Source organism: Passer domesticus, chromosome 10 (assembly GCF_036417665.1).
Source record: "Passer domesticus isolate bPasDom1 chromosome 10, bPasDom1.hap1, whole genome shotgun sequence".
Taxonomy (NCBI): domain Eukaryota; kingdom Metazoa; phylum Chordata; class Aves; order Passeriformes; family Passeridae; genus Passer; species Passer domesticus.
This window is the reverse complement of record NC_087483.1, coordinates 5490381-5767770: the sequence shown is the minus strand read 5'-3', so window position 1 is coordinate 5767770 and position 277390 is coordinate 5490381. Positions and strand designations below refer to the sequence as shown.

The 277390-nt window shown below is 51.7% G+C and overlaps 12 protein-coding genes and 4 long non-coding RNA genes across 24 annotated transcripts; 6 read left to right on the top strand and 10 right to left on the bottom strand.

Annotated features, from left to right (window-relative positions):
• Positions 1 to 13148: 13148 nt before the first annotated feature.
• LOC135309353 (uncharacterized) lies at positions 13149 to 17530 on the bottom strand. The gene is made up of 10 exons (XM_064435502.1): positions 16962 to 17530; positions 16633 to 16697; positions 16198 to 16530; positions 15864 to 16012; positions 14852 to 14989; positions 14457 to 14571; positions 14147 to 14284; positions 13739 to 13915; positions 13459 to 13614; positions 13149 to 13298 (listed from the first exon to the last, which is right to left on the bottom strand). Exons 1-10 carry the CDS (start codon positions 17104 to 17106, stop codon positions 13149 to 13151), a joined length of 1566 nt encoding a protein of 521 aa, XP_064291572.1. The 5' UTR covers positions 17107 to 17530.
• A 29586-nt stretch (positions 17531 to 47116) lies between these two features.
• Positions 47117 to 213342, bottom strand: LOC135308490 (maestro heat-like repeat-containing protein family member 7). 3 transcript variants are annotated; one of them, XM_064433462.1, is made up of 15 exons: positions 212870 to 213342; positions 212543 to 212595; positions 212307 to 212435; positions 211843 to 211991; positions 211448 to 211595; positions 211052 to 211239; positions 210825 to 210962; positions 210431 to 210545; positions 210138 to 210275; positions 209796 to 209915; positions 209463 to 209669; positions 209203 to 209304; positions 63091 to 63193; positions 47677 to 47733; positions 47117 to 47407 (listed from the first exon to the last, which is right to left on the bottom strand). In XM_064433462.1, the coding sequence occupies exons 1-15, from the start codon at positions 212976 to 212978 to the stop codon at positions 47208 to 47210; spliced, it is 1956 nt and encodes a 651-aa protein (XP_064289532.1). In that variant the 5' UTR covers positions 212979 to 213342; the 3' UTR covers positions 47117 to 47207. The 3 variants fall into 3 exon arrangements, with proteins under 3 accessions (XP_064289532.1, XP_064289531.1, XP_064289533.1); XM_064433461.1 differs by having other exon boundaries at positions 47120 to 47407; positions 209463 to 209618; positions 209739 to 209915; positions 212870 to 213341; XM_064433463.1 differs by lacking the exons at positions 47117 to 47407; positions 47677 to 47733; positions 63091 to 63193 and adding an exon at positions 62781 to 62816 and having other exon boundaries at positions 209463 to 209618; positions 209739 to 209915; positions 212870 to 213340.
• Positions 49185 to 172045, bottom strand: LOC135309327 (maestro heat-like repeat-containing protein family member 7). Its single transcript, XM_064435477.1, has 9 exons — positions 171978 to 172045; positions 51532 to 51681; positions 51200 to 51348; positions 50746 to 50893; positions 50314 to 50501; positions 50087 to 50224; positions 49696 to 49810; positions 49383 to 49523; positions 49185 to 49283 (listed from the first exon to the last, which is right to left on the bottom strand). Exons 2-9 carry the CDS (start codon positions 51664 to 51666, stop codon positions 49185 to 49187), a joined length of 1113 nt encoding a protein of 370 aa, XP_064291547.1. The 5' UTR covers positions 51667 to 51681; positions 171978 to 172045.
• LOC135309326 (maestro heat-like repeat-containing protein family member 6) lies at positions 67158 to 71400 on the top strand. The gene is made up of 12 exons (XM_064435476.1): positions 67158 to 67509; positions 67944 to 68008; positions 68118 to 68267; positions 68451 to 68599; positions 68936 to 69083; positions 69328 to 69515; positions 69605 to 69742; positions 70011 to 70125; positions 70298 to 70435; positions 70628 to 70804; positions 70939 to 71091; positions 71251 to 71400. Exons 1-12 carry the CDS (start codon positions 67389 to 67391, stop codon positions 71398 to 71400), a joined length of 1692 nt encoding a protein of 563 aa, XP_064291546.1. The 5' UTR covers positions 67158 to 67388.
• LOC135308491 (maestro heat-like repeat-containing protein family member 6) lies at positions 90457 to 95799 on the bottom strand. Of its 2 annotated transcripts, XM_064433465.1 has the most exons (14): positions 95566 to 95799; positions 95202 to 95266; positions 94943 to 95092; positions 94611 to 94759; positions 94127 to 94274; positions 93695 to 93882; positions 93468 to 93605; positions 93085 to 93199; positions 92775 to 92912; positions 92406 to 92582; positions 92119 to 92271; positions 91858 to 91959; positions 91062 to 91118; positions 90457 to 90770 (listed from the first exon to the last, which is right to left on the bottom strand). In XM_064433465.1, the coding sequence occupies exons 1-13, from the start codon at positions 95684 to 95686 to the stop codon at positions 91098 to 91100; spliced, it is 1665 nt and encodes a 554-aa protein (XP_064289535.1). In that variant the 5' UTR covers positions 95687 to 95799; the 3' UTR covers positions 90457 to 90770; positions 91062 to 91097. The 2 variants fall into 2 exon arrangements, with proteins under 2 accessions (XP_064289535.1, XP_064289534.1); XM_064433464.1 differs by lacking the exons at positions 90457 to 90770; positions 91062 to 91118 and having other exon boundaries at positions 91810 to 91959.
• LOC135309325 (uncharacterized) lies at positions 126805 to 129456 on the bottom strand. Its single transcript, XM_064435475.1, has 8 exons — positions 129404 to 129456; positions 129145 to 129294; positions 128813 to 128961; positions 128329 to 128476; positions 127897 to 128084; positions 127274 to 127388; positions 126964 to 127101; positions 126805 to 126840 (listed from the first exon to the last, which is right to left on the bottom strand). Exons 2-8 carry the CDS (start codon positions 129244 to 129246, stop codon positions 126805 to 126807), a joined length of 876 nt encoding a protein of 291 aa, XP_064291545.1. The 5' UTR covers positions 129247 to 129294; positions 129404 to 129456.
• On the top strand, positions 150807 to 151836 carry LOC135309434 (uncharacterized). The gene is made up of 3 exons (XR_010369708.1): positions 150807 to 151250; positions 151621 to 151685; positions 151788 to 151836. It is a non-coding gene; the product is annotated as an uncharacterized LOC135309434 (long non-coding RNA).
• Positions 153398 to 156035, top strand: LOC135309324 (uncharacterized). Its single transcript, XM_064435474.1, has 8 exons — positions 153398 to 153471; positions 153752 to 153866; positions 154039 to 154176; positions 154408 to 154584; positions 154727 to 154882; positions 155043 to 155144; positions 155358 to 155386; positions 156023 to 156035. Exons 1-8 carry the CDS (start codon positions 153398 to 153400, stop codon positions 156033 to 156035), a joined length of 804 nt encoding a protein of 267 aa, XP_064291544.1.
• On the bottom strand, positions 184413 to 188724 carry LOC135308488 (uncharacterized). Of its 3 annotated transcripts, XR_010368906.1 has the most exons (3): positions 187503 to 188063; positions 187174 to 187304; positions 184413 to 185616 (listed from the first exon to the last, which is right to left on the bottom strand). It is a non-coding gene; the product is annotated as an uncharacterized LOC135308488 (long non-coding RNA). The 3 variants fall into 3 exon arrangements; XR_010368904.1 differs by lacking the exon at positions 184413 to 185616 and having other exon boundaries at positions 186680 to 187304; positions 187503 to 188724; XR_010368905.1 differs by lacking the exon at positions 184413 to 185616 and having other exon boundaries at positions 186680 to 187299; positions 187503 to 188724.
• On the bottom strand, positions 195136 to 198323 carry LOC135309382 (uncharacterized). Its single transcript, XR_010369657.1, has 3 exons — positions 198215 to 198323; positions 195909 to 196085; positions 195136 to 195808 (listed from the first exon to the last, which is right to left on the bottom strand). It is a non-coding gene; the product is annotated as an uncharacterized LOC135309382 (long non-coding RNA).
• On the bottom strand, positions 207749 to 208471 carry LOC135309407 (uncharacterized). Its single transcript, XR_010369678.1, has 2 exons — positions 208407 to 208471; positions 207749 to 208107 (listed from the first exon to the last, which is right to left on the bottom strand). It is a non-coding gene; the product is annotated as an uncharacterized LOC135309407 (long non-coding RNA).
• Positions 213343 to 217330: 3988 nt separating the features above from the next.
• On the bottom strand, positions 217331 to 222966 carry LOC135308487 (maestro heat-like repeat-containing protein family member 7). 3 transcript variants are annotated; one of them, XM_064433457.1, is made up of 15 exons: positions 222527 to 222966; positions 222125 to 222177; positions 221889 to 222017; positions 221425 to 221573; positions 221030 to 221177; positions 220634 to 220821; positions 220407 to 220544; positions 220013 to 220127; positions 219720 to 219857; positions 219321 to 219497; positions 219045 to 219200; positions 218785 to 218886; positions 218320 to 218422; positions 217989 to 218045; positions 217331 to 217689 (listed from the first exon to the last, which is right to left on the bottom strand). In XM_064433457.1, the coding sequence occupies exons 1-15, from the start codon at positions 222633 to 222635 to the stop codon at positions 217484 to 217486; spliced, it is 1968 nt and encodes a 655-aa protein (XP_064289527.1). In that variant the 5' UTR covers positions 222636 to 222966; the 3' UTR covers positions 217331 to 217483. The 3 variants fall into 3 exon arrangements, with proteins under 3 accessions (XP_064289527.1, XP_064289528.1, XP_064289529.1); XM_064433458.1 differs by having other exon boundaries at positions 219045 to 219155; positions 219378 to 219497; XM_064433459.1 differs by lacking the exon at positions 218320 to 218422 and having other exon boundaries at positions 217550 to 217689.
• A 6689-nt stretch (positions 222967 to 229655) lies between these two features.
• Positions 229656 to 231099, top strand: LOC135309352 (uncharacterized). The gene is made up of 3 exons (XM_064435501.1): positions 229656 to 230010; positions 230440 to 230504; positions 230614 to 231099. Exons 1-3 carry the CDS (start codon positions 229890 to 229892, stop codon positions 231097 to 231099), a joined length of 672 nt encoding a protein of 223 aa, XP_064291571.1. The 5' UTR covers positions 229656 to 229889.
• Positions 231100 to 231393: 294 nt separating this feature from the next.
• Positions 231394 to 236298, top strand: LOC135308492 (maestro heat-like repeat-containing protein family member 7). Of its 2 annotated transcripts, XM_064433466.1 has the most exons (8): positions 231394 to 231549; positions 231803 to 231990; positions 232080 to 232217; positions 232494 to 232608; positions 232781 to 232921; positions 234061 to 234216; positions 234376 to 234477; positions 235595 to 236298. In XM_064433466.1, the coding sequence occupies exons 1-8, from the start codon at positions 231409 to 231411 to the stop codon at positions 235655 to 235657; spliced, it is 1044 nt and encodes a 347-aa protein (XP_064289536.1). In that variant the 5' UTR covers positions 231394 to 231408; the 3' UTR covers positions 235658 to 236298. The 2 variants fall into 2 exon arrangements, with proteins under 2 accessions (XP_064289536.1, XP_064289537.1); XM_064433467.1 differs by lacking the exons at positions 234061 to 234216; positions 234376 to 234477; positions 235595 to 236298 and adding an exon at positions 233114 to 233320.
• Positions 236299 to 241652: 5354 nt separating this feature from the next.
• LOC135308493 (maestro heat-like repeat-containing protein family member 7) lies at positions 241653 to 245018 on the top strand. The gene is made up of 10 exons (XM_064433469.1): positions 241653 to 241738; positions 241828 to 241965; positions 242242 to 242356; positions 242529 to 242669; positions 242853 to 243029; positions 243163 to 243318; positions 243478 to 243579; positions 243942 to 244044; positions 244319 to 244375; positions 244669 to 245018. Exons 1-6 carry the CDS (start codon positions 241668 to 241670, stop codon positions 243259 to 243261), a joined length of 741 nt encoding a protein of 246 aa, XP_064289539.1. The 5' UTR covers positions 241653 to 241667; the 3' UTR covers positions 243262 to 243318; positions 243478 to 243579; positions 243942 to 244044; positions 244319 to 244375; positions 244669 to 245018.
• Positions 245019 to 264305: 19287 nt separating this feature from the next.
• Positions 264306 to 268457, bottom strand: LOC135309351 (maestro heat-like repeat-containing protein family member 7). The gene is made up of 12 exons (XM_064435500.1): positions 268108 to 268457; positions 267669 to 267733; positions 267410 to 267559; positions 267078 to 267226; positions 266624 to 266771; positions 266192 to 266379; positions 265965 to 266102; positions 265574 to 265688; positions 265261 to 265401; positions 264901 to 265077; positions 264612 to 264767; positions 264306 to 264452 (listed from the first exon to the last, which is right to left on the bottom strand). The coding sequence occupies exons 1-11, from the start codon at positions 268226 to 268228 to the stop codon at positions 264669 to 264671; spliced, it is 1491 nt and encodes a 496-aa protein (XP_064291570.1). The 5' UTR covers positions 268229 to 268457; the 3' UTR covers positions 264306 to 264452; positions 264612 to 264668.
• Positions 268458 to 277390: the final 8933 nt, after the last annotated feature.

The window sequence follows — 277390 nt, the reverse complement described above, 5'->3', positions numbered from 1 at the left end:
TGAAGGTGTATTTCCCACGCCTGTTTGTGCACTTGCTCTTCCAAGTGTTCTTCAGCACTCTGGATATGCCAGAAGAGGTGGATACCTTCTGGAAGGGATGCCAGGAAGAACACGGCCTTGCCACCAGCCCCAACAGGTGCTCCATCCTAGAGCTCCTGTCCCTGCCACGTGGCCTGGGAAGGAGCCAGTGCTCCCAGTGTGACCTGGGCTTTGCTCTGCACACAGGTTTGCAGTGAGGACCCTGAAGTCCCTGCTCTGCCTTCTCCGCTGTGAGGATGTTGTGGTGGCAATGGAACGCAAGGGTGCCTGGGACACGCTGCTGTGTGCTGACACCCACCACTATACCGTGGGTCTGCTGGCCAGGTGAGACCCCCTTCTCTCCATTGCTCCAGCCACTTGTGCTCTGTGCCCAGGGTGCCCCACACAGTCCCTGTGGCTGTGGGCCAGAGGCCCTTGTCACTGAGGCACGGCCAAGCAGACGGGAAAAGGCTGGAAGAGGAGGCTGCTCTGGAGCAACCAACTCCTAAATGGCCCAGGGCCCCTTGCTGGGAGGGTGGTGAGGAAAGATGAGAACTGTGTGCGTCACTCCTGGCAGAGGTTTGCCTCACTGGCTCAGGGTCTGGTTTCCTTTTTCCTCTTGGCAGAGAAATTCGCCAGTCATCCATACACTTTTGTTGTGGGATTGCATTCTACCTGCTCAGCCTGCTCAGCAAAAAGATGCCGTACTGGGATTTCCCTGCCCTGGCGTTCATTGTGGAGGTGAGCCTGAAGGCCAGCGCTGCCTGGCTGAGCTGCCTCCCAGCTCTCTGCCCTCTCGTAGCCACAGCTGCCTGGGACGGTGCCCGTGCCCTGTGCTGCTGCCTGGGCCCAGCCCTGTGCGGTTCCGGGCTCCTGCTGGCCGGGTGCCCTGTCACTGCCCTGTGCCTTTCAGGTCCTCGAGTGCCTGGACTTGAGGGAATGCAGTGACAGCATTCTGGAGATCATGTCAAAGAACCTGCGGAGCGAGGACGGCGAGAGGCGTCACTTGGCACTCCGAGGCCTCGTGGTGCTGGGCAAGAATCCCTTGATGGTGAGAAGGGGGCAGTGGCTGAAGCCGCGCCGGCAGTGTGGGGCTGGAAAACGCAGTCACTTGGGCTTGGCTGGGCTTTGGGCCCGGGGCAGCGGCTCCCAGCTCTCCTGCCTCCTGCTTCAGCTGCCCGAGTGCTTCAGGACAGGCTTTGGCCTCTAGGCCCTGCTGCAGCCGGGTGGCCTTTCACAAACTTGTGTTCCACACAGGCCGAAAAAATGTGGAGCCTGACTGAAAGTCTTGTGGAGCTCCTGGAGGAAAATGATAGCGACGTGATCAGGATGACCATTCTCCTACTCAGATATTTATTCCTGGATAATGGTACCCCAATACCCAGCTCCCTCGCCCTGCAGCTGGCTGAGGCGCTCCTGCCACTCTTTGACTGCGTAAGGCTCTGTGCCCACAGCCACGGCCACTGGCTGCTGCCCGGGCACTTGGTGCCCTGTGGAGATGCAGGCCTGTGCCCTGCTGGGCCCGAAGCAGCTGATGCTGAGCTCTTTTGTTCTTGCTTTCCTACAGGATAATAGCCAGGTGCAGCTGAGCTCCATGATGGTCTTTCAAGAGATGCTGGAGTTATTAACGGAAGATGGAAAAAATGCCCTGACGTCACCTGTGCACCACAGCCTGCTGCCACTCTACTTCCACTGCCATGATGAGAATCAGATTGTTGCTGAGGTGAGGACTTGTGCCCGGCTGCTGTCTCCCTGGCAGGGGGCTGGGCTGCCTCCTGTCCTGGCGCCTTGCAGGCTGCAGCCTCCCCCCGGCTGTGGCACTGGGATGCTCCTGTGCCCTGGGCTGTGGGGCCATCTCCACGTTTCTGCTGCTCTCCAGGATTCTCGGGAAACACTGCTGTGTGCAGCCAAGTTCCCGAAGAGGAGGGACATCAAAAAGCTGGTGAAGGAGGACAAACTGTGGAAGTTCAGCAAGTGCTTGGTAAGGATGACTGAGAATCCCCAGCCTCAGCCTGGAGAAGGCCCCTGATAACGGTGCTCAGAGTGCAGGGCTGGCAGCTGTGCCCCTGCCCGCTGCTGCACCCAGAGGCGGCACGGGCTCTTCTCCAGGCTGCTGTGGGCCCGAGCCAGGTGCCCATGGAGCCCCGGCGCGGCGGGGCTGCGGGGCGGCCCCGCAGCTCCCCGGGCAGCAGCCGGCCCTCTGCCCCCTGCGGAGCCCGGCGCCAGCGGCTGCTGGCCGCGCCTCAGGGCTGTGCGGGCAGGGGAGGCCGGGGCTGGGCGCAGGGAGCGCCCGCCACAGGGGCTGAGCCCGCGCCAAGCCTTCCCTGCTGCCGCTCTCTGCAGCTGGCAGAGGACACGAGCCGAGCGGCCGAGCAGCTGCGCCGGGCCCTGCGCTACCTGGAGAGCCCCCAGGAGCCCCTGCGAGAGGCGGCCATCAGGTTCATGGGTGAGCCACGAGGCCGGGCTCCCTCCCCGGCCCGCCGCAGCTCGGCCCCAGCCCCGCCCGCTGCCCTGGCAGCGCCATCCGGGCCCGGCGCCGTGGAGCCCCGCCTGGCCCGGGCGCTGCTGCCGCCCTCTGGCTGCAAGCCCTGCCCCGGCTGTGGAGGGCACTGCTCCTTTGGGCAGAGCACACAGAGATTTCAGGGCCATGTGGGGGATTCATGGCCAGCAGCTTCGGCCTGATCCCCTTGGTCCCTGCTCCCTCCTGACCATGCCTTGCAGGCTGGGATGGCAATGGCAGGGGGCTCTCCTCAGCTCCTTGCAGACCTGAGACCTGACTGTGGCTCTATTCCTCTCTCCTGCAGCCCTTGAAGAACTGGCAAATGATAGCTGCCTGTCTGTCAGAAGCCTGGCTCTTCAGACTTTGCACATTGTCAGGGCAGTGGCCACCGTGCAATATTCCATCCTCGAGAACCTGGACCATCAGCTGCGCAGGGTGTGGAGGACATGGCTTCGTGTCTCAGGGCTTGGCTACCTGTGCTGGTGGAGCTCTGCACAGAGGTGATGCCAGAGGCTCTGTCTAGAGGGGCCACCTGAGCCTGCTCTTGTTTTCCTTTTCATGAAGATTGTTATTTTCTTCTTTTGTTTGCTCTAGTCTAAAAATATTGGACGTGTTGTAACACACAGACTCCCAAGATCTTTCTTTTGCTGCTGAGGGTCTCGAGGGCATGGTGGAAGAGAGGGGACAATGCTGCTTGCACTCAGCCAGCTGCCCAGGTGTGCAGTGCTGCAGGGACAATGGCCAGAAGCCCCTTGGCCTGTGGTGGTTCTGCTGAAGCCTTTGTGCTGCCGACAGAGCGGGTGGGCAGGGCCGGAGCTGCAGGGATCCCTGCTGGAGCGGTGCCTGGAGATGGCCACAAGGCCTGTGGCAGGCAGGAAGCGCCATCCGTGTCCTCCTGGCCGTGTGCTGCTGGCTGCATTGCTGAGGGCTCCCAGGTGCCTCTGGCTGGGGCTCCTCTGGAGCTCCTGTGGGGCTGCGGCGCTGCTGCCGGGCAGCTTGGCCAGGCTGGGGGAGAGCCTGAGGGGCTGGGGCACTGGGAAGCCCTGAGCAATTGGGTGTCAGAGGCCATGAGCAGCCCCCTGGCAGCCGCCTTGTTCCTGACAGCTGGCTGCTCTGGCGCTTCCTCAGTGGGCGTTTGGAGGGAATCCCTGGCATCAGGTGTGGAACCCTGGTCCCGGCCTTTCAGGGCTCTGAGGCCAGGAGTTGTGGGGCTGGGCCTGTGCCCTCCCTGTGCTCGAGACTGGAGCCTGCAGCCCCTCAGCCTTAGGCACTGAGCTCCAGTGCCTGCTTGCTGAGTCTTGTTCCTGTTGCCGTGGGGGAGGCCAAGCTCTCTGGCTTTAGGCAGGATTGAGCCAGAAGAGCACAGCTTTGAGCACGGAATGGCCATGGAATGGTCCTCTAGATAAAGGGCATTCCTGGCATTCCCAAGGCATGAGAGTGTGTGAGGCATCTTCAGGGTGCCACGCTGCCTTTGCGCTGGTCTACCTCCCTGTGTGCAGGGCTTGCTCTTTGCTTGGTTGTCATTGTCCTTTTGATGTTGTGCTTTTCCGTGCATCTCCTTTGGCTGCCTGCAGAGCGGGGCAGCCCTTTAAGGAGGGTGAAAGGTGCTGTCTCCGACATCTCAGTGGGGAAATGGAGCTCTCCCGGCCCTCAGCCCACCCTGTAAGCAGGGCAGAGCCTTTTCCCCAGCCCAGGCAGCTTTCTGCCTGCTGCTGGCCCCTGGCCACCATGACCCACTACACTCGCTCTGAGTCCCATACAGGATGGCTGGTGCCTCTTGATTTGCTGATGATACGTGAGGGTCACTGAGGGAAAGATGGGTGTCCCAAGTGATGCTGAGGGCACACGTGGGTCACTGAGCAGACCTGAGGCTTCCCCAGCAGCCTGCAGGTGCCTTATGTGTCACAGAAGGGAAGGCAGATGTCCCGTGTGTCGCTGAGGTGTCACTGAGGTGTCATGACTGTCTCTGAATGGCATGCAGATGCCCTGCATGCCACTGAGGGGACGCGAGAGTCCCTGAGGGGAGCCGGGTGTCAGTCGTGTCCCTCAGGGTACCTCGGTGTCACTGAGGGAGTGTGAGCGTCACTGGAGGGGGACACGGGCACGGCGCGTGTTGCTGAGCAGACATGCTGCTCGCTGAAGGCAGCCAGGGCCGCTGAGGGGACGCGGACGCGCCCTCAGGGACACGGCAGGGCCGGGCGGGTCCCCGCTGCGCCGCCGCCGCCCACTCCCCGCCGCAGGGAGCGTTTCCCAGCCAGGCGCGGGCGGCCCCGCCCCGCCGCTCCCCTCAGCCCGGGCGGGAACTCGAACCCGCTGTGTCCAAGCCTCCGGGCGAGGCCCGGGCGGCCTTGCAGAAGCCGTGTGGGAGCTGCCCTGGGGCTGCCCTGCGCTGCTACACACGGGGCAGGATGGGGCAGCGCTGTCTCAGGACTAGTTTCACTAGGGGTAAGGCTGGAGAGGCTTAGAGAGAGAGAACTTCATGGCAGAGGAATTCTGGAATTACCTGATGTGCCCTGTAGGGCATGGCATAAACATTTGGGGGTTAAAGATGAGGTAATCACTGGAGAGTGAGAATAATGAAATCGGAGGTAATCTGCTGAGGACATGTAGTGGATGTTTAAGCAGGAAAATTTGAGGTGATCTCTAGGAGACAAAATTACTTTTGAGGAAAATTCTGAGTAATTTCTAAAGGGCACATAGAGATAATTATGGGACCAAACCTGAGATAAATGTTAGGGGAAAGAAAGAACACTTGGGGGGTAAAATCTCAGGTTATCTGCCTTCCCACCACCTCGTCCCTTGCCCCAGCAGGGGAGCTTTGCCCTCCCTGTCCCCAGCCAGCCCAGCCTGGCACCTCAGGGCTGTCCCCAGCCTCCTGCTGAGGCCCGGCCTCGAGGGCTTCTGCCGCAGGCCTGGCAGACGCTGTGGGGAAGCGCCAGAGCAGCCGGGTGCCAGGAACAAGGCGGCTGCCTGGGGGCTGCTTGTGGCCTCTGACACCCAATTCCTCAGGGCTTCCCAGTGCTGCAGCCCCTCAGGAGCCTCCTGTTGTTCTGCCAATTGACAGAGGTGATTTAAAGGCACCTCACTGGAAATAATGTTTTTATTGTACTGTGAATACTAAGGATCTGTAAGATCATGAATTGCTCATTCGCTTATTACTGCTACGGCCAATAGAGCAAGAACTAAATGATCTAAGTTTTCTATTAATCCAGTTGTTGCTGGAAGGGTCCCATCTCTCAGTCTCAAAGGTATCCCAAAAAAATCACTTGCAATGCGTTCTATAGTTAGCTGCCTAAATACATAACCATTGCAAAGCAAACACATCCATTGTCTCTCCTTTTCTTCCCTTTTAGTCACCCTCCACCATAAATTAAAGCAAAGTGTGCAAACAATACATATTCATGGTTGACACCTTAAACCATGTTTACGGCACTCCCACCATTTCCCTTGTCTCTGGACACTTTCAACAACAGGTGTTATCAGTCTCAGTTTCTGAAATTGCAGTTCTGTAACCAATTCTATTAATGTCACTTGCGGTGACTCCGGAGGAAGTCTTCGATCCTTCCAGGCCATTCCCACTGACTAAGAAGATGTCTTATTCTTTTCCATCTGTGTTCTTCCGCCTCCGGGTTCAAGGGAATTGTGGTCGGCAGCCACTCCTGAATCCCTAGTTCATTCTTCATAAATCAGGGTTAATAAAAAAATCAACTTAAATCCTACCATATTCTCACATTACTCTTGTTACTATGTCATAAATGACACTCTTACTCCAGTTTTCTGTAAGAAAAGGTCTGTCTAATTTCAAATCCTTCTTAATTTTACTTTTAAATCCCCTGGTGTTGAGACGATTTTCCAATCAGGTATTAGGCCTTTCACTTGTGAAGCATGTGTCCAAGCCCTTTCTGCTGCTCCAACTGCAGTTTTCGTGGTCAGGAGAACTAAAAATGGTCCCTCCCACCGTGGCTCCAGGCTTTCTCCCCTGCATCATGTGATTAATACATAATGTCCTGGTGGAATAGAATGGATTGGAAAATCCAGGGGAGTTGTTTGAGCTAAACCCCCTTTTTCTCTTAACTCCTTTAAATTGTTTGCAATAGTTGTTATATATCCCTGGATGGTTCTATCCCCAGCTAACGAGGGGTCCATTGTCATACCCTGAGGATAGGGCATTCCATATAACATTTCATATGGTGAAATCCCGGTCTCAGAATGGGGCTTCGTTCTGATATTTAATAAAGCCAAAGGGAGACACTTGGTCCATGGCAATTTAATTTCCATCATCAACTTAGTTAATTGTTGCTTAATGATTTGATTCATCCTTCAACCTGTCCTGGGCTCTCGGGATGGCATGGAGTATGATATTCCCAGGTAATTCCCAAGGCCTGACTCAAATCCTTAATTATCTTAGAAGTGAAATGCGTACCCTGCTGTGAATCAATAACCCTCATTAATCCAAATCTTGGAATTATATGTTCCAACCGTATTTTAGCCACTGTTTGAGCTGTAGCCTGAGCCACGGGAAATGCTTCAACCCACTGAGTTAATTGATCTATTACAACTAACAAATATTTCCACCGGCCCACTTTAGGCAATTCCGTAATAAAGTAAGCCTGGATCTTTTCAAATGGCCTGTAGGCCATTTTGCATCCCCCAGAGGGAGGGCTTCTCAACACCTTTTAATTCACCTTTTGACAGGTGAGACACACCTGGGTAATTTGTTTTTCAATTTCAAATATCCCTATACACCCATAGAATTTTAAAAAGTGATCACAAAGTGCCCTTGTTTCCCAGTGTGTCCGTCGGTGCAAGTTATCTAAGATCTGACGTGCCACTGGTTTTGGCATCATAATCCTACCATCAGGAAGAACCCATTTTGCCTCCTTCAATGTTGCCCCTAATTTCCTCAGGGCTGCCAGCTCTGCTAGCGAAAGGCATAGTGTCTCTTGCTGAATTTCTGTTTCTTGTAGGGTCATTATTTCAGTATCCCTTCTCCTCAGGGCAGCTCTTTTTGCTTCTTCATCAGCTAGGTTATTTCTTCTGACTCTAATATCCCTCCCTCTCTGGTGCCCCTTTACGTGAGCCACTGCTATTCTCTTCGGACCCTTTAATGCTTCAAGTGTCTGAACTATCAATCCCTTGTGTACTAACCCTTTTCCTTGAGGGTTTATAAGTCCCCTCTCTTTCCAAATTTTTCCAGAAGTATGTACTGCACTAAAAGCATATGTGGAATCCATATAAATAGTCCCTTCTCTCCCTTTTACTATTAATAATGCACGGAGTAATGCACACAGGTCGCAAGCTTGTGCTGACCAGGATGGACTAATGAGACCAGACTCCTTTACCTCAAGCTCTTCCCCACTGATTATAGCATAACCTGATTTTCTTTTCCTACTCACTCCCCGAGACGACCCATCTATAAATAACTACTCCCCACCTTTGTAACTCCTGCTCTCCCAAATCTGGACGTATTTTTGTTTGTAACTCTATAATCTCTGTGCAATCATGTACCAGGTGATGCCCCTCCAGTGATATTGAATATTGCTTCACTCGGATTGGTATTTCTGGATTTTGTATTTCAACTTGAATGGGCGGAATGTTCAACCTCCCTACTTCACCTGAATGCCAAAAGGTATTATTGATTTCCAGATTATCCTCTTCGTTTAAAGAATACATTTTAAGTTTTCCTTCACAGGGGTTTATCTGTATTCCCAAGGCTATTATTAAATCTCTGCCCAACAAATTATTCTCAGCCTCCGGTAGCAACAATAAATCACTCACTCCAAATCTGTCATCTGTCTCAATTTGCACCCCTTTAATTACAGGAAATGGAAAAGCCTCATTTTAAACTCCGATTACTGGAATTTTCTCGCCTCTAATCTTACATCCCTGTGGTAATTTCCTTACTGTTGACCTAGAAGCTCCTGTGTCCACTAAAAATATAATTTCTTCACTATGGGGACCTATTTTTAACTTTATCAAGGGCTCTTCTGGTGGTGTTTCAGTCCCCTTCACTATAGAGAGCCTCTGACCATCCTAATCTCTCTGAAAATTTTTCTCATCTCTCTGCTTTTTCCTACAACTTTTTTGTAGGTGTCCCTTTTTATGACAATAAAAACAGGTGGGTCCTGTACCCTTAAAGGTAGGGCATGAATTTTGGAAGTGTCCCTTCTGGCGGCAGAAAAAGCATGTGGGTCCTGGGTTTCTAAAAATAGGACCTGACGTCTGCTGTTTGTTCTTTCCTGAGGGTTTTTCTGTGTTCAAAGCTGCCTGCATTTCTTTAACTGCTGCCACCAAGATTCTTGCATCTGCCCTCTGCTTCTCCTCATCTCTCTTTACATACACCTTCTGTGCTTCTCTCAGGAACTCCTGAAGCCCCCTGTCCTGCCAATCTTCTAGTTTCTCCAGCTTCTTCCTGATGTCTCCCCAAGATTTTGTCACAAACTGAGGTTTCAAAAGAACCTGCCCAGCTGCAGAATCAGCATCTATACCTGAATGTAATTGCAAGTCCTCCTTTCATCTCTCTAACCATGCTGCCGGGGACTCATCCTTTCTTTGATGCTCACTCAAAGCTTTCCCTATATTTTGCCCCCTGGGCACTGCCTCCCAAATTCCTCAAATAATTATCCACCGAAGATCATTCATATTCTGCTTATGCCCCGCATCCTGATTATTCCAATTTGGATCCTGCACAGGCCATTTCTGATCACCCCGCTCTGGTCCGTGATGTTCTCTGTCCCAAATCCGCATCCCTGCCTGCCTGATCATCTCTCTCACTCTTCTCTGGTAAACAAAATTCCTAGGATAGACTGCAACTCCACCCAGGTATATGTGTTTGGTGCCAAAAACTCATCCAACTATTCTGCCACTCCAACAGGGTCCTCTATCAACTCGCCCATCTCCTTCTTAGACTCCCTGACATCCCCTGTATTTAGGGGAGCACTCACATAACTAATAGGTGGTCCCTGTCCTGCATTTGCCATTGGAACCACTCTAAGTGGGTAATAATCGATTTTCCCTTTCTTCCCCCTCGTCTCCATCATTCTCCTCCCCTTGTCTCCCCCTGCCTCTGGTGCTGTGTGCCACTGGTTCCTCTTGAATAAGAGGTGCCTTTGGATTCACAGGGGGACCCTCAGGGACTTGAGGCTGAGCTAGCTGCTTAGGTTGTCCATAGGGGGGTGGGAGATGATTCAATGGGTCTCACAGCTCCTGCCTGTTCCTTTTGACCACTTGCTCTTTGCTTAATAAAGGATACAACGAGTAACCCTGACCTTCTTGCTTCTGAACAACAAAACCACTTCTCCCCTCAGGGATCTGTAAGGCAGCATACTCGCTCTCTTCCTGATTAACAGGCTCTTTGGAATTCACATATATATTTAGAGCCTGGCAAATCCAATCCTCAAATGATCCAAACTTAGGCCAATAGAAATTATTTTTCTGGATCATTTCCTTTGTCTATTCAAACATACAATACTTAATCATTTTCTGCTTACTTTTTCCCCTTCGGGATTCTCATTCATCTTAAAACTGTATCATCATCCCCAGCGGGCTGTCTTGAGCAATGCTCTCTTCTTGAGAGAACTTTCTTCACTGTCCTCAGATCCTCCAAATTCCTGTGAATTTTTCACACAATCCGCAGCCCCTGGGTTTAGGCACTTACTTTTTCCCTGACTTATCCCTGGCGCCAACACGCTCCAGTACCAGGAGAATCTTGGTTTCTTACACTCACCCCATGGTTCCACTGCCTCACTTATTCCTCTGTCACACTACCTTCTCAAACTACTTGTTCTACATCTATTTATTTTTCTCTCTTGCTCAATCTATTTCCACTTCTCTTTTTTAATTTTCTCCTTCTTTCTCAATCTATTTCTGCCTTCCTTTCTTCATTTATTTTACACTTTTCTGGCTACCTCTTCTCACTATTTCATCACATACTAAACTGCTAGCTATCAACTCTTCAAAGGAAATTGAACTAATTCCATCACTCTTCTTCTTAGTCTCCTTACTGAATCACTCTCTGCTGCTCAAGGACCTTCCCACAGATTCTTGGACCAGGGACTCCCTTCCTTCCTTGGTCAATCCCTCCCAGGGTCCTCCCTTGTTCACTTCTTGCTTTCTTCCTTTCTCGGCCGGTCTCCTGGCGGAGATCTTCGAAACGCGGTACCGGCAGCTCCCACTCACTTCGGGGGTCCAAGGCTGCCCAGCCCCATCTCAGATACTCCACACACACTCACACATGCACACAGCAGCCCCCCAGACCCAAAACCTCGTGATACTCACAGCCTCCTTTTCTCACGAGGGTCTTGGTGCACAAAGAAGTTTTATATGGGTACTCCCTTTCTCCTCTAAGCCGCCACTCAATGGGAGCCTCTTTTGTGCACTTATAATAACTAATTTGCTTATGCATTATTGCAATAAATGGTCTCCTTACCAAGGGAGACTGGTCTAGTCTCGGGACCACTTAAAAGTCTGGTGGTGGGGAGCTCCTTTCCTGAGGGCTATCCATCTCCCCGGGACTTGGAGAGCCTTCCCGGGTGTCGGCACCAAAATTGTTCTATTTGCCTTTCTTCAGCCCCTCTGGGCTCAGAGCTGCTGCTCTTCTGGATCAATCCTGCCTAAAGCCAGAGAGCTTGGCCTCCCCCACGGCAACAGGAACAAGACTCAGCAAGCAGGCACTGGAGCTCAGTGCCTAAGGCTGAGAGGCCGCGGGCTCCAGTCTCGAGCACAGGGAGGGCACAGGCCCAGCCCCACAACTCCTGGCCTCAGAGCCCTGAAAGGCCGGGACCAGGGTTCCACACCTGATGCCAGGGGTTCCCTCCAAACGCCCACTGAGGAAGCGCCAGAGCAGCCGGCTGTCAGGAACAAGGCGGCTGCCAGGGGGCTGCTCATGGCCTCTGACACCCAATTGCTCAGGGCTTCCCAGTGCCCCAGCCCCTCAGGCTCTGCCCCAGCGCGGCCAAGCTGCCCGGCAGCAGCGCCGCAGCCCCACAGGAGCTCCAGAGGAGCCCCAGCCAGAGGCACCTGGGAGCCCTCAGCAATGCATCCAGCAGCACACGGCCAGGAGGACACGGATGGCGCTTCCTGCCTGCCACAGGCCTTGTGGCCATCTCCAGGCACCGCTCCAGCAGGGATCCCTGCAGCGCCGGCCCTGCCCACCCGCTCTGTCGGCAGCACAAAGGCTTCAGCAGAACCCCCACAGGCCAAGGGGCTTCTGGCCATTGTCGCTGCAGCACTGCACGCCTGGGCAGCTGGCTGAGTGCAAGCACCATTTTCCCCCTCCTACCCTATCCCCTACGGACCCTGGACAGCAAAAGAGAAATCCTGGAGTCTTTGTATTATAACACATTCTATATTTACATAGAAAAAAAAATAAAAAGGAGAATATTCTAAAAGAAAAACAAAATTCCTGAGTACTCAGGTGGCTGCACCAAAAAGAGCCTCTGGGATCAATTATCCACAGAGCTCCAGCAGCTCTGCCTGCTGAGATGTTACAGATGAGGCTGAGTCTTCCACACCCTGTGCAGCTGATCTTGCAGTCTCTGGAACTTGGATATTGGAGCCCTCTTGACTGCCTTGAGAATGCACAATGTTTCAATTGCCACACTTTGGATGGCAATACTGATGTCATCTGTCATTTCTTCAAGGGCTGCAAGAGAAAAAAACAGAGCCACGGTCAGAAGCTGGACCTGCAGGGATGCGAGCATAGCTCCCTGCCAGGGCCATCCCAGCCGGCTCTTGTCATGGCCAGGAGGGAGCAGGGACCAAGGGGATCAGCCTGAAGCTGCTGGCCATGAAGGCCCCAAATGGCCTTGAAATCTCTGTGTGCTCTGCCCAAACCAGCCTTCCTCTGCACAGGGAGCAGAGCCATCCCCAGTCGGGCAGGGATTGCAGCACCCCGTGCCAGTCCCCGCTGTCAGCCCGCTGCCCTCACTCACCACTGTAGATCAGCTGGAGCTCTCCTGGCTGCCCCCTCAGGTGCCGCCCGGCCACCCCTGTGAACACAGAGCCTGTCACGGCGGCAGCGGCACAGCTCCCTGCCAGCGGCGCTGCCAGCGCTGCGGCCACACGCCCTGCTGGCCCGGCAGGGCTCAGCCCGGGCCCTTGCCGCACGCTGCCGCCCAAGGGCACGGCTGCCAGAGGGCGGCAGCAGCGCCCGGGCCAGGCGGGGCTCCACGGCGCCGGGCCCGGATGGCGCTGCCGGGGCAGCGGGCGGGGCTGGGGCCGAGCTGCGGCGGGCCGGGGAGGGAGCCCGGCCTCGTGGCTCACCCATGAACCTGATGGCCGCCTCTCGCAGGGGCTCCTGGGGGCTCTCCAGGTAGCGCAGGGCCCGGGCAGCTGCTCGGCCGCTCGGCTCGTGTCCTCTGCCAGCTGCAGAGAGCGGCAGCAGGGAAGGCTCGGCGCGGGCTCAGCCCCTGTGGCGGGCGCTCCCTGCGCCCAGCCCCGGCCTCCCCTGCCCGCACAGCCCTGAGGCGCGGCCAGCAGCCGCTGGCGCCGGGCTCCGCAGGGAGCAGAGGGCCGGCTGCTGCCCGGGGAGCCGCGGGGCCGCCCCGCAGCCCCGCCGCGCCGGGGCTCCATGGGCACCCGGCTCGGGCCCACAGCAGCCTGGAGAAGCCCCGCACACTGAGCATCGAGCTCAGGGGCCTTCTCCAGGCTGAGGCTGGGGATTCCAGGCCGTCCTCACCAAGACCTCGGCAAATGCCAACAGCTTCTCTGTCTCCACCAGCTCTTTGAGATCCCTCCTCTGCAGGAACCCGGCCGCACAATGCAGTGTTTCCCAAGAAGCCTGGAGAGCAGCAGAGACCCAGAGATAGCCCCACAGCCCAGTGCACAGGACTCACATCCCTGTGCCACAGCCTGGAGGAGGCTGCAGCTCGGGATGTGACCAGGGCAGCTGGCAGCCGAGGCCGCTGTCAGGGGGACACCAGCAGCCCATGAGTCCTCACCTCTGCCACACGCTGATTCTTATCATGGCAGTGGAAGAAGAGTGCAGGAAGGCTCTGGCACACCACTGACTTCAGGGGCTTTTTTCCCTCCTCTACTACCAAATCCATCACCTTGAAGAAGAGGTCAAGGGAGAGCAGCTGCACATGGCTGTTGTCCTGAATGAAAGGAAAAAACCTCAGCACCATCTACTCCAGGCCCACCTGAAGAGTACAAAAATCCACAGTGCACAAAGTTTCTGGGCAGCACCCAGTGCCCGAGGCTGGGGATACAAAGCCTTACGTGGTCGAAGAGCAGCAGGAGAGCCTCAACCAGCTTCGGGGCTGTGGTGCTGGATACCAGCATGTCTTTGCTCTTGAGCAAATTAGTGGACACAGAGAGCGTCATGCCGACCAGCTCTCCGTCTGCATCACCCAGCAGCTCCAGAAGGCTTGGAGACAGAGTGCCCATTCTCCTGGCCTGTGTGGAACACAAGGCTGTGCTGGGAAGCCATGGACGGCTGCAGCGCCAGCACCAGCCTGGCACTGCAACCCCAGCCTGCTGCTGCAGGGCCCACAGGCCAAAGGCCTGCCCCAAAGCACTGGGGCAGGTGAGGCAGGAGAGCTGGGAGCAGCTGCCTCAGCTGCCTCAGCCCTGCCAGCCCATGGGGCTGCTTTCCCCAGCGCAGCTTCAGCCGCTGCCCCTTCTCACCATTGAGGGATCCTTGCTGAGCACCACGAGGCCTCTGAGCGCCAGGCGACGCCTCTCCCTGCACTCGCTCTGCAGGTACCTTGACGAGACCTCCACAACACTGTCAGCACATTCACTGTAATCCAGGCACTCGAGGACCTGAAAGGCACAGGGCAGTGACAGGGCACCCGGCCAGCAGGAGCCCGGAACTGCACAGGGCTGGGCCCAGGCAGCAGCACAGGGCACGGGCACGGTCCCAGGCAGCTGTGGCTACGAGAGGGCAGAGAGCTGGGAGGCAGCTCAGCCACACAGCGCTGGCCTTCAGGCTCACCTCCACAAGGAACGCCAGGCCGGGCAGATCCCAGTGTGGCTCCTCCCTGCTGAGCAGCCCAAGCAGGTGGAGAGCAATCCCAGAACACAAGGAGAGGGAGACACAGCGCATCTCTCTGGAAGTGGAAAAAAGACACCAAGAGCCTGAGGTGGGGGCACCAAACCTCGCCCAGGACTGACTCACAGAGGTCTGGTCTTTGCCCAGCATCCCTGGAGAGGATGTGAGCGCTGTGGAAGGTGGCCCCTTCTGGGCACCCTCCTCTCCCAGCCTTTTCCAGTCTCCTTGGCCGTCCCTCGGTGACAAGGCCCTCTGGCCCATGACCACAGGGACTGTGTGGGGCACCCGGGCACAGGGCACAAATGCTGGGGGCAGTGTGGAGGAGAAGGGGGTCTCACCTGGCCAGCAGACCCACGGCATAGTGCTGGGTGTGAGCACACAGCAGCATGTCCCAGCCACACTTACGCTCCATAGCCATCACCTCCTGGTCACACTCCAGTCGGCAGAGCAGAGCCTTCATGGCCTGCACTGCAAACCTGTGTGCAGAGCAAAGCCCAGGTCACACTGGGAGCACTGGCACTGGCCACAAGGACAGGGGAAGGACAGGAGGACTGGGACCTGCTGGGCTTGCTGGGAAGGCGGTGTTCCTCCTGGCATGCTCTCCAGAAGTTTTCAACTTCCTCTGGTGGCATCTGCTGTGTGGTGATGACAACATGGAAGAGCAGAGCCACAAACAGGCGGGAGGAATAAAGGATCATGGCCTCGTGGCATTTAGGCACAATGACCCAGATCACCAGAGTTGCCTGCAGAAGAAGCAGCCCAAGACAGCGCTCAGTGCCCTGGTGTCCATGGGGCAGGGCCCAAGGGCAGATGCAGGGGGAGCAGTGGGCCTGGTGTCCCCTGAGCCCTAGCTCAGGTTTCATCCCAGCAACTGAGGCAGGGAGAGGATGGAGAGCTGCTGGAGAGGCAACTGGGTGGCAAGCAAAGGCCAGTTCCAGAAACTCACAGCCAGGGCAAAAACGTCCTTGTTGTCCCCATCGGAGGTGCATGTGCTGTGCACAGGCCAATCCTCCATCACACAGAGCAGTGTTGCCAGCACCTTCTCCATTGCTGGCCGTGATGAGCCTATGGCTCTCCACATCATTACAGCAGCTCTGTGGGATCAGAGCCCTGTGTCAGGGTGTCTCAGTCACAGTATCATGCCCTGTGCAGCTGTGGGGGCACAGGTGACTGAGCCTCGGTGCCCTGAGGGGCAGGGAGGGAGCATTGGCAGCAGGCTGGGCAAAGAGAGGGGCCCGAGGGTCCTGGAACTCTCTGCCTGTCTGGCAGAGCCCATTGGACAGGCTGTGATGGGCCACGGGCCCTAAAGGCTGGTGAGCCCTGAGCTCTCACGGCACGTGGGCCCCGTACCTGTCACACGTTGGGGCACAGTGCAGGAGGGTCAGCGCCACGTCAGCAGGGTGTTCCTCAGCCAGCCTCACAATGTCACTTTGCAGCCTGGCATCCACAGTGACGTGGGACATGAGACTCTGGTGGATGTTCTTCACCATGGCTGGCACCTGGAGGAGGCATGGGGAGGACTTGGAGCGCTGTCTATGGGAGCAACTTCCCCAGGTTCCCCCCAAGAAGTGCCTCCCTTCCCACCACACTGTGCTGGCCTCAAAGGCTGAGGGGGCCCAGTGACCGAGGCTTGAGGGGACACACGTTCCTGGGAGGCCTCCAGTCCTGGCCCCAGGCTGCTTACCTGCTGCTGATAAGGAACAGCACTCTCCAGGAAAAAATGCACAGTGGAAGCACAAACCACAAGGGGAGTGGGCATGGCACCAGTATTTTTCAAGGCCTCAGTCTCTTCATTGTCAGTGTTTGTTATGACTGCATCCTCAGTCACTGATGTGGGGAGATCCTGTGCCCATGTTTCAGTCCCTGAGGTGTCCATGTCTTGTGAGAGCCCAGCTGAATCTGGGCTGACATCAGGCTCTGCCTGGAGCTGGGTTAGCCCCAAGTAAGGCTCAGCTGGGCGCTCAACTGCAGTGGTGTTAGTCTCTCTACGGCGAATGCACGGGAATTTTTGGAACATCTGCCAAAGAATAAAGGACAGGGAAGCCAGGGATGCTCCAAGCGTAGTGCTCGGCTGAGCAGGGACAGCAGGCCCAGCCCAGGTGGGCATGGCTGCAGGTACCTGCGCTGTTCTGCGGAAGCGGCCACGGCTGGATTGCTGCTCTTGTGTGTGCTCCACGGCTGCATCTGGCAAAGAGCGAGCACAGCCAGAGCTGAGGGGCTGCGGGAGAGGCCGGAGAACACAGCCCAGCCCTGTGCTCGCCAGGCAGGGACAGCCCCGGGATGCCTCAGGGGGATGGAGCACGGCCACTGCGGGGTGTCTGCCTGGGCCCTCTTCCGTCCTGTCCATGAGTATGTCCCCAGGGGATGGGATGGGATGGCATGGGATTGGATGGGGCGGGGCCAAGCTGACTGGCACCATCAGCTCTGTGGCCCAGCTCTGTCACTCACCATCCTGCAATGGCTGGAAATGCTTGGGCTCCTCAAGCCGTTTTCCTGGGGCAGCTCCAGGGCCTTTGTTCTTTTTCCCCCTGAAGACTTTAAATAGGATGAGAAATGTGCCTGCCATTCCAGAGTCTGGATTTGAGGGCACCATAAAGAGAGATGCCTTGTGAAATTTCTGAATCAGCAAGTCCTTCAGTTGTGCCTTGAAGGAACCTGAGACAGAGAAGCCTCAGGAAGATTACAGGACAGCAAGTCCTGCACTTTGTTCTCAAGGGCTCCTGCCACAAGGACAGGAAACACCTCTTAAATGGCTTTGGTCACTAAGTGCCAGGGTCTTGCCTCGAGTGTGCAGGCCAGAAGGATGGGAGATGCGTCAGAAAAGCTCTGAGTCACCAAATCCCTGAGTCTGGCCTCGGAGGCACCTGCAAAAGAGAAGCCTCGGGAAGGCCACAGGCCACCAAGACCCACAGTCTTGCCACGAGGACACCTGTAGGGATAACGCCTCGGGAAAGCTCCAGGTCAGACAGGAACGAGCGCTCCTCACGGCACCGCTCTGTCCCGTCCTGTCCTGTCGCGTGCTCTGAGCACTGTGGAGCGTTCTTGTCACCACCAGCTCAATGTCACCACGTGTCACAAAGGACACACTCCTCCATTCCATGCCACGGTGACTGTTGTGCAGCATGTCACAAAGGGCCCTTGCACACACTGCCACCTGCCCTGGGGCCATGCCCAGCCCACCCAAAGTGGCCCCGGTTGGAAGGAATCCCTGGCCCCAAGTGTCTAAGGTAGCCCGAGAGGACCTTTAGCAAGGGCTCAGCCCATCAGCAAACGCTGCCCTGCTCTGCGGGCTCAGGGCAGCAGAAGGAGCCCCCAGGGCTGCCGAGGCAGCCACGCTGGCAAGGGCACAGGGCCTTCCAGGGAAGCTGGCACGGCCTCCTTGGGACACGTCCTGGCTGCTGGCCATCCTAAACCCGCGGCTGTGACAGGCACAGGGAACGTGTGGGCCAGGGCACCAATGCTGCTCTGAGCCCTGGGGCCCGGGCAGCGCTGCCATCAGCAGGTGTGGCAGAGTCCCCGCCCAAGCAGAGCTGCCACCCCCCGAGCCCTGGCAGCACTGCTGCCCCTCTCCTGCCCCAGAGACCTGTGCCCCGGGGGGCTTCTGTGCCACAGGGAGCCAAAGCCCACGTGCACTGGGGGCTGTGCTCCTCCCTGCAGGGGCTGTTGGCAGCAGCACCTGGAGCTCTGCTGCAACACTTGGTGTCTGTGAGAAGGCAGAAGCTGTTAGTCAGTCCTGAAATGATTTTTTTCATAGATTGGATTGCAGTGTGAAAAACAAGGTTCACTCTCCTCTAAAAAATTTAGAAGTTGTAATAAAGTACAATAGGAGATAAAGACAAGAAAGCAAATATTTTTGACTGGATGCCTTTTGCCATTCAGCCTAGACTATCCCAGCTAGTTTGAAAACACTCTTTGTATACCATTTCTATTGCATCAGCCTGTTACATATTCACAAACAATTATGCATGTTGAACGTTTCACCAAACCAGTTTCCATGTTTCAGGAACAGTTTAGCATGGCTCCTCCTCACGTCTGCCTTTTTAGAGCATGCGTCTTCCTTGTTTGTGCTTTTAGTCCATTCTTATCATCACCTCCATTTACGGGCTTTTGTGGATACTGACAGCCTGCTCAGAGAGAGAAGGCCACATAAACTTTCCCAGGAATTGTTCTGGGGAGTTTTGAAAAGGCTGAGAGAAAGAATGAAAACAATCTTGTGGCTGGTGTTTTGAACAGTTGTTTTCTCAGAAGATGTTTACCAAAGGGCATCTTCTTAATTAGCCAGTGGTGGGGGGGGTGTTGATTAAATGAGCAGTCAGGTCCAGCTGTATCGGAACAGTGCATAAAAAGGAATGGCTTTCTAATAAACTCGGCATTAACCTGCTGAAGAGAGTTAATGTGTCACTTCACTTCCGTTCCTGACTCAACGGTGACAGGCTTTGGTCCACATTTTCTTCAGACCGTGAGTGCTGATAGTTGGCATATCTGCAGCAGGTGTCCTCATCACATGTTCATGAGATGGTATCCCATGCAAGCAGGCATTTTAACACAAGCATACTTCATCAGCTGTTTCTAAGTTTTAGTTAACAACAGAAATGAAAACGAGATCTTTATAGCAAAGTTCTTTTAACACCACACATATAGAATCCATTTCAACATTTGAAAAGGCCAGTATTGTACTGTGTATCTATAACAGCAGCAGCAGCACCTGAACACCACCAGCTGCTGAATTTCACAGGACAGTCAGATTATACAGAGGCACTGCCATGTTTCCTTGTGTTCTGGGAAAAACGTCAGCTCAGTCTTTGATGTTCAACGCTCCAGCTGCTGCGTGTCTGGCAGTGGTAGCTCATGTCCAAACACAACTGGGTGCCTGCTAAGCACGGCACTGGGGAGCCACAAACAGGGAAGTTCAGGCATCGCAATATATCAAGCTTCCAACAATCTCTTCTCCATTTCCAGATGCAAACATCAGCAAACACATACTGGAAAAGTCCAGTGAGTTCCATCATTGCCAGGATACAAACTTCACTACTGAAACTAAGCAAGGATTGCCCACAAAGCCTTTGCAAACACTTCCTGGATGAATTAATGTCTCTCCCCTGCAGGGCTGTAATAGCTGAACATCTGCAGTGCTGGAAGATTCCAGGTAGAGTGGGAACAAGTCCACAAAATTTCTGTACAGTCTGAAAAAGGGATGCAGGGCTGGACCAAAAGCTTTCCTGGGGGTGATGCTACTGAAATCCATTGCATAATGATGCCCAGAAATTAATCAAAGCAAACAGTACTGCATAGCATAAGGCCTATGGGGCAGGAATTTAATTTACTCGACACGGGGAGTGAGGGGCTTTAGTCTACCACAAATTCATTCCGGAATGAGACTCCCGATGGAGCCCCGGCGTGGCGGGGCTGCGGGGCGGCCCCGCGGCTCCCCGGGCAGCAGCCGGCCCTCTGCCCCCTGCGGAGCCCGGCGCCAGCGGCTGCTGGCCGCGCCTCAGGGCTGTGCGGGCAGGGGAGGCCAGGGCTGGGCGCAGGGAGCGCCCGCCACAGGGGCTGAGCCCGCGCCGAGCCTTCCCTGCTGCCGCTCTCTGCAGCTGGCAGAGGACACGAGCCGAGCGGCCGAGCAGCTGCGCCGGGCCCTGCGCTACCTGGAGAGCCCCCAGGAGCCCCTGCGAGAGGCGGCCATCAGGTTCATGGGTGAGCCCCGAGGCCGGGCTCCCTCCCCGGCCCGCCGCAGCTCGGCCCCAGCCCCGCCCGCTGCCCTGGCAGCGCCATCCGGGCCCGGCGCCGTGGAGCCCCGCCTGGCCCGGGCGCTGCTGCCGCCCTCTGGCAGCCGTGCCCTTGGGCGGCAGCGTGCGGCAAGGGCCCGGGCTGAGCCCTGCCGGGCCAGCAGGGCGTGTGGCCGCAGCGCTGGCAGCGCCGCTGGCAGGGAGCTGTGCCGCTGCCGCCGTGACAGGCTCTGTGTTCACAGGGGTGGCCGGGCGGCACCTGAGGGGGCAGCCAGGAGAGCTCCAGCTCCTCACTGAGGGTGAGTGAGGGCAGCGGGCTGACAGCGGGGCTGGCAGGGAGAGCTGCAATGCCTGGGCAGGGAGCTGCCATCCCTGTCCTGGCTGCGGCGGGCTCGCTCCCTGTGTGGATGAGGGGTGGCATGGGCCGAGCACAGAGAGATTGCAGGGATGTGGGAGTGTGGATTCATGGCCAGCTGATCCAGTTGACACCCCCTTTCTTGTGGCCATGGCCAGAGCTGGGTGGGATGGCCCTGGCAGGACAGTCTCCTAGGATTCCCACAGATCCAGGCTCTGACCATGGCTCTGTTCCTCTCCCTTCCAGCCCTTCAAGCCCTGAGGAGAGATGACAGCCCTTCCCAGACAAACATAGTTGTTCAACAGAGAGACAGTGGGAGAGCTGCAGAACTGGCACAGAAGAACCAGTGTTTGTAGAAGCCCTCCAAATGCCATGGAAGATGAGACTGCCTTGAGACCAGAAGAGACCAGCTGGAGCTCCAGGCACAGCTGATGATTGGCACAGCTGAGCCTGTGGGAAACTTGCATGGCTTCAGCCCTCTCCCTGCTTATAGATAGCTCCCTCCCTCCAGCCCTCAGACTCTGCCCATCCCTTCTTTTTCCCTCCATTCTCCCTCCCTGTTCACGGCTCTTTCCCTCTAGTCCTCAGATCCTGCCCTTCCCCTTTTCCCCCTCCCAGCTCATCCCTTTGCTTCACCTTCCATGAATAAACAGTTTGGCTTCTTCACTTTGCCTGCATCCCTGTGGAGCTGCAGCAGAACAAATCCGGGGCCCTGGGACACACAGGCCCCTGCTGCCGTTCTCTGCCACGCCGTGTTTTGTGCACAGACCCAGAGGAACGAGGGCAGGTCAGGCTGGCACGGTCCCTGTGCTGAAGGTGCAGTTCCACAACCCTGTGCAGGTACAGATCTTGCTGAGCACACGGAAGGCCAGCAGTGGCACAAGGAGCCTGTGTGTCAGGAGCCAAGTCGTGTCTAAGGCCCTGCCACATTTGATTCGCTGTTGTGCACATCAGCAAGATAATGAAGAACAGACAGTGAAGGAAACCTTATGGTTGAACTGGTGGGAATGTGACCCTTGAGAGAAACAATGGATTGGTCAATTGATGGGAAGTTAACCTGTGAAAGAGGAACAGCACACAGTGGAACTGTGGTTGGCATGGAGGTGGTATCAGAAGCCATTGCGGCCTCATCTGATGCACTGGCCAAGCGTGAGATGACGTCCTAAGTGGAAAAACTGCAGAGGAGGAGATGTCAGGCCTGGTTCTGGTGTGGAGGGATGAAAAGGCCAAAATGCACGCCCTGTTGATGCAGGGGATGCCCTGAAGGTGGGTGGCCTGTCTGCCCCTCCCACTGCAGCACCATGCTGAGATCCCCTGAGAGGAGCCCAGTGCTCCTTGCTCCTCTCTGCTGACACGTGAGCCTTTGTCTGGTTTCGGGATGGCCCTGGCCGTGTGAGGGGGGCTACGTGGACACAAGACAGCCGGTCCTGTGCCGCTGGGTGCCAGCAGTGCCTCGCAGCTGTCCTGCATCCACGTCAGGATGCTGGCCAAGAGTGGTCCTGGAAGCTGAGGCACAGGTCAGGGCCCATGGTGTTCCCTCAGGATACAGCAGTCCCGAGGGGTCTCCCTAATTCAAAGAAATCTGCAGACAAATGCATTGTCCACCAAAAGCCCTTTTATTGAGCTGACGGGAGGACAGGGGTCTGCACCCCACCAAAATGCTTCTCTGCCATGTATAAATTTCAGTGGGTTGATGTAGGAATTGCATCAAAAATACCATCCATCTTTACCCTGCTGAGGTGATTGCATAGGCAGGGGGTTAGAAATACATTCTGTCAGATTCCTGTACTTGAAGCTGATGTCCAGGCGCTGGCCAGAGCGGTCTCCATGCCCTAAAGCAGCAATTCTTCCTCATGGCTTCCCTGCACAGGGCTCATTGCCTACTTGCCCTTCCTTCTTCTGCTAGAATGTGTCTAAAGCTTTTTTCAAGTCCCTCTCCTGTCAAGTTAGGCCCGCCAGGTTTTTCTTATGCTAACTGGTGCTAAGTACTTACCTGTGTCTGTGCTAAGTACTTGTTTGCTTATGTGAATTGCCTGTGCTTATGTCAGACAAAGACCTTCTTTCATCCTCCCCTTCTCTTTATCCTGATGCAAATTCTTTTGCAAGATTCCCTCCACAGTCCACAGGACATATGTACTGTTATGCTGCTCTTTTAATTTTCTACCACATCCATAGGTTCATGATGGTTAAGAGGAGGGTTAATTTTTTTTTTTTCTATATTAGAACTGGTTTGCTGAGGAAGCTAAAACTCGGAGGAGCTGTTGGTGATTGCAGATTTGTCCATCACAAGAAGACATCTGACTCATGATGTTCTCTTTATTTCTCTATTTTGGTGATGATTTTGGTAACTTCTTTGATACCAATTTCAGTGTCCATAAGGCTCTGTGAGATGCATTTTTGACTTCTGCCACTAGCCATTCTATATTAGGCTGGTACAGTATTTGTTTTGGAACATCAATGTTCCTTGCAGTTTGGAATTTGGGTGCTTCATGATACACATCGTACGCATTCTGCATAATCTCAAGAGAAGTTACTGTGTGGTGCAGCTCAAGTCACATCCACTTTTGGTTGTGAATTACAAATAGAGAAGTTAGTACCATTAGCAGTTTCATTTAATGAATCTGTTGTAATAGTTGTGCAAGGAGATCTCACACAGGCACATCCCCTTCCCACATAACACACCTGTGACTGTGCATGGGTTACTGGGCTCATTTCACAAATACAAGGGCTGTCCTCAGTGTGCAGACACCGATCCTCTCTGTCAAGCCCTGCATTTTTGCACACAAAATTCAGTGCATCCCTTGGCACACATGCTTTCATACTAAGAGTTTGCCAGTTTCCAGTTTTCTTGTTGAAAATGGCCCACACATTATGCTGAACGGGACTGAGAGTTACATGAGTTCTTATAACTCCAAGGGCCAAAATTGGAATTACACAGTATTTTGATGTATTCTTAATGGTTAATGTAAAAGACTGCAGGGTTCTGTTCATTCTATGGGAAATTGACCAACTGCCACCAAGTGTGGAAGTCTTTTTCAAATTCCTTTGTGGTTTCATAATTTTAGGCATGATTTAGTTAATTCTCTTGGCAATTTCCCCAGCTCTCCTTTTTCTAAGTTTTCCTGAGATTACAGACTGTAGCCACAGATGAGCTTGTCTACATTGAAATGCTAAAGAAATGTTACCCTGTAGTTTTCCCATAAAGCCAACGACTACTGGAAACAATCCTGCTGTGTATTGGTGGCCAGGGTGGTTAATAGGTTAGCTGCCAGGCTGTGGGTTTGGGCAAGTGTTAGCAGGGTTGATCTGAGAGGAGTTTGTGTCTGTCCAATATAAGAACTCACAGTGCTTCATTTATTAAGACTTCTTGATCAATAGAATTTCATATTCCCAGTTCAGACCCAAACCGTCCCCTTAAGCCTTTTTTAGACCTATGATTTGGTGTCTGGGAATGTATCCATGTCTCCCAGCCTTTTAGGCTTTGCTGTATGAACGGGTAGTATTGCTGTTTAATTTTGGTTCTATTAGCCTCTATCTTTACATCCAGCTTTTTCAGAGAGTACTGTGGATCTAAAAGCAACAATTGTTCATTTGTTTTTCTTACCCCAGAGTGAAAGACTATATTATTTCACATATGGGTCCCATGCTATGCCATTGTTTGCTAATGTAAAGTTGTTTGTTTTAATTTTAAATGCCTGTTGTGTGACCCGTTCTGTTTCGCTCCTTGACGAGTACCCAAGGCATGGTAACTGGGTTCTTCAGATACATTGCCTGCCTTTAGGCAAGCGTTTCAGAAACCTTCAGAAACCTTACACTGGCCCCTGGTAGTATTACAAAGGACACTTATTTTACTAAAGTCCAGCTGTGGACTCCTCTTGCCTTTTGCTGAAGTCTTTTAATTCTGGAATAGTGTAGCCAAGAGGTTAACGCTTCAAGCCTAAAAGGCTGTGTAAGTGATTAAAAGTACTAAAGAGAGTCCTTTCCATTTTGGGATAAGAGGCTTTCCCTCAGGGGATTTGATGTATACCTGGTCCCCAGGCTGGATTTGTGGAGAGGAGCATCCTCTTGCTCCTCTGCTCAAAATGTGTTGATTTATTTTCTGCAGCTGTTGTGTCAGTTGCACAACATGGTTCTGCAGATACCCCTCCCCAACTTGTACAGTGTCTTTCCCTTGATAGTTATGTTTATATGGTCTTCTGTACAGTATTTCAAAGGGATTCAGATTTTCTTTTGTTCTTGGTCTTCTCAAATCCATAATAAAGCCAAAAGTAGGGCCTGGGGCCAAGGTATGTTGGTCCCTTGTCCAGTTTTGACTATTTGTTGTTTTAGCAGATAATTCCTCTTTTCCACTTGGCTGCTGGCCTGTGGCCAATACACCATGTGTATGTGCCAGTTGATTTGGAGCTTATTGCAAAGTTGCTGTGCAATATTTGCTAGGAAATGTGGCTCTCGATCAGAGGAGATGTCTAAAGGCACTCTGAACCAGGCCATTATGCTGTTTAACCAAATGTTGACAACTTCTTTAGCTTTATTTTTTTGGGTCGGGAATGCTTCAGGTGACGCTGAGAAGGAATCAGTGAAAGGTGAAAGGTATTTATAGCCCCCTTTTCATGGCAAATCAGAAAAGTCAACTTGCCAGTGCTGTCCAGGATATTGTCCCTTGTCTAGTATGCCAAGATCAACTCTCGTCCTATTTTGTGGATTGGTTTATGGGAATCTATAGCATTAGAGGATTTTAGGAAAGCTGGGAAAAAGAAAGGCCTCAGAGACAGTAAGGATAGTGAAATGCTAAAGCAGCAGAAAAGATATATCAGCAGTAGCAAAGACATGAGAAATAGAGCAATAATGCTGTGTAGTTTAGCTTTCTAAGTTGCAAAAAGGTGTATTTTAGTAAATATTTAGAAGGTTAAATATGAATGGGGCTCTATGCTTTGTCGTTTATAAATGAACCATTGTATGAAAGAAAAGGCTGCTATTGTTTTAACCAAAGCTACGTGTGCTTCATATGGTTGGATAGAACTACTGTCAATATGCTTTTGCTCTATGTAATTGGCTGAAAGTGGGTCTGAAATCGTCTCATAGTATGTTGCAACATTAAGTTTCCTTGGCCTGCTGTCTGGATAGCGAGCTGCTTGCATCCATCCATTGCCATAGCCATGTAATGAGACTGATGCTTCTGAAATAAACAGCTCACGACGCTATTCAGGTGTGGTCCCATTCCATTCGTGTCTGTATATAAACGGCTGGCGTCAAATGGTTCCCCTCTGTGAGGATAACTTTAGACTAAGATGAAAAAGAAAATCTTGGAAAAACTCAGGCGCCGGAGACCCAGGTTGTTAAACAGGAGGAATACTTCATCCCCTTGTCGTCTCCATCTGATGTCTTTGTATGTAATCTTTTTCTAGGGGCTTCCTGGGTGACAAAAATGGGAAATCATTTATCTACAACAGAATAGGACATTTTTTTACCAGCTTGAGAAAATATTACAAGATAAAGGATGTTCAGATATCACAAAAAATGAACTGGAAGACTTATTAGTCTGGGTAAAAGCAAACACTCAAATATAGACTTGCAGTCTGCTTTTACCTTTGTTTTTTGGTATCAAATAAACCGGAAAATCTATAATCTGTTGTCTCTCAAAAAGGACGAGACTGTAAGCAAACTCGTGCCTGTTTTCAAGGCTTTCTTAGAGTGTTTTAAACATACTGATTGTAATACAGACATTTCCAAACAACAAAATACCTTCCTCAGATCTTTTAAATCCAAGTAATACCGAGTCACCCTCCTTTTCTGTGGAAGTTTCGGGTTCCCCTCAGAACTCCTTCCCTTCCAAAGTGTCTTCCGGAGACTGCGAACCGGAACAACTTCCATGTCAGGTCGCGTCCCCTGTTTCTTCCGAGCTTGTCAGCGTTTCTGCAGTTGAGAGCAGTCCTTTGCCCCTCCCTCTGAGAAAAAATAAACTCTTGCCGTGTCAGGAAATATATTCAGAATTTTCGTTGCGTTCCAAGAATCAGAACGTGCGTGAGTTCTGTTTGGGGGCGGGGGGGGCGGGGGGCGGTGCGAGCCGCACAGAGGTGGTAGATGAGAATTTACAGAGGTTTTGTAATAAAGGAATTATGTGTTCTGAAACTGTACAAGCAGGGTTGGCCAAGACGGGCTTGGGATCTGCTTTGCCCGGTCGGGGGGTGTGGGAGGATAGAGAAGTGTGGGAAGATAGGGACAGGCGATCAAAAGATCTCACGCTGGAAAGAAAGATAGGGACCTCCCCTTTCTCCCGGTTCATTGCGTGAGCAGACAAAGGTTATATAAGGCTGTGTAACCAGGGAATAAACGCCATTTACTGTCCACCATATTGGTGTCTGTGAGTGATTGGCCTGAGCAGCATGAGGTGGCTGCCGTGCCGTTCTTGAACCAGGTCGCCCTGCCTCAGCAGAGGCAACAAGTCGTGCCAAAACCCGGGATATACGAATTCCGGGGGACGGGATTTCGCCTGGACGAGTGAACGGCGGCCGGAGCGGTGGGACCAGCCTGGCGGAGAGGACACTCCGGGACCAGAGAGAAGGATGGAAGGCCTCACGAAGGTCGTATTACAATTGCATAAACAGTGGGGCATCGATTATAGACCCAAAGAATTTACTATTGTCGTTACTAGGCTTTTGCAAATAGGGGTTATTGATCGCCCGGTGGACATACTCCACTCAGACATATGGGATAAGTGCACCAAAGCTTTGGCAGAGGACACCATGTCCTCCGGTAGTGGGAAATGTCTCAAGTCATGGGACAAAGTTGTGCGGGCTCTGCGGACTGCTTTACAAGAGCAGGAAACCTGGAAAGAAAACCGCCCAAGACTGCCTGCTTGCCGTTCCCAAACTCGGGGTCGGCGCGACCATGCACACCTCGGAAGGCGACCTTTTAACCGGGGACAGCGCCTCGCTAGAGCTAGACGAGTCACCATTGGTGGGACAGCAAAAATCTTTGTGGGATGAGTTACTTGATGAGGTTAGAAACGCAGCGGTCGACTTAGAACTGGGGGAGGTTTGGGACAGACCTCCGCCGTATGCTCCTAAAAGCGGCGCCGAGCAGCGGGTTGAGGGGCAGAGCGCGGACACTGCAGTTAGGCAGAAAGGGGAACCATCGAGTGGAATGAAGAGAATGTACAAGAAGAGGGGAGCAAGGGAGGCGGTTTTGGAAGGGTAGAGACTTCGAATAAAGGCGATAAGCCCAATCAGGACGCGCGCAGCAGAACATGTCTTTATACGGTAAAGCCCTCCGAGCGTAAGGGGCGGTGTGACCACAGCGGGAGGGATCGACCCACCCAGCACAAGAAAGAGTGGGGGCGGAGCTCAACAAAAAGGCACTGGAGCCCGGAACTATCTAGTCAGTCAACTTCCGCCTCTGAGTCAGACACCAGCTGGGCCGAGTTGTCGGACAGCCGGTCTGCTACCGACTCGGACTCAGAGCGTGAGGAAGTTAATACAAATGAAACTAAAGGCGGTAGCTTTCTCGCACCAACAAAAAGGGAACACACGAAGGGTACTCCACTTACAGATTGGAGGAAAATACAAATTGCTTGTGCCGATTGGGTCCAGCCTACTGCTTTAGCGTTCCCCGTCCGGGTTGCAGACGGGGGGCAAAGGACTTACACTCCGGTGAATCCCAAAGACGTGCAAGCGATCGTTAAAGCAATCGCAGATAAAGGGATTAACTCCGCTATGGTTTCCACCCTTATTGACAGCGTTTTTGGAAATGATGACATGCTCCCGTTTGATATAGAACAAACATGTAGGATGATTTTTGATGGGGCAGGAATGATCATTTTTAAACAAGAGTGGGAGGATGAATGCACAAAGCAACTCGCTCAGGCAGCTGGTGTGGACCACCCATTGCACGGTTCTAGTATACAGCGACTAATGTGCACTGACCCAACAATGATTACACCCCAATTGCAAGACCAGTTGCCCCAGAAGTGGCGGCAACCACCTGCGCGGCTAGAGAAGCCATTCATATAGCTTGCAGGGTGGTTGCCAAGCCAGCGCCATGGCCCATTATAAAGCAAGCCAAAAGCGAAAGCTTTACTCACTTTGTGGACGGTCTCCAAGCGGCGATTGACTCCTCTGCCTTGCCTGCAGAGGCGAAGGGTCCAGTCACGTTAGAATGCTTACGCCAACAAGTGGTGCCGAATCAATCAAGCCAGAGCTGCGGAATCAATCTAATGAAAGCTGTGAGTTTCTCTTTACAGGACTGGATCTGTGATCGCCCTCGTCTCCAACAACCAAAAAATTGCGTCAGACCATCGGACAGCCCAACAAGACCAGAAAGCTCTGCGCAGCTGAAAGGGAAATGGCAACGATACCTTTGCGTCCTTTTGCTGATAGGTTTGGTCAGCATGTGTGATGCGGAACATTACCCTTATCAGCCATTCAGGTGGGTTTTGCGTCACCTTTTGGATGATGAGGCAATCAGAGAAACAACAATGCCGGGTGGTCCTTCCTTTGAATTTAGGCTGAAGGATTTGTTTCCCTCTCAAATGCCTAAAGCTTCCTAGCTTTAGGGAGTCAGAAATGTACCAAACTTTCTGGTGTCCAGCCTCTAATCCAGGCAAGAGTTACTGCAGTTACCCAGGGTATGGCTATTGTGGGTACTGGGGATGTGAGACCATCGTGACAAGTAACAGATGGTCGCCAGAGCCACCCGATGAATTTTTGCAAGTTAACTATGTCCCTAAGGGCTGTCATGAACCACTCTTCACACTCGACAAAACGATTGATGATCCCCCAAACGGACTACGTCACACTTGCAAAGGCTATACCATGACCATCCTGCAACCGACACACAAAAGTTGGGCCACTGGTAAAGTTTGGTCAGTGTTCGTTTGTGCCTTCTACACCCATTGGGTGAACATTCAAATCATTAGACTCCCACAGGTAACACCCATTTCCCTCGGACCCAATCCTGTCCTCGCAGAAAACAAGTTTGAGGCGAAAGCTACCTATGACTCAGTTCCAACCCTACGCCCTAAAGCACCTGAGTCGGCCTCCCATGACCCATTCTTTGACATGCTCAATGCTACCTTCCTATCCCTAAACCAGTCAAATCCAGATCTCACCGAGTCCTGCTGGCTTTGCTACGACCCCAAACCTCCTTTTTATGAAGGTGTTGCTTTAAATATCTCCTTCAATTTCTCTACACAACAGAGTCCACCCCAGTGTAGGTGGGACACACCCGACGAGGGATCACTCTGAGTCAGGTCACAGGTCGAGGAAAGTGCTTAGGCAGATCAGACGCAGCCAGACAAGAGAGCATCCTTTGCGAGGAAATCACACAACCCCAAAGCCCAAGCAAATGGGCGATCCCAGCTAAGCCAGAGATGTGGGTGTGCCATCAATCAGGAGTCAGCCCTTGCATTTATCTTGATCATTTCAATTCCTCGGTTGATTTTTGTGTCCAAGTTCTTATCGTTCCCAGGGTCCTATATCATCAAGAGGAAGAAATACATCTCCTTTCGGACGACTCACACCAGCTTCGCAAGAGAGAGGCGATTACCAGCATTACTTTTGCAATGCTCCTCGGTTTAGGAGCCCTTGGCACAGGGGCACAGGTGTTTCAGCCCTTGTGACCCAGCAACAGGGACTCTCTCGGTTGGAAGCAACCATTGATGAAGACTTGCAGAAAATAGGAGTCTATCTCCCTTTTGGAAAAATCCCTCTCCTCCCTTTCCGAGGTCGCCCTGCAGAACAGACGCGCTCTAGATCTCCTGTTCATGCAGCAGGGAGGTCTATGCATGGGGGGACCTCCCCTTTCTCCCGGTTCATGGCGTGAGCAGACAAAGGTTATATAAGGCTGTGTAACCAGGGAATAAACGCCATTTCCCATCCACCATATTGGTGTCTGTGAGTGATTGGCCCGAGCAGCCTGAGGTGGCTGCCGTGCCGTTCCCGAACCAGGTTGCCCTGCCTCAGCAGAGGCACAGGGGGGCTGAAACCCGGGATATACGAATTCCGGGGGATGGAAATCAATTGGGTCAGACCTCTTTTGGGAATCACCAGCGATGAACTGTGTCCACTTCTCGATTTGCTGAGAGGAAGCTGCGACATCACTTCTCCAAGAACCTTAACCCCTGAAGGTTGTGCTGATCTCGACAAAATCACAGAAACTCTCCAAAGAAGACAAGCTCATCGCTGCATTCCTAAAAAAAACTTTCTTTTTTGCAGTTTTAAGAGAAAAAATACAACTTTGTAGTCTCATTTTTCAGTAAGACCCTTTGAGCCAAATCCTCTGCTGATAATAGAATGGATTTTTCTTCCCTACAAGTCTCCAAAGACAATTTTCACAGTCTTAAAAATGATTGCACAAATTGTAATTAAAGCCAGAACCAGACTGTTAACTTTAGCAAACCAAGAATTTGCAATTATCTATTTGCCATTAAAAAAATATTATCTTAATTGAGCAATGCAAAATTCTGATGATTTACAGTATGCTTTCTTAAGCTTCCCACGTGCTTGTTCTGTTCACTACCCATCTCAAAAGCTATTGCAAACAAAACTGAGTTTTAGAGAAAAACATAAACTTAGTGAAGAACCTTTAAATACAGTCACTCTCTTCACTAATAGCTCTAACAAAAGTCACAAATCAGTCATAACTTGGTTAAACCAAGAGACTAATACTTAAGAGTCAGACATTCAAATAGTAGAAGAGTCTCCTCAAATTGTTCAGCTTGCTGCTGTGGTTCAAACTTTTCAACTCTTTCCTCAACCTCTTAACTTAATCACAGATTCGGCTTATGTTGCTAATATAGTTAAGAAATTAGAAGAGTCAATTTTAAAAGATGTTAGTAATGATACCTTATATCGTTAGCTTTCATGTCTTTATAAAACTTTGCAATATAGAATTAATCCACATTTTGTTTCTCACATCAAAACTCCTTCTTCGCTTCCTAAATTTTTAGTAGAAAGAAACGCAAAAGCAGACAAACTAATAATAGATATTTCAAACACTTTACCAAACATTTTTGAACAAGCAAAACTGAGTCATGCCTTTTTTCACCAAAATGCACAAGCACTTGTGCGAATATTTCGAATTATCAAAAGTCAAGCTAAAGCTATCATCAATACTTGTCCTGACTGTCAGCTCGTGCAGCCTCCTGTTTCCACAAGAACAGTCAATCCATGAAGTTTGCAAAGCCTGCAGTTATAGCAAACAGATATCACTAAATACCCTTCCTTTAGTAAATTTAAAAACATTCGTGTTTCAGTAAACATGTTCTCTAGTGCAATATTTACTTCTCTTCACACAAGTAAAACAAGTAATCATGCCTATCATCATTTTCTGCAAGCTTTTGCTTCATTGGACTTGCCCCAAAAAATCAAAAACTAACAATGGTCCCGCATACATATCTCAAAAATTAACCACATTTCTAAAAGAATGAGGTGTTCATCACATCTTTAATATCTCTCACTCTCCCACAAGCCAAGCAATTATTGAAAAAACACATCAAACATTAAAATGCATTTTAGATCAACAGAGACGGGGAATGGAGGTCACACCTCAGATGAGGCTGAATAAAGCTTTGTATGTTTTTAATTTCCTAAACAGTTCCTTTGCAGAACCTGATCCACCAATTCTTAGGCATTTTTCAAATAACACTCAGGCGAAACTGAAAGAAAATCCACCTGTTTTAATTAGAAACCCTGAGTCTGGACAAATTGAAGGTCCTTTCCGATTCATAACCTGGGGCAAAGGGTATGCTTCTGTCTCTACAGGTGCTGGAATTAGTTTGGTTCCAGCCAAAAACCTCAAACCATATGGCACCCCAGAATGTGCTGACGAGTCCAGAACCGAGGAAGCAAGTACGCAGACGTGAGCCGAGCAGAGGGATCCCGGGTCATGCCTGACGTTCCTTCTGCATCGGTGGAACCTGCAAACTCTGATTCTGTGTTAATGTTATTTATAAGTTTGTCAATTGTATGTCAAATATTTGTTTTGTAGAGCTGACTTTTGGCAAAAGTTTGGGCTTTTGTTTTTGTTGAAAGCAAAATTTTAAAAATTGATATATATGTAAGGATTCTGCCAAAACTTAGCTCATGGATAAGATGAAGCAAATGCAAGTCGTGTTTTGGTATTCGTGAGTTTTAATTGTCTTTTGTTGTGGAGATTTGCCTGTGGAACAAACAAAAACAAATGTTTGCATGATCTTAGCCAAGGCAGCCAGCTCAGATACCATAGGTTTGTCTAATTCGGAACCAGAAAAACCTTTCTCAACTTGTCCAGTTGGTGTGCCAGTAAAAGAGTTGCCTTTGGTCAAAAAACAATCCAATGGTAAGCCAGGTGAAATTGACAATGGAAACAATTCCACATTGTTGTAGCGACCTGGTTCTAAGGAAACGCAGCACGACGGCCCAATGCTCTTGGCCGCTCGGGCTAAGGACACGCAGACATCAATGTGATAGACGGTCCAAAGGCCCTTTATTGGTTTTCTCCTCGGTATATATACCCCTGGTCCTTCCCCTACCTTTGGGGTCTGACTTTTACCTTATATGGTTAGTAAGGGGACTGGGTGGAGGCCGTGTTAGGTAGGGTTACAACATTCTTGGGGGGATTACAACATTCTTGGCCTCCTGTCCTGCGGCTATCCTTATCTCTGGGAGTCAGGTGAGGGAGGCCCTATCAGGTTTCCGTGACAGCCCGAAATCTTCCGACCGCCTGTCCCTATTCTCTCTGCCACATCTCCCCCCCCTTCTCCCACAAATGGATGAGGTAGTTGTCTACATGCTAATATGAGGTATCTAAGGTTGTCGCTTGACAAGGAAAGGGGATTTGGGGTTCCTGAGTTAGTTTTTCTGCCTGGCAAGTTCTTTCTCGGGTTCTTGCGTCCGGCAGCGTTCCCTGTTGAACTTCTTGTTGAATTCACAGCATCGGATGTCTGCCTAAGAGCAGGATGTTGGTCCGTTCCAAGCGGGTCCGGACGAATGAGACTAGCTTGTTCAGTAGGCATGGTCCGAACGTGACGGCTAGAAGCAGGATTGCTAACGGACCTATTAGGGAAGAAATTAGAGTGGTTAGCCATGGTGATTGATTGAACCAGGATTCGAACCAGCTTTGTTGGTCGTCTCTGTCTCTCTGTCTCTGAGCCAGTCTGTTTCGGAGTTCTGCCATGGAGTCTCTGACGACTCCTGTGTGGTCTGCGTAGAAACAGCATTCCTCCTTCAAGGCGGCGCACAGGCCTCCTTGTTGCATGAGTAGGAGGTCCAGTCCTCGCCTGTTCTGCAGGACCACCTCTGAAAGTGAGGAAACTGATTTCTCTAGAAAGGATATGGATTTCTCTATTCTCTGCAGATCCTCGTCGACGGTCCTCTGCAGCTGGGACAAACCTTGGTGATGGGTCGCCAAGGCCGCGACTCCCGTTGCTGTTCCTGCCGCTCCTAGGCCGAGCAACATTGCGATTGTTATGCCTGTTATTATTTCTCTCTTGTGGAGTCGGCTGGGTTCTCCGAGGAGTTGGTACACCTCCTCGTCTGAGTGATACAGGATCCTGGGAACGATTAAGACTTGGACACAGAAGTCTGTTGAGTCATTGAATTTGTCTAGGAACACACAGGGACTCACTCCGGATCTTTGGCAAACCCACATGCCCGATGCGGATGGGACTACCCACTTTTTTCTCCTGTCGGGTTTGACTACTTTGGTGCACACGTTGCCTTCCCGCCTAGCTAGGGCTGCATTTCCAAAGCATCTCCCCCTCCCCGTGACCTGACTCAGGGTGATTCCTTTGCGGGGAGTGTCCCATCTGCATTGGTGAGGGGCGTCTGCTGAGGAATATGTGAAAGGGGTATCTAAGGCGACTCCTTCGTAAAAGGGTGGTTTGACATCGTAACATAGCCAACAGGAATTGGTTAGGTTAGGGTTGGATTCGTTTAGGGATAGGAAGGTAGCTTCTAACATGCGAAGGATTGGGTCTGAATCCGACTTAGCTAAGCGATGTGTCTGAATGGTTCTCGCTAGGCCTGTCTGGGTATTCGCGACCCTTGTAGGTAAGGTTTTGGGGTAGGTCGTGTTTTTCCCTTTCTGCACGCTTTTGATTGCTTTGTTTGGTCCGACCGCTCGGGGTACTGACGGTATGAGCCTGATAATCTGCACGTTTACCCACTCGTTTGTCCCGTGAAGGACTACTGTCCACATTTTTCCGAAGGCCCAACTGGGGTCTCTGGGCTGCAAGACTGTCATGTTGTACCTAATACATTTCTGGATTTTTGGGAGTTTGTGGCTGTTTCGATGGGTGCTTTCGTGATGGAAGAGTGGTGTTTTGCAGCCTTTTGGCGCCCAAGTGAACTGTAAGAATCTGTCGGGTTCCTGTGGGTCCCACCCCGGCCCTGTCGGTCTGGTGTCTGTGACTATTGTTTCACAACCGTAGTGTCCGCAACATCCCCACCCCGGGCGATTACAGTAACTTTTTCCAGGGTTTGAGGCTGGGCACCAATAGGATAGGTATGTGTTTTTGGCGTATGGGGAATGAGGGTCTGGCTTTGGTCGTCCCGGGAACAGGTCTGTAATGCGAAGTGTGAAGGATGGGGCGTCTGGTGTAATGACGTGTCTGAGCACCTTGTCATTGGTGAGGTGCCGTATGACCCACCTGAATGGCTGATGGGGATAGTACTGTGAGCTGGCTTGCCCCCTGGCAACTAGCTCCAGCAGCAACATTACCCAGAGATACCCTTGATGACTGGATCTCGCCCGTGCCGGTCCTTCGGGTGCTGTCTGGCGGCTCGGTGGTCTGTCTCTCTCCTCCAGAACGCGAGTGTGCACGTCTCGCGGACGTCTCTTGATCATGTCCTGTAAACAGAGACTCGCCATTCTCATTAGCGTCACCCTGCTCCTTTTGGAGATCTGGTTTGATCGATTTAAGTGGACACCACCTGATTTCTCCGTCTTTTTTGACTGCTGCGTACCCTCGTCCCGTGAGCATTAACCTCCAACCCCGTTCCCATTCGCCTAGCTCGTTCCTTATTATTACTCGTGGACCCTCCTCCTGCATTCGAGTGGTCCAATGTTTTTGGACAGGACTGTTTGTCTCGTCCCCCCTGGGAAATTGATTGAGCGCTAACAGAGCTGTTGCTAGTATGCGTGCCTGCTCTCCTGGGGGAATGGAGTTGGCAAAGCCGTCTGCTCTTGCCAACACCTCTATTCTGGTTTTTAGGGTCTGATTTGCCCGCTCTACTATTGCCTGCCCGGTACTGTTGTAAGGGATACCTTGTACCAGGGTGATACCCCATTTTTTGGCGAATTCTTGCGCCTGCTTGGAAGTGAAATTCGACCCGTTATCTGTTTTGATTTGTCTGGGGACACCGAGCCATGCCATGGCTGTCAGCCAGTGCTGAATCATGGCTTTTGAGTCCGTTTTGAGGTGCTGCGTGGCTACTATCGTTCCGCTGAAGGTGTCTACTGTCACTGCTAGCCACGCTCTTGGCTTCATCAGTTGGCACACGGTGAAGTCTGATTGCCAGATTTCTGAGGGCTTGAGGCCTCTTGGATTGACTCCGCTGGTCCACAGTGGTGACTTCTGGCAATGAGGACAGGTCGCCACTACGTGTTTCGCGTCTGCTGTCGAGATTCCGCATCTCTTTGCCAGTGCTTTTGCCCCGATGTGAAGCGATTCGTGCAGCTGACGCGCTTCTTGCAACGTCCAAACTCCTTTCGCTGCGGCGTCCGCTTTGTCGTTGCCGATCTGGAAGTAACCCTTGACTGGGTTGTGGCTGTTGATGTGTATGACGGATATGGTGCCTCGTCGTGAGGAGAGCGCTTCTTCCAGCATCTGGGCTGCTGCTGATGTTGACACCCCCGGTTCTGCCATGGCTAGGCAGAGTCTTGCCACGAATATGGAGTCTGTCACGATGTTGAGGTGTTCCTCTCGGAAGAGTCCGCACGCCAAGGCTACTGCTGCTGCCTCCAGTTGCTGCACTGACAGTGTTGGGTCACACGCTTTGATGCAATGCCATTGCTCTCCTGCCTGCCACACTGCCATTGCGGTCGAGGTCATGGAGGAAGCGTCCGTGAAGACTGTTGGTCCTGGCTGCGGTCTGTCTCTGACCTTCGGTGGCATGTCTATGTCGACGATGGTCAGCAGCTGAGTCCAAGGTGGCTTGGTGGAGTAGGAGATTTCTCCTCCGAAGCCGGTGAGTGCAAGGGCTAGGTGCTCCGATATTGTTGTCGATTCTGTTGCCGGTTGCTTGCGAAGCGGAAGGTGGATCCTTGTTGGCTCCGTTCCTAGGTGTTTCAGGGCGAGTTTTCTGCCTTTTATGATGAGGTTCGCGATGCATTCCGTCCCTGGGGAGAACGCTCGAGCTGGTCTTCCGAGGACCACCCATTGGATCGGTCGGGACTTCTCGGTAGGTCCTTGGGCCAATGCTCCCACTCCTCCTTTCGGCGTGAAGTGGACGTACAAGTCCAGGGGCATAGCTGGGTTCCACCTGGCAAGCGTGCCAGTGGACATCTGGTGTTCGATGAAGTCGAGGGAGCTCTTTGCTTGCGGTGTCAGCTCCTTTGGTTCCCAGGGCTGCTTCCCTTTCAGGAGGTCGTGCAAAGGGTCCATGACCTCCGGAGGAACCAGGATGATGTTGCGAAGCCACTGCAGTGATCCTACCAGGCGCTGGACGTCGTGTAGTGTCTTGACGTCTCGGTTCACTCTCACCCTTGGAGGGGTCACGTAGGAGCTTGTGATCCCTACTCCCAGGAATGTCACGCAAGGTCCTTTCTTGATCTTTGCGGTCGCGATCTCGAAACCGTTGGCTCGCAGGGTTTCTGTGACTGTGGACACCAGGTGATCCACCTGGCTCGTTGATGGAGCTGCGATCAGGATGTCGTCCATGTATTGAATGATGGTTGCGGTGGGATAGGAGTGTCGAACTGGCGTCAGCGCTTTGTCCACGGAGATCTGGCATATAGTCGGACTGTCCACCAAACCTTGTGGTAGCACTCTCCACTGGAAGCGCAGATTTGGCCGCTTACCGTTCGGAAACACAACGGAAAAGGCGAATCGTTCTTTGTCCTCGGGGTGCAAGGGTATGGAAAAGAAACAGTCTTTGATGTCCAGCACTGCGCATGGCTGTCCCTCGGGTATGGCTGAGTTTGCGGGTATCAGGGTCTGAACTGGACCCTTGGGTCGAATTGTCTTGTTCACTTCTCTTAGGTCGTGGATGAGGCGGTACCCTTCCCCTGACCTTTTGGGGATCACGAATACAGGGGTATTCCATGGGCTAGTGGTCGGTTCTATGTGACCCTTTTGTAACTCACGATCGACCAATTCTAATAAGGCTGCCACTCGAGGCTCAGATAGGGGCCACTGCTCGACCCATATGGGGTTTGATGATTTCCAAGTTATTTTGATTGGCAGCGCTGGGTGTATGGCAGTGGCCCTCATTATAAATTTGTGATCCTGACTCCTAACATAGCAAGGACGTCCCTTCCCAACAGGGGTGGAGAATTCTGCAGGATGTATGGATAGACTGCTACTGTTTTTTCTGGCCCTCCTTTTGTGTGAAGCGTTATAGCTACCAGCTGGGTGCTCTTCCACGCTCGGGATTGTCCCCCCACTCCGTTCACTGGTGGGACTTCTTTAATTTGCCAATGTCTGGGCCAACTTGCTAGGGGAAAAACCGTGCAGTCTGACCCCGTGTCCGCCCAAAACTGAAGCCCTATGACGTGGGGGTCTAGGCTGTTATAAAGGCGACATGCCGCCCATACCTTTGAAGGCTCCTTCCCTATTTTCATGGCCAAGGCCACCCAGGGACCCCGCTCTGGGGCACCCCCTGCTGGCCCTGCGGCATCGGCGTGGTTTGCGGCTGTGGCGGATGTGAAAGTACCGCTGGTGGTGCTGGGCAGCTCTGCCATTGTATTGCTGGCAGGGGTGTGGTATCGACTGCTCCCTGTGATGGCATAGGGTAAGAGGGTCCCCTGCCCCCCCGAGGATTGGCATAGGTGGGCCGTCTCATATTCATTGCGGGAGGAGGCCGAATATGGCCCGTGTGGCTCCTCCCTCTCCCGTTTCCCCGGGGCCTAGACCTGCAATCCCTGGCTATGTGACCCTTCCTCCCACAGCTCCAGCAAATCTCCCCTGTGCGTGTCTGGAGCGATGGTGCTGCTAGAGGAGGTTGTGTCGGGTGAGGACAGCTTGCTGCGACATGGCCTGCCTGGCCACATTTAAAGCAAGCCATAACACTGGTAAGGGTATTGACGGCTGCCTGAATAGGTGTCAGCTGTTCCTCCCTTACCACGTGTTTTATCATTCCAGCTAGGTTGGTTCCGGCTGGCAGGGAACGCAGGATCTCTTTGGTGACTGAGTTACACTGCTGGCGAAGGCAGTCGGTCACCACTGATTCTATGGCTGCTACGGGTATTGTGGAGGAATCCAGGGCTGTTTTCAGCCGGTCTACGAAATGTGTGAAGCTTTCACTCTCTCCCTGTTGGATGGTAGACCAAGGTGCTGGTCTGGTTACCACCCCAGAGGCTGCCTTTATAGCCTGTCTGGCTGCCCTAGTTGTTGCTCTGACCTCCTCAGCTCGTAGCTGTGCTGCTTGCTGTTGTGGTGTAGCTACGTCGTCATGCCTCCCCAGCAACCTGGCTAAACTCGAGCCATGAAGTTGTTGCCCCTCGCCCGATGCCTGGGCTAAAGCTGTTGTGCAATTGTCTGTCCATTCTTGTTTAAATACAATCATACCCGCCGCGTCAAAGATCATACGAGCGATTTGTCTAATATCGAAGGGAAGTAAATCGTCATTGCTAAAAAGCCCGTCTATTAAAGTAGTAACCACTGCTGAGTTGATCCCTTTTTCTGAAATTGCTTTCGCTATTGTCTGAACCTCTTTTACATTTACTGGTGTATACGTTCGCTGCTGATTTCCCTGGGCTCCTGTAACTCTGACTGGGTAAGCATGAACGCTGGTCATATCCACCCAATCTGCACATGCTATCTTTATTTTGCCCCAGTCTGTAAGCTTATGTTGTGTTTGCTTCCCGGTTTTATTGAAAGCTTTATTCGGTTTCGCTTGAAACCGCGTTAATTCTGCCCTCTCGGCTTCCGAGTCACAGTCAGACTCGGTAAGCTCGGTTGAGCTGACTGAGGAGCTCTCACTTGTCTCCGAGCCGGAAGTTGAATGCCAGTACGCTTCCGGTCTGCTCTGCGTTTTCCCGCGGCTCCGCCCCCGCTCCTCCCCTCGGGGGTGGAGTCGCGCCTCCCCTCGCGAGCGGTGTCGCTCTCGTTCCTCCCCTCTGGAGCGGTCCCGCTCCTCCCCGCGTGGGCGGTGTCGCTCCGCCTCTCGGGGGGGGCGCCGCTCTCGCCCCCCGTGAGTTTCCTGCCCCCTGCGGGGCGGGGTCTCCCCCTTAGACGGTGGCGCCGCTGGGCGCGGCTCCCGTTCGGGTGTCCGCCCCCCCGCACCTTCCCGCGCGTGCGCGGTAGTGTTCTTTCTCGGCTCTGTGCCGTTCTCGCCGCTGGGCGGCTGGCCCCGCCCCTCTCCCGCGTGGCCCGCGCCATTTTCAAACCCGTATGGCGGCGGCGCGGCTCTGGCGCCGGGTCCGCCGTTCGCCGCCGGCACGGCGTTGCCGGATTCCGCGGCCGCGATACTCTCCGCGCGGCGCGCGTCCGCCATTAAACCTTCCCAGAACGAACGCGAGTCCTGTTCCGCCGTCAGCGTCCCCGAATCGGCGGTTCGCGGTGGGGGGAGGGGAGGGGGCAGCGGCTCCGCGACCCCGGCGGGCTCCTCGGGCGGGCCGGGGCCGGGCGCGCTCCGTGGGGGGTTCAAAGGGTCCCGCAAGGTGGGCTGCGGGGTCGGGGAGTCCCGTGGGCACTGCGGAGGGGTTGGAGGGTCCCCCGGGGGCGCCGGGTGGTCGCGACCCGGGCTCGCGTCCGCGCGCGGGTTCGGGCGGGGAACGCCCGCCTCCCGCGTGTTGCCCCCCCCCCCCCGGGCCGATTCCCGGGGCCGTTTGGGTCGCAGCCACGCTCCCGATTTTTGGGGTTGCTAACAGCATGGTCTTCGCTGCTTCCCATGCCTCCTGCTGTTCTGAGGCCTTTTTTAAAGCTTCCTCTGCTTTAGCCCACGCCTTAAGACATTTCCCACTGCCTGTAACCTTTAAATCCTCGGCTAAAGCGAGTGTACATCTCTCCCACACCTCTGAATTTAATATGTCTATGGGACGAGTTATCGTCCTTAGCTCTTGGAGCTTATTAATAGCAAGCTGAAAATGCTTGAAGTCACATCTAATACCCCATTGTAAATTAAAATAACTCACGACTCGGGCTACAGCTTCCATGAGGCTGAGGCGGTCCCCACGCGACTCGGGCCACGACTTCCACGAGACTATGGCGGTCCTACACGACTCTGGTCACAACTTCTACAAGGTTGCGGCGGTCCTCGTAAAACTCAGGCCACAGCTTGTATGAGGCTATGGCGGTTCCAATTCAAACTCAGGCCACAGCTTCTATGAGGCTGTGGCGGTTCCGGAGGCGTCCCTCCTCGCTGTGGTGGAGTCCAGGACCCCCCGCAGCCGCTGGCCTTGTCCAGGAGACTCCCGATCCCGGGTTCTGTTTCTTTTGTGTTCCCGGGTTTCGGCACCACTTGTTGTAGCGACCTGGTTCTAAGGAAACGCAGCACGACGGCCCAATGCTCTTGGCCGCTCGGGCTAAGGACACGCAGACATCAATGTGATAGACGGTCCAAAGGCCCTTTATTGGTTTTCTCCTCGGTATATATACCCCTGGTCCTTCCCCTACCTTTGGGGTCTGACTTTTACCTTATATGGTTAGTAAGGGGACTGGGTGGAGGCCGTGTTAGGTAGGGTTACAACATTCTTGGGGGGATTACAACATTCTTGGCCTCCTGTCCTGCGGCTATCCTTATCTCTGGGAGTCAGGTGAGGGAGGCCCTATCAGGTTTCCGTGACAGCCCGAAATCTTCCGACCGCCTGTCCCTATTCTCTCTGCCACACACATTGAATTGGAACGTTTGGGCCAAAAAACTTCCCAGGGCAGCCTCTGAACCCCAAGGTTTGGAAATCCTTGGTTCTTTAACAATGGATTTTTGCTTTACCTTCATAGCTAGTGCTTGGTGAAAAGGCGACCCCCCAAAGTTTAATGTTACTCCCCATTATTTTGCATACAGAAATTTAAGGTTTTGGTGTAATTTTTCAAAGAGTTGGGATGTGCTTCCTGAGGCTGAGCTATATCCAGGGCAATTGCCTAAGAGACATTGGTTCATTTGTGGAGACAGGGCTTGGCAAGGCATTCCAGCAGACCTTGAAGGTGGCCCTTGTAGCATTGGGATGCTCACTGTAGTTGCACCCTCTGCTAAAGCGGTCATGAAAAGGAAACAAAGGAAAACAAGATCTGCTCATCGTTATGATGACAACTGTCAGAGTGACTTCATGCCTTGGAAAGCTGCAAGAAGGGTTTCAGCAGGTATATTTTTACCCCAATTGGCTTCAGCAGTGGCTTTGAAACAATTAGATTGAATTGGATGTTGGCTAAGCAAGCAAACTAATGCCACATCCTCTGCCATTAGTGATAGGTTAAGGGATGTTGATAGTGTTAGACATGCTAACCTTCAAAATAAAGCAGCAATTGACTTTCTTTTACTGGCACAAGGGCATGGTTGTGAGGAATCTGAAGGACTGTCTTGTATGAACCTGTCCGATTATTCAGAATCCATTCACAAGAGCATACAAAAACTGAAAGATTTGACAGCCCAAATTAAAGAGGATGGTAGATCCTGATTGGATGATCTGTTCCAAGAATAGAGCTTTACACCTTAGCTAAGGCAACTTTGCAAGATAGGTCTCTATATATTGGGTGTTTTGGTAATGATGTTGATAGTAATCCCCTACATACTTCAGTGTGTGTGACAGATGATGAACAAAACAGTCAGGGAAGTTTTTGTCATACAAGAGAGGGAAGTAGGAAGTAGAAGCAGAGAAAGTGTTAGAAATCTCACAGAAATGACAGATGACGGTATAGAAATGGAAGAGGGTTTTGAGTTAAGATCCTAGAATCTTTGAGTTAAGACCAAATGACTTATAAGTATTGTCAGATGGGATTCATATCTTTTCACTGACTGGGCCTTCACAGCATTAAATTGCTGTGCTGTACCATAGCAATGATTAGTGTCCACAAGAACAAGTCTCAAGCAGATAGTAAACAAAAGTGTTATAGTAGAGCAAGTAGTGGACGATTTTGAAGATTTCTTTTTGAGTCAACAGAGGGGGGAATTGTGGGAATCCATAGGATTAGAGGATTTTAGGAAGCCTGGGGGAAAAAGGCCTCAGAGACAGTAAGGATAGTGAAATGCTAAAGCAGCAGAAAAGATATATCGGCAGTAGCAAAGACATGAGAAATAGAACAATTAAGCTGTAGTTTAGCTTTCTAAGTTGCAAAAAGTATATTTTAGTAAATATTTGGAAGGTTAAATATGAATGGGTCACTATACTTTGTCTTTTATAAACGAACCATTGTATGAGAGAAAAAGCTGCTATTGTTTTCACCAAAGCTACGTGTGCTTCATGTGGTTGGATAGAACTACTGTCAATATGCTTTTGCTCTATGTAATTGGCTGAAACTGGGTCTGAAACCGTCTTATAATCTGTTGCAACATTAAGTTTCCTTGGCCTGCTGTCTGGATAGTGAGTTGCTCGCATCGATCCATTGCCATAGCCATGTAATGAGTCTGATGCTTCTGAAATAAACAGCTCACGACGCTATTCAGGTGTGGTCCCGTTCCGTTTGTGTCTGTATATAAACGGCCGGCGTCATTGGTTCTAAGACATTATTTCACACCCTTGGGTTACCTGCTTTCCACCACAGTACAGGTTGCATCTTACTCTTGTCCTCATCAAATAATTTTGTAAGCCATCCCATTCCCAGTGTATACAATTATGTTCATCCTTAATTAATTTTCACAATGCTCTTTCAGGTATAGCTGTTTCTCCCTGAGGAGTTGCAAAAACAATATGTTTCTGTTCTGCTCCTAAATTCCTTGCTAATTCTAGATCTTTCTGATTATACGACATACATCACTATCATATTGTTCCTTACCTTTGGGAATTAGTGGTGCCCGAACCTCAGCATGGCTTTGTTCTGCTGCTCTTTTTGCAACCTGTTACCCCATTTTGACGTCTGTTTCTCCTTTCTGATGTCCTTTGCAGTGCATAACTGCAACCACTTGAGGTACTAGTACTGCCTCCAGCAATTTTAGGATTTCTTCTGAATGCTTAATTTGCTTTCCTTGAGCTGTCAATAGTCCTTTTCTTTCCAAACTGCTTCATGGCACCGATTACTCTGAAGGCATACTTGGAATCTGTTCATATATTGATCCTTTTTCCTCAGGCTGGTCAGAAGGTACAGCTTAAAGTGATTATCTCTGCCTTCTGAGCTGACTTGTCTAGGGCTTCTATCCCCTATTGTTCCGTGCTAATTGTATATCCCGATTTTCACTGATCTGCTCTTACAAAGCCACTCCCATCTGTGTACTGAGATTCTGCTCCTGGAATTGGGCTTTCTTTAAAATCTGGGCAGCTGGAATAAAGTGGACTTCATGGTTTTGATACAGTCATGCTACAAAGGTTCCTTGTCTGTCTGGTGAGTGGCCAGGAATGCTGCTGGATTAACTAGAGAAGAGATTAGTTTGGTAATACCACATTGTTCCACCAAAATTGCCTGATGTTTAAGCAGTCTGGAGGGTGAAAGCCAACGCCCACCCTTTTGCTCAAGAAGTGCTGCTACTGAATGTGAGATAAATACAATTATTTGTTTACCTAGAGTGAATCCTCAGGCTTCTTGGATGTTTGAAACAAGAGCAGCAACTGCTCACAGTCAGGCTGTCCCCTACTCACTTCATCCAGTTGTTTTGAGAAGTACGCTATTGCTCTCTTCTATGGGCCAATTGTTTGAGCCACTACAAGGACTACAATCTCTACGCCCCCTACACAACAAGCAAGGGATCAGAGGGTTACAAGGAGCATAGGGCATCAGTCACTTTGCTTTCCCTGCCACTCCTGTCATCGCAAAGTGGAAATGCAGGTAGAGCTACTGCACTTGGTTCCTGTCAGATTGTAAGTCTCATTTGTGTCAGAGTCACTCTGGCCTTTCTCACCATCTACTTCTTCCTTGTCCTTCACCTGCCAAGCCCCTCTGGCTGACAATGCAAATGCAGTTCCACATATTCACACTCTTTCATACAACACAAAAGGGTACTTAGGAGCTTTCCCACAAACTAGAAATTTGTTTTAGTGCTTAAGGTGGTCCGAGCATCTGAAAGATATCACCCAATTGTGGGAAAAAATTCCCAGCTAGGTTGAGAATGAAGTGATCTCTAGGGAAAAATTACATTTGAGGAAAAGTCTGAGTAATTTCTAAAGGGCACATAGAGATCATTATGGGACCAAACCTGAGATAAATATTAGGGGACAGAAAGAACACTTGGGGGGTAAAATCTCAGGTTATCTGCCTTCCCACCACCTCGTCCCTTGCCCCAGCAGGGGAGCTTTGCCCTCCCTGTCCCCAGCCAGCCCAGCCTGGGCACCTCAGGGCTGTCCCCAGCCTCCTGCTGAGGCCTGGCCTCGAGGTCTTCTGCTGCAGGCCTGGCAGACACTGTGGGGAAGCGCCAGAGCAGCCGGGTGCCAGGAACAAGGCGGCTTTCGGGGGGCTGCTTGTACCCTCTGACACCCAATTCCTCAGGGCTTCCCAGTGCTGCAGCCCCTCAGGAGCCTCCTGTTGTTCTGCCAATTGACAGAGGCCATTTAAAGGACACCTCACTGGAAATCATGTTCTTATTGTACTGTGAATATTAAGGAACCACAGTGAAAGAAGATACATTCAATAAAAATGCGCGCTTGGTTTTAGTGAGAAGCAAAAACAAGCAAGGCGGTGCACCTCAATCAGTACTGTAAGAGAGAAAGGAGAGCGATTTAGAAAGATGCATCACCAATTGCCTGAATTGTTTATCATCCTGCAGATCCACAGTTGCTGGGGGGCCCTGTTTTGCACCAAGGACCTGGAGAACCATTCCCAGCAACTGGGAAAACCTATGTGGTCCATCCACCCATAGATGAGGTCTCCAAATTTGCCCCAAAAAGTCAGTCCACTTTTTATAGGCCAAAAAGAGCATGTCCAAGTGACTTGATTATATTTTTTAGCCCAGAAACACCTGGAGCTGATGGCACTCTTCACAACCAGCAGGGGACACAGCTCAGCCAAAGGCCAGACCTCTGCTGCGAGGACTTCCCTTAAAATACCCTACAAACAAACCTCTAATCAAGTCAGTTGGGAAAGTTTCTTAAAATGATACATTTCTGCCACATAATTACACAGGGCTTTGCGACAGTTTCTAAAGCAGCTGGTTTGGAGTCAAACAGCCAGCATTAAGAGTCCTTGTCATCTATTTGTAGCTAAATCACAGGGGGATTTGAAGGAGTTTGGAACGAGTTAGACACCCGACCTCCGAGTTTTTTAGATGATGCCATTTCTTTTTCTTATCTTTGGCACAGACAGGAAGGGTGAGTTTGGCTCACATCTCCACTGTATGGCTCACAAGGTCACAAGACTTCTAGTTACAAGACCTTTTAAGGATTTATTGGCCAATAAAACACTGCCAACAAGGATATTTATGTTTTGGACCCAATCCTTCAACATTTCGCTTTAGGGACTCATGCTACACTGTAAGCTTCCTTAGGCAATCATGTTATGGCAAACAAACCTACAGCACTGCATTCTCCACTTCTTGTTTACTTTTGTAACTACTTTTATTTTTTTTATATCTTAAAGTCTAAAACTTTAAACTTCCCTCCACTTAGTTTCATGTGTCACTGCTATGAACTCTAAATCCACATTCTTGCTTCCAGCACCTAAATTTGGAAGCCCTTTCCAAGGTCTCAGATCAAATCCTCTGTTTAATTCTAAGCTTTGCTTACAAGACCAAAGGTCTGAGAACTCCCTGCATTTTGGTTTCCAAGGACAGAGTGCCCAGGATGTGTCTTGTAAGTCCACTCTGAAAAGGCGGCTGCCAGGGGGCTGCTCATGGCCTCTGACACCCAATTGCTCAAGGCTTCCCAGTGCCCCAGCCCCTCAGGCTCTCCCCCAGCCCGGCCAAGCTGACCGGCAGCAGCGCCGCAGCCCCACAGGAGCTCCAGAGGAGCCCCAGCCAGAGGCACCTGGGAGCCCTCAGCAATGCAGCCAGCAGCACACGGCCAGGAGGAGACGGATGGCGCTTCCTGCCTGCCACAGGCCTTGTGGCCATCTCCAGGCACCGCTCCAGCAGGGATCCCCGCAGCTCCGGCCCTGCCCACCCGCTCTGTCGGCAGCACAAAGGCTTCAGCAGAACCACCACAGGCCAAGGGGCTTCTGGCCATTGTCCCTGCAGCACTGCACGCCTGGGCAGCTGGCTGAGTGCAAGCACCATTTTCCCCACTCTTCCATCATGCCCTCGAGACCCTCAGCAGCAATAGAAAGATCTTGGGAGTCTGTGTATTATAACATGTCCTATATTTTTACACTAAAGAAAAAGAAAAGAAGAAAATAACAATCTTCATGAAAAGGAAAACAAGAGCAGGCTCAGGTGGCCCCTCTAGACAGAGCCTCTGGCATCACCTCTGTGCAGAGCTCCAGCAGCACAGGTAGCCAAGCCCTGAGACCCGAAGCCACGTCTTCCACACCCTGCGCAGCTGATGGTCCAGGTTCTCGAGGATGGAATATTGCACGGTGGCCACTGCCCTGACAATGTGCAAAGTCTGAAGAGCCAGGCTTCTGACAGACAGGCAGCTATCATTTGCCAGTTCTTCAAGGGCTGCATGAGAGAGAAATAGAGCCACAGTCAGGTCCCAGATCTGCAAGGAGCTGAGGAGAGTCCCCTGCCATTGCCATCCCAGCCTGCAAGGCATGGCCAGGAGGGAGCAGGGACCAAGGGGATCAGGCCGAAGCTGCAGGCCATGAATCCCCCACATGGCCCTGAAATCTCTGTGCGCTCTGCCCACGGGAGCAGTGCCCTCCACAGCCGGGGCAGGGCTTGCAGCTCCCCATGCCAGTGCCCGCTGTCAGCCCGCTGCCCTCACTCACCACTGCAGATCAGCTGGAGCTCTCCTGGCTGCCCCCTCAGGTGCCGGCCGGCCACCCCTGTGAACACAGAGCCTGTGACGGCGGCAGCGGCACAGCTCCCTGCCAGCGGCGCTGCCAGCGCTGCGGCCACACGCCCTGCTGGCCCGGCAGGGCTCAGCCCGGGCCCTTGCCGCACGCTGCCGCCCAAGGGCACGGCTGCCAGAGGGCGGCAGCAGCGCCCGGGCCAGGCGGGGCTCCACGGCGCCGGGCCCGGATGGCGCTGCCGGGGCAGCGGGCGGGGCTGGGGCCGAGCTGCGGCGGGCCGGGGAGGGAGCCCGGCCTCGTGGCTCACCCATGAACCTGATGGCCGCCTCTCGCAGGGGCTCCTGGGGGCTCTCCAGGTAGGGCAGGGACCGGCACAGGTACTCGGCCGCTTGGCTCCTGTCCTCTGCCAGCTGCAGAGAGCGGCAGCAGGGAAGGCTTGGCGCGGGCTCAGCCCCTGTGGCGGGTGCTCCCTGCGCCCAGCCCCGGCCTCCCCTGCCCGCACAGCCCTGAGGCGCGGCCAGCAGCCGCTGGCGCCGGGCTCCGCAGGGGGCAGAGGGCCGGCTGCTGCCCGGGGAGCCGCGGGGCCGCCCCGCAGCCCCGCCGCGCCGGGGCTCCATGGGCACCCGGCTCGGGCCCACAGCAGCCTGGAGAAGAGCCCGCGCGGCCTCTGGGTGCAGCAGCGGGCAGGGGCACAGCTGCCAGCCCCTCACATTGAGCACCGCACTCAGGGGCCTCCTCCAGGCTGAGGCTCGGGATTCCAAGCTGTCCTTACCAGGGTGTCTGCGAACATCCACAGTTTCTTCTTCTTCACCACTTTGTCAAGATCCTTCCTCTTCAGGAAGTCAGCCACACAAAGCAGCATTTCCAGAGAAGCCTGGTGAGCAGCAGAGTGGCAGAGATGGCCCCACAGGCCAGGACCCAGGACCTGTGTCCCTGTTCCACGGCCTGGAGGAGGCTGCAGCCTGCCAGGCGCCAGGACAGGGAGCATCCAAGCCCCCTTGCAGGGGTCTAACAGCAGCCCGGGAATACTCACTTGTGCCACATGCCAATTCTCATCATGGCAGTGGAAGAAGAGTGGGAGCAGGCTCTGTCGCACCTGTGACTTCAGGACCTTTCTTTCCTTTTTCAGTGGAAGAGTCAGCAATGTTCGGAAGAGCAATATGGAGAGCAGTTGCACCTGGCTATTATTCTGTATGAACAGAAGAAAAGACGACCTTAGTATAGGCTGCGAGGGACTCAGCTGGTCACAGGCCTGCAAATCTACAGGGCAAAAAGTGTCCAGGCAGCACCCAGCGGTCATGGCTGGGACCACAGAGCCTTACATGGTCAAAGAGTGGCAGGAGCGCCTCAGCCAGCTGCAGGGCAATGGGGCTGGGTATCCGTAGGTCCTTGTCCAAGATTATAAAGCTGAGTACCATGACTGTCATTTTAACTGCCTCTCCATTTGCATCCCACAGGAGCTCCATAAGACTTTCAATCAGGCTTCACATTTTTTCGGTCTGCGCGGAACACAGGTCTGTGAAGCGCCACCCTGCTGCTGCAGGGCCTGGAGGCCAAAGGCCTGTCCCGAAGCACTCGGGCATCTGAAGCGGGAGGCAGGAGAGCTGGGAGCAGCTGCCCCAGAGCCCAAAGCCCAGCCAAGCCCAAGTGACAGTGCAGCTTCAGCCGCTGCCCCTTCTCACCATTGAGGGATCATCAGTGAGCTTGAGAAGGGCCCTGAGTGCCAGGTGACGCCTCTCCCTGCACTTGCTCTGCAGATGCCTTGACAAGATTTGCAGGACTCTGTCAGCATCACGTTCCCTCAAGTCCAGGCACCCGAGGACCTGAAAGGCACAGGGCAGTGACAGGGCACCCAGCCAGCAGCAGCCCGGAACCGCACAGGGCTGGGCCCAGGCAGCAGCACAGGGCACGGGCACCGTCCCAAGCAGCTGTGGCTACGAGAGGGCAGAGAGCTGGGAGACAGCTCAGCCAGGCAGCGCTGGCCTTCAGGCTCACCTCCACAAGGAATGCCAGGGCAGGCAGATCCCAGCGTAGCTCCTGTGTGCTCAGCAGCCGGAGCAGGTAGCGAAAGACCCGGGAACAGGAGGGTATGGAGACGCAGGACATCTCCCTGGCAGGAGAAAAAGTCAACATGACTGTGAGTCAGGAGAGTAAACCTCTCCCAGGACTCACTCACACAGGTCTGGTCTTTCTCCAGCATCCTGCAAGGGCACCTGGGCCATTTGGGAGGCGGCTCCTTGGGGGCACCCTCCTCTCCCAGCCTTTTCCAGTCTGCTTGGCCGTCCCTCAGTGACGAGGGCCTCTGGCCCACAGCCACAGGGACTGTGTGGGGCACCCTGGGCACAGAGCACAAGTGGCTGGAGCAATGGGGAGAAGGGGGTCTCACCCGGCCAGAAGACCCACGGCATAGTGGTGGGTGTCAGCACAGAGCAGCGTGTCCCAGGCACCCCTGCGTTCCATTGCCACCACCACATCCTTGTACTGCTTTCGGCAGAGCAGCAACTTCAGGGTCCGCACTGCAAAGCTGTGTGCAGAGCAAAGCCCAGGTCACACTGGGAGCACTGGCTCATTCCCAGGCCACATGGCCGGGACAGGAGCTCTAGGATGGAGCACCTGTTGGGGCTGCTGGCAAGGCCGTGTTCTTCCTGGCATCCCTTCCAGAAGGTATCAACCTTCTTTGGCATCCCTTCTGTGCTGAAGAACACTTGGAAGAGCAGGTGCACAAACAGGTGTGGGAAATAAAACTTCATTAGATGTGGGACACAGCGCACCTGGAGGATCTTCCACATCACCAGAGTTGCCTGCAAAGGACAAAGCCCCAGAGAGAGTGCTCAGTGCCGAGGTGTCCGTGTGGCAGGGCCCGAGCGTGGCAGGGAGAGGCCCGGAGAGACGCAGGGGGAGCAGGGGGCCTGGTGGCCCTGAAGCTGCCCCTGGGCCAGGTTTCAGGCCAGCGCCTGAGGCAGGGAGATGCAGTGGGGGAAGGAGGCTGGAGAGCTGCTGGAGAGGCAGCCTTGGGGCCAGCAAAGGCCACTTGCAGAAACTCACAGCCAGGGCAAAGACACCCGTTTTGTCCCCATCGGAGGTGCACGTGCTGTGCTCAGGCCAGTTCCCCAGCACATCCAGGAGTGTCAGCTGCACTGGCTTTGCAGTCCTGGGCGAGCACATGATGGTCTTCCACATGGCCATGGCAGCTCTGCAGGGTTAGAGCTCTGTCTCAGGGGGGTCTCAGACACAGCACCGCTGGGAGCTGAGCTGGCTGCCAGCTCTGCCTCTGCCCTCTGCCCCTGGCCAGCAGCAGCCAGGCAGCCCAGCCCTGTGGGGACAGAGCCCTGAGGGGCAGGGAGGGAGCATGGCAGCAGACTCGGGGGCTGACATGCCAGGGCTGGGAAAGGGAGCAGCCAGAGGGCCCTGGAAGTCTCTGCTGCTCAGACACCTGGGCCAGGCTGTGCAGGGTGATGGGATGGGGAGCCCTGAGCCCTCTGGGCAGCTGGGCCCTTACCTGTCACAGGACGGGGCCACACGCAGGAGCGTCATGACTACATCATCACGCTGTGCTTCAGTGAGATCCAGCAGGGTCTTGTCCAGCCTGTGCTCAGCGGAATCATTGGCCAGGAGCCACTGGTGGATGTACCTCACCATGGCAGGCACCTGGAGAAGGCACAGGGAAACTTGGAAAGCTGCCAAAGGGAGCAATGTCCCCAGCTTCCCCAGAGACGTTCTTCCCTTCCCATCACACTGCGATGGCTTCAGAGGCTCATAAGGACCAGCAGGCGTGGCTTCAGAGACCAAGCCATTCCTTGGGGGATCAAACCCTCGCCACAGGTTGCTTACTTGCTTTGGATTGTAAAAACCTTCCTCTACAAGCATATACAGCAGGGCAGCACTGGTCTTGCTTTGGAAGATGGGCGAGTATGGTCTGAACCCAGCGCCCCTGGTGATGGTCTCTTCCTGACGAATCCTCTTCATGAATTTGCAAACGAGCTGTAGGAGAAGGGCAAGAAGCCAGGGATGTTCCATGGAGTGCTCCACACACGGTGCTCGGCTGAGCAGGGACAGCAGGCCCAGCCCAGGTGGGCATGGCTGCAGGTACCTGCGCTGTTCTGCGGAAGCAGCCACGGCTGGATTGCTGCTCTTGTGTGCGCTCCACGGTTGCATCTGGCAAAGAGCGAGCACAGCCAGAGCTGAGGGGCTGCGGGAGAGGCCGGAGAACACAGCCCAGCCCTGCGCTCCCCAGGCAGGGACAGCCCCGGGATGCCCCAGGGGGATGGAGCACGGCCACTGCGGGGTGTCTGCCTGGGCCCTCTTCCGTCCTGTCCATGGGCATGTCCCCAGGGGATGGGATGGGATGGGATGGGATGGCATGGGATGGGATGGGATGGGATGGGATGGGATGGGATGGGATGGGATGGGATGGGATGGGATGCCATGGGTTGCCATGGGATGCCATGGGATGGGAAGCCATGGGATAGGTTGGGATGGGATGCCATGGGATGGGGCCACGCTGGCTGCAGGCTCCAGCACTGCAGCCCAGCTCTGCCACTCACCCTCCTGTGGTGGATGGAGTGGCACCACCTCTTCAGTCTGCTCTTCTGGGGCAGCTCCAGAGCCTTCTTTCTCCTCCTCCAAACAGGCCATCTTGGGTACTCTCAGGGATCTCTGCTCCATGTCAGTGACTAGTAGGAGCTAGTTGCAGGAGAGAAGCCTTGGAAAAGGTCCAGGGCAGCAAGTCCCAAGCTCTGCCCTCGAGGGCACCTGCAGAACAGAAGCCTCGGAAGGCCACGGGTCACCAGGTCCTGTGGTCTGGCCTCAAGGTCAGCTGCAGGAAGAACTCCTCAAAAAACCTCTGGGTCAGACAAGAACAAGTGCGCTGTGCGGGGGCTCCTCACAGCACTGCTCTGTCCCGTCGTGTGCTCAGAGAACTCTGGAGTGTTCTTATCACTTCCAGCTCCTATGTCAGCACGTGTCACAAAGGCCCTTGGATACCCAGTTCCCTTCCATGCCACGGTGACCGTGCTGCAGCGTGTCACAAAGGAACCTTGCACACACTGCCACCTGCCCTGGGGCCGCCCCCAGCCCACCCAAAGTGGCCCCGGTTGGCAGGAATCCCTGGCCCCAAGTGTCTAAGGCAGCCCGACAGGATCTTCAGGAAGGGCTCAGCCCATCAGCAAACGCTGCCCTGCTCTGCGGGCTCAGGGCAGCAGAAGGAGCCCCCAGGGCTGCCGAGGCAGCCGCGCTGGCAAGGGCACGGGGCCTTCCAGGGAAGCTGGCACGGCCTCCTTGGGACACGTCCTGGCTGCTGGCCATCCTAAACCCGCGGCTGTGACAGGCACAGGGAACGTGTGGGCCAGGGCACCAATGCTGCTCTGAGCCCTGGGGCCCGGGCAGTGCTGCCATCAGCAGGTGTGGCAGAGTCCCCGCCCAAGCAGAGCTGCCACCCCCCGAGCCCTGGCAGCGCTGCTGCTCCTCTCCTGCCCCAGAGACCTGTGCCCCAGGGGGCTTCTGTGCCACAGGGAGCCAAAGCCCACGTGCACTGGGGGCTGTGCTCCTCCCTGCAGGGGCTGTTGGCAGCAGCACCTGCAGCTCTGCTGCAACACTTGGTGTCTGGCAGAAGCTCTTACTACATGCTGGAAGTGTTTTCTCATTCAAGTAATTTCCTGCAGCACAAAAGCCTCTTTACCGTGACTACACAGAAGAATCTGGCATTAAAGACTCCTCACTTCAGGAAAGCTTCACTTCCCATTTCTCAACTCAAGTAATTCCAAAAAAGTTGTAAACTCCCCCAATCAATTTTGATGGCCTGAGAACATGAGAGTTGGAAATTGCCTTCCCCTCTCAAAGCAGCAACTCATGTGCCTTGATGTCATGCATAGGGAGTCACTTTACAAACATCACACTACCCAGAGGTGAACAGAAGGCCATTCTTTGCTTTCAAATGGTTTTCAATGAACGGATGGTAATATCCTCATTCCCTTAAGGAATAGAAGCTCTAAAAGAATGCAAGTCTTCTTCTTCCCTGCAGGATAATCAGGACCATGAACAGAAATAGTCACAGGTATTCTTTCTGCCCTCCATAACCAATGCTCCACCAAACCACAGATGCTGTCTTCAAACTGACTCCAATTCCAGCCTAGACCTCTCCCCTTCCAGACAACTCCTTCCCCAACCTGCCCCCCAACACCAACCCCCCCAAACACCCACACAGGAGCCCTCAACACCCCACTGGTACCCCCAGCTGTCCCTGTCCCTCCGCAGAGCTTTCCCAGCTTCCAGCAGACCCCCTGGTTCCCTGCACATGCCGTGGGATGGCCCTCAGGAGGATCTGCTCCAAGGCCTTTCTCGGTAGCAAGCTCAGGATGCCAGGCCTATGGTTCCTGGATCATCCTTCTCACCGAGCCTTCCTGAGCACGGCTGTTCCCTTGGCACATTTGCGCTCGGCTGGGACTTCTCCACTCACCCAGGGATGCTGCTAAAGGATGGAGAGCAGCCTGGCAAGCTCTTTCTCCAGCTGCCTCTTTCCTCTTGGGGGAGGTAGAACATTCCACAAGCAAGAAACTGGTGCCTCCACAGACCCTGGATCCATGCTGGGACAGACAAGGATGTGAAGTATGTCATATGGAAAAACTCTTTATCACTAACCGCTCGCATTTGTTCTGTCTGTTCCTTTGTTACCCGTGGTATAAAGCAATACTCACTTGTTTGTCATACACAGAGGCCCCCCCCTACACAGCTCATTCACACCATGTGGGTTCAAGTCTGATGGGTGCCTTGCACAGGTGGCACAGGGAGTCCCACCTACACGGTCCCGGGGCAGGGGCGAGCGTCCCCTTGGTGGGTTAGAGTCCCAGAGTTCAGGAGTGGTATGCTAACTGGCATTGATTAAATGTGGCTGGAATTTGGATTGGGAGCTGGTTTAGAGAGTTTATTAAGTCTGGTATAATATCGTGTGTGTGTCCATGTGTTAAATCTGTCAATGCAACATCGTTTATTCTTTGCTTATGTGAAGATAAGGAAGGGAATGTGCTCAACACTGTTACCTTTTTCCTTTGGGGATGGAATGCTATTAATTGGAGTAGAAGTAGTCAGAAAATTGAGTGTGTGTTCCAAGGTTCATCTCTAAGAATGCAAGAAGTGGAGACACAGTCTCAGAGGGAAACAGCGTTGTATGGTTGTCCTGGGTTGACTATATGATGCTTTTATCCCCAGTCATCTTGTTCTGTTTATACTGAATAATAAGTTTTACACCTTTAAGATTCTCTTCCAGACAGTGAAGAAGGGAGGGAAGAAGCGCGCAGTTTGTCTTCAGACTGCTCTCACTCCTACACAATCCTGCTCCTGGACTGTGTTGTCTGCGGATGGACAGACAGCAGGACAGAGCTCCTTTTTTCCCTTTTTTTTTGCTTTTAGTTAGTTTTAGCTAGCTGAGGCAAAGAAGTTCCCTGGACTGTGATTTTTCCTTTTTCTTGGACCTGTTCAAGCCTGCTCTGCACTGAACACCCAGAAGAGCAATGGCAGCTCCACCTGTGGCCCCCTGGCCGGGCCTGGGCCGCGGCGTTTCCAGCACCAGAGAGACTGATCAGAGACTGAGTGAGCCGAGCTGCAACCCGGGGAGGGGACTGTTCTGAGTTTGCCTTTTTTTTTTTTTTGGAGTAGTGAGAAGTTTTATTGTTTAATATTGTTTGGGTTCTATTGTTTAATAAACAGGTTTCTTTCCACTTTTTCTCCAAGGAGATATTTTCTCCCAAACCGGTTGGAGGGGGGAGGGGCAATTGGAGCTGCTTCTGTAGAGAAGCCCCTTTGGGGGTTATGTCCCAAACAAGCCCCGAACCAGGACAATGGTCTTGCAGATTGGAAATTGAAATTGATTGTCTAGAGAACTTAAAATACTCTGAGGATGTTCTGGAGGACATAGGTCCCTGGCAGCCTAGCTGGGAATTTTTTCCAGCAATAGGATGATATCTTTTGGATGCTCGGAGCACCTTAAGCGCTCAGACAATTTTCTAGTTTGTGGGAAATCCCCTAAGTACCCTTTTGTGTTGTATGAAAGAGTGTGAATATGTGGAACTGCATTTGCATTGTCAGCCAGAGGGGCTTGGCAGGTGAAGGACAAGGAAGAAGTAGATGCTGAGAAAGGCCAGAGTGACTCTGACACAAATGAGACTTACAATCTGACAGGAACCAAGTGCAGTAGCTCTACCTGCATTTCCACTTTGCGATGACAGGAGTGGCAGGGAAAGCAAAGTGACTGATGCCCTATGCTCCTTGTAACCCTCTGATCCCTTGCTTGTTGTGTAGGGGGCATAGAGATTGTAGTCCTTGTAGTGGCTCAAACAATTGGCCCATAGAAGAGAGCAATAGCCTACTTCTCTAAACAACTGGATGAAGTGAGTAGGGGACAGCCTGACTGTGAGCAGGCTTGGATGTTTCAAACATCCAAGAAGCCTGAGGATTCACTCTAGGTAAACAAATAATTGTATTTATCTCACATTCAGTAGCAGCACTTCTTGAGCAAAAGGGTGTGTATTGGCTTTCACCCTCCAGATTGCTTAAATATCAGGCAGTTTTGGTGGAACAATGTGGTATTACCAAACTAATCTCTTTTCTAGTTCATCCAGCAGCATTCCTGGCCACTCACCAGACAGACAAGGAACCTTTGTAGCATGACTCTATCAAAACCACAAAGTCCGCTTTATTCCAGCTGCCCAGATCTTAAAGAAAGCCCAATTCCAGGAGCAGAATCTCAGTACACAGATGGGAGTGGCTTTGTAAGAGCAGATCAGTGAAAATGGGGATATACAATAAGCACAGAGTAAGTCAGCTCAGAAGGCAGAGATAATCACTTTAAGCTGTACCTTCTGACCAGCCTGAGGAAAAAGGATCAATATATGAACAGATTCCAAGTATGCCTTCAGAGTAATCGGTGCCATGAAGCAGTTTGGAAAGAAAAGGACTATTGACAGCTCAAGGAAAGCAAATTAAGCATTCAGAAGAAATCTTAAAATTATTGGAGGCAGTACTAGTACCTCAAGAGGTTGCAGTTATGCACTGCAAAGGACATCAGAAAGGAGAAACAGACGTCAAAATAGGGTAACAGGTTGCAAAAAGAGCAGCAGAACAAAGCCATGCTGAGTTTTGGGCACTAATTCCCAAAGGTAAGGAACAATATGACAATGATGTATGTCGTATAATTAGGAAGATCTAGAATTAGCAAGGAATTTAGGAGCAGAACGGAAACATATTGTTTTTGCAACTCCTCAGGGATAGACAGTTATACCTGAAAGAGCATTGTGAAAATTAATTACGGATGAACATAATTGTATACAGTGGGAAGGGGATGGCTTACATAATTATTTGAGAAGGACAAGAGTAAGATGCAACCTGTACTCTAGTGGAAAGCAGGTAAGACAAGGGTGTGAAATAATGTCTTAGAACCAATCCACAAACTAGGGCTAGAGTTAAGCTTGGCACAGTAGACAAGGGACGATATCCTGGACAGTACTGGCAAGTTGACTTTTCTCAATTGCCAAGAAAAGGGGGCTATAAATGCCTTTTACCTTTCACTGATATCTTCTCAGCGTGACCTAAGGCATTCCCAACCCAAACAAATAAAGCCAAAGGAGTTGTCAAGATTTTGTTAAACAACATAATGCCTTGGTTCAGAGTGCCTTTAGACATCTCCTCTGATCGAGGGCCACGTTTCCTAGCAAATATTGCACAGCAACTTTGCAATAATCTCCAAATCCACTGGCACCTACACATGCTGTATTTGCCCCAGGCCAGCAGCCAAGTGGAAAAGAGGAATTATCTGCTAAAACAACAAATAGTCAAATCTGGACAAGGGGCCAACATACCTTGGCCCCAGGACCTACTTTTGGCTTAATTACGGATTCCAGGAGACTAAGAACAAAAGAAAATCTGAATCCCTTGGAAATACTGTACAGAAGACCATATAAGCATAACTATCAAGGGGAAGATACTGTACAAGTTGGGGAAGGGTATCTGCAGGACCATGTTGTTCAACTGACACAACAGCTGCAGCAAATAAATCAACACATTTTGAGCAGAGGAGCAAGAGGATGCTCCTCTCCACAAATCCAGCCTGGGGACCAGGTATAAATCAAATCCCCTGAGGGAAAGCCTCTTATCCCAAAATGGAAAGGACTGTATGTAGTAATTTTAACCACTTACACAGCCTTTAAGGCTTAAAGCGTTAAACTCTTGGCTACACTATTCCAGAATTAAAAGACTTCTGCAAAAGGCAAGTGGAGTCCACAACTGGACCTCCGAAAGAACAGAAGAAACCAAGATGCGCTTCACACCATCATTGTCCTCCTGATATTTCTGATCAGAATCCAAGCCACAGTAGGTGACTGTCACTACCATCATGATCTCCTTGGCCTGTGAGATCCTGGTAGATGGAGCACTCAAAAATATTCAGGACCTAATTGGCTAAAGGGGATTAAAAAGGTAAAAACACTTTACACCATTTTAAGGATTAATGACCGAGCAGTTGAAGTTGAGGAAAACCTGACTCCATGCTGGCCTTTCTTGTCCCACCTGAAAGCAGGACCTCTATGGCTTGTAAGTTTGAAACTCACAAACCTCTTTTAGTTGAGATTACTACAGTGACCATGCACATCCGTGACCTTTCTAACAAGCAGCGTGTGAATCCATTTTCATGTGATTCCTATCAGGATTTTTGTGCTATGCAAATTAAAAGGGGAGAATATAACCCAGCACAAGATAGTTCCCTTCTTCTGCGGGGCACAGGTGGGGTGGGAGGACCATCATCACACAGAGATACAGGAATTGAACCTGCCAGGAATGTGACCCAACAAATATTGTTTCCAGCAGGCAGCTCTTGTGCCACTAGAATAATAAATCGTCCTGCTGGTATGCTTAGTACGTGGAACAGGTCTCATAGGGGATCTGCTTTTGAGAACTGAATTTCATTCTTGGCTTATTCCAGGCCATCAGAAACAGTAACCAATCAAGGTGGAGGGGAAGCCGGGAGCACAATCATCCTGTTAGGGTATATCATGCCCAATGTCATGACCGTGTGATGGCAACCCAGATATGCATGGAATCCTGACAGCACAACTACATCCTCTTATGGGCTCAGGTACTCAGAATACTCAGCCATTTGTACTGGGAACTTTAGTAAACTAAGTGTCATTTGTAATACTACCAGGGGCCAGTGTAAGGTTTCTGAAGGTTTCTGAAACGCTTGCCTAAAGGCAGGCAATGTATCTGAAGAAACCAGTTACCATGCCTTGGGTACTCGACAAGGAGCGAAACAGAACGGGTCACACAACGGGCATTTAAAATTAAAACAAACAGCTTTACATTAGCAAACAATGGCATAGCATGGGACCCATATGTGAAATAATATAGTCTTTCACTCTGGGGTAAGAAAAACAAATGAACAATTGTTGCTTTTAGATCCACAGTACTCTCTGAAAAAGCTGGAGGTAAAGATAGAGGCTAAAAGATCCAAAATTAAACAGCAATACTACCCATTCATAGATCAAAGCCTAAAGGTCTGGGAGACATGGATACATTCCCAGACACCAAATCATAGGTCTAAAAAAGGCTTAAGGGGATGGTTTGGGTCTGAACTGGGAATATGAAATTCTATTGATCAAGAAGTCTTAGTCAATAAATGAAGCACTGTGAGTTCTTATATTGGACAGACACAAACTCCTCTCAGATCAGCCCTGCTAACACTTGCCCAAACCCAAAGCCTGGCAGGTAACCTATTAACCACCCTGGCCAACAATACACAGCAGGATTGTTTCCAGTAGTTGTTGGCTTTATGGGAAAACTACAGGGTAACATTTCTTTAGCATTTCAATGTAGACAAGCTCAGCTGTGGCTACGGTCTGTAATATCAGGAAAACTTAGAAAAAGGAGAGCTGGGGAAATTGCCATGAGAATTAACTAAATCATGCCTAAAAATGAAACCACAAAGGAATTTGAAAAAGACTTCCACACTTGGTGGCAGTTGGTCAATTTCCCATAGAATGAACAGAACCCTGCAGTCTTTTACATTAACCATTAAGAATGCAACAAAATACTGTGTAATTCCAATTTTGGCCCTTGGAGCTATAAGAACTCATGTATCTCTCAGTCCCATTCAGCATAATGTCTGGGCCATTTTCAACAAGAAAACTGGAAACTGGCAAACTCTTAGTATCAAAGCATGTGTGCCAAGGGATGCACTGAATTTTGCGTGCAAAAATGCAGGGCTTGACAGAGAGGATTGGTGTCTGCACACTGAGGACAGCCCTTGTATTTGTGAAATGAGCCCAGTAACCCATGCACAGTCACAGGCGTGTTATGTGGGAAGGGGATGTGCCTGTGTGAGATCTCCTTGCACAACTATTACAACAGATTATTCAAATAAAAGTGCTAATAACATCTTATTTGTAATTCAAAAACAAAAATGGATGTGACTTGAGCTGCACCACACAATAAGTTCTCTTGAGCTTATGCAGAATGCGTACGATGTGTATCATGAAGCACCCAAATTCCAAACTGGAAGGAACATTAATGTTCTAAAAGAAATGCTGTACCAGCCTAATATAGAATGGCCAGTGGCAGAAGTCAAAAATGCATCTCACAGAGCCTTATGGACACTGAAATTGGTATCAAAGAAGTTACCAAAATCATCACCAAAATAGAGAAATAAAGAGAACATCATGAGTCAGATGTCTTCTTGTGATGGACAAATCTGCAATCACCAACAGCTCCTCCGAGTTTTACCTTCCTCAGCAAACCAGTTCTAATATAGAAAAAAAAAAATTAACCCTCCTCTTAACCATCATGAACCTATGGATGTGGTAGAAAATTAAAAGAGCAGCATAACAGTACATATGTCCTGTGGACTGTGGAGGGAATCTTGCAAAAGAATTTGCATCAGGATAAAGAGAAGGGGAGGATGAAAGAAGGTCTTTGTCTGACATAAGCACAGGCAATTCACATAAGCAAACAAGTACTTAGCACAGACACAGGTAAGTACTTAGCACCAGTTAGCATAAGAAAAACCTGGCGGGCCTAACTTGACAGGAGAGGGACTTGAAAAAAGCTTTAGACACATTCTAGCAGAAGAAGGAAGGGCAAGTAGGCAATGAGCCCTGTGCAGGGAAGCCATGAGGAAGAATTGCTGCTTTAGGGCATGGAGACCGCTCTGGCCAGCGCCTGGACATCAGCTTCAAGTACAGGAATCTGACAGAATGTATTTCTAACCCCCTGCCTATGCAATCACCTCAGCAGGGTAAAGATGGATGGTATTTTTGATACAATTCCTATATCAACCCACTGAAATTTATACATGGCAGAGAAGCATTTTGGTGGGGTGCAGACCCCTGTCCTCCCGTCAGCTCAATAAAAGGGCTTTTGGTGGACAATGCATTTGTCTGCGGATTTCTTTGAATTAGGGAGACCCCTCGGGACTGCTGTATCCTGAGGGAACACCATGGGCCCTGACCTGTGCCTCAGCTTCCAGGGCCTCTCTTGGCCAGAATCCTGACGTGGATGCAGGACTGCTGCGAGGCACTGCTGGGACCCAGCGGGACAGGACCGGCTGTCTCGTGTCCACGTAGCCCCCCTCACACAGCCAGGGCCACCCCGAACCCAGACAAAGGCTGACGTGTCAGCAGAGAGGAGCAAGGAGCACTGGGCTCCTCTCAGGGGATCTCAGCATGGTGCTGCAGTGGGAGGGGCAGACAGGCCACCCACCTTCAGGGCATCCCCTGCATCAACAGGGCGTGCATTTTGGCCTTTTCATCCCTCCACACCAGAACCAGGCCTGACATCTCCTCCTCTGCAGTTTTTCCACTTAGGACGTCATCTCACGCTTGGCCAGTGCATCAGATGAGGCCGCAATGGCTTCTGATACCACCTCCATGCCAACCACAGCTCCATTGTGTGCTGTTCCTCTTTCACAGGTTAACTTCCCATCAATTGACCAATCCATTGTTTCTCTCAAGGGTCACATTCCCACCAGTTCAACCATAAGGTTTCCTTCACTGTCTGTTCTTCATTATCTTGCTGACGTGCACAGCAGCAGATCAAATGTGGCAGGGCCTTAGACACGACTTCACTCCTGACACACAGGCTCCTTGTGCCACTGCTGGCCTTCCGTGTGCTCAGCAAGATCTGTACCTGCACAGGGTTGTGGAACTGCACCTTCAGCACAGGGACCGTGCCAGCCTGACCTGCCCTCGTTCCTCTGGGTCTGTGCACAAAACACGGCGTGGCAGAGAACGGCAGCAGGGGCCTGTGTGTCCCAGGGCCCCGGATTTGTTCTGCTGCAGCTCCACAGGGATGCAGGCAAAGTGAAGGAGCCAAACTGTTTATTCATGGAAGGCGAAGCAAAGGAATGAGCTGGGAGGGGGAAAAGGGGATGGGCAAAATCTGAGGACTAGAGGGAAAGAGCCGTGAAAAGGGAGGGAGAAGGGAGGGAAAAAGAAGGGATGGGCAGAGTCTGAGGGCTGGAGGGAGGGAGCTATCTATAAGCAGGGAGAGGGCTGAAGACATGCAAGTTTCCCACAGGCTCAGCTGTGCCAATCATCAGCTGTGCCTGGAGCTCCAGCTGGTCTCTTCTGGTCTCAAGGCAGTCTCATCTTCCATGGCATTTGGAGGGCTTCTACAAACACTGGTTCTTCTGTGCCAGTTCTGCAGCTCTCCCACTGTCTCTCTGTTGAACAACTATGTTTGTCTGGGAAGGGCTGTCATCTCTCCTCAGGGCTTGAAGGGCTGGAAGGGAGAGGAACAGAGCCATGGTCAGTGCCTGGATCTGTGGGAATCCTAGGAGACTGTCCTGCCAGGGCCATCCCACCCAGCTCTGGCCATGGCCACAAGAGAGGGGATGTCAACTGGATCAGCTGGCCATGAATCTGCCCCCTGCATTCCTGCAATCTCTCTGTGCTCGGCCCACGCCACCCCTCATCCACACAGGGAGTGAGCCCGCCGCAGCCAGGACAGGGATGGCAGCTCCCTGCCCAGGCACTGCAGCTCCCCATGCCAGCCCCTGCTGTCAGCCCGCTGCCCTCACTCACCACTGCAGATCAGCTGGAGCTCTCCTGGCTGCCCCCTCAGGTGCCGCCCGGCCATCCCTGTGAACACAGAGCCTGTCACGGCGGCAGCGGCACAGCTCCCTGCCAGCGGCGCTGCCAGCGCTGCGGCCACACGCCCTGCTGGCCCGGCAGGGCTCAGCCCGGGCCCTTGCCGCACGCTGCCGCCCAAGGGCACGGCTGCCAGAGGGCGGCAGCAGCGCCCGGGCCAGGCGGGGCTCCACGGCGCCGGGCCCGGATGGCGCTGCCGGGGCAGCGGGCGGGGCTGGGGCCGAGCTGCGGCGGGCCGGGGAGGGAGCCCGGCCTCAGGGCTCACCCATGAACCTGATGGCCGCCTCTCGCAGGGGCTCCTGGGGGCTCTCCAGGTAGCGCAGGGCCCGGCGCAGCTGCTCGGCCGCTCGGCTCGTGTCCTCTGCCAGCTGCAGAGAGCGGCAGCAGGGAAGGCTTGGCGCGGGCTCAGCCCCTGTGGCGGGCGCTCCCTGCGCCCAGCCCCGGCCTCCCCTGCCCGCACAGCCCTGAGGCGCGGCCAGCAGCCGCTGGCGCCGGGCTCCGCAGGGGGCAGAGGGCCGGCTGCTGCCCGGGGAGCCGCGGGGCCGCCCCGCAGCCCCGCCATGCCGGGGCTCCATCGGGAGTCTCATTCCGGAATGAATTTGTGGTAGACTAAAGCCCCTCACTCCCCGTGTTGAATAAATTAAATTCCTGCCCCATAGGCCTTATGCTATGCAGTACTGTTTGCTTTGATTAATTTCTGGGCATCATTATGCAATGGATTTCAGTAGCATCACCCTCAGGAAAGCTTTTGGTTCAGCCCTGCATCCCTATTTCAGACTGTACAGAAATTTTGTGGACTTGTTCCCACTCTACCTGGAATCTTCCAGCACTGCAGATGTTCAGCTATTACAGCCCTGCATGGGAGAGACATTAATTCATCCAGGAAATGTTTGCAAAGGCTTTGTGGGCAATCCTTGCTTGGTTTCAGTAGTGAAGTTTGTATCCTGGCAATGATGGAACTCACTGGACTTTTCCAGCATGTGTTTGCTGATGTTTGCATCTGGAAATGGAGAAGAGATTGTTGGAAGCTTGATTTATTGCGATGCCTGAACTTCCCTGTTTGTGGCTTCCCAGTGTTGTGCTTAGCAGGCACCCAGTTGTGTTTGGACATGAGCTACCACTGCCAGACACGCAGCAGCTGGAGCATTGAACATCAAAGACTGAGCTGACGTTTTTCCCAGAACACAAGGAAACATGGCAGTGCCTCTGTATAATCTGACTGTCCTGTGAAATTCAGCAGCTGGTGGTGTTCAGGTGCTGCTGCTGCTGTTATAGATACACAGTACAATACTGGCCTTTTCAAATGTTGAAATGGATTCTATATGTGTGGTGTTAAAAGAACTTTGCTATAAAGATCTCGTTTTCATTTCTGTTATTAACTAAAACTTAGAAACAACTGATGAAGTATGCTTGTGTTAAAATGCCTGCTTGCATGGGATACCATCCCATGAACATGTGATGAGGACACCTGTGACAGATATGCCAACTATCAGCACTCATGGTCTGAAGAAAATGTGGACCAAAGCCTGTCACGGTTGAGTCAGGAACCGAAGTGAAGTGACACATTAACTCTCTTCAGCAGGTTAATGCCGAGTTTATTAGAAAGCCATTCCTTTTTATGCACTGTTCCGATACAGCTGGACCTGACTGCTCATTTAATCAACACCCCGCCACCACTGGCTAATTAAGAAGATGCCCTTTGGTAAACATCTTCTGAGAAAACAACTGTTCAAAACACCAACCACAAGATTGTTTTCATTCTTTCAGCCTTTTCAAAACTCCCCAGAACAATTCCTGGGAAAGTTTATGTGGCCTTCTCTCTCTGAGCAGGCTGTCAGTATCCACAAAAGCCTGTAAATAGAGGTGATGATAAGAATGGACTAAAAGCACAAACAAGGAATACGCATGCTCTAAAAAGGCAGACGTGAGGAGGAGCCATGCTAAACAGTTCTTGAAACATGGAAACTGGTTTGGAGAAACGTTCAACATGCATAATTGTTTGTGAATATGTAACAGGCTGATGCAATAGAAATGGTATTGTCTTGGTTTGACCTGGAAGTGAGTTTTTGGAAAAGTTGTGGTCAAACCAATCAGTGGCCAGATTTGAAATTGTCACTTGCTGTGGCCACTGGGGATTCAGATATGCCTCTGAGAACACAGGAGTTAAAAGCAGAGCATTCCCAGAGAAACTCCCTCTTTAGAGTCTGGCAGGTGAGCTGGTCTGACCTCCTCCCCCTGCCCAGCTGCGTCTGGGTGGGGCAGGGGGAGGCCATGGGGCCTGAGGGAAGGGACGCTGGAGCCCCTGCAAGAGGCAAGGGTGGAGGAGAGGAGGAGATCTGGGATGGTTTGGGCAGCCCCCCTGGGAGAGAATGATAGAGACTGTGCTGGCTTGGAATTTGATATCTCGTGCAGGCACCACGGCCAGGAAGAGAAGGGGCGGGGGGGGGGGGGGGGGCAAGGTGCCCAGCTGCTGGCAGACCCAGCTGAGCTTTTAACTCTTTTGGTACTGAAACAATAAAAGCTGTAAAAACACTGATCCTCCCCAGTTAAAGATTGAGAAGAGACGGAGAATGGGAAAGAAGAGAAGGTTTGAGTAGTTGAAGAAATGCCAGCAGATGAGAGTACCCTAAGTGGAAGAGATGATTAGAGTAGCTTCAGCTGAAGTTTTCTCTTACATAGCCACAGGCAAAACCAATTTCTTCCAATAATGCAGAGACTGCACCTTGGAGGAGGCGGTTGGCCAGAAACCAAAAATGAGAGGGCCGCGAAGAGAAACAGAAAGAACAGAGACTCCGGGGGAGGGTGTGGTGAAGCCCTCTGCCTTCAGCGAAGGGTCTCTGTTCCTGAGACCCAGGCCCCAAAGAAATAAAAATATGGGGGGGGACAGGTGTCCCAAATGGTGAGAGAAGGCCACTTCTTAGAACGGAGCGATGCATTCTAAAAAGGACCTAAAGAGCAGTTTAGATCCATAGCCGGTAGTGAGAGCACTGGACATGGAAGGGAGATGGTCACCGTGGCAGATTTTCTCCGGGCGGCTGCCGCGTGTGACACAGAAGCACAAGAAGTTTCACTGTGTTTCTGAAAAAAGCTCATAGTGCAAGAAAGAGACCCCTCTCTCCTGATGAACTGCAAGGAGCTTGTGTGAAAGAGAGTATTGGACTGAGATCTGAATGTTAAAAGACTGGGGGGAGGAGGAGTGTTTTAAGAGTGTTCCATAGTAGATTGTTGTGTGTGTTTTTTTCTTTTTTCCCTTATGTTTCTGTGTTGTAGATTGTTAAAGTGTTGTGTTTTTCCCTCAATTCCCAATTGGGAGCCTGCTTTGTTCTGTTTCCGAGTCACATCTCACAGTAACCATTTAAAAAATATACCTTTCATAGGGACCCTGGCATTGTGCCAGAGTCAAACCATGACAGGTATATAAAGAGTGTTTCCAAAATAGCTGGGATAATCTAGGCTGAATGCCAAAAGACATCCGGTGATAAATATTTGCTTTATCGTCTTTGTCTCCTACTGTACTTTATTACACCTTCTAAATTTTGTACAGAAGAGTGAACCTTGTTTTTCACACTGCAATCCCTTCTATGAAAAAAATCATTTCAGGACTGACTAACAGCTTCTGCCTTCTGACAGACACCAAGTGTTGCAGCAGATCTCCAGGTGCTGCGGCCAACAGCCCCTGCAGGGAGGAGCACAGCCCCCAGTGCACGTGGGCTTTGGCTCCCTGTGGCACAGAAGCCCCCCGGGGCACAGGTCTCTGGGGCAGGAGAGGGGCAGCAGCGCTGCCAGGGCTCGGGGGGTGGCAGCTCTGCTTGGGCGGGGACTCTGCCACACCTGCTGATGGCAGCGCTGCCCGGGCCCCAGGGCTCAGAGCAGCATTGGTGCCCTGGCCCACACGTTCCCTGTGCCTGTCACAGCTGCGGGTTTAGGATGGCCAGCAGCCGGGACGTGTCCCAAGGAGGCCGTGCCAGCTTCCCTGGAAGGCCCCGTGCCCTTGCCAGCGCGGCTGCCTCGGCAGCCCTGGGGGCTCCTTCTGCTGCCCTGAGCCCGCAGAGCAGGGCAGCGTTTGCTGATGGGCTGAGCCCTTCCTAAAGATCCTGTCGGGCTGCCTTAGACACTTGGGGCCGGGGATTCCTTCCAACCGGGGCCACTTTGGGTGGGCTGGGCATGGCCCCAGGGCAGGTGGCAGTGTGTGCAAGGTTCCTTTGTGACACGCTGCAGCACGGTCACCGTGGCATGGAATGGAGGAGTGTGTCCTTTGTGACATGTGGTGACATAGGAGCTGGTGGTGACAAGAACACTCCACAGTGCTCGGAGCAGGCGACAGGACAGGACGGGACAGAGCGGTGCTGTGAGGAGCCCCCGCACAGCGCACTCGTTCCTGCCTGACCTGGAGCTTTTCTGAGGCCTTGTTCCTGCAGCTGACCTCGAGGCCAGAGCACAGGACCTGTTGACCTGTGGCCTTCCGAGGCTTCTGTTTGGCAGTGCCCTCGAGGGCAGAGCGTGGGACTTGGTGCCCTGAGCTTTTCCAAGTCAGCTGTCCTGCTACTAACTCCAGTCATTGACATGGAGCAGAGACCACCGAGTGTGCCCAAGCTGGCCTGGGTTGAGGAGGACGAAGGAGGCCCTGGAGCTGCCCCAGGACAGGAGACTGAAGAGGTGGTGCCATTCCATCCACCACAGGAGGGTGAGTGACAGAGCTGGGCCTCAGGGTTGGAGCCTGCAGCCAGCATGGCCCCATCCCATCCCATCCCATCCCATCCCATCCCATCCCATCCCATCCCATCCCATCCCATCCCATCCCATCGCATCCCATCCCATCCCATCCCATCCCATCCCATCCCATCCCATCCCATCCCATCCCATCCCATCCCATCCCATCCCATCCCATCCCTTCCCATCCCATCCCATCCCATCCCATCCCATCCCATCCCATCCCATCCCCTGGGGATATGCCCATGGACAGGTTGGAAGAGGGCCCAGGCAGACACCCCGCAGTGGCCGTGCTCCATCCCCCTGGGGCATCCCAGGGCTGTCCCTGCCTGGGGAGCGCAGGGCTGGGCTGTGTTCTCCGGCCTCTCCCGCAGCCCCTCAGCTCTGGCTGTGCTCGCTCTTTGCCAGATGCAGCCGTGGAGCGCACACAAGAGCAGCAATCCAGCCGTGGCCGCTTCCGCAGAACAGCGCAGGTACCTGCAGCCATGCCCACCTGGGCTGGGCCTGCTGTCCCTGCTCAGCCGAGCACCGTGTGTGGAGCACTCCATGGAACATCCCTGGCTTCTTGCCCTTCTCCTACAGCTCGTTTGCGACTTCATCAAGAGTGTTCGGCAGGAAGAGGCCAGGGCTATGGGCGCTGGGCTCAGGGCACACTCAGAGGTCCTCAAATATGAGACCAGTGCTGCCCTGCTAGATTTGCTTGTGGAGAACGGTGCTTCCAAGCCAGAGCAAGTAAGCAGCCTGAGGCCAGGCTTCCATTCCCCCATGAGTCACATGGCGACCCAAGCCACGTCTGCTGGTGCCTGTGAGCCTTTGAGGCCATGGCATTGCGGTGTGAATGGAAGCACTTCTCTGGGGAAGTTGGGGATATTGCTCCCTCTGGCAGCTTTCCAAGTTTCCATGTGCCTTCTCCAGGTGCCCGCCATGGTGAGGTACATCCACCAGTGGCTCCTGGCCAATGATTCCGCCGAGCACAGGCTGGACAAGACCCTGCTGAATCTCACCAAAGCACACTCGGATGATGCAGTAATGACGCTCCTGCGTGTGGCCCCGTCCTGTGACAGGTATGGAGCCCACCAGGCCAGAGGGCTCAGGGCTCCCCAGCCCATCACCCTGCACAGCCTGTCCCAGGTGTCTGAAGAACAGAGAGTTCCAGGGCTTTTTGCCTGCTCCCTTTCCCAGCCCTCTGGCATGTTCCTTTCCCAGCCCTTCCCCTGAGCTTGCTGCCATGCTCCCTTGACACCCCACAGGGGTCAGTGCTGCAGGGCTGGGCTGCCTGAGTGCTGCTGGCCAGGGGCAGTGGGCAGAGGCAGAGCCAGCAGTCAGCCTGGGCCCTTAGAGATGCCCAGGCCACAGTGCTGTGTCTGAGACCCGCCTGAGACAGAGCTCTAACCCTGCAGAGCTGCTTGGACCATGTGGAAAACCATCATGGGCTCAAGCAGGACTGCGGAGCTGGCACAGCTGGTACTCCTGGATGTGCTGGGGAACTGGCCTGAGCACAGCACGTGCACCTCCGATGGGGACAAAACGGGTGTCTTTGCCCTGGCTGTGAGTTTCTGCAAGTGGCCTTTGCTGGCCCCAAGGCTGCCTCTCCAGCAGCTCTCCATCCTCCTTCCCCCACTGCATCTCCCTGCCTCAGGCGCTGGCCTGAAACTTGGCCCAGGGGCAGCTTCAGGGCCACCAGGCCCCCTGCTCCCCCTGCGTCTCTCCGGGCCTCTCCCTGCCACGCTCGGGCCCTGCCACACAGACACCTCGGCACTGAGCGCTCTCTCTGGGGCTTTGTCCTTTGCAGGCAACTCTGGTGATGTGGAAGATCCTCCAGGTGCGCTGTGTCCCCCGTATAATGAAGGTGTATTTCCCACGCCTATTTGTGCAGCTGCTCTTCCAAGTGTTCTTCAGCACTCTGGATATGCCAGAGGAGGTGGATACCTTCTGGAAGGGATGCCAGGAAGAACACGGCCTTGCCACCAGCCCCAACAGGTGCTCCATCCTAGAGCTCCTGTCCCTGCCACGTGGCCTGGGAAGGAGCCAGTGCTCCCAGTGTGACCTGGGCTTTGCTCTGCACACAGGTTTGCAGTGCGGACCCTGAAGTCCCTGCTCTGCCAAAGGCAGTACAAGGATGTGGTGGTGGCAATGGAACGCAGGGGTGTCTGGAACACACTGCTGTGTGATGATACCCGCCACTATGCCGTGGGTCTGCTGGCCAGGTGAGACCCTCTTTTTCCCACTGCTTCTGACATTTGTGCTCTGTGCCCAGGGTGCCCCACACTGTCCCTGTGGTCATGGGCCAGAGGCCCTCGTCACTGAGGGACGGCCAAGCAGACTGGAAAAGCCTGGGAGAGGAGAAAGCCCAGAAGGAGGGACCACCTAAAGGGCTCCGGTCGCCTTGCAGGATGGTGCTGAAAGAGCAGACCTCTGTGAGCCTGTCCTTGGAGAGATTTCCTCAGGTTCCTGGTCCCTTTTTCACCCTCCTAGGGAGATGCGCCATGCTCGTCTTGAGTTGTGTTCCAGTATTGCACTCCACCTCCTCCAGCTGCTCAGCAGGGAGGAGCCACGCTGGGATCTGCCCGCCCTGGCGTTCCTTGTGGAGGTGAGCCTGAAGGCCAGCGCTGCCTGGCTGAGCTGCCTCCCAGCTCTCTGCCCTCTCGTAGCCGCAGCTGCCTGGGACGGTGCCCGTGCCCTGTGCTGCTGCCTGGGCCCAGCCCTGTGCGGTTCCGGGCTCCTGCTGGCCGGGTGCCCTGTCACTGCCCTGTGCCTTTCAGGTCCTCGAGTGCCTGGATTACAGTGAATGTGCTGACAGTGTTGTGGAGGTCTCATCAAGGTACCTGCAGAGCGAGTGCAGGGAGAGGCGTCGCCTGGCACTCAGGGCCCTTCTCGAGCTCATTCACAATCCCTCGATGGTGAGAAGGGGGCAGCAGCTGAAGCTGTGCTGGGAACGCAATTGCTTGGGCTTGGTTGGGCTTTGGGCCCCGGGGCAGCTGCTCCCAGCTCTCCTGCCTCCCGCTTCAGCTGCCCTAGTGTTTCGGGACGGGCTTTGGCCTCTAGGCCCTGCTGCAGCAGGGTGGTGTTTCACAAAATTGTGTTCCACACAGGCTGACAAAATGTGGAGGGTGACTGAAAGCCTCATGGATCTACTGTGGGACAATGATGCAGAGATAGCTGGGATGACACTTGTCGCACTCAGCTTTATATTCTGGCGCAAATACAGTCTGATGTCAAGCCCTATTGTCCTGCAGCTGGCTGAGGCACTCCTGCCACTCTTTGACCATGTAAGGCTCTGTGCTCCCAGCCATGACCACTGGATGCAGTCTGGAAAATTTGTGCCTGTGCATTTCCAGGCCTGTGCCCCGGGGGCCCTGGAGGAGCCAATGCTGAGGTATTTTTGCCTTTTTTTTTCATAAAGGATAATAGCCAGGTACAGCTGCTCTCCATAAAACTTTTCCGAGACATGATGGAGGTTTTGGAAGAGAGAGAAAAACCTTTGGAAAGGCTTGTGCATCAGAGTCTGCTGCCACTCTTCTTCCACTGCCATGATGAGAGTCAGCATGTGGCAGAGGTGAGCACTCGTGGGCTGCTGGTGGCCCCCTTGTGAGGGAGCTGGGCTGCCTTTTGCCTTGGCGCCTGGTGGGCTGCAGCCTCCTCCAGGCCATGGCACAGGGACACGGGGCTGTGCCCTGGGCTGTGGGGCCATCTCTGCCACTCTGCTGCTCTCCAGGCTTCTCGGGAAACGCTGCTTTGTGCGGCCAGGTTCCTGAAGAGGAGAGATATCAAAAAGCTGGTGAAGGAGGAGAAACTGTGGAAGTTCAGCAAGTGTTTGGTAAGGATGAACGAGAATCCCCAGCCTCAGCCTGGAGAAGGCTCCTGAGCGTGGGGCTCAGTGTGCAGGGCTGGCAGCTGTGCCCCTGCCCGCTGCTGCACCCAGAGGCGGCGCGGGCTCTTCTCCAGGCTGCTGTGGGCCCGAGCCGGGTGCCCATGGAGCCCCGGTGCGGCGGGGCTGCGGGGCGGCCCCGCGGCTCCCCGGGCAGCAGCCGGCCCTCTGCCCCCTGCGGAGCCCGGCGCCAGCGGCTGCTGGCCGCGCCTCAGGGCTGTGCGGGCAGGGGAGGCCGGGGCTGGGCGCAGGGAGCGCCTGCCACAGGGGCTGAGCCCGCGCCGAGCCTTCCCTGCTGCCGCTCTCTGCAGCTGGCAGAGGACACGAGCCGAGCGGCCGAGTACCTGCGCCGGGCCCTGCGCTACCTGGAGAGCCCCCAGGAGCCCCTGCGAGAGGCGGCCATCAGGTTCATGGGTGAGCCACGAGGCCGGGCTCCCTCCCCGGCCCGCCGCGGCTCTGCCCCAGCCCTGCCCGCTGCCCCGGCTGCGCCATCCGGGCCCGGCGCCGTGGAGCCCCGCCTGGCCCGGGCGCTGCTGCCGCCCTCTGGCAGCCGTGCCCTTGGGCGGCAGCGTGCGGCAAGGGCCCGGGCTAAGCCCTGCCGGGCCAGCAGGGCGTGTGGCCGCAGCGCTGGCAGCGCCGCTGGCAGGGAGCTGTGCCGCTGGCGCCGTGACAGGCTCTGTGTTCACAGGGGTGGCCGGACAGCACTTGAGGGGGAACATGGAAGAGCTGCTGATGATCTACACTGGTGAGTGAGGGCAGCGGGCTGACAGCAAGAGTTGGCGGGTGAAGACCTGCAAGCCCTGCCCCGGCTGTGGAGGGCTCTGCTCCCTGTGCGGACAAAGGCTGGTCTGGGCAGAGCACCCACAGTTTTCAGGGCCATGTGGAGGATCCCTAGCCAGCAGCTTCAGGCTGATCCCCTTGGTCCCTGCTCCCTCCTAGCCATGGCAAGAGCTGGCTGGGATGGTCCTGGCAAGGGGCTGTCTTTGCATCCCTCAGGTCCAGGTTCTGACCGTGGCTCTGTTCCTTTTTCTTGCAGCCCTTGAAGACAGGGCAAATGACGTCAGCCTTGCCGTTGGAAGCCTGGCAATTCAATCATTGTGCATCCTCAGGTCTGCAGAGCGGGCTCCAATCTCCAGGTTCCAGAGGCTGCAAAATCAGCTGCGCGGGATGTGGAAGGCTCGGCCGCGTCTGTCGCATCTCCACAGGCTGAGCTGCTGGAGCTCTGTGGAGATGTGATTCCATATGTTCTTTTAGTTGGGGCCACCGGACTAATTAGGAATTTTGGTTTTTTTCAAGAATGTTCTACTTTTAGTTTTCTTTTACTATGTTAATATAGAATGTGTTATAACACACAGACTCCAGGATCTCTCTTATGCTCCCCAGGGTCTGCAGGGCATAGGGGGGAGGGGGAAAATGGTGCTTGCACTCAGCCAGCTGCCCAGGCGTGCAGTGCTGCAGGGACAATGGCCAGAAGCCCCTTGGCCTGTGGTGGTTCTGCTGAAGCCTTTGTGCTGCCGACAGAGCGGGTGGGCAGGGCCGGAGTGCGGGGATCCCTGCGGGAGCGGTGCCTGGAGATGGCCACAAGGCCTGTGGCAGGCAGGAAGCGCCATCCGTGTCCTCCTGGCCGTGTGCTGCTGGCTGCATTGCTGAGGGCTCCCAGGTGCCTCTGGCTGGGGCTCCTCTGGAGCTCCTGTGGGGCTGCGGCGCTGCTGCCGGGCAGCTTGGCCGCGCTGGGGGAGAGCCTGAGGGGCTGGGGCACTGGGAAGCCCTGAGCAATTGGGTGTCAGAGGCCATGAGCAGCCCCCTGGCAGCCGCCTTGTTCCTGACAGAGTTGACTTACAAGACAGGTCCTGGGCACTCTGTGACTCACTGCATCAGTGTTGTTGGAACCCGAAATGTAGGGAATTCTCAGCCTTTTGGACTTGTAAGCAAAGCTTAGAATTTAACAGAGGATTTGATCTGAGACCTTGGAAAAGGCTTCCAAATTTAGGTGCTGGAAGCAAGAATGTGGATTTAGAGTTCATAGCAGTGACACATGAAGCTAAGTGGAGGAAAGTTTAAAGTTTTAGACTTTTAGATATAGAAAAAATAAAAGTATTTACAAAGGTAAACAAGAAGTGGAGAATGCAGTGCTGTAGGTTTGTTTGCCATAACATGATTGCCTAAGGAAGCTTACAGTGTAGCATGAGTCCCTAAAGCGAAATGTTAAAGGATTGGGTCCAAAACATACTTATCCTTGTTGGCAGTGTTTTATTGGCCAATAAATCCTTAAAAGGTCTTGTAACTAGAAGTCTTGTGACCTTGTGAGTCATGCGGTGGAAATGTGAGCCAAACTCACCCTTCCTGTCTGTGCCAAAGATAAGAAAAAGAAATGGCATCATCTAAAAAACTCAGAGGTCCGGTCTCTAACTCATTCCAAACTCCTTCACATCCCCCTAAGTGTGATTTAGCTGCAAATATATGACAAGGACTCTTAATGCTGGCTGTTTGACTCCAAACCAGCTGCTTTAGAAACTGTCACATAACCCTGGGTAGTTATGTGGCAGAAATGTATCATTTTAAGAAACTTTCCCAACTGACTTGAATAGAGGTTTGTTTGTAGGGTATTTTAAGGGAAGTCCTCGCAGCAGAGGTCTGGCCTTTGGCTGAGCTGTGTCCCCTGCTGGTTGTGAAGTGTGCCATCAGCTCCAGGTGTTTCTGGGCTAAAAATATAATCAAGTCACTTGGACTTGCTCTTTTTGGCCTATAAAAGGTGGACTGAATTTTGGGGCAAATTTGGAGACCTCATCTATGGGTGGATGGACCATGTAGGATTTTCCCAATTGCTGGGAATGGTTCTCCAGGTCCTTGGCACAAAACAGGGCCCCCCAGCAACTGTGGATCTGCAGGATGATAAACAATTCAGGCAATTGGTGATGCATCTTTCTAAATCGCTCTCCTTTCTCTCTTACAGTACTGATTGAGGTGCACTGCCTTGCTTGTTTTGCTTCTCACTAAAACCAAGCGCACATTTTTATTGAATGTATCTTCTTTCACTGTGGTTCCTTAATATTCACAGTAAAATAAGAACATGATTTCCAGTGAGGTGTCCTTTAAATGGCCTCTGTCAATTGGCAGAACAACAGGAGGCTCCTGAGGGGCTGGAGCACTGGGAAGCCCTGAGGAATTGGGTGTCAGAGGCCACAAGCAGCCCCCAGGCAGCCGCCTTGTTCCTGGCACCCAGCTGCTCTGGCGCTTCCTCACAGCGTCTGCCAGGCCTGCAGCAGAAGCCCTCGAGGCCGGGCCTCAGCAGGAGGCTGGGGACAGCCCTGAGGTGCCAGGCTGGGCTGGCTGGGGACAGGGAGGGCAAAGCTCCCCTGCTGGGGCAAGGGACGAGGTGGTGGGAAGCTAGATAACCTGAGATTTTACCCTCCAAGTGTTCTTTCTTTCCCCTAACATTTATCTCAGGGTTGCTCCCATAATGATCTCTATGTGCCCTTTAGAAATTACTCAGACTTTTCCTCAAAAGTAATTTTGTCCCCGAGAGATCACCTCATTCTCAGCCTAGCTGGGAATTTTTTCCCACAATTGGGTGATATCTGTCAGATGCTCGGACCACCTTAAGCACTAAAACAAATTTCTAGTTTGTGGGAAATCCCCTAAGTACCCTTTTGTGTTGTATGAAAGAGTGTGAATATGTGGAACTGCATTTGCATTGTCAGCCAGAGGGGCTTGGCAGGTGAAGGACAAGGAAGAAGTAGATGGTGAGAAAGGCCAGAGTGACTCTGACACAAATGAGACTTACAATCTGACAGGAACCAAGTGCAGTAGCTCTACCTGCATTTCCATTTTCCGATGACAGGAGTGGCAGGGAAAGCAAAGTGACTGATGCCCTATGCTCCTTGTAACCCTCTGATCCCTTGTTTGTTGTGTAGGGGGCGTAGAGATTGTAGTCCTTGTAGTGGCTCAAACAATTGGCCCATAGAAGAGAGCAATAGCCTACTTCTCTAAACAACTGGATGAAGTGAGTAGGGGACAGCCTGACTGTGAGCAGTTGCTGCTCTTGTTTCAAACATCCAAGAAGCCTGAGGATTCACTCTAGGTAAACAAATAATTGTATTTATCTCACATTCAGTAGCAGCACTTCTTGAGCAAAAGGGTGGGCGTTGGCTTTCACCCTCCAGACTGCTTAAACATCAGGCAATTTTGGTGGAACAATGTGGTATTACCAAACTAATCTCTTCTCTAGTTCATCCAGCAGCATTCCTGGCCACTCACCAGACAGACAAGGAACCTTTGTAGCATGACTGTATCAAAACCATGAAGTCCACTTTATTCCAGCTGCCCAGATCTTAAAGAAAGCCCAAATCCAGGAGCAGAATCTCAGTACACAGATGGGAGTGGCTTTGTAAGAGCAGATCAGTGAAAATCAGGATATATAATCAGCACACAGCAATAGGGGATAGAAGCCCTAGACAAGTCAGCTCAGAAGGCAGAGATAATCACTTTAAGCCGTACCTTCTGACCAGCCTGAGGAAAAAGGATCAATATATGAACAGATTCCAAGTATGCCTTCAGAGTAATCGGTGCCATGAAGCAGTTTGGAAAGAAAAGGACTATTGACAGCTCAAGGAAAGCAAATTAAGCATTCAGAAGAAATCCTAAAATTGCTGGAGGCAGTACTAGTACCTCAAGAGGTTGCAGTTATGCACTGCAAAGGACATCAGAAAGGAGAAACAGACGTCAAAATGGGGTAACAGGTTGCAAAAAGAGCAGCAGAACAAAGCCATGCTGAGGTTCGGGCACCACTAATTCCCAAAGGTAAGGAACAATATGACAATGATGTATGTCGTATAATCAGGAAGATCTAGAATTAGCAAGGAATTTAGGAGCAGACACACAGTAGCACCTCCAATCTCGGTGAGGGAACCTGATGGAGCTACTAAATTCCAGTCATTAGGCCAGAACATGTGAGAAATTCCAGTGACATTTGCACCAGTATTTGGCATGCCTGTAACATAAATTGTTTTACTACAGTGAGTCAGGCTACAAGTTAATTGAGATAAGTCATGGTTCATACATTGCACCTAAAAGACTTTTGGACTTGAGGAACTAGAAGGTACAGACACAATTGAATTTTTTGGAAAGTTGTTTTGCTTGTGGGTATTCATAGGAGACAGAAATGCAATAACAATAGGTGTTTTTGGAGGAATTACCATAGGAATTTTAAGTGTAAGAACTAAAGTCATTAGTTCTTCATTAGAGTTTACTGAGACAACAGTAGGAAGAATTGAGAGTCTAAGAAATTTGTTGACTGCTTAGAATTTTAAAAAATTGTCTTTGTTAAAAAGGATTAATAACTCTAGTAGGAATGTTCACCCAGCATTAATTATTTAATAGAGGAATTAGCTTTAAGGAGGCTAATTCGTGCCTTGTGTTTGAGAATATTGAGTTGTAACCATTTGAGGATTGGTTGATTGAGGCACAAATGACTGAGGTATTAACACCATTTGAGTGGGTACCTGGTTGCCAGGGGGTACCACTACTTGTGTCTGAGCATGGTGGTAGTGCGCGCTGTTTTTGAAGTTTAATGACAGAGGTCTGCCATCAATATTAAAATGAGAGTGAAAATGCTTAGCAAGATGCCTCCCTTTTCGGCATCGAGGGCAGATAGAATGTTGTTTTGGTGAAAATGTTTTCGCAGGACAATCCTTTTTAACATGACCTGGTTTACCACAAGCAAAGCAACAAGGATTTTTATCAGAGTCCAACTGCACAGTGTTAACAGAATTTTCTCAAAGTTTTTTCTGGTTTTTTTAAAAGCTTTTCAAATTTGTTTATTCGTTTTGTCATATTATCTTCTAATGTATTTTTAATGCATTGACCTGTAAATTAGCAAGGTGTTGTGGTCCACTTATTCTGCTGCATGCTGTTAACATCTGCACAACAGTTGGAGGCTGATCAGGTAAAGTTAAAATAATTTTTCTACATTCATCATTAGCATTTATAAAAGCAAGGTTTTGAACAATATAAGAACGAGCTTGTTCATCTGGACATTTCTTTTCAACTGCTGGAGTTAATCTATCTAAAAAAGAACTATAGGATTCTGGTTTACCTTGTTTAATTAACGTATAAGAATTTACATGTGTGCTAGCTGATTCTACTGAAAATAAGGCTTCCCTTGCAGCATCTTTAATATCAGCTAATACAGACTGAGGCAAATCTACTGCTTGATTTTCTGCTTTATGGTAAGGTGGATCGCCTGCTAATTGACAACATCTAAATTTGCATGATGAGTATTTACATATTTTTCAACCAACCTATTGTGGGAATCCACAGGATTAGAGGGTTTTAGGAAAGCTGGGAAAAAGAAAGGCCTCAGAGCCAGTAAGGAGAGTGAAATGCTAAAGCAGCAGAAAAGATATATTGGCAGTAGCAAAGACATGAGAAATAGAGCAATAAAGCTGTGTAGTTTAGCTTTCTAAGTTGCAAAAAGTATATTTTAGTAAATATTTAGAAGGTTAAATATGAATGGAGCTCTGTGCTTTGTCTTTTATAAACGAACCATTGTATGAGAGAAAAAGCTGCTATTGTTTTCACCAAAGCTACGTGTGCTTCATGTGGTTGGATAGAACTACTGTCAATATGCTTTTGCTCTATGTAATTGGCTGAAACTGGGTCTGAAACTATCTTATAATATGTTGCAACATTAAGTTTCCTTGGCCTGCTGTCTGGATAGAGAGCTGCTTGCATCCATCCATTGCCATAGCCATATAATGAGTCTGATGCTTCTGAAATAAACAGCTCACGACGCTATTCAGGTGTGGTCCCGTTCCGTTCGTGTCTGTAAATAATTGCCGGCGTCAAATGGTTCCCCTCTGTGAGGATGACTTTAGACTAGGATAAAAAAGAAAATCTTGGATAAACTCGGGCGCTGGAGACCCAGGAGGAATACTTCATCCCCTCGTCTTCTACATCTGATGTCTTTGTAAGTAATCTTTTTCTAGGGGCTTCCTGGGTGACGAAAATGAAAAATCATTTATCTACAACGGAATGGGACGTTTTTTACCGTCTTGAGAAAATGTTACAAGATAAAGGACGTTCAGATATCACAAAAAATGAACTGAAAGACTTATTATTCTGGGTAAAAGCGAACACTCAAAATATAGACTTGCAGTCTGCTTTTACCTTTGTTTTTTGGGATCAAATAAACTGGAAAATCTATAATCTGTTCTCTCTCAAAAAGGACGAAACTATATACAAATTCATGCCTGTTTCCAGAGCTTTATTAGCGTGTTTTAAACAAACTGACTGTAATACAGACATTTCCAAACAACAGAACAAAATATCTTGTTCAGATGCTTTAAATCCAAGTAATACCGAGTCACCCTCCTTTTCTGTGGAAGATTCGGATTCCCCTCAGAATTCCTTCCCTTCCAAAGCGTCTTCCGGAGACTGCGAACCGGAACAGCTTCCATCTCGGGTTGCGTCCCCTGTTTCTTCAGGCTTTGTCAGCATTTCTGCAGTTGACAGCAGCCGGGAAAATATGGTTGAAATTTTCATTGCGTTCCAAGAATGAGAACGTGCTTGAGTTCTGTTCGGGGGAGGTGCGAGCCACACAAAGGTGGTAGATGATAATTTACAGAGGTTTTGTGATAAAGGAGATATGTGTTCTGAAACTGTACAAGCAGGATTGGCCGAGACGGGCTTGGGATCTGTTTTGCCTGGTCGGGGGGTGTGGGGGTCACTCCTGCCACTGCTTCCTCTTCTTGAGCAGACACCCCCTTTAGTTCAGTTCAGGCAGGCAGTGTGTGTTGCCATTCAAAAAATCCTTTTCTAGTAAACTGTTCTGCTAAGTCTCTACCAAGTTTTTCTATAGCTCGCCAAGCTTTTGATTCAGAGGATGAAATAGCTGTAGCTGTGGCGCTGCCTTCAGAGAACAAGGCAGGGCTTGAAAAGAAAGGAGATTTTCCAAAGGTCTCTGTGGAAACGCAGACTGAGATTTTGAAGGATTTGAAGTCTGTCTCATTTGTTGCTGAGAAAAAAAATAGCATTTTAAACTTGCAGTCTAATGTTGGCAACCCTCCAGCTTGGCAGGGAGACAACCCTCCCGTCGTTGGCAGGGAGACAGTGTGAAACATGCAGTAAAGCTTCAAAAATTATCAGAGATGTAAATTCAAAAACAAGTAGCCAAGCTGAAACAAATTTTGGATTTACTCCCCAATCCAGAGAACACGCCTCCTCCCCAACCCCACGTTGGGCTCCGGAGGGGGCATAGTCCTTAGCTGAGCCCGCCTCTGCCCCTCTTGGCAGGGCTCCAGGGGAGGCCTGTTGTTCAGGTGTCTCTGCCAAAAATTCCGAGGTGTGTTCTCCCGCCCATCCTAGCAAAACTCCCAAGAAAGTTCGTTGCTACAGCAACGCCGCTACCAAGAATTCAGACCCTGGCAGGGTTCCCAAAACAGCTGCTGTCAGTGGAACTGTCAATTCCAACCCCAATCCTCCTTTAAGGCTGCCTAACTAGTCTAATATTAATCAACAATTAGAAAAAGATTTGGATTCAAAGAAACAACTCCTTGCATTACCTGTAAGATACAGTCCTAATGATACTAACCCAAAATATGAAAGTCTTACTCACCATGACATAAAGGAATTACGTCAAGCTTTGAAAGAAAGTGAGTTCTCTTCCTTATTTTAATAGTGTGCTGAAAAATACTTTTAATTCTTATGATTTAGTCCCTGCTGATTGTCGAAATGTGGCTTCCCTGATTTTAACCAATTCACAATATCTACTATGGGAATTACAATGGAAAAAACTTCTTAATAAGTTGGTTGGAAAATATGTAAATACTGATCATGCAAATTTAGATGTTGTTCAATTAGCAGGCGATCCACCTTACCATAAAGCAGAAAATCAAGCAGTAGATTTGCCTCAGTCTGTATTAGTAGACATTAAAGATGCTGCTAAATGAGCCTTCTTTTCAGTAGAATCAGCTAGCACACATGTAAATTCTTATACGTTAATTAAACAAGGTAAACCAGAATCCTATAGTTCTTTTTTAGATAGATTAACTCCAGCAGTTGAAAAGAAATGTCCAGATGAACAAGCTCGTTCGTATATTGTTCAAAACCTTGCTTTTGTAAATGCTAATGATGAATGTAGAAAAATTATTTTAACTTTACCTGATCAGCCTCCAACTGTTGTGCAGATGTTAACAGCATGCAGCAGAATAAGTGGACCACAACACCTTGCTAATTTACAGGTCAATGTATTAAAAAAAACATTAGAAGATAATTTGACAAAACGAATAAATAGATTTGAAAAGCTTTTAAGAAAACAAGAAAAACTTTGAGAAAATTCTGTTAACACTGTGCAATTGGACTCTGATAAAAATCCTTGTTGCTTTGCTTGTGGTAAACCAGGTCATGTTAAAAAGGATTGTCCTGCGAAAACATTTTCACCAAAACAACATTCTATCTGCCCTCGATGCCGAAAAGGGAGGCATCTTGCTAAGCATTTTCACTCTCATTTTAATATTGATGGCAGACCTCTGTCATTAAACTTCAAAAACAGCGCGCACTACCACCATGCTCAGACACAAGTAGTGGTACCCCCTGGCAACCAGGTACCCACTCAAATGGTGTTAATACCTCAGTCATTTGTGCCTCAATCAACCAATCCTCAAATGGTTACAACTCAATATCCTCAAACACAAGGCACGAATTAGCCTCCTTAAAGCTAATTCCTCTATTAAATAATTAATGCTGGGTGAACATTCCTACTAGAGTTATTAATCCTTTTCAACAAAGACAAAATTTTTTAATACTATGCAAATCAATAACAAATTTCTTAGACTCTCAATTCTTCCTACTGTTGTCTCAGTAAACTCCAATGAAGAACTAATGATTTTAGCTCTTACACTTAAAGTTCCTATGGTAATTCCTCCAAAAACACCTATTGTTATTGCATTTCTGTCTCCTATGAATACCCACAAGCAAAACAACTTTCCAAAAAATTCAATTGTGTCTGTACCTTCTAGTTCCTCAAGTCCAAAAGTCTTTTAGGTGCAATGTTTGAACCGTGACCGACCTCAATTGACTTATAGCCTAACTCACTGTAGTAAAACAATTTATGTTACAGGCATGCCAAATACCAGCGCATATTTCATTGTAGTTTCTCACATGTTCTAGCCTAATAATTAGAATTTAGGAGCTCCATCAAGTTCCCTCACCGAGATTGGAGGTGCTACTGTGTGTCTGCAAAGTACATCCATGATTAACATCACAGGTCCTGAAAGAAAGACTACAACAGTGCGTCCTTTTGTTATTCAAAAACCTATCACCATCTGGAAGAGAAATGTCCTATCCCAATGGAGAGCAAAACGAGAAGTAAGCCTGTGATGACAACCACGTCGAAACCTGCCACTTTAAAGATTACCTAGAGAACTGATCATCCTATATAGATTGATCAATGGCCTTTGACAGAGAAAAAATTAAATATCCTTAATAAATTGGTAAAGGAACAATTACAGCAGGGTCACATCATCCCAACAAACAGTCCCTAGAATTCACCAGTCTTCGTCATCCACAAGAAGACATCAGACTCGTGGAGGTTGCTTCATGACCTGAAGAAGATAAATGAGGTGATCGAAGACATGGGACCCCTTCAACCTGGACTCCCTTCTTTACCAATGATCCAAAAACACTAGCCTCTCATTGTCATTAATTTAAAGAACTGTTTTTTCCACATTCCACTTCATCCTGATAATGCTCCAAGATTTGCTTTTTCAGTTCCTGTCATCAATTGAACAGAACCCGTGCAGCGATATCACTGGAAATCACTGCCACAAGGGATGAAGAACTCGCCTATAATTTGTCAATATTTCATCGCCCAAGCTTTGTCTCCTGCTCGACAGAAATTTCCAGAATCCATGATTCTACACTACATGGATGATTTGCTCATCACAGCTTCAACGCAGGAAGAGATGGAGCAAACCCATGCTTGTGTTGTTGCTGAAATCCAAAAAGCTAGACTTGAAATTTCTACAACAAAAATCCAAAAAGTTCCTCCCTATAAGTATCTAGGATGGAAAATGACTGAAACGACAATAATACCGCAGAAGATACAGATCCAGACCAGTGTCAACAACCTGCGAGACTTACAACAACTCTTGGGAGAAATCAATTGGGTCAGACCTCTTTTGGGAATCACCAGCGATGAACTGAGTCCACTTCTCGATTTGCTGAGAGGAAGCTGCGACATCACTTCTCCAAGAACCTTAACCCCTGAAGCTTGTGCTGCTCTCGACAAAATCACAGAAGCTCTCCAAAGAAGACAAGCTCATCGCTGCATTCCTAAAAAAAACTTTGTTTTTTTCAGTTTTAGGAGAAAAAATGCAACTTTGTGGTCTCATTTTTCAGTAAGACCCTTCTGAGCCTGATCCTTTGTTGATAATTGAATGGATTTTTCTTCCCTACAAGTCTCCAAAGACAATTTTCACAGTCTTAGAAAAGATTACACAAATTGTAATTAAAGCCAGAACCAGACTGTTAACTTTAGCAGGCCAAGAATTTGCAGTTATCTATTTGCCATTGAAAAAAGATGATCTTAATTTGAGCAATGCAAAATTCTGATGATTTACAGTATGCTTTCTTAAGCTTCCCACGTGCTTGTTCTGTTCACTACCCATCTCACAAACTATTGCAAACAAAACTGAGTTTTAGAGAAAAACCTAAACTAAGTGAAGAACCTTAAAATGCAGTCGCTCTCTTCACTGATGGCTCTGGCAAAAGTCACAAATCAGTCATAACTTGGTTAAACCAAGAGACTAATACTTAAGAGTCAGACATTCAAATAGTAGAAGAGTCTCCTCAACTTGTTGAGCTTGCTGCTGTGGTTCAAACTTTTCAACTCTTTCCTCAACCTCTTAACTTAATCACAGATTCTACTTATGTCGCTAATATAGTTAAGAAATTAGAAGAGTCAATTTTAAAAGATGTTAGTAATGATACCTTATATCGTCAGCTTTCATGTCTTTATACAACTTTGCAATATAGAACTAATCCACATTTTCTTTCTCACATCAAAACTCCTTCTTCGCTTCCTAAATTTTTAGTAGAAAGAAACGCAAAAGCAGACAAACTAACAATAGATATTTCAAACACTTTACCAAACATTTTTGAACAAGCAAAACTGAGTCATGCCTTTTTTCACCAAAATGCACAAGCACTTGTGCGAATATTTCGAATTACCAAAAGTCAAGCTAAAGCTATCATCAATACTTGTCCTGACTGTCAGCTCGTGCAGCCTCCTGTTTCCACAGGAGCGGTCAACCCACGAAGTTTGCAAAGCCTGCAGTTATAGCAAACAGATATCCCTAAATACCCTTCCTTTAGTAAATTTAAAAACATTCAAGTTTCAGTAAACACATTCTCTAGTGCAATATTTGCTTCTCTTCACACAAGTAAAACAAGTAATCATGCCTCTCATCATTTTCTGCAAGCTTTTGCTTCATTGGACGTGCCCCAAAAAATAAAAACTAACAATAGTCCTGCATACATATCTCAAAAATTAACCACATTTCTAAAAGAATGAGGTGTTCATCACATCTTTAGTATTCCTCACTCTCCCACAAGCCAAGCAATTATTGAAAAAACACATCAAACATTAAAACGCATTTTAGATCAACAGAGAGGGGGAGCGGAGGTCACACCTCAGATGAGACTGAACAAAGCTTTGTATGTTTTTAATTTCCTAAACAGTTCCTTTGCAGAACCTGATCCACCAATTCTTAGGCATTTTTCAAATGCCTAAGAATATTCAGGCAAAACTGAAAGAAAATATACCTGCTTTAATTAGAAACCCTGAGTCTGGACAAATTGAAGTTCCTTTCCGATTCATAACCTGGGGCAAAGGGTATGCTTCTGTCTCTACAGGTGCTGGAATTAGGTGGGTCCCAGCCAAAAACGTCAAACTGTATCACACCCCAGAATGTGCTGACGAGTCCAGAACTGAGGAAGCAAGTACGCAGACATGAGCCGAACAGAGGGATCCCAGGTCACACCTGACATTCCTTGTTCATCGGTGGAACCTGCAAACTCTGATTCTGTGTTAATGTTATTTATAAGTGTGTCAATGGTATGCCAAATGTTTGTTTTGTAGAGCTGACTTTTGGCAAAAGTTTTGGTTTTTGCTTTTGTTGAAAACAAAATTTTAAAAATTGATATATATGTAAGGATACTGCCAAAACGCGGCTCATGGATAAGATGAAGAAAATGCAAGTTGTGTGTTGGTATTGGTGAGTTTTAATTGTCTTTTGTTGTGGAGATTTGCCTGTGGAACAAACAAAAACAAATGTTTGGGTGACCTTGGCCAAGGCAGCCGGCTCAGATATCATATGTTTGTCTAATTCAGAACCAGAAAAACCTTTCTCATCCTGTTTGGTTGGTGTGCCAGTAAAAGAGTTGCCTTTGGTCAAAAAACAATCCAATGGTAAGCCAGGTGAAATTGACAATGGAAACAATCCCACATTGAATTGGAACGTTTGGGTCAAAAAACTTCCCAGGGCAGCCTCTGAACCCCAAGTTTTGGAAATCCTTGGTTCTTTAACAATGGATTTTTGCTTTACCTTCATAGCTAGTGCTTGGTGAAAAGGCGACCCCCCAAAGTTTAATGTTACTCCCCATTATTTTGCATACAGAAATTTAAGGTTTTGGTGTAATTTTTCAAAGAGTTGGGATGTGCTTCCTGAGGCTGAGCTATATCCAGGGCAATTGCCTAAGGGATATTGGTTCATTTGTGGAGACAGGGCTTGGCAAGGCATTCGAGCAGACCTTGAAGGTGGCCCATGTAGCATTGGGATGCTCACTGTAATCGCACCCTCTGCTAAAGTGGTCATGAAAAGGAAACAAAGGAAAACAAGATCTGCTCATCATTACGATGAGAACTGTCAGAGTGACTTCATGCCTTGGAAAGCTGCAAGAAGGGTTTCAGCAGGTATAGTTTTATCCCAATTGGCTTCAGCAGTGGCTTTGAAAGAATTAGATCGAGTTGGATGTTGGCTAAGCAAGCAAACTAATGCCACATCCTCTGCCATTAGTGATAGGTTAAGGGATGTTGATAGTGTTAGACATGCTACCCTTCAAAATAAAGCAGCAAATGACTTTCTTTTACTGGCACAAGTAAAAGGGCATGGTTATGAGGAATTTGAAGGACTGTGTTGTATGAACCTGTCCGATCATTTGGAATACAAAAACTGAAAGATTTGACAGCCCAAATTAAAGAGGATGGTAGATCCTGATTGGATGATCTGTTCCAAGAATAGAGCTTTACACCTTAGCTAAGGCAACTTTGCAAGATAGGTCTCTATATAATGGGTGTTTTGGTAATGATGTTGATAGTAATCCCCTACATACTTCAGTGAGTGCGACAGATGATGAACAAAACAGTCAGGGAAGTTTTTGTCATACAAGAGAGGGAAGTAGGAAGTAGAAGCAGAGAAAGTGTTAGAAATCTCACAGAAATGACAGATGACGGTATAGAAATGGAAGAGGGTTTTGACATAAGACCCTAAAACAGACAAGAGTTTTTTGAACAATGACTTATAACTATTGTCAGACGTGATTCATATCTTTTCACTGACTGGGCCTTCACAGCATTAAATTGCTGTGATGTAACATAGCAATGATTAGTGTCCACAAGAACAAGTCTCAAGCAGATAGTAAACAAAAGTATTATAGTAGAGCAAGTAGTGGACAACACGATTTTGAAGATTTCTTTTTGAGTCAACAGAGAGGGGGAATTGTGGGAATCCACAGGATTAGAGGATTTTAGGAAAGCTGGGAAAAAGAAAGGCCTCAGAGCCAGTAAGGAGAGTGAAATGCTAAAGCAGCAGAAAAGATATATTGGCAGTAGCAAAGACATGAGAAATAGAGAAATAAAGCTGTGTAGTTTAGCTTTCTAAGTTGCAAAAAGTATATTTTAGTAAATATTTAGAAGGTTAAATATGAATGGGGCTCTATGCTTTGTCTTTTATGAATGAATCATTGTATGAGAGAAAAAGCTGCTATTGTTTTAACCACAGCTACGTGTGCTTCATGTGGTTGGATAGAACTACTGTCAATATGCTTTTGCTCTATGTAATTGGCTGAAACTGGGTCTGAAACCGTCTTATAATATGTTGCAACATTAAGTTTCCTCGGCCTGCTGTCTGGATAGCGAGCTGCTTGCATCCATCCATTGCCACAGCCATGTAATGAGTCTGATGCTTCTGAAATAAACAGCTCACGACGCTATTCAGGTGTGGTCCCGTTCCGTTTGTGTCTGTATATAAATGGCCGGCGTCATTGGTTCTAAGACATTATTTCACACCCTTGGCTTACCTGCTTTCCACTAGAGTACAGGTTGCATCTTACTCTTGTCCTCATCAAATAATTATATAAGGCATCCCCTTCCCACTGTATACAATTATGTTCATCCTTAATTAATTTTCACAATGCTCTTTCAGGTATAACTGTCTATCCCTGAGGAGTTGCAAAAACAATATGTTTCTGTTCTGCTCCTAAATTCCTTGCTAATTCTAGATCTTCCTGATTATACGACATACATCATTGTCATATTGTTCCTTACCTTTGGGAATTAGTGGTGCCCGAACCTCAGCATGGCTTTGTTCTGCTGCTCTTTTTGCAACCTGTTACCCCATTTTGACATCTGTTTCTCCTTTCTGATGTCCTTTGCAGTGTATAATTGCAATCTCTTGAGGTACTAGTACTGCCTCCAGCAATTTTAGGATTTCTTCTGAATGCGTAATTTGCTTTCCTTGAGCTTTCAATAGTCCTTTTCTTTCCAAACTGCTTCATGGCACCTATTACTCTGAAGGCACACTTGGAATCTGTTCATATATTGATCCTTTTTCCTCAGGCTGGTCAGAAGGTACGGCTTAAAGTGATTATCTCTGCCTTCTGAGCTGACTTGTGTAGGGCTTCTATCCCCTATTGCTCTGCGCTGATTATATATCCTGATTTTCACTGATCTGCTCTTACAAAGCCACTCCCAACTGTGTACTGAGATTCTGCTCCTGGATTTGGGCTTTCTTTAAGATCTGGGCAGCTGGAATAAAGTGGACTTCATGGTTTTGATACAGTCATGCTACAAAGGTTCCTTGTCTGTCTGGTGAGTGGCCAGGAATGCTGCTGGATTAACTAGAGAAGAGATTAGTTTGGTAATACCACATTGTTCCACCAAAATTGCCTGATGTTTAAGCAATCTGGAGGGTGAAAGCCAACGCCCACTCTTTTGCTCAAGAAGTGCTGCTACTCAATGTGAGATAAATACATTTGTTGTGCTAGAGTGAATTCTCAGGCTTCTTGGATGTTTGAAACAAGAGCAGCAACTGCTCACAGTCAGGCTGTCCCGTACTCACTTCATCCAGTTGTTTAGAGAAGTAGGCTATTGCTCTCTTCTATGGGCCAATTGTTTGAGCCACTACAAGGACTACAATCTCTACGCCCCCTACACAACAAGCAAGGGATCAGAGGGTTACAAGGAGCATAGGGCATCAGTCACTTTGCTTTCCCTGCCACTCCTGTCATCGCAAAGTGGAAATGCAGGTAGAGCTACTGCGCTTGGTTCCTGTCAGATTGTAAGTCTCATTCGTGTCAGAGTCACTCTGGCCTTTCTCACCATCTATTTCTTCCTTGTCCTTCACCTGCCAAGCCCCTCTGGCTGACAATGCAAATGCAGTTCCACATATTCACACTGTTTCATACAACACAAAAGGGTACTTAGGAGCTTTCCCACAAACTAGAAATTTGTTTTAGTGCTTAAGGTGGTCCGAGCATCTGAAAGATATCACCCAATTGTGGGAAAAAATTCCCAGCTAGGCTGAGAATGAGGTGATCTCTCGGGGACAAAATTACTTTTGAGGAAAAGTCTGAGTAATTTCTCAAGGGCACATAGAGATCATTATGGGACCAAACCTGAGATAAATATTAGGGGACAGAAAGAACACTTGGGGGGTAAAATCTCAGGTTATCTAGCTTCCCACCACCTCGTCCCTTGCCCCAGCCGGGAACTTTGCCCTCCCTGTCCCCAGCCAGCCCAGCCTGGGCACCTCAGGGCTGTCCCCAGCCTCCTGCTGAGGCCTGGCCTCGAGGGCTTCTGCTGCAGGCCTGGCAGACGCTGTGGGGAAGTGCCAGAGCAGCCGGCTGTCAGGAACAAGGCGGCTTCCGGGGGGCTGCTTGTGGCCTCTGACACCCAATTCCTCAGGGCTTCCCAGTGCTCCAGCCTCTCAGGAGCCTCCTGTTGTTCTGCCAATTGACAGAGGCGATTTAAAGGACACCTCACTGGAAATCATGTTCTTATTTTACTGTGAATATTAAGGAACCACAGTGAAAGAAGATACATTCAATAAAAATGTGCACTTGGTTTTAGTGAGGAGCAAAAACAAGCAAGGCGGTGCACCTCAATCAGTACTGTAAGAGAGAAAGGAGAGCGATTTAGAAAGATGCATCACCAATTGCCTGAATTGTTTATCATCCTGCAGATCCACAGTTGCTGGGGGGCCCTGTTTTGCGCCAAGGACCTGGAGAACCATTCCCAGCAATTGGGAAAATCCTAGGTGGTCCATCCACCCATAGATGAGGTCTCCAAATTTGCCCCAAAAGTCAGTCCACCTTTTATAGGCCAAAAAGAGCAAGTCCAAGTGACTTGATTATATTTTTAGCCCAGAAACACCTGGAGCTGATGTCACTCTTCACAACCAGCAGGGGACACAGCTCGGCCAAAGGCCAGACCTCTGCTGCGAGGACTTCCCTTAAAATACCCTACAAACAAACCTCTATTCAAGTCAGTTGGGAAAGTTTCTTAAAATGATACATTTCTGCCACATAACTACCCAGGGTTATGTGACAGTTTCTAAAGCAGCTGGTTTGGAGTCAAACAGCCAGCATTAAGAGTCCTTGTCATCTATTTGCAGCTAAATCACACTTAGGGGGATTTGAAGGAGTTTGGAATGAGTTAGAGACCGGACCTCCGAGTTTTTTAGATGATGCCATTTCTTTTTCTTATCTTTGGCACAGACAGGAAGGGTGAGTTTGGCTCACATCTCCACTGTATGGCTCACAAGGTCACAAGACTTCTAGTTACAAGACCTTTTAAGGATTTATTGGCCAATAAAACACTGCCAACAAGGATAAGTATGTTTTGGACCCAATCCTTTAACATTTCGCTTTAGAGACTCATGCTACACTGTAAGCTTCCTTAGGCAATCATGTTATGGCAAACAAACCTACAGCACTGCATTCTCCACTTCTTGTTTACTTTTGTAACTACTTTTATTTTTTCTATATCTAAAAGTCTAAAACTTTAAACTTTCCTCCACTTAGCTTCATGTGTCACTGCTATGAACTCTAAATCCACATTCTTGCTTCCAGCACCTAAATTTGGAAGCCTTTTCCAAGGTCTCAGATCAAATCCTCTGTTAAATTCTAAGCTTTGCTTACAAGTCCAAAAGGCTGAGAATTCCCTACATTTCGGGTTCCAACAACACTGATGCAGTGAGTCACAGAGTGCCCAGGACCTGTCTTGTAAGTCAACTCTGTCAGGAACAAGGCAGCTGCCAGGGGGCTGCTCATGGCCTCTGACACCCAATTGCTCAGGGCTTCCCAGTGCCCCAGCCCCTCAGGCTCTCCCCCAGCCCGGCCAAGCTGCTCGGCAGCAGCGCCGCAGCCCCACAGGAGCTCCAGAGGAGCCCCAGCCAGAGGCACCTGGGAGCCCTCAGCAATGCAGCCAGCAGCACACGGCCAGGAGGACACGGATGGTGCTTCCTGCCTGCCACAGGCCTTGTGGCCATCTCCAGGCACCGCTCCCGCAGGGATCCCCGCACCTCCGGCCCTGCCCACCCGCTCTGTCGGCAGCACAAAGGCTTCAGCAGAACCACCACAGGCCAAGGAGCTTCTGGCCATTGTCCCTGCAGCACTGCACGCCTGGGCAGCTGGCTGAGTGCAAGCACCATTTTCCCCCTCCTACCCTATGCCCTGCAGACCCTGGGGAGCATAAGAGAGATCCTGGAGTCTCTGTGTTATAACACATTCTATATTAACACAGTAAAAGAAAACTAAAAGTAGAACATTCTTGAAAAAAAACAAAATTCCTAATTAGTCCGGTGGCCCCAACTAAAAGAACATATGGAATCACATCTCCACAGAGCTCCAGCAGCTCAGCCTGTGGAGATGCGACAGACGCGGCCGAGCCTTCCACATCCCGCGCAGCTGATTTTGCAGCCTCTGGAACCTGGAGATTGGAGCCCGCTCTGCAGACCTGAGGATGCACAATGATTGAATTGCCAGGCTTCCAACGGCAAGGCTGACGTCATTTGCCCTGTCTTCAAGGGCTGCAAGAAAAAGGAACAGAGCCACGGTCAGAACCTGGACCTGAGGGATGCAAAGACAGCCCCTTGCCAGGGCCATCCCAGCCAGCTCTTGCCATGGCCAGGAGGGAGCAGGGACCAAGGTGATCAGGCTGAAGCTGCTGGCTAGGGATCCTCCACATGGCCCTGAAAACTGTGGGTGATCGGCCCAGACCAGCCTTCATCCGCACAGGGAGCAGAGCCCTCCACAGCCGGGGCAGGGCTTGCAGGTCTTCACCCGCCAACTCTTGCTGTCAGCCCGCTGCCCTCACTCACCACTGTAGATCATCAGCAGCTCTTCCATGTTCCCCCTCAGGTGCTGTCCGGCCACCCCTGTGAACACAGAGCCTGTCACGGCGGCAGCGGCACAGCTCCCTGCCAGCGGCGCTGCCAGCGCTGCGGCCACACGCCCTGCTGGCCCGGCAGGGCTCAGCCCGGGCCCTTGCCGCACGCTGCCGCCCAAGGGCACGGCTGCCAGAGGGCGGCAGCAGCGCCCGGGCCAGGCGGGGCTCCACGGCGCCGGGCCCGGATGGCGCTGCCGGGGCAGCGGGCGGGAATGGGGCCGAGCTGCGGCGGGCCGGAGAGGGAGCCCGGCCTCGTGGCTCACCCATGAACCTGATGGCCGCCTCTCGCAGGGGCTCCTGGGGGCTCTCCAGGTAGCGCAGGGCCTGGCGCAGGTACTCGGCCGCTCGGCTCGTGTCCTCTGCCAGCTGCAGAGAGCGGCAGCAGGGAAGGCTCGGCGCGGGCTCAGCCCCTGTGGCGGGCGCTCCCTGCGCCCAGCCCCGGCCTCCCCTGCCCGCACAGCCCTGAGGCGCGGCCAGCAGCCGCTGGCACCGGGCTCCGCAGGGGGCAGAGGGCCGGCTGCTGCCCGGGGAGCCGCGGGGCCGCCCCGCAGCCCCGCCGCGCCGGGGCTCCATGGGCACCCGGCTCGGGCCCACAGCAGCCTGGAGAAGAGCCCGCGCGGCCTCTGGGTGCAGCAGCGGGCAGGGGCACAGCTGCCAGCCCTGCACACTGAGCACCGCGCTCAGGAGCCTTCTCCAGGCTGAGGCTGGGGATTCTCGTTCATCCTTACCAAACACTTGCTGAACTTCCACAGTTTCTCCTCCTTCACCAGCTTTTTGATATCTCTCCTCTTCAGGAACCTGGCCGCACAAAGCAGCGTTTCCCGAGAAGCCTGGAGAGCAGCAGAGTGGCAGAGATGGCCCCACAGCCCAGGGCACAGCCCCGTGTCCCTGTGCCATGGCCTGGAGGAGGCTGCAGCCCACCAGGCGCCAAGGCAAAAGGCAGCCCAGCTCCCTCACAAGGGGGCCACCAGCAGCCCACGAGTGCTCACCTCTGCCACATGCTGACTCTCATCATGGCAGTGGAAGAAGAGTGGCAGCAGACTCTGATGCACAAGCCTTTCCAAAGGTTTTTCTCTCTCTTCCAAAACCTCCATCATGTCTCGGAAAAGTTTTATGGAGAGCAGCTGTACCTGGCTATTATCCTTTATGAAAAAAAAAGGGAAAAATACCTCAGCATTGGCTCCTCCAGGGCCCCCGGGGCACAGGCCTGGAAATGCACAAGCACAAATTTTCCAGACTGCATCCAGTGGTCATGGCTGGGAGCACAGAGCCTTACATGGTCAAAGAGTGGCAGGAGTGCCTCAGCCAGCTGCAGGACAATAGGGCTTGACATCAGACTGTATTTGCGCCAGAATATAAAGCTGAGTGCGACAAGTGTCATCCCAGCTATCTCTGCATCATTGTCCCACAGTAGATCCATGAGGCTTTCAGTCAGCCTCCACATTTTGTCAGCCTGTGTGGAACACAATTTTGTGAAACACCACCCTGCTGCAGCAGGGCCTAGAGGCCAAAGCCCGTCCCGAAGCACTCGGGCAGCTGAAGCGGGAGGCAGGAGAGCTGGGAGCAGCTGCCCCGGGGCCCAAAGCCCAACCAAGCCCAAGCAATTGCGTTCCCAGCACAGCTTCAGCCGCTGCCCCCTTCTCACCATCGAGGGATTGTGAATGAGCTCGAGAAGGGCCCTGAGTGCCAGGCGACGCCTCTCCCTGCACTCGCTCTGCAGGTACCTTGATGAGACCTCCACAACACTGTCAGCACATTCACTGTAATCCAGGCACTCGAGGACCTGAAAGGCACAGGGCAGTGACAGGGCACCCGGCCAGCAGGAGCCCGGAACCGCACAGGGCTGGGCCCAGGCAGCAGCACAGGGCACGGGCACCGTCCCAGGCAGCTGCGGCTACGAGAGGGCAGAGAGCTGGGAGGCAGCTCAGCCAGGCAGCGCTGGCCTTCAGGCTCACCTCCACAAGGAACGCCAGGGCGGGCAGATCCCAGCGTGGCTCCTCCCTGCTGAGCAGCTGGAGGAGGTGGAGTGCAATACTGGAACACAACTCAAGACGAGCATGGCGCATCTCCCTAGGAGGGTGAAAAAGGGACCAGGAACCTGAGCAAATCTCTCCAAGGATAGGCTCACAGAGGTCTGCTCTTTCAGCACCATCCTGCAAGGGCACCAGAGCCCTTTAGGTGGTCCCTCCTTCTGGGCTTTCTCCTCTCCCAGGCTTTTCCAGTCTGCTTGGCCGTCCCTCAGTGACGAGGGCCTCTGGCCCATGACCACAGGGACAGTGTGGGGCACCCTGGGCACAGAGCACAAATGTCAGAAGCAGTGGGAAAAAGAGGGTCTCACCTGGCCAGCAGACCCACGGCATAGTGTCGGGTATCATCACACAGCAGTGTGTTCCAGACACCCCTGCGTTCCATTGCCACCACCACATCCTTGTACTGCCTTTGGCAGAGCAGGGACTTCAGGGTCCGCACTGCAAACCTGTGTGCAGAGCAAAGCCCAGGTCACACTGGGAGCACTGGCTCCTTCCCAGGCCACGTGGCAGGGACAGGAGCTCTAGGATGGAGCACCTGTTGGGGCTGGTGGCAAGGCCGTGTTCTTCCTGGCATCCCTTCCAGAAGGTATCCACCTCCTCTGGCATATCCAGAGTGCTGAAGAATACTTGGAAGAGCAGGTGCACAAATAGGCGTGGGAAATACACCTTCATTATACGGGGGACACAGCGCTCCTGGAGGATCTTCCACATCACCAGAGTTGCCTGCAAAGGACAAAGGCCCAGAGAGAGCGCTCAGTGCCGAGGTGTCCGTGTGGCAGGGCCCGAGCGTGGCAGGGAGAGGCCCGGAGAGACGCAGGGGGAGCAGGGGGCCTGGTGGCCTTGAAGCTGCCCCTGGGCCAGGTTTCAGGCCAGCACCTGAGGCAGGGAGATGCAGTGGGGGAAGGAGGATGGAGAGCTGCTGGAGAGGCAGCCTTGGGGCCAGCAAAGGCCACTTGCAGAAACTCACAGCCAGGGCAAAGACACCCGTTTTGTCCCCATTGGAGGTGCATGTGCTGTGCTCCGGCCAGTTCCCCAGCACATCCAGGAGTACCAGCTGTGCCAGCTCCGCAGTCCTGCTTGAGCCCATGATGGTTTTCCACATGGTCCAAGCAGCTCTGCAGGGTTAGAGCTCTGTCTCAGGCGGGTCTCAGACACAGCACTGTGGCCTGGGCATCTCTAAGGGCCCAGGCTGACTGCTGGCTCTGCCTCTGCCCACTGCCCCTGGCCAGCAGCACTCAGGCAGCCCAGCCCTGCAGCACTGACCCCTGTGGGGTGTCAAGGGAGCATGGCAGCAAGCTCAGGGGAAGGACTGGGAAAGGAACATGCCAGAGAGCTGGGAAAGGGAGCAGGCAAAAAGCCCTGGAACTCTCTGTTCTTCAGACACCTGGGACAGGCTGTGCAGGGTGATGGGCTGGGGAGCCCTGAGCCCTCTGGCCTGGTGGGCTCCATACCTGTCACAGGACGGGGCCACACGCAGGAGCGTCATTACTGCATCATCCGGGTGTGCTTTGGTGAGATTCAGCAGGGTCTTGTCCAGCCTGTGCTCGGCGGGATCATTGGCCAGGAGCCACTGGTGGATGTACCTCACCATGGCGGGCACCTGGAGAAGGCACATGGAAACTTGGAAAGCTGCCAGAGGGAGCAATGTCCCCAACTTCTCCAGAGAAGTGCTTCCATTCCCACCGCAATGCCATGGCCTCAAAGGCTCACAGGCACCAGCAGACGTGGCTTGGGTCGCCATGTGACTCATGGGGGAATGGAAGGCTGGCCTCAGGTTGCTTACTTGCTCTGGCTTGGAAGCACCGTTCTCCACAAGCAAATCTAGCAGGGCAGCACTGGTCTCATATTTGAGGACCTCTGAGTGTGCCCTGAGCCCAGCGCCCATAGCCCTGGCCTCTTCCTGCCGAACACTCTTGATGAAGTCGCAAACGAGCTGTAGGAGAAGGGCAAGAAGCCAGGGATGTTCCATGGAGTGCTCCACACACGGTGCCCGGCTGAGCAGGGACAGCAGGCCCAGCCCAGGTGGGCATGGCTGCAGGTACCTGCGCTGTTCTGCGGAAGCGGCCACGGCTGGATTGCTCCTCCTGTGTGCGCTCCACGGCTGCATCTGGCAAAGAGCGAGCGCAGCCAGAGCTGAGGGGCTGCGGGAGAGGCCGGAGAACACAGCCCAGCCTTGCGCTCCCCAGGCAGGGACAGCCCCGGGATGCCCCAGGGGGATGGAGCACGGCCACTGCGGGGTGTCTGCCTGGGCCCTCTTCCGTCCTGTCCATGGGCATGTCCCCAGGGGATGGGATGGGATGGGATGGGATGGGATGGGATGGGATGGGATGGGATGGGATGGGATGGGATGGGATGGGGCCATGCTGGCTGCAGGCGCCAGCCCTGAGGCCCAGCTCTGTCACTCACCCTCCTGTGGTGGATGGAATGGCACCACCTCTTCAGTCTCCTGTCCTGGGGCAGCTCCAGGGCCGCCTTCGTCCTCCTCAACCCAGGCCAGCTTGGGCACACTCGGTGGTCTCTGCTCCATGTCAATGACTGGAGTTAGTAGCAGGACAGCTGACTTGGAAAAGCTCAGGGCACCAAGTCCCAAGCTCTGCCCTCGAGGGCACTGCCAAACAGAAGCCTCGGAAGGCCACAGGTCAACAGGTCCTGTGCTCTGGCCTCGAGGTCAGCTGCAGGAACAAGGCCTCAGAAAACCTCCAGGTCAGGCAGGAACGAGTGCGCTGTGCGGGGGCTCCTCACAGCACTGCTCTGTCCCGTCCTGTCCTGTCGCCTGCTCCGAGCACTGTGGAGTGTTCTTGTCACCACCAGCTCCTATGTCACCACGTGTCACAAAGGACACATTCCTCCATTCCATGCCACGGTGACTGTTGTGCAGCGTGTCTCAAAGGGCCCTTGCACACACTGCCACCTGCCCTGGGGCCATGCCCAGCCCACCCAAAGTGGCCCCGGTTGGCAGGAATCCCTGGCCCCAAGTGTCTAAGGCAGCCCGACAGGATCTTTAGCAAGGGCTCAGCCCATCAGCAAACGCTGCCCTGCTCTGCGGGCTCAGGGCAGCAGAAGGAGCCCCCAGGGCTGCCGAGGCAGCCGCGCTGGCAAGGGCACGGGGCCTTCCACAGAAGCTGGCACGGCCTCCTTGGGACACATCCCGGCTGCTGGCCATCCTAAACCCGCGGCTGTGACAGGCACAGGGAACGTGTGGGCCAGGGCACCAATGCTGCTCTGAGCCCTGGGGCCCGGGCAGCGCTGCCATCAGCAGGTGTGGCAGAGTCCCCGCCCAAGCAGAGCTGCCACCCCCCGAGCCCTGGCAGGGCTGCTGCCCCTCTCCTGCCCCAGAGACCTGTGCCCCGGGGGGCTTCTGTGCCACAGGGAGCCAAAGCCCACGTGCACTGGGGGCTGTGCTCCTCCCTGCAGGGGCTGTTGGCAGCAGCACCTGGAGCTCTGCTGCAACACTTGGTGTCTGTCAGAAGGCAGAAGCTGTTAGTCAGTCCTGAAATGATTTTTTTCATAGAAGGGATTGCAGTGTGAAAAACAAGGTTCACTCTTCTGTACAAAATTTAGAAGGTGTAATAAAGTACAGTAGGAGACAAAGACGATAAAGCAAATATTTATCACCGGATGTCTTTTGGCATTCAGCCTAGATTATCCCAGCTATTTTGGAAACACTCTTTATATACCTGTCATGGTTTGACTCTGGCACAATGCCAGGGTCCCTATGAAAGGTATATTTTTTAAATGGTTACTGTGAGATGTGACTCGGAAACAGAACAAAGCAGGCTCCCAATTGGGAATTGAGGGAAAAACACAACACTTTAATAATCTACAACACAGAAACATAAGGGAAAAAAGAAAAAAACACACACAACAATCTACTATGGAACACTCTTAAAACACTCCTCCTCCCCCCAGTCTTTTAACATTCAGATCTCAGTCCAATACTCTCTTTCACACAAGCTCCTTGCAGTTCATCAGGAGAGAGGAGTCTCTTTCTTGCACTATGGGCTTTTTTCAGAAACACAGTGAAACTTCTTGTGCTTCTGTGTCACACGCGGCAGCCGCCCGGAGAAAATCTGCCGCGGTGACCATCTCCCTTCCATGTCCAGTGCTCTCACTACCGGCTATGGATCTAAACTGCTCTTTAGGTCCTTTTAAGAATGCATCGCTCAGTTCTAAGAAGTGGCCTTCTCTCACCATTTGGGACACCTGTCCCCCCCCATATTTTTATTTCTTTGGGGCCTGGGTCTCAGGAACAGAGACCCTTCGCTGAAGGCAGAGGGCTTCACCACACCCTCCCCCGGAGTCTCTGTTCTTTCTGTTTCTCTTCGCGGCCCTCTCATTTTTGGTTTCTGGCCAACTGCCTCCTCCAAGGTGCAGTCTCTGCATTATTGGAAGAAATTGGTTTTGCCTGTGGCTATGTAAGAGAAAACTTCAGCTGAAGCTACTCTAATCATCTCTTCCACTTAGGGTACTCTCATCTGCTGGCATTTCTTCAACTACTCAAACCTTCTCTTCTTTCCCATTCTCCGTCTCTTCTCAATCTTTAACTGGGGAGGATCAGTGTTTTTACAGCTTTTATTGTTTCAGTACCAAAAGAGTTAAAAGCTCAGCTGGGTCTGCCAGCAGCTGGGCACCTTGCCCCCCCCCCCACCCCTTCTCTTCCTGGCCGTGGTGCCTGCACGAGATATCAAATTCCAAGCCAGCACAGTCTCTATCATTCTCTCCCAGGGGGGCTGCCCAAACCATCCCAGATCTCCTCCTCTCCTCCACCCTTGCCTCTTGCAGGGGCTCCAGCGTCCCTTCCCTCAGGCCCCATGGCCTCCCCCTGCCCCACCCAGACGCAGCTGGGCAGGGGGAGGAGGTCAGACCAGCTCACCTGCCGGACTCTAAAGAGGGAGTTTCTCTGGGAATGCTCTGCTTTTAACTCCTGTGTTCTCAGAGGCATATCTGAATCCCCAGTGGCCACAGCAAGTGACAATTTCAAATCTGGCCACTGATTGGTTTGACCACAACTTTTCCAAAAACTCACTTCCAGGTCAAACCAAGACAATACCATTTCTATTGCATCAGCCTGTTACATATTCACAAACAATTATGCATGTTGAATGTTTCTACAAACCAGTTTCCATGTTTCAGGAACAGTTTAGCATGGCTCCTCCTCACGTCTGCCTTTTTAGAGCATGCGTATTCCTTGTTTGTGCTTTTAGTCCATTCTTATCATCACCTCTATTTACGGGCTTTTGTGGATACTGACAGCCTGCTCAGAGAGAGAAGGCCACATAAACTTTCCCAGGAATTGTTCTGGGGAGTTTTGAAAAGGCTGAAAGAATGAAAACGATCTTGCGGCTGGTGTTTTGAACACTTGTTTTCTCAGAAGATGTTTACCAAAGGGCATCTTCTTAATTAGCCAGTGGTGGGGGGGTGTTGATTAAATGAGCAGTCAGGTCCAGCTGTATCGGAACAGTGTATAAAAAGGAATGGCTTTCTAATAAACTCGGCATTAACCTGCTGAAGAGAGTTAATGTGTCACTTCACTTCGGTTCCTGACTCAACGGTGACAGGCTTTGGACCACATTTTCTTCAGACCGTGAGTGCTGATAGTTGGCATATCTGCAGCAGGTGTCCTCATCACATGTTCATGGGATGGTATCCCATCCAAGCAGGCATTTTAACACAAGCATACTACATCAGCTGTTTCTAAGTTTTAGTTAACAACAGAAATGAAAACGAGATCTTTATAGCAAAGTTCTTTTAACACCACACATATAGAATCCATTTCAACATTTGAAAAGGCCAGTATTGTACTGTGTATCTATAACAGCAGCAGCAGCACCTGAACACCACCAGCTGCTGAATTTCACAGGACAGTCAGATTATACAGAGGCACTGCCATGTTTCCTTGTGTTCTGGGAAAAACGTCAGCTCAGTCTTTGATGTTCAACGCTCCAGCTGCTGCGTGTCTGGCAGTGGTAGCTCATGTCCAAACACAACTGGGTGCCTGCTAAGCACGGCACTGGGGAGCCACAAACAGGGAAGTTCAGGCATCGCAATATATCAAGCTTCCAACAATCTCTTCTCCATTTCCAGATTCAAACATCAGCAAACACATGCTGGAAAAGTCCAGTGAGTTCCATCATTGCCAGGATACAAATTTCACTACTGAAACTAAGCAAGGATTGCCCACAAAGCCTTTGCAAACATTTCCTGGATGAATTAATGTCTCTCCCATGCAGGGCTGTAATAGCTGAACATCTGCAGTGCTGGAAGATTCCAGGTAGAGTGGGAACAAGTCCACAAAATTTCTGTACAGTCTGAAAAAGGGATGCAGGGCTGGACCAAAAGCTTTCCTGAGGGTGATGCTACTGAAATCCATTGCATAATGATGCCCAGAAATTAATCAAAGCAAACAGTACTGCATAGCATAAGGCCTATGGGGCAGGAATTTAATTTATTCGACACGGGGAGTGAGGGGCTTTAGTCTACCACAAATTCATTCCGGAATGAGACTCCCGATGGAGCCCCGGCGCGGCGGGGCTGCGGGGCGGCCCCGCGGCTCCCCGGGCAGCAGCCGGCCCTCTGCCCCCTGCGGAGCCCGGCGCCAGCGGCTGCTGGCCGCGCCTCAGGGCTGTGCGGGCAGGGGAGGCCGGGGCTGGGCGCAGGGAGCGCCCGCCACAGGGGCTGAGCCTGCGCCAAGCCTTCCCTGCTGCCGCTCTCTGCAGCTGGCAGAGGACACGAGCCGAGCGGCCGAGCAGCTGCGCCGGGCCCTGCGCTACCTGGAGAGCCCCCAGGAGCCCCTGCGAGAGGCGGCCATCAGGTTCATGGGTGAGCCACGAGGCCGGGCTCCCTCCCCGGCCCGCCGCAGCTCGGCCCCAGCCCCGCCCGCTGCCCCGGCAGCGCCATCCGGGCCCGGCGCCGTGGAGCCCCGCCTGGCCCGGGCGCTGCTGCCGCCCTCTGGCAGCCGTGCCCTTGGGCGGCAGCGTGCGGCAAGGGCCCGGGCTGAGCCCTGCCGGGCCAGCAGGGCGTGTGGCCGCAGCGCTGGCAGCGCCGCTGGCAGGGAGCTGTGCCGCTGCCGCCGTGACAGGCTCTGTGTTCACAGGGATGGCCGGGCGGCACCTGAGGGGGCAGCCAGGAGAGCTCCTGCTGATCTACACTGGTGAGTGAGGGCAGCGGGCTGACAGCGGGGGCTGGCATGGGGAGCTGCAGTGCCTGGGCAGGGAGCTGCCATCCCTGTCCTGGCTGCGGCGGGCTCGCTCCCTGTGTGGATGAGGGGTGGCGTGGGCCGAGCACAGAGAGATTGCAGGAATGCGGGGGGCAGATTCATGGCCAGCTGATCCAGTTGACACCCCCTTTCTTGTGGCCATGGCCAGAGCTGGGTGAGATGGCCCTGGCAGGACAGTCTCCTAGGATTCCCACAGATCCAGGCTCTGACCATGGCTCTGTTCCTCTCCCTTCCAGCCCTTCAAGCCCTGAGGAGAGATGACAGCCCTTCCCAGACAAACATAGTTGTTCAACAGAGAGACAGTGGGAGAGCTGCAGAACTGGCACAGAAGAACCAGTGTTTGTAGAAGCCCTCCAAATGCCATGGAAGATGAGACTGCCTTGAGACCAGAAGAGACCAGCTGCAGCTCCAGGCACTGCTGATGATTGGCACAGCTGAGCCTGTGGGAAACTTGCATGGCTTCAGCCCTCTCCCTGCTTATAGATAGCTCCCTCCCTCCAGCCCTCAGACTCTGCCCATCCCTTCTTTTTCCCTCCATTCTCCCTCCCTGTTCACAGCTCTTTCCCTCTAGTCCTCAGATCCTGCCCTTCCCCTTTTCCCCCTCCCAGGTCATTCCTTTGCTTCACCTTCCATTAATAAACAGTTTGGCTCCTTCACTTTGCCTGCATCTCTGTGGAGCTGCAGCAGAACAAATCCGGGGCCCTGGGACACACAGGCCCCTGCTGCCGTTCTCTGCCACGCTGTGTTTTGTGCACAGACCCAGAGGAACGAGGGCAGGTCAGGCTGGCACGGTCCCTGTGCTGAAGGTGCAGTTCCACAACCCTGTGCAGGTACAGATCCTGCTGAGCACATGGAAGGCCAGCAGTGGCACAAGGAGCCTGTGTGTCAGGAGCCAAGTCGTGTCTAAGGCCCTGCCACATTTGATCCGCTGTTGTGCACGTCAGCAAGATAATGAAGAACAGACAGTGAAGGAAACCTTATGGTTGAACTGGTGGGAATGTGACCCTTGAGAGAAACAATGGATTGGTCAATTGATGGGAAGTTAACCTGTGAAAGAGGAACAGCACACAATGGAGCTGTGGTTGGCATGGAGGTGGTATCAGAAGCCATTGCGGCCTCATCTGATGCACTGGCCAAGCATGAGATGATGTCCTAAGTGGAAAAACTGCAGAGGAGGAGATGTCAGGCCTGGTTCTGGTGTGGAGGGATGAAAAGGCCAAAATGCACGCCTTGTTGATGCAGGGGATGCCCTGAAGGTGGGTGGCCTGCCTGCCCCTCCCACTGCAGCACCATGCTGAGATCCCCTGAGAGGAGCCCAGTGCTCCTTGCTCCTCTCTGCTGACGCGTGAGCCTTTGTCTGGGTTCGGGGTGGCCCTGGCTGTGTGAGGGGGGCTACGTGGACACAAGACAGCCGGTCCTGTCCCGCTGAGTGCCAGCAGTGCCTCGCAGCAGTCCTGCATCCACGTCAGGATTCTGGCCAAGAGTGGTCCTGGAAGCTGAGGCACAGGTCAGGGCCCATGGTGTTCCCTCAGGATACAGCAGTCCCGAGGGGTCTCCCTAATTCAAAGAAATCTGCAGACAAATGCATTGTCCACCAAAAGCCCTTTTATTGAGCTGACGGGAGGACAGGGGTCTGCACCCCACCAAAATGCTTCTCTGCCATGTATAAATTTCAGTGGGTTGATGTAGGAATTGCATCAAAAATACCATCCATCTTTACCCTGCTGAGGTGATTGCATAGGCAGGGGGTTAGGAATACATTCTGTCAGATTCCTGTACTTGAAGCTGATGTCCAGGCGCTGGCCAGAGCGGTCTCCATGCCCTAAAGCAGCACTTCTTCCTCATGGCTTCCCTGCACAGGGCTCATTGCCTACTTGCCCTTCCTTCTTCTGCTAGAATGTGTCTAAAGCTTTTTTCAAGTCCCTCTCCTGTCAAGTTAGGCCCGCCAGGTTTTTCTTATGCTAACTGGTGCTAAGTACTTACCTGTGTCTGTGCTAAGTACTTGTTTGCTTATGTGAATTGCTTGTGCTTCTGTCAGACAAATGCCTTGTTTCATCCTCCCGTTCTCTTTATCCTGATGCAAATTCTTTTGCAAGATTCCCTCCACAGTCCACAGGACATATGTACTGTTATGCTGCTCTTTTAATTTTCTACCACATCCATAGGTTCATGATGGTTAAGAGGAGGGTCATTTTTTTTTTTATTTAGAACTGGTTTGCTGAGGAAGGTAAAACTCGGAGGAGCTGTTGGTGATTGAAGATTTGTCCATCACAAGAAGACATCTGACTCGTGATGTTCCCTATCTTTCTCTATTTTGGTGATGATTTTGGTAACTTCTTTGATACCAATTTCAGTGTCCATAAGGCTCTGTGAGATGCATTTTTGACTTCTGCCACTAGCCATTCTATATTAGGCTGGTACAGTATTTGTTTTGGAACATCAATGTTCCTTGCAGTTTGGAATTTGGGTGCTTCATGATACACATCATACGCATTCTGCATAATCTGAAGAGAAGTTGTTGTGTGGTGCGGCTCAAGTCACATCCACTTTTGGTTGTGAATTACAAATAGAGAAGTTATTACCATTAGCAGTTTCATTTAATGACTCTGTTGTAATAGTTGTGCAAGCAGATCTCACACAGGCACATCCCCTTCCCACATAACATACCTGTGACTGTGCATAGGTTACTGGGCTCATTTCACAAATACAAGGGCTTCCCTCAGTGTGCAGACACCGATCCTCTCTGTCAAGCCCTGCATTTTTGCACACAAAATTCAGTGCATCCCTTGGCACACATGCTTTGATACTAAGAGTTTGCCAGTTTCCAGTTTTCTTGTTGAAAATGGCCCAGACATTATGCTGAACGGGACTGAGAGTTACATGAGTTCTTATAGCTCCAAGGGCCAAAATTGGAATTACACAGTATTTTTTTGCATTCTTAATGGTTAATGTAAAACACTGCAGTATTCTGTTCATTCTATGTGAAACTGACCAATTGCCACCAAGTGTGGAAGTCTTTTTCAAATTCCTTTGTGGTTTCATTTTTAGGCATGATTTAGTTAATTCTCTTGGCAATTTCCCCAGCTCTCCTTTTTCTAAGTTTTCCTGAGATTACAGACTGTAGCCACAGATGAGCTTGTCTACATTGAAATGCTAAAGAAATGTTACCCTGTAGTTTTCCCATAAAGCCAACGACTGCTGGAAACAATCCTGCTGTGTATTGTTGGCCAGGGTGGTTAATAGGTTACCTGCCAGGCTTTGGGTTTGGGCAAGTGTTAGCAGGGTTGATCTGAGAGGAGTTTGTGTCTGTCCAATATAAGAACTCACAGTGCTTCATTTATTAAGACTTCTTGATCAATAGAATTTCATATGCCCAGTTCAGACCCAAACCGTCCCCTTAAGCCTTTTTTAGACCTATGATTTGGTGTCTGGGAATGTATCCATGTCTCCCAGCCTTTTAGGCTTTGCTGTATGAATGGGTAGTATTGCTGTTTAATTTTGGTTCTATTAGCCTCTATCTTTACCTCCAGCTTTTTCAGAGAGTACTGTGGATCTAAAAGCAACAATTGTTCATTTGTTTTTCTTACCCCAGAGTGAAAGACTATATTATTTCACATATGGGTCCCATGCTATGCCATTGTTTGCTAATGTAAAGCTGTTTGTTTTAATTTTAAATGCCTATTGTGTGACCCGTTCTGTTTTGCTCCTTGACGAGTACCCAAGGCATGGTAACTGGTTTCTTCAGATACATTGCCTGCCTTTAGGCAAGCATTTCAGAAGCCTTCAGAAACCTTACACTGGCCCCTGGTAGTATTACAAAGGACACTTATTTTACTAAAGTTCCCACTGCAAATGGCTGAGTATTCTGAGTACCTGAGCCCATAAGAGGATGTAGTTGTGCTGTCAGGATTCCATGCATATCTGGGTTGCCATCACACGGTCATGACATTGGGCATGATATATCCTAACAGGATGATTGTGCTCCCGGCTTCCCCTCCAACTGGATTGGTTACTGTTTCTGATGGCCTGGAATAAGCCAAGAATGAAATTCAGTTCTCAAAAGCAGATCCTCTATGAGACCTGTTCCATGTACTAAGCATACCAACAGGACAATTTATTATTTAGTGGCACAAGAGCTGCCTGCTGGAAACAATATGTGTTGGGTTGCATTCCTGGCAGGCTCAATTCCTGTATCTCTGTGTGATGATGGTCCTCCCACCCCACCTGTGCCCCGCAGAAGAAGAGAACTATCTTGTGCTAGGTTATAGTCTCCCATTTTAATTTGCATAGCACAAAAATCCTGATAGGAATCACATGAAAATGGATTCACACGCTGCTTGTTAGAAAGGTCACGGATGCACATGGTCACTGTAGGAATCTCGTCTAAAAGAGGTTTGTGAGTTTCAAACTTACAAGCCATAGAGGTCCTGCTTTCAGGTGGGACAAGAAAGGCCAGCATGGAGTCAGGTTTTCCTCAATCTTCAACTGCTCAGTGATTAATCCTTTAGATGGTGTAAAGAGTTTTTACATTATTAATCTCTTTTAGCCAATTAGGTCCTGAATATTTTTGAGTGTTTCATCTAGCAGGATCTCGCAGGCCAAGGAGATCATGATGGTAGTGACAGTCACCTACTGTGACTTGGATTCCGATCAGAAATATCAGGAAGACAATGATGGTGTGAAGCGCATCTTGGTTTCTTCTGTTCTTTCTGAGGTCCAGCTGTGGACTCCTCTTGCCTTTTGCTGAAGTCTTTTAATTCTGGAATAGTGTAGCCAAGAGGTTAACGCTTCAAGCCTAAAAGGCTGTATATGTGATTAAAAGTACTAAAGAGAGTCCTTTCCTTTTTGGGATAAGAGGCTTTCCCCCAGGGGATTTGACATATACCTGGTCCCCAGGCTGGATTTGTGGAGAGGAGCATCCTCTTGCTCCTCTGCTCAAAATGTGTTGATTTATTTTCTGCAGCTGTTGTGTCAGTTGCACAACATGGTTCTGCAGATACCCCTCCCCAACTTGTACAGTGTCTTCCCCTTGACAATTATGCTTATATGGTCTTCTGTACAGTATTTCAAATGGATTCAGATTTTCTTTTGTTCTTGGTCTTCTCAAATCCATAATAAAGCCAAAAGTATGGCCTGGGGCCAAGGTATGTTGGTCCCTTGTCCAGTTTTGACTATTTGTTGTTTTAGCAGATAATTCCTCTTTTCCACCTGGCTGCTGCCCTGTGGCCAATACACCATGTGTAGGTGCCAGTGGATTTGGAGCTTATTGCAAAGTTGCTGTGCAATATTTGCTAGAAAACGTGGCCCTCGATCAGAGGAGATGTCTAAAGGCAATCTGAACCAGGCCATTATGCTGTTTAACCAAATGTTGACAACTTCTTTAGCTTTATTTTTTTGGGTCGGGAATGCTTCAGGTGACGCTGAGAAGGAATCAGTGAAAGGTGAAGGTATTTATAGCCCCCTTTCCTTGGCAATTGAGAAAAGTCAACTTGCCAGTGCTGTCCAGGATATTGTCCCTTGTCTACTATGCCAAGCTCAACTCTAGTCCTAGTTTGTGGATTGGTTCTAAGACATTATTTCACACCCTTGGGTTACCAGCTTTACAGTAGAGTACAGGTTGCATCTTACTCTTGTCCTCATGAAATAATTATGTAAGGCATCCTCTTCCCAGTGTATACAATTATGTTCATCTGTAATTAATTTTCACAATGCTTTTTCAGGTATAACCGTCTATACCTGAGGAGTTGCAAAAACAATATATTTCCGTTCTGCTCATAAATTCCTTGCTAATTCTAGATCTTTCTGATTATACGACATACATCATTGTCATATTGTTCCTTACCTTTGGGAATTAGTGCCCAAAACTCAGCATGGCTTTGTTCGGCTGCTCTTTTTGCAACCTGTTACCTACCCCTTTTGTGGTCTGTTTCTCCTTTCTGATGTCCTTTGCAGTGCATAACTGCAACCTCTTGAGGTACTAGTACTGCCTCCAGAAATTTTAGGATTTCTTCTGAATGCTTAATTTGCTTTCCTTGAGCTGTCAATAGTCCTTTTCTTTCCAAACTGCTTCATGGCACCGATTACTATGAAGGCATACTTGGAATCTGTTCATATATTGATCCTTTTTCCTCAGGCTGGTCAGAAGATACGGGTTCAAGTGATTATCTCTGCCTTCTGAGCTGACTTGCTCTGTGCTAATTGTATATCCTGATTTTCACTGATCTGCTCTTACAAAGCCACTCCCAACTGTGTACTGAGATTCTGCTCCTGGAATTGGGCTTTCTTTAAAATCTGGGCAGCTGGAATAAAGTGGACTTCATGGTTTTGATACAGTCATGCTACAAAGGTTCCTTGTCTGTCTGGTGAGTGGCCAGGAATGCTGCTGGATTAACTAGAGAAGAGATTAGTTTGGTAATACCACATTGTTCCACCAAAATTGCCTGATATTTAAGCAATCTGGAGGGTGAAAGCCAACGCCCACTCTTTTGCTCAAGAAGTGCTGCTACTGAATGTGAGATAAATACAATTATTTGTTGACTTCAAGTGAATTCTCAGGCTTTTTGGATGTTTGAAACAAGAGCAGCAACTGCTCACAGTCAGGCTGTCCCCTACTCACTTCATCCAGTTGTTTAGAGAAGTAGGCTATTGCTCTCTTCTATGGGCCAATTGTTTGAGCCACTACAAGGACTACAATCTCTACGCCCCCTACACAACAAACAAGGGATCAGAGGGTTACAAGGAGCATAGGGCATCAGTCACTTTGATTTCCCTGCCACTCCTGTCATCGCAAAGTGGAAATGCAGGTAGAGCTACTGCGCTTGGTTCCTGTCAGACTGTAAGTCTCATTCGTGTCAGAGTCACTCTGGCCTTTCTCACCATCTACTTCTTCCTTGTCCTTCACCTGCCAAGCCCCTCAGGGTGACAATGCAAATGCAGTTCCACACATTCACACTCTTTCATACAACACAAAAGGGTACTTAGGGGCTTTCCCACAAACTAGAAAATTGTCTGAGTGCTTAAGGTGCTCTAAGCATCCAAAAGATATCATCCTATTGCTGGAAAAAATTCCCAGCTAGGCTGCCAGGGACCTATGTCCTCCAGAGTATTTTAAGTTCTCTAGACAATCAATTTCAATTTCCAATCTGCAAGACCATTGTCCTGGTTCGGGGCTTGTTTGGGACATAACCCCCAAAGGGGCTTCTCTACAAAAGCAGCTCCAATTGCCCCTCCCCCCTCCAACCGGTTTGGGAGAAAACATCTCCTTGGAGAAAAAGTGGAAAGAAACCTCTTTATTAAACAATAGAACCCAAACAATATTAAACAATAAAACTTCTCAATACTCCAAAAAAAAAAAAAAAAAGCAAACTCAGAACAGTCCCCTCCCCGGGTTGCAGCTCGGCTCACTCAGTCTCTGATCAGTCTCTCTGGTGCTGGAAACGCCGCGGCCCAGGCCCGGCCAGGGGGCCACAGGTGGAGCTGCCGGTGCTCTTCTGGGTGTTCAGTGCAGAGCAGGCTTGAACAGGTCCAAGAAAAAGGAAAAATCACAGTCCAGGGAACTTCTTTGCCTCAGCTAGCTAAAACTAACTAAAAACAAAAAACAAAAAAACAAAAAAACAAAAAAAAAAAAAAAAAAAAGGGAAAAAAGGAGCTCTGTCCTGCTGTCTGTCCATCCGCAGACAACACAGTCCAGGAGCAGGATTATGTAGGAGTGAGAGCAGTCTGAAAACAAACTGTGCGCTTCTTCCCTCCCTTCTTCACTGTCTGGAAGAGAATCTTAAATGTGTAAAACTTATTATTCAGTATAAACAGAACAAGATGACTGGGGATAAAAGCACCATATAGTCAACCCAGGACAACCATACAACGCTGTTTCCCTCTGAGACTGTGTCTCCACTTCTTGCATTCTTAGAGATGAACCTTGGAACACACACTCAATTTTCTGACTACTTCTACTCCAATTAATAGCATTCCATCCCCAAAGGAAAAAGGTAACAGTGTTGAGCACATTCCCTTCCTTATCTTCACATAAGCAAAGAGTAAACGATGTTGCATTGACAGATTTAACACATGGACACACACACGATATTATACCAGACTTAATAAACTCTCTAAACCAGCTCCCAATCCAAATTCCAGCCACATTTAATCAATGCCAGTTAGCATACCACTCCTGAACTCTGGGACTCTAACCCACCAAGGGGACGCTCGCCCCTGCCCCGGGACCGTGTAGGTGGGACTCCCTGTGCCACCTGTGCAAGGCACCCATCAGACTTGAACCCACATGGTGTGAATGAGCTGTGTAGGCGGGGGCCTCTGTGTATGACAAACAAGTGAGTATTGCTTTATACCACGGGTAACAAAGGAACAGAGAGAACAAATGCGAGCGGTTAGTGATAAAGAGTTTTTCCATATGACATACTTCACGTCCATGTCTGTCCCAGCATGGATCCAGGGTCTGTGGAGGCACCAGTTTCTTGCTTGTGCAATGTTCTACCTCCCCCAAGAGGAAAGAGGCAGCTGGAGAAAGAGCTTGCCAGGCTGCTCTCCATCCTTTAGCAGCAGCCCTGGGTGAGTGGAGAAGTCCCAGCCGAGCGCAAATGTGCCAACGGAACAGCCGTGCACAGGAAGGCTCGGTGAGAAGGATGATCCAGGAACCATGGGCCTGGCAGCCTGAGCTTGCTACCGGGAAAGGCCTTGGAGCAGATCCTCCTGAGTGCCATCCCACGGCATGTGCAGGGAACCAGGGGGTCTGCTGAAGGCTGGGAAAGCTCTGCCGAGGGACAGGGACAGATGGGGGTGCTGGTGGGGTGTTGAGGGCTCCTGTGCGGGTGTTTGGGGGGGTTGGCGTTGGGGGGCAGGTTGGGGAAGGAGTTGTCTGGAAGGGGAGAGGTGTTGGCTGGAATTGGAGTCAGTTTGAAGACAGCATCTGTGGTTTGGTGGAGCATTGGTTATGGAGGGCAGAAAGAATACCTGTGACTATTTCTGTTCATGGTCCTGATTATCCTGCAGGGAAGAAGAGGACTTGCATTCTTTTAGAGCTTCTATTCCTTAAGGGAATGAGGATATTACCATCCGTTCATTGAAAACCATTTGAAAGCAAAGAATGGCCTTCTGTTCACCTCTGGGTAGTGTGATGTTTGTAAAGTGACTCCCAGTGCTTGACATCAAGGCACATGAGTTGCTGCTTTGAGAGGGGAAGGCAATTTCCAACTCTCATGTTCTCAGGCCATCAAAATTGATTGGGGGAGTTTGCAACTTTTTTGGAACTCCTTGAGTTGAGAAATGGAAAGTGAAGCTTTTCTGAAGTGAGGAGTCTTTAATGCCAGATTCTTCTGTGTCATGACGGTAAAGAGGCTTTTGTGCTGCAGGAAATTACTTGAATGAGAAAACACTTCCAGCATGTAGTAAGAGCTTCTGACAGACACCAAGTGTTGCAGCAGAGCTCCAGGTGCTGCTGCCAACAGCCCCTGCAGGGAGGAGCACAGCCCCCAGTGCACGTGGGCTTTGGCTCCCTGTGGCACAGAAGCCCCCCGGGGCACAGGTCTCTGGGGCAGGAGAGGGGCAGCAGCGCTGCCAGGGCTCGGGGGGTGGCAGCTCTGCTTGGGCGGGGACTCTGCCACACCTGCTGATGGCAGCGCTGCCCGGGCCCCAGGGCTCAGAGCAGCATTGGTGCCCTGGCCCACACGTTCCCTGTGCCTGTCACAACCGCGGGTTTAGGATGGCCAGCAGCCAGGACGTGTCCCAAGGAGGCCGTGCCAGCTTCCCTGGAAGGCCCCGTGCCCTTGCCAGCGCGGCTGCCTCGGCAGCCCTGGGGGCTCCTTCTGCTGCCCTGAGCCCGCAGAGCAGGGCAGCGTTTGCTGATGGGCTGAGCCCTTGCTAAAGATCCTGTCGGGCTGCCTTAGACACTTAGGGCCAGGGATTCCTTCCAACTGGGGCCACTTTGGGTGGGCTGGGGGCGGCCCCAGGGCAGGTGGCAGTGTGTGCAAGGTTCCTTTGTGACACGCTGCAGCACGGTCACCGTGGCATGGAATGGAGGAGTGTGTCCTTTGTGACACGTGGTGACATAGGAGCTGGGGGTGACAAGAACACTCCACAGTGCTCGGAGCAGGCGACGGGACAGGACGGGACAGAGCGGTGCCGTGAGGAGCCCCCACACAGCACACTCATTCCTGTCTGACCTGGAGCTTTTCTGAGGCGTTGTTCCTGCAGCTGACCTCGAGGCCAGCCTCAGGACCTGTTGACCTGTGGCCTTCCGAGGCTTCTGTTTGGTAGTGCCCTCGAGGGCAGAGCTTGGGACTTGGTGCTCCGGAGCTTTTCCAAGGCATCTGTCCTGCTACTAGCTGCAGTCACTGCCATGGAGCAGAGACCCCCAAGAGACCCTAGGATGGCCTGGGTGGAGGAGGAGGAAGAAGGCTCTGGAGCTGACCCAGGACAGGAGACAGAAGAGGTGGTGCCATTCCATCCACCACAGGAGGGTGAGTGGCAAAGAGGGGCCGTAGGACTGGAGCCTGCAGCCAGCTTGGCCCCATCCTGTGGCATATCCCATCCCATCCCGTCCAGTCCCATCCCATCCCCTGGGGACATGCCCATGGACAGGACGGAAGAGGGCCCAGGCAGACACCCCGCAGTGGCCGTGCTCCATCCCCCTGGGGCATCCCGGGGCTGTCCCTGCCTGGGGAGCGCAGGGCTGGGCTGTGTTCTCCGGCCTCTCCCGCAGCCCCTCAGCTCTGGCTGTGCTCGCTCTTTGCCAGCTGCAGCCGTGGAGCGCAAACAAGAGCAGCAATCCAGCCGTGGCCGCTTCCGCAGAACAGCGCAGGTACCTGCAGCCATGCCCACCGGGGCTGGGCCTGCTGTCTCTGCTCAGCCGAGCACCGTGTGTGGAGCACTCCATGGAACATCCCTGGCTTCTTGCCCTTCTCCTACAGCTCGTTTGCGACTTCATCAAGAGTATTCGTCAGGAAGAGACCATCACCAGGGGCGCTGCGTACAGACCATACTCGCCCATCTTCCAAAGCAAGACCAGTGCTGCCCTGCTGTATATGCTTGTAGAGGAAGATTGTTACCATCCAAAGCAAGTAAGCAGCCTGTGGCCAGCGTTTCATCCTCCCAGGAACTTCTTGGCCTCCCCAGCCACGCCTGCTGGTCCTTGTGAGCCTTTGAGCCCATCACAGTGTGGTGGGATGGGAAGAACATCTCCGGGGAAGCTGGGGACATTGCTCCCTCTGGCAGCTTTCCAAGTCTCCCTGTGCCTTCTCCAGGTGCCTGCCATGGTGAGGTACATCCACCAGTGGCTCCTGGCCAATGATTGCGCTGAGCACAGGCTGGACATGGCCCTGCTGGATCTCACTGAAGCACTGACAAATGACACAGTCATGACGCTCCTGCGTGTGGCCCCGTCCTGTGACAGGTAAGGGCCCAGCTGCCCAGAGGGCTCAGGGCTCCCCATCCCATCACCCTGCACAGCCTGGCCCAGGTGTCTGAGCAGCAGAGACTTCCAGGGCCCTCTGGCTGCTCCCTTTCCCAGCCCTGGCATGTCAGCCCCCGAGCCTGCTGCCGTGCTCCCTCCCTGCCCCTCAGGGCTCTGTCCCCACAGCGCTGGGCTGCCTGGCTGCTGCTGGCCAGGGGCAGAGGGCAGAGGCAGAACTGGCAGCCAGCTCAGCTCCCAGCGGTGCTGTGTCTGAGAGCCCACTGAGACAGAGCTCTAACCCTGCAGAGCTGCCGTGGCCATGTGGAAAACCATCATGGGCTCAAGCAGGACTGCGGAGCTGGCACAGCTGGTACTCCTGGATGTGCTGGGGAACTGGCCGGAGCACAGCACGTGCACCTCCAATGGAGACAAAACGGGTGTCTTTGCCCTGGCTGTGAGTTTCTGCAAGTGGCCTTTGCTGGCCCCAAGGCTGCCTCTCCAGCAGCTCTCCATCCTCCTTCCCCCACTGCATCTCCCTGCCTCAGGGGCTGGCCTGAAACCTGGCCCAGGGGCAGCTTCAGGGCCACCAGGCCCCCTGCTCCCCCTGTGTCTCTCCGGGTCTCTCCCTGCCATGCTCGGGCCCTGCCACATGGACACCTCGGCACTGAGCGCTCTCTCTGGGCCTTTGTCCTTTGCAGGCAACTCTGGTGATGTGGAAGATCCTCCAGGTGCCCTGTATCCCCCATATAATGAAGGTGTATTTCCCATGCCTGTTTGTGCACCTGCTCTTCCAAGTGTTCTTCAGCACTCTGGATATGCCAGAAGAGGTGGATACCTTCTGGAATGGATGCCAGGAAGAACACGGCATTGCCACCAGCCCCAACAGGTGCTCCATCCTAGAGATCCTGTCCCTGCCACGTGGCCTGGGAAGGAGCCAGTGCTCCCAGTGTGACCTGGGCTTTGCTCTGCACACAGGTTTGCAGTGCAGACCCTGAAGTCCCTGCTCTGCCTTCTCCGCTGTGAGGATGTGGTGGTGGCAATGGAACGCAAGGGTGCCTGGGACACGCTGCTCTGTGCTGACACACACCACTATGCCATGGGTCTGCTGGCCAGGTGAGACCCCCTTCTCCCCATTGCTCCAGCCACTTGTGCTCTGTGCCCAGGGTGCCCCACACAGTCCCTGTGGCTGTGGGCCAGAGGCCCTTGTCACTGAGGGATGGCCAAGCAGACTGGAAAAGGCTGGGAGAGGAGGGTGCTCTGGAGCAACCAACTCCCAAATGGCCCAGGGCCCCTTGCTGGGAGGGTGGTGAGGAAAGATGAGAACTGTGTGCGTCACTCCTGGCAGAGGTTTGCCCCACTGGCTCAGGGTCTTGTTTCCTTTTTCCTCTTGGCAGAGAAATTCGCCAGTGTTCCATACACATTTGTTGTGGGATTGCATTCCACCTGCTCAGCCTGCTGAGCAAAGAGATGCCATACTGGGATCTGCCCGCCCTGGCGTTCCTTGTGGAGGTGAGCCTGAAGGCCAGCGCTGCCTGGCTGAGCTGCCTCCCAGCTCTCTGCCCTCTCGTAGCCACAGCTGCTTGGGACGGTGCCCGTGCCCTGTGCTGCTGCCTGGGCCCAGCCGTGTGCGGTTCCGGGCTCCTGCTGGCCGGGTGCCCTGGCACTGCCCTGTGCCTTTCAGGTCCTCGAGTGCCTGGACTTGAGGGAATGCTGCGACAGCGTTCTGGAGATCATGTCAAAGAACCTGCGGAGCGAGGATGGGGAGAGGCGTCACTTGGCACTCCAAGGCCTCATGGTGCTGGGCAAGAATCCCTTGATGGTGAGAAGGGGGCAGTGGCTGAAGCCGTGCCGGCAGTGTGGGGCTGGAAAACGCAGTCACTTGGGCTTGGCTGGGCTTTGGGCCCTGGGGCAGCTGCTCCCAGCTCTCCTGCCTCCCGCTTCAGCTGCCCAAGTGCTTCGGGACAGGCTTTGGACTCTAGGCCCTGCTGCTGCAGGGTGGCCTTTCACAAACTTGTGTTCCACACAGGCCGAAAAAATGTGGAGCCTGACTGAAAGTCTTGTGGAGCTTCTGCAGGAAAATGATAGCGACGTGATCAGGATGACCATTCTCCTACTCAGATATTTATTCCTGGATAATGGTACCCCAATACCCAGCTCCCTCGCCCTGCAGCTGGCTGAGGCGCTCCTGCCACTCTTTGACCGCGTAAGGCTCTGTGCCCACAGCCACGGCCACTGGCTGCTGCTCGGGCACCATCTCCACTTGGTGCCCTGTAGAGATGCAGGCCTGTGCCCTGCTGGGCCCGAAGCAGCTGATGCTGAGCTCTTTTGTTCTTGCTCTCCTACAGGATGATAGCCAGGTGCAGCTGAGCTCCATGATGGTCTTTCAAGAGATGCTGGAGTTATTATCGGAAGATGGAAAACATGCCCTGAAGTCACCCGTGCACCACAGCCTGCTGCCACTCTACTTCCACTGCCATGAAGAGAATCAGATTGTTGTTGAGGTGAGGACTTCTGGCCGGCTGCTGTCTCCCTGGGAGGGGGCTGGGCTGCCTCCTGTCCTGGCGCCTTGCAGGATGCAGCGTCGCCCAGGCTGTGGCATTGGGATGCTCCTGTGCCCTGGGCTGTGGGGCCATCTCCACGTTTCTGCTGCTCTCCAGTGTTCTCGGGAAACGCTGCTTTGTGCAGCCGGGTTCCTGAAGAGGAGGGACATCAAAAAGCTGGTGAAGGAGGAAAAACTGTGGAAGTTCAGCAAGTGCTTGGTAAGGACAACCGAGAATCCCCAGCCTCAGCCTGGAGAAGGCCCCTGATAACGGTGCTCAGTGTGCGGGGCTGGCAGCTGTGCCCCTGCCCGCTGCTGCACCCAGAGGCTGCGCGGACTCTTCTCCAGGCTGCTGTGGGCCCGATCCGGGTGCCCATGGAGCCCCGGCACGGCGGGGCTGCGGGGCGGCCCCGCGGCTCCCCGGGCAGCAGCCGGCCCTCTGCCCCCTGCGGAGCCCGGCGCCAGCGGCTGCTGGCCGCGCCTCAGGGCTGTGCGGGCAGGGGAGGCCAGGGCTGGGCGCAGGGAGCGCCCGCCACAGGGGCTGAGCCCGCGCCGAGCCTTCCCTGCTGCCGCTCTCTGCAGCTGGCAGAGGACACGAGCCGAGTGGCCGAGCAGCTGCGCCGGGCCCTGCGCTACCTGGATAGCCCCCAGGAGCCCCTGCGAGAGGCGGCCATCAGGTTCATGGGTGAGCCACGAGGCCGGGCTCCCTCCCCGGCCCGCCGCTGCTCGGCCCCAGCCCCGCCCACTGCCCCGGCAGCGCCATCCGGGCCCGGCGCCGTGGAGCCCCGCCTGGCCCGGGCGCTGCTGCCGCCCTCTGGCAGCCGTGCCCTTGGGCGGCAGCGTGCGGCAAGGGCCCGGGCTGAGCCCTGCCGGGCCAGCAGGGCGTGTGGCCGCAGCGCTGGCAGCGCCGCTGGCAGGGAGCTGTGCCGCTGCCGCTGTGACAGGCTCTGTGTTCACAGGGATGGCTGGGCAGCGCCTGAGGAGGCAGCCAGGAGAGCTCCTGATGATCTACACTGGTGAGTGAGGGCAGCGGGCTGACAGCAGGAGTCGGCGGGTGCAGACCTGCAAGCCCTGCCCCAGGTATGGAGGGCTCTGCTCCCTGTGTGGACGAAGGCTGGTCTGGGTAAAGGACACACAGATTTCAGGGCCATGTGGACGATCCGTAGCCAGCAGCTTCAGGCTGATCTCCTTGGTCCCTGCCCCCTCCTGGCCATGGCAAGAGCTGGCTGGGATGGCCCTGGCAGGGGGCTCTGCTCGCATCCCCGCAGGTCCTGGTTCTGACCATGGCTCTGTTCCTTTCTCTTGCAGCCCTTGAAGAAATGGCCAATGACATCAGCCTTGCCATCGGAAGCCTGGCCATTGAAACCTTGTGCATCGTCAGGTCGGCAGAGTGGGCTCCAATCTCCAGGTTCCAGAGGCTGCAAGATCAGCTGCGCAGGGTGTGGGAGGCTCGACCGCGTCTGTCGTGTCTCCGCAGGCTGAGCTACTGGAGCTCAGGGGAAAATTGATCCCAGAGGCTTTATTTCTGGGCCCCCCTGAGTTATCAGGAATTTTTTTTTTCTTCTAAAATGTTCTCATTTTAGTTTTCTTTTACTATGAAAATATAGAATGCGATATAATACACAGACTCCCGGATCTCTCTTATTCTCCCCAGGGTTCGCAGCGCATATATGAGGAGGGGGAAATGGTGCTTGAAGTCAGCGAGCTGCCCAGGCGTGCAGTGCTGCAGGGACAATGGCCAGAAGCCCCTTGGCCTGTGGTGGTTCTTCTGAAGCCTTTGTGCTGCCGACAGAGCGGGTGGGCAGGGCCGCAGCTGCAGGGATCCCTGCTGGAGCGGTGCCTGGAGATGGCCACAAGGCCTGTGGCAGGCAGGAAGCACCATCCGTGTCCTCCTGGCCGTGTGCTGCTGGCTGCATTGCTGAGGGCTCCCAGGTGCCTCTGGCTGGGGCTCCTCTGGAGCTCCTGTGGGGCTGCGGCGCTGCTGCCGGGCAGCTTGGCCGGGCTGGCGGAGAGCCTGAGGGGCTGGGGCACTGGGAAGCCCTGAGCAATTGGGTGTCAGAGGCCATGAGCAGCCCCCTGGCAGCCGCCTTGTTCCTGACAGCTGGCTGCTCTGGCGCTTCCTCAGTGGGCGTTTGGAGGGAATCCCTGGCATCAGGTGTGGAACCCTGGTCCCGGCCTTTCAGGGCTCTGAGGCCAGGAGTTGTGGGGCTGGGCCTGTGCCCTCCCTGTGCTCGAGACTGGAGCCTGCAGCCCCTCAGCCTTAGCTGAGCTCCAGTGCCTGCTTGCTGAGTCTTGTTCCTGTTGCCGTGGGGGAGGCCAAGCTCTCTGGCTTTAGGCAGGATTGAGCCAGAAGAGCACAGCTTTGAGCACGGAATGGCCACGGAATGGTCCTCTAGATAAAGGGCATTCCTGGCATTCCCAGGGCATGAGAGTGTGTGGGGCATCTTCAGGGTGCCACGCTGCCTTTGCGCTGGTCTACCTCCCTGTGTGCAGGGCTTGCTCTTTGCTTGGTTGTCATTGTCCTTTTGATGTTGTGCTTTTCCATGCATCTCCTTTGGCTGCCTGCAGAGCGGGGCAGCCCTTTAAGGAGGGTGAAAGGTTCTGTCTCCGACATCTCAGTGGGGAAATGGAGCTCTCCCGGCCCTCAGCCCACCCTGTAAGCAGGACAGAGCCTTTTCCCCAGCCCAGGCAGCTTTCTGCCTGCTGCTGGCCCCTGGCCACCATGACCCACTGCACTCGCTCTGAGTCCCATACAGGATGGCTGGTGCCTCTTGATTTGCTGATGATACGTGAGGGTCACTGAGGGAAAGATGGGTGTCCCAAGTGATGCTGAGGGCACACGTGGGTCACTGAGCAGACCTGAGGCTTCCCCAGCAGCCTGCAGGTGCCTTATGTGTCACAGAAGGGAAGGCAGATGTCCCGTGTGTCGCTGAGGTGTCACTGAGGTGTCATGACTGTCTCTGAATGGCGTGCAGATGCCCTGCATGCCACTGAGGGGACGCGAGAGTCCCTGAGGGGAGCCGGGTGTCAGTCGTGTCCCTCAGGGTACCTCGGTGTCACTGAGGGAGTGTGAGCGTCACTGGAGGGGGACACGGGCACGGCGCTCGCTGAAGGCAGCCAGGGCCGCTGAGGGGACGCGGACGCGCCCTCAGGGACACGGCAGGGCCGGGCGGGTCCCCGCTGCGCCGCCGCCGCCCACTCCCCGCCGCAGGGAGCGTTTCCCAGCCAGGCGCGGGCGGCCCCGCCCCGCCGCTCCCCTCAGCCCGGGCGGGAACTCGAACCCGCTGTGTCCAAGCCTCCGGGCGAGGCCCGGGCGGCCTTGCAGAAGCCGTGTGGGAGCTGCCCTGGGGCTGCCCTGCGCTGCTACACACGGGGCAGGATGGGGCAGCGCTGTCTCAGGACTAGTTTCACTAGGGGTAAGGCTGGAGAGGCTTAGAGAGAGAGAACTTCATGGCAGAGGAATTCTGGAATTACCTGATGTGCCCTGTAGGGCATGGCATAAACATTTGGGGGTTAAAGATGAGGTAATCACTGGAGAGTGAGAATAATGAAATCGGAGGTAATCTGCTGAGGACATGTAGTGGATGTTTAAGCAGGAAAATTTGAGGTGATCTCTAGGAGACAAAATTACTTTTGAGGAAAATTCTGAGTAATTTCTAAAGGGCACATAGAGATAATTATGGGACCAAACCTGAGATAAATGTTAGGGGAAAGAAAGAACACTTGGGGGGTAAAATCTCAGGTTATCTGCCTTCCCACCACCTCGTCCCTTGCCCCAGCAGGGGAGCTTTGCCCTCCCTGTCCCCAGCCAGCCCAGCCTGGCACCTCAGGGCTGTCCCCAGCCTCCTGCTGAGGCCCGGCCTCGAGGGCTTCTGCCGCAGGCCTGGCAGACGCTGTGGGGAAGCGCCAGAGCAGCCGGCTGTCAGGAACAAAGCGGCTGCCTGGGAGCTGCTTGTGGCCTCTGACACCCAATTCCTCAGGGCTTCCCAGTGCTGCAGCCCCTCAGGAGCCTCCTGTTGTTCTGCCAATTGACAGAGGTGATTTAAAGGCACCTCACCGGAAATAATGTTCTTGTTGTACTGTGAATACTAAGGATCTGTAAGATCATGAATTGCTCATTCCCTTATTTGTGCTACGCCAATAGAGCAAGAACTAAATGATCTAAGTTTTCTATTAATCCAGTTGTTGCTGGAAGGGTCCCATCTCTCAGTCTCAAAGGTATCCCAAAAAAATCACTTGCAATGCGTTCTATAGTTAGCTGTCTAAATACATAACCATTGCAAAGCAAACACATCCATTGTCTCTCCTTTTCTTCCCTTTTAGTCACCCTCCACCATAAATTAAAGCAAAGTGTGCAAACAATACATATTCATGGTTGACACCTTAAACCATGTTTACAGCACTCCCACCATTTCCCTTGTCTCTGGACACTTTCAACAACAGGTGTTATCAGTCTCAGTTTCTGAAATTGCAGTTCTGTAACCAATTCTATTAATGTCACTTGCGGTGACTCCGGAGGAAGTCTTCGATCCTTCCAGGCCATTCCCACTGACTAAGAAGATGTCTTATTCTTTTCCATCTGTGTTCTTCCGCCTCCGGGTTCAAGGGAATTGTGGTCGGCAGCCACTCCTGAATCCCTAGTTCATTCTTCATAAATCAGGGTTAATAAAAAAATCAACTTAAATCCTACCATATTCTCACATTACTCTTGTTACTATGTCATAAATGACACTCTTACTCCAGTTTTCTGTAAGAAAAGGTCTGTCTAATTTCAAATCCTTCTTAATTTTACTTTTAAATCCCCTGGTGTTGAGACAATTTTCCAATCAGGTATTGGGCCTTTCACTTGTGAAGCATGTGTCCAAGCCCTTTCTGCTGCTCCAACTGCAGTTTCCGTGGTCAGGAGAACTAAAAATGGTCCCTCCCACCGTGGCTCCAGGCTTTCTCCCCTGCATCATGTGATTAATACATAATGTCCTGGTGGAATAGAATGGATTGGAAAATCCAGGGGAGTTGTTTGAGCTAAACCCCCTTTTTCTCTTAACTCCTTTAAATTGTTTGCAATAGTTGTTATATATCCCTGGATGGTTCTATCCCCAGCTAACGAGGGGTCCATTGTCATACCCTGAGGATAGGGCATTCCATATAACATTTCATATGGTGAAATCCCGGTCTCAGAATGGGGCTTCGTTCTGATATTTAATAAAGCCAAAGGGAGACACTTGGTCCATGGCAATTTAGTTTCCATCATCAACTTAGTTAATTGTTGCTTAATGATTTGATTCATCCTTCAACCTGTCCTGAGCTCTCGGGATGGCATGGAGTATGATATTCCCAGGTAATTCCCAAGGCCTGACTCAAATCCTTAATTATCTTAGAAGTGAAATGTGTACCCTGGTCTGAATCAATAATCCTCACTAATCCAAATCTTGGAATTACATGTTCCAACAATATTTTAGCCACTGTTTGAGCTGTAGCCTGAGCCACGGGAAATGCTTCAACCCACTGAGTTAATTGATCTATTACAACTAACAAATATTTCCACCGGCCCACTTTAGGCAATTCCGTAATAAAGTAAGCCTGGATCTTTTCAAATGGCCTGTAGGCCATTTTGCATCCCCCAGAGGGAGGGCTTCTCAACACCTTTTAATTCACCTTCTGACAGGTGAGACACCCCTGGGTAATTTGTTTACCAATTTCAAATATCCCTATTCACCCATAGAATGTTAAAAAGTGATCACAAAATGCCCTTGTTTCCCAGTGTGTCCGTCTGTGCAAGTTATTGAAGATCTGACGTGCCACTGGTTTTGGCATCATAATCCTACCATCAGGAAGAACCCATTTTGCCTCTTTCAATGTTGCCTCTAATTTCCTTATGGCTGCCAGCTCTGCTAGCGAAAAGCATAGTGTCTCTTGCTGAATTTCTGTTTCTTGTAGGGTCATGATTTCAGTACCCCTTCTCCATAGGGCAGCTCTTTTTGCTTCTTCATCAGCTAGGTTATTTCTTCTGACTCTAATATCCCTCCCTCTCTGGTGCCCCTTTACATGAGCCACTGCTATTCTCTTCGGACCCTTTAATGCTTCAAGTGTCTGAACTATCAATCCCTCGTGTACTAACCCCTTTCCTTGAGGGTTTATAAGACCCTTTTCTTTCCAAATTTTTCCAGAAGTATGTACTACACTAAAAGCATATGTGGAATCCATATAAATTATCCTTCTCTCCCTTTTACTATTAATAATGCACGGAGTAATGCACACAGGTCGCAAGCTTGTGCTGACCAGGATGGGCTAAGGAGACCAGACTCCTTTACCTCAAGCTCTTCCCCACTGATTATAGCATAACCTGATTTTCTTTTCCCACTCACTCCCTGAGAAGACCCATCTATAAATAACTTCTCCCCACCTTTGTAACTCCTGCTCTCCCAAATCTGGATGTATTTTTGTTTGTAACTCTATAATCTCTATGCAATCATGTACCAGGTGTTCCCCTGGATCCCCATAAAGAAATTGAGCAGGGCTCTGCACTTGTGTCTTTTCAATTCTAATTCAGGGGAGGTAGTCACAATAGCCTCATATTTCAGTATTTAGCTATCTGATAGCCATTTCTCAGCTTTTTGTGTTAAAATTCCCCTAAGATTATGAGGGGTATATACTTCCAAAGGCGCCCCAAAGGTTACTTTCTGGGCCTCTTCCACTAGCAACGCAGTCGCTGCCAAAGCCTGGAAACACCTTGGCCAACCTTTACTAAGTGGATCTAAGAGTTTTGAATAATACCCCACTGGTTTCTGACTTCCTGCCCAGTCTTGACTCAGCACTCCATAGGCTGTGTGCTTGGCTGTATTTACAAATGACTGAAAGGGTTTGCCCAGATCCGGAAGACTTAATACAGGAGCCTGCAACAGAGCTTCTTTAACCTCTTCCAATTTTTTCTCATCCTCCCTAGTCCACTTAAAATGGTTTGTAGACAATTTTTCATAGAAAAATTTCACTTGTCCACTAAATCCTTCAATCTACTTTCTACAATAACCCAAAAGACCTAAAAACTATCTTATATCTCTTTTTGGTTTTGGGGATCCCATGCTTAATATTCCTGAAACTCTTTCAGGGTCCAGCTGTTTCTTTCCCTTACTGATCCAATGACCTAAATACTGACTTCTGACTCCACAAAGTGTAATTTGGATCTGGATACTTTTAGACCATTCTCACCTAAAAAATTCAGCAAATCAATAGTACTCCTCCTAGTTTTCTCCTCAGTTTCCCTTGCCAATAACAAATCATCGACATACTGTAACAGCTTCATTCCTTTGGGCAACTCGAAAGATTTCAAGAGATTTTCTACTGCTCTCCCAAAAAGATTGGGTGACTCCGTGAAACCTTGCAGTTGCACCGTCCACCTAAGCTGTTCCCTTCTACCTGTATCCAGATCTTCCCACTCAAAGGCAAAATAATCTCTACTGCCCTCATCCAAAGGGCAAGTCCAAAAGGCATCTTTCAAATCCGCTACACTGTACCAGGTGTAATTAGGGGGCAATTGACTCAACAAAGGATATGGGTTAGCTGCTATGGGAAAATGAGGAATAGTTCTTTGATTTATTGCCCTTAAATCTTGAACCAGTCTGTAGCTCCCGTCAGATTTCTTTACCAGTAAAATGGGAGTATTATGGGGTGGCATGCAAGGTTCTAATATTCCTTGCCGTACTAAATTTTCAATTACTAGTTTTAATCCCCTCTGCCACTCCAGTGATATTGAATATTGCTTCACTCGGATTGGTATTTCTGGATTTTGTATTTCAACTTTAATGGGTGGAATGTTCAACCTCCCTACTTCAGCTGAATGCCAAATGGTATTATTGATTTCCAGACTATCCTCTTCAGATAAAGAATATATTTTGAGTTTTCCTTCACAGGGTTTTATCTGTATTCCCAAGGCTATTACTAAATCTCTGCCCAACAAATTATTCTCAGCCTCCAGTAGCAACAATAAATCACTCACTCCAAATCTGTCATCTGTCTCTATTTGCACCCCTTTAATTACAGGAAATGGAAAAGCCTCATTTTAAACTCCGATTACTGGAATTTTCTCGCCTCTAATCTTACATCCCTGTGGTAATTTCCTTACTGTTGACCTAGAAGCTCCTGTGTCTACTGAAAATATAATTTCTTCACTATGGGGACCTATTTTTAACTTTATCAAGGGCTCTTCTGGTGGTGTTTCAGTCCCCTTCACTATAGAGAGCCTCTGACCATCCTAATCTCTCTGAAAATTTTTCTCATCTCTCTGCTCTTTCCTACAACTTTTTTGTAGGTGTCCCTTTTTATGACAATAAAAACAGGTGGGTCCTGTACCCTTAAAAGTAGGGCAAGAATTTTGTAAGTGTCCCTTCTTGTGGCAAGAAAAGCACGTGGGTCCTGTATTTCTAAAAACAGGACCCGACGTCTGCTGTTTGTTCTTTCCTGAGGGTTTTTCTGTATTCAAAGCTGCCTGCATTTCTTTAACTGCTGCCACCAAGAGTCTTGCATCTGCCCTCTGCTTCTCCTCATCTCTCTTTACATACACCTTCTGTGCTTCTCTCAGGAACTCCTGAAGCCCCCTGTCCTGCCAATCTTCTAGTTTCTCCAGCTTCTTCCTGATGTCTCCCCAAGATTTTGTCACAAACTGAGGTTTCAAAAGAACCTGCCCAGCTGCAGAATCAGCATCTATACCTGAATATAATTGCAAGTCCTCCTTTCATCTCTCTAACCATGCTGCCGGGGACTCATCCTTTCTTTGATGCTCACTCAAAGCTTTTCCCATATTTTGCCCCCTGGGCATTGCTTCCCGAATTCATCGAATAATTATCCACCAAAGATCATTCACATTCTGCCTATGCCATTCATCCTGATTATTCCAGTTTGGATCCTGAATAGGACATTTCTGATCACCCTGCTCTGGTCCCTGATGTTCTCTGTCCCAAATCCGCATCCCTGTCTCTCTGATCACCTCTTTCACTCTTCTCTGGTAAACAAAATTCCTAGGATAGATGTGGCAGAGAGAATAGGGACAGGCGATCTGAAGATCTCGAGCTGTCACGGAAACCCGATAGGGCCCCTCTCTCCCCTGAGTCCCAGAGATAAGGGATAGCCACAGGAAAAGAGGCCAAGAATGTAACCCCTCCTAACACGGCCTCTACCCAGTTTCCTTACTAAACATATAAGGCAAAAGTTAGACCCCAGAAAGGAGAAGGAGAACCAAGGGTATATATACCGAGGAGAAAACCAATAAAGGGCTCTTGGACCGTCTATCATATTGATGTCTGTGTGTCCTTAGCCCGAACGGCCCAAAAAGCATTGGGTCGTCGTGCTGCATTTCCTTGGAACCAGGTCGTCACGCCTTATAAGGCAACAGATAGACTGCAACTCCACCTAGCTATATGTGTTTGATGCCAAAAACTCATCCAACTATTTTGCCTCTCCAACAGGGTCCTCTATCATCTCACCCATCTCCTTCTTATTCTCCCTGACAACCCCTGTATTTATGAGAGCACTCACATAACTAATAGGTGGTCCCTGTCCTGCATTTGCCATTGGAACCTCAATCCTGCCTAAAGCCAGAGGGCTTGGCCTCCCCCACGGCAACAGGAACAAGATTTGGCAAGCAGGCACTGGAGCTCAGTGCCTAAGGCTGAGGGGCCGCGGGCTCCAGTCTCGAGCACAGGGAGGGCACAGGCCCAGCCCCACAACTCCTGGCCTCAGAGCCCTGAAAGGCCGGGACCAGGGTTCCACGCCTGATGCCAGGGGATCCCTCCAACCGCCCACTGAGGAAGCGCCAGAGCAGCCGGCTGTCAGGAACAAGGCGACTGCCAGGGGGCTGCTCATGGCCTCTGACACCCAATTGCTCAGGGCTTCCCAGTGCCCCAGCCCCTCAGGCTCTCCGCCAGCCCGGCCAAGCTGCCCGGCAGCAGCGCCGCAGCCCCACAGGAGCTCCAGAGGAGCCCCAGCCAGAGGCACCTGGGAGCCCTCAGCAATGCAGCCAGCAGCACACGGCCAGGAGGACACGGATGGTGCTTCCTGCCTGCCACAGGCCTTGTGGCCATCTCCAGGCACTGCTCCCGCAGGGATCCCCGCAGCTCCGGCCCTGCCCACCCGCTCTGTCGGCAGCACAAAGGCTTCAGCAGAACCACCACTTTCCAAGGGGCTTCTGGCCATTGTCGCTGCAGCACTGCACGCCTGGGCAGCTGGCTGAGTGCAAGCACCATCTTCCCCCTCCTCATCTGTGCCTTGCGGACGCAGGACAGCAAAAGAAAAACCCTGGAGTCTGTGTATTATAACGCATCCTATATTTACAACATTAAAGAAAACAAAAAGGAGAACATTCTTGAAAAAAAAGAAAATCCCTAATTACTGAGGTAGCCCCAACAAAAAGAGCCTCAGGATCAGCTCTCCACTGGTGTCCAGCAGCTCAGCCTGCGGAGACGCAATAGATGAGGCCGAGCTTTCCACACCCTGCGCAGCTGATCTTGCAGCCTCTGGAACCTGGAGATCGGAGCCTGCTCTGCTGACCTGAGGATGCACAAGGTTTCAATGGCCAGGCTTCCAACTGCGAGGCTGATGTCATTGGCCATTTCTTCAAGGGCTGCAAGAGACAGAAACAGAGCCACGGTCAGAAGCTGGACTAGTGTGGGGATACGAGCAGAGCCCCCTGCCAGGGCCATCCCAACCAGCTCTTGCCATGGCCAGGAGGGAGAAGGGACCAAGGGGATCAGCCTGAAGCTGCTGGCTACGGATCCTCCACGTGGCCCTGAAATCTGTGTGTGCTCTGCCCAGACCAGCCTTTGTCCGCACAGGGAGCAGAGCCCTCCACAGCCGGGGCAGGGCTTGCAGGTCTTCACCCGCCAACTCTTGCTGTCAGCCCGCTGCCCTCACTCACCACTGTAGATCATCAGGTCCTCTCCTGGCTGCCCCCTCATGCGCCGGGCCCGGCCATTCCTGTGAACACAGAGCCTGTCACGGCGGCAGCGGCACAGCTCCCTGCCAGCAGCGCTGCCAGCGCTGCGGCCACACGCCCGGCTGGCCCGGCAGGGCTCAGCCCGGGCCCTTGCCGCACGCTGCCGCCCAAGGGCACGGCTGCCAGAGGGCGGCAGCAGCGCCCGGGCCAGGCGGGGCTCCACGGCGCCGGGCCCGGATGGCGCTGCCGCGGCAGCGGGCGGGGCTGGGGCCGAGCTGCGGCGGGCCGGGGAGGGAGCCCGGCCTCGTGGCTCACCCATGAACCTGATGGCCGCCTCTCGCAGAGGCTCCTGGGGGCTCTCCAGGTAGCGCAGGGCCCGGCGCAGCTGCTCGGCCGCTTGGCTCGTGTCCTCTGCCAGCTGCAGAGAGCAGCAGCAGGGAAGGCTCGGCGCGGGCTCAGCCCCTGTGGCGGGCGCTCCCTGCGCCCAGCCCCGGCCTCCCCTACCCGCACAGCCCTGAGGCGCGGCCAGCAGCCGCTGGCGCCGGGCTCCGCAGGGGGCAGAGGGCCGGCTGCTGCCCGGGGAGCCGCGGGGCCGCCCCGCAGCTCCGCCGCGCCGGGGCTCCATGGGCACCCGGCTCGGGCCCACAGCAGCCTGGAGAAGAGTCCGCGCAGCCACTGGGTGCAGCAGCGGGCAGGGGCACAGCTGCCAGCCCCGCACACTGAGCACCGTTATCAGGGGCCTTCTCCAGGATGAGGCTGGGGTTTCTCTGTCGTCCTTACCAGGCACTTGCTGAACTTCCACATTTTCGCCTCCTTCACCAGCTTTTTGATGTCCCTCCTCTTCAGGAACTTGGCTGCACAAAGCAGCGTTTCCCGAGAATACTGAGAGCAGCAGAAACGTGGAGATGGCCCCACAGCCCAGGGCACAGGAGCATCCCAGTGCCACAGCCTGGGGGAGGCTGCAGCCTGCAAGGCGCCAGGATAGGAGGCAGCCCAACCCCCTGCCAGGGAGACAGCAGCCAGCCACAAGTCCTCACCTCAGCAACAATCTGATTCTCATCATGGCAGTGGAAGTAGAGTGGCAGCAGGCTGTGGTGCACGGGTGACTTCAGGGCATGTTTTCCATCTTCCGATAATAACTCCAGCATCTCTTGAAAGACCATCATGGAGCTCAGCTGCACCTGGCTATCATCCTGTAGGAAAGCAAGAACAAAAGAGCTCAGCATCAGCTGCTTCGGGCCCAGCAGGGCACAGGCCTGCATCTCTACAGGGCACCAAGTGGAGATGGTGCCCGAGCAGCAGCCAGTGGCCGTGGCTGTGGGCACAGAGCCTTACACGGTCAAAGAGTGGCAGGAGCGCCTCAGCCAGCTGCAGGGCGAGGGAGCTAGGTATTGGGGTACCATTATCCAGGAATAAATATCTGAGTAGGAGAATGGTCATCCTGATCACGTCGCTATCATTTTCCTGCAGAAGCTCCACAAGACTTTCAGTCAGGCTCCACATTTTTTCGGCCTGTGTGGAACACAAGTTTGTGAAAGGCCACCCTGCTCCAGCAGGGCCTAGAGGCCAAAGCCTGTCCCGAAGCACTCGGGCAGCTGAAGCGGGAGGCAGGAGAGCTGGGAGCAGCTGCCCCGGCGCCAAAGCCCAACCAAGCCCAAGTGACTGCGTTTTCCAGCCCCATGCTGCCGGCAGGGCTTCAGCCACTGCCCCCTTCTCACCATCAAGGGATTCTTGCCCAGCACCACGAGGCCTCGGAGTGCCAAGTGACGTCTCTCCCCATCCTCGCTCCGCAGGTTCTTTGACATGATCTCCAGAACGCTGTCACTGCATTCCCTCAAGTCCAGGCACTCGAGGACCTGAAAGGCACAGGGCAGTGCCAGGGCACCCGGCCAGCAGGAGTCCGGAACCGCACACGGCTGGGCCCAGGCAGCAGCACAGGGCACGGGCACGGTCCCAGGCAGCTGCGGCTACGAGAGGGCAGAGAGCTGGGAGGCAGCTCAGCGAGGCAGCGCTGGCCTTCCGGCTCACCTCCACAAGGAATGCCAGGGCAGGGAAATCCCAGTACGGCATCTCTTTGCTGAGCAGGCTGAGCAGGTAGAATGCAATCCCACAAAAAATGTGTATGGATGACTGGCGAATTTCTCTGCCAAGAGGAAAAAGGAAACAAGACCCTGAGCCAGTGGGGCAAACCTCTGCCAGGAGTGACGCACACAGTTCTCATCTTTCCTCACCACCCTCCCAGCAAGGGCACCTGGGCCATTTGGGAGTTGGTTGCTCCAGATCACCCTCCTCTCCCAGGCTTTTCCAGTCTGCTTGGCCATCCCTCAGTGACAAGGGCCTCTGGCCCACAGCCAGAGGGACAGTGTGGGGCACCCTGGGCACAGAGCACAAGTGGCTGGAGCAATGGGGAGAAGGGGGTCTCACCTGGCCAGCAGACCCACGGCATAGTGGTGGGTGTCAGCACAGAGCAGCGTGTCCCAGGCACCCTTGCGTTCCATTGCCACCACCACATCCTCACAGTGGAGAAGGCAGAGCAGGGACTTGAGGGTCTGCACTGCAAAGCTGTGTGCAGAGCAAAGCCCAGGTCACACTGGGAGCACTGGCTCCTTCCCAGGCCACGTGGCAGGGACAGGATCTCTAGGATGGAGCACCTGTTGGGGCTGGTGGCAATGCCGTGTTCTTCCTGGCATCCATTCCAGAAGGTATCCACCTCCTCTGGCATATCCAGAATGCTGAAGAACACTTGGAAGAGCAGGTGCACAAACAGGCATGGGAAATACACCTTCATTATATGGGGGATACAGGGCACCTGGAGGATCTTCCACATCACCAGAGTTGCCTGCAAAGGACAAAGGCCCAGAGAGAGCGCTCAGTGCCGAGGTGTCCATGTGGCAGGGCCCGAGCATGGCAGGGAGAGGCCCGGCGAGACACAGGGGGAGCAGGAGGCCTGGTGGCCCTGAAGCTGCACCTGGGCCAGGTTTCAGGCCAGCGCCTGAGGCAGGGAGATGCAGTGGGGGAAGGAGGATGGAGAGCTGCTGGAGAGGCAGCCTTGGGGCCAGCAAAGGCCACTTGCAGAAACTCACAGCCAGGGCAAAGACACCCGTTTTGTCCCCATCGGAGGTGCACGTGCTGTGCTCCGGCCAGTTCCCCAGCACATCCAGGAGTACCAGCTGTGCCAGCTCCGCAGTCCTGCTTGAGCCCATGATGGTTTTCCACATGGTCCAAGCAGCTCTGCAAGGTTAGAGCTCTGTCTCAGGCGGGTCTCAGACACAGCACTGTGGCCTGGGCATCTCTAAGGGCCCAGGCTGACTGCTGGCTCTGCCTCTGCCCACTGCCCCTGGCCAGCAGCACTCAGGCAGCCCAGCCCTGCAGCACTGACCCCTGTGGGGTGTCAAGGGAGCATGGCAGCAGGCTCAGGGGAAGGGCTGGGAAAGGAACATGCCAGAGGGCTGGGAAAGGGAGCAGGCAAAAAGCCCTGGAACTCTCTGTTCTTCGGACACCTGGGACAGGCTGTGCAGGGTGATGGGCTGGGGAGCCCTGAGCCCTCTGGCCTGGTGGGCTCCATACCTGTCACAGGACGGGGCCACACGCAGGAGCGTCATTACTGCATCATCTGGGTGCGCTTTGGTGAGATTCAGCAGGGTCTTGTCCAGCCTGTGCTCGGCGGAATCATTGGCCAGGAGCCACTGGTGGATGTACCTCACCATGGCGGGCACCTGGAGAAGGCACATGGAAACTTGGAAAGCTGCCAGAGGGAGCAATGTCCCCAACTTCTCCAGAGAAGTGCTTCCATTCCCACCGCAATGCCATGGCCTCAAAGGCTCACAGGCACCAGCAGATGTGGCTTGGGTCGCCATGTGACTCATGGGGGAACGGAAGCCTGGCCTCAGGCTGCTTACTTGCTCTGGCTTGGAAGCACCGTTCTCCACAAGCAAATCTAGCAGGGCGGCACTGGTCTCATATTTGAGGACCTCTGAGTGTGCCCTGAGCCCAGCGCCCATAGCCCTGGCCTCTTCCTGCCGAACACTCTTGATGAAGTCGCAAACGAGCTGTAGGAGAAGGGCAAGAAGCCAGGGATGTTCCATGGAGTGCTCCACACACGGTGCTCGGCTGAGCAGGGACAGCAGGCCCAGCCCAGGTGGGCATGGCTGCAGGTACCTGCGCTGTTCTGCGGAAGCGGCCACGGCTGGATTGCTGCTCTTGTGTGCGCTCCACGGCTACATCTGGCAAAGAGCGAGCACAGCCAGAGCTGAGGGGCTGCGGGAGAGGCCGGAGAACACAGCCCAGCCCTGCGCTCCCCAGGCAGGGACAGCCCCGGGATGCCCCAGGGGGATGGAGCACGGCCACTGCGGGGTGTCTGCCTGGGCCCTCTTCCGTCCTGTCCATGGGCATGTCCCCAGGGGGTGGGATGGGATGGGACGGGATGGGACGGGACAGGACGGGACGGGACGGGACGGGATGGGATGGGATAGGATGCCATGGGATGGGATGGGATGCCATGGGATGGCAAGGGGTGGGACCAAGCTGGCTGAAGGCTCCAGTCCTACGGCCCAGCTCTGCCACTCACCCTCCTGTGGTGGATGGAGCGGCACCACCACTTCAGTCTGCTCTGCTGGGGCAGCTCCAGGGCCTTCTTTCTCCTCCTCCAAACAGGCCATCTTGGGTACTCTCGGGGGTCTCTGCTCCATGTCAGTGACTAGTAGGAGCTAGTTGCAGGATAGAGGCCTTGGAAAAGGTCCAGGGCACCAAGTCCCAAGCTCTGCCCTCGAGGGCACTGCCAAACAGAAGCCTCGGAAGGCCACGGGTCACCAGGTCCTGTGCTCTGGCCTCGAGGTCAGCTGCAGGAACAACGCCTCAGAAAAGCTCCGGGTCAGACAAGAACAAGTGCGCTGTGCGGGGGCTCCTCACAGCACTGCTCTGTCCCGTCGCGTGCTCAGAGAACTCTGGAGTGTTCTTATCACTTCCAGCTCCTATGTCAGCACGTGTCACAAAGGCCCTTGGATACCCCGTACCATTCCATGCCACGGTGACCGTGCTGCAGTGTGTCACAAAGGGCCCTTGCACACACTGCCACCTGCCCTGGGGCCGCCCCCAGCCCACCCAAAGTGGCCCCGGTTGGCAGGAATCCCTGGCCCCAAGTGTCTAAGGCAGCCCGACAGGATCTTTAGGAAGCGCTCAGCCCACCAGCAAGCGCTGCCCTGCTCTGCGGGCTCAGGGCAGCAGAAGGAGCCCCCAGGGCTTCCAAGGCAGCCGCGCTGGCAAGGGCACGGGGCCTTCCATGGAAGCTGGCACGGCCTCCTTGGGACACATCCCGGCTGCTGGCCATCCTAAAGCCGCGGCTGTGACAGGCACAGGGAACGTGTGGGCCAGGGCACCAATGCTGCTCTGAGCCCCGGGGCCCGGGCAGCGCTGCCATCAGCAGGTGTGGCAGAGTCCCCGCCCAAGCAGAGCTGCCACCCCCCGAGCCCTGGCAGCGCTGCTGCCCCTCTCCTGCCCCAGAGACCTGTGCCCCGGGGGGCTTCTGTGCCACAGGGAGCCAAAGCCCACGTGCACTGGGGGCTGTGCTCCTCCCTGCAGGGGCTGTTGGCAGCAGCACCTGGAGCAACTGCTGGCAATTCTTGGTCTCTGTCAGATGATGTTGCTCTTTCCTGGAATGATTTTTTCCATAGCTGGAATTAGCTGCAGTACAAAAGCACCAACAGCTACTCAATTTCACAGGACAGAGAGACTCTACAGAGCCACTCGCATGTCTCCTTCGACTTTTCTGTGTGTTTTTCATGCATCCTTGCATAAAAAAACAGGCGAGTTTAAAGTTTAATGCAGCATTGTTTATATGTCTAGCTGAGGCCAGCAGCTAATATCTGGAGCATTGCGAAAGTGCAGAGGACAGACATAATTCTCAAAGGAGAAGGAGAAGGTGTTCTGTGTCTCTGTGTGTGGTGCGATCACCCTAAAGGAGCAGCCAATGGAAGTGCTGAAAGTAGACTTGCTGTTCTTGAGCACGTTCCTGAGCAGGCTCTGGTGCTGTTTCTGTGGGGTCAAAAGCTGCCGGGGCAGCAGCGACTGCGCAGCCCCGCGGGAGGAGACGCGGGCGCCCTCGCCATGGTGGCAGCAGCTCTGTGGGCTCAGAGCTCTGTGACAGGAGGGCCGCGGTCACGGCACCGTGGCCTGGGGAGCCACCAGGGCCCGGGCTGGGTGCCAGCCCTGCGACTGCCCCCTGCCCTTTATCGGCAGCACCCAGACAACAGCCCCTGCTGGTCCCCTGCCCTCGCTGAAGGTGCAGACACCGAATACTGGGCCCTGGGCCTGAGGCCATGAGAGGACAAGTGACCCTTGCAGCCCTGGGGCCTCATTGCCTCCTTGTCCCTGCTCAGCAGCCTGGCAGGGGCCGCCCCATGGTCCTGCCCTTGGCATTGCACATCCCCACATACCAGAGCCCATCCCGGGAAGAGCCCTGAGCAAGGAGGAAGGGACAGGATCTGCCTTGATAGGGGCTGGGGCTCAGGCCTTGGCCCTTTGCATTCCTGAAACACATCCAGGTTTACTCAGCACCAGAGACACCTTTCCCTTGCTTGTTTCCACCTGTCATCACTGCCTCCAGTGTTCTGCTCTACCTGGAACCTGGGGACACATTCACATGAGTTGTGTCCCTCCTTGGGACCCATTAGAAGTTAAAGAAAGTTTGAAATTTGAATCTGATTTGGAGTTCTTGAGAAGTTCTTTGAGGATACTCTGAGGGACTGAGTCTGATGCAAAGAGCACCAAAGCCCCAGGGGGTCATTAAAGTCCTTGTGCTCTGTCTGTGCTGCTGAGCTGGGCCGGGCTCCTGGCCCAGAGGCAGCTCCTGGCAAGGGCAGCGCTGCAGAGAGACAGCTCTGGCCAGGAGCAGCTCCTGTGCACAGCCCAGCAGGGCTGGGGCACTGCCAGGGCAGCTCAGGGACACCAGCAGGGCACAGACAGAGCTGACAGGGGCTCAGCACTGGCAGGGGCTGGGGGATGTCCCAGAGGGGGCTGTGTCACAGCGGCACCTCTGTGGCTGTGTCCTAGAGGCACAGAGCAGCTGTGATGTCAGCAAGGGGCTGTGTGACAGCACAGAGTGGGCTGTGTGAGGTCATAGGTTGGGCTGTGACATCACAGAGTTTCTTGCGTGAGGTCATTGAGTAGCAACAGCATAATAGAAGGGATTCTGTGTGACATCACAGAGCAGGCTGTGACATCATGGCACGGCAGTATGACATCATAGAGCAGGCTGTGATGTGAAACTGTGTGCTGTGACATTACAGAGTGTCAGTATGGCATCACAGAGAGGATTGTGTAACATCATGGAGGGGGTTGTGACATCACAGAGTAGGATGTGAGGCCATGGAGTAGCCTCTGCCATCATGGAAGGTGGCTCTGTGACATCAGAGAGTGGGTTGTGACATCACTGGGTGACTGAGCAACTTCACAGAGCCAGGTGTGACATCACAGAACAGACGGTGACATCACATGGTGACTCTGTGACATCACCAAATCTTCTTCTGTGACATCACAGTGCAGATTTATATCACAGAATGGTATTCCAGCACTGGCCCTCTGATATCATGAAAGGGCTTTGTGACATCACAGAGCAGTTGTGTGTGTCATCACTGAGTTGTCTGTGACATCATAGAGTAGGCTCTGTGACATCATAGGTTGTGACATCATAGAATGGATTCTGCCATCACAGGGTATCTGTGTGACATCACAGAGGGGATGTGACATCACAGAATGGCTGTGTGACATCCCAGGGTAGGTTGTGTGATATCACAACATTATCTGTGACATCACAATATGGGCTGTGGCATCACAATGGGCTGTGTGACATCGCAGGGGCTGTGTGACATCACAGGGGCTGTGTGAGGTCACTGGGGAGGTCACTCTGCCCCAGCCCCCCTCACAGCTCCCCAAGAGCAGTCCAACGCTGCTTGTGCACAGCGGGGTCCCCTGTCCCCCCGGGTCCCCCCGTCCCCAGCGCCGCAGCCTCCCCCAGAGGATGTTCCACGAGATCGACCCCAGAGCCTGACACGGGGACGGGGGGCCGGGGCCCTGGGGGGTGGGACAGGGGGACAGGGACCCCCCGGCAGTGTCCCCGTGTCCCCCAGGGCCGGAGCCTGGGCCAGGGCTCCTTCACCCTGTTACGAACAAGTGCTTGAGAGCGCTGAAAAAATCCCCAGCAAGGGATCAGCAACAACCAGATTTAATATTAAGTGACAGCACCACAAAATTCCTTGGCAAGAGTCACTCTGCTCCTGACTGGACACTTCAAGCACACGAAGGAAACAAAGCAACAACAAAACCAAACAAAATCCAGGCAATCAAACCAGAAAGGAACCGAAAACCGCCCCTGTGTGTGTGTGTGTGTGTGTGTGTGTGTGTGTGACACAAGGACAGTGAGGGCAAGGATAAAAGGAATGTGGCCCAAAAGCTTAACAGAGCTCAAACTTAACAGGACTTAACTTATAACTTAACCTTAACTTCCACCTTAACCTTAACTGATACCTTCAACTTCACAATTTAGCAAAAGAACAGAGCTTATCAGTATTTAACCTATGACCTATGACTTTGCAATTTAACAAAGAAATAACATTTAGCAGTATTTAACTCAGCTTATAACTTATATTAAACATAACTACTTAGCAGAAAAACAACTCTTAACAACATTTAACTTAGGTTATTCCTCATGACTTAACCTCACTTACAGGTCTGACTGACTCAGCTATCAAAGGCACTCCAACTCCTCCAAGAGCATCATTTCTGTCACTTTTCCCCAGCACAGGCACTCCTGTGTGCACACAGACACAAAGAGTCAGTGCAAGGCACCTGTGAGAAATTCCCCTGAGGGGAAGAAATACTCCCTGTGGATGCTTTGGCATCTCCCCAGTGGGTGAAGGGTTGAGCCTGGAGGAGTGGGGGGATCGGCCCAGGCTCCGTCGTTGTTCAGGATCCCCGAGTGCAGCAAACGGGAGAGTTCCCGGCTGGGAGAGGCCCCACTCAGAGGGAGTTGCTGGCCCAGGAGAGCTCCAAGGGGCTCCTTTTGCAGCGCTGTTTGTAGGGCCCCAAGAGAGGGGCTTCAGTCCCAGCAATGGTTCCTCCTGGCCGCACTTGGCATCAACAGCTTTCTTTGGCAGTGTGAGCACAGGAATGTTGTGCCACTGAGGGAACAAAACCAGTTCCCAGGGCTGCTCCTCCAGAAACCAGGAGCTGGGGCGGACAGTGTTTGTGCTGAGCTGCAGAGGAGCTGAGCCCAGGGGCTGTTGACCAAGGCCAAGGCCCAAGGAGCATTTCTCAGCTGGCAGGGCGGCCTGAGGGCGGCAGCAGCGCCCGGGCCAGGCGGGGCTCCACGGCGCCGGGCCCGGATGGCGCTGCCGGGGCAGCGGGCGGGGCTGGGGCCGAGGTGCGGCGGGCCGGGGAGGGAGCCCGGCCTCGGGGCTCACCCATGAACCTGATGGCCGCCTCTCGCAGGGGCTCCTGGGGGCTCTCCAGGTAGCGCTGGGCCCGGCGCAGCTGCTCGGCCGCTCGTCTCGTGTCCTCTGCCAGCTGCAGAGAGCGGCAGCAGGGAAGGCTTGGCGCGGGCTCAGCCCCTGTGGCGGGCGCTCCCTGCGCCCAGCCCCTGCCTCCCCTGCCCGCACAGCCCTGAGGCGCGGCCAGCAGCCGCTGGCGCCGGGCTCCGCAGGGGGCAGAGGGCCGGCTGCTGCCCGGGGAGCCGCGGGGCCGCCCCGCAGCCCCGCCGCGCCGGGGCTCCATGGGCACCCGGCTCGGGCCCACAGCAGCCTGGAGAAGAGCCTGCGCCGCCTCTGGCAAGGGAGCGGCATGTGGGGTGCAGGCTGGCACCCCTGCGTACAGCACTTTACATGGACTGACTCCAGACTTCAGACCTTACAGAACATGCTTTTGAAATAAATGGGCAGGAGATCTTCCTCCTTTTTAATGCCTTTATTAAGAAGTATCAGATCAGGTATGGAGAAATCCACGGGTTGCGCCCTCGCCGTCGTTGCTCCCAGGCGTGGCACAAAGGAGGAGGATGATGCAGCTTTGTCCGCTGGTCTGCAGACAGAACTGGGGACTCTGTCCTCACGGGAGTCGTTGAGTCCTTGGTTTGTTTGTTTAAAAACCTGGGGGGTCTCTTTAATCAGTTTCTTTTCAGGTTAGGGTGAGAAATAAAAAGGTCCAAGCAGGTACGGGAATATGCTCCCATCCTTAGACGTCACTTAAGTCACTTGTTGGCTCCTGATTTTAGGGGTTTTTCTTGTAAAAACTGTAAAACTGTAAAAACCCAAGGTGCACTGCATTTCTTATTTGCATACTGGCTCCGATGTCACTCCTATTTTCTTTACCTCGGAGGGGTCTGTCCTGGCAAGTGGCCAGCATCAGGGAAACAATCAGTTAATCACCCGCCATTAACGGGTGATTAGGGGCTTTTCTTCGGCAGCGAAACCAAAGGAGTCTGACCCGGTCTGACTTGGTTTTTTTAACTCTGAAACTTAAAAAAAATACAATTTTCTATTCATAACAGCTTTCACAGTTCCATTCACACAACAACAGATCTCTAGAGCTTTGGGCAATCACACAGCAGGTTCTTGTTTCCATGTGGCAGGATTGTAAAAGTGCTGCCACCTCCTTCGAAGCATCTCCTTCAGAAGCCGCTTGGAGCAGGGCCACAAGAACAGCCATTCATAGTCCATGCACACACGCACAACTCACATAGCTCAGCAGAGGAAAGACAGGAGGGGTCTTTGTTTGATGTATTCCAGTGAAGGTTTATTGCATCCACCATGCCAAAGGGATCAGGGACAAAGGCCTGGCCATGGGGTCTGCACAAGGTTAAGTAGGGGTCAGTGGGACACAGGGGCAGCACCAAGGGCAGGGCAAAGGGCACTGGCCTACAGGGAAGACGGGGCTGGCCACCAGGGGTACCACAATCAGTGAGGAAACAGGGAAAGGAAAACCAGGAGACTTTGGGACATGTAGGGAAAGGAAATGGAGTGGATCATTGTGTTGCAAGGCTCCATGGGGAAGTTTTCTCTTTCAGCCTAGGTGGAGACTCTGGTATATTCTTCCAAGGCAAGGCCCTTGGGATTGCTCTGAAGGGTTCAAAGGATCCCAAAGGTTTTATATAGGAAGGAATGAACAAAAAGCACAGTTTTCACATCCAAGGCAGAGAAATGATTAAGGGAAAAATAATTTCCAGCAAGGAACCTTATCTCAAGAATGTATGATGCAAGCTAACTGCCATGTGAATGAGTGAAAGCCTGGCTCCTTTTCAGCAGGAAATATTTCCCCATGTAAACAAATAGCACTGCTACTGTTAGTGCTGGATCCCCCAGGATGGTGTCATGCACAGCATACAGTACAGCTGGGTCATGAGATGCAGGGAGAAAAGAGCAGCAACCTCTCTGAATGTATCATAAGGATATAAAGGCAGCAGGGAGCATCCAAAGAGGGGAATGAAGATGATGAGGGGACAGGAGGGGAAGCGGTATGAGGAACAGCTGAGGTCAACTGGCTTGTTCAGCTTGGAGAGAAGGAGGAGGAGAGAGAGAGAGAGGAGGTCTCAGCATTGTGGAGGATTTTGTGAACAGCTGGCTAGCTGACAAAGGTCACACTGACATAATACCGTTAGTTAAGGAAGAATGAGATAGGTATAGAAGCCAGCAGTCAGTGTCTAAATCAGGCAAGGGCACTGTGCCCTTGGTACAACATCAGGATGGGGAAGAGGGTCGTTAGTTAGAAATATGAAGAAAAGATGAGAACAGCTGCAACATAGTAGTCACAAGAATGCTAAGGTAGGCGTCGTTAGCTGATGAGTAACTAACCAATAATGAGCTCGCCTTTTGCAATATTAGCCTCATTAACGCCAATATAAATGTGTGTGCCTATCAATAAAGTTCTGAGATTTGATGATCACTCATATTCAGTGCCGCATTTCTTCTGCTGATCTCAACCATGGTGACCCCAGATGTGATACCAGTAGTGGCAACCATGGTGGGTCAGTGAACGAGTTTGAGTCCTATAGCAGCAAGGATGGCGAATAATCACCCCTGCGAAAGCGAAAGGTGCCGCGCCCTGGGTGACCTTATAGAAAAGCCCGGCCGATACGTGCTGCCGAGACCTTGAAGGGCTGCAAGAGCATTGACGTTCTCAAAAAAGGAAATGGAAAGGCAAGCAGCATATGATTTATTTAATTGCTTTTTAAAAAAGCGTCAGGTTAAGGACATAGACTTGCAGAATGAGCTCCCACAGTTGTTAACTTACAGGCATGCACAAGGGTATTTTCAAAATCCCCATACAGTACCCGAATTAACAGAATGGCGTAAGTTCGGCGACAAGCTGTGGGAGGCAGCTATAGATGAGGATAAAACTGCAAGGAAGTTAGGAAAGCTATGGTGAGTCGTGCACAATGAGTTATTACAACATCAGGTAGAAAAGAAAGCTGCGCAGCAAGCTAGCGTAGCATATGATAAGAATAAGAGTCATGGGGACTGCTCCGACTGTCCGTTACCCCCTACCACATCTACAGTCATTTTGCCACCAACAGCGGCTCCTTCTTCAAGCAGCAGCTCACCCCCCGCGGGTACTGTAACAGCACCGTCCGCACCGCCTGTGCCATGGCCAGACCCTCCGTCTCCTCCTCCTTGTAATGAGCCGATCCCTGGGGCAAAAAGTGACCTAGCGGGGGCCATTGCAAGGGAACGAAGGAAAGCATGGGTGGCGGTAGCAAAAGAGATCATGGATTCGGGGGATAGTGGAGCTATAGCTGCAGCAATGGAGGTTGCTTGTCCGGCGGTATTTTTGCCTTTTGCGGTGGGTGGGTATGAAGCCACAATTACAGCCTTGGACTGGAAGCTGCTGTCACAATTAGGGTCCACAGTTAGTCAGTTTGGGGTGACCGGTGAGCCCACAAAGCAGATGCTTGATTATATCTGGGGGAGTCAGGTATTACTGGCAGCTGATTGCAAAGGAGTAGCGAAGCTTTTCTTCACTCAGCATCAGCAGCTCTTGTTTAATGCACACTGGCACGCACTTTGCCAGGAATGTGTAACGACACAACGGCAGCAAGGCGACCCGTTACACGGAATAACCCTGGATGAGCTAATGGGTTCAGGACCTTTTCTTCGTACAGAAGCGCAAGCGTTAATTGGTGCTGAAAAATGTCGGGAGGCTATGCGCTTAGTACAGCTGGCCATAGACAGGATAAAAGAGCCAGGCGGGGTCCCCTCTTATACGGGAATAAAGCAAGGAAGAGATGAATCATTTGGATCTTTTATAGATAAGGCAGCCGCTGCTATCGAATGGGCGGGAATCCCTGACTTTATGACAGGTGCTTTACTGAAACAATGTGCACTCCAGAATAGTAACCAGGCTACGAGGAACGTATTAAATACCCTAGGAGCTAATTGGTCTATAGAAGAAGCGTTACAACAATTGGCAAATATGCCCATAGGGAATCAAGCGATGTTAGTAGAAGCTATTAAGGAGTTAGGAGTAGGATTACAAAAACAAGCGGCAGCTTCAGAGTCAGGTATTAGCTGCTCTTGCACCCCTACAAGCGGCGGCAACAAATAAGCCACGGGCTCCATCTCTTGGCCGATTTAAATGTTACCGGTGCGGAGGCATGGGACATACACGACGGGCCTGTCAGACAGCTAGCGTCTGGTGCCAGAGTTGTCGCTCGGATACCCACAGCACCAGAGCTTGCCGACACCGCTCGGGAAACATAAAGACGAGTGCGTTCAACAGCCACCGCGCCCAGACACAAGTAGCCACTGTCAACACCTCAGCCCAGCTGCACTCCAGCCAGCCATTGCCGGGAGCCTCGGGCTGGATGTGGCAGCCTCAGTAGCGGTAACACTGATGACCACCCAACCGGGAAAGGTACCGACTGGAATAAAGGGACCAATCATCATTGATGGACAAGCTATGGGAGCTTTGCTTCTGGGACAATCATCGGCCACCATGACGGGATTATTTGTTTTAACTGGAGTAATAGATGCTGATTATACGGGGGAAATTTGTGTCACGGTACATATTCCTTTTCCACCGATACGAATTGAGAAAGGGCAGAGGATAGCCCAATTGGTTCCAGTGGAGCAGATTGCTAAAACATTGCCCCCTCGTCAATTAATGTTGAGGGGAGAACGAGGCTTTGGTTCCACTGGAGGACTGTAGCAGGCACAGGGCCTGCATGGCCTCCTTGGCGATCAGAGGCCTGAGAGCGACGAAATACCAAGTCAGCATGACTAAGGCTTTAGAAGCCCCTCTCTTCCGTCTCTCGGACCCTGTTTATCTCCCTGTAAACCCATAGGTCACTTTCCCCTGACCCTTACTATTGGACAGTTTTCAAAACCCCTGTAAGGTATAAAAACCCCTAATTCTGCCCGGTTCGAGAGAAGAGCTGTCACTGGACCCTTCGCGGAGACCCGAATAAAAGAACCCTGCGGAACCCATACAGCACTTCTCCCTCTCTGCGTCTGCTGCGGCGGCACCTAGGGCGGCGGCACAGGCAAGCTGAAAGAGCTGAAATCACAAAAGAGCTGGCTGCAAATCACTATAGCTTGCCTAGGTTGCCTGAGCCCGCCCCGCGCTGAGCTATCCTGGCCGGCCGGCATTCCCTGCTGGGCTTCTGCCCTGAGGGTAATGGCCCGGCCATAGCTGACGCCCGAACAGCGAGGGGCCCCTGGACCGACATCTGAACCGCCGTGATATTCTGGCCGCGGAACTGAATGCCGGACCTGGCATCTCAGAGGAGCAGCATTTCTTCTTGAAATTGTCACTGCCTCCGTGCTAGAAATCCTGGAAGAAGAAGCTCTTCGTTTTAGAAGGACTCTTCTGAAAAGGAGGCTAGCCGACCCTCACACCGACACCTGGGCATGTGAGTGTCCGTGGAGGCTGACAAGCAGACGACCCCCAGCAGAACTTTGACCCACAACTGGCTGAAGAGGTGTAAGTTTAAAACAGCCTTTCTTGCGCGCAAAATACTTTTTTCCTTGGGTCCTTTTTTTTGGGTTTTTTTTCTTTTTTTTTCTCCTTTTTCTGCTGGTGGGGAACGGGAACACGGGAACATCAAAGCTTAGTACATTTAAGCGATCCCAGAACAAGAGAGATTTATATTTACTAATCCTAGAAATCCTATCTTCTAACAACTTTTCTTTTTCTAAAGGTAACCTTTCAAAAACTAACCTGAAAAAATTTATAAAGTGGATTCTCTGCCACTTCCCAGATACTAATACACAGACTATTACCTTGGACTCCTTTTGGGACACAATTGGGACCACGATATATAAGTTTCAAACTAACCAAGACTTTTCTGTAACCCAGTTTTTACCTATATTTCACGCTATCATTAAAGCTGTAGAAAAAACTAACAAAAAGATAGTAACTTCAGGGCTAACTTCTGTTGAACAAAACGGGAAGCTCTTATCTGACTCAACAGATGTCTTTCTTTCAAATGCTAATCGAGCAGAAAACACTCCCTCCACCCTGGATTCCAGTACTCCTCTGGGTCCTAGCGTCCTGCCGTCTGCGCCGCATCCCCCGACCCCGCTGCGCCCACGGCCCCTGCCCACCCCCTCTATCCCCCCGCCTGCCCCTCGGGAGCCACACCCTGCGCGCCTCCTTGCTCTGTGTTATCTCCGAGAGCATCTGCGCCAGTTCCCGCCGGGACTGACCCAAACCCCACCCCTCCCGCTGCTCCCCCCGGCCCCGCCGGGCCCCCTCCCACTCCCTTTGCCGACCCTCCTGTCCCTGCCGTGGCCCCCCCCACTCCCTCTCCCGCCCCTCCCGCCCTCGCTTCCCACTCCACCCTCACGTCTTTCCCTGCCCCCGGCACCATCCCTGCTGCGGCAGGGGATCAGCCCGCCTGCGTATCCCGCCCCCCCCCACCACTGTGCCTTTGCCTGCTGCCAGAATCGTTCTTGCCCGCGTATCCGCCCCAGACCCAAGCCTCCCTGTATCCGCGGCACCCTCCTCCAGTCCCGCCACCTCCTCCATCCCGCACCTCCCCTGCCCCCATGCCCACTCTCTGCAACCACACACCCACCCTCAGGGACCCCCGGTCAGGACCCCCCAGACTTCCTTCAGTTCTGCCCTCCCTCCCCACGCCCCCCCAGTCCTGTGCCTGTTGTGCCACGCATTGTACCGCCACTCCAGCCCTGTTGCCGCCCTGTAGCCACGTTCTGCCATGTGCTGCCTTATACCCTGTCCAGCCACACGCACCTCTGCCAAGTGTTGCTCCAGCCTGCCGTAAGAAACAGAAGGCAAGGCCTGATAGCTCTCACTTCTCGTCATCTGATGACAGCAGTGACAGCGATTCTGATTTGGAAATAGAGTATATTGATCCGTGGGCAAAAATAAAAATGGAAGCGACGCAGGCAGGGGATTGGCAATTAGGTCAGAGAATTACTGCCTTTCCAGTAGATTATAAGAAGGGCAAAAGAGGAGGTGCTACTACTAGAAAGACATGGGAACCTATTACAAATAAAGAACTTGTGCAGTTAAGAAATACAGCCAAAGAACATGGTAGAAGTTCACATATTTTTAGAAATTTCCTAGAAGCTACGTTCTCAGCACATGTTTTGGTACCCCACGATATTAAAAATATTTCCCAGTGCCTCCTTTCTCCCGCCGAGTACATGCTTTGGGAAAGGCATTGGAAAAAGCAATTAAAAACATTATCAGATAACTATGCTGCAGATGCTGATAAGTCAAACTTTACACTCGAACAGCTGGCTGGTGAAGGGGATTTGCAGAAACCCTCTGACCAAGCTGATACTTTACCTAAGGCAACACTACAAGACATGGCTATAGCAGCAAAAACCTCCTTACTCCTTACCCTAGATGACGCTACCCCTACCCAATACTTTTCTACTGTTAAACAAGGAGTAGATGAAAGCTTTATCAAATTTGTGGATAGAATTAAGGATGCTCTGGAAAAACAGATAGAGAGCACAGAGGCAAGAAAAGAACTGTTGTGTAAACTTGCCATGAGTAATTCAAATGAAAAATGTAAAGCAATTCTGAGAGCCTTACCCTTAGACACAGAACCTACCATAGAGCAAATGCTGGAAAGCTGCACACGCCACCTGTCCACTGAAGATACAGTGGCCCAAGCAGTTACTAAGGGTGTTGCAGAAGAAGTTTCTAGTGCATATGCAGTAATAGCTTCTAAAGACCAGGTCCGCTGCTACTACTGTGGAGATTTTGGACATTTTATAAAGGACAGTCCAGAGAGGTCACCTCCCAGGTACCCTTGCAATTTCCACCAAAGGCCCCAAAATCAGCAGAACTATCAGCCACGTCCGGGAAACTTCCATCGGAGCGTGGTGGGGCCCCACGCAAAGACACCAAATCAAAGGCCATCCAGACCCAGTCACGCACCATCCCAGGAGATTCCAGACCACATGAGGAGGATCCAACACACGGAGCGATACCGAGGGGAACCCGCCGGCAACTGGTAACTGCACTGTCCATTAACTTTAAAAATGACAATGTTTATCGTGTTCCCACAGGCAAACGTGGGCCAAAAGGTGGTCCTTCTAACATCCTAATTATAGGTGATTCTCTCCATAGCCCAAAGGAAATATTTCTTGTTCCAGAAGTACAAACAGTGCACCCGGGACAAGAAATCTTTGTCCAGGTGTACTGCACAGACTTACCTTATTTTCTTCCAAAGGGTACCCCATTCGCACAGGCCTTTCTACTCCCTAAGAATCACAGGGAACAGCTTCCTCTCAACCCCACAGCAATGTGGGCACAAGTTGTGGGACCGAGTAAGCCTGTCATCGAGTGCAGTCTTACCTGCAGAGGAGAGAAGGTCCACCTACCAGGTGCAGACGTGACCATCATCGCTTGCTCAGAATGGCCAGCACAGTGGAATCTACAACCTGTGGCAGGCATGATTACAGGGATCGGTGGAGCTACAGTTTCCATGCGGAGCAAGAACAACATCCTCGTTGAAGGGCCTGAAGGCAAGTTGGCAACCATCCACCCATTCGTGGTAAGGGCCCCCATCACCTTGTATGGACGGGACATTTTATGTCAGTGGGGAGCCTCCCTACGTATTCCCAGTCCGGATTTCTAATTGGGGCCACTGAGGAGCGCGCACTGCCAGACACTCCTCGTCTCACCTGGAAATGCCATAACCTGACCTGGATCGAGCTGTGGCCCCTCTCTAAAGTCAAACTGCGTGCACTACATGCCCTTGTGGATGAACAGCTCACCAAAGGCCACATCGTAGAGACCACCAGCCCTTGGAATCCTCCAGTCTTCGTACTGCAAAAGCCTAGAACAGACAGGTGGAGGCTCCTCCACGATCTTCGCAAAATCAACGAGGTCATCGAGGACATGGGTCCCCTCCAGCCTGGCCTGCCCTCACCATCGATACTGCCTAGAGACTGGACACTTGCTATCATTGATATTAAAGACTGTTTCTTCAGCATCCCGCTGCATCCCCAGGACGCTCCACGGTTTGCCTTCTCCGTCCCCTCTCTTAACAGAGAGGCTCCACTCAAAAGATATCATTGGTGTTATCTTCCTCAAGGACTTAAATCCAGTCCCAGTATATGCCAGTGGTATGCTGCTCACATCCTGTCTCCTGTTCGGAACCTATTCCCAGATGTGATCATCCATCACTATATGGACGATATCCTGGTCTGTGCACCAGAAAAAAAGTACTTGGACAAAGCGGTTAAAAGGACTATTGAAACCATAGAAAAGGCAGGATTCGAGATCCGTGAGGACAAAATACAGTACACCAATCCATGGACTTACCTTGGACTCCAGATCCGGGAAAGGACCATCGTACCCCAGCAGCTCACCATCCGAGACGACCCAAAAACCCTGAGAGACTTACACAGTCTGTGCAGATCCATCAACTGGGTACGTCCACTGCTAGGAATTACAACAGAGGACCTCGCTCCACTGTTCAACCTTCTTCGGGGCAAGGAGAATCTGGACTCTCCATGCACTCTAACACCAGAGGCCCAAGATGCCATCACCAAGGTCCAGGAAGCCCTGTCTTCACGCAAAGCCCATCACTTCGAGCCCAGCCTGCCTTTCCAGTTTGTCATTCTGGGAAAAGCACCTAGGTTCTATGGACTGATTTTCCAATGGGACACTCAACTTCGAGACCCTCTACTAATCCTGGAGTGGATCTTTACAAATAACCAACCCACAAAGACAATTACCACCTTCCAAGAAATTATGGCACATTTAATAAAAAAGGCTAGAACTCGCCTCCGCTCCCTTGCAGGGTGTGAGTTCACATGCATATATTTGCCAATGACCACTGGGGACCTGGAACATTTGCTCCAGACCAATGAGAGTCTCCAGTACGCCTTAGATAGCTATACAGGCCAAATTTCAGTGCATATCCCAAAACATAAGCTTTTTAATCGTGGTGTAACATTTCATCTGACCCCAAAATTAGTCCAAAGTAGGACACCTCTCAAAGCTCTAACCATCTTTACGGATGGCTCAGGGTCATCCCACAAGTCGGTAATGACATGGAGAGACCCTAAGACCCAAAATTGGGAATCTGACATAAAAATAGTGGAGGGATCTCCACAGATTGCGGAATTAGCAGCTGTTGTCAGAGCCTTTGAGAAATTCAAAGACGAACCTTATAATCTGGTCACAGATTCAGCTTATGTTGCTGGCATAGCTATGAGAGCAGAACATGCTCTTCTCAAAGAGGTTGCCAATCCAAAGTTATACCAATTGATTTCTACACTAACACGCTTAATTTCCCACAGAAAACAACCTTATTATATAATGCATGTGAGGTCACACACTGACCTCCCAGGTTTCATTACAGAAGGGAACAGGAAAGCAGACACCTTAGCCATGGCAATAGAGACTGCTAATGTCCCTGACATCTTTGCCCAGGCAAAGTCGTCACACTCATTTTTTCATCAAAATGTGCCTGCCCTTATCAGAATGTTCAAGCTTTCAAAAGCTCAGGCAAAAGCTATTGTTGCCACATGCCCGAACTGTCAAAACTACCAGATACCATCTGTAGGGACGGGAGTCAATCCCCGAGGTTTAAACAGCTGCCAGCTGTGGCAGACAGATGTAACCCACTTTGCACCTTTTGGAAGGTCAAAGTACGTGCACGTATCAGTCAATACGTTCTCAGGAGCAGTATTTGCATCAACACATACAGGAGAAACTGCGCAGCACACCATAAAACATTTTCTCCTCGCCTTTGCTACCCTGGGAGTACCAAAGGAGATCAAAACAGACAATGGACCTGCCTATACCTCTCGTAAGTTAAAAGAGTTCTTCAGTGAGTGGGGAATACAACACAAGACAGGTATACCTGCAAACCCCACAGGACAATCCATCGTGGAAAGGACACATCAAACTCTCAATAGAGTCCTCAGTCAGCAACAGAGAGGAACAGAAATCATTTCTCCAGTTGAAAGTCTTTGCAAGGCTCTCTATGTCATCAACTTCCTGAACTGTACAACCTCAGAGCCTGATCCACCAATACTTCGCCACTTTGCAAATACCACCCAAGCAAAGCTCATGGAGAAACCACCTGTGCTGGTGAAGGACCCAGAAACACATAAAGTCTCTGGACCTTTCGAACTCATTACCTGGGGAAGAGGATATGCGTGTGTTCTGCTACCATCTGGTCCAAGATGGTACCCAGGGAAAAACATAAAACCATACCTAGGCACTGCAAATACCACTTCCACAAGCAGTGACAAGAATCCTCCTGAGTCAAACACAAGACCTCCTCAAAACCAGACCAGCTCGGCCTGGAGACGAAGACGTCGCCAAACATCCACAAGTGGAGGAGACGACCGTCCCATCACACAGCAGCAGACAAAACAGAAAGCTGAACAACATTCTGAGGCATCAAGCCCTAGGACAGACACAGCCTGAAAACAAAACTGTTCTCTGAATTAGATGTTATTACCCTTTTTACCCTAAAAACCCTATTATCCCTTTTATAAACCCTTACCAAAAGCCTCTAACTTTTACCCACTCCCCCACCCTTAGCACCATAGAAAAAACCAAAAAAACAGTAAAAGAACTAAAAATAAAGGTGGGGGGGTGGAAGGAAGAGAGGAAAGGAACAAGAAAGGAACCCTAACCCTCCCCTCCTACCATAAAAATAGTAAATTTTGCTTATATTCCCTATCAGAAGCCCCAGTCCTGCCCAAAGATGAAAAATGTCTCCGTTGGTGCTGTCCTCACTGCTGCCTGGATGTTCCTCACCGTGCCGTGTGCCGTCGGTTGGATCGGCCCACAGCCGAGCCATAATGTCTGGGTAACCTTAGCAAGGACATTAAAACAGGATAACATGTGCTTATCCATGGGGAGCGTTGATAACCCATTTTCCACATATCTAGTAGGAATTCCTTTCGCAGCCGATGACTGGCCCGCCTATAATTCAGAGCTTCTCTGCACCACAGGTAAGCGACCCCACCAGGTAGAAACTTGGGACCAGTGGACAAAAATACTGCCCAATGCTCTTGAGGAACCTCAAGAATTGGATCTGTTGGGGTCCTCTAAGGCCACATTCTGTGTCAAATTTTACTTTAGATGTCCAAAGAATAATTTGCCTGAAATTGACCTGAACAAAAACACGTACCGAAAAGACATATCGCCAATTAACAAAGCCTACAACCCTCACGATTGGTGTAATTACACTGCTCATGTGATCTCTGTGTCCTCTCTCCATCCCAAAGTTCTACCCAAGGGAATGTTTCTCATCTGTGGTGACAGAATATGGGCTGGGATCCCCTCACGACTCCAGAGAGGTCCCTGTACCCTAGGAAAGCTTTCTACCCTTACTCCAAATATCACCTTGTTGCACAATTGGAAAAAAGAGAGCGAATTAAAACGCCACAAAAGGTCCTACACAGCATTTGATGAAAATTGCGACCCCAAATTATACGATTGGAACAAACCTAAAAAGATAGCAGTCTCTATATTCCTACCATGGGTAGCTGCAGCTAAGGCCCTGGGTGAAATAAATCACCTCGGGTGCTGGCTCAGTAAGCAAGCTAACGCTACTTCTGCTGCCCTGAGCAATCTCTTAAAGGAAGAAGAAACCACAAGACGTGCCTCCCTCCAAAATCGAGCAGCGATTGACTTCCTGCTGCTCGCCCATGGACATGGCTGCGAGGACTTCGAAGGGATGTGCTACTTCAATCTCTCTTCACGCTCGGAATCCATCCACGCCAACATCCAGAAACTGAAGGGACTTGTGAAGGACTTAAAAGTAGAAAAGACCCCAGACTGGGTCAACGACCTCTTCGGTCAATGGGGATTAACAGGATGGGTTGCATCTTTGGTTAAAGGAATGTTGTGGATTTTTCTTGTAATTGTCATCGTGCTAGTCATGATCTCATGCCTTGTCCATTGTTTTAAAAGAACCATAGGGAACGCCTTTTTTCTAAATACAGAAAGTGGAGTTGTAGCAGGCACAGGGCCTGCACGGCCTCCTTGGCGATCAGAAGCCTGAGAGCTAAGAAATGCCAAAGTCAGCATGACTAAGGCTTTAGAAGCCCCTCTCTTCCGTCTCTCGGACCCTGCTATCTCCCTGTAAGCCCATAGGTCACCTTCCCCTGACCCTTACTATTGGACAGTTTTCAAAACCCCTGTAGGGTATAAAAATCCCTAACTCTGCCCGGTTCGGGAGAGAAGAGCTGTCACTGGACCCTTCGCAGAGACCCGAATAAAAGAACCCTGCGGAACCCAAACAGCGCTTCTCCCTCTCTCTCTGGGTCTGCTGCGCGGCACCTAGGGCGGCGGCACGGGCAAGCTGAAAGAGCTGAAATCACAAAAGAGCTGACTGCAAATCACTATAGCTTGCCTAGGTTGCCTGAGCCCCCCCCTGCTGAGCTATCCTGGCCGGCGGGCATTCCCTGCTGGGCTTCTGCCCTGAGGGTAATAGCCTGGCCATAGCCATGGTTGTGAAGAATTTGAGGGCATGTGTTGCATGAACCTCTCTGATCATTCGCAGTCCATCCACTCCCAGCTCTCTGAGTTGCGAAGGTTAACTGGAAACTTACAGGTAGAATCGGGCTCCGGTATTGATGAATGGCTCAAATCTTTAGGCTTGGGATCATGGTTGCACTCTATTGTTAGAGTCATCATTATAGTAGGCATTATAGCTTTGTTAGTAGTGTTAGTTTTGCCTTGTTTTTGCATGTGCTTACAGAACGTGGTTCAAAGAATGATACTTGCTGCATCTAATCAGACTACGCTTGTGCAACAGAAAAAGAGGGGAAGTGTGGAGGATTTTGTGAACAGCTGGCTAGCTGACAAAGGTCACACTGATATAATACCGTTAGTTCAGCAAGAAGGAGATGGGTATAGGAGCCAACAGTCAGTGTCTAAACCAGGCAAGGGCACTGTGCCCTTGGTGCAACATCAGGATGGGGAAGAGGATCGTTAGGTAGAAATATGAAGAAAAGATGAGAACAGCTGCAATATAGTAGTCACAAGAATGCTAAGGTAGGTGTAGTTAGCTGATAAGTAACTAACCAATAATGAGCTCGCCCTTTGCAATATGTATTAGCCTCATTACCACCAATATAAATGTATGTGCCTATCAATAAAATTCTGAGATTTGCTGATCACTCATATTGAGCGCCTCATTTCTTCCGCCGATATCACAGAAGCTTGATATATTGTGATGCCTGAACTTCCCTGTTTGTGGCTCCCCAGTGCTGTGCTTAGCAGGCACCCAGTTGTGTTTGGACATGAGCTACCACTGCCAGACACGCAGCAGCTGGAGCATTGAACATCAAAGACTGAGCTGACGTTTTTCCCAGAACACAAGGAAACATGGCAGTGCCTCTGTATAATCTGACTGTCCTGTGAAATTCAGCAGCTGGTGGTGTTCAGGTGCTGCTGCTGCTGTTATAGATACATAGTACAATACTGGCCTTTTCAAATGTTGAAATGGATTCTATATGTGTGGTGTTAAAAGAACTTTGCTATAAAGATCTCGTTTTCATTTCTGTTGTTAACTAAAACTTAGAAACAACTGATGTAGTATGCTTGTGTTAAAATGCCTGCTTGGATGGGATACCATCCCATGAACATGTGATGAGGACACCTGCTGCAGATATGCCAACTATCAGCACTCACGGTCTGAAGAAAATGTGGACCAAAGCCTGTCTCCGTTGAGTAAGGAACGGAAGTGAAGTGACACATTAACTCTCTTCAGCAGGTTAATGCCGAGTTTATTAGAAAGCCATTCCTTTTTATGCACTGTTCCGATACAGCTGGACCTGACTGCTCATTTAATCAACACCCCCCCACCACTGGCTAATTAAGAAGATGCCCTTTGGTAAACATCTTCTGAGAAAACAACTGTTCAAAACACCAGCCACAAGATTGTTTTCATTCTTTCTCTCAGCCTTTTCAAAACTCCCCAGAACAATTCCTGGGAAAGTTTATGTGGCCTTCTCTCTCTGAGCAGGCTGTCAGTATCCACAAAAGCCCGTAAATGGAGGTGATGATAAGAATGGACTAAAAGCACAAACAAGGAATACGCATGCTCTAAAAAGGCAGACGTGAGGAGGAGCCATGCTAAAAAGTTCTTGAAACATGGAAAAGGGTTTGGAGAAAAGTTCAACATGCACAATTGTTTGTGAATATGTAACAGGCAGATGCAATAGAAATGGAATATAAAGAGTGTTTTCAAACTAGCTGGGATAGTCTAGGCTGAATGGCAAAAGGCATCCAGTCATAAATATTTGCTTTATTGTCTCTGTCTCCTATTGTACTTTATTACACCTTCTAAATTTTTTAGAGGAGAGTGAACCTTGTTTTTCACATTGCAATCCAATCTATGAAAAAAATCATGACTAACAGCTTCTGCCTTCTCACAGACACCAAGTGTTGCCAGCAGAGCTCCAGGTGCTGCTGCCAACAGCCCCTGCAGGGAGGAGCACAGCCCCCAGTGCACATGGGCTTTGGCTCCCTGTGGCACAGAAGCCCCCTGGGGCACAGGTCTCTGGGGCAGGAGAGGGGCAGCAGCGCTGCCAGGGCTCGGGGGGTGGCAGCTCTGCTTGGGCGGGGACTCTGCCACACCTGCTGATGGCAGCGCTGCCCGGGCCCCGGGGCTCAGAGCAGCATTGGTGCCCTGGCCCACACGTTCCCTGTGCCTGTCACAGCCGCGGCTTTAGGATGGCCAGCAGCCGGGACGTGTCCCAAGGAGGCCGTGCCAGCTTCCGTGGAAGGCCCCGTGCCCTTGCCAGCGTGGCTGCCTCAGCAGCCCTGGGGGCTCCTTCTGCTGCCCTGAGCCCGCAGAGCAGGGCAGCGCTTGCTGATGGGCTGAGCCCTTCCTAAAGATCCTGTCGGGCTGCCTTAGACACTTGGGGCCAGGGATTCCTGCCAACCGGGGCCACTTTGGGTGGGCTGGGGGCGGCCCCAGGGCAGGTGGCAGTGTGTGCAAGGGCCCTTTGTGACACACTGCAGCACGGTCACCGTGGCATGGAATGGAGGAATGTGTCCTTTGTGACACGTGGTGACATAGGAGCTGGTGGTGACAAGAACACTCCACAGCACTCGGAGCTGGAGCCAGGACAGGACGGGACAGAGCGGTGCTGTGAGGAGCCCCCGCACAGCGCACTCGTTCCTGTCTGACCCGGAGTTTTTCTGAGGTGTTGTTCCTGCAGCTGACCTCGAGGCCAGACTGTGGGACTTGCTGACCTGAGTCATTTACCAGGAATCTCCTGTCATTGTGGCAGGAGCCCCCAAGACCAGAGTGCAGGACTTGCTGTCCTGCAGCTATCCTGAGACCTCTCTGTCTCAGAAAACTTCAAGGCACAACTGAAATTGCTGACTTGGCAATATCCTGAGGCATCTCTCTAGAAGGTGCCTTCAAGGCTGGAAGGTAGAATGGCAGGCAGATTTTTCAGCCTGTTCAAATGCTTCCGGGGGAAAACTAAGAAAGGCCCTGGAGCTGCTTCAGGAGAGCAGCCTGAAGAGCCAGAGCAGATCCAGACACTGCAGGATGGTGAGTGGAAGAGCTGGGCCAAATGGGTTGATGGCTGCAGCCAGCCTGGCCTCGTCCCATCCCATCCCATCCCATCCCATCCCATCCCATCCCATCCCATCCCATCCCGTCCCGTCCCGTCCCGTCCCGTCCCGTCCCGTCCCGTCCCGTCCCGTCCTGTCCCGTCCCGTCCCGTCCCATCCCATCCCATCCCCTGGGGACATGCCCATGGACAGGACGGAAGAGGGCCCAGGCAGACACCCCGCAGTGGCCGTGCTCCATCCCCCTGAGGCATCCCGGGGCTGTCCCTGCCTGGGGAGCGCAGGGCTGGGCTGTGTTCTCCGGCCTCTCCCGCAGCCCCTCAGCTCTGGCTGTGCTCGCTCTTTGCCAGATGCAGCCGTGGAGCGCACACAAGAGCAGCAATCCAGCCGTGGCCGCTTCCGCAGAACAGCGCAGGTACCTGCAGCCATGCCCACCTGGGCTGGGCCTGCTGTCCCTGCTCAGCCGAGCACTACGCTTGGAGCATCCCTGGCTTCCCTGTCCTTTATTCTTTGGCAGATGTTCCAAAAATTCCCGTGCATTCGCCGTAGAGAGACCAACACCACAGCAGCTGAGGGCCCAGCTGAGCCTGACTCGGGGCTGACCCAGCTCCAGGCAGAGCCTGATGTCAGCCCAGATTCAGGTGGGCTCTCACAGGACTTGGACACCTCAGGGACTGAAACGTGGGCACAGGATCTTCCCACATCAGTGACTGAGGATGCAGTCATAACAAACACTGACAATGAAGAGACTGAGGCCTTGAAAAATACTGGTGCCATGCCCACTCCCCTTGTGGTTTGTGCTTCCACTGTGGATTTTTTCCTGGAGAGTGCTGTTCCCTATCAGCAGCAGGTAAGCAGCCTGGGGCCAGGACTGGAGGCCTCCCAGGAACGTGTGTCCCCTCAAGCCTCGGTCACTGGGCCCCCTCAGCCTTTGAGGCCAGCACAGTGTAACGGGGAGGGAGGCACTTCTTGGGGGGAACCTGGGGAAGTTGCTCCCGTAGACAGCGTTCCAAGTCCTCCCCATGCCTCCTCCAGGTGCCAGCCATGGTGAAGAAAATCCACCAGAGTTTCATGTCCCACGTCACTGTGGATGCCAGGCTGCAAAGTGACATTGTGAGGCTGGCTGAGGAACACCCTGCTGACGTGGCGCTGACCCTCCTGCACTGTGCCCCAACGTGTGACAGGTACGGGGCCCACGTGCCGTGAGAGCTCAGGGCTCACCAGCCTTTAGGGCCCGTGGCCCATCACAGCCTGTCCAATGGGCTCTGCCAGACAGGCAGAGAGCTCCAGGACCCTCGGGCCCCTCTCTTTGCCCAGCCTGCTGCCAATGCTCCCTCCCTGCCCTTCAGGGCACCGGGGCTCTGTCACCTGTGCCCCCACAGCTGCACAGGGCATGATACTGTGACTGAGACACCCTGACACAGAGCTCTGATCCCACAGAGCTGCTGCAATGATGTGGAGAGCCATAGGCTCATCAGGACCCACAATGGAGAAGGTGCTAACAACAGTGCTCTTTGTGATGGAGGATTGGCCTCTGCACAGCACATGCACCTCCGATGGGGACAACAAGGACGTTTTTGCCCTGGCTGTGAGTTTCTGGAACTGGCCTTTGCTTGCCACCCGGTTGCCTCTCCAGCAGCTCTCCATCCTCTCCCTGCCTCAGTCGCTGGGATGAAACTTGGGCTAGGGGCAGACTCAGGGAACACCAGGCCCACTGCTCCCCCTGCATCTGCCCTTGGGCCCTGCCCCATGGACACCAGGGCACTGAGCGCTGTCTTGGGCTGCTTCTTCTGCAGGCAACTCTGGTGATCTGGGTCATTGTGCCTAAATGCCACGAGGCCATAATCCTTTATTCCTCCCGCCTGTTTGTGGCTCTGCTCTTCCATGTTGTCATCACGACCCTGCAGATGCCACCAGAGGAAGTTGAAAACTTCTGGAGAGCATGCCAGGAGGAACACCGCCTTCCCAGCAAGCCCAGCAGGTCCCAGTCCTCCTGTCCTTTCCATGCCCTTGTGGCCAGTGCCAGTGCTCCCAGTGTGACCTGGGCTTTGCTCTGCACACAGGTTTGCAGTGCAGGCCATGAAGGCTCTGCTCTGCTGACTGGAGTGTGACAATGAGGTGATCGCTATGGAGCGTAAGTGTGGCTGGGACACGCTGCTGTGTGCTCACACCCAGCACTATGCCGTGGGTCTGTTGGCCAGGTGAGACCCCCTTCTCCTCCACACTGCCCCCAGCATTTGTGCCCTGTGCCCGGGTGCCCCACACAGTCCCTGTGGTCATGGGCCAGAGGGCCTTGTCACCGAGGGACGGCCAAGGAGACTGGAAAAGGCTGGGAGAGGAGGGTATCCAGAAGGGGCCACCTCCCACAGCGCTCACATCCTCTCCAGGCTTGCTGGGCAAAGACCAGACCTCTGTGAGTGAGTCCTGGGTGAGGTTTGGTCCCCCCACCTCAGGCTCTTGGTGTCTTTTTTCCCCTTGCAGAGAGATGCGCCGTGTCTCCCTCTCCTTGTGTTCTGGGATTGCTCTCCGCCTGCTTGGGCTGCTCAGCAGGGAGGAGCCACGCTGGGATCTGCCCGCCCTGGCGTTCCTTGTGGAGGTGAGCCTGAAGGCCAGCGCTGCCTCGCTGAGCTGCCTCCCAGCTCTCTGCCCTCTCGTAGCCGCAGCTGCCTGGGACGGTGCCCGTGCCCTGTGCTGCTGCCTGGGCCCAGCCCTGTGCGGTTCCGGGCTGCTGCTGGCCGGGTGCCCTGTCACTGCCCTGTGCCTTTCAGGTCCTCCAGTGCCTGGACTTGAGGGAATGTGCTGACAGCATCCTGGAGATCATGTCAAGACACCTGAGGAACGAGTGCAGGGAGAGGCGTCGCCTGGCGCTCAGAGGCCTCGTGGTGCTCAGCAAGGATCCCTCGATGGTGAGAAGGGGCAGCGGCTGAAGCTGCGCTGGGGAAAGCAGCCCCATGGGCTGGCAGGGCTGAGGCAGCTGAGGCAGCTGCTCCCAGCTCTCCCGCCTCACCTGCCCCACTGCTTTGGGGCAGGCCTTTGGCCTGTGGGCCCTGCAGCAGCAGGCTGGGGTTGCAGTGCCAGGGCGGTGCTGGTGCTGCAGCCGTCCATGGCTTCCCAGCACAGCCTTGTGTTCCACACAGGCCAGGAGAATGGGCACTCTGTCTCCAAGCCTTCTGGAGCTGCTGGGTGATGCAGACGGAGAGCTGGTCGGCATGACGCTCTCTGTGTTCACTAATTTGCGCAAGCGCAGAGGCATGCTGGTATCCAGCACCACAGCCCCGAAGCTGGCTGAGGCTCTCCTGCTGCTCTTCGACCACGTAAGGCTTTGTATCCCCAGCCTCGGGGACTGGGTGCTGCCCAGAAACTTTGTGCCCCATGGATTTTTGTACTCTTCAGTACAAAAGTACTGGAGTACTGGGCCTGGAGTAGATGGTGCTGAGGTTTTTTTCTTTCATTCAGGTCAACAGCCACGTGCAGCTGCTCTCCCTTGACCTCTTCTTCAATGTGATGGATTTGGTAGCAGATGAGGAAAAAAAGCCCCTGAAGTCAGTGGTGTGCCAGAGCCTTCCTGCACTCTTCTTCCACTGCCATGATGAGAATCAGCGTGTGGCAGAGGTGAGGACTCATGGGCTGCTGCTGTCCCCCTGGCAGGGGGCTGGGCTGCCGGCTGCCCTGGTCACATCCCGAGCTGCAGCCTCCTCCAGGCTGTGGCACAGGGATGTGAGTCCTGTGTCCTGGCCTGTGGGGCTATGTCTGGGTCTCTGCTGCTCTACAGGCTTCTCGGGAAACGCTGCATTGTGCGTCCGGGTTCCTGAAGAGGAGGGATCTCAAAGAGCTGGTGGAGACAGAGAAGCTGTTGGCATTTGCCGAGGTTATGGTAAGAACAGCCTTAAGAACCGGCGGGGCTGCGGGGCGGCCCCGCGGCTCCCCGGGCAGCAGCCGGCCCTCTGCCCCCTGCGGAGCCCGGCGCCAGCGGCTGCTGGCAGCGCCTCAGGGCTGTGCGGGCAGGGGAGGCCGGGGCTGGGCGCAGGGAGCGCCCGCCACAGGGGCTGAGCCCGCGCCGAGCCTTCCCTGCTGCCGCTCTCTGCAGCTGGCAGAGGACACGAGCCGAGCGGCCGAGCAGCTGCCCCGGGCCCTGCGCTACCTGGAGAGCCCACAGGAGCCCCTGCGAGAGGCGGCCATCAGGTTCATGGGTGAGCCCCGAGGCCGGGCTCCCTCCCCGGCCCGCCGCAGCTCGGCCCCAGCCCCGCCCGCTGCCCCGGCAGCGCCATCCGGGCCCGGCGCCGTGGAGCCCCGCCTGGCCCGGGCGCTGCTGCCGCCCTCTGGCAGCCGTGCCCTTGGGCGGCAGCGTGCGGCAAGGGCCCGGGCTGAGCCCTGCCGGGCCAGCAGGGCGTGTGGCCGCAGCGCTGGCAGCGCCGCTGGCAGGGAGCTGTGCCGCTGCCGCCGTGACAGGCTCTGTGTTCACAGGGATGGCCGGGCGGCACCTGAGGGGGCAGCCAGGAGAGCTGCAGCTGATCTGCAGTGGTGAGTGAGGGCAGCAGGCTGACAGCGGGGGCTGGCATGGGGAGCTGCCATCCCTGTCCCAGCTGTGGAGTGCTCTGCTCCCGTGGGCTGAACGCACTGAGGTTTCAGGGCCATGTGGGGCATTCCTGGCCTGCTGCTTTGGGCTGATCCCCTTGGTCCCTGCTCCCTCCTGGCCATGGCAAGAGCCGGCTGGGATGGCCCTGGCAGGGGGCTCTTCTCGTCTCCCTGCAGATCCGGGATCTGACCGTGGCTCTGTTCCTCTCTCATGCAGCCCTTGAACACCTGACGGAGGACATGAGCAGTTCCGTGTCAGAGGTGGCACTTCAAACACTGCATATCCTCCGGGCAATTCAGCGTGGGCGCTATTCCATCGTCCAGACGCTGCAAGATCAGCTGCGCAGGGCATGGAAGAGTCGGCCTCGTCTGTCAGGGCTCGGCTGGCTGCATTGCCAGAGCTCTGAGGAGAACTGATGGGCAAGGCACTCTTGGTGGGGGCAACCTAAGGCAGTGGGAATTTTTCTTTATCTTTTAAGATTTTTGTTTTTTTTTTCCACTTTTGAATTTCTGTAAATATAGAATGTGTTATAATACACATACTCCCAGGAGCTTTTCTTTGCTGCCCAGGATCTGGAGGGCAAGAGAGAAGAAATGGTGAAAAAGGTGTTTGTGCTCAGCAGCAGAGCAAGCTCAGGGGTCCCTGAAGGGGGAAAATGGTGCTTGCACTCAGCCAGCTGCCCAGGCGTGCAGTGCTGCAGGGACAATGGCCAGAAGCCCCTTGGCCTGTGGTGGTTCTGCTGAAGCCTTTGTGCTGCCGACAGAGCGGGTGGGCAGGGCCGGCGCTGCAGGGATCCCTGCTGGAGCGGTGCCTGGAGATGGCCACAAGGCCTGTGGCAGGCAGGAAGCGCCATCCGTGTCCTCCTGGCCGTGTGCTGCTGGCTGCATTGCTGAGGGCTCCCAGGTGCCTCTGGCTGGGGCTCCTCTGGAGCTCCTGTGGGGCTGCGGCGCTGCTGCCGGGCAGCTTGGCCGCGCTGGGGGAGAGCCTGAGGGGCTGGGGCACTGGGAAGCCCTGAGCAATTGGGTGTCAGAGGCCATGAGCAGCCCCCTGGCAGCCGCCTTTACAGAGTGGACTTACAAGACACATCCTGGGCACTCTGTCCTTGGAAACCAAAATGCAGGGATTTCTCAGACCTTTGGTCTTGTAAGCAAAGCGTAGAATTAAACAGAGGATTTGATCTGAGATTTTGGAAAGGGCTTCCAAATTTAGGTGCTAGAAGCGAGAATGTGGATTTAGAGTTCATAACAGAGACACGTGAAGCTAACTGGAGGAAAGATTAGAGATTTAGAGTTTAAGATATAGAAAAAATAAAAGTAGTTAAAAAACGAAACAAGAAATGGAGAATGCAGTGCTGTAGGTTTGTTTGCCATAACATGATTGCCTAAGGAAGCTTACAATGTAGCATGAGTCCCTAAAGCGAAATGTTAAAGGATTGGGTCAAAAACATACTTATCCTTGTTGGCAGTGTTTTATTGGCCAATAAATCCTTAAAAGGTCTTGTAACTAGAAGTCTTGTGAGCTTGTGAGCCATACAGTGGAGATGTGAGCCAAACTCACCCTTCCTGTCTGTGCCAAAGATAAGAAAAAGAAATGGCATCATCCAAAAAACTCGGAGGTCGGGTTTCTAACTCGTTCCAAACTCCTTCAAATCCCCCTAAGTGTGATTTAGCTACAAATAGATGACAAGGACTCTTAATGCTGGCTGTTTGACTCCAAACCAGCTGCTTTAGAAACTGTCACATAGCCCTGTGTAATTATGTGGCAGAAATGTATCATTTTAAGAAACTTTCCCAACTGACTTGATTAGAGGTTTGTTTGTAGGGTATTTTAAGGGAAGCCATCACAGCAGAGGTCTGGCCTTTGGCTGAGCTGTGTCCCCTGCTGGTTGTGAAGTGTGCCATCAGCTCCAGGTGTTTCTGGGCTAAAAATATAATCAAGTCACTTGGACTTGCTCTTTTTGGCCTATAAAAGGTGGACTGACTTTTGGGGCAAATTTGGAGACCACATCTATAGGTGGATGGACCACGTAGGATTTTCCCAGTTGCTGGGAATGGTTCTCCAGGTCCTTGGCGCAAAACAGGGCCCCCCAGCAACTGTGGATCTGCAGGATGATAAACAATTCAGGCAATTGGTGATGCATCTTTCTAAATCACTCTCCTTTCTCTCTTACAGTACTGACTGAGGTGCACTGCCTTGCTTGTTTTTGCTTCTCACTAAAACCAAGCGCACATTTTTATTGAATGTATCTTCTTTCACTGTGGTTCCTTAATATTCACAGTAAAATAAGAACATGATTTCCAGTGAGGTGTCCTTTAAATGGCCTCTGTCAATTGGCAGAACAACAGGAGGCTCCTGAGGGGCTGGAGCACTGGGAAGCCCTGAGGAATTGGGTGTCAGAGGCCACAAGCAGCCCCCAGGCAGCCGCCTTGTTCCTGGCACCCGGCTGCTCTGGTGCTTCCCCACAGCGTCTGCCAGGCCTGCGGCAGAAGCCCTCGAGGCCAGGCTTCAGCAGGAGGCTGGGGACAGCCCTGAGGTGCCCAGGCTGGGCTGGCTGGGGACAGGGAGGGCAAAGCTCCACTGCTGGGGCAAGGGACAAGGTGGTGGGAAGGCAGATAACCTGAGATTTTACCCCCCAAGTGTTCTTTCTTTCCCCTAATATTTATCTCAGGTTTGGTCCCATGATTATCAATGTTGCAACATATTATATGACAGTTTCACACCAACCTTCAGCCAATTACATAGAGCAAAATCATATTGACAGTAGTTCTATCCAACCACATGAATCACACGTAGCTTTGGTTAAAACAATAGTAGATTTTTCTCTCATACAATGATTCGTTTATAAAAGACAATGCATAGAGCCCCATTCATATTTAACCTTCTAAATATTTACTAAAATATACTTTTTGCAACTTAGAAAGCTAAACTACACAGCTTAATTGTTCTATTTCTCATGTCTTTGCTACTGCCGATATATCTTTTCTGCTGCTTAAGCATTTCACTCTCCTTACTGTCTGTGAGACCTTTCTTTTTCCCAGCTTTCCTAAAATCCTCTAATCCCATGGATACCCACAATTCCTCCTCTCTGTTGACTCAAAAAGAAATCTTCAAAATTGTGTTGTCCACTACTTGCTCTCCTATAACACTTTTGTTTACTATCTGCCTGAGACATGTTCTTGTGGACACTAATCATTGCTATGTTACAGCACAGCAATTTAATGCTGTGAAGGCCCAGTCAGTGAAAAGATATGAATCACGTCTGACAATAGTTATAAGTCATTGTGCCTTAACTCAAAGATTCTAGGATCTTAACTCAAAACCCTCCTCCATTTCTATACCTTCATCCATCATTTCCATGAGATTTCTAACACTTTCTGTGCTTCTACTTCCTTATATATTTATATAAATTTTTAAAATTTTGTTTTCAACAAAAACAAAAACCAAAACTTTTGCCAAAATCAGCTCTACAAAACAAATATTTGACATACAATTGACACACTTATAAATAACATTAACACAAAATCAGAGTTTGCAGGTTCCACCGATGCACAAGGAACGTCAGGCGTGACCTGGGATCCCTCTGCTCGGCTCACGTCTGCGTACTTGCTTCCTCGGTTCTGGACTCGTCAGCACGTTCTGGGGTGCGATATGGTTTGACATTTTTGGCTGGGACCCACCTAATTCCTGCACCTGTAGAGACAGAAGCATACCCTTTGCCCCAGGTTATGAATCGGAAAGGACCTTCAATTTGTCCAGACTCAGGGTTTCTAATTAAAACAGGTGGATTTTCTTTCAGTTTTGCCTGAGTGTTATTTGAAAAATGCCTAAGAATCGGTGGATCAGGTTCTGCAAAGGAACTGTTTAGGAAATTAAAAACATACAAAGCTTTGTTCAGTCTCATCTGAGGTGTGACCTCTGCTCCCCCTCTCTATTGATCTAAAATGCGTTTTAGTGTTTGATGTGCCCTTTCAATAATTGCTTGGCTTGTGGGAGAGTGAAGAATACCAAAGATGTGACAAACACCTCATTCTTTTAGAAATGTGGTTAATTTTTGAGATATTTATGCAGGGCCATTGTCAGTTTTTACTTCTTGGGGCACAACCAATGAAGCAAAAGCTTGCAGAAAATGATGAGAGGCATGATTACTTGTTTTACTTGTGTGAAGAGAAGTAAATATTGCACTAGAGGACGTGTTTACTGAAACATGAATGTTTTTAAATTTACTAAAGGAAGGGTATTTAGTGATATCTGTTTGCTATAACTGCAGGCGATCCACCTTACCATAAAGCAGAAAATCAAGTAGTAGATGTGCCTCAGTCTGTATTAGCTGATATTAAAGATGCTGCTAGGGAAGCCTTATTTTCAGTAGAATCAGCTAGCACACATGTAAATTCTTATACGTTAATTAAACAAGGTAAACCAGAATCCTATAGTTCTTTTTTAGATAGATTAACTCCAGCAGTTGAAAAGAAATGTCCAGATGAACAAGCTCGTTCTTATATTGTTCAAAACCTTGCTTTTATAAATGCTAATGATGAATGTAGAAAAATTATTTTAACTTTACCTGATCAGCCTCCAACTGTTGTGCAGATGTTAACAGCATGCAGCAGAATAAGTGGACCACAACATCTTGCTAATTTACAGGTCAATGTATTAAAAAAAACATTAGAAGATAATATGACAAAATGAATAAACAAATTTGAAAAGCTTTTAAAAAAAACAGAAAAAACTTTGAGAAAATTCTGTTAACACTGTGCAATTGGACTCTGATAAAAATCCTTGTTGCTTTGCTTGTGGTAAACCAGGTCATGTTAAAAAGGATTGTCCCGCGAGAACATTTCCACCAAAACAACTTTCTATCTGCCCTTGATGCCGAAAAGGGAGGCATCTTGCTAAGCATTGTCACTCTCATTTTAATATTGATGGCAGACCTCTGTCGTTAAACTTCAAAAACAGCGCGCACTACCACTGTGCTCAGACACAAGTAGTGGTGCCCCCTGGCAACCAGGTACCCACTCAAATGGTGTTAATAGTCATTTGTGCCTCAATCAACCAATCCTCAAATGGTTACAACTCAATATCCTCAAACACAAGGCACGAATTAGCCTCCTTAAAGCTAATTCCTCTATTAAATAATTAATGCTGGGTGAACATTCCTACTAGAGTTATTAATCCTTTTTAACAAAGACAACTTTTTAAAATTCTAAGCAGTCAACAAATTTCTTAGACTCTCAATTCTTCCTACTGTTGTCTCAGTAAACTCTAATGAAGAACTAATGACTTTAGTTCTTACACTTAAAATTCCTATGGTAATTCCTCCAAAAACACCTATTGTTATTGCATTTCTGTCTCCTATGAATACCCACAAGCAAAACAACTTTCCAAAAAATTCAATTGTGTCTGTACCTTCTAGTTCCTCAAGTCCAAAAGTCTTTTAGGTGTAATGTTTGAATCGTGACTGATCTCAATTAACTTGTAGCCTGACTCACTGTAGTAAAACAATTTGTGTTACAGCATGCCAGATACTGGTGCAAATGTCACTGTAATTTCTCACATGTTCTGGCCTAATGACTGGAATTTAGTAGCTCCATCAGGTTCCCTCACCGAGATTGGAGGTGCTACTGTGTGTCTGCAAAGTGCATCCATGATTAACATTACAGGTCCTGAAGGAAAGACTGCAGCGGTGCGTCCTTTTGTTGTTCAGAAGTCTCTCATGGTCTGGGGGAGAGACGTCCTTTCCCAATGGGGAGCGAAACTGGAAGTGGGCCTGTGATGACAACCACGTCGAAACCTGCCACTTTAAAGATTTCCGGGAAAACTGATCATCCTATATAGATTGATCAATGGCCTTTGACAGAGAAAAAATTAAATATCCTTAATAAATTGGTAAAGGAACAATTACATCAGATTCACATCGTCCCAACAAACAGTCCCTGGAATTCAGCAGTCTTCGTCATCCACAAGAAGACATCAGACTCCTGGAGGTTGCTTCATGACCTGAAGAAGATAAATGAGGTGATCGAAGACATGGGACCCCTTCAACCTGGACTCCCTTCTTTATCAATGATCCCAAGACACTGGCCTCTCGTCGTCATTGATTTAAAGGACTGTTTTTTCCACATTCCACTTCATCCTGATGATGCTCCAAGATTTGCTTTTTCAGTTCCTGTCATCAATTGAACAGAACCCGTGCAGCGATATCACTGGAAATCACTGCCACAAGGGATGAAGAACTCGCCTATAATTTGTCAATATTTCATCGCCCAAGCTTTGTCTCCTGCTCGACAGAAATTTCCAGAATCCATGATTCTACACTACATGGATGATTTGCTCATCACAGCTTCAACGCAGGAAGAGATGGAGCAAACCCATGCTTGTGTTGTTGCTGAAATCCAAAAGGCTGGACTTGAAATTTCTACAACAAAAATCCAAAAAGTTCCTCCCTAGAAGTATCTAGGATGGAAAATGACTGAAACGACAATAATACCGCAGAAGATACAGATCCGGACCAGTGTCAACAACCTGCAAGACTTGCAACAACTCTTGGGAGAAATCAATTGGGTCAGACCTCTTTTGGGAATCACCAGCGATGAACTGAGTCCACTTCTCGATTTGCTGCGACATCACTTCTCCAAGAACCTTAACCCCTGAAGCTTGTGCTGCTCTCAACAAAATCACAGAAGCTCTCCAAAGAAGACAAGCTCATCGATGCATTCCTGAAAAACCTTTCTTTTTTGCAGTTTTAGGAGAAAAAATGCAACTTTGTGGTCTCATTTTTCAGTGAGACCCTTCTGAGCCTGATCCTTTGTTGATAATTGAATGGATTTTTCTTCCCTACAAGTCTCCAAAGACAATTTTCACAGTCTTAGAAATGATTGCACAAATTGTAATTAAAGCCAGAACCAGACTGTTAACTTTAGCAGGCCAAGAATTTGCAGTTATCTATTTGCCATTAAAAAAAGATTATCTTAATTGAGCAATGCAAAATTCTGATGATTTACAGTATGCTTTCTTAAGCTTCCCACGTGCTTGTTCTGTTCACTACCCATCTCACAAACTATTGCAAACAAAACTGAGTTTTAGAGAAAAACCTAAACTAAGTGAAGAACCTTAAAATGCAGTTGCTCTCTTCACTGATAGCTCTAACAAAAGTCACAAATCAGTCATAACTTGGTTAAACCAAGAAACTAATACTTAAGAGTCAGACATTCAAATAGTAGAAGGGTCGCCTCAGATTTTTGATCTTGCGGCTGTGGTTCGAGCTTTTCAGCTCTTTCCTCAACCTCTTAACTTGATGACACATTCTGCTTATGTTGCTAATGTAGTTAGGAGGTTAGAAAGGTCAGTTTTAAAAGATGTTAGTAATGATACTTTATATGGTTGGCTTTCATGTCTTTATACAACTTTGCAATATAGAACTAATCCACATTTTCTTTCTCACATCAAAACTCCTTCTTCGCTTCCTGGATTTTTAGTGGAAGGCAACGCGAGAGCGGACAAACTGACGATGGTCATTTCAAACACTTTGCCAAACATTTTTGAACAAGCAAAACTGAGTCATGCCTTTTTTCACCAAAACGCACAAGCACTTGGGAGAATATTTCGAATTACCAAAAGTCAAGCTAAAGCTATCATCAATACTTGCCCTGACTGTCAGCTTGTGCAACCTCCTGTTTCCAGAGGAGTGTTAATCTACGAGGTTTGCAAAGCTTGCAGTTATGGCAAACAGATATCACTATATACCCTTCCTCTGGCAAATTTAAAAACATTCATGTTTCAGTAGACACGTTCTCTGGTGCAATGTTTGCTTCTCTTCACACAGGTGAAACAGGCAATCATGCCTGTCATCATTTTCTGCAAGCTTTTGCTTCATTGGTTGTGCCCCAAGAAGTAAAAACTGACAATGGCCCCGCATACATATCTCAAAAATTAACCACATTTCTAAAAGAATGAGGTGTTTGTCACATCTTTAGTATTCCTCACTCTCCCACAAGCCAAGCAATTATTGAAAGGGCACATCAAACACTAAAACACATTTTAGATCAACAGAGAGGGGGAGCGGAGGTCACACCTCAGATGAGACTGAACAAAGCTTTGTATGTTTTTAATTTCCTAAACAGTTCCTTTGCAGAACCTGATCCACCGATTCTTAGGCATTTTTCAAATAACACTCAGGCAAAACTGAAAGAAAATATACCTGTTTTAATTAGAAACCCTGAGTCTGGACAAGTTGAAGGTCCTTTCCGATTCATAACCTGGGGCAAAGGGTATGCTTCTGTCTCTACAGGTGCAGGAATTAGGTGGGTCCCAGCCAAAAACGTCAAACTGTATCACACCCCAGAACGTGCTGACGAGTCCAGAACCGAGGAAGCAAGTACGCCGACGTGAGCCGAGCAGAGGGATCCCGGATCATGCCTGACATTCCTTGTGCATCGGTGGAACCTGCAAACTCTGATTTTGTGTTAATGTTATTTATAAGTGTGTCAATTGTATGTCAAATATTTGTTTTGTAGAGCTGATTTTGGCAAAAGTTTTGGTTTTTGTTTTTGTTGAAAACAAAAATTTAAAATGGATATATATATATATAAGGAAGTAGAAGCACAGAAAGTGTTAGAAATCTCATGGAAATGATGGATGAAGGTATAGAAATGGAGGAGGGTTTTGAGTTAAGATCCTAGAATCTTTGAGTTAAGGCACAATGACTTATAACTATTGTCAGACGTGATTCATATCTTTTCACTGACTGGGCCTTCACAGCATTAAATTGCTGTGCTGTAACATAGCAATGATTAGTGTCCACAAGAACATGTCTCAGGCAGATAGTAAACAAAAGTGTTATAGGAGAGCAAGTAGTGGACAACACAATTTTGAAGATTTCTTTTTGAGTCAACAGAGAGGAGGAATTGTGGGTATCCATGGGATTAGAGGATTTTAGGAAAGCTGGGAAAAAGAAAGGTCTCACAGACAGTAAGGAGAGTGAAATGCTTAAGCAGCAGAAAAGATATATCGGCAGTAGCAAAGACATGAGAAATAGAACAATTAAGCTGTGTAGTTTAGCTTTCTAAGTTGCAAAAAGTATATTTTAGTAAATATTTAGAAGGTTAAATATGAATGGGGCTCTATGCATTGTCTTTTATAAACGAATCATTGTATGAGAGAAAAATCTACTATTGTTTTAACCAAAGCTACGTGTGATTCATGTGGTTGGATAGAACTACTGTCAATATGATTTTGCTCTATGTAATTGGCTGAAGGTTGGTGTGAAACTGTCATATAATATGTTGCAACATTGATAATCATGGGACCAAACCTGAGATAAATATTAGGGGAAAGAAAGAACACTTGGAGGGTAAAATCTCAGGTTATCTGCCTTCCCACCACCTCGTCCCTTGCCCCAGCAGGAAACTTTGCCCTCCCTGTCCCCAGCCAGCCCAGCCTGGGCACCTCAGGGCTGTCCCCAGCCTCCTGCTGAGGCCTGGCCTCGAGGTCTTCTGCCGCAGGCCTGGCAGACGCTGTGGGGAAGCGCCAGAGCAGCCGGGTGCCAGGAACAAGGCGGCTGCCTGGGGGCTGCTTGTGGCCTCTGACACCCAATTCCTCAGGGCTTCCCAGTGCTCCAGCCCCTCAGGAGCCTCCTGTTGTTCTGCCAATTGACAGAGGCCATTTAAAAGACACCTCACTGGAAATCATGTTCTTATTTTACTGTGAATATTAAGGAACAACAGTGAAAGAAGACACATTCAATAAAAATGTGCACTTGGTTTTAGTGAGGAGCAAAAACAAGCAAGGCAGTGCACCTCAATCAGTACTGTAAGAGAGAAAGGAGAGCGATTTAGAAAGATGCATCACCAATTGCCTGAATTGTTTATCATTCTGCAGATCCACAGTTGCTGGGGGGCCCTGTTTTGTGCCAAGGACCTGGAGAACCATTCCCAGCAATTGGGAAAATCCTACGTGGTCCATCCACCCATAGCTGAGGTCTCCAAATTTGCCCCAAAAGTCAGTCCACCTTTTATAGGCCAAAAAGAGCAAGTCCAAGTGACTTGATTATATTTTTAGCCCAGAAACACCTGGAGCTGATGGCACACTTCACAACCAGCAGGGGACACAGCTCAGCCAAAGGCCAGACCTCTGCTGTGATGGCTTCCCTTAAAATACCCTACAAACAAACCTCTAATCAAGTCAGTTGGGAAAGTTTCTTAAAATGATACATTTCTGCCACATAATTACACAGGGTTATGTGACAGTTTCTAAAGCAGCTGGTTTGGAGTCAAACAGCCAGCATTAAGAGTCCTTGTCATCTATTTGCAGCTAAATCACACTTAGGGGGATTTGAAGGAGTTTGGAACGAGTTAGAAACCCGACCTCTGAGTTTTTTGGATGATGCCATTTCTTTTTCTTATCTTTGGCACAGACAGGAAGGGTGAGTTTGGCTCACATTTCCACTGTATGGCTCACAAGGTCACAAGACTTCTAGTTACAAGACCTTTTAAGGATTTATTGGCCAATAAAACACTGCCAACAAGGATAAGTATGTTTTTGACCCAATCCTTTAACATTTCGCTTTAGAGACTCATGCTACATTGTAAGCTTCCTTAGGCAATCATGTTATTGTCACAAACCTACAGCACTGCATTCTCCATTTCTTGTTTCGTTTTTTAACTACTTTTTAACTACTTTTATTTTTTCTATATCTTAAACTCTAAATCTCTAATCTTTCCTCCAGTTAGCTTCACGTGTCTCTGTTATGAACTCTAAATCCACATTCTCGCTTCTAGCACCTAAATTTGGAAGCCCTTTCCAAGGTCTCAGATCAAATCCTCTGTTTAATTCTAAGCTTTGCTTACAAGACCAAAGGTCTGAGAACTCCCTGCATTTTGGTTTCCAAGGACAGAGTGCCCAGGATGTGTCTTGTAAGTCCACTCTGCAAAGGCGGCTGCCAGGGGGCTGCTCATGGCCTCTGACACACAATTGCTCAGGGCTTCCCAGTGCCCCAGCCCCTCAGGCTCTCCCCCAGCGCGGCCAAGCTGCCCGGCAGCAGCGCCGCAGCCCCACAGGAGCTCCAGAGGAGCCCCAGCCAGAGGCACCTGGGAGCCCTCAGCAATGCAGCCAGCAGCACACGGCCAGGAGGACACGGATGGCGCTTCCTGCCTGCCACAGGCCTTGTGGCCATCTCCAGGCACCGCTCCAGCAGGGATCCCCGCAGCTCCGGCCCTGCCCACCCGCTCTGTCGGCAGCACAAAGGCTTCAGCAGAACCACCACAGGCCAAGGGGCTTCTGGCCATTGTCCCTGCAGCACTGCACGCCTGGGCAGCTGGCTGAGTGCAAGCACCATTTTCCCCCTTCAGGGACCCCTGAGCTTGCTCTGCTGCTGAGCACAAGCACCTTTTTCACCATTTCTTCTCTCTTGCCCTCCAGATCCTGGGCAGCAAAGAAAAGCTCCTGGGAGTCTGTGTATTATAACACATTCTATATTTACAGAAATTCAAATGAGGAAAAAAAAAAACAAAAATCTTAAAAGATAAAGGAAAATTCCCACTGCCTTAGGTTGCCCCCACCAAGAGTGCCTTGCCCATCAGTTCTCCTCAGAGCTCTGGCAATGCAGCCAGCCGAGCCCTGACAGACGAGGCCGACTCTTCCATGCCCTGCGCAGCTGATCTTGCTGCGTCTGGAAGATGGAATAGTGCCCACGCTGAATTGCCCGGAGGATATGCAGTGTTTGAAGTGCCACCTCTGACACGGAACTGCTCATATCCTCCGTCAGGTGTTCAAGGGCTGCATGAGAGAGGAACAGAGCCACGGTCAGATCCCGGATCTGCAGGGAGACGAGAAGAGCCCCCTGCCAGGGCCATCCCAGCCGGCTCTTGCCATGGCCAGGAGGGAGCAGGGACCAAGGGGATCAAACCAAAGCAGCAGGCCAGGAATGCCCCACATGGCCCTGAAACCTATATGAGTTCAGCCCAGGGGAGCAGAGCACTCCACAGCTGGGACAGGGATGGCAGCTTCCCATGCCAGCCCCCGCTGTCAGCCTGCTGCCCTCACTCACCACTGCAGATCAGCTGGAGCTCTCCTGGCTGCCCCCTCAGGTGCCGGCCGGCCACCCCTGTGAACACAGAGCCTGTCACGGCGGCAGCGGCACAGCTCCCTGCCAGCGGCGCTGCCAGCGCTGCGGCCACACGCCCTGCTGGCCCGGCAGGGCTCAGCCCGGGCCCTTGCCGCACGCTGCCGCCCAAGGGCACGGCTGCCAGAGGGCGGCAGCAGCGCCCGGGCCAGGCGGGGCTCCACGGCGCCGGGCCCGGATGGCGCTGCCGGGGCAGCGGGCGGGGCTGGGGCCGAGCTGCGGCGGGCCGGGGAGGGAGCCCGGCCTCGTGGCTCACCCATGAATCTGATGGCCGCCTCTCGCAGGGGCTCCTGGGGGCTCTCCAGGTAGCGCAGGGCCCGGGGCAGCTGCTCGGCCGCTCGGCTCGTGTCCTCTGCCAGCTGCAGAGAGCGGCAGCAGGGAAGGCTTGGCGCGGGCTCAGCCCCTGTGGCGGGCGCTCCCTGCGCCCAGCCCCGGCCTCCCCTGCCCGCACAGCCCTGAGGCGCGGCCAGCAGCCGCTGGCGCCGGGCTCCGCAGGGGGCAGAGGGCCGGCTGCTGCCCGGGGAGCCGCGGGGCCGCCCTGCAGCCTCGCTGGTTCTTAAGGCAGTTCTTACCATAACCTCGGCAAATGCCAACAGCTTCTCTGTCTCCACCAGCTCTTTGAGATCCCTCCTCTTCAGGAACCCAGCCGCACAATGCAGTGTTTCCCAAGAAGCCTGGAGAGCAGCAGAGACCCAGAGATAGCCCCACAGCCCAGTGCACAGGACTCACATCCCTGTGCCACAGCCTGGAGGAGGCTGCAGCTCGGGATGTGACCAGGGCAGTCGGCAGCCCAGCCCCCGGCCAGGGGGACAGCAGCAGCCCATGAGTCCTCACCTCTGCCACACGCTGATTCTCATCATGACAGTGGAAGAAGAGTGCAGGAAGGCTCTGGCACACCACTGACTTCAGGGGCTTTTTTTCCTCATCTGCTACCAAATCCATCACATTGAAGAAGAGGTCAAGGGAGAGCAGCTGCACGTGGCTGTTGTCCTGAATGAAAGAAAAAAAACTCAGCAACATCTACTCCAGGCCCACCTGAAGAGTACAAAAATCCATGGGGCACAAAGTTTCTGGGCAGCACCCAGTCCCCGAGGCTGGGGATACAAAGCCTTACGTGGTCGAAGAGCAGCAGGAGAGCCTCAGCCAGCTTCGGGGCAGTGGTGCTGGATACCAGCATGCCTCTGCGCTTGCGCAAATTAGTGAACACAGAGAGCGTCATGCCGACCAGCTCTCCGTCTGCATCACCCAGCAGCTCCAGAAGGCTTGGAGACAGAGTGCCCATTCTCCTGGCCTGTGTGGAACACAAGGCTGTGCTGGGAAGCCATGGACGGCTGCAGCACCAGCACCGCCCTGGCACTGCAACCCCAGCCTGCTGCTGCAGGGCCCACAGGCCAAAGGCCTGCCCCAAAGCAGTGGGGCAGGTGAGGCGGGAGAGCTGGGAGCAGCTGCCTCAGCTGCCTCAGCCCTGCCAGCCCATGGGGCTGCTTTCCCCAGCGCAGCTTCAGCCGCTGCCCCTTCTCACCATTGAGGGATCCTTGCTGAGCACCACGAGGCCTCTGAGCGCCAGGCGACGCCTCTCCCTGCACTCGTTCCTCAGGTGTCTTGACATGATCTCCAGGATGCTGTCAGCACATTCCCTCAAGTCCAGGCACTGGAGGACCTGAAAGGCACAGGGCAGTGACAGGGCACCCGGCCAGCAGGAGCCCGGAACCGCACAGGGCTGGGCCCAGGCAGCAGCACAGGGCATGGGCACCGTCCCGGGCAGCTGCGGCTACGAGAGGGCAGAGAGCTGGGAGGCAGCTCAGCCACACAGCGCTGGCCTTCAGGCTCACCTCCACAATGAATGCCAGGCCGGGCAGATCCCAGTGTGGCTCCTCCCTGCTGAGCAGCCCAAGCAGGCGGAGAGCAATCCCAGAACACAAGGAGAGGGAGACACGCCGCATCTCTCTGCAAGGGGAAAAAAGACACCAAGAGCCTGAGGTGGGGGGACCAAACCTCACCCAGGACTGACTCACAGAGGTCTGGTCTTTGCCCAGCATCCCTGGAGAGGATGTGAGCGCTGTGGGAGGTGGCCCCTTCTGGGCACCCTCCTCTCCCAGCCTTTTCCAGTCTCCTTGGCCGTCCCTCGGTGACAAGGCCCTCTGGCCCATGACCACAGGGACTGTGTGGGGCACCCGGGCACAGGGCACAAATGCTGGGGGCAGTGTGGAGGAGAAGGGGGTCTCACCTGGCCAGCAGACCCACGGCATAGTGCTGGGTGTGAGCACACAGCAGCGTGTCCCAGCCACGCTTGCGCTCCATAGCCATCACCTCATTGTCACACTCCAGTCGGCAGAGCAGAGCCTTCATGGCCTGCACTGCAAACCTGTGTGCAGAGCAAAGCCAGGTCACACTGGGAGCACTGGCACTGGCCACAAGGGCAGGGGAAGGACAGGAGGACTGGGACCTGCTGGGCTTGCTGGGAAGGCGGTGTTCCTCCTGGCATGCTCTCCAGAACTTTTCAACTTCCTCTGGTGGCATCTGCTGTGTGGTGATGACAACATGGAAGAGCAGAGCCACAAACAGGCGGGAGGAATAAAGGATCATGGCCTCGTGGCATTTAGGCACAATGACCCAGATCACCAGAGCTGCCTGCAGAAGAAGCAGCCCAAGACAGCACTCAGTGCCCTGGTGTCCATGGGTCAGGGCCCAAGGGCAGATGCAGGGGGAGCAGTGGGCCTGGTGTTCCCTGAGTCTGCCCCTAGCCCAAGTTTCATCCCAGCGACTGAGGCAGGGAGAGGATGGAGAGCTGCTGGAGAGGCAACCGGGTGGCAAGCAAAGGCCAGTTCCAGAAACTCACAGCCAGGGCAAAAACGTCCTTGTTGTCCCCATCGGAGGTGCATGTGCTGTGCAGAGGCCAATCCTCCATCACAAAGAGCACTGTTGTTAGCACCTTCTCCATTGTGGGTCCTGATGAGCCTATGGCTCTCCACATCATTGCAGCAGCTCTGTGGGATCAGAGCTCTGTGTCAGGGGTGTCTCAGTCACAGTACCATGCCCTGTGCAGCTGTGGGGGCACAGGTGACAGAGCCCCGGTGCCCTGAAGGGCAGGGAGGGAGCATTGGCAGCAGGCTGGGCAAAGAGAGGGGCCCGAGGGTCCTGGAGCTCTCTGCCTGTCTGGCAGAGCCCATTGGACAGGCTGTGATGGGCCACGGGCCCTAAAGGCTGGTGAGCCCTGAGCTCTCAAGGCACGTGGGCCCCGTACCTGTCACACGTTGGGGCACAGTGCAGGAGGGTCAGCGCCACGTCAGCAGGGTGTTCCTCAGCCAGCCTCACAATGTCACTTTGCAGCCTGGCATCCACAGTGACATGGGACATGAGACTCTGGTGGATGTTCTTCACCATGGCTGGCACCTGGAGGAGGCATGGGGACGACTTGGAGCGCTGTCTACGGGAGCAACTTCCCCAGGTTCCCCCCAAGAAGTGCCTCCCTTCCCACCACACTGTGCTGGCCTCAAAGGCTGAGGGGGCCCAGTGACCGAGGCTTGAGGGGACACACGTTCCTGGGAGGCCTCCAGTCCTGGCCCCAGGCTGCTTACCTGCTGCTGATAAGGAACAGCACTCTCCAGGAAAAAATCCACAGTGGAAGCACAAACCACAAGGGGAGTGGGCATGGCACCAGTATTTTTCAAGGCCTCAGTCTCTTCATTGTCAGTGTTTGTTATGACTGCATCCTCAGTCACTGATGTGGGAAGATCCTGTGCCCACGTTTCAGTCCCTGAGGTGTCCAAGTCTTGTGAGAGCCCAGCCGAATCTGGGCTGACATCAGGCTCTGCCTGGAGCTGGGTCAGCCCCGAGTCAGGCTCAGCTGGGCCCTCAGCTGCTGTGGTGTTGGTCTCTCTACGGCGAATGCGCGGGAATTTTTGGAACATCTGCCAAAGAATAAAGGACAGGGAAGCCAGGGATGCTCCAAGCGTAGTGCTCGGCTGAGCAGGGACAGCAGGCCCAGCCCAGGTGGGCATGGCTGCAGGTACCTGCGCTGTTCTGCGGAAGCGGCCACGGCTGGATTGCTGCTCTTGTGTGCGCTCCACGGCTGCATCTGGCAAAGAGCGAGCACAGCCAGAGCTGAGGGGCTGCGGGAGAGGCCGGAGAACACAGCCCAGCCCTGCGCTCCCCAGGCAGGGACAGCCCCGGGATGCCCCAGGGGGATGGAGCACGGCCACTGCGGGGTGTGTGCCTGGGCCCTCTTCCAACCTGTCCATGGGCATGTCCCCAGGGGATGGGATGGGATGGGACAGGACGGGACGGGACGGGATGGGATGGGATGGGATGGGATGGGATGGGATGGGATGGGACGGGACGGGACAGGACGGGACGAGACGGGACGGGACGGGACGAGACGGAACAGGACGGGACGGGACGGGACAGGACGGGACGGGACGGGATGGGACGGGACGGGACGGGATGGGATGGGATGGGATGGGATGGGATGGGATGGGATGGGATGGGATGGGACGGGGCCAGGCTGGCTGCAGCCATCAACCCATTTGGCCCAGCTCTTCCACTCACCATCCTGCAGTGTCTGGATCTGCTCTGGCCCTTCAGGCTGCCCTCCTGAAGCAGCTCCAGGGCCTTTCTTAGTTTTCCCCCGGAAGCATTTGAACAGGCTGAAAAATCTGCCTGCCATTCTACCTTCCAGCCTTGAAGGCACCTTCTAGAGAGATGCCTCAGGATATTGCCAAGTCAGCAATTTCAGTTGTGCCTTGAAGTTTTCTGAGACAGAGAGGTCTCAGGATAGCTGCAGGACAGCAAGTCCTGCACTCTGCTCTTGGGGGCTCCTGCCACAATGACAGGAGATTCCTGGTAAATGACTTAGGTCAGCAAGTCCCACAGTCTGGCCTCGAGGTCAGCTGCAGGAACAACACCTCAGAAAAACTCCGGGTCAGACAGGAACGAGTGCGCTGTGCGGGGGCTCCTCACCACACCGCTCTGTCCTGTCCTGTCCCGGCTCCTGCTCCGAGTGCTGTGGAGTGTTCTTGTCACCACCAGCTCCTATGTCACCACGTGTCACAAAGGACACACTCCTCCATTCCATGCCACGGTGACCATGCTGCAGCGTGTCACAAAGGGCCTTTGCACACACTGCCACCTGCCCTGGGGCCGCCCCCAGCCCACCCAAAGTGGCCCCGGTTGGAAGGAATCCCTGGCCCCAAGTGTCTAAGGCAGCCCGACAGGATCTTTAGGAAGGGCTCAGCCCATCAGCAAATGCTGCCCTGCTCTGCGGGCTCAGGGCAGCAGAAGGAGCCCCCAGGGCTGCTGAGGCAGACGCGCTGGCAAGGGCACGGGGCCTTCCAGGGAAGCTGGCACGGCCTCCTTGGGACACGTCCCGGCTGCTGGCCATCCTAAAGCCGCGGCTGTGACAGGCACAGGGAACGTGTGGGCCAGGGCACCAATGCTGCTCTGAGCCCTGGGGCCCGGGCAGCGCTGCCATCAGCAGGTGTGGCAGAGTCCCCGCCCAAGCAGAGCTGCCACCCCCCGAGCCCTGGCAGCGCTGCTGCCCCTCTCCTGCCCCAGAGACCTGTGCCCCAGGGGGCTTCTGTGCCACAGGGAGCCAAAGCCCACGTGCACTGGGGGCTGTGCTCCTCCCTGCAGGGGCTGTTGGCAGCTGCACCTGGAGCACTGATGCAACACTTGGTGTCTGTGCGAAGGCAGATACTGTCACTCATGATTTGTTTCATAGATTGGATTGCAGTGTGAAAAACAAGGTTCACTCTCCTCTAAAAAATTTAGAAGGTGTAATAAAGTACAATAGGAGACAGAGACAATAAAGCAAATATTTTTGACTGGATGCCTTTTGCCATTCAGCCTAGACTATCCCAGCTAGTTTGAAAACACTCTTTATATTCCATTTCTATTGCATCTGCCTGTTACATATTCACAAACAATTGTGCATGTTGAACTTTTCTCCAAACCCCTTTCCATGTTTCAAGAACTTTTTAGCATGGCTCCTCCTCACGTCTGCCTTTTTAGAGCATGCGTATTCCTTGTTTGTGCTTTTAGTCCATTCTTATCATCACCTCTATTTACAGGCTTTTGTGGATACTGACAGCCTGCTCAGAGAGAGAAGGCCACATAAACTTTCCCAGGAATTGTTCTGGGGAGTTTTGAGAAGGCTGAGAGAAAGAATGAAAACAATCTTGTGGCTGGTGTTTTGAACAGTTGTTTTCTCAGAAGATGTTTACCAAAGGGCATCTTCTTAATTAGCCAGTGGTGGGGGGGGTGTTGATTAAATGAGCAGTCAGTTCCACCTGTATCGGAACGGTGCATAAAAAGGAATGGCTTTCTAATAAACTTGGCATTAACCTGCTGAAGAGAGTTAATGTGTCACTTCACTTCCGTTCCTGACTCAACCGTGACAGGCTTTGGTCCACATTTTCTTCAGACCGTGAGTGCTGATAGTTGGCATATCTGTCACAGGTGTCCTCATCACATGTTCATGGGATGGTATCCCATCCAAGCAGGCATTTTAACACAAGCATACTTCATCAGTTGTTTCTAAGTTTTAGTTAACAACAGAAATGAAAACGAGATCTTTATAGCAAAGTTCTTTTAACACCACACATATAGAATCAATTTCAACATTTGAAAAGGCCAGTATTGTACTGTGTATCTATAACAGCAGCAGCAGCACCTGAACACCACCAGCTGCTGAATTTCAGAGGACAGTCAGATTATACAGAGGCACTGCCATGTTTCCTTGTGTTCTGGGAAAAATGTCCGCTCAGTCTTTGATGTTCAACGCTCCAGCTGCTGCGTGTCTGGCAGTGGTAGCTCATGTCCAAACACAACTGGGTGCCTGCTAAGCACGGCACTGGGGAGCCACAAACAGGGAAGTTCAGGCATCGCAATATATCAAGCTTCTGTGGTATCGGCGGAAGAAATGAGGCGCTCAATATGAGTGATCAGCAAATCTCAGAATTTTATTGATAGGCACATACATTTATATTGGTGTTAATGAGGCTAATACATATTGCAAAGGGCGAGCTCATTATTGGTTAGTTACTTATCAGCTAACTACACCTACCTTAGCATTCTTGTGACTACTATATTGCAGCTGTTCTCATCTTTTCTTCATATTTCTACCTAACGATCCTCTTCCCCATCCTGATGTTGCACCAAGGGCACAGTGCCCTTGCCTGGTTTAGACACTGACTGTTGGCTCCTATACCCATCTCCTTCTTGCTGAACTAACGGTATTATATCAGTGTGACCTTTGTCAGCTAGCCAGCTGTTCACAAAATCCTCCACACTTCCCCTCTTTTTCTGTTGCACAAGCGTAGTCTGATTAGATGCAGCAAGTATCATTCTTTGAACCATGTTCTGTAAGCACATGCAAAAACAAGGCAAAACTAACACTACTAACAAAGCTATAATGCCTACTATAATGATGACTCTAACAATAGAGTGCAACCATGATCCCAAGCCTAAAGATTTGAGCCATTCATCAATACCGGAGCCCGATTCTACCTGTAAGTTTCCAGTTACCTTCGCAACTCAGAGAGCTGGGAATGGATGGACTGCGAATGGTCAGAGAGGTTCATGCAACACATGCCCTCAAATTCTTCACAACCATGGCTATGGCCAGGCTATTACCCTCAGGGCAGAAGCCCAGCAGGGATTGCCGGCCGGCCAGGATAGCTCAGCAGGGGGGGCTCAGGCAACCTAGGCAAGCTATAGTGATTTGCAGTCAGCTCTTTTGTGATTTCAGCTCTTTCAGCTTGCCCGTGCTGCCGCCCCAGGTGCCGCGCAGCAGACCCAGAGAGAGAGGGAGAAGCGCTGTTTGGGTTCCGCAGGGTTCTTTTATTCGGGTCTCCGCGAAGGGTCCAGTGACAGCTCTTCTCTCCCGAACCGGGCAGAGTTAGGGGTTTTTATACCCTACAGGGGTTTTGAAAACTGTCCAATAGTAAGGGTCAGGGGAAGGTGACCTATGGGCTTACAGGGAGATAGCAGGGTCCGATAGACGGATGAGAAGGGCTTCTAAAGCCTTAGTCATGCTGACTTTGGCATTTCCTCGCTCTCAGGCTTCTGATCGCCAAGGAGGCCGTGCAGGCCCTGTGCCTGCTACAGTCCTCCAGTGGAACCAAAGCCTCGTTCTCCCCTCAACATTAATTGACGAGGGGGCAATGTTTTAGCAATCTGCTCCACTGGAACCAATTGGGCTATCCTCTGCCCTTTCTCAATTCGTATCGGTGGAAAAGGAATATGTACCGTGACACAAATTTCCCCCGTATAATCAGCATCTATTACTCCAGTTAAAACAAATAATCCCGTCATGGTGGCCGATGATTGTCCCAGAAGCAAAGCTCCCATAGCTTGTCCATCAATGATGATTGGTTCCTTTATTCCAGTCGGCACCTTTTCCGGTTGGGTGGTCATCAGTGTTACCGCTACTGAGGCTGCCACGTCCAGCCCGAGGCTCCCGGCACTGGCTGGCTGGAGTGCAGCTGGGCTGAGGTGTTGACAGCGGCTACTTGTGTCTGGGCGCGGCGGCTGTTGAACGCGCTCGTCTTTATGTTTCCCGAGCGGTGTCGGCAAGCTCCGGTGCTGTGGGTATCCGAGCGACAACTCTGGCACCAGACGCTAGCTGTCTGACAGGCCCGTCGTGTATGCCCCATGCCTCCGCACCGGTAACATTTAAATTGGCCAAGAGATGGAGCCCGTGGCTTATTTGTTGCCGCCGCTTGTAGGGGTGCAAGAGCAGCTAATACCTGACTCTGAAGCTGCCACTTGTTTTTGTAATCCTACTCCTAACTCCTTAATAGCTTCTACTAACATCGCTTGATTCCCTATGGGCATATTTGCCAATTGTTGTAACGCTTCTTCTATAGACCAATTAGCTCCTAGGGTATTTAATACGTTCCTCGTAGCCTGGTTACTAATCTGGAGTGCACATTGTTGCAGTAAAGCACCTGTCATAAAGTCGGGGATTCCCGCCCATTCGATAGCAGCGGCTGCCTTATCTATAAAAGATCCAAATGATTCATCTCTTCCTTACTTTATTCCCATATAAGAGGGGACCCCGCCTGGCTCTTTTATCCTGTCTATGGCCAGCCGTACTAAGCGCATAGCCTCCCGACATTTTTCAGGACCAATTAACGCTTGCGCTTCTGCACGAAGAAAAGGTCCTGAACCCATTAGCTCATCCAGGGTTATTCCGTGTAACGGGTCGCCTTGCTGCCGTTGTGTCGCTACACATTCCTGGCAAAGTGCGTGCCAGTGTGCATTAAACAAGAGCTGCTGATGCTGAGTGAAGATAAGCTTCGCTACTCCTTTGCAATCAGCTGCCAGTAATACCTGACTCCCCCAGATATAATCAAGCATCTGCTTTGTGGGCTCACCGGTCACCCCAAACTGACTAACTGTGGACCGTAATTGTGACAGCAGCTTCCAGTCCAACGCTGTAATTGTGGCTTCATACCCACCCTCCACCAAAGGCAAAAATACCGCTGGACAAGCAACCTCCATTGCTGCAGCTATAGCTCCACTATCCCCCGAATCCATGATCTCTTTTGCTACCGCCACCCATGCTTTCCTTCGTTCCCTTGCAATGGCCCCTGCTAGGTCACTTTTTGCCCCAGGGATCGGCTCATTACAAGGAGGAGGAGACGGAGGGTCTGGCCATGGCACAGGCGGTGCGGACGGTGCTGTTACAGCACCCGTGGGGGTGAGCTGCTGCTTGAAGAAGGAGCCGCTGTTGGTGGCAAAATGACTGTAGATGTGGTAGGGGGTAACGGACAGTCGGAGCAGTCCCCACGACTCTTATTCTTATCATATGCTACGCTAGCTTGCTGCGCAGCTTTCTTTTCTACCTGATGTTGTAATAACTCATTGTGCACGACTCACCATAGCTTTCCTAACTTCCTTGCAGTTTTATCCTCATCTATAGCTGCCTCCCACAGCTTGTCACCAAGCTTACACCATTCTGTTAATTCATGCACTGTATGGGGATTTTGAAAAAACCCTTGTGCATACCCGTGAGTTAACAACTGTGGGAGCTCATTCTGCAAGTCTATGTCCTTAACCTGACGCTTTTTTAAAAAGCAATTAAATAAATCATATGCTGCTTGCCTTTCCATTTCCATTTTTGAGAACGTCAATGCTCTTGCAGCCCTTCAAGGTCTCGGCAGCACGTATCGGCCGGGCTCTTCTATAAGGTCACCCAGGGCGCGGCACCTTTCGCTTTCGCAGGGGTGATTATTCGCCATCCTTGCTGCTATAGGACTCAAACTCGTTCACTGACCCACCATGGTTGCCATTACTGGTATCACATCTGGGGTCACCATTTGTTGAGATCGGCAGAAGAAATGCGGCATGGAATATGAGTGATCAGCAAATCTCAGAACTTTATTGATAGGCACATACATTTATATTGGTGTTAATGAGGCTAATATTGCAAAAGGCGAGCTCATTATTGGTTAGTTACTCATCAGCTAACTATGCCTACTTTAGCATTCTTGTGACTACTATGTTGCAGCTGTTCTCATCTTTTCTTCATATTTCTAACTAATGACCCTCTCCCCCATCCTGATGTAGACCAAGGGCACAGTGCCCTTGCCTGATTTAGACACTGACTGCTGGCTCCTATACCTATCTCCTTCTTCTTTAACTAACGGTATTATGTCAGTGTGACCTTTGTCAGCTAGCCAGCTGTTCACAAAATCCTCCACAATGCTGAGACCTCCTCTCTCTCTCTCTCCTCCTCCTTCTCTCCAAGCTGAACAAGCCAGTTGACCTCAGCTGTTCCTCATACCGCTTCCCCTCCTGTCCCCTCATCATCTTCATTCCCCTCTTTGGATGCTCCCTGCTGCCTTTATATCCTTATGATACATTCAGAGAGGTTGCTGCTCTTTTCTCCCTGCATCTCATGACCCAGCTGTACTGTATGCTGTGCATGACACCATCCTGGGGGATCCAGCACTAACAGTAGCAGTGCTATTTGTTTACATGGGGAAATATTTCCTCCTGAACAGGAGCCAGGCTTTCACTCATTCACATGGCAGTTAGCTTGCATCATACATTCTTGAGATAAGGTTCCTTGCTGGAAATTATTTTTCCCTTAATCATTTCTCTGCCTTGGATGTGAAAACTGTGCTTTTTGTTCATTCCTTCCTATATAAAACCTTTGGGATCCTTTGAACCCTTCAGAGCAATCCCAAGGGCCTTGCCTTGGAAGAATATACCAGAGTCTCCACCTAGGCTGAAAGAGAAAACTTCCCCATGGAGCCTTGCAACACAATGATCCACCCCAGTTCCTTTCCCTACATGTTCCAAAGTGTCCTGGTTTTCCTTTCCCTGTTTCCTCACTGATTGTGGTACCGCTGGTGGCCAGCCCCGTCTTCCCTGTAGGCCAGTGCCCTTTGCCCTGCCCTTGGTGCTGCCCCCGTGTCCCACTGACCCCTACTTAACCTTGTGCAGACCCCATGGCCAGGCCTTTGTCCCTGATCCCTTTGGCATGGTGGATGCAATAAACCTTCACTGGAATACATCAAACAAAGACCCCTCCTGTCTTTCCTCTGCTGAGCTATGTGAGGCGTGCGTGTGTGCATGGACTATGAATGGCTGTTCTTGTGGCCCTGCTCCAAGCAGCTTCTGAAGCAGATGCTTCGAAGGAGGTGGCAGCACTTCTACCATCCTGCCACATGGAAACAAGAACCTGCTGTGTGATTGCCCAAAGCTCTAGAGATCTGTTGTTGTGTGAATGGAACTGTGAAACCATGTTCTGTAAGGTCTGAAGTCTGGAGTCAGTCCATGTCAAGTGCTGTACACAGGGTTGCCAGCCTGCACCCCACACGCTGCTCCCTTGCCAGAGGCGGCGCGGGCTCTTCTCCAGGCTGCTGTGGGCCCGAGCCGGGTGCCCATGGAGCCCCGGCGCGGCGGGGCTGCGGGGCGGCCCCGCGGCTCCCCAGGCAGCAGCCGGCCCTCTGCCCCCTGCGGAGCCCGGCGCCAGCGGCTGCTGGCCGCGCCTCAGGGCTGTGCGGGCAGGGGAGGCCGGGGCTGGGTGCAGGGAGCGCCCGCCACAGGGGCTGAGCCCGCGCCAAGCCTTCTCTGCTGCCGCTCTCTGCAGCTGGCAGAGGACACGAGCCGAGCGGCCGAGCAGCTGCGCCGGGCCCTGCGCTACCTGGAGAGCCCACAGGAGCCCCTGCGAGAGGCGGCCATCAGGTTCATGGGTGAGCCCCGAGGCCGGGCTCCCTCCCCGGCACGCCGCAGCTCGGCCCCAGCCCCGCCCGCTGCCCCGGCAGCGCCATCCGGGCCCGGCGCCGTGGAGCCCCGCCTGGCCCGGGCGCTGCTGCCGCCCTCAGGCCGCCCTGCCAGCTGAGAAATGCTCCTTGGGCCTTGGCCTTGGTCAACAGCCCCTGGGCTCAGCTCCTCTGCAGCTCAGCACAAACACTGTCTGCCCCAGGCACTGCTGCTGCCCAACCAGCTCCTGGTTTCTGAAGGAGCAGCCCTGGGAACTGGTTTTGTTCCCTCAGTGGCACAACATCCCTGTTCTCACACTGCCAAAGAAAGCTGTTGATGCCAAGTGCGGCCAGGAGGAATCATTGCTGGGACTGAAGCCCCTCTCTTGGGGCCCTACAAACAGCGCTGCAAATGGAGCCCCTTGGAGCTCTCCTGGGCCAGCAACTCCCTCTGAGTGGGGCCTCTCCCAGCCGGGAACTCTCCCGTTTGCTGCACTCGGGGATCCTGAACAACGACGGAGCCTGGGCCGATCCCCCCACTCCTCCAGGCTCAACCCTTCACCCACTGGGGAGATGCCAAAGCATCCACAGGGAGTATTTCTTCCCCTCAGGGGAATTTCTCACAGGTGCCTTGCACTGACTCTTTGTGTCTGTGTGCACACAGGAGTGCCTGTGCTGGGGAAAAGTGACAGAAATGATGCTCTTGGAGGAGTTGGAGTGCCTTTGATAGCTGAGTCAGTCAGACCTGTAAGTAAGGTTAAGTCATGAGGAATAACCTAAGTTAAATGTTGTTAAGAGTTGTTTTTCTGCTAAGTAGTTATGTTTAATATAAGTTATAAGCTGAGTTAAATACTGTTAAATGTTATTTCTTTGTTAAATTGCAAAGTCATAGGTCATAGGTTAAATACTGATAAGCTCTGTTCTTTTGCTAAATTGTGAAGTTGAAGGTATCAGTTAAGGTTAAGGTGGAAGTTAAGGTTAAGTTATAAGTTAAGTCCTGTTAAGTTTGAGCTCTGTTAAGCTTTTGGGCCACATTCCTTTTATCCTTGCCCTCACTGTCCTTGTGTCACACACACACACAGGGGCGGTTTTCGGTTCCTTTCTGGTTTGATTGCCTGGATTTTGTTTGGTTTTGTTGTTGCTTTGTTTCCTTCGTGTGCTTGAAGTGTCCAGTCAGGAGCAGAGTGACTCTTGCCAAGGAATTTTGTGGTGCTGTCACTTAATATTAAATCTGGTTGTTGCTGATCCCTTGCTGGGGATTTTTTCAGCGCTCTCAAGCACTTGTTCGTAACAGGGTGAAGGAGCCCTGGCCCAGGCTCTGGCCCTGGGGGACACGGGGACACTGCCGGGGGGTCCCTGTCCCCCTGTCCCACCCCCCAGGGCCCCGGCCCCCCGTCCCCGTGTCAGGCTCTGGGGTCGATCTCGTGGAACATCCTCTGGGGGAGGCTGCGGCGCTGGGGGCGGGGGGACCCGGGGGGACAGGGGACCCCGCTGTGCACGAGCAGGGTTGGACTACTCTGGGGGAACTGTGAGGGGGGCTGGGGCAGAGTGACCTCCCCAGTGACCTCACACAGCCCCTGTGATGTCACACAGCCCCTGCGATGTCACACAGCCCATTGTGATGCCACAGCCCATATTGTGATGTCACAGATAATGTTGTGATATCACACAACCTACCCTGGGATGTCACACAGCCATTCTGTGATGTCACATCCCCTCTGTGATGTCACACAGATACCCTGTGATGGCAGAATCCATTCTATGATGTCACAACCTATGATGTCACAGAGCCTACTCTATGATGTCACAGACAACTCAGTGATGACACACACAACTGCTCTGTGATGTCACAAAGCCCCTTCATGATATCACAGGGCCAGTGCTGGGATACCATTCTGTGATATAAATCTGCACTGTGATGTCACAGAAGAAGATTTGGTGATGTCACAAAGTCACCATGTGATGTCACCGTCTGTTCTGTGATGTCACACCTGGCTCTGTGAAGTTGCTCAGTCACCCAGTGATGTCACAACCCACTCGCTGATGTCACAGAGCCACCTTCCATGATGGCAGAGGCTACTCCATGGCCTCACATCCTACTCTGTGATGTCACAACCCCCTCCATGATGTTACACAATCCTCTCTGTGATGCCATACTGACACTCTGTAATGTCACAGCACACAGTTTCACATCACAGCCTGCTCTATGATGTCATACTGCCGTGCCATGATGTCACAGCCTGCTCTGTGATGTCACACAGAATCCCTTCTATTATGCTGTTGCTACTCAATGACCTCACGCAAGAAACTCTGTGATGTCACAGCCCAACCTATGACCTCACACAGCCCACTCTGTGCTGTCACACAGCCCCTTGCTGACATCACAGCTGCTCTGTGCCTCTAGGACACAGCCACAGAGGTGCTGCTGTGACACAGCCCCCTCTGGGACATCCCCCAGCCCCTGCCAGTGCTGAGCCCCTGTCAGCTCTGTCTGTGCCCTGCTGGTGTCCCTGAGCTGCCCTGGCAGTGCCCCAGCCCTGCTGGGCTGTGCCCAGGAGCTGCTCCTGGCCAGAGCTGTCTCTCTGCAGCGCTGCCCTTGCCAGGAGCTGCCTCTGGGCCAGGAGCCCAGCCCAGCTCAGCAGCACAGACAGAGCACAAGGACTTTAATGACCCTCTGGGGCTTTGGTGCTCTTTGCATCAGACTCAGTCTCTCAGAGTATCCTCAAAGAACTTCTCAAGAACTCCAAATCAGATTCAAATTTCAAACTTTCTTTAACTTCTAATGGGTCCCAAGGAGGGACACAACACATGTGAATGTGTCCCCAGGTTCCAGGTAGAGCAGAACACTGGAGGCAGTGATGACAGATGGAAACAAGCAAGGGAAAGGTGTCTCTGGTGCTGAGCAAACCTGGATGTGTTTCAGGAATGCAAAGGGCCAAGGCCTGAGCCCCAGCCCCTATCAAGGCAGATCCTGTCCCTTCCTCCTTGCTCAGGGCTCTTCCCGGGATGGGCTCTGGTATGTGGGGATGTGCAATGCCAAGGGCAGGACCATGGGGCGGCCCCTGCCAGGCTGCTGAGCAGGGACAAGGAGGCAATGAGGCCCCAGGCCTGCAAGGGTCACTTGTCCTCTCGTGGCCTCAGGCCCAGGGCCCAGTATTTGGTGTCTGCACCTTCAGCGAGGGCAGGGGACCAGCAGGGGCTGTTGTCTGGGTGCTGCCGATAAAGGGCAGGGGGCAGTCGCAGGGCTGGCACCCAGCCCGGGCCCTGGTGGCTCCCCAGGCCACGGTGCCGTGACCGCGGCCCTCCTGTCACGGAGCTCTGAGCCCACAGAGCTGCTGCCACCATGGCGAGGGCGGCCGCGTCTCCTCCCGCGGGGCTGCACAGTCGCTGCTGCCCCGGCAGCTTTTGGCCCCACAGAAACAGCACCAGAGCCTGCTCAGGAACGTGCTCAAGAAGAGCAAGTCTACTTTCAGCACTTCCATTGGCTGCTCCTTTAGGGTGATCCCACCACACTCAGAGACACAGAACACCTTCTCCTTCTCCTTTGAGAATTATGTCTGTCCTCTGCACTTTCACAATGCTCCAGATATTAGCTGCTGGCCTCAGCTAGACATATAAACAATGCTGCATTAAACTTTAAACTCGCCTGTTTTTTTATGCAAGGATGCATGAAAAACACACAGAAAAGTCGAAGGAGACATGCGAGTGGCTCTGTAGAGTCTCTCTGTCCTGTGAAATTCAGTAGCTGTGGTGCTTTTGTACTGCAGCTAATCCCAGCCATGGAAAAAATCATTCCAGGAAAGAGCAACATCATCTGACAGAGACCAAGAATTGCCAGCAGTTGCTCCAGGTGCTGCTGCCAACAGCCCCTGCAGGGAGGAGCACAGCCCCCAGTGCACGTGGGCTTTGGCTCCCTGTGGCACAGAAGCCCCCCGGGGCACAGGTCTCTGGGGCAGGAGAGGGGCAGCAGCGCTGCCAGGGCTCGGGGGGTGGCAGCTCTGCTTGGGCGGGGACTCTGCCACACCTGCTGATGGCAGCGCTGCCCAGGCCCCAGGGCTCAGAGCAGCATTGGTGCCCTGGCCCACACGTTCCCTGTGCCTGGCACAGCCGCGGGTTTAGGATGGCCAGCAGCCGGGATGTGTCCCAAGGAGGCCGTGCCAGCTTCCATGGAAGGCCCCGTGCCCTTGCCAGCGTGGCTGCCTCGGCAGCCCTGGGGGCTCCGCATTCCTCAAACCAATGGAGAAACAACCTTAGGCAGATGAATCAACCTGGGCTGAATTCTGGTGGAAATTCTGATCAAGTAACCACTTGGTGACTTATAGTTCAGCAAAATATATCATTTTATGCCCCCCTCCCTCAGCACCACCTTGATCTATCTACATTACAAATATTTCAGACAGGAGTCACCCACTTCCTTCATCTGCAAGTTTCAGTCTCCCATGTCATTGATCAGAGGCTGAAATTTCCAATCTCTTCATTAAAATAACTAAGAGAAATAGAACTTCAGTTTGGGGTTTTTTGTTGGGTTTTTCTTGTTGAGGGTTTTTTTTTGTTGTTGTTGGGGTTGGAGTTTTGGCTTTTGTTTGTTTGTTTGGGGTTTTTTTTTTGGCTTGGTTTGGGTTTTTTTCCCCATTCTTTTAACTCTGCAGCCTAGTGACATGGATTTCAGGGCCAGGAAAAGAAGGAATCCTCCCTTGTGAGGGTGGGGAGGCCCTGGCACAGGTTGTCCACAGAAGCTCTGGCTGCCCCTGGATTCCTGGAAGTGCCCAAGGCCAGGTTGGAGCAACCTGGGCTAGTGGAAGGTGTCCCTGCCATGGCAGGGGGTGGGATGGGATGGGCTTTAAGGTCCCTTTCATTATGATTGTTATTGTGATTATTTTGGGAGAAATCTGTTCCTTCTATGACCAATGTCACTGTCTGCACTCTAGAGCAAAGGTGATTCATAAAATGCCCTGATACTTCAAGACATTTAACTCAAGATCACACATGGATATATCTGAGAAAACCCATTTTTGTTCAGATTCCATCTTTTGCACAACAAACAGAGGTAGGAGCATTCAGGCAAGTTCACAAGAGGCCTCTGCTCCCACACTGTGTGCTGAAATGAGCAGGGAAAATGTTATGTTCCTTTGGGGTCTCCTGTTGGGATTTCCCTTCTTGTCCTTAAAGAGAATTCAGGATGGTGAGTGCTCAAATCTTGGCTTGATCTGTGGGATTCTACAAAAATCCTGTTGTTGCTCTGACCCTGATCCCACAAAAATTGAGACTGCTCACCACTTATTTCCACAGAAGGGCAGTTCACAGGGTGTGTGCTTTGGAAAAATCCCATCCTCCATCTCACAGCTGCTAAAGGGTTAGGAAACTCTTGTTCCCTGTTGCAGACCATAAGAGATGAGCTCACAAGAGATGAGATGTCAGAAGAAAAGTCCCACAGAACCTGGGAATGGTGATAAGGAGGAGACTGAGATGATGGAATTAGGTCAGAAACTTCCTATTCCTCATCATTATGTTGAGGGTAATGAAGGTCCAGCTCATACCATGAGGTTTCTGGGGGGTTAAGAGTACAGGATTTTGCAACATGCCACAAAAAAAAATTCCCAGTGAGCGAGCCAAGAAGAATCAATCCTTGTGTCACATACTGGATGTACTGGGGCAGGGTGACCAGCTCAGCTGGGAGTTGAGTCATCCCAACCTGTTGAATGGGATCCAAAGGTTTCCCCACTTGGGTTGACAGAAATAGACACATTTTTAACAACTCTCTGATTGCAAGGCAAGTTTCCTTCTGTTGCAGCTCAGGGCAGGGTCATGTTGCACAACGGAATATAAATCAGTCACAGCTTAGAGCCTGTCAGATAAGGTCATATTTCTCTCCATTTGTGCTTTTTTCCTGCCCACAGGGTGAGTTTGAAAAAAAGAAATTAAGATTTGCTGCATTAGTCAGAGATTTCATTGAGTGTCTGAGAGACCTGCACGATGAGGGATAGGAAATGCAGCTCTCAGAGTAGTGCACACATTGTACATCCAGAGCAGACATGGGCCTTCCACACAAGAAGCAGATTAATTTCTTCCTGAACGTGCTGGGAAATCCCAGTAGCCACCCCAAGAAGGGGAATCCCCACATTGCTGGAGATCATCTACTCCAGTACGTAAGGAATTCCAGAGCCAAGAAATCCTCAGGGAGGTGTGGTTGGCACGGAATTCCTCACTACTGTCAGCCCTTGGAGCTGAAGTGAATGAGCAGAATCCACTCCTGCAATGCTCTCGTGTAACATCATGCATGGAATAACAGTGCTCCGAGACACTGTGCTCCCACCTGGAGCAGATTATACCACCCTGCTGTAGGATACTGTCTCTCCTGGGATTCAGCACTGTTCCCCACACTCAGCCCTGACACTGGGCTCTGCTTGGCCCTCAGTTCTAAATTCAGAGACCAAGGACAGAAAGAAGCATCACACAACCACAATCAAATACTGGTTTGGATGCAGTTATCCTCAGTTATGCCTCTCCTATTCTATAGTCCACAAGGGGTGAGGAATAACACATGGTGAAACGTAAAAGGCAATACACAGTCCAAAGTCAAACACAATACAGAAGTCAGTAAAAATATCATCTTGTTTTACTCCCAAGCTAAAATCTTTTGCCTCCCAGAATATTATCAACCCATGATTACTTTGGAAGCTGTGGCCTGACTCTGAGATCTACCAGACCATCACAGACCTACATAAAGGAAAGGAAACAAAGACCTAAGGAGAAATCCTGAAGGAAGGAGCAGGAGACACCCTCAGGAGGAGGGAGACAGTCAGACCTCTTGGGACACAGCCTGCTCAAGAGAGCTGGAGGCTTTTTGACAAGGGAGCTGTTTGTTTCTTTTGAGGTCATAGCAACAGAACATCACAGACATGGCATGCGAGGAAATCATGAGTTTTCCAAGGAATACCTCCCTCCAAATAATATAATCCATCTCTCATCTTAATGGAAAAAAAAAGTCCCAAACCTATGCAAACCTGCCAGGCCAGAGAGACAACACTATCTTCCTCCAGCACATCCTCTGTTTTTCCAAAGGCATTTCCCAGCTGTAATTCCAAGGCGCTGAGTCCTCTCACGACAAGGGTTGAGCAGCCTATTCTTGAGAAACACAAATCACAGATAAGGAGGTGACCCAGACAGTTCTCAGAAACAGTAAAAACCCAATGTTTGTTTGCTTCCAGCTGCTTCCTGCAGGCCATCCCCATGGCTGCTGCTGGGAACTGACCCAACAGCCTCCAGCTCAAATAAAAGCCATTCTCCCACAGCAGCTCTGCAGGTAGCTCTGGTCACCCTTACCTGTTCCAGTCCAGCAATCCCCCAAGCCTGGACTAGGATGAGGGAATTTCAAGGGAATGGGAACTCTCCTCCAGTCCTTGGCTGGCCTTGGTTTCACAGAATCCCAGAATGGGCCACAGTGGGTCCATGGTCCCTGCTCCAGCAAGGTCATCCCAGAGCACAGGATTGTGGCCAGAAGGCTCTGGAACATCCCCAGTGAAATGTCACCAGCTGTCCTGGTGGGCTGGTGGCAGAAAATGTCCTGACATGAGGAGCAGCACTCCTGAATACCTGCTTGCATTCCTCCTTTCCTTTCCAGCTCCTTTTGGCCTGGCAAACAGGAAGAAGTAAATATTATAGTTATCCCATTCTCTCTTCATGGAATCATTTCAAGTGACTTCTTGAATCACTCCAGGGACTTCTTTTGGAAATAGTCACAGACGGGTAAATCTGATTACAGACAAAGCTGCTGTGACCCTGCTATGTGGCAAAAGTGAAAACCACATTACTCAGCACCTTAATTAACCTGTGGGGAGGTAAACGATAATTAGGATAGATCATTGATAACACATGCTGAATTAGTCTGTCTGCTGGGGTTTAGCAGCAATAGGGACACACAGAAAGAGAATTAGGGAGAATCTTTTTGTCCTGGGACAACACATCCCAAGTGGTGCCTCAGGTTTTATTCTTTATTATTATTTATCATTCCCACTTGGTAATTTGATGCCAAATAAGCCAAGCACCAGGGATGCACTGCAGTGTGGGGCACACTTGTTTCTTGGCTCCCTGATACTTCAGAAAGCAAAAGGTCATGACACAATGTTGATTCGATGTTTCATATCAAACAGCTACTGCTCTCCAGCTGATTTGTTTGATGCTCATGATGGCTGTGAATCAATCACATATTGAAAAGTGCATACAATTAACATTCACAATTAGGGATATTTACCCAAAGCTATGCAGTCTTAACCAATATTCCACAGGATCAGTTTGATTCTTGCCTCATCTTCCATCCAAATCCAATAAACACATTGTTTAGTGGAGTAAGCCTGGATGATTACATTAAAATGAGACTTCAGTAAGTTTTTAGTTGAGGATTTCCATACTGTATCCAGATGCTTCCATGATTTCATAAATATGAAAGAACTCATCTAACCTCATCTCTGAATGGCCTGTTCTTAACAACATTAAAACTATGAAGAAAGCAGCATCTGAATTAAAATCTTGACTGTTCTTGGAATATTAATGAAGGCTTTTAATTTTTTTTTTTTAAGTTTCAAAACTTCATATTCTGGGAAAAAAAAAACCAAAAACAGAATAGACACTTCTTGGTAGTTAAAAAAGTATTTTTCTAACTAAACATACTGATAAGAATGTGTTTAGAAAAGCCAAACATATGCAGAAGGAGTTTTTAATGGCTGCAGTTACTTTGGGAAACTAATTCCTTTGAGTCTATTTGTTTATCAACACAACAATTTGTCACAGACTCTCCATCCTCACTCTCGTACTGCAATGATTTGGAAAAAAAAAACCCTGTGTGCTATCCATGGTAATGTGTCTTTTACTATTTAGGTACGAGAGGAAAAAAAATGACAACTTGAGTTTGCAAAAATAATTGCTGCAAGCACAAACACTCCAAGAGCAGGTTGAAATGATTGACTACATTGCTATCCAAGATGAAATATTTTGTAAGGGGAAGCCAGGGTTAATTCGTAAAGAACTTCAGAAGTCCAAGATAAAAACTATCTCTGGGTGGGGAAGATCTCAATTAGGAACTCATTTTTTAACTCTTATCTCAGGCTGACTCCAGTCAGATGATCAGATTTATGTCTGATCCTGCCAAAATCTCTTCTCTGCCCTGAGACATGTGCTTAAATGCCTTGTTAAACTCAAAGGAAAGCTTCCCAATGGGAAGCTGACTCTTCCAGAGCATCCACGTTCACCGTTCACCGTGGCCATGTGGAAGCTCAGCATTAACTTTGGACAACACCTACTGAGTGCAGGCACCTTTTTTTTTTTTTTTCTTTTTTTTTTTCTTTTTTTTTTTCTTTTTTTTTTTTCTTTTTTTTTTGGGGGGGGTTGTTTTTTGGTTTCTTTTTTCTTTTTTCTTTTGTTTATCCCACTCTTACTCAGCATTCCCACTGTTTTTCAAGTCCAGAAAGGAGCCTGCTGGATCTCCCTGCAGTGGTACCCAGAGGGTGGTTGGTGCCTGAGTCAGGGCTGGTTTGGTCCCTGTGTGATTGCCCACTGGAATTTGGTGGGAGACTCTTATTTAATGACACCCTTCCCTCCAGAGAAACAGGGAGCTAGAGAATCCCTGAGGAGCACAGATGCATTACGAACTCCTTCCACAATTGCACAAGTGTAGCCAGCAAGGAGACAGACAAATCATCTCCCAAAAATGAAGGATAGATGGAAGCAGGAGGGTTGTAGTGCCCTGATCTCCAGAAAGCAGCTCTGCTAAAAATAGTAAGGGTCTTGCAGGAAACTCAACCAATGCCAAAACTCTGCTTTCCTCCAGCGCTGTCACCAGCTTCTCCCAACCCATTCCAAGCTAAACAGATGAGGATTATTCTCTGTTCATGATCCAGCTTTCCCACATGAAAGAGAAGGATAACTGTCTATAACTTTTTGCTCCACAGGAGCCATGGAAGAGATAGATATTTTGCTCAGAGATGCTCAGACTGACCCTCATCCAAGAGTTACCACAGTCAAAGGAGGATTTTCAGAGGATTTTATGCTTTTAATGTAAAAAACACGGGGAAAAAGAAATTGGCATCAGCAGAGACACATCGATGTAGCTTGATGTCGCAGAAGAGACATCTCCTAGTGATGAAACTTGTTCAATATTCTAAACAAATCAGAAATGTGTTTAGTCTGGAAGTGATTATTTTGCTTATTCGGATGCATTTGATGTTTAACCACACACTGCAAATATGGCTAGGTGGCCCAGGTCCAACACAGGAAGGGAGATCACAGCACCACAACCAAAAGTGCATTACACAGGACTGAATAATACAGATACACCATCATTAGAATCCCACAATTTCAACCATGGAGCCGATGTTTTATGGTGGCTGGGAGAAGCATGATACATGTTCTCCGTTTTCAGATCCTGCAGTGTTTCAGGATACATGGGAAAGCAGATGTTTTTAATAGCCTGAACCCTAAATAAGCTTATTCTTCCAAAGTAACAGTCAGGAGAGAGACACTGCTGCACGAATGGGCAAAATGTTCCATCTGTCCTGGCTCCAGTGGAAAATGTGTATTCTGACCAAAACAGAGATTTTCACATTAAATCTAAAGTTTCCCCAAAGTGTTCTTGCCCAGGTTGGACAGAGCTTGGAGCAACCTGCTCTGGTGGAAGGTGCCCCTGCCCATGGCAGGGGGTGGACTGAGATGAGCTTTAAGGCCCCTTCCAACCCAGATGATTCTGGGATTCTGTGATATTGCTGTCCTTACACGGAGTAAATCCACGGATACTGCCTGGCCATGCACCCACTGTGGTGTCACCTGAGGTGGCAGAACCAGGCCCAGATGCAAGGGGAACCCACCCAGACCCTCTGTGCTGCACTGACTTCAAAATGTTTGAGGGACATCAGTCACACCAACAGCTGGGAGAGGCCTGAGCACACCTCAGGCTACCACAGAGGGTGTTCAGAAAGCAGGGGGAGAGAGCAAATCTAGAAGCAAACCAGCAGAGTAGCAGCCCACGAGGAAAGAAACCAGAGAGGACTATCAGGAAGGCTCTCAGAAAGCCCCATTTTACAGGCAGGACCACAAGCACCCGACATAGGAACGCTTTTGAAAGAAATGTGGCATGGGCTTACACCAGAAACTGTAAAGCACAGCTGCCCTGATCATCTTACACTGTTAAGAGGGAAGGGAGAGATGTTTCTTGGCAATACTGCTCCTTCCCACTGCCCAGAGGATGCAGGCTGCATGGATGATCCTCCCCTCCTACTCAGCCCACAAGGCAGCAATCTCTCCAGTTAAGCCAACAGAGCCTTCCCAAGAGCAAGCAACCAGGAAACCGTTCCCAAATGTTACTCAGGTCATGTCAGCTACTCACAGATCTCTCTGTCCACATCTTGCTCTGTGTCAAACCCCTGGTGCACCTGCCCCCTGCGCCCTGTGCCAGTCAAAAGCTTCATGAAGATCATAATGTCATGTCAAATCCTCATGGCTGCTTCTCGGCAAGGAGGCCAGTGTTAAAGGATTTGGATCTTCTTTATCCCTCTTCAGCTTGGATGCTTGCATTCTTTTCTAAGTAGCTTTGAACCTCCTTTGTTTTCTCTGCAGTCCTTTTTGTGAGCATAACTTGACAGATTAAGTAAGTTTAAACAGCAGATTCTAGTTAAACCTAAAATTGGTTTCTACTCTAAGTTAAATTTCTAACCCCTTGTCTCACTGCCTCCCAGCTCCTCCAGGTGCAGGAGTTGTAACAGCATGGAAAGTTCTCCTTCTGAGGTGAGGCAGCTCCTGAACAGGAGGACTTGATGGAGATCTCAGTTTTGTATTCAGTCACTGATGGCTGCTCACTGGGAACTGTGCTCCTGTGAATGCCAACTCCTCAACACCTGGAGCTGTATTTTCCAGGGATTTGTGGGAGCTGCACCTCTCAGGTGCCACAGGACACTCAGAAGTGCTGAGAGGACTGTGCACTGTCACAGGTTACAGAGATGGCAGGAAGAGAGTGGGGAGCACTAACAGAGAGCAAATCCCGTTTATTCCCTTTCCCAGGTTCCCACTGAGCTGTCCAGTGCCACACATGAGAGAGGTGCTTCATTCAGCAGAGCAGCAGCTCAGCTCCTTGATTTCCTTAGGCCAGGGGATTTTAACTGCAGCTGGGTTGCAAAGGCTGAGAGCAAGGGCCACGTGGCCCTCGGGGACAATCCACATCAGATGCAAGCAAGAGAGACACCAGCAAGGCCTCTGCCTCCCAAACCTCAGGAAAGATGCACTTGCATAATGTGAAATCCCTTTAAAGACATTCCCAATTTTCCTTCATAGGGACAGCAAGGAGGGACGAACTGGCAGAGTCCCCTCTCCCAGCTGCACACAACTAATCCAGCTGAAGTTTTTTTCCGTCCTGATTCACAGAAAGATTTGCCGTGGAAGAAGCCAAGCCTTTTACTGCTTCCAGCTCCAAAGATGTTTCTTCTGCATCATCCATTTTCTACCAGCTGGAATATTTCACTAGAGCACTGGAGCAAATAGAGACCTCGTTGAAAATTAAAATATTCATAGGAAAGAGTGAGTCCATAAGAGTTTTAAGTTTCAAATTTCACAAAATGTTTCACTGTAACATTTTTCAAGGGAAAAGTTCCAAGTTTAGAACTTGAAGTGGTTTTATTTAAAACAATGTTTCTTTCTTCTACTAATTTTCTTTTCCAAGCTCAGCTGTTGAATCGGAACTGAAATATAAGACATTTTTTGTGTCCTCAACAGGTCCAATAAAATTCTTCTCTTTTTTTTAGAGGTGTGATTTTTTTACCCCCTCAGATTCCAAACAGAAAAAGTTACAGCTCATCTTTTTTTCATTCTTGTTAAAAAAGCTCTTCTCCACCCTAACGCAGTGAAGAGAAAAAAAAATAAAATTTGTGGCTCCTTCTCCCACATATAAAAACCCAAAGAACAACAGAGTGCCTCAGGCTTTCTAAATCAAGTGCATGACTTTTCCTGGAGCAGTGGAACATGTTCAGCTTGGGGAGTAGAGCTTTAAGGCTAATAAGCAGCTGGTTTGGTTTACAGAAATGCTGCAGCATTCCCCCACAGCACCCATTCCCCATTTCCCAAGAAAACTCCAGGAATCACTGGAAGACAGTCGCAAAGACTTCCCTGCAATGGCCATAAGGAGAAGCAGCTTTAATCCCACACCCAACATAAGAACTTGGTGTACATTCCAGGCTGCTGCCAAGGCCCTGACTCTTTTTCCTGCATCTTTAGTTCCTGGGCAAAACTACATTTCTAATCTGTACATAATGTTCAGCTTCATCTCTTGCAGTTTATGGGCTTGAGCACAAAGGCAATTCTCACTGCCACTGGAAGGAATCCCTTCCCTTCATTCCCTGGAAAAGGAAAAGCAGTGTCTGCCAAGGCAGACACTCCAGCCTAACCTTCTTTTCATATAACACAAGGAAAAAGCACCTCTAACTCCCTGGCAGTGATGAGATCAAGTTTTTGCAGACATTTATGGGTTTATTTCTAGCTCTGACCCAGACACCTGCAGATTCTTGAAGACCCACCTCTGGCTGAACCAACCCTCTGCAATCTTATCACATTAGACAAAGCTGTGAGGAAAGCAAAATGCTTCAGAAAAAGTCAGAACCACATCCTGAAATTCTCTGCAGCTCAGTTGTGAACAAAATAAGCATCTTGACTCTTTGTTGCCAATGCCAAATTTCCTTCCAAAGCAAATGTTCCCAACCCTTAGTGCCAGCCTAACTGGAGAGTGGTTTATCACAGAGCTGGGGAGAACCTGCTTCCCACCATGGCCAAGACCCAGCCCTGCTGATGGGAGACACTGAGCTCCACTCCCAGCCTGCCCAAGGTGGTTAAAGAAGACAGACCATGTTGTAAGGCAGCTCAGATGCTGATAGAGCTGAGTCACCCCCTCTGTAACCTGAACATCCCAGACATGACTATAAAGACAGTAATAATCACCATTTTGGGGGACAAGGCCAACTTTTCATCCATCAGCCACTACCCAGACTGTGACCTCACTGGGGGTTTAGTCCCTGCTGTGTTTCTTTAAAGACCTGAACAGCACAAATGAAAGCTGCCTCAATGCCTGGAGCCACAACCAGAGCCAATGGTAGCTAAATTTTCCATGGAAAGCTTTAGCTGGAGGACAGGGAACAGGGTGGAGCTAAGAATATCAGTTACACAGTGACAAACTCCTGCCTGGCATTTCCTCCGCAAACCATGAGCCAGCTGCAGCCACTCCTGCCAACCTTCAGCATCCTCAACCAGCTCAAGGGGCTCTGTTCACATAGAAATCCTTATTTGATGGAGCAGATACAGCTCTGGGAATCTCTCTGAGGACAAGATAAGCCTAGTGGGATTTGGCCTCTTAATGCCTATCTATTTCACTGGGTATCCAAATACCAACTCAAAGAGTATGGGATTAATATCCTTGCATTACATCTAGGAAGATAAACAGGCAAGAGACCATCCTTATCTCATGGATATGGGAAAAGAAAGACGAGGAGAAGCACACCACTCCTACCACCCCAACATATGGCAGAATGGGCAACAGATGCCTGTACCTTCATGATTAATGTTCCAGCAACAGGGTGGTTTGCTTTCACCACTCCCCATCAGCAAGAAAATCCCCATCTTTTCCATCTTTTCCTTTTCAGGCACTCCTAATACCCCAAAAGCACAAAAGCTTTGGGTGTTGCCTGATAATCACCCAGGTCCTCCAAACCAAGCCATTTTAGAGTGCCCTACACCAGTCAGCACATGCTTTTAGGTGCTTCAAACAGTCCACACTGCAGGAAATCCCTGTCACTAGCTAAAGACCCAGAAGAAATATCCTCCTTGGCCTACTATCAAATACACATCCCATGAAAAACAAGCAGAGTCCCTCTGGAAGCTCTCAGAGCTGAGAAAGCTTCTCAAGGCACCCACATAGAAATTGAGACTGCTTCTTGTCCAGCTGAAAGATATTCCTACAGCTTGGACTGGTAAATCCATCCTCTTCCTGCTGTCACCTGTGTTGGTGATGGCAGTGGCAGCAGGAACAGGGGAGATCAGGGGCCACTGGATGCAGGCATACACATTTATTGGCTTCAAGTCAGCTCTCTGTCTTTTCAGAGAAGCCCTGGATTCTCTCCTCTCCCTTTTGCACGGCAGCCTGCAGGACAGATGGAAAAGATTCTGGAGTAAAGGTGGGATCTGGTGTGAATAAGGGTGGAAGTATTTTGGCTGGGCAGTTGTGGGTATGCAAAGGCGTGGGAGTTGTGATTCATGAAATGCTTCCCTCCCCCAGCAGTTCCCCACCTTGCAAGGAGCCAGTTCTTGGTGCTGGGGAGCAGGGACTCAGTGGCCAGGCATTTGGCAGGAATGGTTCCTGAGCAGGCTCCAAGGCTGGAGCTGAGTGTCAGCCAGAGTACCTCCTCAGAGCAGCTCTGATGGAGCATCACCAGAAACAAAACAACATTTCCTGAAACTACTGCAGGGGAAGATAGAAAATTCATCCAGCCCTTGATCCAAGAGGGCGTAAAATGCACTAGGATTGTATTTTCTCTCCAGTTCCAAATAAAATCCCCAATATGGATGTGTTGAATGTTCCCAAGGAGCAAATTCAGCAGTAGCTGTGCCTGGAGAGATCATAACCAAAAAGACTGAAGTGTAAACTGAGCTGCAGCAGCACAGGATTTCTCTCTCCCTGACATCAGGGACTCTTGTATCTGTACATACCCTCAGTCCAGCACTGGGAATGATCTTTTCCAGCCATACTGGTGCTTGTCCTGACCTCAGTTCCTCTGTTAGGGAATGCATAAGCAAGGAAGCTGCTCCATGTGCTCCACAGAGCGCCTAGATTTTAATCCATCTGCCTCAAATCCAGCCCAGGTACTTCCCTCTTGCACAGACAACCTGAGGATGAGCACATCAAAATGTTAATCAGATTCTCAGCAATACCCAACATCACTGAAATGTTTAAAATCAGCACAGGGAACAAGTCAATAACACTCTGCACAATCAATGCTGTCAACTCTCAGATTACCCAAGATCTCATTCAAAATGCTGCTCTGGGACTAACTTTGTGAGAAAAAGCTACAGACCAGCAAGGCCTGGGGAATAGGAACTAACAAGCCTCAAAAGATTTAGAAACAGAAGATGTAGAAAAAAGGAATTTGGATTTTATTTTTCAGTCTTTGAGGTTCTGACTTACTGTTTCTAAACCACTAGGGACCAACAATACTTGCATAAGGCCTTGTTAGGAAAGTATCAAAGACTCCGTCAAAAGTATGAGGGAGTCAGCTTGAACTGTTCCTAAGGGGAAACTTCAAGACCAGGAAGAAAAAAATCAGTTTCCTTATTAACTAAGGAAGTTAACCCATTAAGCATCAATAACTTTGCAGAGCAGAAACCAAACAGTTTGGATTGTACACATGAACTACTGCACATGATCTGATCTCAAAGCCTATGAAAACACGGGCAAATCCTGAGTGAAAAGGTCTTGTACGCCTTTGGAAGGAAATGTGTATCTGCTGCTTTATAAAGAAACAAGATGCCTGCAAAACCAGAGTTCACATCCATGCACAAAAACTGGTTCTCCATTCTCCTGAGCAAAGGGACAAACCTCCCATGCTCAAATTAATATTTCCACTGTCCCAGTCCAGCAGGCAAGTGGGAAGGCCATGGACTCTTGGTCCAAACCAGAACGAACTACCGTGGAAATTACAGCTCCTGCCATCATGAAATTATCTGGGAACCAACTGATCCTTGGCATTCCATTCTCCACTCCCTCCTGAGCTATGCAGGACTGCTATGGAGGCAATCTTCCTTCCTAGTACTCTGGGAAAGCAAGTGCAAGAGCAATCCCAGCTGTGCTGAGCACAGGGCACTGCTCTCAGCCAAATTATTATTAATGCAAGTGTGCTGAGCAACCACAGGCCTTTGTGGGGAAGGGTTCAAGGGAGGGCAGATGCTGAAGGAAACATTCATCTCTGAGGGAAGGATGTCCTAAGAGCAGGGAAGATCAAAGAGGAGGAAAAGAACTCATTCAGTGCTTCTATTTCTTTGCCTCCATTTGTAATTGAGATGCTAAAGAAGAAAGATCTCAGAAAAAGAACCTTTTCTTTCCTCCCCACCAGTAACAAAAGGGTTTGCTGAATAGTGAAGTGTTTATGTATCAAATGGAGTTAAAATACCATTATGACCATCAGTGGCACAAATGCAGCAGGTGGAACCTGAGGCCAGTTGAGAGAGGGGATGGAGGTGGAGCCCTCTCTTCCCCTAGTGACACGGAAGTCTGTGTGCCATACGAGATCTGCAAAAAGCAAACTCCTCCTCAACCTGACATAAAACTAAACCTCAGGTTGGATCTTGTGTGCCCTAGAAGGGCTGCTCACACATCTGAGATGCTGTTCTGGCCTCTTTGGAAGCTCCCTGGATTCTATTTTTAAAATAGGATAAAGAAAGCAGTGCTTTACTGAATCATGGGCTTTGTTTTGTAGCTGAAAATATGCACCGAAAATGGCTAAGTGATCCATTTGAGCTGTTATGGGAAGAACTGAGTTCAGTTCAGTCAACACACAAAACTCCACTAGTCACCACTACCTGCTCCTCATGAGTGTGAGCAAACCTGCTGGTCAAAAGCCAGTTCACAGTTTATTGGTCCAGAACAGGAACAGAAATAGAAGCATTAAACAAATGTCTTTGCCCTGCCCTGTTCCCTCTGCTGTTGTTGCAGCACAGAAAGGCTCCAAGAAGTTTGTCAGTGAATTCATCATAGTATCCATGAAATTGCTAGGACATGGCAGTACTCCTTGGCAATCAGCTTGGGGGGGTTGAGGGTTTTATTCCTCTCTCCTCTGAAGCCACTGAGTACATGACTCAGAAAATTGGTGTTGCAAGGTTCCCAGGTTCTCTTCAAATGGAGGGGTGGAGCTTCCCACTGCTCCAGAAGCAAAGCCAAACACCACACAGTGAATGGATTTTTTCCACATGCTGAGACTCAAGAGCTTGAAGGAGCTCCTAGAAATAGAAAGCTTCCTTACCTGCCTTGGAAAACTTTGCTTGGTACTCTACAGCACAGTCCTGCCCATGTTTGTGAGGACACCTGAGGTCGTGAGTAAAAAACATCACTGCCCTTTTCCGCTCAATTCTGTGGGGAAGGAAACAGTGTTTAAAGCAGATTTGTAACCAGGTTCGTAACTAGAATGTCTCACAACCCCTGTGACCACCCAGGGCAGAGTCCCTTCCCAAGGAGTTAAGGTGGGCAGAACACATTCAGGACATGAAGAGCCTCACCAAAAAATTGCCTCTCTCAGGGGCTGCAGAATCTTTCTCTCCAAATTAGTGCCTCATGCTGTAAGTTTTAAGTGGTAGCAGATGTTGGCAGCAAGTTCCAGACCTTTGTTTCCCAGATTCCCAGATAACTGCTGCTTTTGTGCAAGCCCTTCTCTAGCAATAACAATAATTAAGCGTCATTTCTACAAGGTCTTTCATTCAGCAGTCCCAAAGGGCTCAATAAATTTAACAAACCATTAATACTCAACAGATTTACTGGTTTGCAATTCTAAAAAGGCTGCATTCTTTTCCAGGATCCTCCACATTCCCACAAATGGCAGGTACCCTAATTACCATAATTACCATAATCACCATAATCATCTATCAGTTTGCAGAGAAGCAGAATTAGGGGATGCCAAAGGCCACCGTACATTCTGCTAATAACAAAAGGATTTAAGCAGAGTTCCTGGCCTTTAACTTTGTTCCCACTATGAGCAGGAAACCACCAGAAATTCACACGCACTGATAAGTTCATCTAGCCAGAACACTGAACTGAAAGGCAAGGATGCATTCCCAGAGCACATGAAAAACCCACTGGTCAAAGAAGATTCAAGAAAAATCCAAGCCCAATCCAAGCAATAAAAATTTTTTCACTAGGATGACTTAAGCTCATGAAAATTTAATTTAGTGGCCCAAGCAGGACATTGAGAGAGATGCAGTAGTCACCAAGAAACTGTAATCTTGCTTTCACATCCCTCTGGATTCCCCCTAAAAAAATAAATCATGGAAGGTATTGCTTGAGAGGACGAGTCTTGCCTCAACAGCAGTGCCATCTCTTTACACCACCTAGATCAGACACACAACTGTGGCCTTACAGTTCCTGAAGGAACCTGCAGGAAAGATGGAGAGAGTCTATTTCCAAGGGCCTGGGGTGACAGAACAAAGGGGAATGGATTCAACCTGACAGAAGGCAGGTTACACTCTCCCAAAAACTGACCTCACCTCCTAGCAAAAGCACAGGCGCTGAGCATCCAAGCCTGGGCTGCACAAAAAAGGAGGAACAGGTTTTGGCTAAAGCACAACTCACACAATTATCAGCTGTGAGGGTGTGGGCAAGCAGCAGTGATTCCTTGAACTGTATCTGAACCTCAGTGCAAAGCAAAATATTTATTTTTATTTCTTAATCATAGAATATCTTGCATTTGAAGGGACCCACAAGGGTCACTGATCCAACTGCAGACTTGACAGAGTCTCTTTAACTTCTACATTTATTATGCTGCTACTATCAAAGGCAGTTCAAGATCTGTCACAATATTTGAATTATATTGCATTTGTTCCTATTTTAGGCGACATAAAGAGGCTTTTGCAGAAATCTCAGGTAGTTTGAGACCATGGCTCAAGAGTCACAGTAATATAAACTGCAACTTAGCTGTATATCTCAGTTCATAGTTGCAATAATTAGAGATTCAAGGGTTTTTTTGCCTAAACTTTATCTATTTACAGTGAAGACTGCACAAGGTCTAACACCACATCACAATCATTTTGTAACACATCATGCAATAAAATCCAGTGTTTCATTGCACCTTGTCCTGGATACAGTAAGAATACTCCCACCCTCTCCAAAGCTTCCTTGCCTCTGATTATCAGATTTACTTCTCCTGCTGGTGTCTCACACTCTGTGCATGAAACAGGAATCAGAAGTGGGAACCGTGGCTATGGGAAGGGCTTCTTTCTCTATTTTCTACCAAGCATACCTTGGATAACTGATCACAACCAGCTGACAGCACAGCCCAAGGGAGACACGGCCAAACTCTTCTCAGCTGAATTAAAATAACAGCAAATAAATAATCTGGATTGTATTTATAAAGTCACAAGACCAGTGCTTGGCCCTGGCTAGGGGTGAGGAGAAGGCCCATCCAAGGTGACACCCAATTCTTTTCAGCTGAAATAAATTTAATTCCTACCAAGGGAAGCCAGGTTTCACAAGCTGTAACAGGGAAAGCGTTCACTGGACAGAGACTGTGTGAATGCATAAGAGGGACTAGTCTAGGGCCCGTTTTTTAAATCATGCAGAAATGTAACAGCTTTTTATTCCATTTTATGAGTCAGTGCTCCCAATGGAAAGAGCACACACATCATGGCTTTGGCACTGCACACCACTGCATTTCCTACCAGCCCCATTCTGCCATGGATCCCATCCATTTGGTAAACCTCTTCAAGGAGGGCTTTGTGCCAGCAGTGCTCTCCAGGAGCAGGAGGGGGCAAGGCAGGGATGTGTCAGAGGAAGGATGAATGCCCTCTCCTTGCAGTCCCTGCAGCACAAACCACCCCTGCAAGAAAAACAAATGAGCCCAGAAAGCAGCCGGGAAATTGCTGAGAGAAAGGTCCCCTCCTGGCATGAGTCAAGCTCCAAAACAGTTCAAGGAGCTGTTCTGGCTTGCCGTGGGGACAAATTGTCCAGCAGAACCTCTGACAGCTTTTCTCCCCACTGATTCACTCCTCAGTATGCCACTGGGCTGACAGACACAAGGATGCCCAGGTGATCATGCAGGCCACAGGGGTTTTAACAGGCCTCTCATGGTCCTTCAGTGTCACAAACACTGCAAAGTGTTTGAGAGAAACCTTGAAAGTGTTTGAGAGATCCCCAAGCTCCCAGGTTCTAGAGGGTTTCTGTTTTGGCTACAGAGCGTGTCTGGGAGGGCTGCACAACTGCCAAGGTGCTCAAGACCTAACTAAAAAATTAAAAAACAGAATCAAAGGATCCAGCTCTAAACCCAGCCTGAAACCTAGGACAAGCCTTTCGTGAGTTAATGAACTTGCCAAGAGATCTCTGAGTCCACAGTGCCTTATCTTCCTTTTAATTCTAAGCTCCTTCCCCAGTATCTTCGGGCTAAATCCATCTCCCCAGTCATGTCAGAGGGTCCAGAGTGCTTAAGCACACAAAAACATCACATATTACATGTGGGGTAAGTGCTCCAAATTATGGTAATTCTTATAATTTCCTTTTCTGACTCTGTCCCCCAGTCACACTCAGGTTGTGAATGCATTACTAAATATCATAGTTCATCCTTAAAGTCCCTTTGTCTGCAACTATTATTAGATTTTATGAGTTTTAGCTAATTTGGACTGTGTGAATAAACAATTTGCCAGGCCAAAACATTAAAATGAACATGCTTTCAGTGCAGTAACTTGAATTTCCCAAAATTATTCCTCCTGCTGACTGGTTTTGCTGCTGTAGAGCTGACCACTCACAAGGGACAACACACACACTGTGGAGGCAAGGGCTGATACCAGCTCCACCAACAAACACAAAACACAATCAGGCAAAAACCCAACAGGTTTCAAACATGAATGTTGAAGGATGCCAAATTCTGTCACAAGTTCTACAGGGACAAGAAGCTAAGAGTTGTTTCGAGTTTTCCAGCTGCATCTATGGTGTACAAGAAAAGTCCTCCAGTAATTCTCAATAAGATCTCTTTTGGAGTCAAAACTTCGGTTTTTGAGTCCACCCCCACTGCATGACTTCTGTCTAAGGCAACTATTACGGGGAAAAGCATCATTTGCCATTGTGTGGGATACAACCAACCAGAAGAAAGTGCTCCTGTGGTGCGCTGTTAAGTTGATCAGAACAGATATGCTGGTATTTCTGAGTTCAGCCTCCCCCACTCAACAATTCTGGTGCCATAAGTGGTAAATTTACTCCTTTACTAGAATCTAAGTTCTGTACTATGTGCCTAGAGACAGCAGGAAGTTTAGAGGTAGAGGTAAAAGTAGCACTGCCTTCTCCCTCATGTAAAAGACACTGAAAAGCAGAAATAAATTTGAATGTAGGGTTAAACAGGTCAGTATTTGTTTATTTTTCCTTCCCTCTCTGCTGTTTCCTATGCTTTAGGCACTCTTGTTCTCAGTGTCTTCCTAACAGAGCCTGCAAAATTCCTTATCACAGATGTCCTCTTCCCACTGGCCAGGTGTGTTCTGTAGGGGTTGTGCTAGATCTGACATGGGATCCTTGTCCTCTCTGAACTCACTGGAAGGTTTTCCATGGGCTTCTGTGAGAGCAGCACTGCAACAATATGACTTAAATCCTGCCTACATGGAATAGGATTTGGTTTATATCCATACATAAACCAGAAGATGGCCCCTTAGAGTTACCTTGACAGTTTAAATTTTTATTTTTAAAAGGCTTTCAGCTAAGGTTTCCTGACTTTTATTTATGATAGCTTAGATCCTTGTAAAAAAGTCTGGAGTAAATCCACGCTTCCAACAGGACACATCCTACAAAAGTCTGGGAACTCTTAACCGCAGGAAAAATGACCAGGCTTTGGGATGACTCATCGTGGCTATTTTGCAAAGATGTTGGAAGAAACTGGGAAGCAAAGACTAATTAATGTACTTCCCACTCTTCTGTAAATTCCCAACTGCTCTGCCTCACTTTCAGAAGGCCCCAGCACACACAGAAGCATTGCTCTGCCTGCAGACACACGGCAAGGACTGGGGCCACTCTCAGACTGTTTACAGAAGCGTGGGGTGACAGGACACAGGGAATGGCTTCCCACTGACAGAGGGCAGGGTTAGATAAGAAATTGGGAAAAAAATCCCTCCTTGTGAGGGTGTTGAGGCCCAGAGTGCCCAGAGAAGCTGTGGCTGCCCCTGGATCCCTGGAAGTGTCCAAGGCCACGCTGGACAGGGCTTGGAGCACAAGGTGTCCCTGCCCATGGCAGGGGGTAGAACAAGATGGGCTTTAAAGCTCCTTCCAACCCAAAGCATTCCAGGATTCCTGTGAAATTCTTTCTAAATGGCTTTTTCTTGAGACTCTAGGAACATTTTTGCAAATGCCAGAAAGAATCATGTTCTAGTGAAGAATACTTCATTAAAGGCTCTTCAGATACTATGAAAGACCTGAAAATTGGATAAGTGCAAGTTACAGTAAGAATTTTCTAAAAGGGGAAAGAACTTCTCTCTCAACTGGACCAGAGCCCAACATCCTTCCCAGCAGTGTCTCATAGGGAGGACATCCCACTCACACTGGAATGTTATTTTTACTAATGAAAGTTAAGCAGTGAAGTTGCTTATTAAAAAAAAAAAAACAACAATGCAACAAGTTGTGCCCTTCTATGGGGAAAAAAAACCCCTCATCTGTCACTTCTCATGATAAAAAAATGTCAACATTGAAACTTATCATTTCAGAGTCAATATTCCTGCTCATCTTTGGAGGAGATGGAGGAAAAAAAATCCATGTCATTTGCAGCAGGGCCTTGTTTGGAGGTGTTAGCCAGTTCTCCTAACTTCCTCCACACTGTTAAAATCATGGATCTTGACCCAAATCAACTTGCTGTGATGTCAGAAGACTTGTGACTGACTAGAGTGGGACTGGATGGAACTCAGAAGAGATAAACTGAATGGGAAATGGGTTTTTAAAGAGAGACCTCTCGCCCTCAAAGCGAGAAAACTCTAGGAAACTACAGAAACACATTGTTCTTGTTCAGCTTTTTGCTAAGGCCAAAAGATTTAAAACAAACATGGTTCTAAAACAGCAAAGGCAAAGACTTCCATTCCTCCCCCAGACAGTCACAATATCTTACTGACTTTTTGCTATCACTGTAGAGTATTTCCAGCTTCAGCTAATGGCACAGAAGAAATGAAAACTTGGATTTTGCAGCTTGTGTGGAAATGAAATCCCTGATGCTCTATGTGAATTAGTTATTCACAAGAAAAAAAGGTTCAGACCTCTCAAACATTCTCTTGGCTCTTGCAGTGCATTGAATTATCTTCAGAAAAATGGAAAGACTTCTAAGTTCTTAATGAGAACAAAAAAGGGAGGGTTTCCACCAACACAGAGACAATAAAATCTCCAAGTAAATACTAAAGGTTTTCTGAAAACAGACCTGAAAGCCATGCAGATTTGACAGCACAAATATTTCCCATGTCTCAAGAAAAACAAGTGTTCAACACACTAACTCTGGACAATACAAGCTGCGAAGGTGCTCTCCAAAGAAGTCTGGAAATAGTGAATATTCATTCTGCTAGCATGAATCTCACAAAGCATAATAAAAAATAAAGGACCCTGCCTTCCTATCTGCACAGGACCAGGGAGAATGTGAGCAAATGACATTTCCCTATGCTAGGGAACCAAGCCTAGCTCTTGCTTCTAAAAATTAACTGCATTCCCAGAGCCACACTATAATATCCTGATTAGCTGTTCAGTCTTTTTCTATTCCACAGCATATTTTCATTTCTCATTCAAGCTCAGATCTCCCTCTGCTTCCCCAAGTTGGGCATGATTTTCTTTTAAATAGACATCTCTTCTTGTGGTGGGAATGCCCAGGCTGAAGGCCAGATGAGGACTCAAAGATCTGCCTGCCCTTCAGATTTTTCACAGGAAAAAAGAGAGGAAGTCAGGTCCTTGTTGCAAACTCATCTCCAGACAAATACCTGCTCTCCACTGAGCTAAACGTAAGTGCTCCAAAATAAGGTTGCTTGAGGGAACAGGCAAGATTTTGAACAGGACAGCTGAAGTTCTCTCCTTCCCTAGAAGCACACAGACTCTCCTGTTTCCCTTTTCAGGTTCACAAGCAGCATCATGACTTTTTTTCCTTCAGGAGCATCCAGATGGGAACTATTAACTATCTATTAGCATTACATTTCTTCTTTTGATTCTAATCTTGCTATCTTGCCTTTTTACATGATCACTCAGCATCTTCACAGGAAAGGAGAAGTCCAAGAAAGAAGAGCAATACTTCCTGACAGCTTGTCTACAGAGATATTTAGCAAGAGAGACTGCTAACAAGCCTCTCAGTCCACACAAAAACCACTGCTTTTGGGACAAAGAGCCACCACAAAACCTTCTCCTGCTTGTATATCAAACAGATCAAAAACTAGAGTCTTAACTAGAAATCTACTGACTGCAACAATCAAAAAACTTTTAATCATTACCAGGAAGGGGAAATTTAGTATGGAATGTACTTTCTCACTTCCACAAGCACATGGATAAACATCTGCTGAAACTACACTTGGAAACATCCAGTATAAGCGAGTACCTGATGAAATCAAACTTAGAGTGGATCTTATGAACAATAATTTTAGAGATACAGGGGTGTGTTCACACTATCACCCAAAGATACTTTTCTTGATACTGGAACAACAATCAGTTACATTAAATCTCTAGCCTGCTTCCACCGATGAGATCTGGTTGTTCCCTTAGCTACACAGCAAAGCCAAACAAGAATTCGCTGATCTCCCCTTCAGGTAAATACTCAAACCCCATAGTCTGGGGTTTTGTTTTAAAAGCCAGCTTAGTCATTAATTACTGAACTACACCAAACTTAGTGAGGCTGCAGATCTCACATCTTCAGATTACAAGAAGCCTTCCAACAGAAACGGAGCTGTTCCCCAAGCTTCCCTTTCTTTATTCGGTTGCTTGCCAAGAATAACATATAATAGCAATCTCTGTGATGCTCAGATCTCTGCCCCATCATGAGGATCCACAGCTCATCAGCTCCAGAGAAACTAAACTTACTCCACTTCTTCTCCCCCCAACCTTCACCACTTATGGTTGAAAAGAAAAGAGATGGTAATAAATAAATTTTACAAGAGCAAAATTTTTCCTTTCCTCATATTTTGCAGTCACAGGCATCACACGTCCAAGACAGTTTGAAGGACACCATTTAGTGAAACCCTACCAGGTTTCCCTGTCAGGCAAGAAAAACTTCAGCTTCTTCAGTCTTTGGCAAAAAGTTCTGAAGTTCTCCATCTTCCAGATTCACAAATTCAGACTGAAGCTTGAATTTATATATTGAGCATATATTGACAGGTCAAGAGAGAATGACTTTATACTAGAAGAGTAGGCTGATGTTGAATATTAGGAAGAAATTCTTTCTGGTGAGGGTGATGGGGTCCTAACACACAATGAACAAAAAACCTGTCTGCCCCACTCCTCAAAGTGTTCAAGACCAGGTTGGAAGCAATGTTATCCAGTGGAAGGCATTCCTGACCATGGCAGGCAGATGAAGCAGATGGTAATTAAGGTCCCATGGAACACAAATTATTCTTTGATTCTATGATGATTCAATCTCCACAGTCCAGGCAGATGCTAAACCTGCTCTTCACTGCCTTCTACCTTCCTCTGCCCCTCTGCCAAGTCCAATGGGCCTCAAGGACTGAAAGGTGCACAGAGAGCCAAAAGGGAACACTTGCACCTATCTCACTGGGCGCTCCCTGGGGAGCACTTTCCTTGAGAAGCAAGCCCCTTTCCTCCAAAGGCGTTTCCCAAAATGTGCAGCTTTCCTGGGGAACACCAACACACCCTTAAGCAACGCTGGCAAGGCTGAATGACTTCAGGTCCTTTCAGGACAGGCACTCCAGCTCTAGCTGGCATTGCCTCAAGTGTGTTCCCAGGTTCAGATGTGCAGCCCCAGGCCCTCTACAAACACAAGCTTCCCGCTGCCTCTTCCCTTGCCTCAACTCCTTCCTGTGCTCTCGGCACCAAAACCAGGCTGTTCCTGGCCAGGGAGCAGAGCCCTGTTCCCGCAGGACGCTCTTGCCAGCACCTTCCAGGACTCTCTGCTGTGCACAAAGCGCTTTTCATGCCCACTCCCAAGGGGCTTTGGAACGCAGAGCACAAGCTGGCTGGCTCTGCCACCAGCACACCCCAAACACAGGCGGAGGAAGAAGCAGCAGGGGCTGTTTTGCGGCCATGGCCAAGAGAGACTGGGGGGGTGCCCTCCCTCTGCTCTCACCTGCTTGGCTTTCTGCCTGGGGCTGAGCCTGGGGCTGCCATTCCTCACTTGTGGGGACCAGAACCACAGCCAGGATCCCAGCACTGCCTGGCAGCACTCCGGGCACGGGCACGGTCGCGTGTCCGAGTCTCGGGCACCGTGCCGCTGCTTCATTTGCTCTTGGGCACACCCAAAGCTGCCTGTTAAGCCTGGATTGTCTCTGCTTCTGCCCTCTTCCTGATCCTGCTGTGCACGCATGGAGCACTGCAGTGCTTTCAGGATGCTATTCTTGAAAACTTCCAGCATTCCAAGCTCCTTTGCCCTCCATGGCTGCTTGCCATGGAATCCCTCACAGTTGGGTTCAGAGCATCCTCAGGATGGCTCTTCCAAAATCCAGGGGCTCCAGGGTGCTCAGCAGGATCTGTAACTGCACAGGGTTGTGGAACTGCAGCTTCAGCAAAGGGACTGTGCCAGCCTGACCTGCCCTCGTTCCTGTGCACAAAGCAGGGTGTGGAAGAGAATGGCAGCAGGGGCCTGTGTGTCCCAGGGCCCTGGATTTGTGGCGCTTCAGCTCCACAGAGATGGAGGTAAGGGGGGAAAACCAAACTGTTTATTAATGGAAGGGAAAGTGAAGGGATGAGATGGGGGCAAAAAAAAGGGGTGGGGAGGGTCTGAGGGCTGGAGGGAGGGAACTCTCAACAGGGAGGGAGAAGGCAGGAGCTATGGGAGCCTCCCACAGGCTCAGCTATGGCCAGCATCAGCTGTGCCGGGAGCTCCAGTGACATTGAGTGGTGGTGGTCTCTTCACAGTCTCCTGATAGTGTTCTTGGGACCCTGGTTCTCTGAGTCCAGCAGATGACCTTAGTTCTGCAGATCTTTGTCCAAAAATTGCCTGAATTTCCAGATTAGTGGAGGATGGGCTGTCATCTTTGCTCATGGCTTCAAGGGCTGGAAGACGGATGAACTATGACAGTCAGAGCCCAGACACCCGGAGATTCTTCTGCTAAGCCCATCCCAACCAGCTCTCGCCATCGCTACAAGAGAGGCTGATCCCTGCAGGATCAGCCGCAAGTGCTGGCCATGAATCCGCCCCCCGCCATGTCCCTGAAATCTCAATGTGCTCTGCCCATGCCTTCATCCACACAGGGAGCGAAGCCCACCGCAGCTGGGACAGGGATGGCAGCTCCCTGCCCGGGCATTGCAGCTCTCCCTGCCAGCCCTGCTGCCAGCCCGCTGCCCTCACTCACCCTGACTGAGAACGTGAAGTTCTCCTGGCTGCCCCCTCAGCTGCCGGCCGGCCATCCCTGTGAACACAGAGCCTGTCACGGCGGCAGCGGCACAGCTCCCTGCCAGCGGCGCTGCCAGCGCTGCGGCCACACGCCCTGCTGGCCCGGCAGGGCTCAGCCCGGGCCCTTGCCGCACGCTGCCGCCCAAGGGCACGGCTGCCAGAGGGCGGCAGCAGCGCCCGGGCCAGGCGGGGCTCCACGGCGCCGGGCCCGGATGGCGCTGCCGGGGCAGCGGGCGGGGCTGGGGCCGAGCTGCGGCGGGCCGGGGAGGGAGCCCGGCCTCGGGGCTCACCCATGAACCTGATGGCCGCCTCTCGCAGGGGCTCCTGGGGGCTCTCCAGGTAGCGCAGGGACCGGCACAGGTACTCGGCCGCTTGGCTCCTGTCCTCTGCCAGCTGCAGAGAGCGGCAGCAGGGAAGGCTTGGCGCGGGCTCAGCCCCTGTGGCGGGCGCTCCCTGCGCCCAGCCCCGGCCTCCCCTGCCCGCACAGCCCTGAGGCGCGGCCAGCAGCCGCTGGCGCCGGGCTCCGCAGGGGGCAGAGGGCCGGCTGCTGCCCGGGGAGCCGCGGGGCCGCCCCGCAGCCCCGCCGCGCCGGGGCTCCATGGGCACCCGGCTCGGGCCCACTGCAGCCTGGAGAAGAGCCCGCGCATCCTCTGGGTGCAGCAGCGGGCAGGGGCACAGCTGCCAGCCCCGCACACTGAGCCCCGCGCTCAGGGGCCTTCTCCAGGCTGAGCCTGGGGCTTCCAGGCCCTCCTTACCAGGCACTTGCCAAACTTTGGTAGCTTCTCCTTCTTTACCAGCTGCTTCAGACCCCTCTTCTTCAGGAACCCGGTCGCACAATGCAGCGTTTTCATAGAGGCCTGGAGAGCAGCAGAGAGCCAGAGATGGCCCCACAGCCCAGGGCACCGGACTCACATCCCTGTGCCAGGGCCTGGAGGAGGCTGCAGCCCACCAGGCACCGGGCAGGAGGCAGCCGAGCCCCCTCCCAGAGATCCACCAGCATCACACGAAACCTCACCTCTGCCACACGCTGGTTCTCCTCATGGCAGTGCAAGAAGAGTGGGAGCAGGCTCTGGCTCACAATTCTCTTCAGGGGCTTTTTCCCCTCATCCACTACTAAGTCCATCACCTTTTCAAAAAGTTGAGTGGAGAGCAGCTGCATGTGACTGTTGTCCTGGAGGAAAGGAAGCAGAAAAGACCTCACCAACAACTTCTCACGGCCTACCTGAGGAAAAGACCAAAAAACCCCAGGGCACAAAATTTCTGGGAAGCAGCCAGTCCCACAGAAACTTACATGGTCAAAGAGTGGTAGGAGTGCCTCAGCTAGCTTTGGGGCAGTGGTGCTGGATACCAGGATATTCTTGTACTGGAGAACATTCATGAAGACAGAGAGGGACATCCTGACCACCTCTCCATCTGCATCACCCAGCACATCCACAAGCCGTTGAGACACGGTGCCCATTCTCCTGGCCTGTGTGGAACACAAGGCTGAGCTGGGAAGCCATGGATGGCTGCAGCGCCAGCACCGCCCTGGCACTGCAACCCCAGCCTGCTGCTGCAGGGCCCACAGGCCAAAGGCCTGACCCAAAGCACTGGGGCCGGTGAGGCAGGAGAGCTGGGAGCAGCTGCCTCAGCCCTGCCAGCCCGTGGGGCTGCTTTCCCCAGCGCAGCTTCAGCCGCTGCCCCTTCTCACCATCGAGGGATCCTTGCTGAGCACCACGAGGCCTCTGAGCGCCAAGCGACGCCGCTCCCTGCACTCGTTCTGCAGGTACCTTGACATGATCTCCAGCACGCTGTCACTGCATTCCTTCAAGTCCAGGCACTCGAGGACCTGAAAGGCACAGGCAGTGATGGGGACCCGGAACCGCACAGGGCTGGGCCCAGGCAGCAGCACAGGGCACGGGCACCGTCCCAGGCAGCTGTGGCTACGAGAGGGCAGAGAGCTGGGAGGCAGCTCAGCCAGGCAGTGCTGGCCACCAGGCTCACCTCCACAAGGAATGCCAGGAAGGGCAGATCCCAGCGATGCCCTTCCATGCTGAGCAGCCCAAGCAGGTGGAGTGCGATGCGAGAACACAAGGGGACAAAGTCACGGCGCATCACCCTGGCAGGTGGAAAAGGGCACCAAGACCCTGAGGCATGAGTGTCAAACATCTCCTAGAACTGTCTCACAATGATTTGATCTTTCCCCACCACCCTGGAGGCGATGTGGGCCCTCAGAGGGGCGGCTCCTTATGGATACCCTCCTCTCCCAGCCTTTTCCAGTCTCCTTGGCTGTCCCTCGGTGACAAGGCCCTCTGGCCCATGGCAACAGGGACTGTGTGGGGCACCCGGGCACAGGGCACAAATGCTGGGGGCAGTGTGGAGGAGAAGGGGGTCTCACCTGGCCAGCAGACCCACGGCATAGTGCTGGGTGTCAGCACACAGCAGCGTGTCCCAGCCATGCTTGCGTCCCATTTCCATGACCACATTGTCGCACCGCAGTCGGCAGAGCAGAGCCTTCATAGTCTGCACTGCAAACCTGTGTGCAGAGCAAAGCCCAGGTCATATTGTGATTTCTGGCTCCTGCCCTGGGGACATGGGAGGGATGGGAGAAGTGGGATGGAGCACCTGCTGGGGTTTGTGTTAAGGTGGTGTTCTTCCTGGCATTGCTTCCAAAAGGTGTCAACCTCCTCAGAAGAATGCACGGTGCTGTCACAAATTTGAACTACCAGAGCCACAAGCAGGCAGGGGGCATAATTGTGCGTTGCCTCTTGGCACTTGGGCACCTGGATAATCACCCAGAGCACCAGAGTTGCCTGCAAAAGAAGCAGCCCGAAACGGCGCTCAGTGCCGAGGTGTCCTTGGGGCAGGGCCCAAGGGCAGATGCAGGGGGAGCAGTGGGCCTGGTGGCCCCTGAGCCTGGCCCTAGCCCAGGTTTCAGCCCAGTGACTGAGGCAGGGAGAGGATGGAGAGCTGCTGGAGAGGCAGCCGGGGGCTGAGAAGAGACCAGTTCCAGAAACTCACAGCCAGGGCAAAAACATCTGTGTCATCCCCATCAGACGTGAACATGCTGTGCACAGGCCAATCCTCCATTACACAGATCAGTGTTGGCAGCACTTTCTCCACTGTGGGACTCGACGAGCCTATAGTTCTCCACATCATTACAGCAGCTCTGTGGGATCAGAGCTCTGTGTCAGGGGTGTCTCAGTCACAGTACCATGCCCTGTGCAGCTGTGGGGGCACAGGTGACAGAGCCCCGGTGCCCTGAGGGAGCATTGGCAGCAGGCTGGGCAAAGAGAGGGGCCCGAGGGTCCTGGAGCTCTCTGCCTGTCTGGCAGAGCCCATTGGACAGGCTGTGATGGGCCACGGGCCCTCAAGGCTGGTGAGCCCTGAGCTCTCAAGGCACGTGGGCCCCGTACCTGTCACACGTTGGGGCACAGCGCAGGAGGGTCAGCACCACACCAGTAGGGTGTTCTTCAGCCATCCTCAGAATGTTCATGAATAGTCTGACATCAGCAGTCTCAGGGGATGCAAGCCTCTGATGCATAATCCTCACCATTTCTGGCACCTGGATGAGGTGTGAGGAAAATTTGGAGTACTTCCTGAGGGAGGAGATTCCCCAGTTTCCCCAAAGAAATCCTTCCCTTCCCCCCACACTGTGCTGGCCTCAAAAGTTGAGGCAGGCAAGCGGACATGGCTTAATGGGCCGCATGATCCTGGAAGGCCTCCAGCCATGGGCACTGGCTGCTTATTACTTCTGGTAAAAAACACAGTCATCCATGAATAACAAATCACGAGCATAAGTGATAGTTAAAGTGGGGGTAATATCAGTGTTTTTTATGACCTCAGTCATTCAGATGTCTAAATTGACCTCAATTGTTACCTGGTCAGCCTTCACTACGTAATTACTCATTTCTGCGCATTCAATTGATGCTGTGCTAAGATCAGTTGGCCTGTAGCCAAATTTGTTTGTATCCTCCTTTTCTGCGGCCTTTCCACACATAATGAAATTCTGCAGAAGAGCAGGGAAGAGAGGGACATTCGATGGAGTGCTCCAAACACAGTGCTCGGCTGAGCAGGGACAGCAGGCCCAGCCCAGGTGGGCATGGCTGCAGGTACCTTCAGTGATTGGCTGAAGCTACCACGACCGGGTTCCGGCTTCTTCCCTGCATCTGGCAAAGAGTGAGCGCAGCCAGAGCTGAGGGGCTGCGGGAGAGGCCGGAGAACACAGCCCAGCCCTGCGCTCCTCAGGCAGGGACAGCCCCGGGATGCCCCAGGGGGATGGAGCACGGCCACTGCGGGGTGTCTGCCTGGGCCCTCTTCCCTCCTGTCCATGGGCATGTCCCCAGGGGATGGGATGGGATGGGATGGGATGGGATGGGATGGGATGGGGTAGGCCCACGCTGGCTGCAGCCATCAGCCCTCTGGCCCAGCTCTGACACTCACTGTCCTGCAGTGGCTGGAACTGTTTTGCCACCTTACGCTGCTTTGCTGGGGCAGCTGAAGAGTCTTTGTTCTTCTTCCTACTGAACAAGCCTTGGCGTTTCTCTGCCATTCTCCCAAAATCCGGTGTTGAGGGCACCTGCAAGAGAGAGGCCTTGGAAGAGCTTTGAGATGACAAGTCCAACGGTCTGGCCTCAAAGGCACAGGCCGCAAAAATGGGAGATGCCTTGGAAAAGCTCCAAGTCACAAAGTCCCGTGGTCTGCACTCAAGAGGTCCTAGAGAAGAAAAATCCCGAGAAGGCCACAGGCCACCAAGTCCTCTGGTCTGGCCTCGAGGTCACCTGCAGCAGTAAGGTCAAGGAAAAACTGTGGGTCAGCAGTGAACCAGTGCGCTGTGCGGGGGCTCCTCACAGCACCGCTCTGTCCCGTCCTGTCCCGGCGCCTGCTCGAAGCACTGTGCCTTGCTCCTGTCACTGCCAGCTCCTATGTCACCACGTGTCACAAAGGACACATTCTTCCATTCCATGCCACGGTGACCGTGCTGCAGCGTGTCACAAAGGGCCCTTGCACACACTGCCACCTGCCCTGGGGCGGCCCCCAGCCCACCTAAAGTGGCTCCGGTTGGAAGGAATCCCTGGCCCCAAGTGTTTAAGACAGCCCGACAGGATCTTTAGGAAGCGCTCAGCCCATCAGCAAACGCTGCCCTGCTCTGCGGGCTCAGGGCAGCAGAAGGAGCCCCCAGGGCTGCCGAGGCAGCCACGCTGGCAAGGGCACGGGGCCTTCCAGGGAAGCTGGCACGGCCTCCTTGGGACACGTCCCGGCTGCTGGCCATCCTAAACCCGCGGCTGTGACAGGCACAGGGAACGTGTGGGCCAGGGCACCAATGCTGCTCTGAGCCCTGGGGCCCGGGCAGCGCTGCCATCAGCAGGTGTGGCAGAGTCCCCGCCCAAGCAGAGCTGCCACCCCCCGAGCCCTGGCAGCGCTGCTGCCTCTCTCCTGCCCCAGAGACCTGTGCCCTGGGGGGCTTCCGTGCCACAGGGAGCCAAAGCCCACATGCACTGGGGGCTGTGCTCCTCCCTGCAGGGGCTGTTGGCAGCAGCACCAGGAGCAACTGCCGGCAACACTTGGTGTCTGTCAGAAGCTCTTGCTCCATGCTGGAATTATTTTCTCATTGAAGTGACTTCCTGCAGCATAAAAACACATTATTACCATGGAGAGAGAGAAGAATCTGGCATTAAAGAATCCGTTAAGGACAGATTTACTTCCCCATTGCTCAACTCAAGTACTTCAAAATTTGCGAACTTCGCAAATTTATTGGGATGGCCTGAGAATGTGAATGATTTACAAGTTTGCATCCTATCTTGAAGCAGCAAATCATTTGCCTTATCATCCATTGAATGTCACTTTACAAAAATAACACTACACAGAGGCAAAAAGAAGGCCATTCTTTGGTTTGCAAGTGGATTTCGATGAAGGGATGATAATACAGTAATTGTCTTAATGAATAAAAGCTCTCAAAAAGTTACGGTCCACTCAGTGTTACAAGAGTAGCCCAAAAAATGAGTAGCTGGCAAAAGGGCTAATCCTACCACTGCTACAGATATCTAAGTGGTGATAAAGTACAGCTCTCCCCTCCTCTTCACTGCAGGGGAAACAGGACCATGAACAGAAATAGTCACAGCTGTTCTTTTTGCCCTCCATAACCAAAGCTGGGCCAAAGCACACATGCTGCCTCCAAAGTGACTCCAATTCCAGCCGAGACCTCCCACCTTCCAGACAACTCCTTCCCCAACACGCCCCCCAACACCAACCCCCCCAAACACCCACACAGGAGCCCTCAACACCCCACCGGCACCCCCAGCTGTCCCTGTCCCTCCGCAGAGCTTTCCCAGCCTCCAGCAGACCCCCTGGTTCCCTGCACGTGCCGTGGGATGGCCCTCAGGAGGATCTGCTCCAAGGCCTTCCCCATCAGCAAGCTCAGGCTGCCAGGCCCATGGTTCCTGGATCATCCTTCCCACCGAACCTTCCTGAGCACGGCTGTTCCCTTGGCACATTTGCGCTCGGCTGGGACATCACCACTCACCCAGGGATGCTGCTAAAGGATGGAGAGCAGCCTGGCAAGCTCTTTCTCCAGCTGCCTCTTTCCTCTTGGGGGAGGGAGAGCATTGCACAGGAAAGCAGCTGGTGCCACAAGGAGTGGGTGGCATCAGGCCACTCTTGGGAGACCCCTCAGGACTGCTGTATCCTGAGGGAACACCATTGGCCATCCCCTGTGTACATCTGCAAAAGCTTCAAATCATCTGCCTCAGCTTCCAAGGCCTCTGTTGGCCAGCATCCTGACGTGGATGCAGGACTGCTGCGAGGCACTGCTGGGACCCAGCGGGACAGGACCGGCTGTCTCGTGTCCACGTAGCCCCCCTCACACAGCCAGGGCCATCCCGAACCCAGACAAAGGCTGACGTGTCAGCAGAGAGGAGCAAGGAGCACTGGGCTCCTCTCAGGGGATCTCAGCTGGGCTTGCTCCACAACACGCCCCCATTTTAAGGCCTGCTGATGCCCAGCTGCCAGAAATGCCTACCGTGTTCTCTGCAAGATGCACAGGGAGGGCCAATGAGCAGGACACCTTGGGAGGCAAACCTTGCAAGTTTTTTCTGAGGCCAGGGACACACCAAGATCAGACCAGATACTCCCCCGCCGCCTGGAGAGAGAGACCAAAGAGGAACACTTGCACCTATCTTACTGGGAGCTCCCTGGGGAGCCCTTTCCTTGAGAAGGAAGTTCCTTTCCTCCAAAGGTGTTTCCCGAAATGTTCAGCTTTCCTGGGGAACACCAACACACCCTTAAGCAACGCTGGCAAGGCTGAATGACTTCAGGTCCTTTCAGGACAGGCACTCCAGCTCTAGCTGGCATTGCCCCAAGTGTGTTCCCAGGTTCAGATGTGCAGCCCCAGGCCCTCTACAAACACAAGCTGCCCGCTGCCTCTTCCCTTGCCTCAACTCCTGCCTGTGCTCTCGGCACCAAAACCAGGCTGTTCCTGGCCAGGGAGCAGAGCCCTGTTCCCGCAGGATGCTCTTGCCAGCACCTTCCAGGACTCTCTGCTGTGCACACTGCGCTTTTCATGCCCGCTCCCAAGGGGCTTTGGAACGCAGAGCACAAGCCAGCTGGCTCTGCCACCAGCACACCCCAAACACAGGCGGAGGAAGAAGCAGCAGGGGCTGTTTTGCGGCCATGGCCAAGAGAGACTGGGGGGGTGCCCTCCCTCTGCTCTCACCTGCTTGGCTTTCTGCCTGGGGCTGAGCCTGGGGCTGCCATTCCTCACTTGTGGGGACCAGAACCACAGCCGGGATCCCAGCACTGCCTGGCAGCGCTCCGGGCACCGGCACGGTCGCGTGTCCAAGTCTCGGGCACCGTGCTGCTTCTTCATTTGCTCTTGGGCACACCCAAAGCTGCCTGTTAAGCCTGGATGGTCTCTGGTTCTGCCCTCTTCCTGATCCTGCTGTGCACGGATGGAGCACTGCCGTGCTTTCAGGATGCTATTCATGAAAACTTCCAGCATTCCCAGCCCCTGTGCTCTCCATGGATGCCTGCCATGGAATCCCTCTCAGCTGGGTTCAGAGCATCCTCAGATTGGCTCTTCTAAAATCAGGCTGTTACAGGTTGTGGAGGATTCCCATGCAGAAAGACTTAATTGTAGTTGTGATTGGAAATCCAGTTTTGTTTGATCAGCTGCTCTTACAAAGAATATGTACCAACCCCTGGAATGGTGAAAAGCCACTGAGCAGGAGCAGGAGATGGAGCAAGGTGCTTCATTGGGAGGGGCAGGCAGGCCACCCACATTCAGGGCATCCCCTCCATCAGAAGGACATGCATGTTGTCCCTCTCATCCCTTCACCCCACAACCAGGCCTGACATCTCCTCCTCTGGAGTGGAGTTTTTCCTGTTATAACGTCATCTCATGCTTGGTCAGCGCGTGAGAAGAGGCTGCAATGGCTTGTGATGCCACCTCCATGCCAACCACAGCTCCATTGGATGTTGTTCCTCTTTCACAGATTAACTTCCCATCGATTGACCAATCCATTGTCTCCTAAGGGTCACATTCCCACCAGTTCATCCATAAGGTTTCCTTCACTGTCTGTTCTTCATTGTCTTGCATAACAGCAGATCAAATGTGGCAGGGCCTTAGACACGACTGACGTGCATAATAGCGGATCAAATGTGGCAGGGCCTTAGACACGACTTCACTCCTGACACACAGGCTCCTTGTGCCACTGCTGGCCTTCCGTGTGCTCAGCAGGATCTGTAACTGCACAGGGTTGTGGAACTGCACCTTCAGCACAGGGACCGTGCCAGCCTGACCTGCCCTCGTTCCTGTGCACAAAGCAGGGCGTGGAAGAGAATGGCAGCAGGGGCCTGTGTGTCCCAGGGCCCCGGATTTGCAGCGCTTCAGCTCCACAGAGATGGAGGTAAGGGGGGAAAACCAAACTGTTTATTAATGGAAGGGAAAGTGAAGGGATGAGATGGGGGCAAAAAAAAGGGGTGGGGAGGGTCTGAGGGCTGGAGGGAGGGAACTCTCAACAGGGAGGGAGAAGGCAGGAGCTATGGGAGCCTCCCACAGGCTCAGCTATGGCCAGCATCAGCTGTGCCGGGAGCTCCAGTGACATTGAGTGGTGGTGGTCTCTTCACAGTCTCCTGATAGTGTTCTTGGGACCCTGGTTCTCTGAGTCCAGCAGATGACCTTAGTTCTGCAGATCTTTGTCCAAAAATTGCCTGAATTTCCAGATTAGTGGAGGATGGGCTGTCATCTTTGCTCATGGCTTCAAGGGCTGGAAGACGGATGAACTATGACAGTCAGAGCCCAGACACCCGGAGATTCTTCTGCTAAGCCCATCCCAACCAGCTCTCGCCATCGCTACAAGAGAGGCTGATCCCTGCAGGATCAGCCGCAAGTGCTGGCCATGAATCCGCCCCCCGCCATGTCCCTGAAATCTCAATGTGCTCTGCCCATGCCTTCATCCACACAGGGAGCAAAGCCCACCGCAGCTGGGACAGGGATGGCAGCTCCCTGCCCGGGCATTGCAGCTCTCCCTGCCAGCCCTGCTGCCAGCCCGCTGCCCTCACTCACCCTGACTGAGAACGTGAAGCTCTGCTGGCTGTCCCCTCAGGTGCCGCCCGGCCATCCCTGTGAACACAGAGCCTGTCACGGCGGCAGTGGCACAGCTCCCTGCCAGTGGCGCTGCCAGCGCTGCGGCCACACGCCCTGCTGGCCCGGCAGGGCTCAGCCCGGGCCCTTGTCGCACGCTGCCGCCCAAGGGCACAGCTGCCAGAGGGCGGCAGCAGCGCCCGGGCCAGGAGGGGCTCCACGGCGCCGGGCCCGGATGGCGCTGCCGGGGCAGCGGGCGGGGCTGGGGCTGAGCTGCGGCGGGCCGGGGAGGGAGCCCGGCCTCGTGGCTCACCCATGAACCTGATGGCCGCCTCTCGCAGGGACTCCTGTGGGCTCTCCAGGTAGGGCAGGGCCCGGCGCAGCTGCTCGGCCGCTCGGCTCGTGTCCTCTGCCAGCTGCAGAGAGCGGCAGCAGGGAAGGCTTGGCGCGGGCTCAGCCCCTGTGGCGGGCGCTCCCTGCGCCCAGCCCCGGCCTCCCCTGCCCGCACAGCCCTAAGGCGCGGCCAGCAGCCGCTGGCGCCGGGCTCCGCAGGGGGCAGAGGGCCGGCTGCTGCCTGGGGAGCCGTGGGGCCGCCCCGCAGCCCCGCCGCGCCGGAGCTCCATGGGCACCCGGCTCGGGCCCACAGCAGCCTGGAGAAGAGCCCACGCATCCTCTGGGTGCAGCAGCGGGCAGGGGCACAGCTGCCAGCCCCGCACACTGAGCCCCGCGCTCAGGGGCCTTCTCCAGGCTGAGCCTGGGGCTTCCAGGCCCTCCTTACCAGGCACTTGCCAAACTTTGGTAGCTTCTCCTTCTTTACCAGCTGCTTCAGACCCCTCTTCTTCAGGAACCCGGTCGCACAATGCAGCGTTTTCATAGAGGCCTGGAGAGCAGCAGAGAGCCAGAGATGGCCCCACAGCCCAGGGCACCGGACTCACATCCCTGTGCCAGGGCCTGGAGGAGGCTGCAGCCCACCAGGCACCGGGCAGGAGGCAGCCGAGCCCCCTCCCAGAGATCCACCAGCATCACACGAAACCTCACCTCTGCCACACGCTGGTTCTCCTCATGGCAGTGCAAGAAGAGTGGGAGCAGGCTCTGGCTCACAATTCTCTTCAGGGGCTTTTTCCCCTCATCCACTACTAAGTCCATCACCTTTTCAAAAAGTTGAATGGAGAGCAGCTGCACGTGACTGTTGTCCTGGAGGAAAGGAAGCAGAAAAGACCTCACCAACAACTTCTCATGGCCTACCTGAGGAAAAGACCAAAAAACCCCAGGGCACAAAATTTCTGGGAAGCAGCCAGTCCCACAGAAACTTACGTGGTCAAAGAGTGGTAGGAGTGCCTCAGCTAGCTTTGGGGCAGTGGTGCTGGATACCAGGATATTCTTGTACTGGAGAACATTCATGAAGACAGAGAGGGACATCCTGACCACCTCTCCATCTGCATCACCCAGCACATCCACAAGCCGTTGAGACACGGTGCCCATTCTCCTGGCCTGTGTGGAACACAAGGCTGAGCTGGGAAGCCATGGATGGCTGCAGCGCCAGCACCGCCCTGGCACTGCAACCCCAGCCTGCTGCTGCAGGGCCCACAGGCCAAAGGCCTGACCCAAAGCACTGGGGCCGGTGAGGCAGGAGAGCTGGGAGCAGCTGCCTCAGCCCTGCCAGCCCGTGGGGCTGCTTTCCCCAGCGCAGCTTCAGCCGCTGCCCCTTCTCACCATCGAGGGATCCTTGCTGAGCACCACGAGGCCTCTGAGCGCCAAGCGACGCCGCTCCCTGCACTCGTTCTGCAGGTACCTTGACATGATCTCCAGCACGCTGTCACTGCATTCCTTCAAGTCCAGGCACTCGAGGACCTGAAAGGCACAGGCAGTGATGGGGACCCGGAACCGCACAGGGCTGGGCCCAGGCAGCAGCACAGGGCACGGGCACCGTCCCAGGCAGCTGTGGCTACGAGAGGGCAGAGAGCTGGGAGGCAGCTCAGCCAGGCAGTGCTGGCCACCAGGCTCACCTCCACAAGGAATGCCAGGAAGGGCAGATCCCAGCGATGCCCTTCCATGCTGAGCAGCCCAAGCAGGTGGAGTGCGATGCGAGAACACAAGGGGACGAAGTCACGGCGCATCACCCTGGCAGGTGGAAAAGGGCACCAAGACCCTGAGGCATGAGTGTCAAACATCTCCTAGAACTGTCTCACAATGATTTGATCTTTCCCCACCACCCTGGAGGCGATGTGGGCCCTCAGAGGGGCGGCTCCTTATGGATACCCTCCTCTCCCAGCCTTTTCCAGTCTCCTTGGCTGTCCCTCGGTGACAAGGCCCTCTGGCCCATGGCAACAGGGACTGTGTGGGGCACCCGGGCACAGGGCACAAATGCTGGGGGCAGTGTGGAGGAGAAGGGGGTCTCACCTGGCCAGCAGACCCACGGCATAGTGCTGGGTGTCAGCACACAGCAGCGTGTCCCAGCCATGCTTGCGTCCCATTTCCATGACCACATTGTCGCACCGCAGTCGGCAGAGCAGAGCCTTCATAGTCTGCACTGCAAACCTGTGTGCAGAGCAAAGCCCAGGTCATATTGTGATTTCTGGCTCGTGCCCTGGAGACATGGGAGGGATGGGAGAAGTGGGATGGAGCACCTGCTGGGGTTTGTGTTAAGGTGGTGTTCTTCCTGGCATTGCTTCCAAAAGGTGTCAACCTCCTCAGAAGAATGCACGGTGCTGTCACAAATTTGAACTACCAGAGCCACAAGCAGGTGGGGGGCATAATTGTGCGTTGCCTCTTGGCACTTGGGCACCTGGATAATCACCCAGAGCACCAGAGTTGCCTGCAAAAGAAGCAGCCTGAAACGGCGCTCAGTGCCGAGGTGTCCTTGGGGCAGGGCCCAAGGGCAGATGCAGGGGGAGCAGTGGGCCTGGTGGCCCCTGAGCCTGGCCCTAGCCCAGGTTTCAGCCCAGTGACTGAGGCAGGGAGAGGATGGAGAGCTGCTGGAGAGGCAGCCGGGGGCTGAGAAGAGACCAGTTCCAGAAACTCACAGCCAGGGCAAAAACATCTGTGTCATCCCCATCAGACGTGAACATGCTGTGCACAGGCCAATCCTCCATTACACAGATCAGTGTTGGCAGCACTTTCTCCACTGTGGGACTCGACGAGCCTATAGTTCTCCACATCATTACAGCAGCTCTGTGGGATCAGAGCTCTGTGTCAGGGGTGTCTCAGTCACAGTACCATGCCCTGTGCAGCTGTGGGGGCACAGGTGACAGAGCCCCGGTGCCCTGAGGGAGCATTGGCAGCAGGCTGGGCAAAGAGAGGGGCCCGAGGGTCCTGGAGCTCTCTGCCTGTCTGGCAGAGCCCATTGGACAGGCTGTGATGGGCCACGGGCCCTCAAGGCTGGTGAGCCCTGAGCTCTCAAGGCACGTGGGCCCCGTACCTGTCACACGTTGGGGCACAGCGCAGGAGGGTCAGCACCACACCAGTAGGGTGTTCTTCAGCCATCCTCAGAATGTTCATGAATAGTCTGACATCAGCAGTCTCAGGGGATGCAAGCCTCTGATGCATAATCCTCACCATTTCTGGCACCTGGATGAGGTGTGGGGAAAATTTGGAGTACTTCCTGAGGGAGGAGATTCCCCAGTTTCCCCAAAGAAATCCTTCCCTTCCCCCCACACTGTGCTGGCCTCAAAAGTTGAGGCAGGCAAGCGGACATGGCTTAATGGGCCGCATGATCCTGGAAGGCCTCCAGCCATGGGCACTGGCTGCTTATTACTTCTGGTAAAAAACACAGTCATCCATGAATAACAAATCACGAGCATAAGTGATAGTTAAAGTGGGGGTAATATCAGTGTTTTTTATGACCTCAGTCATTCAGATGTCTAAATTGACCTCAATTGTTACCTGGTCAGCCTTCACTACGTAATTACTCATTTCTGCGCATTCAATTGATGCTGTGCTAAGATCAGTTGGCCTGTAGCCAAATTTGTTTGTATCCTCCTTTTCTGCGGCCTTTCCACACATAATGAAATTCTGCAGAAGAGCAGGGAAGAGAGGGACATTCGATGGAGTGCTCCAAACACAGTGCTCGGCTGAGCAGGGACAGCAGGCCCAGCCCAGGTGGGCATGGCTGCAGGTACCTTCAGTGATTGGCTGAAGCTACCACGACCGGGTTCCGGCTTCTTCCCTGCATCTGGCAAAGAGTGAGCGCAGCCAGAGCTGAGGGGCTGCGGGAGAGGCCGGAGAACACAGCCCAGCCCTGCGCTCCTCAGGCAGGGACAGCCCCGGGATGCCCCAGGGGGATGGAGCACGGCCACTGCGGGGTGTCTGCCTGGGCCCTCTTCCGTCCTGTCCATGGGCATGTCCCCAGGGGATGGGATGGGATGGGATGGGATGGGATGGGATGGGATGGGATGGAATGGGATGGGATGGGATGGGATGGGATGGGATGGGATGGGATGGGATGGGATGGGATGGGATGGGATGGGGTAGGCCCACGCTGGCTGCAGCCATCAGCCCTCTGGCCCAGCTCTGACACTCACTGTCCTGCAGTGGCTGGAACTGTTTTGCCACCTTACGCTGCTTTGCTGGGGCAGCTGAAGAGTCTTTGCTCTTCTTCCTACTGAACAAGCCTTGGCGTTTCTCTGCCATTCTCCCAAAATCCGGTGTTGAGGGCACCTGCAAGAGAGAGGCTTTGGAAGAGCTTTGAGATGACAAGTCCAACGGTCTGGCCTCAAGGGCACAGGCCGCAAAAATGGGAGATGCCTTGGAAAAGCTCCAAGTCACAAAGTCCCGTGGTCTGCACTCAAGAGGTCCTAGAGAAGAAAAATCCCGAGAAGGCCACAGGCCACCAAGTCCTCTGGTCTGGCCTCGAGGTCACCTGCAGCAGTAAGGTCAAGGAAAAACTATGGGTCAGCAGTGAACCAGTGCGCTGTGTGGGGGCTCCTCACAGCACCGATCTGTCCTGTCCTGTCCCGGCGCATGCTCGAAGCACTGTGCCTTGCTCCTGTCACTGCCAGCTCCTATGTCACCACGTGTCACAAAGGACACATTCTTCCATTCCATGCCATGGCCACCGTGTTGCAGCGTGTCACAAAGGAACCTTGCACACACTGCCACCTGCCCTGGGGCGGCCCCCAGCCCACCCAAAGTGGCTCCGGTTGGAAGGAATCCTGGCCCCAAGTGTCTAAGGCAGCCCGACAGGATCTTTAGGAAGCGCTCAGCCCATCAGCAAACGCTGCCCTGCTCTGCGGGCTCAGGGCAGCAGAAGGAGCCCCCAGGGCTGCCGAGGCAGCTGTGCTGGCAAGGGCACGGGGCCTTCCAGGGAAGCTGGCACGGCCTCCTTGGGACACGTCCCGGCTGCTGGCCATCCTAAACCCGTGGCTGTGACAGGCACAGGGAACGTGTGGGCCAGGGCACCAATGCTGCTCTGAGCCCTGGGGCCCGGGCAGCGCTGCCATCAGCAGGTGTGGCAGAGTCCCCGCCCAAGCAGAGCTGCCACCCCCCGAGCCCTGGCAGCACTGCTGCCCCTCTCCTGCCCCAGAGACCTGTGCCCCGGGGGGCTTCTGTGCCACAGGGAGCCAAAGCCCACGTGCACTGGGGGCTGTGCTCCTCCCTGCAGGGGCTGTTGGCAGCAGCACCTGGAGCTCCGCTGCAACACTTCGTCTCTGTGCGAAGGCAGATGCTGTCAGTCATGATTTTTTTCATAGAAGGGATTGCAGTGTGAAAAACAAGGTTCACTCTCCTGTAAAAAATTTAGAAAATGTAATAAATGATGGTCCTCCCACCCCACCTGTGCCCCGCAGAAGAAGGGAACTATCTTGTGCTGGGTTATAGTCTCCCATTTTAATTTGCATAGCACAAAAATCCTGACAGGAATCATATGAGCAAGGATTCACACACTGCTTGTTAGAAAGGTCATGGATGTGCATGGTCACAGTAATAATCACAACTAAAAGAGGTTTGTGAGTTTCAAATTCACACGCAATAGAGGTCCTGCTTTCAGGTGGGACAAGAAAGGCTGGCATGGAGTCAGGTTTTCCTCAACTTCAACTGCTCAGTGATTAATCCTTAAAATGGTGTAAAGAGTTTTTACATTATTAATCCCTTTTAGCCAATTAGGTCCTGAATATTTTTGAGTGTTTCATCTACCAGGATCTTGAAGGCCAAGGAGATCATGATGGTAGTGACAGTCACCTACTGTGGCTTGGATTCCGATCAGAAATATCAAGAAGACAATGACGGTGTGAAGCGCATCTTGGTTTCTTCTGTTCTTTCGGAGGTCCAGCTGTGGACTCCTCTTGCCTTTTGGAGAAGTCTTTTAATTCTGGAATAGTGTAGCCAAGAGGTTAACGCTGCAAACCTAAAAGGCTGTATAAGTGATTAAAAGTACCAAATAGAGTTCTTTCCATTTTGGGATAAGAGGCTTTCCCTCAGGGGATTTGATGTATACCTGGTCCCCAGGCTGGATTTGTGGAGAGGAGCATCCTCTTGCTCCTCTGCTCAAAATGTGTTGATTTATTTTCTGCAGCTGTTGTGTCAGTTGCACAACATGGTTCTGCAGATACCCCTCCCCAACTTGTACAGTGTCTTTCCCTTGATAGTTATGCTTATATGGTCTTCTGTACAGTATTTCAAAGGGATTCAGATTTTCTTTTGTTCTTGGTCTTCTCAAATCCATAATAAAGCCAAAAGTATGGCCTGGGGCCAAGGTATGTTGGCCCCTTGACCAGTTTTGACTATTTGTTGTTTTAGCAGATAATTCCTCTTTTCCACTTGGCTGCTGGCCTGCGGCCAATACACCATGTGTAGGTGGCAGTTGATTTGGAGCTTATTGCAAAGTTGCTGTGCAATATTTGCTAGGAAACGTGGCCCTCGATCAGAGGAGATGTCTAAAGGCACTCTGAACCAGGCCATTATGCTGTTTAACCAAATGTTGACAACTTCTTTAGCTTTATTTTTTTGGGTCGGGAATGCTTCAGGTGACGCTGAGAAGGTATCAGTGAAAGGTGAAAGGTATTTATAGCCCCCTTTCCTTGGCAATTGAGAAAAGTCAACTTGCCAGTGCTGTCCAGGATATTGTCCCTTGTCTACTATGCCAAGCTCAACTCTAGTCCTAGTTTGTGGATTGGTTCTAAGACATTATTTCACACCCTTGGGTTACCAGCTTTACAGTAGAGTACAGGTTGCATCTTACTCTTGTCCTCATCAAATAATTATGCAAGGCATCCTCTTCCCAGTGTATACAATTATGTTCATCCTTAATTAATTTTCACCATGCTTTTTCAGGTATAACTGTCTATACCTGAGGAGTTGTAAAAAGAATATGTTTCCGTTCTGCTCATAAATTCCTTGCTAATTCTAGATCTTTCTGATTATACGACATACATCATTGTCATATTGTTCCTTACCTTTGGGAATTACTGCCCAAAACTCAGCATGGCTTTGTTCTGCTGCTCTTTTTGCAACCTGTTACCCCATTTTGACGTCTGTTTCTCCTTTCTGATGTCCTTTGCAGTGCATAACTGCAACCACTTGAGGTACTAGTACTGTCTCCAGCAATTTTAAGATTTCTTCTTGATGCTTAATTTGCTTTCCTTGAGCTGTCAATAGTCCTTTTCTTTCCAAACTGCTTCATGGCACCGATTACTCTGAAGGCATACTTGGAAACTGTTCATATATTGATCCTTTTTCCTCAGGCTGGTCAGAAGGTACAGCTTAAAGTGATTATCTCTGCCTTCTGAGCTGACTTGCTCTGTGCGAATTGTATATCCTGATTTTCACTGATCTGCTCTTACAAAGAGACTCCCATCTGTGTACTGAGATTCTGCTCCTGGATTTGGGCTTTCTTTAAGATCTGGGCAGCTGGAATAAAGTGGACTTCATGGTTTTGATACAGTCATGCTACAAAGGTTCTTTGTCTGGTGAATGGCCAGGAATGCTGCTGGATGAACTAGAGAAGAGATTAGTTTGGTAATACCACATTGTTCCACCAAAATTGCCTGATGTTTAAGCAATCTGGAGGGTGAAAGCCAACGCCCACTCTTTTGCTCAAGAAGTGCTGCTACTGAATGTGAGATAAATACAATTATTTGTTGACCTCAAGTGAATTCTCAGGCTTCTTGGATGTTTGAAACAAGAGCAGCAACTGCTCACAGTCAGGCTGTCCCCTACTCACTTCATCCAGTTGTTTTGAGAAGTACACTATTGCTCTCTTCTATGGGCCAATTGTTTGAGCCACTACAAGGACTACAATCTCTACGCCCCCTACACAACAAGCAAGGGATCAGAGGGTTACAAGGAGCATAGGGCATCAGTCACTTTGCTTTCCCTGCCACTCCCGTCATCAGAAAATGGAAATGCAGGTAGAGCTACTGCACTTGGTTCCTGTCAGATTGTAAGTCTCATTTGTGTCAGAGTCACTCTGGCCTTTCTCACCATCTACTTCTTCCTTGTCCTTCACCTGCCAAGCCCCTCTGGCTGACAATGCAAATGCAGTTCCACACATTCACACTCTTTCATACAACACAAAAGGGTACTTAGGGGCTTTCCCACAAACTAGAAAATTGTCTGAGCGCTTAAGGTGCCCCCAGCATCTAAAAGATATCATCCTATTGCTGGAAAAATTCCCAGCTAGGCTGCCAGGGACCTATGTCCTACAGAACATCCTCAGAGTATTTTAAGTTCTCTAGACAATCAATTTCAATTTCCAATCTGCAAGACCATTGTCCTGGTTCGGGGCTTGTTTGGGACATAACCCCCAAAGGGGCTTCTCTACAAAAGCAGCTCCAATTGCCCCTCCCCCCTCCAACCGGTTCAGGAGAAAATATCTCCTTGGAGAAAAAGTGGAAAGAAACCTGTTTATTAAACAATAGAACCCAAACAATATTAAACAATAAAACTTCTCACTACTCCAAAAAAAAAAAAAGGCAAACTCAGAACAGTCCCCTCCCCGGGTTGCAGCTCGGCTCACTCAGTCTCTGATCAGTCTCTCTGGTGCTGGAAACGCCGCGGCCCAGGCCCGGCCAGGGGGCCACAGGTGGAGCTGCCGGTGCTCTTCTGGGTGTTCAGTGCAGAGCAGGCTTGAACAGGTCCAAGAAAAAGGAAAAATCACAGTCCAGGGAACTTCTTTGCCTCAGCTAGCTAAAACTAACTAAAAGCAAAAAAAAAAAAAAAAAAAAAAAGGAAAAAAGGAGCTCTGTCCTGCTGTCTGTCCATCCGCAGACAACACAGTCCAGGAACAGGATTGTGTAGGAGTGAGAGCAGTCTGAAGACAAACTGCGCGCTTCTTCCCTCCCTTCTTCACTGTCTGGAAGAGAATCTTAAAGGTGTAAAACTTATTATTCAGTATAAACAGAACAAGACGACTGGGGATAAAAGCATCATATAGTCAACCCAGGACAACCATACAACGCTGTTTCCCTCTGAGACTGTGTCTCCACTTCTTGCATTCTTAGAGATGAACCTTGGAACACACACTCAATTTTCTGACTACTTCTACTCCAATTAATAGCATTCCATCCCCAAAGGAAAAAGGTAACAGTGTTGAGCACATTCCCTTCCTTATCTTCACATAAGCAAAGAGTAAACGATGTTGCATTGACAGATTTAACACATGGACACACACACGATATTATACCAGACTTAATAAACTCTCTAAACCAGCTCCCAATCCAAATTCCAGCCACATTTAATCAATGCCAGTTAGCATACCACTCCTGAACTCTGGGACTCTAACCCACCAAGGGGACGCTCGCCCCTGCCCCGGGACCGTGTAGGTGGGACTCCCTGTGCCACCTGTGCAAGGCACCCATCAGACTTGAACCCACATGGTGTGAATGAGCTGTGTAGGCGGGGGCCTCTGTGTATGACAAACAAGTGAGTATTGCTTGATACCACGGGTAACAAAGGAACAGACAGAACAAATGCGAGCAGTTAGTGATACAGAGTTTTTCCATATGACATACTTCACATCCTTGTCTGTCCCAGCATGGATCCAGGGTCTGTGGAGGCACCAGTTTCTTGCTTGTGCAATGTTCTACCTCCCCCAAGAGGAAAGAGGCAGCTGGAGAAAGAGCTTGCCAGGCTGCACTCCATCCTTTAGCAGCATCCCTGGGTGAGTGGAGAAGTCCCAGCCGAGCGCAAATGTGCCAATGGAACAGCCGTGCTCAGGAAGGCTCGGTGGGAAGGATGATCCAGGAACCATGGGCCTGGCAGCCTGAGCTTGCTACCGGGAAAGGCCTTGGAGCAGATCCTCCTGAGGGCCATCCCACAGCATGTGCAGGGAACCAGGGGGTCTGCTGGAGGCTGGGAAAGCTCTGCCGAGGGACAGGGACAGCTGGGGGTACCAGTGGGGTGTTGAGGGCTCCTGTGTGGGTGTTTGGGGGGATTGGTGTTGGGGGGCAGGTTGGGGAAGGAGTTGTCTGGAAGGGGAGAGGTCTAGGCTGGAATTGGAGTCAGTTTGAAGACAGCATCTGTGGTTTGGTGGAGCATTGGTTATGGAGGGCAGAAAGAATACCTGTGACTATTTCTGTTCATGGTCCTGATTATCCTGCAGGGAAGAAAAGGACTTGCATTCTTTTAGAGCTTCTATTCCTTAAGGGAATGAGGATATTATCATCCGTTCATTGAAAACCATTTGAAAGCAAAGAATGGCCTCTGTTCACCTCTGGGTAGTGTGATGTTTGTAAAGTGACTCCCTATGCATGACATCAAGGCACATGAGTTGCTGCTTTGAGAGGGAAAGCCAATTTCCAACTCTCATGTTCTCAGGCCATCGCAATTGATTGGGGGAGTTTGCAACTTTTTTGGAACTACTTGAGTTGAGAAATGGGAAGTAAAACTTTCCTGAAGTGAGGAGTCTTTAATGCCAGATTCTTCTGTGTCATGACGGTAAAGAGGCTTTTGTGCTGCAGGAAATTACTTTAATGAGAAAACACTTCCAGCATGTAGTAAGAGCTTCTGCCAGACACCAAGTGTTGCAGCAGAACTCCAGGTGCTGCTGCCAACAGCCCCTGCAGGGAGGAGCACAGCCCCCAGTGCACGTGGGCTTTGGCTCCCTGTGGCACAGAAGCCCCCCGGGGCACAGGTCTCTGGGGCAGGAGAGGGGCAGCAGCGCTGCCAGGGCTCGGGGGGTGGCAGCTCTGCTTGGGCGGGGACTCTGCCACACCTGCTGATGGCAGCGCTGCCCGGGCCCCAGGGCTCAGAGCAGCATTGGTGCCCTGGCCCACACGTTCCCTGTGCCTGTCACAGCCGCGGGTTTAGGATGGCCAGCAGCCGGGACGTGTCCCAAGGAGGCCCCGTGTCAGCTTCCCTGGAAGGCCCTGTGCCCTTGCCAGCGCGGCTGCCTCAGCAGCCCTGGGGGCTCCTTCTGCTGCCCTGAGCCCGCAGAGCAGGGCAGCGTTTGCTGATGGGCTGAGCCCTTCCTAAAGATCCTGTCGGGCTGCCTTAGACACTTGGGGCCAGGGATTCCTGCCAACCGGGGCCACTTTGGGTGGGCTGGGGGCGGCCCCAGGGCAGGTGGCAGTGTGTGCAAGGGCCCTTCGTGACACGCTGCAGCACGGTCACCGTGGCATGGAAGGGAACTGGGTATCCAAGGGCCTTTGTGACACGTGCTGACATAGGAGCTGGAAGTGATAAGAACACTCCAGAGTTCTCTGAGAACACGACGGGACAGAGCGGTGCTGTGAGGAGCCCCCGCACAGCGCACTTGTTCTTGTCTGACCCAGAGGTTTTTTGAGGAGTTCTTCCTGCAGCTGACCTTGAGGCTAGACCACAGGACCTGGTGACCCGTGGCCTTCCGAGGCTTCTGTTCTGCAGGTGCCCTCAAGGGCAGAGCGTGGGACTTGGTGCCTTGGACCTTTTCCAAGGCTTCTCTCCTGCAACTAGCTCCTACTAGTCACTGACATGGAGCAGAGATCCCTGAGAGTACCCAAGATGGCCTGTTTAGAGGAGGAGAAAGAAGGCTCTGGAGCTGCCCCAGCAGAGCAGACTGAAGAGGTGGTGCCGCTCCATCCACCACAGGAGGGTGAGTGGCAGAGCTGGGCCGCAGTGCTGGAGCCTACAGCCAGCCTGGCCCAATCCCATGGCATCCCATCCCAACCTATCCCATGGCTTCCCATCCCATGGCATCCCATGGCAACCCATGGCATCCCATGGCATCCCATCCCATCCCATCCCATTCCATGGCATCCCATCCCATCCCATCCCATCCCATCCCATCCCATCCCATCCCATCCCGTCCCGTCCCGTCCCGTCCCGTCCCATCCCATCCCATCCCCTGGGGACATGCCCATGGACAGGACGGAAGAGGGCCCAGGCAGACACCCTGCAGTGGCCGTGCTCCATCCCCCTGGGGCATCCCGGGGCTGTCCCTGCCTGGGGAGCGCAGGGCTGGGCTGTGTTCTCCGGCCTCTCCCGCAGCCCCTCAGCTCTGGCTGTGCTCGCTCTTTGCCAGATGCAGCCGTGGAGCGCACACAAGAGCAGCAATCCAGCCGTGGCCGCTTCCGCAGAACAGCGCAGGTACCTGCAGCCATGCCCACCGGGGCTGGGCCTGCTGTCCCTGCTCGGCCGAGCACCGTGTGTGGAGCACTCCATGGAACATCCCTGGCTTCTTGCCCTTCTCCTACAGCTCGTTTGCAAATTCATCAAGAGGATTCGTCAGGAAGAGACCATCACCAGGGGCGCTGGGTACAGGCCATACTCGCCCATCTTCCAAAGCAAGACCAGTGCTGCCCTGCTGTATATGCTTGTAGAGGAAGGTTTTTTCAATCCAAAGCAAGTAAGCAACCTGTGGCCAGGGTTTGATCCCCCAAGGAATGGCTTGGTCTCTGAAGCCACGCCTGCTGGTCCTTATGAGCCTCTGAAGCCATCGCAGTGTGATGGGAAGGGAAGAACGTCTCTGGGGAAGCTGGGGACATTGCTCCCTTTGGCAGCTTTCCAAGTTTCCCTGTGCCTTCTCCAGGTGCCTGCCATGGTGAGGTACATCCACCAGTGGCTCCTGGCCAATGATTCCGCTGAGCACAGGCTGGACAAGACCCTGCTGAATCTCACTGAAGCACAGTGTGATGATGTAGTCATGACGCTCCTGCGTGTGGCCCCGTCCTGTGACAGGTAAGGGCCCAGCTGCCCAGAGGGCTCAGGGCTCCCCAGCCCATCACCCTGCACAGCCTGGCCCAGGTGTCTGAGCAGCAGAGACTTCCAGGGCCCTCTGGCTGCTCCCTTTCCCAGCCCTGGCATGTCAGCCCCCGAGCCTGCTGCCGTGCTCCCTCCCTGCCCCTCAGGGCTCTGTCCCCACAGGGCTGGGCTGCCTGGCTGCTGCTGGCCAGGGGCAGAGGGGAGACGCAGAACTGGCAGCCAGCTCAGCTCCCAGCGGTGCTGTGTCTGAGACCGCCCTGAGACAGAGCTCTAACCCTGCAGAGCTGCCATGGCCATGTGGAAAACCATCATGGGCTCAAGCAGGACTGCGGAGCTGGCACAGCTGGTACTCCTGGATGTGCTGGGGAACTGGCCTGAGCACAGCACGTGCACCTCCGATGGGGACAAAACGGGTGTCTTTGCCCTGGCTGTGAGTTTCTGCAAGTGGCCTTTGCTGGCCCCAAGGCTGCCTCTCCAGCTCCTTCCCATCCTCTCCATCCTCCTTCCCCCACTGCATCTCCCTGCCTCAGGCGCTGGCCTGAAACCTGGCCCAGGGGCAGCTTCAGGGCCACCAGGCCCCCTGCTCCCCCTGCGTCTCTCCGGGCCTCTCCCTGCCACGCTCGGGCCCTGCCACACGGACACCTCGGCACTGAGCGCTCTCTTTGGGCCTTTGTCCTTTGCAGGCAACTCTGGTGATGTGGAAGATCCTCCAGGTGCGCTGTGTCCCACATCTAATGAAGTTTTATTTCCCACGCCTGTTTGTGCACCTGCTCTTCCAAGTGTTCTTCAGCACAGAAGAGATGCCAAAGAAGGTTGATACCTTCTGGAAGGGATGCCAGGAAGAACACGGCCTTGCCACCAGCCCCAACAGGTGCTCCATCCTAGAGCTCCTGTCCAGGCCATGTGGTCTGGGAAGGAGCCAGTGCTCCCAGTGTGACCTGGGCTTTGCTCTGCACACAGCTTTGCAGTGAGGACCCTGAAGTTGCTGCTCTGCCGAAAGCAGTACAAGGATGTGGTGGTGGCAATGGAACGCAAGGGTGCCTGGGACACACTGCTGTGTGCTGACACCCACCACTATGCCGTGGGTCTGCTGGCCAGGTGAGACCCCCTTCTCCCCATTGCTCCAGCCACTTGTGCTCTGTGCCCAGGGTGCCCCACACAGTCCCTGTGGCTGTGGGCCAGAGGCCCTTGTCACTGAGGGACGGCCAAGCAGACTGGAAAAGGCTGGGAGAGGAGGGTGCCCCCAAGGAGCCGCCTCCCAAATGGCCCAGGTGCCCTTGCAGGATGCTGGAGAAAGACCAGACCTGTGTGAGTGAGTCCTGGGAGAGGTTTACTCTCCTGACTCACAGTCATGTTGACTTTTTCTCCTGCCAGGGAGATGTCCTGCGTCTCCATACTCTCCTGTTCCTGGATCTTTCGCTACCTGCTCCGGCTGCTGAGCACACAGGAGCCACACTGGGATCTGCCTGCCCTGGCGTTCCTTGTGGAGGTGAGCCTGAAGGCCAGCGCTGCCTGGCTGAGCTGTCTCCCAGCTCTCTGCCCTCTCGTAGCCGCAGCTGCCTGGGATGGTGCCCGTGCCCTGTGCTGCTGCCTGGGCCCAGCCCTGTGCGGTTCCGGGCTCCTGCTGGCCGGGTGCCCTGTCACTGCCCTGTGCCTTTCAGGTCCTCGGGTGCCTGGACTTGAGGGAACGTGATGCTGACAGAGTCCTGCAAATCTTGTCAAGGCATGTGCAGAGCAAGTGCAGGGAGAGGCGTCACCTGGCACTCAGGGCCCTTCTCAAGCTCACTGATGATCCCTCGATGGTGAGAAGGGGCAGCGGCTGAAGCTGCACTGGGAATGCTGTCACTTGGGCTTGGCTGGGCTTTGGGCTCTGGGGCAGCTGCTCCCAGCTCTCCTGCCTCCCGCTTCAGCTGCCCGAGTGCTTCGGGACAGGCCTTTGGCCTCCAGGTCCTGCAGCGGCAGGGTGGCGCTTCACAGACCTGTGTTCCGCGCAGACCGAAAAAATGTGGAGCCTGATTGAAAGTCTTGTGGAGCTCCTGTGGGATGCAAATGGAGAGGCAGTTAAAATGACAGTCATGGTACTCAGCTTTATAAGCTTGGACAAGGACCTACGGATACTGTCCTGGCTTGTAAAGTAGGCATGTATTCTATTTTGCCATCTGTTGGGGGTTGGGCAGTTTTTCTTATCTCTTTCAAGAACAATGACACTGCCAGGAAGATAATCTCCTGCTGATGGGCTACTGAATTACTCAGTGTGGCTGGTAAGATTAGTTACATCATCCCATTCAGAGATGTTCCACCCAGAGGGAGGAGCCAAGCATCCCTGACACCATAAAACAAGAATTTCTGAGACCACAGACAGCCTTCTTCGCTGGATTTCCGAGAGGAATCAGGAACCAAGGCCCAGCTGCTCCTTTGCCGCATTTTCGGAAGGGATCTACACCCTTCTGCAGATCGCCGCTCCAGGAGGAGCAGCCATCATCTGGCTGGACTACTATCAACACCCTGACTTCTCAGGGTGTCAGGTTTTTCTCACTCTGCTAGTGGGTTTTTTTTGCTTGTACTAAATTACATTGTTATTTAGTTTTTTTCTTCCTAGTAAAGAGCTGTTATTCCCATTCCCATATCTTTGCCTGAGAGCCCTTTTAATTCTGAAATTGTGATAATTCGGAAGGAGGGGGTTTACCTTTTCCATTTCACAGGAGGCTTTTGCCTTCCTTCACAGACTCCTGTCTTTTCAAATCAAGACAGATACCCAGCCCCATTGCCCTGCAGCTGGCTGAGGCGCTCCTGCCACTCTTTGACCATGTAAGGCTCTGTGGTCCCAGCAATGACCGCTGGGTGCTGCCTGGACACTTTATGCCCTGTAGATTTGCAGGCCTGTGACCAGCTGAGACCCTCGCAGCCTATACTAAGGTCGTCTTTTCTTCTGTTCATACAGAATAATAGCCAGGTGCAACTGCTCTCCATATTGCTCTTCCGAACATTGCTGACTCTTCCACTGAAAAAGGAAAGAAAGGTCCTGAAGTCACAGGTGCGACAGAGCCTGCTCCCACTCTTCTTCCACTGCCATGATGAGAATTGGCGTGTGGCACAAGTGAGTATTCCCGGGCTGCTGTTAGACCCCTGCAAGGGGGCATGGATGCTCCCTGTCCTGGCGCCTGGCAGGCTGCAGCCTCCTCCAGGCCGTGGCACAGGGACACAGGTCCTGGGTCCTGGCCTGTGGGGCCATTTCTGCCACTCTGCTGCTCACCAGGCTTCTCTGGAAACGCTGCTTTGTGTGGCTGACTTCCTGAAGAGGAAGGATCTTGACAAAGTGGCAAAGGAGAAGAAACTGTGGATGTTTGCAGACACCCTGGTAAGGACAGCTTGGAATCCCGAGCCTCAGCCTGGAGAAGGCCCCTGAGTGCGGTGCTCAATGTGAGGGGCTGGCAGCTGTGCCCCTGCCCGCTGCTGCACCCAGAGGCCGCGCGGGCTCTTCTCCAGGCTGCTGTGGGCCCGAGCCGGGTGCCCATGGAGCCCCGGCGCGGCGGGGCTGCGGGGCGGCCCCGCGGCTCCCCGGGCAGCAGCCGGCCCTCTGCCCCCTGCGGAGCCCGGTGCCAGCGGCTGCTGGCCGCGCCTCAGGGCTGTGCGGGCAGGGGAGGCCGGGGCTGGGCGCAGGGAACGCCCGCCACAGGGGCTGAGCCCGCGCCGAGCCTTCCCTGCTGCCGCTCTCTGCAGCTGGCAGAGAACACGAGCCGAGCGGCCGAGCAGCTGCGCCGGGACCTGCCCTACCTGGAGAGCCCCCAGGAGCCCCTGCGAGAGGCGGCCATCAGGTTCATGGGTGAGCCACGAGGCCGGGCTCCCTCCCCGGCCCACCGCAGCTCGGCCCCAGCCCCGCCCGCTGCCCCGGCAGCGCCATCCGGGCCCGACGCCGTGGAGCCCCGCCTGGCCCGGGCGCTGCTGCCGCCCTCTGGCCGCCCTGCCAGCTGAGAAATGCTCCTTGGGCCTTGGCCTTGGTCAACAGCCCCTGGGCTCAGCTCCTCTGCAGCTCAGCACAAACACTGTCTGCCCCAGCTCCTGGTTTCTGGAGGAGCAGCCCTGGGAACTGGTTTTGTTCCCTCAGTGGCACAACATCCCTGTTCTCACACTGCCAAAGAAAGCTGTTGATGCCAAGTGTGGCCAGGAGGAACCATTGCTGGGACTGAAGCCCCTCTCTTGGGGCCCTACAAACAGCGCTGCAAAAGGAGCCCCTTGGAGCTCTCCTGGGCCAGCGACTCCCTCTGAGTGGGGCCTCTCCCAGCCGGGAACTCTCCCGTTCGCTGCACTCGGGGATCCTGAACAACGACGGAGCCTGGGCCGATCCCCCCACTCCTCCAGGCTCAACCCTTCACCCACTGGGGAGATGCCAAAGCATCCACAGGGAGTATTTCTTCCCCTCAGGGGAATTTCTCACAGGTGCCTTGCACTGACTCTTTGTGTCTGTGTGCACACAGGAGTGCCTGTGCTGGGGAAAAGTGACAGAAATTATGCTCTCGGAGGGGTTGGAGTGCCTTTGATAGCTGAGTCAGTCAGACCTGTAAGTAAGGTTAAGTCATGAGGAATAACCTAAGTTAAATGTTGTTAAGAGTTGTTTTGCTGCTAAGTAGCTATGTTTAATATAAGTTATAAGCTGAGTTAAATACTGTTAAATGTTATTTCTTTGTTAAATTGCAAAGTCATAGGTCATAGGTTAAATACTGATAAGCTCTGTTCTTTTGCTAAATTGTGAAGTTGAAGGTATCAGTTAAGGTTAAGGTGGAAGTTAAGGTTAAGTTATAAGTTAAGTCCTGTTAAGTTTGAGCTCTGTTAAGCTTTTGGGCCACATTCCTTTTATCCTTGCCCTCACTGTCCTTGTGTCACACACACACACACACACACACACACACACACACACAGGGGCGGTTTTCGGTTCCTTTCTGGTTTGATTGCCTGGATTTTGTTTGGTTTTGTTGTTGCTTTGTTTCCTTCGTGTGCTTGAAGTGTCCAGTCAGGAGCAGAGTGACTCTTGCCAAGGAATTTTGTGGTGCTGTCACTTAATATTAAATCTGGTTGTTGCTGATCCCTTGCTGGGGATTTTTTCAGCGCTCTCAAGCACTTGTTCGTAACAGGGTGAAGGAGCCCTGGCCCAGGCTCTGGCCCTGGGGGACACGGGGACACTGCCGGGGGGTCCCTGTCCCCCTGTCCCACCCCCCAGGGCCCCGGCCCCCCGTCCCCGTGTCAGGCTCTGGGGTCGATCTCGTGGAACATCCTCTGGGGGAGGCTGCGGCGCTGGGGACGGGGGGACCCGGGGGGACAGGGGACCCCGCTGTGCACAAGCAGCGTTGGACTGCTCTGGGGGAACTGTGAGGGGGGCTGGGGCAGAGTGACCTCCCCAGTGACCTCACACAGCCCCTGTGATGTCACACAGCCCATTGTGATGCCACAGCCCATATTGTGATGTCACAGATAATGTTGTGATATCACACAACCTACCCTGGGATGTCACACAGCCATTCTGTGATGTCACATCCCCTCTGTGATGTCACACAGATACCCTGTGATGGCAGAATCCATTCTATGATGTCACAACCTATGATGTCACAGAGCCTACTCTATGATGTCACAGACAACTCAGTGATGACACACACAACTGCTCTGTGATGTCACAAAGCCCCTTCATGATATCACAGGGCCAGTGCTGGGATACCATTCTGTGATATAAATCTGCACTGTGATGTCACAGAAGAAGATTTGGTGATGTCACAAAGTCACCATGTGATGTCACCGTCTGTTCTGTGATGTCACACCTGGCTCTGTGAAGTTGCTCAGTCACCCAGTGATGTCACAACCCACTCTCTGATGTCACAGAGCCACCTTCCATGATGGCAGAGGCTACTCCATGGCCTCACATCCTACTCTGTGATGTCACAACCCCCTCCATGATGTTACACAATCCTCTCTGTGATGCCATACTGACACTCTGTAATGTCACAGCACAGTTTCACATCACAGCCTGCTCTATGATGTCATACTGCCATGCCATGATGTCACAGCCTGCTCTGTGATGTCACACAGAATCCCTTCTATTATGCTGTTGCTACTCAATGACCTCACGCAAGAAACTCTGTGATGTCACAGCCCAACCTATGACCTCACACAGCCCACTCTGTGCTGTCACACAGCCCCTTGCTGACATCACAGCTGCTCTGTGCCTCTAGGACACAGCCACAGAGGTGCTGCTGTGACACAGCCCCCTCTGGGACATCCCCCAGCCCCTGCCAGTGCTGAGCCCCTGTCAGCTCTGTCTGTGCCCTGCTGGTGTCCCTGAGCTGCCCTGGCAGTGCCCCAGCCCTGCTGGGCTGTGCACAGGAGCTGCTCCTGGCCAGAGCTGTCTCTCTGCAGCGCTGCCCTTGCCAGGAGCTGCCTCTGGGCCAGGAGCCCGGCCCAGCTCAGCAGCACAGACAGAGCACAAGGACTTTAATGACCCTCTGGGGCTTTGGTGCTCTTTGCATCAGACTCAGTCTCTCAGAGTATCCTCAAAGAACTTCTCAAGAACTCCAAATCAGATTCAAATTTCAAACTTTCTTTAACTTCTAATGGGTCCCAAGGATGGACACAACTCATGTGAATGTGTCCCCAGGTTCCAGGTAGAGCAGAACACTGGAGGCAGTGATGACAGGTGGAAACAAGCAAGGGAAAGGTGTCTCTGGTGCTGAGCAAACCTGGATGTGTTTCAGGAATGCAAAGGGCCAAGGCCTGAGCCCCAGCCCCTGTCAAGGCAGATCCTGTCCCTTCCTCCTTGCTCAGGGCTCTTCCCGGGATGGGCTCTGGCATGTGGGGATGTGCAATGCCAAGGGCAGGACCATGGGGCGGCCCCTGCCAGGCTGCTGAGCAGGGACAAGGAGGCAATGAGGCCCCAGGCCTGCAAGGGTCACTTGTCCTCTCGTGGCCTCAGGCCCAGGGCCCAGTATTCGGTGTCTGCACCTTCAGCGAGGGCAGGGGACCAGCAGGGGCTGTTGTCTGGGTGCTGCCGATAAAGGGCAGGGGGCAGTCGCAGGGCTGGCACCCAGCCCGGGCCCTGGTGGCTCCCCAGGCCACGGTGCCGTGACCGCGGCCCTCCTGTCACAGAGCTCTGAGCCCACAGAGCTGCTGCCACCATGGTGAGGGCGGCCGTGTCTCCTCCCGCGGGGCTGCGCAGTCGCTGCTGCCCCGACAGCTTTTGACCTCACAGAAACAGCACCAGAGCCTGCTCAGGAACGTGCTCAAGAACAGCAAGTCTACTTTCAGCACTTCCATTGGCTGCTCCTTTAGGGTGATCGCACCACACTCAGAGACACAGAACACCTTCTCCTTCTCCTTTGAGAATTATGTCTGTCCTCTGCACTTTCACAATGCTCCAGATATTAGCTGCTGGCCTCAGCTAGACATATAAACAATGCTGCATTAAACTTTAAGCTCGCCTGTTTTTTCATGCAAGGATGCATGAAAAACACACAGAAAAGTCCAAGGAGACATGCGAGTGGCTCTGTAGAGTCTCTCTGTCCTGTGAAATTCAGTAGCTGTGGTGCTTTTGTACTGCAGCTAATCCCAGCTATGGAAAATATCATTCCAGGAAAGAGCAACATCATCTGACAGAGACCAAGTGTTGCAGCAGTGCTCCAGGTGCTGCTGCCAACAGCCCCTGCAGGGAGGAGCACAGCCCCCAGTGCACGTGGGCTTTGGCTCCCTGTGGCACAGAAGCCCCCTGGGGCACAGGTCTCTGGGGCAGGAGAGGGGCAGCAGCGCTGCCAGGGCTCGGGGGGTGGCAGGTCTGCTTGGGCGGGGACTCTGCCACACCTGCTGATGGCAGCGCTGCCCGGGCCCCAGGGCTCAGAGCAGCATTGGTGCCCTGGCCCACACGTTCCCTGTGCCTGTCACAGCCGCGGGTTTAGGATGGCCAGCAGCCGGGACGTGTCCCAAGGAGGCCGTGCCAGCTTCCCTGGAAGGCCCCGTGCCCTTGCCAGCGTGGCTGCCTCGGCAGCCCTGGAGGCTCCTTCTGCTGCCCTGAGCCCGCAGAGCAGGGCAGCGTTTGCTGATGGGCTAAGCCCTACCTAAAGATCCTGTCGGGCTGCCTTAGACACTTGGGGCCAGGGATTCCTGCCAACCGGGGCCACTTTGGGTGGGCTGGGGGCGGCCCCAGGGCAGGTGGCAGTGTGTGCAAGGGCCCTTCGTGACACGCTGCAGCACGGTCACCGTGGCATGGAAGGGAACTGGGTATCCAAGGGCCTTTGTGACACGTGCTGACATAGGAGCTGGAAGTGATAAGAACACTCCAGAGTTCTCTGAGAACACGACGGGACAGAGCGGTGCTGTGAGGAGCCCCCGCACAGCGCACTTGTTCTTGTCTGACCCAGAGGTTTTTTGAGGAGTTCTTCCTGCAGCTGACCTTGAGGGCAGACCTCAAGACCTGGTGACCCGTGGCCTTCCGAGGCTTCTGTTTTGCAGGTGCCCACAAGGGCGGAGCGTGGGACTTGGTGTCCTGGACCTTTTCCAAGGCTTCTCTCCTGAAACTAGCTCCTACTAGTCACTGGCATGGAACAGAGATCCCTGAGAGTACCCAAGATGGCCTGTTTAGAGGAGGAGAAAGAAGGCTCTGGAGCTGCCCCAGCAGAGCAGACTGAAGAGGTGGTGCCGCTCCATCCACCACAGGAGGGTGAGTGGCAGAGCTGGGCCGCAGTGCTGGAGCCTACAGCCAGCCTGGCCCCATCCCATGGCATCCCATCCCAACCTATCCCATGGCTTCCCATCCCATGGCATCCCATGGCATCCCATGGCATCCCATGGCATCCCATCCCATCCCATCCCATCCCGTCCCGTCCTGTCCCGTCCAGTCCCGTCCCATTCCATCCCATCCCATCCCCTGGGGACATGCCCATGGACAGGTTGGAAGAGGGCCCAAGCAGACACCCTGCAGTGGCCGTGCTCCATCCCCCTGGGGCATCCCGGGGCTGTCCCTGCCTGGGGAGCGCAGGGCTGGGCTGTGTTCTCCGGCCTCTCCCGCAGCCCCTCAGCTCTGGCTGTGCTCGCTCTTTGCCAGATGCAGCCGTGGAGCGCACACAAGAGCAGCAATCCAGCCGTGGCTGCTTCCGCAGAACAGTGCAGGTACCTGCAGCCATGCCCACCTGGGCTGGGCCTGCTGTCCCTGCTCAGCCGAGCACCGTGTGTGGAGCACTCCATGGAACATCCCTGGCTTCTTGCCCTTCTCCTACAGCTCGTTTGCAAATTCATCAAGAGGATTCGTCAGGAAGAGACCATCACCAGGGGCGCTGGGTTCAGACCATACTCGCCCATCTTCCAAAGCAAGACCAGCGCTGCCCTGCTGTATATGCTTGTAGAGGAAGGTTTTTACAATCCAAAGCAAGTAAGCAACCTGTGGCCAGGGTTTGATCCCCCAAGGAATGGCTTGGTCTCTGAAGTCACGCCTGCTGGTCCTTATGAGCCTCTGAAGCCATCGCAGTGTGATGGGAAGGGAAGAACGTCTCTGGGGAAGCTGGGGACATTGCTCCCTTTGGCAGCTTTCCAAGTTTCCCTGTGCCTTCTCCAGGTGCCCGCCATGGTGAGGTACATCCACCAGTGGCTCCTGGCCAATGATTCCGCTGAGCACAGGCTGGACAAGACCCTGCTGAATCTCACTGAAGCACAGCGTGATGATGTAGTCATGACGCTCCTGCGTGTGGCCCCGTCCTGTGACAGGTAAGGGCCCAGCTGCCCAGAGGGCTCAGGGCTCCCCAGCCCATCACCCTGCACAGCCTGGCCCAGGTGTCTGAGCAGCAGAGACTTCCAGGGCCCTCTGGCTGCTCCCTTTCCCAGCCCTGGCATGTCAGCCCCTGAGCCTGCTGCCGTGCTCCCTCCCTGCCCCTCAGGGCTCTGTCCCCACAGGGCTGGGCTGCCTGGCTGCTGCTGGCCAGGGGCAGAGGGCAGAGGCAGAACTGGCAGCCAGCTCAGCTCCCAGCGGTGCTGTGTCTGAGACCGCCCTGAGACAGAGCTCTAACCCTGCAGAGCTGCCATGGCCATGTGGAAGACCATCATGTGCTCGCCCAGGACTGCAAAGCCAGTGCAGCTGACACTCCTGGATGTGCTGGGGAACTGGCCGGAGCACAGCACGTGCACCTCCGATGGGGACAAAACGGGTGTCTTTGCCCTGGCTGTGAGTTTCTGCAAGTGGCCTTTGCTGGTCCCAAGGCTGCCTCTCCAGCAGCTCTCCAGCCTCCTTCCCCCACTGCATCTCCCTTGCCTCAGGCGCTGGCCTGAAACCTGGCCCAGGGGCAGCTTCAGGGTCACCAGGCCCCCTGCTCCCCCTGCGTCTCTCCGGGCCTCTCCCTGCCACGCTCGGGCCCTGCCACACGGACACCTCGGCACTGAGCACTCTCTCTGGGGCTTTGTTCTTTGCAGGCAACTGTGGTGATGTGGAAGATCCTCCAGGTGCGCTGTGTCCCACATCTAATGAAGTTTTATTTCCCACGCCTGTTTGTGCAGCTGCTCTTCCAAGTGTTCTTCAATACAGAAAGGATGCCAAAGAAGGTTGATACCGTCTGGAAGGGATGCCAGGAAGAACACGGCCTTGCCACCAGCCCCAACAGGTGCTCCATCCTAGAGCTCCTGTCCCGGCCATGTGGCCTGGGAATGAGCCAGTGCTCCCAGTGTGACCTGGGCTTTGCTCTGCACACAGCTTTGCAGTGCGGACCCTGAAGTTGCTGCTCTGCCGAAAGCAGTACAAGGATGTGGTGGTGGCAATGGAACGCAAGGGTGCCTGGGACACGCTGCTGTGTGCTGACACCCACCACTATGCCGTGGGTCTGCTGGCCAGGTGAGACCCCCTTCTCCCCATTGCTCCAGCCACTTGTGCTCTGTGCCCAGGGTGCCCCACACAGTCCCTGTGGCTGTGGGCCAGAGGCCCTCGTCACTGAGGGACGGCCAAGCAGACTGGAAAAGGCTGGGAGAGGAGGGTGCCCCCAAGGAGCCGCCTCCCAAATGGCCCAGGTGCCCTTGCAGGATGCTGGAGAAAGAACAGACCCGTGTGAGTGAATCCTGGGAGAGGTTTACTCTCCTGACTCACAGTCATGTTGACTTTTTCTCCTGCCAGGGAGATGTCCTGCGTCTCCATACCCTCCTGTTCCCGGGTCTTTCGCTACCTGCTCCGGCTGCTGAGCACACAGGAGCTACGCTGGGATCTGCCTGCCCTGGCGTTCCTTGTGGAGGTGAGCCTGAAGGCCAGCGCTGCCTGGCTGAGCTGTCTCCCAGCTCTCTGCCCTCTCGTAGCCACAGCTGCTTGGGACGGTGCCCGTGCCCTGTGCTGCTGCCTGGGCCCAGCCCTGTGCGGTTCCGGGCTGCTGCTGGCCGGGTGCCCTGTCACTGCCCTGTGCCTTTCAGGTCCTCGAGTGCCTGGACTTGAGGGAACGTGATGCTGACAGAGTCCTGCAAATCTTGTCAAGGCATGTGCAGAGCAAGTGCAGGGAGAGGTGTCACCTGGCACTCAGGGCCCTTCTCAAGCTCACTGATGATCCCTCGATGGTGAGAAGGGGCAGCGGCTGAAGCTGCACTGTCACTTGGGCTTGGCTGGGCTTTGGGCTCTGGGGCAGCTGCTCCCAGCTCTCCTGCCTCCCGCTTCAGCTGCCCGAGTGCTTCGGGACAGGCCTTTGGCCTCCAGGCCCTGCAGCGGCAGGGTGGCGCTTCACAGACCTGTGTTCCGCGCAGACCGAAAAAATGTGGAGCCTGATTGAAAGTCTTGTGGAGCTCCTGTGGGATGCAAATGGAGAGGCAGTTAAAATGACAGTCATGGTACTCAGCTTTATAATCTTGGACAAGGACCTACGGATACCCAGCCCCATTGCCCTGCAGCTGGCTGAGGCGCTCCTGCCACTCTTTGACCATGTAAGGCTCTGTGGTCCCAGCAATGACCGCTGGGTGCTGCCTGGACACTTTATGCCCTGTAGATTTGCAGGCCTGTGACCAGCTGAGACCCTCGCAGCCTATACTAAGGTCGTCTTTTCTTCTGTTCATACAGAATAATAGCCAGGTGCAACTGCTCTCCATATTGCTCTTCCGAACATTGCTGACTCTTCCACTGAAAAAGGAAAGAAAGGTCCTGAAGTCACAGGTGTGACAGAGCCTGCTCCCACTCTTCTTCCACTGCCATGATGAGAATTGGCGTGTGGCACAAGTGAGTATTCCCGGGCTGCTGTTAGACCCCTGCAAGGGGGCTTGGATGCTCCCTGTCCTGGCGCCTGGCAGGCTGCAGCCTCCTCCAGGCCATGGCACAGGGACACAGGTCCTGGGTCCTGGCCTGTGGGGCCATCTCTGCCACTCTGCTGCTCACCAGGCTTCTCTGGAAACGCTGCTTTGTGTGGCTGACTTCCTGAAGAGGAAGGATCTTGACAAAGTGGTGAAGAAGAAGAAACTGTGGATGTTCGCAGACACCCTGGTTAGGACAGCTTGGAATCCCGAGCCTCAGCCTGGAGAAGGCCCCTGAGTGCGGTGCTCAATGTGAGGGGCTGGCAGCTGTGCCCCTGCCCGCTGCTGCACCCAGAGGATGCGCGGGCTCTTCTCCAGGCTGCTGTGGGCCCGAGCCAGGTGCCCTTGGAGCCCCGGCGCGGCGGGGCTGCGGGGCGGCCCCGCGGCTCCCCGGGCAGCAGCCGGCCCTCTGCCCCCTGCGGAGCCCGGCGCCAGCGGCTGCTGGCCGCGCCTCAGGGCTGTGAGGGCAGGGGAGGCCGGGGCTGGGCGCAGGGAGCGCCCGCCACAGGGGCTGAGCCCGCGCCAAGCCTTCCCTGCTGCCGCTCTCTGCAGCTGGCAGAGGACACGAGCCGAGCGGCCGAGCAGCTGCGCCGGGCCCTGCGCTACCTGGAGAGCCCCCAGGAGCCCCTGCGAGAGGCGGCCATCAGGTTCATGGGTGAGCCACGAGGCCGGGCTCCCTCCCCGGCCCGCCGCAGCTCGGCCCCGGGGCCGCCCGCTGCCCCGGCAGCGCCATCCGGGCCCAGCGCCGTGGAGCCCCGCCTGGCCCGGGCGCTGCTGCCGCCCTCTGGCAGCCGTGCCCTTGGGCGGCAGCGTGCGGCAAGGGCCCGGGCTGAGCCCTGCCGGGCCAGCAGGGCGTGTGGCCGCGGCGCTGGCAGCGCCGCTGGCAGGGAGCTGTGCTGCTGCCACCGTGACAGGCTCTGCCTTCACAGGGTCTGCCAGGGTATCCATGAGGGGACAGAAGGAAGTGCTCGAGGTCCTCAATGAGGGTGAGTTCGGGCAGTGGGCTGACAGTGGTGACTCATGGGGAGAGCTGCAATCCCTGCCCTGGCTGCAGTGAATTTCGCTCCCTGTCTGGAGGACGGGTGGTGTGAGCAGGCCACACAGAGATTTCAGGGACATGGGCTGGGGGCTTCGTGTGTAGCCCTTGTGGGGAGTTCCTGTTGGCCCTTCCTCTCTTCTGGCTGATGCAAGAGCTGAGTGGGACACTCTTGGCAGGAGGGTCCCCAAGGATTCCCGCAGATGTGCGCCCTCACTGTGGCTCTCTTCCTCTCTGTTCCAGCCATTCACACCCGGAAGAAAGGCTGTACATCCCACTGTAGCAGGAATATTCAAGCGCAGTTTACAAGTAGAGTTGAAGAATTAAGTTCATCTTCCGGATCTAGTGAATCAGTGTCCTAAGAATAGCACCAGGAGATGGTGAAGAGGACACCATCTCCACTGCCACTGGAACCCCACGCACAGCTGATAATTGGTACAGCTGAGCCTGTGGGACACTGGTCTGGCTTCAGCCAACTCCCTGCCTGTAGATAGCTCCCTCCCTCCAGCTCTCACACCGTGTGCAACCCCTTTGGTCCATTCCAGTTCATCCCTTTGCTTCGCCTGCCATTAATAAACAGTTTGGCTTCTTCATTTTGCCTGCATCCCTGTGGAGCGGAAGCGCTGCAAATCCGGGGCCCTGGGACACACAGGCCCCTGCTGCCGTTCTCTTCCACGCCCTGCTTTGTGCACAGGAACGAGGGCAGGTCAGGCTGGCACGGTCCCTGTGCTGAAGGTGCAGTTCCACAACCCTGTGCAGTTACAGATCCTGCTGAGCACACGGAAGGCCAGCAGTGGCACAAGGAGCCTGGGTGTCAGGAGTGAAGTTGTGTCTAAGGCCGTGCCACATTTGATCCACTGTTGTGCATGTCAGCAAGATAATGAAGAACAGACAGTGAAGGAAGCCTTATGGTTGAACTGGTGGGAATGTGACCCTTAAGAGAGACAATGGATTGGTCAATCAATGGGAAGTTAACCTGTGAAAGAGGAACAATACCCAATGGAGCTGTGGTTGGCATGGAGGTGGCATCACAAGCCATTGCAGCCTCTTCTCACGCGCTGACCAAGTATGAGATGACGTTATAACAGGAAAAACTCCACTCCAGAGGAGGAGATGTCAGGCCTGGTTGTGGGGTGGAGGGATGAAAAGGCCAAAATGCACGCCCTGTTGATGCAGGGGATGCCCTGAAGGTGGGTGGCCTGTCTGCCCCTCCCACTGCAGCACCATGCTGAGATCCCCTGAGAGGAGCCCAGTGCTCCTTGCTCCTCTCTGCTGACACGTCAGCCTTTGTCTGGTTTCGGGATGGCCCTGGCTGTGTGAGGGCTGCTACGTGGACACGAGACAGCCGGTCCTGTCCCGCTGGGTGCCAGCAGTGCCTCGCAGCTGTCCTGCATCCACGTCAGGATGCTGGCCAAGAGAGGCCCTGGAAGCTGAGGCACATGATTTTAAGCTTTTGCAGCTACAAACAGGTAAAGGCCAGTGGTGTTCCCTCAGGATACAGCAGTCTTGAGGGGTCTCCCTAATTCAAAGAAATCTGCAGACAAATGCATTGTCTGCTAAAAGCCCTTTTATTGTGCTGGCAGGAGGGCAAGGGTCTGCACCCTACCAAAATGCTTTTTCACCATGTATAAATTTCAGTGGGTTGATGTAGGAATTGTATCAAAAATACCATCCATCCTCACCCTGCTGAGGTGATTTCATAGGCAGGGGGTTAGAAATACATTCTGTCAGATTCCTGTACTTGAAGTTGATGTCCAGGCGCTGGCCAGAGCGGTCTCCATGCCCTAAAGCAGCACTTCTTCCTCATGCCTTCCCTGCACAGGGCTCATTCCCTACTTGCCCTTCCTTCTTCTGCTAGAATGTGTCTAAAGCTTTTTTCAAGTCCCTCTCCTGTCAAGTTAGGCCCGCCAGGTTTTTCTCATGCTAACTGGTGCTAAGTACTTACCTGTGTCTGTGCTAAGTACTTGTTTGCTTATGTGAATTGCTTGTGCTTGTGTCAAACAAAGGCCTTCTTTCATCCTCCCCTTCTCTTTATCCTGATGCAAATTCTTTTGCAAGATTCCCTCCACAGTCCACAGGACATATGTACTGTTATGCTGCTCTTTTAATTTTCTACCACATCCATAGGTTCATGATGGTTTAGAGGAGGGTTAATTTTTTTTTTATATTAGAACTGGTTTTATGAGGAAGCTAAAAATCTGAGGAGCTGTTGGTGATTGCAGATTTGTCCATCACAAGAAGACTTGTTCCTTCCAGTTTGGAATTTGGGTGCTTCATGATACACATCGTACGCATTCTGCATAAGCTCAAGAGAAGCTATAGTGTGGTGCAACTCAAGTAACATCCATTTTTGGTTGTGAATAACAAATAAGACGTTATTATCATTAGCGTTTTTATTTGAATAATCTGTTGTAATAGTTGTGCAAGGAGATCTCACACAGGCACATCCCCTTCCCACATAACATACCTGTGACTGAGCATGGGTTACTGGGCTCATTTCACAAATACAAGGGCTTCCCTCAGTGTGCAGACACCAATCCTCTCTGTCAAGCCCTGCATTTTTGCACACAAAATTCAGTGCATCCCTTGGGACACATGCTTTGATACTAAGAGTTTGCCAGTTTCCAGTTTTCTTGTTGAAAATGGCCCACACATTATGCTGAATGGGACTGAGAGATACATGAGTTCTTATAGCTCCAAGGGCCAAAATTGGAATTGCACTGTATTTTGTTGCATTCCTAATAGTTAATGTAAAAGACTGCAGGGTTCTGTTCATTTTATGGGAAATTGACCAATTGCCACCAAGTGTGGAAGTCTTTTTCAAATTCCTTTGTGGTTTCATTTTTAGGCATGATTTAGTTAATTTTCATGGCAATTTCCCCAGCTCTCCTGGGGAGATTTCTATGTTTTCCTGAGATTACAAACGGTAGCCACAGCTGAGTTTGTCTACATTGAAATGCTAAAGAAATGTTACCCTGTAGTTTTCCCATAAAGCCAACAACTACTGGAAACAATCCTGCTGTGTATTGTTGGCCAGGGTGGTTAATAGGTTAGCTGCCAGGCTGTGGGTTTGGGCAAGTGTTAGCAGGGCTGATCTGAGAGGAGTTTGTGTCTGTCCAATATAAGAACTCACAGTGCTTCATCTATTGGCTAAGACTTCTTGATCAATAGAATTTCATATTCCCAGTTCAGACCCAAACCGTCCCCTTAAGCCTTTTTTAGACCTATGACTTGGTGTCTGGGAATGTATCCATGTCTCCCAGACCTTTAGGCTTTGATCTATGAATGGGTAGTATTGCTGTTTAATTTTGGATCTTTTAGCCTCTATCTTTACCTCCAGCTTTTTCAGAGAGTACTGTGGATCTAAAAGCAACAATTGTTCATTTGTTTTTCTTACCCCAGAGTGAAAGACTATATTATTTACATATGGGTCCCATGCTATGCCATTGTTTGCTAATGTAAAGTTGTTTGTTTTAATTTTAAATGCCTATTGTGTGACCCGTTCTGTTTCGCTCCTTGTTGAGTACCCAAGGCATGGTAAGTGGTTTCTTCAGATACATTGCCTGCCTTTAGGCAAGCATTTCAGAAACCTTCAGAAACCTAACACTGGCCCCTGGTAGTATTACAAAGGACACTTAGTTTACTAAAGTTCCCAGTACAAATGGCTGAGTATTCTGAGTACCTGAGCCCATAAGAGGATGTAGATGTGCTGTCAGGATTCCATGCATATCTGGGTTGCCATCACACGGTCATGACATTGGGCATGATATATCCTAACAGGATGATTGTGCTCCCGGCTTCCCCTCCAACTGGATTGGTTACTGTTTCTGATGGCCTGGAATAAGCCAAGAATGAAATTCAGTTCTCAAAAGCAGATCCTCTATGAGACCTGTTCCATGTACTAAGCATACCAGCAGGACAATTTATTATTCTAGTGGCACAAGAGCTGCCTGCTGGAAACAATATGTGTTGGGTTGCATTCCTGGCAGGTTCAATTCCTGTATCTCTGTGTGATGATGGTCCTCCCACCCCACCTGTGCCCCGCAGAAGAAGGGAACTATCTTGTGCTAGGTTATAGTCTCCCCTTTTAATTTGCATAGCACAAAAATCCTGATAGGAATCACATGAAAATGGATTCACACGCTGCTTGTTAGAAAGGTCACGGATGCACATGGTCCCTGTAGTAATCTCGTCTAAAAGAGGTTTGTGAGTTTCAAATTTACACGCCATAGAGGTCCTGCTTTCAGGTGAGACAAGAAAGGCCAGCATGGAGTCAGGTTTTCCTCAATCTTCAACTGCTCGGTCATTAATCCTTAAAATAGCATAAAGTGTTTTTACCTTATTATTCCCTTTTAGCCAATTAGGTCCCAAATATTTTTGAATGTTCCATCTAGCAGGATCTCGCAGGCCAAGGAGATCATGATGGTAGTGACAGTCACCTACTGTGGCTTGGATTCTGATCAGAAATATCGGGAAGATGATGACGGTGTGAAGCGCATCTTGGTTTCTTCTGTTCTTTCGGAGGTCCAGCTGTGGACTCCTCTTGCCTTTTGCAGAAGTCTTTTAATTCTGGAATAGTGTAGCCAAGAGGTGAATGCTTTAAGCTTTAAAGGCTGTATAAGTGATTAAAAGTACCAAATAGAGTCCTTTCCATTTTGGGATAAGAGGCTTTCCCCCAGGGGATTTGACATATACCTGGTCCCCAGGCTGGATTTGTGGAGAGGAGCATCCTCTTACTCCTCTGCTCAAAATGTGTTGATTTATTTGCTGCAGCTGTTGTGTCAGTTGCACAACATGGTTCTGCAGATACCCCTCCCTAACTTGTAAAGTATCTTCCCCTTGATAGTTATGTTTATATGGTCTTCTGTACAGTATTTCAAAGGGATTCAGATTTTCTTTTGTTCTTGGTCTTCTCGAATCCATAATAAAGCCAAAGGTAGGGCCTGGGGCCAAGGTATGTTGGCCTCTTGCCCAGTTTTGACTATTTATTGTTTTAGCAGATAATTCCTCTTTTCCACTTGGCTGCTGGCTTGTGGCCAATACAACATGTGTAGGTGCCAGTGGATTTGGAGATTATTGCAAAGTTGCTGTGCAATATTTGCTAGGAAACGTGGCCCTCGATCAGAGGAGATGTCTAAAGGCACTCTGAACCAGGCCATTATGTTGTTTAACAAAATCTTGACAACTCCTTTGGCTTTATTTGTTTGGGTTGGGAATGCCTTAGGTCACGCTGAGAAGGTATCAGTGAAAGGTAAAAGGTATTTATAGCCCCCTTTTCTTGGCAAATCAGAAAAGTCAACTTGCCAGTGCTGTCCAGGATATTGTCCCTTGTCTAGTATGCCAAGATCAACTCTCGTCCTATTTTGTGGATTGGTTTGTGGGAATCTATAGCATTAGAGGATTTTAGGAAAGCTGGGAAAAAGAAAGGCCTCAGAGACAGTAAGGAGAGTGAAATGCTAAAGCAGCAGAAAAGATATATCAGCAGTAGCAAAGACATGAGAAATAGAGCAATAAAGCTGTGTAGTCTAGCTTTCTAAGTTGCAAAAAGGTGTATTTTAGTAAATATTTAGAAGGATAAATATGAATGGGGCTCTATGCTTTGTCTTTTATAAACAAACCATTGTATGAAAGAAAAAGCTGCTATTGTTTTAACCAAAGCTACGTGTGCTTCATATGGTTGGATAGAACTACTGTCAATATGCTTTTGCTCTATGTAATTGGCTGAAAGTGGGTCTGAAACCGTCTCATAGTATGTTGCAACATTAAGTTTCCTCGGCCTGCTGTCTGGATAGCGAGCTGCTCGCATCGATCCATTGCCATAGCCATGTAATGAGACTGATGCTTCTGAAATAAACAGCTCACGACGCTATTCAGGTGTGGTCCCATTCCATTCGTGTCTGTATATAAACGGCTGGCGTCAAATGGTTCCCCTCTGTGAGGATAAATTTAGACTAAGATGAAAAAGAAAATCTTGGAAAAACTCAGGCGGCGGAGACCCAGGTTGTTAAACAGGAGGAATACTTCATCCCCTCGTCGTCTCCATCTGATGTCTTTGTATGTAATCTTTTCGTAGGGGCTTCCTGGGTGACAAAAATGGGAAATCATTTATCTAAAACAGAATAGGACATTTTTTTACCAGCTTGAGAAAATATTACAAGATAAATGGTGTTCAGATATCACAAAAAATGAACTGGAAGACTTACTAGTCTGGGTAAAAGCAAACACTCAAATATAGACTTGCAGTCTGCTTTTACCTTTGTTTTTTGGGATCAAATAAACCGGAAAATCTATAATCTGTTGTCTCTCAAAAAGGACGAGACTGTAAGCAAACTCGTGCCTGTTTCCAAGGCTTTGTTAGAGTGTTTTAAACATACTGATTGTAATACAGACATTTCCAAACAACAAAATACCTTCCTCAGATCCCTTAAATACAAGTAATACCTAGTCACCATCCTTTTCTGTGGAAGTTTCGGGTTCCCCTCAGAATTCCTTCCCTTCCAAAGTGTCTTCCGGAGACTGCGAACCGGAACAGCTTCCATGTCAGGTCGCGTCCCCTGTTTCTTCCGAGCTTGTCAGCGTTTCTGCAGTTGAGAGCAGTCCTTTGCCCCTCCCTCTGAGAAAAAATAAACTCTTGCCGTGTCAGGAAATATATTCAGAATTTTCGTTGCGTTCCAAGAATCAGAACGTGCGCGAGTTCTGTTTGGGGGCGGGGGGGGGGCGGGGGGCGGTGCGAGCCGCGCAGAGGTGGTAGATGATAATTTACAGAGGTTTTGTAATAAAGGAATTATGTGTTCTGAAACTGTACAAGCAGGGTTGGCCAAGACGGGCTTGGGATCTGCTTTGCCCGGTCGGGGGGTGTGGGAGGATAGAGAAGTGTGGGAAGATAGGGACAGGCGATCAAAAGATCTCACGCTGGAAAGAAAGATAGGGACCTCCCCTTTCTCCCGGTTCATTGCGTGAGCAGACAAAGGTTATATAAGGCTGTGTAACCAGGGAATAAACGCCATTTACCATCCACCATATTGGTGTCTGTGAGTGATTGGCCCGAGCAGCATGAGGTGGCTGCCGTGCCGTTCTTGAACCAGGTCGCCCTGCCTCAGCAGAGGCAACAAGTCGTGCTGAAACCCGGGATATACGAATTCCGGGGGATGGGATTTCGCCTGGACGAGTGAACGGTGGCCGGAGCGGTGGGACCAGCCTGGCGGAGAGGACGCTCCCGGACCAGAGAGAAGGATGGAAGGCCTCATGAAGGTCGTATTACAATTGCATAAACAGTGGGGCATCGATTATAGACCCAAAGAATTTACTATTGTCGTTACTAGGCTTTTGCAAATAGGGGTTATTGATCGCCCGGTGGACATACTCCACTCAGACATATGGGATAAGTGCACCAAACCTTTGGCAGAGGACACCATGTGCTCCGGTAGTGGGAAATGTCTCAAGTCATGGGACAAAGTTGTGCGGGCTCTGCGGACTGCTTTACAAGAGCAGGAAACCTGGAAAGAAAACCGCCCAAGACTGCCTGCTTGCCGTTCCCAAACTCGGGGTCGGCGCGACCATGCACACCTCGGAAGGCGACCTTTTAACCGGGGCCAGCGCCTCGCTAGAGCTAGACGAATCACCATTGGTGGGACAGCAAAAATCTTTGTGGGATGAGTTACTTGATGAGGTTAGAAACGCAGCGGTCGACTTAGAACTGGGGGAGGTTTGGGACAGACCTTCGCCGTATGCTCCTAAAAGCGGTGCCGAGCAGCGGGTTGAGGGGCAGAGCACGGACACTGCAGTTAGGCAGAAAGGGGAACCATCGAGTGGAATGAAGAGAACGTACAAGAAGAGGGGAGCAAGGGAGGCGGTTTTGGAAGGGTAGAGACTTCGAATAAAGGCGATAAGCCAAATCAGGACGCGCGCAGCAGAACATGTCTTTATACATGTAAAAAGCCCTCCGAGCGTAAGGGGCGGAGTGACCACAGCGGGAGGGATCGACCTACCCAGCACAAGAAAGAGCGGGGGCGGAGCTCAACAAAAAGGCACTGGAGCCCGGAACTATCTAGTCAGTCAACTTCCGCCTCTGAGTCAGACACCAGCTGGGCCGAGTTGTCAGACAGCCGGTCTGCTACCGACTCGGACTCAGAGCATGAGGAAGTTAATACAAATGAAACTGAAGGCGGTAGCTTTCTCGCACCAACAAAAAGGGAACACACGAAGGGTACTCCACTTACAGATTGGAGGAAAATACAAATTGCTTGTGCCGATTGGGTCCAGCCTACTGCTTTAGCGTTCCCCGTCCGGGTTGCAGACGGGGGGCAAAGGACTTACACTCCGGTGAATCCCAAAGACGTGCAAGCGATCGTTAAAGCAATCGCAGATAAAGGGATTAACTCCGCTATGGTTTCCACCCTTATTGACAGCGTTTTTGGAAATGATGACATGCTCCCGTTTGATATAGAACAAACATGTAGGATGATTTTTGATGGGGCAGGAATGATCATTTTTAAACAAGAGTGGGAGGATGAATGCACAAAGCAACTCGCTCAGGCAGCTGGTGTGGACCACCCATTGCACGGTTCTAGTATACAGCGACTAATGTGCACTGACCCAACAATGATTACACCCCAATTGCAAGACCAGCAGCTACGGGCCCCAGAAGTGGCGGCAACCACCTGCGCGGCTAGAGAAGCCATTCGTATAGCTTGCGGGGTGGTTGCCAAGCCAGCGCCGTGGTCCATTATAAAGCAAGCCAAAAGCAAAAGCTTTACTCACTTTGTGGACCGTCTCCAAGCGGCGATTGACTCCTCTGCCTTGCCTGCAGAGGCGAAGGGTCCAGTCACGTTAGAATGCTTACGCCAACAAGTGGTGCCGAATCAATCAAGCCAGAGCCGCGGAATCAATCTAATGAAAGCTGTGAGTTTCTCTTTACAGGACTGGATCTGTGATCGCCCTCGTCTCCAACAACCAAAAAATTGCGGCAGGCCATCGGACAGCCCAACAAGACCAGAAAGCTCTGCGCAGCTGAAAGGGAAATGGCAACGATACCTTTGCGTCCTTTTGCTGATAGGTTTGGTCAGCATGTGTGATGCGGAACATTACCCTTATCAGCCATTCAGGTGGGTTTTGCGTCACCTTTTGGATGATGAGGCAATCAGAGAAACAACAATACCGGGTGGTCCTTCCTTTGAATTTAGGCTGAAGGATTTGTTTCCCTCTCAAATGCCTAAAGCTTCCTAGCTTTAGGGAGTCAGAAATGTACCAAACTTTCTGGTGTCCAGCCTCTAATCCAGGCAAGAGTTACTGCAGTTACCCAGGGTATGGCTATTGTGGGTACTGGGGATGTGAGACCATCGTGACAAGTAACAGATGGTCGCCAGAGCCACCCGATGAATTTTTGCAAGTTAACTATGTCCCTAAGGGCTGTCATGAACCGCTCTTCACACTCGACAAAACGATTGATGATCCCCCAAACGGACTACGTCACACCTGCAAAGGCTATACCATGACCATCCTGCAACCGACACACAAAAGTTGGGCCACTGGTAAAGTTTGGTCAGTGTTCGTTTGTGCCTTCTACACCCATTGGGTGAACATTCAAATCATTAGACTCCCACAGGTAACACCCATTTCCCTCGGACCCAATCCTGTCCTCGCAGAAAACAAGTTTGAGGCGAAAGCTACCTATGACTCAGTTCCAACCCTACGCCCTAAAGCACCTGAGTCGGCCTCCCATGACCCATTCTTTGACATGCTCAATGCTACCTTCCTATCCCTAAACCAGTCAAATCCAGATCTCACCGAGTCCTGCTGGCTTTGCTACGACCCCAAACCTCCTTTTTATGAAGGTGTTGCTTTAAATATCTCCTTCAATTTCTCTACACAACAGAGTCCACCCCAGTGTAGGTGGGACACACCCGGACGAGGGATCACTCTGAGTCAGGTCACAGGTCGAGGAAAGTGCTTAGGCAGATCAGACGCAGCCAGACAAGAGAGCATCCTTTGTGAGGAAATCACACAACCCCAAAGCCCAAGCAAATGGGCGATCCCAGCTAAGCCAGAGATGTGGGTGTGCCGTCAATCAGGAGTCAGCCCTTGCATTTATCTTGATAATTTCAATTCCTCGGTTGATTTTTGTGTCCAAGTTCTTATCGTTCCCAGGGTCCTATATCATCAAGAGGAAGAAATACATCTCCTTTCGGACGACTCACACCAGCTTCGCAAGAGAGAGGCGATTACCAGCATTACTTTTGCAATGCTCCTCGGTTTAGGAGCCCTTGGCACAGGGGCACAGGTGTTTCAGCCCTTGTGACCCAGCAACAGGGACTCTCTCGGTTGGAAGCAACCATTGATGAAGACTTGCAGAAAATAGGAGTCTATCTCCCTTTTGGAAAAATCCCTCTCCTCCCTTTCCGAGGTCGCCCTGCAGAACAGACGCGCTCTAGATCTCCTGTTCATGCAGCAGGGAGGTCTATGCATGGGGGGACCTCCCCTTTCTCCCGGTTCATGGCGTAAGCAGACAAAGGTTATATAAGGCTGTGTAACCAGGGAATAAACGCCATTTCCCATCCACCATATTGGTGTCTGTGAGTGATTGGCCCGAGCAGCCTGAGGTGGCTGCCGTGCCGTTCCCGAACCAGGTCGCCCTGCCTCAGCAGAGGCACAGGGGGGCTGAAACCCGGGATATACGAATTCCGGGGGATGGAAATCAATTGGGTCAGACCTCTTTTGGGAATCACCAGCGATGAACTGAGTCCACTTCTCGATTTGCTGAGAGGAAGCTGCGACATCACTTCTCCAAGAACCTTAACCCCTGAAGGTTGTGCTGATCTCGACAAAATCACAGAAGCTCTCCAAAGAAGACAAGCTCATCGCTGCATTCCTAAAAAAAACTTTCTTTTTTGCAGTTTTAAGAGAAAAAATACAACTTTGTAGTCTCATTTTTCAGTAAGACCCTTCTGAGCCAAATCCTCTGTTAATAATAGAATGGATTTTTCTTCCTTACAAGTCTCCAAAGACAATTTTCACAGTCTTAAAAATGATTGCACAAATTGTAATTAATGCCAGAACCAGACTGTTAACTTTAGCAAACCAAGAATTTGCAATTATCTATTTGCCATTAAAAAAAGATTATCTTAATTGAGCAATGCAAAATTCTGATGATTTACAGTATGCTTTCTTAAGCTTCCCAAGTGCTTGTTCTGTTCACTCCCCATCTCACAAACTATTGCAAACAAAATTGAGTTTTAGAGAAAAACATAAACTTAGTGAAGAACCTTTAAATACAGTCACTCTCTTCACTAATAGATCTAACAAAAGTCACAAATCAGTCATAACTTGGTTAAACCAAGAGACTAATACTTAAGAGTCAGACATTCAAATAGTAGAAGAGTCTCCTCAAATTGTTGAGCTTGCTGCTGTGGTTCAAACTTTTCAACTCTTTCCTCAACCTCTTAACTTAATCACAGATTCGGCTTATGTTGCTAATATAGTTAAGAAATTAGAAGAGTCAATTTTAAAAGATGTTAGTAATGATACCTTATATCGTTAGCTTTCATGTCTTTATACAACTTTGCAATATAGAATTAATCCACATTTTGTTTCTCACATCAAAACTCCTTCTTTGCTTCCTAAATTTTTAGTAGAAAGAAACGCAAAAGCAGACAAACTAATAATAGATATTTCAAACACTTTACCAAACATTTTTGAACAAGCAAAACTGAGTCATGCCTTTTTTCACCAAAAGGCACAAGCACTTGTGCGAATATTTCGAATTACCAAAAGTCAAGCTAAAGCTATCATCAATACTGTCAGCTTGTGCAGCCTCCTGTTTCCACAAGAACAGTCAATCCATGAAGTTTGCAAAGCCTGCAGTCATAGCAAACAGATATCACTAAATACCCTTCCTTTAGTAAATTTAAAAACATTCGTGTTTCAGTAAACATGTTCTCTAGTGCAATATTTACTTCTCTTCACACAAGTAAAACAAGTAATCATGCCTATCATCATTTTCTGCAAGCTTTTGCTTCATTGGACGTGCCCCAAAAAATCAAAACTAACAATGGTCCCGCATACATATCTCAAAAATTAACCACATTTCTAAAAGAATGAGGTGTTCATCACATCTTTAATATCCCTCACTCTCCCACAAGCCAAGCAATTATTGAAAAAACACATCAAACATTAAAATGCATTTTAGATCAACAGAGACGGGGAACGGAGGTCACACCTCAGATGAGGCTGAATAAAGCTTTGTATGTTTTTAATTTCCTAAACAGTTCCTTTGCAGAACCTGATCCACCAATTCTTAGGCATTTTTCAAATAACACTCAGGCAAAACTGAAAGAAAATCCACCCGTTTTAATCAGAAACCCTGAGTCTGGACAAATTGAAGGTCCTTTCCGATTCATAACCTGGGGCAAAGGGTATGCTTCTGTCTCTACAGGTGCTGGAATTAGGTGGGTTCCAGCCAAAAACCTCAAACCATATGGCACCCCAGAACATGCTGATGAGTCCAGAACCGAGGAAGCAAGTACGCAGACGTGAGCCGAGCAGAGGGATCCCGGGTCATGCCTGACGTTCCTTCTGCATCGGTGGAACCTGCAAACTCTGATTCTGTGTTAATGTTATTTATAAGTGTGTCAATTGTATGTCAAATATTTGTTTTGTAGAGCTGACTTTTGGCAAAAGTTTGGGCTTTTGTTTTTGTTGAAAGCAAAATTTTAAAAATTGATATATATGTAAGGATTCTGCCAAAACTTAGCTCATGGATAAGATGAAGCAAATGCAAGTCGTGTGTTGGTATTTGTGAGTTTTAATTGTCTTTTGTTGTGGAGATTTGCCTGTGGAACAACCAAAACCAAATGTTTGCGTGATCTTAGCCAAGGCAGCCAGCTCAGATACCATAGGTTTGTCTAATTCGGAACCAGAAAAACCTTTCTTAACTTGTCCAGTTGGTGTGCCAGTAAAAGGTTGCCTTTGGTCAAAAAACAATCCAATGGTAAGCCAGGTGAAATTGACAATGGAAACAATTCCACATTGAATTGGAACGTTTGGGCCAAAAAACTTCCCAGGGCAGCTTCTGAACCCCAAGATTTGGAAATCCTTGGTTCTTTAACAATGGATTTTTGCTTTACCTTCATAGCTAGTGCTTGGTGAAAAGGCGACCCCCCAAAGTTTAATGTTGCTCCCCATTATTTTGCATACAGAAATTTGAGGTTTTGGTGTAATTTTTCAAAGAGTTGGGATGTGCTTCCTGAGGCTGAGCTATATCCAGGGCAATTGCTTAAGAGACATTGGGTCATTTGTGGAGACAGGGCTTGGCAAGGCATTCCAGCACACCTTGAAGGTGGCCCTTGTAGCATTGGGATGCTCACTGTAATCGCACCCTCTGCTAAAGCGGTCATGAAAAGGAAACAAAGGAAAACAAGATCTGCTCATCGTTATGATGACAACTGTCAGAGTGACTTCATGCCTTGGAAAGCTGCAAGAAGGGTTTCAGTAGGTATATTTTTACCCCAATTGGCTTCAGCAGTGGCTTTGAAACAATTAGATTGAATTGGATGTTGGCTAAGCAAGCAAACTAATGCCACATCCTCTGCCATTAGTGATAGGATAAGGGATGTTGATAGTATTAGACATTCTACCCTTCAAAATAAAGCAGCAATTGACTTTCTTTTACTGGCACAAGGGCATGGTTGTGAGGAATCTGAAGGACTGTCTTGTATGAACCTGTCCGATCATTCAGAATCCATTCACAAGAGCATACAAAAACTGAAAGATTTGACAGCCCAAATTAAAGAGGATGGTAGATCCTGATTGGATGATCTGTTCCAAGAATAGAGCTTTACACCTTAGCTAAGGCAACTTTGCAAGATAGGTCTCTATATAATGGGTGTTTTGGTAATGATGTTGATAGTAATCCCCTACATACTTCAGTGTGTGTGACAGATGATGAGCAAAACAGTCAGGGAAGTTTTTGTCATACAAGAGAGAGAAGGAGGAAGTAGAAGCACAGAAAGTGTTCGAAATCTCACAGAAATGACAGATGACGGTATAGAAATGGAAGAGGGTTTTGAGTTAAGATCCTAGAATCTTTGAGTTAAGACCAAATGACTTATAAGTATTGTCAGACGGGATTCATATCTTTTCACTGACTGGGCCTTCACAGCATTAAATTGCTGTGCTGTAACATAGCAATGATTAGTGTCCACAAGAACAAGTCTCAAGCAGAAAGTAAACAAAAGTGTTATAGTAGAGCAAGTAGTGGACGATTTTGAAGATTTCTTTTTGAGTCAACAGAGTGGGGAATTGTGGGAATCCATAGGATTAGAGGATTTTAGGAAGCCTGGGGAAAAAAGGCCTCAGAGACAGTAAGGATAGTGAAATGCTAAAGCAGCAGAAAAGATATATCGGCAGTAGCGAAGACATGAGAAATAGAACAATTAAGCTGTGTAGTTTAGCTTTCTAAGTTGCAAAAAGTATATTTTAGTAAATATTTGGAAGGTTAAATATGAATGGGTCACTATACTTTGTCTTTTATAAACGAACCATTGTATGAGAGAAAAAGCTGCTATTGTTTTCACCAAAGCTACGTGTGCTTCATGTGGTTGGATAGAACTACTGTCAATATGCTTTTGCTCTATGTAATTGGCTGAAGGTTGGTCTGAAACCATCTTATAATCTGTTGCAACATTAAGTTTCCTCGGCCTGCTGTCTGGATAGCGAGCTGCTTGCATCCATCCATTGCCATAGCCATGTAATGAGTCTGATGCTTCTGAAATAAACAGCTCACGACGCTATTCAGGTGTGGCCCTGTTCCGTTTGTGTCTGTATATAAACGGCCGGCGTCATTGGTTCTAAGACATTATTTCACACCTTTGGGTTACCTGCTTTCCACCACAGTACAGGTTGCATCTTACTCTTGTCCTCATCAAATAATTTTGTAAGCCAGCCCATTCCCAGTGTATACAATTATGTTCATCCTTAATTAATTTTCACAATGCTCTTTCAGGTATAGCTGTCTCTCCCTGGGGAGTTGTAAAAACAATATGTTTTTGTTCTGCTCATAAATTCCTTGCTAATTCTAGATCTTTCTGATTATACGACATACATCACTATCATATTGTTCCTTACCTTTGGGAATTAGTGGTGCCCGAACCTCAGCAAGTTCTGCTGCTCTTTTTGCAACCTGTTACCCCATTTTGACGTCTGTTTCTCCTTTCTGATGTCCTTTGCAGTGCATAACTGCAACCACTTGAGGTACTAGTACTGGCTCCAGCAATTTTAAGATTTCTTCTGAATGCTTAATTTGCTTTCCTTGAGCTGTCAATAGTCCTTTTCTTTCCAAACTGCTTCATGGCACCGATTACTCTGAAGGCATACTTGGAATCTGTTCATATATTGATCCTTTTTCCTCAGGCTGGTCAGAAGGTACAGCTTAAAGTGATTATCTCTGCCTTCTGAGCTGACTTGTCTAGGGCTTCTATCCCCTATTGTTCCATGCTAATTGTATATCCCGATTTTCACTGATCTGCTCTTACAAAGCCACTCCCATCTGTGTACTGAGATTCTGCTCCTGGAATTGGGCTTTCTTTAAAATCTGGGCAGCTGGAATAAAGTGGACTTCATGGTTTTGATACAGTCATGCTACAAAGGTTCCTTGTCTGTCTGGTGAGTGGCCAGGAATGCTGCTGGATTAACTAGAGAAGAGATTAGTTTGGTAATACCACATTGTTCCACCAAAACTGCCTGATGTTTAAGCAGTCTGGAGGGTGAAAGCCAACGCCCACCCTTTTGCTCAAGAAGTGCTGCTACTGAATGTGAGATAAATACAATTATTTGTTTACCTAGAGTGAATCCTCAGGCTTCTTGGATGTTTGAAACAAGAGCAGCAACTGCTCACAGTCAGGCTGTCCCCTACTCACTTCATCCAGTTGTTTTGAGAAGTACACTATTGCTCTCTTCTATGGGCCAATTGTTTGAGCCACTACAAGGACTACAATCTCTACGCCCCCTACACAACAAGCAAGGGATCAGAGGGTTACAAGGAGCATAGGGCATCAGTCACTTTGCTTTCCCTGCCACTCCTGTCATCGCAAAGTGGAAATGCAGGTAGAGCTACTGCACTTGGTTCCTGCCAGGTCATAAGTCTCATTTGTGTCAGAGTCACTCTGGCCTTTCTCACCATCTACTTCTTCCTTGTCCTTCACCTGCCAAGCCCCTCTGGCTGACAATGCAAATGCAGTTCCACATATTCACACTCTTTCATACAACACAAAATGGGTTCTTAGGGGCTTTCCCACAAAGTAGAAATTTGTCTGAGCACTGAAGTGGTCCGAGCATCCAAAAGATATCATCCTATTGCTGGAAAAAATTCCCAGCTAGGTTGAGAATGAAGTGATCTCTAGGGGAAAAAATTACATTTGAGGAAAAGTCTGAGTAATTTCTAAAGGGCACATAGAGATCATTATGGGACCAAACCTGAGATAAATATTAGGGGACAGAAAGAACACTTGGGGGGTAAAATCTCAGGGTATCTGTCTTCCCACCACCTCGTCCCTTGCCCCAGCAGGGGAGCTTTGCCCTCCCTGTCCCCAGCCAGCCCAGCCTGGGCACCTCAGGGCTGTCCCCAGCCTCCTGCTGAGGCCCGGCCTCGAGGGCTTCTGCTGCAGGCCTGGCAGACGCTGTGGGGAAGCACCAGAGCAGCCGGGTGCCAGGAGCAAGGCGGCTTCCGGGGGGCTGCTTGTACCCTCTGACACCCAATTCCTCAGGGCTTCCCAGTGCTGCAGCCCCTCAGGAGCCTCCTGTTGTTCTGCCAATTGACAGAGGCCATTTAAAGGACACCTCACTGGAAATCATGTTCTTATTGTACTGTGAATATTAAGGAACCACAGTGAAAGAAGATACATTCAATAAAAATGTGTGCTTGGTTTTAGTGAGAAGCAAAAACAAGCAAGGCGGTGCACCTCAATCAGTACTGTAAGAGAGAAAGGAGAGCGATTTAGAAAGATGCATCACCAATTGCCTGAATTGTTTATCATCCTGCAGATCCACAGTTGCTGGGGGGCCCTGTTTTGCGCCAAGGACCTGGAGAACCATTCCCAGCAACTGGGAAAACCTATGTGGTCCATCCACCCATAGATGAGGTCTCCAAATTTGCCCCAAAAAGTCAGTCCACCTTTTATAGGCCAAAAAGAGCATGTCCAAGTGACTTGATTAAATGTTTTAGCCCAGAAACACCTGGAGCTGATGTCACTCTTCACAACCAGCAGGGGACACAGCTCAGCCAAAGGCCAGACCTCTGCTGCGAGGACTTCCCTTAAAATACCCTACAAACAAACCTCTAATCAAGTCAGTTGGGAAAGTTTCTTAAAATGATACATTTCTGCCACATAATTACACAGGGCTATGTGACAGTTTCTAAAGCAGCTGGTTTGGAGTCAAACAGCCAGCATTAAGAGTCCTTGTCATCTATTTGTAGCTAAATCACAGGGGGATTTGAAGGAGTTTGGAATGAGTTAGACACCCGACCTCCGAGTTTTTTAGATGATGCCATTTCTTTTTCTTATCTTTGGCACAGACAGGAAGGGAGAGTTTGGCTCACATCTCCACTGTATGGCTCACAAGGTCACAAGACTTCTAGTTACAAGACCTTTTAAGGATTTATTGGCCAATAAAACACTGCCAACAAGGATATTTATGTTTTGGACCCAATCCTTCAACATTTCGCTTTAGGGACTCATGCTACACTGTAAGCTTCCTTAGGCAATCATGTTATGGCAAACAAACCTACAGCACTGCATTCTCCACTTCTTGTTTACTTTTGTAACTACTTTTATTTTTTTTATATCTTAAAGTCTAAAACTTTAAACTTCCCTCCACTTAGTTTCATGTGTCACTGCTATGAACTCTAAATCCACATTCTCGCTTCTAGCACCTAAATTTGGAAGCCCTTTCCAAGGTCTCAGATCAAATCCTCTGTTTAATTCTAAGCTTTGCTTACAAGACCAAAGGTCTGAGAACTCCCTGCATTTTGGTTTCCAAGGACAGAGTGCCCAGGATGTGTCTTGTAAGTCCACTCTGCAAAGGCGGCTGCCAGGGGGCTGCTCATGGCCTCTGACACCCAATTGCTCAGGGCTTCCCAGTGCCCCAGCCCCTCAGGCTCTCCCCCAGCGCGGCCAAGCTGCCCGGCAGCAGCGCCGCAGCCCCACAGGAGCTCCAGAGGAGCCCCAGCCAGAGGCACCTGGGAGCCCTCAGCAATGCAGCCAGCAGCACACGGCCAGGAGGACACGGATGGCGCTTCCTGCCTGCCACAGGCCTTGTGGCCATCTCCAGGCACCGCTCCCGCAGGGATCCCCGCACCTCCGGCCCTGCCCACCCGCTCTGTCGGCAGCACAAAGGCTTCAGCAGAACCACCACAGGCCAAGGGGCTTCTGGCCATTGTCCCTGCAGCACTGCACGCCTGGGCAGCTGGCTGAGTGCAAGCACCATTTTCCCCACTCTTCCATCATGCCCTCGAGACCCTCAGCAGCAATAGAAAGATCTTGGGAGTCTGTGTATTATAACATGTCCTATATTTTTACACTAAAGAAAAACAAAATAAGAAAATAACAATCTTCATGAAAAGGAAAACAAGAGCAGGCTCAGGTGGCCCGTCTAGACAGAGCCTCTGGCATCATTCTGTGCAGAGCTCCAGCAGCACAGGTAGCCAAGCCCTGAGACCCGAAGCCACGTCTTCCACACCCTGCGCAGCTGATGGTCCAGGTTCTCGAGGATGGAATATTGCACGGTGGCCACTGCCCTGACAATGTGCAAAGTCTGAAGAGCCAGGCTTCTGACAGACAGGCAGCTATCATTTGCCAGTTCTTCAAGGGCTGCATGAGAGAGAAATAGAGCCACAGTCAGGTCCCAGATCTGCAAGGAGCTGAGGAGAGTCCCCTGCCATTGCCATCCCAGCCTGCAAGGCATGGCCAGGAGGGAGCAGGGACCAAGGGGATCAGGCCGAAGCTGCAGGCCATGAATCCCCCACATGGCCCTGAAATCTCTGTGCACTCTGCCCATGGGAGCAGTGCCCTCCACAGCCGGGGCAGGGCTTGCAGCTCCCCATGCCAGTCCCTGCTGTCAGCCCGCTGCCCTCACTCACCACTGCAGATCAGCTGGAGCTCGCCTGGCTGCCTCCTCAGGTGCCGCCCGGCCACCCCTGTGAACACAGAGCCTGTGACGGCGGCAGCGGCACAGCTCCCTGCCAGCGGCGCTGCCAGCGCTGCGGCCACACGCCCTGCTGGCCCGGCAGGGCTCAGCCCGGGCCCTTGCCGCACGCTGCCGCCCAAGGGCACGGCTGCCAGAGGGCGGCAGCAGCGCCCGGGCCAGGCGGGGCTCCACGGCGCCGGGCCCGGATGGCGCTGCCGGGGCAGCGGGCGGGGCTGGGGCCGAGCTGCGGCGGGCCGGGGAGGGAGCCCGGCCTCGGGGCTCACCCATGAACCTGATGGCCGCCTCTCGCAGGGGCTCCTGGGGGCTCTCCAGGTAGCGCAGGGCCCGGCGCAGCTGCTCGGCCGCTCGGCTCGTGTCCTCTGCCAGCTGCAGAGAGCGGCAGCAGGGAAGGCTCGGCGCGGACTCAGCCCCTGTGGCGGGCGCTCCCTGCGCCCAGCCCCGGCCTCCCCTGCCCGCACAGCCCTGAGGCGCGGCCAGCAGCCGCTGGCGCCGGGCTCCGCAGGGGGCAGAGGGCCGGCTGCTGCCCGGGGAGCCGCGGGGCCGCCCCGCAGCCCCGCCGCGCCGGGGCTCCATGGGCACCCGGCTCGGGCCCACAGCAGCCTGGAGAAGAGCCCGCGCGGCCTCTGGGTGCAGCAGCGGGCAGGGGCACAGCTGCCAGCCCCTCACATTGAGCACCGCGCTCAGGGGCCTTCTCCAGGCTGAGGCTCCGGATTCCAAGCTGTCCTTACCAGGGTGTCTGCGAACATCCACAGTTTCTTCTTCTTCACCACTTTGTCAAGATCCTTCCTCTTCAGGAAGTCAGCCACACAAAGCAGCGTTTCCAGAGAAGCCTGGTGAGCAGCAGAGTGGCAGAGATGGCCCCACAGGCCAGGACCCAGGACCTGTGTCCCTGTTCCATGGCCTGGAGGAGGCTGCAGCCTGCCAGGCGCCAGGACAGGGAGCATCCAAGCCCCCTTGCAGGGGTCTAACAGCAGCCTGGGAATACTCACTTGTGCCACACGCCAATTCTCATCATGGCAGTGGAAGAAGAGTGGGAGCAGGCTCTGTCACACCTGTGACTTCAGGACCTTTCTTTCCTTTTTCAGTGGAAGAGTCAGCAATGTTCGGAAGAGCAATATGGAGAGCAGTTGCACCTGGCTATTATTCTGTATGAACAGAAGAAAAGACGACCTTAGTATAGGCTGCGAGGGTCTCAGCTGGTCACAGGCCTGCAAATCTACAGGGCATAAAGTGTCCAGGCAGCACCCAGCGGTCATGGCTGGGACCACAGAGCCTTACATGGTCAAAGAGTGGCAGGAGCGCCTCAGCCAGCTGCAGGGCAATGGGGCTGGGTATCCGTAGGTCCTTGTCCAAGATTATAAAGCTGAGTACCATGACTGTCATTTTAACTGCCTCTCCATTTGCATCCCACAGGAGCTCCACAAGACTTTCAATCAGGCTCCACATTTTTTCGGTCTGCGCGGAACACAGGTCTGTGAAGCGCCACCCTGCCGCTGCAGGGCCTGGAGGCCAAAGGCCTGTCCCGAAGCACTCGGGCAGCTGAAGCGGGAGGCAGGAGAGCTGGGAGCAGCTGCCCCAGAGCCCAAAGCCCAGCCAAGCCCAAGTGACAGTGCAGCTTCAGCCGCTGCCCCTTCTCACCATTGAGGGATCATCAGTGAGCTTGAGAAGGGCCCTGAGTGCCAGGTGACGCCTCTCCCTGCACTTGCTCTGCACATGCCTTGACAAGATTTGCAGGACTCTGTCAGCCTCACGTTCCCTCAAGTCCAGGCACTCGAGGACCTGAAAGGCACAGGGCAGTGAGAGGGGACCCGGCCAGCAGCAGCCCGGAACCGCACAGGGCTGGGCCCAGGCAGCAGCACAGGGCACGGGCACCGTCCCAGGCAGCTGCGGCTACGAGAGGGCAGAGAGCTGGGAGACAGCTCAGCCAGGCAGCGCTGGCCTTCAGGCTCACCTCCACAAGGAACGCCAGGGCAGGCAGATCCCAGCGTAGCTCCTGTGTGCTCAGCAGCCGGAGCAGGTAGCGAAAGACCTGGGAACAGGAGAATATGGAGACGCAGGACATCTCCCTGGCAGGAGAAAAAGTCAACATGACTGTGAGTCAGGAGAGTAAACCTCTCCCAGGACTCACTCACACAGGTCTGGTCTTTCTCCAGCATCCTGCAAGGGCACCAGGGCGATTTGGGAGGCGGCTCCTTGGGGGCACCCTCCTCTCCCAGCCTTTTCCAGTCTGCTTGGCCGTCCCTCAGTGACGAGGGCCTCTGGCCCACAGCCACAGGGACTGTGTGGGGCACCCTGGGCACAGAGCACAAGTGGCTGGAGCAATGGGGAGAAGGGGGTCTCACCTGGCCAGCAGACCCACGGCATAGTGGTGGGTGTCAGCACAGAGCAGTGTGTCCCAGGCACCCCTGCGTTCCATTGCCACCACCACATCCTTGTACTGCTTTCGGCAGAGCAGCAACTTCAGGGTCCGCACTGCAAAGCTGTGTGCAGAGCAAAGCCCAGGTCACACTGGGAGCACTGGCTCATTCCCAGGCCACATGGCCGGGACAGGAGCTCTAGGATGGAGCACCTGTTGGGGCTGCTGGCAAGGCCGTGTTCTTCCTGGCATCCCTTCCAGAAGGTATCAACCTTCTTTGGCATCCCTTCTGTGCTGAAGAACACTTGGAAGAGCAGCTGCACAAACAGGCGTGGGAAATAAAACTTCATTAGATGTGGGACACAGCGCACCTGGAGGATCTTCCACATCACCACAGTTGCCTGCAAAGAACAAAGCCCCAGAGAGAGTGCTCAGTGCCGAGGTGTCCGTGTGGCAGGGCCCGAGCATGGCAGGGAGAGGCCCGGAGAGACGCAGGGGGAGCAGGGGGCCTGGTGGCCCTGAAGCTGCCCCTGGGCCAGGTTTCAGGCCAGCGCCTGAGGCAGGGAGATGCAGTGGGGGAAGGAGGCTGGAGAGCTGCTGGAGAGGCAGCCTTGGGGCCAGCAAAGGCCACTTGCAGAAACTCACAGCCAGGGCAAAGACACCCGTTTTGTCCCCATCGGAGGTGCACGTGCTGTGCTCAGGCCAGTTCCCCAGCACATCCAGGAGTGTCAGCTGCACTGGCTTTGCAGTCCTGGGCGAGCACATGATGGTTTTCCACATGGCCATGGCAGCTCTGCAGGGTTAGAGCTCTGTCTCAGGGCGGTCTCAGACACAGCACCGCTGGGAGCTGAGCTGGCTGCCAGCTCTGCCTCTGCCCTCTGCCCCTGGCCAGCAGCAGCCAGGCAGCCCAGCCCTGTGGGGACAGAGCCCTGAGGGGCAGGGAGGGAGCACGGCAGCAGGCTCAGGGGCTGACATGCCAGGGCTGGGAAAGGGAGCAGCCAGAGGGCCCTGGAAGTCTCTGCTGCTCAGACACCTGGGCCAGGCTGTGCAGGGTGATGGGCTGGGGAGCCCTGAGCCCTCTGGGCAGCTGGGCCCTTACCTGTCACAGGACGGGGCCACACGCAGGAGCGTCATGACTACATCATCACGCTGTGCTTCAGTGAGATTCAGCAGGGTCTTGTCCAGCCTGTGCTCAGCGGAATCATTGGCCAGGAGCCACTGGTGGATGTACCTCACCATGGCAGGCACCTGGAGAAGGCACAGGGAAACTTGGAAAGCTGCCAAAGGGAGCAATGTCCCCAGCTTCCCCAGAGACGTTCTTCCCTTCCCATCACACTGCGATGGCTTCAGAGGCTCATAAGGACCAGCAGGCGTGGCTTCAGACACCAAGCCATTCCTTGGGGGATCAAACCCTGGCCACAGGTTGCTTACTTGCTTTGGATTGTAAAAACCTTCCTCTACAAGCATATACAGCAGGGCAGCACTGGTCTTGCTTTGGAAGATGGGCGAGTATGGTCTGAACCCAGCGCCCCTGGTGATGGTCTCTTCCTGACGAATCCTCTTGATGAATTTGCAAACGAGCTGTAGGAGAAGGGCAAGAAGCCAGGGATGTTCCATGGAGTGCTCCACACACGGTGCTCGGCTGAGCAGGGACAGCAGGCCCAGCCCAGGTGGGCATGGCTGCAGGTACCTGCACTGTTCTGTGGAAGCAGCCACGGCTGGATTGCTGCTCTTGTGTGCGCTCCACGGCTGCATCTGGCAAAGAGCGAGCACAGCCAGAGCTGAGGGGCTGCGGGAGAGGCCGGAGAACACAGCCCAGCCCTGCGCTCCCCAGGCAGGGACAGCCCCGGGATGCCCCAGGGGGATGGAGCACGGCCACTGCAGGGTGTCTGCCTGGGCCCTCTTCCGTCCTGTCCATGGGCATGTCCCCAGGGGATGGGATGGGATGGGATGGGATGGGATGGGATGGGATGGGATGGGATGGGATGGGATGGGATGGGATGGGATGCCATGGGTTGCCATGGGATGCCATGGGATGGGAAGCCATGGGATAGGTTGGGATGGGATGCCATGGGATGGGGCCACGCTGGCTGCAGGCTCCAGCACTGCGGCCCAGCTCTGCCACTCACCCTCCTGTGGTGGATGGAGCGGCACCACCTCTTCAGTCTGCTCTGCTGGGGCAGCTCCAGAGCCTTCTTTCTCCTCCTCCAAACAGGCCATCTTGGGCACTCTCAGGGATCTCTGCTCCATGTCAGTGACTAGTAGGAGCTAGTTGCAGGAGAGAAGTCTTGGAAAAGGTCCAAGGCACCAAGTCCCACGCTCCGCCCTTGTGGGCACCTGCAAAACAGAAGCCTCGGAAGGCCACGGGTCACCAGGTCCTGTGGTCTGGCCTCAAGGTCAGCTGCAGGAAGAACTCCTCAGAAAAGCTCCGGGTCAGACAAGAACAAGTGCGCTGTGCGGGGGCTCCTCACAGCACCGCTCTGTTCCGTCGTGTGCTCAGAGAACTCTGGAGTGTTCTTATCACTTCCAGCTCCTATGTCAGCACGTGTCACAAAGGCCCTTGGATACCCAGTTCCCTTCCATGCCACGGTGACCGTGCTGCAGCGTGTCACAAAGGGCCCTTGCACACACTGCCACCTGCCCTGGGGCCACCCCCAGCCCACCCAAAGTGGCCCCGGTTGGAAGGAATCCCTGGCCCCAAGTGTCTAAGGCAGCCCGACAGGATCTTTAGCAAGGGCTCAGCCCATCAGCAAACGCTGCCCTGCTCTGCGGGCTCAGGGCAGCAGAAGGAGCCCCCAGGGCTGCCGAGGCAGCCGCGCTGGCAAGGGCACGAGGCCTTCCAGGGAATCTGGCACGGCCTCCTTGGGACACGTCCTGGCTGCTGGCCATCCTAAACCCGCGGCTGTGACAGGCACAGGGAACGTGTGCGCCAGGGCACCAATGCTGCTCTGAGCCCTGGGGCCCGGGCAGCGCTGCCATCAGCAGGTGTGGCAGAGTCCCCGCCCAAGCAGAGCTGCCACCCCCCGAGCCCTGGCAGCGCTGCTGCCCCTCTCCTGCCCCAGAGACCTGTGCCCCGGGGGGCTTCTGTGCCACAGGGAGCCAAAGCCCACGTGCACTGGGGGCTGTGCTCCTCCCTGCAGGGGCTGTTGGCAGCAGCACCTGGAGCTCTGCTGCAACACTTGGTGTTCTGCAGAAGCTCTTACTACATGCTGGAAGTGTTTTCTCATTCAAGTAATTTCCTGCAGTACAAAAGCCTCTTTACCGTGATGACACAGAAGAATCTGGCATTAAAGACTCCTCACTTCAGGAAAGATTTACTTCCCATTTCTCAACTCAAGTAATTCTAAAAAAGTTGCAAACTCCCTCAATGAATTGCGATGGCCTGAGAACATGAGAGTTGGAAATTGCCTTCCCCTCTCAAAGCAGCAACTCATGTGCCTTGATGTCATGCACTGGGAGTCACTTTACAAACATCACACTACCCAGAGGTGAACAGAGGCCATTCTTTGCTTTCAAATGGTTTTCAATGACCGGATGATAATATCCTCATTCCCTTAAGGAATAGAAGCTCTAAAAGAATGCAAGTCCTCTTCTTCCCTGCAGGATAATCAGGACCATGAACAGAAATAGTCACAGGTATTCTTTCTGCCCTCCATAACCAATGCTCCACCAAACCACAGATGCTGTCTTCAAACTGACTCCAATTCCAGCCTAGACCTCTCCCCTTCCAGACAACTCCTTCCCCAACCTGCCCCCCAACACCAATCCCCCCAAACACCTGCACAGGAGCCCTCAACACCCCACCGGCACCCCCAGCTGTCCCTGTCCCTCCGCAGAGCTTTCCCAGCCTCCAGCAGACCCCCTGGTTCCCTGCACATGCCGTGGGATGGCCCTCAGGAGGATCTGCTCCAAGGCCTTTCCCGGTAGCAAGCTCAGGCTGCCAGGCCCATGGTTCCTGGATCATCCTTCCCACCGAGCCTTCCTGAGCACGGCTGTTCCCTTGGCACATTTGTGCTCGGCTGGGACTTCTCCACTCACCCAGGGCTGCTGCTAAAGGATGGAGAGCAGCCTGGCAAGCTCTTTCTGCAGCTGCCTCTTTCCTCTTGGGGGAGGCAGAACATTGCACAAGCAAGAAACTGGTGCCTCCACAGACCCTGGATCCATGCTGGGACAGACATGGACGTGAAGTATGTCATATGGAAAAACTCTTTATCACTAACCGCTCGCATTTGTTCTGTCTGTTCCTTTGTTACCCGTGGTATCAAGCAATACTCACTTGTTTGTCATACACAGAGACCCCCGCCTACACAGCTCATTCACACCATGTGGGTTCAAGTCTGATGGGTGCCTTGCACAGGTGGCACAGGGAGTCCCACCTACACGGTCCCGGGGCAGGGGCGAGCGTCCCCTTGGTGGGTTAGAGTCCCAGAGTTCAGGAGTGGTATGCTAACTGGCATTGATTAAATGTGGCTGGAATTTGGATTGGGAGCTGGTTTAGAGAGTTTATTAAGTCTGGTATAATATCGTGTGTGTGTCCATGTGTTAAATCTGTCAATGCAACATCGTTTACTCTTTGCTTATGTGAAGATAAGGAAGGGAATGTGCTCAACACTGTTACCTTTTTCCTTTGGGGATGGAATGCTATTAATTGGAGTAGAAGTAGTCAGAAAATTGAGTGTGCGTTCCAAGGTTCATCTCTAAGAATGCAAGAAGTGGAGACACAGTCTCAGAGGGAAACAGCGTTGTATGGTTGTCCTGGGTTGACTATATGATGCTTTTATCCCCAGTCGTCTTGTTCTGTTTATACTGAATAATAAGTTTTACACCTTTAAGATTCTCTTCCAGACAGTGAAGAAGGGAGGGAAGAAGCGCGCAGTTTGTCTTCAGACTGCTCTCACTCCTACACAATCCTGTTCCTGGACTGTGTTGTCTGCGGATGGACAGACAGCAGGACAGAGCTCCTTTTTTCCCTTTTTTTTTGCTTTTAGTTAGTTTTAGCTAGCTGAGGCAAAGAAGTTCCCTGGACTGTGATTTTTCCTTTTTCTTGGACCTGTTCAAGCCTGCTCTGCACTGAACACCCAGAAGAGCAATGGCAGCTCCACCTGTGGCCCCCTGGCCGGGCCTGGGCCGCGGCGTTTCCAGCACCAGAGAGACTGATCAGAGACTGAGTGAGCCGAGCTGCAACCCGGGGAGGGGACTGTTCTGAGTTTGCCTTTTTTTTTTTTTTGGAGTAGTGAGAAGTTTTATTGTTTAATATTGTTTGGGTTCTATTGTTTAATAAACAGGTTTCTTTCCACTTTTTCTCCAAGGAGATATTTTCTCCCAAACCGGTTGGAGGGGGGAGGGGCAATTGGAGCTGCTTTTGTAGAGAAGCCCCTTTGGGGGTTATGTCCCAAACAAGCCCCAAACCAGGACAATGGTCTTGCAGATTGGAAATTGAAATTGATTGTCTAGAGAACTTAAAATACTCTGAGGATGTTCTGGAGGACATAGGTCCCTGGCAGCCTAGCTGGGAATTTTTTCCAGCAATAGGATGATATCTTTTGGATGCTCGGAGCACCTTAAGCGCTCAGACAATTTTCTAGTTTGTGGGAAAGCCCCTAAGTACCCTTTTGTGTTGTATGAAAGATTGTGAATATGTGGAACTGCATTTGCATTGTCAGCCAGAGGGGCTTGGCAGGTGAAGGACAAGGAAGAAGTAGATGGTGAGAAAGGCCAGAGTGACTCTGACACAAATGAGACTTACAATCTGACAGGAACCAAGTGCAGTAGCTCTACCTGCATTTCCATTTTCCGATGACAGGAGTGGCAGGGAAAGCAAAGTGACTGATGCCCTATGCTCCTTGTAACCCTCTGATCCCTTGCTTGTTGTGTAGGGGGCGTAGAGATTGTAGTCCTTGTAGTGGCTCAAACAATTGGCCCATAGAAGAGAGCAATAGCCTACTTCTCTAAACAACTGGATGAAGTGAGTAGGGGACAGCCTGACTGTGAGCAGTTGCTGCTCTTGTTTCAAACATCCAAGAAGCCTGAGAATTCACTTGAAGTCAACAAATAATTGTATTTATCTCACATTCAGTAGCAGCACTTCTTGAGCAAAAGGGTGTGTATTGGCTTTCACCCTCCAGATTGCTTAAATATCAGGCAGTTTTGGTGGAACAATGTGGTATTACCAAACTAATCTCTTCTCTAGTTCATCCAGCAGCATTCCTGGCCACTCACCAGACAGACAAGGAACGTTTGTAGCATGACTCTATCAAAACCACAAAGTCCGCTTTATTCCAGCTGCCCAGATCTTAAAGAAAGCCCAATTCCAGGAGCAGAATCTCAGTACACAGATGGGAGTGGCTTTGTAAGAGCAGATCAGTGAAAATCGGGATATACAATAAGCACAGAGTAAGTCAGCTCAGAAGGCAGAGATAATCACTTTAAGCTGTACCTTCTGACCAGCCTGAGGAAAAAGGATCAATATATGAACAGATTCCAAGTATGCCTTCAGAGTAATCGGTGCCATGAAGCAGTTTGGAAAGAAAAGGACTATTGACAGCTCAAGGAAAGCAAATTAAGCATTCAGAAGAAATCTTAAAATTGTTGGAGGCAGTACTAGTACCTCAAGAGGTTGCAGTTATGCACTGCAAAGGACATCAGAAAGGAGAAACAGACGTCAAAATAGGGTAACAGGTTGCAAAAAGAGCAGCAGAACAAAGCCATGCTGAGTTTTGGGCACTAATTCCCAAAGGTAAGGAACAATATGACAATGATGTATGTCGTATAATTAGGAAGATCTAGAATTAGCAAGGAATATAGGAGCAGAACGGAAACATATTGTTTTTGCAACTCCTCAGGGATAGACAGTTATACCTGAAAGAGCATTGTGAAAATTAATTACGGATGAACATAATTGTATACAGTGGGAAGGGGATGCCTTATATAATTATTTGAGAAGGACAAGAGTAAGATGCAACCTGTACTCTAGTGGAAAGCAGGTAAGACAAGGGTGTGAAATAATGTCTTAGAACCAATCCACAAACTAGGACTAGAGTTAAGCTTGGCACAGTAGACAAGGGACGATATCCTGGACAGTACTGGCAAGTTGACTTTTCTCAATTGCCAAGAAAAGGGGGCTATAAATGCCTTTTACCTTTCACTGATATCTTCTCAGCGTGACCTAAGGCATTCCCAACCCAAACAAATAAAGCCAAAGGAGTTGTCAAGATTTTGTTAAACAACATAATGCCTTGGTTCAGAGTGCCTTTAGACATCTCCTCTGATCGAGGGCCACGTTTCCTAGCAAATATTGCACAGCAACTTTGCAATAATCTCCAAATCCACTGGCACCTACACATGCTGTATTGGCCCCAGGCCAGCAGCCAAGTGGAAAAGATGAATTATCTGCTAAAACAACAAATAGTCAAATCTGGACAAGGGGCCAACATACCTTGGCCCCAGGACCTACTTTTGGCTTAATTACGGATTCCAGGAGACTAAGAACAAAAGAAAATCTGAATCCCTTGGAAATACTGTACAGAAGACCATATAAGCATAACTATCAAGGGGAAGATACTGTACAAGTTGGGGAGGGGTATCTGCAGGACCATGTTGTTCAACTGACACAACAGCTGCAGCAAATAAATCAACACATTTTGAGCAGAGGAGCAAGAGGATGCTCCTCTCCACAAATCCAGCCTGGGGACCAGGTATACATCAAATCCCCTGAGGGAAAGCCTCTTATCCCAAAATGGAAAGGACTGTATTTAGTAATTTTAACCACTTACACAGCCTTTAAGGCTTAAAGCGTTAAACTCTTGGCTACACTATTCCAGAATTAAAAGACTTCTGCAAAAGGCAAGAGGAGTCCACAACTGGACCTCCGAAAGAACAGAAGAAACCAAGATGCGCTTCACACCATCATTGTCCTCCTGATATTTCTGATCAGAATCCAAGCCACAGTAGGTGACTGTCACTACCATCATGATCTCCTTGGCCTGTGAGATCCTGGTAGATGGAGCACTCAAAAATATTCAGGACCTAATTGGCTAAAGGGGATTAAAAAGGTAAAAACACTTTACACCATTTTAAGGATTAATGACCGAGCAGTTGAAGTTGAGGAAAACCTGACTCCATGCTGGCCTTTCTTGTCCCACCTGAAAGCAGGACCTCTATGGCTTGTAAGTTTGAAACTCACAAACCTCTTTTAGTTGAGATTACTACAGTGACCATGCACATCCGTGACCTTTCTAACAAGCAGCGTGTGAATCCATTTTCATGTGATTCCTATCAGGATTTTTGTGCTATGCAAATTAAAAGGGGAGAATATAACCCAGCACAAGATAGTTCCCTTCTTCTGCGGGGCACAGGTGGGGTGGGAGGACCATCATCACACAGACATACAGGAATTGAACCTGCCAGGAATGCAACCCAACAAATATTGTTTCCAGCAGGCAGCTCTTGTGCCACTAGAATAATAAATCGTCCTGCTGGTATGCTTAGTACGTGGAACAGGTCTCATAGGGGATCTGCTTTTGAGAACTGAATTTCATTCTTGGCTTATTCCAGGCCATCAGAAACAGTAACCAATCAAGGTGGAGGGGAAGCCGGGAGCACAATCATCCTGTTAGGGTATATCATGCCCAATGTCATGATTGTGTGATGGCAACCCAGATATGCATGGAATCCTGACAGCACATCTACATCCTCTTATGGGCTCAGGTACTCAGAATACTCAGCCATTTGTACTGGGAACTTTAGTAAACTAAGTGTCATTTGTAATACTACCAGGGGCCAGTGTAAGGTTTCTGAAGGTTTCTGAAACGCTTGCCTAAAGGCAGGCAATGTATCTGAAGAAACCAGTTACCATGCCTTGGGTACTCGACAAGGAGCGAAACAGAACGGGTCACACAACGGGCATTTAAAATTAAAACAAACAACTTTACATTAGCAAACAATGACATAGCATGGGACCCATATGTGAAATAATATAGTCTTTCACTCTGGGGTAAGAAAAACAAATGAACAATTGTTGCTTTTAGATCCACAGTACTCTCTGAAAAAGCTGGAGGTAAAGATAGAGGCTAAAAGATCCAAAATTAAACAGCAATACTACCCATTCATAGATCAAAGCCTAAAGGTCTGGGAGACATGGATACATTCCCAGACACCAAGTCATAGGTCTAAAAAAGGCTTAAGGGGACGGTTTGGGTCTGAACTGGGAATATGAAATTCTATTGATCAAGAAGTCTTAGCCAATAGATGAAGCACTGTGAGTTCTTATATTGGACAGACACAAACTCCTCTCAGATCAGCCCTGCTAACACTTGCCCAAACCCAAAGCCTGGCAGGTAACCTATTAACCACCCTGGCCAACAATACACAGCAGGATTGTTTCCAGTAGTTGTTGGCTTTATGGGAAAACTACAGGGTAACATTTCTTTAGCATTTCAATGTAGACAAGCTCAGCTGTGGCTACAGTCTGTAATATCAGGAAAACTTAAAAAAAGGAGAGCTGGGGAAATTGCCATGAGAATTAACTAAATCATGCCTAAAAATGAAACCACAAAGGAATTTGAAAAAGACTTCCACACTTGGTGGCAGTTGGTCAATTTCCCATAGAATGAACAGAACCCTGCAGTCTTTTACATTAACCATTAAGAATGCAACAAAATACTGTGTAATTCCAATTTTGGCCCTTGGAGCTATAAGAACTCATGTATCTCTCAGTCCCATTCAGCATAATGTCTGGGCCATTTTCAACAAGAAAACTGGAAACTGGCAAACTCTTAGTATCAAAGCATGTGTCCCAAGGGATGCACTGAATTTTGCGTGCAAAAATGCAGGGCTTGACAGAGAGGATTGGTGTCTGCACACTAAGGGCAGCCCTTGTATTTGTGAAATGAGCCCAGTAACCCATGCACAGTCACAGGCGTGTTATGTGGGAAGGGGATGTGCCTGTGTGAGATCTCCTTGCACAACTATTACAACAGATTATTCAAATAAAAGTGCTAATGATAATAACATCTTATTTGTAATTCAAAAACAAAAATGGATATGACTTGAGCTTCACCACACAATAAGTTCTCTTGAGCTTATGCAGAATGCGTACGATGTGTATCATGAAGCACCCAAATTCCAAACTGGAAGGAACATTAATGTTCTAAAAGAAATGCTGTACCAGCCCAATATAGAATGGCCAGTGGCAGAAGTCAAAAATGCATCTCACAGAGCCTTATGGACACTCAAATTGGTATCAAAGAAGTTACCAAAATCATCACCAAAATAGAGAAATAAAGAGAACATCATGAGTCAGATGTCTTCTTGTGATGGACAAATCTGCAATCACCAACAGCTCCTCCGAGTTTTAGCTTCCTCAGCAAACCAGTTCTAATATAGAAAAAAAAAAAATTAACCCTCCTCTTAACCATCATGAACCTATGGATGTGGTAGAAAATTAAAAGAGCAGCATAACAGTACATATGTCCTGTGGACTGTGGAGGGAATCTTGCAAAAGAATTTGCATCAGGATAAAGAGAAGGGGAGGATGAAAGAAGGTCTTTGTCTGACATAAGCACAGGCAATTCACATAAGCAAACAAGTACTTAGCACAGACACAGGTAAGTACTTAGCACCAGTTAGCATAAGAAAAACCTGGGGGCCTAACTTGACAGGAGAGGGACTTGAAAAAAGCTTTAGACACATTCTAGCAGAAGAAGGAAGGGCAAGTAGGCAATGAGCCCTGTGCAGGGAAGCCATGAGGAAGAATTGCTGCTTTAGGGCATGGAGACCGCTCTGGCCAGCGCCTGGACATCAGCTTCAAGTACAGGAATCTGACAGAATGTATTTCTAACCCCCTGCCTATGCAATCACCTCAGCAGGGTAAAGATGGATGGTATTTTTGATGCAATTCCTACATCAACCCACTGAAATTTATACATGGCAGAGAAGCATTTTGGTGGGGTGCAGACCCCTGTCCTCCCGTCAGCTCAATAAAAGGGCTTTTGGTGGACAATGCATTTGTCTGCAGATTTCTTTGAATTAGGGAGACCCCTCGGGACTGCTGTATCCTGAGGGAACACTATGGGCCCTGACCTGTGCCTCAGCTTCCAGGACCGCTCTTGGCCAGCATCCTGACGTGGATGCAGGACAGCTGCGAGGCACTGCTGGCACCCAGCGGGACAGGACCGGCTGTCTCGTGTCCACGTAGCCCCCCTCACACAGCCAGGGCCACCCCGAACCCAGACAAAGGCTCACGTGTCAGCAGAGAGGAGCAAGGAGCACTGGGCTCCTCTCAGGGGATCTCAGCATGGTGCTGCAGTGGGAGGGGCAGACAGGCCACCCACCTTCAGGGCATCCCCTGCATCAACAGGGCGTGCATTTTGGCCTTTTCATCCCTCCACACCAGAACCAGGCCTGACATCTCCT

Coding starts and splice junctions, on each gene's coding strand:
- LOC135309353 (XM_064435502.1), bottom strand. CDS start 17,106: ATGGTGCCCTCAAATCCAGACTCTGGAATGGCAGGCACATTTCTCATC. Junction 14,572..14,851: donor GCCGTGGGTCTGCTGGCCAG/GTGAGACCCCCT, acceptor TTCCACTTCCAG/AGAGATGCGCTGTGTCTCCC. Junction 13,615..13,738: donor TCCTGCTGCTCTTCGACCAC/GTAAGGCTTTGT, acceptor CCTTTCATTCAG/GACAACAGCCATGTGCAGCT.
- LOC135309327 (XM_064435477.1), bottom strand. CDS start 51,666: ATGAAGAGGATTCGTCAGGAAGAGACCATCACCAGGGGCGCTGGGTTC. Junction 50,894..51,199: donor GTGGCCCCGTCCTGTGACAG/GTAAGGGCCCAG, acceptor CTAACCCTGCAG/AGCTGCCATGGCCATGTGGA. Junction 50,502..50,745: donor CGGGTGTCTTTGCCCTGGCT/GTGAGTTTCTGC, acceptor TGTCCTTTGCAG/GCAACTCTGGTGATGTGGAA.
- LOC135309326 (XM_064435476.1), top strand. CDS start 67,389: ATGGAGCAGAGACCACCGAGTGTGCCCAAGCTGGCCTGGGTTGAGGAG. Junction 69,743..70,010: donor GCCGTGGGTCTGCTGGCCAG/GTGAGACCCTCT, acceptor TCACCCTCCTAG/GGAGATGCGCCATGCTCGTC. Junction 70,436..70,627: donor TCATTCACAATCCCTCGATG/GTGAGAAGGGGG, acceptor TGTTCCACACAG/GCTGACAAAATGTGGAGGGT.
- LOC135308491 (XM_064433464.1), bottom strand. CDS start 95,686: ATGGAGCAGAGACCACCGAGTGTGCCCAAGCTGGCCTGGGTTGAGGAG. Junction 95,267..95,565: donor ATTCCATCCACCACAGGAGG/GTGAGTGACAGA, acceptor GCTCTTTGCCAG/ATGCAGCCGTGGAGCGCACA. Junction 94,275..94,610: donor GTGGCCCCGTCCTGTGACAG/GTATGGAGCCCA, acceptor CTAACCCTGCAG/AGCTGCTTGGACCATGTGGA.
- LOC135309325 (XM_064435475.1), bottom strand. CDS start 129,246: ATGGGCGCTGGGCTCAGGGCACACTCAGAGGTCCTCAAATATGAGACC. Junction 128,477..128,812: donor GTGGCCCCGTCCTGTGACAG/GTATGGAGCCCA, acceptor CTAACCTTGCAG/AGCTGCTTGGACCATGTGGA. Junction 127,102..127,273: donor CCCTGGCATTCCTTGTGGAG/GTGAGCCGGAAG, acceptor TGTGCCTTTCAG/GTCCTCGAGTGCCTGGACTT.
- LOC135309324 (XM_064435474.1), top strand. CDS start 153,398: ATGGAGCGTAAGTGTGGCTGGGACACGCTGCTGTGTGCTCACACCCAG. Junction 153,472..153,751: donor GCCGTGGGTCTGTTGGCCAG/GTGAGACCCCCT, acceptor TTCCCCTTGCAG/AGAGATGCGCCGTGTCTCCC. Junction 153,867..154,038: donor CCCTGGCGTTCCTTGTGGAG/GTGAGCCTGAAG, acceptor TGTGCCTTTCAG/GTCCTCCAGTGCCTGGACTT.
- LOC135308490 (XM_064433461.1), bottom strand. CDS start 212,978: ATGGCAGAGAAACGCCAAGGCTTGTTCAGTAGGAAGAAGAACAAAGAC. Junction 209,305..209,462: donor AGAACCAGCGTGTGGCAGAG/GTGAGGTTTCGT, acceptor GCTGCTCTCCAG/GCCTCTATGAAAACGCTGCA. Junction 47,734..63,090: donor GGCGGCCATCAGGTTCATGG/GTGAGCCCTGAG, acceptor CTGTGTTCACAG/GGGTGGCCGGCCGGCACCTG.
- LOC135308487 (XM_064433457.1), bottom strand. CDS start 222,635: ATGGCAGAGAAACGCCAAGGCTTGTTCAGTAGGAAGAAGAGCAAAGAC. Junction 220,545..220,633: donor CTTAACACAAACCCCAGCAG/GTGCTCCATCCC, acceptor CTCTGCACACAG/GTTTGCAGTGCAGACTATGA. Junction 219,858..220,012: donor TCCTGGCATTCCTTGTGGAG/GTGAGCCTGGTG, acceptor TGTGCCTTTCAG/GTCCTCGAGTGCCTGGACTT.
- LOC135309352 (XM_064435501.1), top strand. CDS start 229,890: ATGGAGCAGAGATCCCTGAGAGTACCCAAGATGGCCTGTTTAGAGGAG. Junction 230,011..230,439: donor GCTCCATCCACCACAGGAGG/GTGAGTGGCAGA, acceptor GCTCTTTGCCAG/ATGCAGCCGTGGAGCGCACA. Junction 230,505..230,613: donor GCTTCCGCAGAACAGCGCAG/GTACCTGCAGCC, acceptor CTTCTCCTACAG/CTCGTTTGCAAATTCATCAA.
- LOC135308492 (XM_064433466.1), top strand. CDS start 231,409: ATGGCCATGTGGAAAACCATCATGGGCTCAAGCAGGACTGCGGAGCTG. Junction 232,218..232,493: donor GCCGTGGGTCTGCTGGCCAG/GTGAGACCCCCT, acceptor TTCTCCTGCCAG/GGAGATGTCCTGCGTCTCCA. Junction 232,609..232,780: donor CCCTGGCGTTCCTTGTGGAG/GTGAGCCTGAAG, acceptor TGTGCCTTTCAG/GTCCTCGGGTGCCTGGACTT.
- LOC135308493 (XM_064433469.1), top strand. CDS start 241,668: ATGCCAAAGAAGGTTGATACCGTCTGGAAGGGATGCCAGGAAGAACAC. Junction 241,739..241,827: donor CTTGCCACCAGCCCCAACAG/GTGCTCCATCCT, acceptor CTCTGCACACAG/CTTTGCAGTGCGGACCCTGA. Junction 243,030..243,162: donor TCCTGCCACTCTTTGACCAT/GTAAGGCTCTGT, acceptor CTGTTCATACAG/AATAATAGCCAGGTGCAACT.
- LOC135309351 (XM_064435500.1), bottom strand. CDS start 268,228: ATGGAGCAGAGATCCCTGAGAGTGCCCAAGATGGCCTGTTTGGAGGAG. Junction 267,560..267,668: donor GCTTCCACAGAACAGTGCAG/GTACCTGCAGCC, acceptor CTTCTCCTACAG/CTCGTTTGCAAATTCATCAA. Junction 265,078..265,260: donor TCACTGATGATCCCTCAATG/GTGAGAAGGGGC, acceptor TGTTCCGCGCAG/ACCGAAAAAATGTGGAGCCT.